At 30.4% G+C, this 205,311-nt stretch overlaps 1 protein-coding gene across 6 annotated transcripts; it reads right to left on the reverse strand.

Annotated features, from left to right (window-relative positions):
- Positions 1-7,780: 7,780 nt before the first annotated feature.
- On the reverse strand, positions 7,781-126,594 carry LOC142330190 (protein yellow-like). 6 transcript variants are annotated; one of them, XM_075375305.1, is made up of 9 exons: positions 126,317-126,594; positions 121,473-121,577; positions 120,670-120,733; positions 118,981-119,232; positions 116,244-116,436; positions 78,414-78,646; positions 14,770-15,034; positions 10,050-10,430; positions 7,781-8,465 (listed from the first exon to the last, which is right to left on the reverse strand). In XM_075375305.1, exons 6-9 carry the CDS (start codon positions 78,547-78,549, stop codon positions 7,796-7,798), a joined length of 1,452 nt encoding a protein of 483 aa, XP_075231420.1. In that variant the 5' UTR covers positions 78,550-78,646; positions 116,244-116,436; positions 118,981-119,232; positions 120,670-120,733; positions 121,473-121,577; positions 126,317-126,594; the 3' UTR covers positions 7,781-7,795. The 6 variants fall into 6 exon arrangements, with proteins under 6 accessions (XP_075231420.1, XP_075231421.1, XP_075231425.1 ...); XM_075375306.1 differs by lacking the exon at positions 118,981-119,232; XM_075375310.1 differs by lacking the exon at positions 78,414-78,646 and having other exon boundaries at positions 126,317-126,593.
- Between the last annotated feature and the right edge of the window lie 78,717 nt (positions 126,595-205,311).

The following is a 205,311-nucleotide window of genomic DNA, read 5'->3' on the forward strand; positions in this document are numbered from 1 at the left end:
TTAAATCAACATTTGAATAAAACTACAAGTAATTGAAAATAAATAACTTGAGAATTTTGAAAACATTATAATTATTAAATCTTGTTAGTTGTTTTATTCAGTTTAGGAGTTAAAATTAGAACAAAAAACTAGTGATATTTACCCCTATTTTGTTTACAGATTCTTATCACTAGTATTTACACACTGATCATCAAAAGGGAAATCTATGTCATGAATTTTTTTTTTCTGCATGACATAATTGTATCAGTAAAGCAAAATCAATAGAGTATTCTTGTAACATACAATAGGACAATTAGTTCTTTAATTAACTTTGACATTCTAATGACAGTAACTTTAAATATTGTTATGGACATGATGATAAAGTACTCAGTACAGTCAATTTGTATATCACCAAACCTTCAAATTAAAAATATCAAATAATAAAATCATTTATCCAGTCTTTAAATTACTACATGAGAAGAAATCTATCAAGGTTTTGGTTACACATTCAAAAATTACTTCACTAAAAATAAGTATGTTTTATAATAAATTAACAATTATTTTACATTTAATTTTGATTTAGAAAATGAATTAACTAAAATGAAAGAAGATTATATAAAAAAATAATATAATAATTTATGATTTTTGGTATGTAGGGAAACTTAGTATTATTGAGGATTAAATTCAGTTACTGTAATAATTTATTTACCTTTAATGATGTAGTAGAAGTGGTTCCAATTATTATGACTATAATTATGAAAATAAAAAATTGATTTGTAACAAAAAATAAGATAACTGAAAACTATCAATTAAATATAAATTAATCATAAAATTTTAAGGAGATTACTTCTGAGATAAATGTTACAAAATGCTTAAATTATAATGAACTTTATAATCTATTCTGTATATCATTTAATAACTAATTTAAGTAATCTATCTTTGATTTATAATTTTTTTTTAAATGTTTATTTACTGAAGGCTGTTCCAATTCACATGACTAAATGGATTTTATATAACATAACAAGTTGGCAGTTAAATTAAAATTAAGCACAATTTCGTAAAAATGGAATATTAAATTATATTATCGCAACTATTTGTGTCAAATATGAAAAATTTATTATAGTATAAACATATTGCTCAGTTATAAAAAAAAACAAAAAAAAAAACAGAAAAACATCAGAATTTTATAAATCTGAACTACTTTTCAAAGTACATATTTTGGTGTTTTTACTCGCTGGTTAAATATGATATCTCACATTGAAATTCAGCTATCATTACTAAGATTCATTATTAAATATACATTTTAATCATATCAGTATATTGTGAATATCAGTAAATAGATCACAACAGGAGTGGTAGAAGTGCTAAAAAAGGGATTGCCCAACTGGAAAGATGAAGGAAGATAAAACCTTAACCAGAACAGTGTCACAAAATGCACAATTATAAAAAAATAAATAAATAAAAATTGTTGAATTCTATATTATACATAAAAATAATAATTATTTGTATGAAATAATACAAAGCAAACGTATGAAGACTACAAATAATTAAACTGTACAAATTTCAATTTAGAAGATGTCAAACAGTTTCAGTACAAATTAATTGTGCACATTAATTGATATGGAAAATTCAGATATTTTCAGAATAATATTAGCTTTTTAAGAAAAAATCTGTTAGTTTTATTTTATAAAATTTGTGGAGATTTCTTTTAAATGGGCATTCATTCAAATGGCAGCAAAAGCATAATAAACCCTTTCTCATAGGCCATAGTATTATCCTGCATATACTCAAAAATAGTTTTTTTTTTTTTATCTAATTTCATTAAGATTATTTTTTTAAAGGAAATATACATTGCATGTACTTTCATTTTTATGTATGATTATTATTAATAACAAGTAAAATAAAAATATCACTTATTGCTTGTTTTTTTTTTTTAATTTTTCCACATTACCACTTTTTCAAAGCACACCACTTCATCAGATGTATTAAAAATATTTTAAATTTAAAAAAGAAGGATGTCACTCCTTAGTCAAATTGTTAAATAGTTTGAAGAAAAATATTTACTGATAATAATGTATACTGCTCTCTACTGGATGAATTTATAATTATATGAATTCTTCTGTTTGATGAATCAATTCATCATATTTAAATTTCATTTGCTCATTTATATTGTTAATGTCATTGTTTTTTATTATATATATTTTTTCAAGAAACTATATTTTTAATTCATTAATTCTTATTTCTAATACTTTTATGACCTGTAAATATGAACAAACAACAAAGTATATTTTCAAATTTAGAAGGTATTAAAGTATTAGAAATAAGTCATAATAAATCAAAAACACAGTCTCTTAAAAAACAATGATGGTAACATTATAAATGAGCAAGTGAAATTTGAATAAGATGAATGGATTCAGCAAATACTTGAATTCATATAATTATAAATTCATCCAATAGATAGAAGTGTGTATTATAACCAGTAAATATTTGTTCTTTTAGATTGCCACTTAACAATATGACAAAGAAGAAGTAATATCCTTCTGTTTTAAATTAATTTTTTTTTTAATAGATCTGATGAAGAGGACCGCACTACGAAGCACTAGTGTGGAAAAATCTTAAAAAAGACAAGCAATAAGTGATAATTCTTATTTTATTTATTATTGATAATAAAAATTATATACTGCTAGGATGTTAAACACAAATTCATTATTTATGATTCTATGAAATTATTATTCAGAGGATACTCAGGACTTGTTTTGCAAAGAATCACTTTTTAAACACTCACTACTTATTGTTACATACTATTATACATTTTTCATATCCAAAATAAATACTTGCATATATTCAAAAAACATACAAAAATAATAATTCTGGTAATACCAAACAACATAATTATCTTTAAAATTGCTATATAAATGGAAAATCCCAGTTATAGAACTGAATGAATTTGGTAGAACTGTTTATTACAGAATTGTTATTTAAAGAAATAAAAGTGCAATTGAATAATATGGATTACTGCTGAAAAGAAATGTAAATCAGTCGGACCACTAAAGCTGAATAATCCAAGTTCTACGTTTTTATCAGTAAAAGTAAGTAGTATTATAAGAATAAAAATACTATGTACACAAGCATAAGTACTATATATTATAAGTAGTATTATAGTAATATAAGTGTTATGTACATGAGTAGTATGGAAATAAGTGAATTTTTTAAATTAATAATTTATTCTAATCTGAATATAATATTTATTTATCAACTTCTTTATCTCTGTCATATAAATTAACTACTTTGTCGAAATCATAGATTAGATTTTTAAAATATCACCATCATTACTAATAATCAAATGTTTATTTTTTTTATAATTAATATTTTATTTATTCTAAAATTTATATAATTTAGTACAGGTTGTAATTCAATACAGTTAAATGATTGATTTATCACTTTTCCCTAAGACTTACTTAAAATTAATTAAATATAAGTCTACGTTTTTCTGAAACAGTGAATGTTCCTTTTTTATAATGTAAAATTTCTCAATGATTTGATCATTGGGTGCTACCATTAAAATACAGTGATCCTTTACTGTCGACTCTGGTATCATTTTTTTGGAGTGCAGTAACTGAACTATACCACTGTGCAGTAACCGTACCACTATTGTAATTAAATATAAAGAATGAATAAGAAGTACAAAACAATGAAATAACATTTAAGGATCAGTCTGAGTCCGTCAGTTTGAGTTTTAGGATATGTGTTTCATAAACAACTACCTGTGAAGTATATCATAAAGAGTAAATGTGTTAATTTTCTTTTAAAATATTAATTAAATAGATGAAGTAACATCTGAGAACCGAATCAAAACACAAAGATTTTTGGTCATATAAAATTATTATGTATTTATGTCGATGTTTGACTGGTTCAGAAAACCTTTTTATTTACAATCCAATTATATATGGACTCTTATCATCTCTGAAATAGTTCCTTTGGAAAGGCACGCAATGCTTGAAATGGTTTTCCCACTCTTCATAGCCGTGTTGGAACTTACCCAAACTGGAATATCCTTCAGATGGTCGGTTACATTTTTTAAAAAATGTTTTCTACTGTTCCAAAATGGTGTCCTTTGAGGTGTTTTTTTTAAAGTCGAGAACAGGAAAATGTTGCAGGGACTCAAGTCAGGTGAATAAGGTGGTTGAGAAACTACAGGAGTGTTTTTCTTTGTCAAAAACTCATTAACTGAGAGTGCAGTGTAACAAGGTGCACTGTCATAATGCAGAATCCAGTTGTCTTTGATGGCTGGTCTCACACGGACAACTCTTTTCCACAGTCTTTCAAGAATTTCTTTGTAAACATATTAATTTACAGTCTGTCCTGTAGCCAAAAACTCCTTATGGACAATGCCATTACTATCGAAGAAACAAATTAGCATGGTTTTGATTTGCTCATTTTTGGGTGTGGTGAGTTTGAAGTATGCTTTTGCTCTGGTGTTTTGTTTCTGCATCATACGCAAATATCCAAAATTCATCACCAGTAATAACATTTTTTAGAAAATCAGGTTCAGTTTCAATTTTCCCTAGAAGATTGCGGCAAAAGTGTTCAGTGCTTAATATGAAAATATATGCACCAAATTACTGTAAAAATATTTCAATTTTTTAATGACTAATTAATTTTTTTCAAGAAAAACTCTTTCCTCAATATTGTCCAAATAACTCCTTAATTCAGTTGATAAATGTTTGACTAACTGATATATTAATATCGGTTAGTCAACTGTATTATCATTTTGTATGATAATACAAAAGAGTATTATCATATTTCAGTACACCTAAAAAAGATAAATGTTACAATGTAAAATAACTAAATGTTACAGTAAGATAAAAAGAGCAGGCACAGTTTCTCTTATATTATGCATTTGCTGTAAAAAAAAAGTATTCTCTTAAATAAGAATGGTCTGATGTGATGTGTGTGAAACTTTCAAGGTGTAAAAAGTCACTGATAACAACGCACTCATGTGTGGGTATTTGACTGATGATTGTTTCAGGTGTGCTTTCTACTTCCTTTCTTCTCACCCTACATTGGTCCATAGAAACACAATAAACTATTACAGTCTATCTAATATCTCACACTTCGTGTGTTAAATTGATAATCCTTACCTTTGACTTCTTTTCCTATTCTTGATCCTTTCTTTAATAGTTAGTGTACATTGGAAATTCAGACAGTTATTTTTCTTATTCCATCTAAAAGGTTGGAAAAGCTATTAAGCTACTGCTATATTGATCAAGTAAAACAGTTTCATGTGTAACTAGTCTTCCTACTGCTTGAATAATAAAAATAATAATAACCATATAATTTATTGGATGCAATTTGGAATCTACAACATTAATTTATTATATAAAAATTGATAAGCACTGATATTTGACAGTCTACATGACTATCTATTTCTTATTACTTAGTAAAAACGTTGAGGATCTGGTTTGCTTCTAATGTCCCATATCATAAATAGTTCATCAAATGATTAATAGATAATTAAGGTTAAATATTTTCTTTCATTGTTTTTCTTTTTTTTATAATAAAACAGTGACGATTACAAATCTCATCTAGCATAAGAAATAAAAGGTGGAACTAAATATTCAAAAATAAAATTTCTAGACTCTTACAGTCTAATTTGATAGAAAAATCCCTAATATTAGAAATAAAATAAATTTAAAATAGAACAGATAAAAATCTAAAGCATACATATATTTATATATAAATAGGGTTATTTCAAGTAATGGTATTTTGTTTTTATTATTCTTTGTGATCACAAGCAATATCAGTATTTATAATTCAGTTTTCAATATTATACATCATGTATTATTAGTTTTAAATGTTATGTGCTTACTCTCTGGAGAATCATATTAAATAAGACTCCCTTTTGAAATGACACACTTATGATCACTGGCCAATAGGTTAGGTAATAAAGCTGACAATATGCAAGGGCTCAGCCAGATGAAAACTACACTCAGCATCATGACTGATAATCTACTCTTACTGGTATATATATATATATATATATATATATATATATAATACGTCAGATATATATATATATATATACTTTATATTGGTAAAAGCCTAAAGCATATGTAACTGTTGATAATTGTATTGGAATTAACTTTTCCCAAAGATTTGATAGAAAATATCATAAAAAAATATTTTTCATAAAGGTAGAAAATATTTTTTTAATGAAAGTGTTCAAAATATGAGCTTTAATTTTTCTTCTTATGCTTGATATAATGCATAATAAACTAGGCAATGATAGAAATTATTTTTCATTATGAGAAAGGTAGACTTCAGATCAAAATTTCAAAAATTCTTTTACGTTTAGAATTTAAAAAGAAACAAATGTTCTGCTTCTTTATGTAACACATTCGTTCTCAAAGTGGGTGAAAACGCCCCCTTTTGGGCGCTGGAGGCCTTAAAGGAGGGGGTTAGAAGGCTGACAGTGAATTGGAGGCGTTCAGGTGTTCTAGGAAGGCAATGGCTGATTAAAAAAAAGGAAAAGTTATGTTTTCCTGATATTTCAAACTAAAATTAAATAGCTACTATACTAGTACAAAAAATTAAAGGGACACCTATATTTTATGATAAAAAATGATTGTATTCAAATCACTTTAATAATTTTGCAACCAAGAGGCTTAGAGAGACTAATAAAAAAAATTAATGCTGAAAACTCTACTTTTTGACAGTACACTACAGATTTAAAAAATCATCAAATTAAAACAAAAATTAGTGAAAAGAAAAGTTTTAAAAATCTGAAAGTTTTTCTTCATCTTTGATCGAGCACTTGGGAAAATCAAATTTTTATCAGTAAACTGCATTAAAATTGTTTTAAAGCTTAAGACTTTAGCTTTAACGTCTTTTTTGTATGTCTCTATGATTTTTCTGAACCAAAATATTGCACTTTAAATAGAAAAGGCCACTTTTTTGTATATGGGGCAATTGTTATTTTTAACAGATGGTAAGTTTGAAAATTTTTGGGTCGCTAGAAAATTTTTGATTCTCAATGTGGGAGATGGGCAAAAAGTTTGAGAATCAATGATGTAACATGTTCTCAGATAATTTTCATAAACGGCTTCAATATTATTTTTCATAGTTATTTTATTTATTTATTAACCTTACCTATTATTTTTAAGTATTAACATGGGTATATCCATTTCTATTTTTTAATTAAGTATTTTTTATGGGCTCTGATCATGATTAAAACAAGGTATTCTTTAATCATCCAGCAAATGCTGAGGCATTTTATTTTTTTATCTAAGGTATAGCAGCTATCTATTCCCAACATAATATATTTAATGCATTATCATATACTCATAATAGAATATTTATTCATAAAGAAAAAAAATGTGATAAATTACATGAGCTTTAATTTTTGTTCTAACAAAACATTTAAAAATTTTTGACAGAATACAAAGTAAGCAAAAAGGAAAAATGACAATGGGAGGTCGCAGCTCACAAATATATTTGTAAAATGACTATCATTCCATCTCTTAATTTCAACTTTCCAACTGAGAAATTTTATTCAAATTGCATTAATGAAATTAAATTATAACCACTTTTACTTTGTTATAGTAACAAAGAGGCAAAATTTTATCATGTGGGACAAGATTGTAAAAGAAAATTTAACAAAGAAGGCTAACAAAATGTAGAAATAGGTATTTCAGATTTATTGACGCAGATCTCAGTAGTTTATATCTTGAAAGAAATATAATAAATAAATTTTTTCCTTAATTTTTTTTATATATTATTTTATTAATTGAAGTTATTGACAATACTTTGATGAAGATTAAAAATCATTTATACATGAATTTTTTGTAGGAGGTATACTGACTCCTGGTTGACAGACAGTATTTTTTATAGCATCCTTTGTAGAAGACATTAAAATACGAAAATTATAATCATACGGATCGAGACTTCGATAAAGATATTTATGTAATTTATTACTTAGTACCCATACATTTTGATTTGGTTCCATATCGACTTTAATATCATTTGGAAAATTTAATGTTTCTTTATTTTGTTCAATAATACCTTGTGATTTAAATGTATGTGGTCCATTATTACTGTTCCAACAACCTACAGCATTTAATGATACTAAGTTATAATATAATATACCATTACGATCCATAGCAGATGCAGTTGCATGACTATTCTGATTACCTCTTGGTTCACCAACTAAATTATATGAATCTCGTTCAAGTTTCGTTCTAGTTTCATTACGTAATATAGCTGTTGATACAGAAAATTCACGATAACTTGATAGTGGATGGAAATATAGTGTTCGATCGCCAGTTTTAGAATTAATTGGTGATAATGCTAAACCAAATATTCCATCTGTCCATCGAAAAACAATACCATCTAAATCATAACGGCATACAAGTGGATCTGGATAAAAATGTGGGTGATTAATTCTCCATGATTTATTTTCTCTCCATGAATATACCAATAATCCATACCTAAAAACACAAAATATAATTTATTAATCATTGTAAATAAGTATATACGATAGTTTAATCCACATTTCAAACATAATTTATCTTTTTATTTCTCCTAAACCCTTTTGATCACCTAATATCAAGATGGCCAGACTAGTTTGAAAACTTGTCAATTAATCTGCTGAAGAAGTAGCTGTACATTAAATTTGAAATCAAACAATTTTTCACTTTAAAATAAATTAGGGTCCACTAACTTAATATCAAACTTTCGGGATCATTAAAAATAACTAGTTATAAGTTAATTTAACTTGGGCAGGAATTAACCAATTTTTAATCACAAAAAAGAAGTAATTTGTTACATCAATGCTACTTTATTTTTTAAACTTGTAGTGGATCTCCTAACATAACACCAATCAATGAGATTCATGATCTTAATTGGGGTGAATTAAGATGTAACGCTTATTAAATATGCAAATATGGTTTCTAGACAGTTATACCGCATAGAAAACTAAAGTAAGAATGCATATCAGTATTTAACTTATACCTCACTAAGTCACTTTTTATTAATCATAAAAATAATTTTTAATAGAGAACAAATATTAAAAATTATTAATGGATGAAAAGCAGCAATAACAATACGAGTTTCATCTAAACACATTCATTCTATGTGTTGTAAATATATTGACATCATTTTAACAATCCTCAATTATATTAAAATTAAAGTTTGCGACACAAAAATTATGTGGTTTATGTATGATCAAAAAATGGTTAATTTTTGTCTAAGTTAAGTTTTAATAACTTTAATTTTCTTTTTTAGCTCTACAGCCTGTGATTAGCCATTGCTTTCTTTATAAAAAAGTATTGTACCCTTAATTTACTAACAAAATTAAACTTTATATTTTTTTAATTTATGGCTAATTAGCAGCAAAATTTCTTTTAGTTTATGAATTTTCAAAGTAGTCCTGAGATCTTGATAAATGTTAAAGTCAGTATTCTATTCTTACATATATATATAAATGTAAGATTGTATGTATAATTGATACTTTATTCCCTACTAAAAAGAATTGCACATATACTCATAATTTGGTGTACTAGTTATTTTAACCATTTTTGTTTCAGCCAAGATGGTTGCAGGTAACCTCGTATGAGATGTAAGTTACTCTTGAAAATACCCATGATCAAGGAAACAGAGTATGCTAATGTGCAAAATAAAGAGTGAACTATTTTCCCATTACCTTCTTCACTTGTACCTTCTTTAAACACCAGCATTCCAAGTGATACTTTTATAGTTTTTATTTACTACTGTTAAAATACATCACACTATTAAATTTTACCTGAAATGCAGTTGATCTTCAGTTTTACAAGGGATACCTTTACACTATTCGCAACAGGCATTGGTTGCATTGTGAACACCATTAATTTCAGTGTTAGCAGCTCTGTTTGTCTCTTGTACTTCAAGTGCTTTATATATAACATACCAATAAGAATGACTGAGAGATAGTACAAATTAACATATTAGTGTATCTTTTCCAGTTGCCAAACTTATTAATCGGACCTGAAACGACAGTAATTCTGTTATAATATTAGAGAAATATTTATTATTACCTAAATACATCAGCCGCATAAGCAAACGCATTATTACAGTCATTATTTCGTACATCAACAGCAATATTTATAAATAAAGAATCCTCTAGTGATTGTTCTTTAGGTATTTTGTATTTCCATAATAATTGTTCAGTGCGTGCATCAAATACGACGATTTGTGCTGGACATATCTGATGTACAGTTGTTAATAAATCAATTGAACCAGAATCAAGAACCCATAATCTTCCACAAGAATCAACAGACATTCTAAATACAGAAGTTAAACCATCACAGTTACCAACTTTATGCCATGACCATCTTGGAAATGGGCGAAGTAATGGCGATTTATTATTATCATTTTTATTTACTACTGCTAAAGTACATGGCACTCCTGATTTCCACCTGAAAGAAGAAATTAAATAAATAAAATTTAAAATCACTTTCCATATTAAGATTGTAATCAGTCTATTAACAAATAAGCCTTTGAAAGTATTCATATAGTACCTCAATTAGTAACCCACAAATAATAATTATTGTTAATATTATCAATTGCTATTCAGACTACTAAAGATGATGCATCCCTACCTTTCTAATAATCATACTTTTTTACTTCCTTTACTTCGTACAAGGAAGTAAAAAGATACAACCAAAACAAGCAGTCATAAAAATATGAATTCAAATCTACTTGTTGATCACAATGTATACTTAATCATCTGGAAAAGTTTCAACGAGTGATTTTTTAAAATTATTCAGTGCATTTATTATGATATTTCTTATTGCGTTCAATTTTATGAAAAAAAATTGGCAGTGTTTACATTTTTAGAATGAAATGAATTTGATAAAGGCATTTTAAGAAATAATAAGAAATGCTGTAAGTTTGGAATAGAGTTGAGCAGGAAACAAAAATTACTTTTAAAAAGATGATTGATTCTCTTCAAATCAAGTAGATGAGCGATGGAGTAATTTACCAATTCAGACGGGTGTATTTTTATCTCTCTCTCACCCTCTCCCTTTCTCTCCACTCAGCTCTCCTTTCTCTCTTTCTCAAGTTGTATGAATCAACAGAACTTGAGCCCTTTTACAAACATATGTAGGCATTTACTGCTCTTAGACCTATTTTCAGCATTAAATATGCATTTTTAAACTTTGACCCCCTCTGGAGGACCCCTGATGTTTCAATCAAAATTTCCCGAAAGACATTCCTACTAATTTTTTATGGAGAGCCCAAATCAGATCTCAAAACCTGGAGCCAGAATTCACCCAAATTGAATTTATAGATTATTCGGCATATATAGTTTCTGCTTAATGTAATTTGTCTGCATAAATTACCATATGATCAACTTAAAATATAGTCTTATATTAAAAATGTATTTCTTAAATATTTCAACATTATTTTAGTAGTTTTTTTTTAGAAATTTAAGATAAAAATTGTTGTTCACTTCACTTACTACACCAGAAATTATAAAATCAAACTACCAACATAGAGTGGAAAAACTACAATTTATTTGTATTTTTTACATCAGTAACTCTACAATGAAACATAAAAATTTCAAATAGGAGTATTAACCCATTTTTTAAATTATAAATTATTTATTTATTACATATTTTAATATTATAGTGATAATACTTTGTTAAAGTTACTTTTCTTTTTCTTTTTAAATTGGATAAGAAATTAATTTTTTATAGCATATGCAAAGCACCAAGCCTAATCAAGGCTTGAACTAAATTTTTTGAGCAAAAGGCAAATTCTCTGCTGCAGAGTTTGTTCAAGTGTATTGCATATTTTTATTTTTATTAAAAGAAATAAACAAATTGTGGAAAAAACTTTAAAAAATGTCAATTTGTATAAATAAGAATATAAGCTTTTTCGTGGAATAAATAGATTGAAAAATGTTTTTAATTAATTTTAAAATAAAATAACATTCATTATTTATTTCGGTATAATATCCTACCAATGAACTGTTATTTATTTCAAAATCAGTTAAATAAATAATAGGTTAAAATCCGAAAATGTCTTTTTTAAAAGAACATCAAATCTAATATGTTAATGAATTTGTAGTTTAGGTATATAATGATTACTATTAATAATAAATAAAATGAAAATATCACTTATTGTTTATTTTTTTTTTTAAATTCTTCCCCCATTAGCACATCACGAAAAAGCTAATGTGGACGAATTTTTACAAAAATGAGCACTAAGTAATATTTTTATTTTATTTATTATTGATAATATATCTAACAACGAATAAATATATAAAAAAAGCCAATTATATCATATATGTGTTAAAATATTAATTTTAAGATGTTTCCAATTTTAGAAATTAATATTAAAATCCGAAAATGTCTTTTTTAAAAGAACATCAAATCTAATATGTTAATGAATTTGTAGTTAACTTCATTTAGAGAAGTTAAAATATGAGTACAATAAAATATATCAACATACTAACAGCAATGTATCAACACATCTTAATTAAAAAAAAAAAAAAATTATAGTAACTCTATTCTATGTTTTTATTACATTTAAAAAAGTTCTCCAGTGGAGTTCTTAATTTTATGAACATTTTCATGAAAATGTAAAATGGATGATTGATTGACTGATCAAGTTTTTAATTTTACTTCAAATTTCCATTTCGGGAAATGACTACAGCAGTAGAGCCCACGCAACCTCATAAAAAAAAATTTGCTTTGAAGAATCTGCAGTATATGTTTATATTAACATGAAGTGTAAAAATATTAATGATAGATTATATACAGGTACATACTCTGTAAATATGGAATGATAATATTATATCTAAAATAACTTACAATTAAGATTTATTTTTATTACCCAGAAATACTGAAGAAAAAATGGCTTATTCACTTTCATTCTTCAATAAAATTATTTAAATTTTTAAGATTAATTTACAAGTAGCATAACCATAATTAAATTTTAACCATTGATAATTACTTGTTAGTCGTAAGCTTTTGGCTTTTTAAAAGATTAGTTTTCGATAGAAACCTGAGAAGTTAACGTTAAAGTACTGCACTTATTCCAAATCAAGAAAGTGTGTGAAATTTTAACCAGAAATATTACCTTTTAAGTCCCAAATTATAGCATTCAAATGTTTAGCCTTAATAAGGTTTTTATTGGCTATTTAAGATTAAAGTACTCTGTGTTTTTAAAATTTTATAAGTAGTGTGTCGTAGGGGAGAACAATAAAGTTTTTTTGAAAACCAATCAATATCTAATAGTGCACTGAAAAAGGTACAATGTAAGGTTTAAAAATGAAGTAAAGTAAAAACCACAGTGTAAGGCTTAAAAATGAAGTAAAGTACAAATAATTTTATATGTAATCATAGCCACTAACTGGAAATACTGGCTACATTAAGTCCAGGTTGCATCAAGAGCGTATGTGTTGTGATTTATAGATGATAGAAACTTCCCTATCTGGTCACCTTACTACCACCCCTCAATGTATAACAAAAATAATAGTAACCACAATTTTGAAATGGAAAAGTTTATAAATAGTTATTGCAGATATGTATGTAATACAATGAACCAACCTAATTCTAAAAAAAAAATAAGAAAACATGTTTGGTTGAAACTGTATCAAACTTAGATGGAATTATCAAAACACCTGATCAAAACCTCCCTAGAATTGACTGATTTAGTAAAATAGTGTGGCCAAAGACTAAAAAATACACCTAATATTAAAAATTAATAAGCTATTATAATAGGTGTTAAAATTAAAATTTTTCTCATGACTCATGGTGGAAGTTCACAGCATAATCAATAGCCAGTTCGTAGATCTCATTGAGTTCAATTAAAGTAACGCACCTTTAAATATTTAAAATGAAAAAAAATTTAGACAAACTTTGGCGAGAGATATTTATATTAGTATTTCACTCAATAATAAGACAGTATTAGTTAGTATTAAGATAAACGTTAGTTATTTGATATTTTCCTCTATTGTAACATAACTATTAAGCCCATTAGCTAACTCAGTATTCATTAACCAAAATATAACATAAGTAACTGATTGTATTATATCATTTTTATGTTGACATCAGTAAGTCACAGAAAGTAGATTAGTATTGTATTGAAACATACATTTTTAATTCATTTCCTAAATTGTACTTAGCCATCATTTTTGCGCTAAAATTTTGTTTCACCTTTCTGAATTTCTTCTGGTTGATTACATTATATTTCACACCCAACAATTCAAATAAGATGGTTTTTAAAATTTCCCTTTATCAATAAAAAAAATACATTAATTTTTCAGTAGATAGCAACTTTGCGTTATTAAAAGTAAGGTATTTATTCCATTTTCATAGTGGTTTTGTTTGTATGTATTGTTGCTGTTTAGTGTAAAATTATTAAAGTAAATTTTTTTAGAAGTTGATGATTCTATGTTAATGAAAAAATGTACTTTTCCTTTATGATCAGGATTTATCTTAATTGTGAAAAAAAATGTTGAGTTATTAAATTAAAAGAAAAGTATGTAAAAATTAAAAGATTTTGCATGCAAAATAAATTGTCTCTGTAACAAAAATCTTTTACAGAAATAAAAACTGTTGTTACTTCTTCCATGTTTTAATGATATTTAACTCTAACAAAATGAATAACGTCTACCACAAACTGATGTAAAAAATTAATAATTGATCAGTTATGAACACAAAAATATGAGTGTAATTTAAAAAAATATATATATATATATGTATATAAAGTAAAAAATAGTATTATTAATTAAAAAATGATTACCTTGGTATTGAAACAAATATCTTATCTTCGAATATTTCCAAACCAAGTGGTAAGTTATTGGCTGGTATAAATTCTTTTGAGGCAATTGCTTCTTCTCTAGCAAAATCATTTGGAAATACAAAATCAATTTCTTTCCAACTAAATACTTCTTTTAATTTATTATTATAATTATTATTCTTATTTATTGGTATTCTATCAGCATCAGTAAGTGATGATTGTATATTTCCAACTAACCACATCGAAACAAACCAGGGAAATAACATACCTGAAATAAAAAACAAAAAAAACCATTATTTAATTATGTAAATGGATAATCAACATGGAACATCAACTTGAATAGGAAATTTTTTTAGAGAATATTAATTAATTTTTAAAATAAAATATCCTTTTTTATATAAAAATATTATCAATTTTATATTTTGATTCAGTGCTTAGCATGCAAACTTTGGATCAAAGGTTTCTAGGTTAGAGTCCCATATAAGCTTCTATCACATAATTCCATATAGAAACTACTGTTTATGTAAGCACCGAGAATGGAATTGTAGTTTTATAATAGAAACTATACAAATAATTTATCTTCAGCAGCTTATCTTTGAGTATATCATCCTTACTCATCACCTCTCTCTTTTTTTCTGTTTAGCCTCCAGAACCATCGTAAGGTATTATTTCAGAGGATGATATGTATCAATGTAAATAAAGTGAGGCCTTATATAGTCTCAGGTGAACCATTCCTGAGATGTGTGATTAATTGAAACCCAACCACCAAAGAACATCAGTATCCATGATCTATTATTCAAATCTATATAAAAATAACTGCCTTTACTAAAATTTGAACTTAGAACTCAAAATCAGCTGATTTGCGATGATAAGTTAACCACTAGACCAGCCCAGTGGGCTTTCTCATCACCTACGCATTAATCATCCTTACCATTCATTTCTTTTGCTGTTTACACTTAATTATATCCATGTTAAAGATGCTGGGACCTGCAGAGTCAGTGTATCCTCTGTGTCTGGTAGGAAGGGGTTGCCTAAGGACTGAAGGACTGGTGGCTATATTTCTTGTCTGGTGGTATACAATAAGACTAATGGCTGAAAGGTTGGTTTTACTATGCAAAACTAACTGATTTTTAATCTGCTCTAAACATATAAATATAATATTTAAATGAAGTAATTGTGATATTTAGAGGGGCCTAACAAAGTAGCCTACAGTTTACCCAGGTAAACTGTAGGCTACTTTGTTAGGCCTTACTTATATACTAGGCCATACTTATATAATCCACAAAACTGAATGGGCGTGGGTGTTCCTTTATGATGCCTTGGTTTATTTTCAAGTAATCTTGAGTTTATGGGATTAAATATAATATTATTTATTAGAATACATATTTAAGTTGATCTTAATTACAGAATTAAATAAAAAAGCAATATATGTAATAGACAATTCACATCACTTAACCAGTCAGTCATTGACCAAAATTACAACCAACTGACCATGCCATTTCTTTTATACAAATGAAAGGTAAAAAATTCATCAAATAAAATATATAACACCTTTTTTTAAACCTTTAACAGTCTACAATCCTTTTTTTTAAACAACCCTTTAGAACCTATATATTTAAGTACACAGTTAGTAACCTATCATAAATTATCTACCAGCATAATCCACCTTTTTCAGTGGCAGAGTGATGATTTTAGACTTTTACCCTTTTTGATTCAAGTCTATTCAAGTCATAGACTTGAATCAGGGTCTAAGTGAAGCTAGGCATTTTTAATAAGCTACAAAATTTCCATACCATGCCCTAAGCACAAGCTTCCATTTACATGAAGTAAATACTTTATGAAAATTGTTTTCTAAATTCAAAGAATTTTCAAACGTTTGACACTTATGAACATTAGAGAGGTTATTTATTTACAAATAATTATTTCTGTTTAATATTTATTAATATACAGAGACAATTTAGGGAAAACCCCTAATTGTCTCTTAAAAATATACAGAAAAAAATTCTTTAACATTTTAATCTTGCTACTAAACAATGTAAATGAGGCCTTGGCCTTAAAATAAATTTCAAATTATTTTTTTTATTTTGGATTATAAACAATTTTCTAAAGGTTTGTTTATAAAATTTTCAATTTTATAAACAATTTTTTAATTTTACTAAATTAAATTTAATGAAGGAGTTTCAATAGAAAAAATGATTTTATTGAAATTTTAAAACAAAATTAATAAAACTGGTAAAGACCTAACAAGTTCTAGAAACCTGTAAAATCTAACTTTGAATCTACCTACATGTACATACTAAATAAATAACCTTCATTGAAATCTAACATTTAAGATTAAAACCATGTTGTCGACATGATCTAAAATAGAATCATTAAACAGAAAGATCAGCTACTAAATTTTCCCATTAAAATTAACTTCATCACAAACACTTCTTGGCAACATATTTTAAAAATAGATAAAAAAAGTTTTTTTTTCTAAGAAAGAAACTAAATTATTCTGAGGATTTACCAGTACTTTACATGGATAAGTAATGGAAGTTTAAACTTTAAAACTGAAATAATTTATGAATTAGAGTGTTTGAAAATAAGCAAATCTAACAAGTATTTAAATCCAGAAACATCTGATTTAAAGAGAGAGTCATCATTACTATTTTCAGTCTTTTTCTTATACACAGTCATATATTTTAGTTTTTCAGCCTCTATATTGGATTACTAATACTAAAGTTGAATAGCTTAATACATGATTTATCATCCTAGTTCTTCCTTCTTTTAAGATTCTATGACAATTTTTTCTTCTTTCCCTTATATTAAAATTATCTTATTGAATAATTACCATCAAAATTAATTTAATAATGTTATAAATTATCTATCTTAAAATAATTTTAATGAATAGGAAAGTACATCTTTATTTTAAGATTCATTTACTCAGTTAATTGCCAACATCCTCCTGTATAATTATATTTCAAAAGCTTCATACTTTATATTTCATATGAAAACATATTATTCTCCACTCAAATATTTATGAATATTAGTTTCTCTTTGTAATTCCTTACCAATATAAACAAAAATACACCTAATAAATATGTTTTAATATACTGTATAACTAAAATCTTAAAAATCACAGAATGACAGTATGTTAAAATTACATTTTTCTTTACTTATGAATTGTCTCAACGTCAAGTTCGAAAATAAAAATATTCAGTAATATAAACATATAAAATCACACAAAACTTACCCATGTTTTAAGTCACAGTGTTAAACAATTAATCCAAACAAAACAACAGATCAAGCAGTATAGTTCAATAAAAGAAAAACAAATAAAATTTAACCAATACTATTGATATCAAGGTATTTTAAATGAACTCATTAAATATCTATGACCCTGACAAACCACAGTTTGTACAACGGTGTTTCCTGTTTAAAAATGAAATGTAATTCTATCTTTCTTTTGTCATCTATTTATCTATCATCTCTATCTAACTCTTATACTGTACACTGCCTCTCTTTTTCATCTTCTGATCTGATGGAAAATGTCCTTCTTGGGTAATTATTCAGGGTCACCTGAAAATACCTTCTTTTCAAATTTCTCTGCCTTTGTCTAACCATCCATTAAATAACCCTGCCAAATACTATTCAAGGAAATGTATGATTGGGGAATAAAAAAAAAAACAAATTTTTTAAACCATGTCCATTCAGCTTTTAAAATTAACAGTAATACACCTCACTGCATGACAACCAGTGTTTAATCTTGTTTATCTGAATTAAATCTGTAGTCAAAATTATTCATGGTCTAATGACATTTAATTTATTTATTTTTGTTATAATATAAATATAAGCCACAGTCATATTTATTTACAATTTAATTATATTATGATATTTAAAATAATGTTTAAGAAGTAAACACCTTTAACACCAGTGTTGAGAATGTTACTACATGAGTCAGTGTAATATACTACATGAGTTATTAAAAAACAATAATGCATTGCAAGAAAAAATAACTGAAATGATAATTTATGTATAAGCCATACCAGAACAAAATTACATCACGTACAACAAAACTTATTATACTGCATTCAGCTTAATAATGTGTTTATCTGTTTCTAGTTCTCTGGCTGAAATATTTTTACAACACTTTGAAAACGTATATATTACACGATCAGACATAGAAAGAAAATATTATACTGGCATCATTAAGATGATTATATAATATTCCTGAACAAAAGAAACATGATATGATGTCACACATTTCTCCCATCTATCAACAATTTACAAACTGATCTACTTTAACACTAAAGAAAAATGAACAATAAAAAAATCATTTATCCCAATGCCATAAAAAACTGATATCTACCAATAAATTTATTAATTTAAGTGAAAAATTCAATAAATAGTCAACAACATGTGAAACTGTAACCTCTGTCTTCTGCTCTTAATCAGAAGTTATATGATGACTTATGAAACCATTCATGAAAGGTTTGGTTTTTATAAACTCCAAACCAAGTGAAACTGGTTTATCAGTTTGTTAATGATATTACTGAAAAATTTTTATTCTTTAATCAAATCATTTTGATTTGAAAAAAATTAAATTCTTTCACATTAGCTCAAAATAAAACGATACTAAACCATAAAATAGTATTTTAAAAAATAATATCAACACTGATTGCCATCTTTTCACTGGACAGTGGTAGTGATGAAGAGTATAGATTTGCCTTTTCCAGGTGTTATTTTTAATAGCTGAATAAAATTTATATAACTGCAATATATATGTATGAAAAATGATAAAATGGGATAAATTTGGCAATTTTTAAAAAATTTTCTGAGAAAAAATATTAAAAAAAATTATGCAATATAGCTGCATGACTTCTCATTCAAACTTGTTACTTTTTAATCACATTGTAAAGCCATTATATTTTCCAAAATAATCATGATCTTCTGTTCCCTCCCATTTGGTTCCCCAAGGAGTAGAATATTAGACACTGGATACAGTGTACTTTGGTGGTTGCAGTTCAATTAACCACAAGGAAGGTAGTCTCAATGCTGAGGACGTTTTTAGTCCATCCACATGCAGGAATGGTTGGATTGGGGCGCTCTGATGAAGCATTGAGGACCATTAAGGTATGTGAGGTGGGCATGTGATCTGGGGGGGGGGGTATGCATGGGGTGCATACCCGAACTCTGATTAGTGTATGGTGATGGGAAGGGTAGGCTTTCTGGGAAGGGGCGTCATGGCAACTAGAAGTGGTGGTCATGATGTCTCAATGAACCAGGATGATGGGACGATGGGACCCTGACGGGGATGACAGCAATATTAGCTGCATGCACAGGGTGGGTTAATCTGCAGCCACGTCACTCAGGGCCAACCGAGGTAGTGTCTTCTAGGCAATTACCGGTTGCCCCTGAGTGGTTAAAAAGGTCTGAAAAAAAATTCAATTAACCACATGAATCAGGAGTGCTTAGCCTGAGGCTATACAAGACTACCCTTATTTACATGTCATTCACATCATCCTCATCTCTCACTGGGCCATCAGGGGGAGGTTGTTTATTGTTCACTAGTTTGAACAGATTTCAACATAAAACATCATTTTATTTTTAGGAAAATAAAATAAAAAAAAGAATTATCAATATGTATAAAAACAATGATTTGTTGGTGAAAATAGAAGAATGCAATAAATTATAATAATGTTAGACTACATTTTTCAGTAATTAAGGTGAAAAGAAAAACTTTACCTTGATATATGAAACTGTGATAGTGTGCCTACCTTTGGAAACCTCTAATTTATAAAAAATAAACAAAACATTTACACCATTTTAGAGGCATTATAAACTTTAACTGATGTACAGAATTTAAATATGTAAATATATAAATGTAAAATAATCTGTTATATTCTGTTCTAAAATACTGATTTTATGCAGATTTGATGCTGGTAAAAAAAAAAGGAAAGAAACTACTCATAGAAACCTTTTTTTTCTATTTCAATCCTGGGTTAGTGTGCTCAATCTATACTGCGACCAGTAACTTTTTAAAAATTCTATTATTCATTTAAATTTTATCGTAGCTTACTTTTACTTCTTTGTACGAAGTAAAGGAAGTATTGTGATCGCAAAAAATTTCTGTTTTCAAATTTCATTCAAAGTATCCATTTCAACCACTCCTGGATCCATTTTGACTGCAATGCATAAAACCAAGGAACCAAAACAAAAACCTAGGAACCCCTGGATTAAATAAATTTTTAACAATATTTTCAGGGAGTTCTTATCAGGAAGAGAAATTTTGTACGTATAGAAAGGTAAAAAATAAGAGTTTTTAGGGGAAAGGGCCTTATTATACTACCTTGTTATATTTAACAGATTACCGAAGAATATAAAATTCTTCCCTTCAATTTATTTAAAATATTTAGTTTTATGTACAGTGCGCCGAACCAAAATACAAGCTTGGCTATGAGAGGCAGGCGCTTGTGATACATATTATACTACACTTCCTGTAATGTTATACTCCTACATCTACCGTGTGTTTTTCATGAGTAATTGTTTTTAGTAACAAATAAAATTACTTGAATAAATGAAGGAAATTTTTTTTATCCAGTTTTTTATTGTTTCATTAGTAAAAAACAATTTTATCTCAAGTTTGTTGTAGATTTACTTTACTAATATATTTTTACATATTTATTTTGAATAATAGTAGTCAAAAGCATTTATTTTAAGGGTTATCGTTACAAATGCAATTAATATATTACTGCAATTTCATCATTTTCTTTAAATATTTTTTGTGTTCACTGGTTTTTGTTTCTTGAAACAAAACATGGATTAATATTATTGTGAGGGATACATCCGCTCACTTCTTGCTAACACACACTTGGTATTTACATTCATTTGACAGGAGAGCCTCTAAGTGTGCGTTCCTACTTGTGTGTTACTGTATCCCACTATATAAGAGTAAAGTATGTACGATACTCTCCCGTCTTGTGACCCTGTATTACTTTACTTTAATTTTAAATCACAATTATTTTTCATAGTGAAATGTGTTAATCTATATGTATAAGAAGGGCAATGCGCGATCCTACCTTGTAGTACAAAGTTATACAGAGACTTCATACCTTTTTCCTTTCCTTCCCTTCCCTACCGAAGTGCACGCATGATCTATGATTAAAAACCCACCCATCGACACGACTCTATATTGATGTATACATGGAAATGTGATTGACCTACCTACAACAGAAAAATTAACCTATATGTGCACTTTGTAAAAAAATCATTCATAAAGCAAGAAAAATCCCCACACATTATTGTGAACCTACCTTGCTAGTATTATGTTTCTAGTACAATAACAGGATAGAAATGGAGGTAACCTCTGTAAAATCAATTTAAAATTCATTCCAAAGCAAGACAAAGCAGACAAAAGCAGTTCTCCATGTAACATCTGTAACTCCTATTAGAGAAATGAGAATTTATAGCAACAAAATTAATGCATTTTTATTTAATTGTTCTATTGTTGATAATTTTTTTAATTATTCTATTTCAATGAGTTATATAAGAATTAGAATTTAGTAATTAATCAGTCTTATATGTGTTCCTTTCTCAAACCAAAATCAGAGTTACAGTAAAAGCAGCTATAATGAAATTCAAAGGACAGGCAGTATGTATTCGTTACACCCCAAGACGAGGCATATTAGATCTGGAGGGTCGAAATAGGAGAAAAAATTTACCCATGCATGCGACAAAGTGAAAAGGATTGTTAAAGTGTGTGAATAAAGAAATGAAAATCTTTATAAAAATAATCTGTTGCTAATTCTTTTACTTTCCCGCCTAACGCTATAGCAAAGCTACATCTGCAGAAGGGAAAGTATTGTAATCCAATTTGAGTATATGCGGTTTTCACCGGATCTTTAGATTTTGACACCTAAGAAACGCAAAAACCGGACGGAAATGTTCTAATGTAAATGTGTGTGTTCGGTGTTTGACATCTTATATATCCAGAACTAGCCGACCGATTTTGACTAAACATTGTCAAATTACGTCTGTATATATGATGCACTGATGTAATTAAATTTTCAACTTAAAAGGTCAAGGGAGTGAAGCTGTAGAACAAGGTCACCCTCAATATCTCAAGATTTTGCCTAATTAAGGTGTTATTTTTATTAGACACGTTTGTTAACAATTAAAAAATAATATTTCCAAGAAAGAGTTTTTGCAAAATCGCACCCACACCCACAAAAAACGCTCTAAATAAGCTAGTGGCTAAGTGCGTATAGTGCTTCATTAGTACCCCCTCTCCCCATTAGGAGCACTAGTAGCACTTACGTAAAACTGTTGTAGTCGTCTTTTTTCTTTTTCTGTATAGCCTCTGGAACCACCGATAGGTATTACTTCAGAGGATAATATGTGTGAATGCAAATAAAGTGTAGTTTTGTGAAGTCTCAGGTCGACCATTCCTGAGATGTGTGCTTAATTGACACCCAACCAGGAACCCATCCACCAAAGAACACCGGTATCCACGACCTAGTATTGAAATCTGAATAAAAGTAACTGCCTTTACTGCTTTAGTCGTATGGTATATTGTAACGTCAGAGGTGATTGGTATAATTAAATAAATGAATAATATTTAAAGTGTAAAAAAGGATTTAAAGTGACCGCTAGTACCGCCAAACCTGCGCGAATGAAATACGGTATGCGCGTGCGCTTTAGTTAGGATCATTAAATGAAATAAACCGAAAATATTATATTTAAATAAAATGATAAATATTTTTAATTAAGTTGTGTGCGTAAACCGTGCATCAGAAAAAAATCGCGTGGCGAGAAAGTACTACAACTGTGTTGTCAGTTTTTTATTAACAAATCATTGTAAAAAATTAGTTTTTTTTCAGTTTTCTTTGGATTTTCTTTAATATATCGGTTATTTATTAAAATAGAGAAAATCCGCTGGTCCCATCGGAAAACTGAGAAAAGTTTGCATAATTTTGCTAGTAAGCATTTTTTTCTACAACCAGTAGATTCGACAGTATATACAAAAGAGTGAAATTACAATAATAATTTTTATTTCCGTGTACGAAGTAAAGGAAACATTGCAATCGCGAAAAATTTCGGTTTTTAGATTTCAACGGAAATATCCATTTTGACCATCCTTGAATCCATTTTGACTAGTTTCAGTGTGACGTCGTACGTACGTATTTATCTCGCGTAACTCAAAAACGATTAGTCGTAGGGTGTTGAAATTTTGGATTCAGGACTGTTGTAACATCTAGCTGTGCACCTCCCCTTTTGATTGCAATCGACTGAACCAAAAGTATAAAAAAAAAGTCAAAAATTCAAAACAATTTGGATTTTGAATTTTTTTTAACTGCATCAATAAGCCCTCATTGAGAGCTTTTCAATGATGTATCATTAGTGGTACTTATTTTTATTGGTTCCAGAATTACAGCCAAATAAAATTGTAATTAATGAAATATTTGGATTTTACGAGGGGAAGGCACATCGGTTCGAATCAGACTTCATCTCCTTTTTTTTTTTAAATTTTTTTTATATAAATGTATTGATTTATTAATAATTATTAAACGACTGGTGGTAAAAAAGTTTTACGATATATTAATTCAATAATTACAATAAGAAAAAAAATTATGAAATGATATCAGCAGTTAGTTATTAATGAAATAAAATTTTATGTACTTTTCATTTTAATAAAATGTGTATATGTAATTTAAGAGGCGTGCAAGGAAGCCATGTGGGTCCATATCAGAATTTGTTATAAATATTACAGTTAAATACATCGTTATTGTGACTGATGAAGTGTGTGCATTAGTAATCACGGACAGTAATTTTCTGTGTCGTGAAAATAATTTATTATCTTTCAAATTAGTGAAAAATCAATTATTTTCGGCATAGTTGCATCCTATCACTTTCCGTAACAAGTAATTATTTTTTGCAACAGTGGTACAGGAATTTAAAAAAAAAACAATTTCTATAGAGACATGTCTCTCAATTCTGAACATCGATTGACAATTTTCATGGTAAGTCACTTTGGAATAATAATTGCTTAAAAATACATTCATTTGTTAAATTTTATTACAGTCTTTTTCTGTAAATTTCATGCAGTACGCGTTGAAACACAATTCTGCATGCCAACATTTTTATATCATTAAATGTTTTCATCATAATTGATAAAGAAATCTATATTAAAGCATGATCAAATGTTTCATCCTAAGCACATCGACTCATTCAATTCTGAACTATGGTAGGTTATTTTTAGTATAATTCCAAAAAATATGTAAATTATAAAAAAATAATTTCTTTATATTCTGTTATCAGATTTAATTATCTCAGAGCATAACCTTTTCCATAAATATTGAGAAATAAATATTTTTCTTTTTAAATCAGTCAAATGTACACGAGTGGTTTGAAGTCAGAATTTTTTAAACCATGAAAAAATATTTTTCCTTTATTATTTAAATTTCTGAAGAAAAAAATCAAAAGATTTTCCGTATGTTGTATTCTAACAGTTTCTATAATCTATAATAATGTTTTCAACCAAATTTTATTTTTCAATAAAACTAATAGAAAACTTTTAAGAGCAGATATTTACTAGTGGTCTCTCGATTCCAGTCAGAGATCGACTGCTTAATGAAGCCGATAAGTTAACTTATATTATTGAATTATATTTTCTCGAAACTCCGTTGGTTGAATAATCAGTTCAATCATTTATCATGAATAATTAATTCTATAGAAAAAAAAAAATTAGTAAATGGATTCAATACAAAATTATTAATCATTCAATTCCGGACACTGATTGGCTGGTTAGCATTACGTCTTATAAAAATGTTATATTAATGAATGATAATTTCTCGGGGTTCTATTGTTTAGTGAATTTTATCAAACTTAATGAAATTCTGTACTTTGCAGGAAGTAAATTTTTCGATTTTTTTTCTAATACATAACGATGGGTAGTTAGTCACGTTGTTGCAATTCTGTTTACCATAGAAATTATTTTTTACCCACCTGATTATAAGAAAAACCTTTCTTAATTAATTTTTCCTTTTTATCATTTGTTCTTTAATTAAATTTTCTTCCCATAAATACTATGGATAAGCAGATCTAACATTTGAATATTAAGTAAAAAAAATAGATTCGAATTATTGACTTTTTAATGATCCATATTGAAGATTTTTTCCTATTTAGCCTCCGGGAATCACCGTCAGGTATTACTTCAGAGGATGAATGAGGATAATATATATATGAGTGTGTGAAGTGTAGTCTTGTACTGTCTCAGATCGACCATTCCTGAGATATGTGATTAATTGAAACCCTACCACCAAAAAACACCGGTATCCACGATCTAGTATTCAAATCCGTGTAAAAGTAATTACCTTTACTAGGATTTGAATATTTGAACTCTCGATTTAGAAATTAGCTGATTTGCAAAGACGCATTCACTACAAGATTAACCCGGTAAGTTCCATATTGAAGATTAGTATAATGTTATACTACATCGAATTTTGAACTGTTGTTACATAAAATTGTACTGATATATTTAATTTTATCATAACAAATCATTTTCAACAAATAATTCAGAGAAAAATATATTTATCTAAGCGGGTAAAAGTAAAAAAAAATTCATGTCAGTGGTTGCATGATCTGAATTTTAAAAAATAATTTTTTAATAATAATATTTTTTCTTTATTTTTCCATTTAACAGAACAATTTCTGTAAATGAAGTGTAGTCTTGTATGGTCTCAGTTCGACCATTCCTGAGATGTGTGGTCAATTGAAGCTCAACCACCAAAGAACACCGGTATCCACGATATAATATAAAATCTACAAATCCTATACGATCTACAAATCTGTATAAAACCTTTACTAGGATTTGAACCCTTGACTTCGAAATCAGCTGATTTTCCTCGACGAGTTCAGCATTAGACCAACCCGATGGGTTAATAATAATAATAATAATAATGGCAGTTAGCTGCTTAGTGTAATCCCTTTACTATATTTATATTTTAAAGAGTTATTAGTACAATTTTATAATTTAAGATTATCATAACACATCATCATTTTTTATGATTCTATGAATTATGTTTATTTAATGTTTTCTGGTTTTTTTTCAGTTAGTTGGAAAGGTACACAGGACTCAAAGCGGTATTCTCACAGGTGAGAATTTTTTAGAAATATACAATCTTTTCTCTCTCTTAAAATAACAGGAAACAGTTTTAAAAATTTTCTATATTTTATTCAGTCTATAATTCTCCATATTAAAACATTACTAGTTAAGTTAACATAACAATTTACAATTTAGACTAGTAAAGCCAGTTATTTTTACATGGATTTGAATGCTAGATCGTGGATACCGGTGTTCTTTGGTGGTTGGGTTTCAATTAACCACACATCTCAGGATTGGTCGAACTGAGAATGTACAAGACTACACTTCATTTACACTCATACAATATCATCCTCATTCATCCTCTGAAGTATTATCTAAACGGTAGTTACCGGAGGCTAAACAAGAAACAGAAAAAAGTGGCGAAAATTTACAATTTAGAATTTTTTATTTTTTAGAATTTATAAATTCTAAAAAATAAAAAATTCTTACGTAGTTATGCGCAAGAAGACCGAATTTTGGTTATCTTATTTTGCATAATATTTTTTGTATAATTATTTTTTCTTTCACCATTGTGACTCACTCACTGTATAAGCGCGTTTGAAAAATACATCAATTCAAAGTCAACATAACCTCAAATATATGTTGCCGATTTTAAACTGACCATAACTGAAGAACGACTCAACCAACAATCTTCATCAAAACTTCACAAACACGACTTCAGATATACTTCCATAGCATATCTAAATTTAAATAAAATTGATTTAATAGTTTAGAAGATTTTTGAGCAACAAAATTTTATACATTAAAGATATTTTCGTAATCTTCATACGTCAAAATATTAAAAAAAATAATAATTTTTATCCCCCAATCCTAACATGCGATCGAAAATATATCTCAAATTGAGGTTACGTTGTCTATTATCGACATTAAATTGAACATAACTCAGGAACGAATCAAGCAATCTTTATCATATTTTTAAATGCACAATTTCAAATACATTACTATAGTATATCTAAATTTCAATCAAAAACTGATCTAGTAGTTAAGAAGATTTTTGAACCACAAATTTTATACGTCGAATTTCTTATATATATATATATATATATATAAGAAAATTATATTTTAAGTGAACGGTATTTTTTCACTCCTTATACCTCAAAACGTAAAGAAAATTCAGTTTCACCCCCTAATCACACCGCGCGACCGAAAGTAATACCGTAGTTTTCTTAGAAAATTTTGTAAAAAAAATTATATAAATTCAAAACAAAATTCTTAATATAAAATCTAATTCTAATTATCATTCAAGCAACTAATTGCTAATATCTAATACTAATAATCTTACGACTTTATTCGCCGGTTGCTTGATTAGCGTAATTCAGGGACGGATTTATCAATAGAGCAAAGAGATCACAGACTTCTGGCTACAGTTTTAGTAGCGCCAAATATTTTACAAATATTTTATGGTAGGTGCGTAATTTTAGCTTATTTGTGTTATTCAACAAATCTTATATTAAAGCGTGTTATTTAAAAAAAATAATAAATTCTCAATCTATCCAATCCTTTCTTTATTCTGTTAAAGATCTTTTAACGTATCCTTTGCTTCGTGACCGCAGACATTTGAAACGCAAAAGTCCATAGGTAATCGTTTCTCAGTTATTAAGTTGTCAGTTGAAACAAACTACTCAAGAATCATACTATTCTAAACATCAACAGAAAAAACATTTTCGTTTGCATTATGTAATTCTCTTAAAATTTCGAATTAATTAGATTATATAAATAATGTTAATCACATTAAAAATAACAAGTGTTATTAAAAATGTTTCATGTAATCAAATATGTGCAGTGTTATCAAACTTCAGTGCTTCAACTAATTAATCGAAATTACGTTGAAAGATTAAATTATCTAAAATGTATAATAGTAAAACACCATTACTCAAGCACTTCTCTCTACATTCATCATAAAATCTTTCAAATCTGCGACTCTCTTAGCCCTAGGCACCTACTATTTTAAAATATTCAACCCCTTAAAAGTATTTAGGGATTAAACTGGCCGATTGAATAATACTAATTAATAATTTCCTAAACATTAACAAAACAGTAATTGTGTTTCTTTAAACCGATTTTCATGGGGGAGCGGTAGGGATTTCGTCCTTTTATCCGAATGTCCCAGGTTCGAAACCGGCTAGGCATGACGTTTTTCATACGCTAAAAATTTCCTTTTTCATATTCCCTTGTAAAAGCTTCTTTGTAAGCTTGATTAATTCATCAGTCAAAAAAAAAATTAGTTTCATCTGTTATTTTGCTTGATACAAACCCAAAAAATTAAAAGATACTGGTATTTTACTCTTAAAATTTATTTCTGTAATTTATCAATGAACAGTATGATATTATAATTATAAATGACTCGCTTTAAATTAATAGAAATCATTCTATCAAAGGCCTTTCAGACTATTAATTAACGTCTCCATCAGTGTAATTTCCAGTAGCATTGTTGTTATCGATATCTGTCTTTCAAAGTTTAAAAAACTCCTGAAGAAAGATAACAAAAAATATATTTATATATCTTTTGTATGTTTCTTTATTTAATATCAGTTATTTAATAATCATGTTAATACTACAAAGTAAGATTTTATATTTTTAAAAAGTTAAATATTAAAATTTTAAAGATACGACTTGGTGCCATCGTGTTAAGCAACTGCTCCACATTAATTTTAGATGTGGAAGGGGTAGCCGCTGCTTCTGCATAAGAAGTCGATGGTCGTGGTGTACGCTGAATAACAATCTTCTTCACTTCAGGATAACTGACCTTCTGAAGCGTTTTAACTTCCTGAATCGCTGTTTCTAATTTATATGTAGGGCAGTTTCTTGAACGACAATTGTGATCTCCTATACAGTTAACGCAGGTTGGAGGGTCTGTACATGGGTCCCCCTCATGTGTTTTCTCTCCACATATACATATTTCCTGCGCTTCACATCTAGCTGCTATGTGTCCGAATCGTTGACACTTAAAACATCTCATCGGCTGCGGAATAAATGCTCGTACATCAAGCCGATGGATACCAGCTCGTACCTTTTCAGGAATATTCGGCCTATTAAATGTTAAAACGTGCGAGGCCGAAGGAACAACTTCACCATTTCTTCGCATGGTTAGTCTGCGACACTGAGTCACTCCCTGAATCGACATTTCTTGTACAATTTCTTCTTCTGTACAATTAAGAAGATCGCGACAAACAACAACTCCTCTGGATGAGTTCAGTGTGCTATGCGGTTGAACAGAAACCGCAAATTCACCGATCTTCTTCAACGCCTGGACTTTCTGGCTTTGCACGTCGTTGATAGTTTCGACGTGCAATCCATTAAAAGTCTTTTGGATTTCTTTAACGGGACCACCAGCACAATTTGTAATTTCTCTTGCGATTAAGAATGGACTAACTTTTTGGAAGTTTCCATTCTCCTTTGTAATAATTAAAAATCTTGGCTTAGGTACACTATAGCCAAACAAGCTTTTACGTAAGTCTTTACTGATTCTATCAGCATCTTTCTTGATTTTGTCACACTCTTTGCTCTTTTTCCTCTTCGCTTGTGGCGAATCGGAGGATTCTAAACGAGGGTGTTTACGTACACCCTCTGCCACGTTTGATTGTTCAATATTCATGAACGGTTGATCCCTTCTGTAGCAAGGCTAGCCGCCGGGGTACACCCCCACTCCAGGGCTACTAACCTTGGAGGTCCGATCCGGTACTCCGGTGGAACCGGCATATGCCCTGGCAGAGAGCGGATGCGCAGTCTCTGCACTGACTCCAGGCTCCTACTCACCGAAGCTTTCAGAGCTCCCATGCACCGACATACATGGGCACCATTCTACATGCTTGCCATCGCAGGGAGCATGTGGACAATGGAAGGGTCTCCGTTACACCTGCAATAACATTGACCCTGGCCGCCACATCGCCAGCTCTAAGAGTGGTATGAGTCCATTTCCAAAATCGTTTATTATTCCATTTCCTGCAGGTAGCCGAAAAATCCAGTCCGTTTTTGACCTGAAGTTGGAAACAGGTCAAACGTAAAAAAGCATAACCGAGGAATTTACTCGGAACCCCGAGTAACCTATTATAATAATAATAATGATAATAATAATAATAATAATAATATTATTATTATTATTATTATTATTATTATTATTATTATAATTATTATTATTATTATTATTATTATTATTCAAGAAGGAAGAAAATAAATAGTTACTTCATAAATTTTATGCGATAGGAAAAAATAAAATACACTAAATGAAGAAATTAATGGCCTGCGATAAAAATAACATAGCATGCAGTTACCTACTGAAGTAACCGACTTTCTTGGTCAAGTTCAAGGTCATGTGACAGGTGACTGTCAGTAACCACGTTACGTAACCATAACTTGTCTGTTACATTGCTCTCCTTACTATTACACTTTAAAGAAAGATACTGGCTAATTATTTGAGTCCTCAAACAACACATCCTACTGGAATTTTTTTATGGAAAAAATTATAATTAATTATTCATAAAAAAAGTAATAAAAAGATAGACTGGTTTCAAAAATCCACTTAACCCCTTAAATTCGGAATTTCCAAACCTCCTTTCTTAGTGTGCATTTATACCGACAATTCGATCGTTACAGGACATACTAATTAGTTTTTAGATTTCTCCTCGGAGCTTCGCTCGTGAAATGTAATCAGAATTACAAACATAAATATCACAATATTACCAAATTTCATAAAAATTGATTCAATAGCGGTAGCATAAAACTGCAAAATGTAAAAAACAATTTATATTTTTTAACCCTTAAAATATTAAAATTCAAAAACCCGAAATTTTTTTTTAGGTATTTATCTGAAGACTATTTGCAACCCAAATTTACTGAATATCTCGATTAGTATAGTCGGAAATGGGAAAAATTTGTAAACATTTTTCGGAAGTTTTTACTTTTCATCACCGCTTTCCAGGTCGAATTTCGAAAAATCTAGAAACTGGTTTTTAGATATTCACATGATGATTACACACACCAATAATCAAATCTATATAATTTTTTTACAGAGAAATTAGAAAAAACATAATAAAATTTAATGTTACCCCATTTTAACCCCTTAAACTCGGAATTTCAAAAAATCCTTTCGAGTGCACATACACCGTAAGAAGAACAGTATAGAAATTTTCACCAATTTATATTTAGTAATTTTTACTGTATGTTGATTATGAATCAGACACGATATTCTTTTATTTGTGTAGATAAGACTAGCGTTCCCCCGTTATGATACTGTGAGCTGCGCCCGAGATATCAATGTGACTTCACCTGCAATATATTTTAACAGCAAACTTATTTATTTATTTATAAATAAGAGTTATTTAATCAAGAATATTGATTTTAGATTTTCATTAAATTCTGATAAAATGGTTAATAAAAATTTTTGTAAAAAATATAGAAGGAATATACAACGATTTGTTACCCAACGCTTTAATATTTACGGTCCTGATAATGACCAATTTAAAATGTAGCACTGAAAAATGTTGTTTCAGGACACCTTTATAAAATACATTGGCAGTTTTTTTTGTGCTGTTAGAATGAATAGCTGTTTTTTTTGTTTTTTTGACGTAGCATCTGTGTATCTCGCTTGTCGTTTTCTATATGTTGTTTTGGTAACAGATAACGCTTTCAAATGATGGTATTCAGTTAACGATAAGAATTCGTTTGCTTCAACATGAGCAATGGATAAATCACCAGAGAAGTGCATCCTTAGTACAGAGTGAAAGTCGTTACCGAAAGTAATATAAATTTCATCAATACGGTAAACCTAGAATACAAGTGGAAATAATTTACCAGCCGCTATCAGTTCACACAATCCATCATAAGTCGAAAAATTCTGGATATTTGAACGAAATATTTATCGCAGCTCGAATAGTTGTAACCCAAATTAGTTTCCGTCATAGTTGAGAATTCCTCCCAATTCTCAATCATATGTAACACACTTATTACCCGCATTTTGGTCGCCAATAGCTGTATATAGTATAAGAGATGATAAAGAAATCGAAAAAGACACGCATCATTTCCTTACAATGGAATTGTACGAGGAAAAACAATTCTCCATTAATATTTAAATATTCTATGTGAAATTTTATACATTAAATTAATTAATTAATTTTGATAGATTTCTAGAATCCCCATTGCGGCTTCCCCCACGCTATTATTACTTGCGTTTCGGTTGGGGAATATTTAGCCGGTCATGGCTCGCTTCGCTCGCCCTTCCCGTATAGCTAGAGACCTCTCGCCGCCCTTGTATTAATTAAATTCGTGCTTGTGAAAATAATAATTATAAATAAAAATTAAACCTGTTCTATTTATAAAAAATATAAATGTATTGTAATTTCTTCAGAGCAACAGTTTGGTCAGTACAGAACCTGAAACTTTGAATGATCGAAGAATATGAGTTTCAAAACAATCGGCCTCCACCTTAAAAATATTAGATATAATTGGTTACTCGTAATTCGTACGGGTAAAAATGTATTTTACCCGATTCTTAGCGTTACCCGATAAACACCACTAGGAGGTAACTACTTCGTTTCTCAATTTTTTAAATGTTTTAATTACTTTTATATTATGTTTTTTAGTCAGGTAATTGGAGGCAGGTGCAGCCAGTCGGATCGCACATACAGTACAGTGACTGTGTAAGTTGAGCCGCCGTTAACAACATCGTTGAACCCCCTTAAAAAATGAACATTTAAAATATCCCGAAAATGGTTTTTAGATATTTATCTGAAGAGTATTTGCAAGCACAAATCGAGTGAATATCTCGTTTAGTATAGTCAGAAATAGGGAAAATTTGCAATAATTGTCCAAATTTTTTTTTTACCTTTCTTTGTTTTTCCAAGGTCGAATTTTTAATAACCTAGAAATTGGTTTATAGATATTTACATGAAAGTTAGGCGCGCGCGCGCACACACACACACACATACACGCACGCACACAAAACCAAGTTGATATCTTCAATTGTTATCGAGAAATAAAAATAAAAAAAACAGTAAATTTCATTGTTATTCCATTTTAACCCTTTAAACTCGGAATTTCAAAAAATCCTTTCTTAGTGTACACTTATACCGTAAGAAGATGTATATAAATTTTCATCAATTTACCTTCAGTAGTTCTTCATAAGCGATGATGAATCAATCAAGACAAGTTGCTTTATAAGTACAGATAATAGATTTTCCAAGCTTCCATTTTACTTTCCCAACCTTTATAGTATACAACAATGAGAATTTACTCTTATCGGACAATAGAGAAAGATTGTCTTACGTTTAAGATTTATTTAAAATGTTTTTTAAAGTTATGAGATATCCAGAGTCGAAAAGTATAAACATTTTAGAAAATTGTAATAAAATGATATATATATATATATATATATATGTTAAAATTAAACATTTTATGATAATATATTACCGTTTACAGAAATTTTATCAAGTAAAACAAAAAAAAATCCTTTCGCCATGCAGGAAGGAGCAGGTAGATTTCACCGGTGCTAAATAGAGGATAAAAAAGATTTCCACCTTAAAGTTATGAAAAACTTCAAATTTATTCAATACGACAATGGTTGCATGTGAAAAAAGTTTCACATGTTTAGCATACGATAAGCCCCATCTTCTTGCAATTCCAGCAACATTTTGGTCATCCCTTACCGTAAGAGTTGGTCATATGAAAAGCTGTTTCAGACAAAAGATTTAGGTAATCTTTAGAAGACTAACGACCACTTTAAACCGATTCGATACTGTGCCTATTAAGGGAGGTAAGTTTTTTTTGTCTTCGAAACCCCATTTTTTTCCAACCCCTGGGCCAATGGTTGGTGATATCAAAAAAATTTTCTTAGATAAGTTTTAGGCCCTTATCCAAAGAATAGTAAGAACTTTAAACGAATTCGATGTTTTACTTAATAGAAAAGTTTCAGCAATATTTTGTTTTTTTCAAAACAGCCCTCCCATTTCCAACCCCGGGGTTCGACTTTTCCCATTACCGAACTCGACCAAGATTTTGGGTTGTTATATTTTATGTATAAATTTGAAAGTGATTAGCGGAAAATTACGGTAGTTATTGTGTCCACAAGAAAGTGAAGTGTATATATATATATATATATATATATATATATATATATATATATATTTATATAAACTTCATAGCTTTCTTATAAAATCTACCTAATAGCTAACCGACCAGTAAATTAAATGGCACATAGACCTTTCCATTCTGTTTTAATGTTAGAAATACTGAAATCAAACTTCAAGGCATAAGGAATGGGTATAAACAAGTATGACTTATACGCAAAAATCGCTATATTAAACAGTTGAAGATCCGTTCTATCCGAAAAATTCGAATTTTTATAGGAATAATTATTGTTTATTTATTCTTTTTTTATTTCTGTTAAAAATATAGATTTATATTTTTATTCAACTTCACAAAAACTTCTTCGAAACTAAGAAAATTATAATTAGAAATTTAAAAAATTGAAAATATATTATTTAGAGCAATTTCTTTTTTAATTTAGTTTTTGATTTTTATGTTTTTTATTAGAAATTTGGGTAACCCTACAAAAGAAAAATACTATCCGTAAGAAATAAAAATGGTTAGATAAGGAACATTTACGGTGATTAAAATAAAAAAAGGAATTCAGAGAAATGACGTAAAAGAATACAACTAAGTGTGATCTAAGACTTTCTAGAATTTGGGAATTTTTATTGTTACTTTCGCTAAGTTTTCCAATTAGATTTTCTTTAATTTTTAAATGAAAAAATCACATCATTAAACTAAAGTAACACTATATATTAAACAACTAACCGGCCCGGGTCGGGGCTCTGGTCAGCCCAGGTGAATCCCGAGGCCTACCACATGGTCGCAAACCTCGCTTCGCTCATCATTCCCAATATTCCAGGGGGACCGGCGCCCTGGACACCTGCACAGCTTGCTTCGTTCGCCAATCCCATTTACCCAGAATGCTCCATCCGCTGGACCCCGCACTGTACGTTATCCTTACGGTTATTAGAATAATCCTGATAAATAATAATTGTAGTATTCAGGTTTTATAGAAACCTGAAAAATAAACTAGATTACAAAAGATAGATTAATATTAACTACAGTAACTAAAGTAAACACACCTTTGACGACTAAAAATTCACAACTTATTTCTTTGCCATGGAAGCAGAAATATAATAATGAAGTAAAAGGATTAATCTATTTTTTCTTAATGAATATCTTTAATTCATAACTTCACCCTCCTTGGGGGAGATAATAAATACTTTTATTATCTTAACCTTCAAGGAAGCTAGGACCTCGATCGATGGCTTAAAACCTTCCCAGGGATAACACGAATGTATCCTGCAAATTTGAAAGTAATCGATAGGTCGGTTGTTCTCGCGTGATGGGATAACAAACAAATAGACAGACTTTATATATACACGTTTCCGAATAACCGTGATCTATTAGATCGAGAGTGTACCTACGCGTGCAAAAGTTAGCCTTCAACCTACTAACAAATGCCCCGTTTTAATTTTGAAAATCGGACGATTGTTTGCAGAGATATAAGATTGCGTCCGCTACATTGCATCCGCTGCAACTCCCAAAACAATGCCCCATGGGCACCCCGTTTGTTACCTGCTGATGGTAACGATCGGTTTAGCCTCCAAGGAGGTGCTCGCAAACCTCACCATTCTAGCCTTACATACAGTTCCCACGGGAAGCCCGTTATTGTTAAACAGAAATCTTTTAAATTTATTTTATTTTATTTTATTTAACGTAAATTTAATTGTATTATTTGTGTAATATTATCATTCGATTGATTCGGTTCAAACCCTGCTCACACACTGATAGCGACTCACATTTCATTAATTCAATTGATTAAAGTTTATGCTTCAACCGGAAAATCTCCACTAGTACACAGTATATATATATATATATATATATATATATATATATATATTTAAGAGATTTTTTGAGATGAAATATATCTAAAAACCTTCTCAGTTATACCAAGAAACATGGGTAAAAATTTGTTTGCGATTGATGGAGTAGTTTCTTTGTCTATCCTGAACAAACAAAACCCTTTTCCTCTTTATATGATTATATAGATGATAAAAAATTTAAGACAAGTTGCATAACTTTCCGGCTTCGCGCTTGATAAACCTTTTATCAAATACATCATCGGGGTTTTAAATATTAATGTCTTCATTATTTTTACTTAAAATGATTTTAGGGATCGAATTTCGAGAAAAAATTTTATAAATTGGTTTTTATATAGTGTTCGTAAAGGCTCTAGCAATTTTTCACTAGGTGGTATAGAATGTAGCAACATTGTCATTTAAAAATCAACAATCCTTCGTATACTTCCCTTATAAGGAAACATTTAAATTAAATTTCGCTTTTTAATATAACAACTATTTAATGATATTAGAAAAAACTAATAAATGTGAAATCAGGTAAATTCTTAACCTCTAGTTTATAAGGGATGTGAACTGTAAATTATGCAGTATAAACTGCACAGATCGTGGATACCGGTGTTCTTTGGTGGTTGGGTTTCAATTAACCACACATCTCAGGAATGGTTGAACTGAGAATGTACAAGACTACACTTCATTTACACTCATACATATCATCCTCATTCATCCTCTGAAGAATTATCTAAGCGGTAGTTACCGGAGGCTAAACAGGAAAAAAGAGAGTATAAACTGCACAATGTTTAAACCTGTTTATAAGAAATAATTTTTACGTTTCATTTTTACATATTCCAGCTGCTTATCAGTCTATTTGATTAAATAAGGTATAATTTTATTCAAAATAAAGTTCTTAACAATTGATCTAATAAAACATTATTCCATAAAACTAATATTTGTGGAATTATTAATGATTAAAATTTTAATTTCGGCCATTTCAGAATTTTCAAACGTAAAAGTTTTTAAATTATTTTTTTGTAGTTGTTACTGAGTACATATTTGATGTTTTGGGTAGATACTTGTTGTGGCTAAATATATTAATAAAATATCTAAATCTATTTTTAATATATAAAATTTTATTGAAAAAAATAAATACAAAATGGGGAACAGAAGGAATAAAACGAGATAGTGCATTTATCTATATGAAGTATTTTGATGCCCTGAATCAGTCCCTTAAAAGTGGTTGACAACTCCCAGGACATAGCTACTGCCCCTGGAGAGGGGGAAATGGTAAAGAGAGGAAAAATGAAGCAAGGTCTATATAAATTTTTTTGTTTACTTTAATGTACCCATAAGTTTCGCTAACGCCACCCGGAACATCCTGTCTGGAAAAAACGTAAAAGAAAATATGACTATCGTGATACCCCCTTGTCCGATGGGATCTAAAATCAGGTTAAATCTGAAATATATCTCCAAATACTTGTGCCAAATTTCAATTTTTTTGAGCAGCGGGTTTTCAAGATATTAGGTGAAAATTGTTTAGAAATAATGTTGAATATCCTCCTACTCCTAACTCCAGTTGATTTAAAATTTTGGAATTTTAAATAATTTAATAAATATTTCATCGTACAACAGCTTAATTTTTTACGATCACTATACAAAAAATCAAAATTGCGAAAACTAGTCAGTCTTTATTAAATTTTTCCCAAAATTTAATACCATTAATATACGAGTATATAGACAGTTTTTGAATCATTTTCGAAGAATTTATATTGAACCAGATCGGAGATATTAATCAAAATACAGGCAAATACACCTACGTACGTACGTTGTGTATACACACCATCCACAAATTTCTGTTTTTTTTTTTTTTACTTTTTTTAATAATCAATGGGGTTGAAACTTCGACATTTACAAAAACAAACCTATATCAAAATTATAGACAGATTTTTATACTTTCCCTTTATAACGTGCTGCAGCAGAAATAAATCCATAGCCGGGAAAATAAAGATGTTCTTGATCTAGACAATTTTTCGTTAAATAATCCAAATAGATGCCAAATCATGAATGCCCGCAGACCAGAAAAAAATTCAAAATCTGTTCCTTTTATTAAGTTTTTTAATTACACTACTCAAAAAATAAATTCTACAATCGTACACTAAGAAAATCTTACCTTTGAAAAAATCATCTTCTCTATTTTAAATGTACTTTTACTTCCTGAAAAATAATATACCGCCCTCTATATAGAGGGCACTTGTTTAGAGATATTACTTGAATTATAGCACAATCCAAGGTGATTTACAATTTATTCCAACTACCTTTTCCTCTGATATAGTCTAGTCTGTTATAAACGTAGCATATATAGTTCATTCGGATTAAACTTACTTTATGTAAAATAGTTTAAAGCTGAGCTAAATCTAAAAAAAGAATATTCTTATTAATGCGGAATTAAAAGAGAAAATGTTCAGTATAGAGTTTAAATAACCGTTCAATGGAATCGTGAGTCACGTAGTTTAGATAAACAATGCTAACATGTATTATAGTAGAACATAAACTATTACAAGTTTGTACTTAAATTATCTAATCTATGCGTTATTTTGTTGAAGAAACTTACCTAGCCGTTAAGTGAAAGGAAAGAAACAGTTTATCGTATGCTCACTTGTAATTAATGTTATATCCTTGAAAGAAATAAAATATTACAATGAAACACATTTTATGTAATTCAGAAACTGGGATTTTTTTATTATTTATTTTTTATTTTTTTTGTTTATAAGTGAGTTTTAGAATATTTAACACATGACTGAGATTTATTACTATTATTAATAATTGGACTTTTTCTTAACTGCCCTAATTGAGAGCTTTTCAACGATATTCATAAGTGATACGTATTTTCAGTGGTTCCAGAGTTATAGCCAAATAAAATTTTAATTAATGAAATTTGTTAATCTTACATGGGGATGGCACATCGGTTCAAATCCGACTTGCATCTCTTTTTTTTTAACTTTTTTTATAATTTAAATATATTGATTTATTAATAATTATTAACCTCTGATTGCAAAAAAAAATTACAATAAATAATAATTTAATAATAACAATAAAAAAAAAGAAAAAATATCATAAGTTATTATTGAAATAAAATTTAATGTAATTTTCATTTTTTAAATGTGTATATGTAATTTAATAGGCGTACAAGGAAGTCACGTGATGTCCACATGAGATTTTTTCTTTAACATCAATTATAATATCAACTGTGATTCCGATTCAAATTTTTGCTTCAAACGTCCAGGCACTCCGGAATTCAATAGCCTGGTTTTATCCTGTGGGGTAATTTAATCCGTAAGAAGCCATTTCCATGATATTGTATTTTAGATTCTTGGTTGGGTTTTGAGACCCAACAGTTTACAATTCGGGTTGAGAGCTCGAAAGGGTTCCTCTTTAGTTTACTCGTAATGCAACCTATCCAATGCCACATCGTGGAGGAGCCGCCTCACAATTTTACCCTCATAATTTCCGTTTTTCAGAAATTCGCAAAATGTTTTTTTTTTTTTTGGCGGGAGCAGAAGGAGACTGAGATTTATTATTATTATTATTTTTTTATTTTTTTTTTTTTTATCTGAATTTTTACGGGCATCGACTGCTAAGGTCATTAGCCCTCGTCACATTCTTTAAAAGAAATTTGTATCACCATCTGGATCGTCATATGTAAGGGTGTAAAGAGCCCTTACATTTTATTTAAAAGCACAAACTACACAAAACATTAAGACACAAAAGACAAGTACAACACACAACACTTACGGGGTGTAAAGGGCCCCGATATTAAAATTTGAGATAAGGTTCTCAAAAGACCATGAAATTAAAAATTTAACTTATCAATACCATATCTTTCTTTCTTTATTCTATGAGTCTTGTTTATAGTTTGTTTAAGCACCCTCGGGGCGACCAGAACCGCCGTTTAGCAGTATATCAGTCGCGCCAGGATGCCGTGGCAGTTGAATCCTTCTTATAAACAGGCATGCACCGCGCATACCCATAGCCTCACGCCCTCAATCCACCCTTGAGGGTCCCCCATGCCATCATCGGACACACCCCGACTCACTGCTCTTGAATGCAGGTGAGCCAAAATGGCCTAGGCAAGAGGGCTAGCTCCCGTTACTACACGTGCCACGCTTCGAGACTTCCACATTTAAATGAAACTACCTCTTAGAGATTCTTTAACACAACTTTTAATTTTTCACTTTTACGGACTTCTAAGAAGTCCACTGGCGTGTAAAAATGCAACTATATTTTCTTCATTTCCATTATCCAGATCAGCAGTAATATTATTTCTAAGACGGAACCTCTTTCTGAGGTCCTCATATACGGTACACTCTTCTATTAGATGCTTGATTGTCAGTGTTTTATTACAAACACCGCACATTGGTCTCACTTCGCCGGTTAACAGATATGAATTTGTTAATCGCGTGTGACCGATTCTAAGTCTGGTCACCGCTACTTGTTCACGGCGAGTCAACTTAAAGTCGCTTTTCCATTTATATGGAGAAGTTTTTACTGAGTTTAGTTTTGTATTTAAACTCCTCCATTCAGCATTCCACTTGTTTTTTACTATGTTTGTTAGACGGATTTTAACATCTGCCATTCTTACAGGAAATGCATCCAAATCATCGCAGACTGTTGCCTTTCTGGCAGCTTCGTCTGCGCTCTTATTACCTGTAATACCAGCATGCCCTGGAGTCCATACAAATACGCATCGCTGTCCTCGTTGATTTAGAACGTGTAAAATGGACAGGATGTTTGCAATTAGGACATCCTTAATGTTCTTGTTCCAAGTTGCGACAAGTGCACTTAAAGAATCGGAACACATTAGCACTCTCTCTTCGCAATAGAGTTCATAGTAGCGAAGAGCTTGCTGAATTGCAGTAAGTTCTGCCGTGTAGACACTGGCTACATCTGGCAGTTTCCAAAAATGGGCTTCTCCATTTACATATATGGAGCATCCAACACCATGTTCGGTTTTAGAACCGTCAGTATAAATTCTAACATGTTCTTCGTAACTACTGACGGTTGCCAAAAATTCCTGTTGGATGTTCACTGCTGGTTTCTTTTTTATTTCTCCTTGAGAGAGATCCAACCTTGTATTTACCGCTGGCAAGAGCCATGGCGGTATTTCTCTAGTAGAAATTGCTAATGTATCTGGAATGGCAATTTCGTATTTACTTCTTAATTCATGGTACCTAATTCCGGCTGGTCTGGAATAGGTAGCACGACGTTGGTATAATGCAGCCGTAGGATGGTTGTTGAAAAGTTTATTATTTATATGGGCAGGATAAGCCCATATATTTGCTGCGTATCTTAGTAAAAGGATCTCTCTTCTATAATAATGATAATATTATTAATAATAATTTTGAAATTATTATTATTATTATTGAACAGAATTGATGGACAGAAATTAAATAAACAAATATTCATTAAAATCTGGAAACAAAAAAGAAACCATGGCTACCTAACAAATAAAGAAAGAATAATAGCAGAACCTAGGAATCCAAGAAAAGAAAATGAAAATATAGAACGTTATTAAGACAAAAAATATACGAAGTTGAGTTTGAAATGATGAGGAAGGAAAAGAATCACACCAAGATGAAAGGGTCGGAAGAGAGAAAGGCCAGTCACACGCGGAAAGAATAAAACAATATGCGGAGGGGAAAAAAGAAACCAAAAGAAATTATATTTGTGTGGTCCATAGTTAGCCTAACAGCAAAAAATATATATCCACTTCTATTAAACCAGAACTACTCTTACGTAACACCGCATAATGCTTTGGTCTACGATGTCGAGTCGTATTATGTTTCGGTTGCCACTTTAAAATAAATTACCGATCGATTTAAAACAACTTGAAAATACATTAAAAATGATATAATGATGGAAATAGATATGTAGCTAATAAAATAATATTAGCAGATCAAAATTAGTATAATTTATTAAGTGTTTTAATTATTTTTATTTACGTACTGTTTATTTATCTTATTATTCAATTATTTTTAATAATCTCTTTTTTCTCACTTATTTCTACTTTCAACTACACATTACAATTTTTTTCTTTAATAAAAACAACTATAATAATTTCAAACATTTAGGTTATATTCAGAGTACTATTTATAAAGATGTGTTAAAAAGGGGTTAAGCAATCTAAAAAAAAAAGTTAGAAGGTAAACAGAATAATATGAAGGTGTTTGAAATAAGGACACTGAGATAATAAATGGCAGAATCGAGTACAGTGAAAGTTTTGCGATAGAGAAAAAGTTCAAGTCGGCTCCAATTCCGAGTAGTAAGTTATAATAATATTAATTGATTCTTTAAATGTAAATTTATTTTATTTACTCGTTTAATCTATTAGTTTTTCAACAGATGAAAACTGGTAAAAAGATTTTAAATAGTACTGGTATTATAAACAGAACTAAAATTTAAACATTTTTAAGAAAGACCTAACAATTGTTTAGAAAAATGAGTAACATTTTGTAATATTTTAGTATGTTATTTTTATTATAGTAACAACACAATTAATTATAAGCCTATTTAATTTGTATTGTATAGAGTTTTTCTTTGGTTGATATATGAGTACGGGGTGTCTAACACTATTAAAAAACACATTATCCCATTTATTTCTGTTCATTTTAATGTTTATTAAGCATTTACGCCTTATTATTATATAACAATGAAATTTCATCATTTTGTCCATTTATAATATACTTTTTTATTTTCATTGTTACAGCTTATAAAAGACCGGCGACAACTGCTAATAGTTTTGTGAAAAATAATCTTTGCCGTCTCTTCGTATTAAATAAGGTAGGATTATAAATAAGATTAGTAGAAAGAACTAAAAAAAATGTAAGCTTTTATTAGCTATAATAGTTGTTATTAATTTTATAATATTTGCTATACAAGTAAAATTAACTGTTCGGAAAGGTTAGGAATTGAATTATCTTTTAATTTTAAACTAAATTCCAGCACAAGCTAATTTAATAACAGCATATATTTTCACCACCATTCAAAATATTTCCTTATTCTGTAAACAATGTTTCTATGTTACAATTATACATTGTTTCAATGTTACAAACAAAATTAGTTTTTTTTTTTTTAAGGAATTAGAAACCCGATATTTTACCCTTAGGCTTATTATGTAGATACCTGATGAGAAACAGAGTTTTCCATCATCAAATAATAATTTGATGGAGAGATATTGGTAACGCTTTTTAGCACCAGGTCGAATTAAAGATGCACGAGCACAATAGAACGTACACTGTTTCACTGTCCAGAGTGGGAAGAGCACCGCGGACGTGCTGGCATCAGTGACCTAGAGCCGGAAGATCTGACAACATATATGCTAAACTCGGAGGACAACTGTACAGCAGTTGAGGCATTCGCTAGGGCAAGTCTTCGGGCTAAGGAAACAGAGGAAACTAAGAGGGGTTTCTAGTAGAATAGATTACCTAAACAAAGCCCTGTGTAATAGTTGAAGAAAAGAACCGGAGAGCGATGGGGTGAAGGACAGCCTCCTGCGGAGTCGTCGTTGGTCGGCGCTTGCGTAGATGGACATCGGTGATAAAGCACGGGAACTCTGGATACCCTGAACTCGAAGGCACTTCACGGAGTTGAGTAGCGCTTGATTGCGGGTCCGGCCCCGCGAGGGGTGGTGGTTAGATAGGAAATTTATTCGGTAGGGCGCAGGTACACATACGCACTTAAACAACATCTTGCGGAACCTGATGAATGAATGAAGCAACTTTGTCAATAGGCTGTTAGAACATAAGGAAGTGGTTGATGAATTTCAACCGAAAATAATCTTTAGTTACGAGGCTCATTCCCTCCTTAAAACTTCATGAATAAACAAAATTTTCGAATTTGGAGCAGTGAAAACCCAAAGAGAGTTCACACGCATTCCGTGGATCCACAAAATGTAAAGGTATGGTGCACAATTTGGACTGGGCCCTGTTTCTTCGAGAATGAAGTTGGTATTACTATTATCGTGAACGTTGCTCATTATCGTGCGATGTTCGAGAATTCTTTTTTTGCCAAAATTGGAAGATATGAACGTGGAAGATTCGTGGTTCCAACAGGACGGTGCAACCTGTCACACATTATATGAAACCATCCAATTATTGCAGACCAAATTTCTAAGTCATGTAATCTTTCATTTTGAAGATCAGAACTGGCTAGGAAGGTCGTGCTATATAACACCCTGCGATTATTTTTTTGTGGGGTTATTTAAGAGTAAATTGTATACCAATAACCCATAGACACTCCTAGAATTGAAGAACGAAATTCGCTATTGGATTGAAGAAACTGAGTTATAGATATACGAATATGTACATGAAAATTTTATTAAAAGGGTGGACGCCTGCTGACGGGAGCCATAGCGGATATTTGGCTGATATATTATATTTAAACTCCTACATTGTACTTTATATTACAATAAAAATATAAAATATTGTTGATAAATAAAGTGAGCTTTTTCGTAATTAAAATGCCGGTTCTTAATAGGCCACCTTTATATAAGCGTTTCTTCTTAAATAAATACAAAATTGATTGTATGACACAAAAATCTATAATTATAAAAATAAAACAACTGTAGGAGAAAAACAATAAATAACATCTTTTCTTTCTTTTTTTAGCCTCTTTTTTCTCTCTTTTTTTTTCTTTTTTTACCTTTCAGATAATACTTCAGAGGATGAATGAGGATGATATGTATGAGTGTAAATTAAGTGTAGTCTTGTACAGTCTCAGTTCGACCATTCCTGAGATGTGTGGTTAATTGAAACCCAACCACCAAAGAACACTAGTATCCACGATCTAGTATTCAAATCCGTGTAAAATAAATAACATCTACATGCAGTCTATTTAACTTTCAAAAGTTAACAAAACAAAACTGTTAATAATATAATAATAATTGAAATCTATTCAAGAAAAAAAATACTAAAAAATAAAAACCAAAATTATTTTAATATTAAAAAAAATAGATATTTTTTTATTTTTAACAAAAATTATTAACGTTTTAAAAGACTACTGCAATGAATGGTAATTTTATTAAATAATAATTAAATTAGTATTATTAATTTAATACTCTGTGTTGTTTCCTTAGTAAATTAAAGACGAATAAACAAACGAAGCCAAAATGTGAGTTAAGCAGAACGTAAATTTTATTTGCATACAATAGTAAATTGAACAGGAAAAAAATAAAATCTATTAATAATACCGTGGAGTAATATTTTAATCACTGTGCAAAATATAATTCATTAATAAAATAATTACTCATTTCATTAACAATAATTTATGTTATAAGTAATAAAAAGAAATGTCCTTAAACTTTTAAATACACCTAAATACTTCAAACTAACACAGTATGCATAATTGTTTTCATGCTACATCAAAAATAAAGTATAACTATTTATAATAATAGTAATCCAATATAATGCAATCAATGATACGGTCTAATAAGTCTTACAATAAAAAAGCGACATAAATATAAACTAGTAAATGCTTTCTGCCATTCCTCTGTTAAATTATTTGACAAAACAACCGTAAAAGTAAATAAATAAAACTATTTATTTGTTAATATATTTTTTTTTTTTTTAATGAATAGTTTACTTTTAAGAATGACAAAATTATTAAAGAACAAAAATTTTATTTTTCTGAAAATATTAACTAATTATTTACAATACATAAAAAATCTGAAATTCATTAATATCAGATGCTGATTCAAAAAAAAGAATAAAAATTTGGAAAAATTAAGCTGTGATAAAAAAATATAACGTGATTTACATTATAAAATTTCTAGTTCCCTACCTCGAACCCACCGGGTTGATCTAGTGGTAAAACGCGTCTACCCAAATAAGCTGATTTGGAAGTCGAAAGTTCCAGCGTTTAAGTCCTAGTAAAGGCAGTAAATTTTATCCGGATTTGAGTACTAGATCATGGATACCGGTGTTTTTTGGTGGTTGGGTTTCAATTAACTATACATCTCAGGAATGGTCGAACTGAGAATGTACAAGACTACACTTAATTTACACTCATACATATCATCCTCTGAAGTAATACCTGAACGATAATTGCCAGAGGCTAAACAGGAAAAAGAGAGGTTACCCCTATCTCGATCTTTTTCTTTTAAAGATTTCTATTCATAGATCCCTCCCCTCCAAAGGTAATGGAATAAAATGTTAATATTACTTAAAAAAATCATTAAGTAAATAAATATGTTACGTGTAGGATATTGTACAACATGAAGGATTAACTGTAACATATAGGATATAACATTATGGCTACGTAATAATGAAAATATTAATGAAAAACTGTTGTAACTAATTAATTATATTTAAATCCGAGAAAAAGCTGGTAAAGTATTACATGATTTTATTCATGTAATGTTGCCTTTGTAATACGAAGTATTACATATTGTGCAATAGCTTGCACAGATTTTTCTTTGTAAAACCTTTCCGGTAAAGCCGGAAAGTACCAGATATTTTAGTAAGTATAACAAAAATTTCAAAAAATCTTACAAGTACATAACTTCGGTTTAATTTGTTATCAATCTAGAACTCAAGTAAGTTTATAGAATATATATGCTTAATCAATATAACACGTGACAAGATGTCATTTGATTTTTATCTTATTATATTTAAAACTATGAGTTTTCGTCACATCCTGGGCAATAATAAATTAGTTTTGGATCGGGTATTTTTATTTCTTCAATGTATTAGTTTTACATACTATTAACAGTGTTGTTGAAATTTCCTTTTTTGTACGGTAGTTGTATATTTTTATATTTAACGTTTTAGTTCGTTTTTTTCTTATTTTGTCTTTGTTTTTTTTTAGTTTGAGTTTTAATTTTGTTTTTAAATTTCTACTTTACTTTTTTTATTTTTGTTTTCTTAATGTCTTATTAGATTTTATATTTTATTTTTATATTTCACAGTTTGGTTTTCCAAGCGATGATAACACGAATAAGTTTTTAACTTTTAAAAAAACTACTGGGCCTGAATGACATCCTTAATAATTCAAGAGAAGGATTTACTTTTCTTTAGAAAGATACTTAAATTGTTCTTCATTTATACTAAATGGTGTCAAAAATATAAAATAGAGTATATAAATTCAATTAAAGAATGTTTAATATACGTTATATAACAAAAAGGAGTTCAAAGTTAAATAATGTACGCCAAGTCATTCAAGAATAGGCCTTGAGTAATTCATTAAAGGTAAAATTGTGTGCTAGTAAAAAGATAAGACTTAAGTGTAATTTCATAGTTCCTGCACATTTTGCGATCTAATTGTGATAAAATCAACAATTTGAAAATAGCAATAAATCATATCTGAAAAAATCAGATCTTCCCTTTTAAATCCTATTAAAAAAAAAAATTCCTAATTTTGGTATACATTTTTAATACATTGAATAGTAATTAAAATTCGAGAACTAACTTAGATATTTTATGAAAACGTATTTTGGGTTTTCCTTTTGAATCAATAATAAAAAAGCAAAATTAAAAATGGTGTTTCCTAAACGATTTTTTGACCTACCGAAATAGCTAGAAACATTTTATAAACTTATTAATATGCAAGATATATCAAATGGAATCAGCTGAAAAAAAGAAACGTGTATATATACAGAGAAGTTTAAAACTATACTGCAATCTTTCGGGAGCTGATTTTATAGCTAAAAATAGGAAAAAAGTTCATATGAACATAGGCCCGAAAACACTTCGTTAGCGAGTTACGGCTAGCGATATATTTTGCCCGGATTTCGGTTCGTGCGGGGAAACGAAGACTGCTTGAAATTCTGGGAAGGTAAATTAAGGGTAGAATTTAGTTGTTTCTTATGGTTTTTGGTCTGAAAATATTTTTAAAATGTATCCCAGAACTGTACCTCCATTAGTTTTAAAGATATTTGACGTAAAACACAAAAATTGGGGGTAAAAAAACACGTTTTTCGTTTAACGTAAGAAAACTTTGTTAAATGGTTAATTAAACTGTATTTTTTTCAATTAAAAATGTAGAAAATTTAATTCTGAAAAGATTCATTTTAATTGCGTATGAAAAAAATTAAATACAGGATATTGAAATTTAATTTTATTAAAAAAAAACATACTGAATTGCGAAAAAACATTTTAACAGCATGAAACAACTAAATTTGTTCATACGTTGGAAATAATAACTCATCAGAGTTGAATAGAATCAGCTCCCGAGAAATTACCGTATAGTTTAGAATCACTATATATTACTATGTATATTTATATATATAATATCCTCTATTGGATATATATATATATACATAATAAAATGATGTAAACCCCCATGAGAAGAACAGGAATAGCAGCTAATATAAATAAAAAGCAATTTTTTTTATAAATATTTTTCATTAGCTTATCTTAAACCCCATTTTAAATGTTTCTTTTGCAATTGATAGTGTACTTTCACTTAAAACCATCATTAATAATAAATGAGAACTAGCATGTAAGCTGGCCAGAAGCAAATATTCAATAATTCAATATTATAAAATATACGAGTATGTACATAAATTATTTATGTTTTTTTTTTTTTATAATACCATAATGATGTAGCTTTTTTGAAAAAAAAGTAATTAATTATTATACAAATAATTTTAATAATCCTATAAAACTTTATTGCATTATTTACTTAAAAGTATTTATTATTTTTATTAGCCTAATAAAGTACATAAAGCACATATTATTTTAGTAATAAACCTATTAACGTTTAACTGACTTGTTTTATATATATATAAAATATAAATATAATATTATATTAAGATTGAAATATATATTCTATATATATTTCAATTACAGTAATTAAAATAAAAATCTATATATAGAATATTTTAGTACCCCGTTTATTATTAAACTTGGCCTTCGTTTTTTAATTATAGTAAAGAAAATCAGAATTTCCTGTAATTGATATATAAAAAAAATAATAAATGAATGTTGATCAATTTAAGTCATAATAATTGAAAATATTATACGTTTTTAATGAAACGCAAACGATATTTGAGCTTGGATTAAAATTTTGATTGTATATCATTATTCAAAAGATACTTGAAGGATCCAGTTGTTCCGCAATGATTTTCCGCAATTTTCTCTCCTAAATGTCTTTCAGTTTAGAAATGTTTTGATAAAAATAACAATTAGAAATTAAATTATATAATTAATTATATAATTTATTATTAATTATTAAAAAGAATATTTCTCTCTTGTCTACACACCTAACAACAAAGTACATTCCTTCCATTATATGTCATATACAAATTTATTTCTTTGAAAAAATGAAAGTAATGTAACACAAAACAAAGATTTTATTTTGAAGAGTTATTTATATCTTATGAAATACTAGAAAAAAGAAATTTAATTTCATACCATTTTAAATAACGTTCTTTTAAGCTTTTTATTGACAAAAAGGATTAGAATTTATTTAAAGAAAAATTATAAGAACTGGATAAAGTAACCAATTTTATGACAAGTTATGAAATAATGTCTCCTTACTTTATTTATGGATTTTTTTTAAACAAAATTGATAATTAAATAAAATAATAGTATAATTAAGAATAGAGTTGTTGTATCCGTTGTTAAAATCATTTTAAAATATTTTATGGATTCAATATAAAACTTTTAAAAAATTCTTGCGCCGTTCTTCTCAAGAAGACTGACTTTTTATTTCCGAAGGCTTCACTAATTCGCAGTCAGAAACGTACCGATTTTCAGAGTACAACACTTACTACTTCGAGTAACGTGTAGATCCTACACACAACCATCAAATTTAAACTCAAGTTAAAATTAACCATCAAGTTTAAATTTGGTGGTTAATTTAAACTCACCACTGTGACTCACTACGTAAGTGCGTATGAAAAATACACCATTACACAGTCAACGAAACCTCAAATTTTGTTCGACCTTAAATTGAACGTAACTCAAGAACAACTCAACCAATCTTTATCAAGTTTTCATATTCACAACTTCATATAAATTTCTACAGCATATATAGATTTCAATGAAATTTATCTAGTACTTTCGGAAATTTTCGAGGCAAACATTTTACGAAAAGGCCTACACAATCATATATATATATATATATATATATATATATATATAAAGAAACCCCAATTTAAGTGAATAGTAACTTCGAACGCCTCATACCTCGAAAGTTAATGAATATTTATTTTCACCCCATCACTCCCACCATATAACCGAAAGTAGTACGGTACTTTTCTTCGAAAAGTTGGTAAAAACACTGTTTCAACTTTTTGAAGATACGAACAACCAAAATTTATGTAATCCAGTAGACATTTTTCATAAATCCTACGAGTTTTCTTTAAATAGATTGTAACTCACACCAATAAGGGAACAAGAGATAAATATTAAAAATTAAAAAACACGACTGCCAAAAATCATTGCTCTTTAATACAGGATAACTAGCAGACCCGACAATGCTTCCCTATTGCTAGATTTGAGTATATATATATATATATATATATATATAAATGAACACATTTGAAAGTTTGATAAAATATTAAAAATCTGAACATTACGGAACTTCGCAAAATTTAATTTTTCACTTTATTCCTTTCTCCATTCCCCTTTCCCCTTTATCCCTTTCCCTTTTTTCTTTTTATACCCTTTTCACTATTCCCCTTCTTCATTTTTTTTTGCCTTTTTCCCTATTTCTCTTTTTCACTATTCTACTTTTTCGATTTTTCCTTTTTTCCCGCGCGTAAATCGGTCCAGTAATTCTTTAGTCTATAGCGGATATACATACATACAAACATCGCGTTTTATATATACGTATATATAACAAGAAAGACGGTTTGTAATTTTTTTTATTTTTTCGTAAATATCTTGACACCGGCGCCACCTAGCCGGTTCATTTTTTGCAAAAATATTTATTTTCACGTAACTAATATATATTCTGAATATGAACCAAATCGTACCATAAATGTAATTTTTCCAAATATCTCAATCCCAGCGCCATCTTGGGGGTCCATTTTTTGCAGAGATATTTTTATCCATGTAATACATATTCTGAATATGAGGCAAATCGGACCATAAATACAATTTTTCTAAATATCTAGACCCCAGCGCCACCTAGCAGGTCCAAACTAATTCAGCAATCTTCGCGGGCGTGCGCACTACAACTCACCAACGTATCATGGCAATGAATGGTATAGGAAAGCATACAGGACAAAAAACATAAAAAGCACTCATATATATATATATATATATATATATATATATAAGATGAAAGAGCTTGCGGGTGACAATTTTGCATGTAGTATAATTTCTTTTCAAATTATTTAACATATATAAATATATATATACATTTGCGGTAACGTACGGCAGGTTCAACGCGGGTTCATACATCTAAATCGGTTCAGCCATTTAGCTGCTTCGGTGAAACAAACATACATATACACACCCTAAATGCACTACTCCTTTTTGGGCAGTCGTGCAAAAAAGCAAGCACGATTTTTTTTTAAAAGTACTTTCTTTTTTTAAAAGAAAGTACTTTTTTTAAAAAAAAAATGAAAAAAATTTATTTTTTAACTTATTATTTATTTATTTAACTTATTTTGTAACTTTATTTATTTTTTATAATTAATAACATAAGAATCAAAAACAATTTTTTTTTCTGCGATGTTGTATAAGAGAAGCGTTGAGAATTGTGTTTAGAATAAATGAAAAATTTCGAAATTATATGAAAAATTATTATTACCATTACTATCTTTATTAGAGCTGTTATTATTATTATTTGTTGAAAATATATCATAATTGACAACTAAAACAGTTTAAAAAGATTAATATGATTTGAAAATATAAAAGAATATGTAACAAAAAGATGACAGTCCTTAATTGGTCTATTACCTTTTTTACGTAACTCAATCAACAATAAGCATCATTATCAGTAACCAACAGTCATATATCTGTAACTATTTCGTTGAGCCAACATAAACTTATTTATAATTAGTGTGTAGGAACTTAATTTCTGCCAGTTACAAAACACTTCATAAAAGTAATAATACCTGGTTCTTTTAACAGCGGAAAAATTATTTAATAGAATAAACTAAAACTGTTAGATGTTGGCATCCCTAACATAGAAATATCATGTTTGAAAATAATTTCCATTATTGTTAAAATAACAGCGTGCATAATAACATTTTATTTTTTCAAGGAAATTCACTCACGGTTGTTTAAAATGGTACTGTAAAAAATTCATTAATCGTGCAAATTTTTATAAGTTCATTGAACAATTTAAATCGTGCAAAACAAGAATCACCGATCATCATCGTAACGAAGATTGGTTAAAGTTTCGACTACCGCTTTGTAAAATCGCACTAATCATACATCCTATTCGCAAGAACAGATGCATAAAAATTTGGAAAATTTCTGAAACTGTAGTGCAAATATGGGACTATGTCCATTTCATTTGCTATGATAAGCTGAGTTGCTGCAAAACATATTCAAGCTGAAAAAATAATGGATAATAGGAAAACTAAGAATGTAGACTTTTGAAATTTGATGATAATTTAATTCTTACATACAACTGATTAAATAAAAACTATTAAAAAGAATATTATTACACAGAATATTGAAAATTAAAAAGTTTTATAATTATCAAGAAAAAATTAACGAATCACTACATTTTAAAATATTCAAGAGTGGTTCATTTGTTTTTGAAAGGAAAAAAATTGAGTGAGAAAAAATTGTAAAAGAAAACAAATACTGAACAAAAGTACACATAAAAAATATAATTGAAGATAGCAAAGATCTTTGAAAATAGTATCAAAAAGATGAACAAAATGGATTTAAATGAAATAAATATTTAATTATTTTAAGTAGTAAAAGTTTGAATGTTACTCGTATAACTACATTAAAAATGTTTGATAATACTAAATCCATCAAATGTGACTAATTTAATTGAATAATATTCAGGAGATTGGAACTTTTTAATAGAAAGTCTCAGTACAAATAGTATACGATATTTATTGAATAATTTTTTTTTATAATTTCATGAACAACTTTATTTTATTATTATTACTTAGAAGAGAAAATTATTAAATTTTTATGTATTTTAATGAACAGGCAGCAGGAAATAATCCATACATTATTATTGAAAACACTTAACCAACAAATAGTTCTGTAATTAGAGAAAGTTTATTTTCAATTTTTTTTCTACCCTGTAATTTATTCTACAATGTTAGATTAGTAAGACATTTCATCAGAGATGAAATATCGATTTATTACTCCATGGTTATTAATTTTTTTTCCAAATTGACCAATAAAAAACGCGTTACAATTTGTTTAACTTATTTATTTCTATTTATTTATTTAATTTAGTTTCATTAAATAAATTTATTTATTTACAACATTATTGTTTTAAAATTCATAAAATATTTTTTCCTTTTATTGTTAAAGTCGGTTAAGATATAATAAAAAAAGATAATAATAATAATAATAATAATAATAATAAAACACTTCATGATTACTGATATTTGTTAACATGCAATGAAATGTTTTCACGTAATCATGCGTACTATTTTATTAATTTTTTCCCAATTTGACGAGTATGGGTTACAACTTTTTTTTCAAACTTAAACTGGGGATCCTAGGGCTTAACTAACTCAAAACTGAGGAAGGAACCCCGTCTCAAATCTGGCTCATAAATAGGACAAAGGTAAATTAATATCCGCGATTACACACTGGCCACAAAGTGACCCAAATAGAAAGCGAACGCTGTTTTTGGCGTATTAAGGGCGTTTTTTTTAAGCCATGCGCGATGCTACAATCCCAGTAGATACCCCAAAGAAAAAATAATAATATACACCGGGGCTACATACAACTTCACTCACAGGATAGTTTGTTGTAACCCCCGAGCCTAGGGAAACTATTGCCTTTTCCCTTCCTATCATACCAAACAAAATAAAATAAAACCTTTTTTTTTCTTTTTGATGCGTGTGAGTGTGTGTGTTGTGTGTGTTTCTGTTTCTATGTTTCAGATTTCACAGCCAACACAACATAGGCAATCACGGCGGCCACGCGGTACTCCCAACCCCTTCCCGGACACACGTGTGTCTGGATGATTTATTAATTATTTTTATGTAAGAACTCGCTTACTACTTCAAACATCAAGGCGATCGCCGCTCCCAAACCGCGACCGCGAAATTAAACCCCATTGTAAGTTCCTTACTTTCTTTTACCTTTTAAGAAAGAAGAAAATGGAACGAGCCAAGCAGCCACCAGCCGTAGACCGAAGAAAGAAGAAACCTGCACTTTCCCCCGTTACGCCCTTCCGGGCCACGGGACTTCCTAAGGTTAGTGGCGTGTAATTCGATTATTGCCAACTCACGGAAAGTGCAGGCCAAAGAAGAAAAAATAAGTCAAGAAAAGAATAAAATGAAGAAAGAAGAACCACAACGCGACTTACCGTCACGAACTAGAGTCCGGTAGAAGAGCCCAGCAGAGAAACAGCGTGAAGGGCAGCCACAAAAGAAGATCTACAATCCTGTTACCCACCATCCTCAAAATTTACAATTTAATTCAGTCAACACATGCGACTCCCTCCACAGAAGGGGGCGCAGTTCTTCCTCCAAATAACTAGGACTCCGGTAGGCGTATTCCTACTAGCCCATAAGGTGCTAGTACCGAAAGGACATCAGCGGACGGACTGAAGGGGAATCACGCCGGGAATACGAGGCTCAAAGCTTAGTCCCCCACGGTCAGATCCAGTAAATAAATTTCATGCTGGTCCATAGGAACGCAAATTACGAAATCCGTACATAAATAAAATTTAAAATTTATAACCGCCACTAAATAACCCATGAAACCCGCCCGATAATAGAAAGATACAGCAGCAAGGGACATTGTCCAGGCTCTGCGATCTGTAGGGAGAAATATTGAAACTCCCGCCATTATTGCGTTCCGTTCCGTTACGTTCACTTCACCTTATTTTTTTGTTTTCTCTTTTTTGCTACATTCTTTCATTATTTTACTGCGTCGTTTTTTTGTTTCTTCCGACTACTATAAAAAAAACTGTTTAATTCGTAGAATTTTCTTACCGACTTTTCGAAGAAAAGTATGATATTACTTTCTACCGCAAATGAGATTAAAGGGCGAGATTGAATTTTCTCCGCGTTTTGAGGTATGAGGAGTACGAAAATACGAAGGGCTTATATATATTATGGCTCGAAATTCTCAAAAATTACTGCATAAATTACACTGAAATTGAGATATGCTGTAGTAGTGTATCTGAAGTTGTGCATGTAAAAATTTGATAATGATTGGTTGAATCATTCCTGAGTTACGCTCAATTTAAGGTCATAGCAGACAACATAACCTCAATTTGAGGTATTATATTCGGTCGCATGGTTGGATTTGGGTATGAGATTAAATTCTCTTTACCTTTTGAGATATGAGAAGTTCAAAAATACTATTCATTTAAAATGCAATTTCCCTACATATATATATATATATATATAATTTGTTGCTCGAAAATCTCCAAAACTATAGGATCAATTTAATTGAAATTTAGACATGCTGTAATTGTGTATCTGACGTTATGCATGTGAAAACCTCAATTTGAGGTTATGCTTGGTAACTTCCAATTTTTAGATTTTTTCCTAAATATTTAGCTATTTTAGATTTTCTCTTTGTTTTTCTCATTAGTCTTTTCTGACTTATGACTACCAGATTAATTCAGTTTTTATGATTTTAAAAAATTTTCAATTCCACCTTGCGACCGACTAGAATACCTCAAATTGATGTTTTCTGTTGTTCAGATTTAATTGATTGTAACTCAGGAACGACCCCTACAAATCTTCACCAAATTTTCATATGCACAACTTTAGATACACTACCACAGCATACATAAATTTAATTGAAACTGATAAAGTAGTTTTGGAGATTTTTGAGCCAGAATTAATGACTTAGAGAACATAAACTTTAAGTTTAATGTTTCTTTAAACTTTTCATTAAGTTTTTTCATTAAATTTCTCTTTCTTCTCAAATCAGAAATTTTTTCGGTTTATTTTCTGCATATATCAGAATTTCTTTTTATTTCGTTTTGTGATCCTAAAATTATTCTTATAATTCTTTTTCTAATTTTTCTATATCTCATTCAGATTCGAAAAGACTTTCAGATTTAATTACTGTTATTGTTGCGTTTCTAACGCATTTTATATTTCCCGCCTACATACATGTATTTGATTTGCTCTGCAGTGAAAAAGGCGTCCCATTCGATTCAGTTAGCTGGTTAAATTTACTTAAAAATTGTAATTGTCTATAGTAACAGTAGCAGTAATAGTAATATGAATTTGTTTACACATTTATTCAGTTAGAGGACAGTCTATATTCAGTAGTTTTGTAATCAGTTCATTCATGTGGTATATGAAGAATAAATTCACCCTTTTTTTTTTATTTCATTGTGTTAATTCAGTTTAAGACTTGGGACCTAATCCTACAGTTATAATATTTTATTTGTGCGTTTATGGAAAGGTATTTTTTTATATGGATTCTTTAGTTATTCGTTTGCGTTATTCATCTTCCCGTTTCTTACATGGATCGCCATTTTTTCTAAGCCATTTTGTTGGATTGTTTCTTTTATATAATGAAATTTTTCATTTCATTGGATTTTTCCAAATTTTAAGTTTAACAAATTATGTTTATTTTATTAATATTTTTTTTTAAATAATGTTTTTGGAACTTCATGTACAAATAGCGAAATTGAAGAACCTCAAAATGTTTTGTTTTTTCAAAAAGGCATTAAACTACAGGATGAAAAAAATTAACTCACAAATTATAAGTGATTTTGATCTTTTTGTGATAAACGCAGAAAAGAACGAAATTATAAAACTAAAATTTTTTTATTATTTTTTTTTTATTATTACAACAGCCTTCATCACATTTTTATTTTATATATTGTTATTCTTTTCAGATTACATCTTATGTCAAAAACTGATTCAATACAACCGTAAAAGATTTCATTTTGCTGTTCGTTATTTATTTATTTTTTTACTTATTTTATTGGTTGGTATTATATTGCGTATTGTTTAGTAGTATTATTAAATTTAAAATGTCATCGATTAGATATGTTTGTCAAAAATCTTACATGGTTGTAAATCCTCTCTTTCTCAATAGCTTACACATATTTTAATTGATTTAAAAAATATGTAGTTCCTTGTTGAGTAATAAAATACTTTTACAATATACAAAAATTAAAAATACAAACAATTATAATAGGAAATAAGATTTATTTAAATAAAGACAACGATTTTCGAATTTTTTCTACATTTGCAGCCCTGCAATGATTTATATATTGTCGATTTGATATGAGACAACAGTCATTTCCAAAAATGGCATATCATGATTATTTAAAGAATAGTTTTCTTATTTCAAGAATAATAAGCAACCCATGCCTTCCTTACTATTGAAAATCAGAAGTGAAGTAGTTTTTTATTGCCTTTTTTACAGAGTTGAATAGACTGTCGTATATCAGCATGTCAAATCCGTCGAAATGCAGAAGATATTCGAATCTATTTTATTCCGTTTAAAATGGATGTTCACATTACTTTTAGAAAGAAATTCTGACTAACTGTGATCGTATCTCAGATGCTTTTATATGAATCATACCCATGAGCAAACTCAGGGAAAATAATGTAAAGCAACAGATTAATTTTATACTTACAGGAAACAATGCATCTTATAGACTGTTTTCACTCAGTACAGAAACCCCCATTGGTTAAAAATTAAGTTTTATCTTCTTATTTATACGGAGTGCGGCATTAAACGTTATTTATTTTGAGTCGGCAACACTCCTTGTGTAGATTGTGAAAGGAGTGGCTAACAGCGGAGATTAATTTACAAATGGTCTTTGATTCAGCGATCAACAGGACGTCGATTTGTTAGAAGCACATATTCGATGTGGAAAATTTCGTATTAAAAACAAGTCAATAAAATCTATGCAGCAAGAATTTTGTTGGATATTTAGTGACGATCGACAACGCTAGACAGTTCCTTCATGAAAAATAATCGATCAATGAATGGCGTGAAACTGGATTCTTAAAAGATTAATCGGCTGGTCTTATAAAATATGAAGCATACAATAACATCCTTGGAGAGGAATTTATATCTTTCAGTGCAGCGGCATTCGCAATACTTTAAAAAAAAATTATATTATTAAAAATATTATATTAACTACCACGAACAAAAAAAGCGTTGGGCGTCCTTTTCTGCCAACTAATGGTTTAGCTTTATCACAGGCACGATGGCCTTGAGAGGAATCTGATCACGAGTGATAAGTAATATTCTCGCTCAATTGCTCTGTAAAAAAACAATTGCCCATAGAGGCCTACAAATCCCCCCTGACTCCGCGAGCGGCTAGTACACAGTCCTAATGTAATATGGTGTGCCATTTTAGTACGTGTAAAGGGCCTTACTTTATCGATGGTGATGACAGTGTCTATAATAGTTAACGCCAAACGTTTTAACTACATGTTGGAAAATCCTTTCTCTAAACCTGAATAAGGATTAATAGTATTATTAATAATTGCATGTTGAAAACTTATAAGCTTGAATATGGTAAAAATGTAGTTTCAGAAGGACGATGTCACAGTCAATACGGCACGACTTTGTATAAACTGCTGCATTCCTCGGACGATCTCTTTTTCAGCTTGGTTACATTCAGTGGTCTTCCCATTCTCTTGACCTTACTACAGCAGACTTTTTTTTTTATGGAGGTCACTGAAAGCTCAACCTTTCACTGCCTGATATATAGCCTTAAAGAAACAAATCATCAGGAGACACTGGATGTTATGTAAGACACTCCTCTATCCCGCTACAGGACAGGCGAGGGTCCTGTCCTGTCTGATTTATCTTTTGCAGGTAAAATAAAATTTTAGTAGGAAAGTACTTTAAGTTTCTTTAATATTAAATTTGTATATTCACCGCTTTAAAAAAAGGATTAAAAACATTCTCACAAGTTCTTACCACGGTACAATTCAATAGGTAACAAGAATTTCTAACTGTAAAAGATAGGTGAATTAATGTTCGATTTTGATTTTTATTTTTGATTTCTTACGGACTTCTCACTGTCTGAACTTTTAATTTGTTAACGAACTAGTAAATCACAAAAAAAGGTTTTTTGCAACCCAAAACGAAAAACGTTTTTAATAAAAGTTAAATATGATTTATCATTGGAATCTTCAATAAATATACTTTTAATATTTTTTTGTTATGGAAATTCAGCTCTATTAAAAAAAAGTAGGAAAGGAAATAACGATACCAGGTTATTATAATTTCATATCAATTTTTTATACAATAAATTTGGTAAGTTACGAGCTGGACACATTTTATTAAGAAATGACGAAGTTAAACAAATTTGATTTGACATAAATATAATACGTATTATACGTACATGACATCTTACAAAAAAAAATTTGCTAAGAAATCGAATTGTCATGCACAACAATCTACACCTTTTGTTAAAATTTATTTCGTTACCATAAAAATACGAACTATTCTCATATAATATTTTATCCTTGAACTCAATAAACGAACAACAAAATACATATAAAAGCGCAAATGAAATTAAAATACCAGCTATCAGATTTACTTAAATATAAGTTCTTACAAAATGAGTACATCGAACTTAGATACGTATATCCAAACCCGCGCGCGCGCGTGTGTATGTATTTCGTATTGATAAATAAGACTTAGGCAGCAGAAAGGTGTATCTATTAGTACAGACGTATGAAAAAGGGAAAGTCTTGTTGGAAAGATACTATGTCAAAAAAGATAATATAACAGTTAAAAACTTGTCTTAAAATCTTACAAAAAAAATCTAAAATACGAACAGTCGTTACAGATTAGTACGTGCAGTTAATTACAAATCCTTTGTTTGGTATTTATACGCTATATGCCATATTTTGTCACAAGGTATAAAATCATGAAGTTGTATCCGATACCACCCAGCTTCCAAAGGAAATAAAGACGGAGAAATTCGCCCAGTGAGTAGTAAAATTACAAAATAGTATGTTAAATGTTTAAGTCCCTTTTTTGATGTTTTTGACCGCTGTCCAACGAAAAAGTACTCGGGATTTGTCAAAAAATATCCAATTTTTTCTAATAGATATAATGAAGATATTATTATGATATGATTAAGATATCTTTATATCATATAACGAAGACATAACAGATATAATGTATTTAAAAAGAAATAATATCGACAATCTTATGATTTGTTGAAATCAATACGCCAGCAGTTGAAAGTTCTACAATAGGTAATTAGTTCTAGAATAGGTAAGAAAGATCCCTTTGTTTGAATTAGGAAGACTAGCTTTATTCAAGAGGGACTTCACCTATAAGGCTTACTAACCAGCCTTACATACAGTATGTGAGTACCTTTTCTCGCATACAATAAAGGAAAATTTTAATTGATCAACAGATAGTAGCTCCCATCACACAAAAGATTTAACACAATGTAGGTTCCATGTCCACATCATGATCCTAATGGAACTATAGATTGAGCCTACTTTTAAGAATGTAAAATAATAGAAAATCATTTAAAAAATGAAATCAAAGATAGGAAAAATAGGAAACTATGAGAAAAACAATCTACATCATGGAGTCACTTTAAAAACATATAATTCCAACAAAAGGAGAGGTTCAAGGCTTTAAATATATCCTACAACATAGACTGATTTTTCTTAACACCTTGGCTGTTGTGAAGAAAACTGGTTTTCCTCAGAAAAGTTTTCTGAAAGGCTGCGAGGATCCACGGTGATTCCTCAATTCACATAATTTTGGAATGAGTTACAGAAATGCAAAGCCTTTTGAAACGCTTTGAATCTGTCTTATAGCCCTCTTGTATTGTTAATAATAGCAACTACATGTCTCTGCCATCTAGTGACTGTTCTTGAAACTACTTTGTGCATTTTTTATACTGAGTACATGTGAGTGTTACAGTGGTTTTTTTTCCAGTGAAGTACTTATGTTGTCTTTAATAGTGTTCTTATTTGAGAGTTTCTGGGTTTTAGTTCATAATAATATAGGTTTCATAATAATATTTAATCCACGAACTGTAAAATCAGCAAAAAAATTCCTTCATGAAAGAAGAGCTATAATAGTTGATAACTATTACACGTCAGTAATGTATACATAGTACACATTAGCATGTCATTGTTGTAAAAACATACACATTTATTAGGCACACTACGCCAAAATTGAAAACATTTACCAAAAGATGTCATTGAAGCTAAAATTAAAAAGAGGAGAAATAGTTGGCAAACAGAATTCTAATGTGATTGTAGTAGCATAGAAGAACAAAAGAGACATACCTTTCCTTTCAACTAAACGTGATGACAGAAGACTGAAATGGGATGCTGTAATAGATGTGGAGATGTTGTACAAAAACCCTTAGCTATTATTGATTATAACAAAGCTAAATATGGTATTGATCTCACACATCAGATGATTAATTATTTTATCTCTCTCAGAAAAATAATACCATGGTACCATAAGGTAGCTTCAGAAGTACTGTTAAACATCTCCATTGTAAACATGTAGCTTATCTACACTACCACTTTCACTCCAAGAAAATTCATTTGAGAACTGGTATTGCAAATATTGGGTATAGACAGAGATGGAAATCCTCTTCAACCAGTAAAAATTCAACAGCAACAGGCTAATGAAAAGTACAAACTAAAAGAGTTACAGTTACAAAAAGAGACAAAAGTAACAGAAAAATAAGGTGAAAGTGTACTGGTTGTTATGCAGAGGCTGCCAAGAAAGTACAGGATGTAGCACAAAAGGTTATAAAACTTGTCAACAAAGTGTTATACTGTCAATCACGAACAATGAAGTAACAATAAAATTACAAAAAGGATCATTAAGTAAAAGCTTAGATGTTCTGGGCACGCAACAGAAGGTTGTTGAGCCAACAACGACGGCTCAATCTGCGGGTTATTGCAGGGTACTGGACGATATATACAGAGGCGGCGTCAGTCGTAGCTGGTGTGCCATCGAGTGAACTGCAGGCCTAGATGAGACATTCTATTGCTTCTAGGGGAGAGAGTGAAATGCGGCAGAGACAGGTGAAATGCGGCAGAGACGGGACGGTGGACACAACGACTCATCAATGATGTTAGGAGTTGGGTAGAGCAGAGGCACAGCGATACCAAGTACGAGATCAACCAGTTTTTTATCAGGGCACAGATGCTTTCAAGCTTACCTGTACTGTATGAGTAGGAGTACCACGAGATGCTGCTAAGATTGCGGAGGGCAGGAGACGGCAGAACAGATAGTGTTCTTCTGCACGAGGTGGAGAGACTTGAGGACCATCATGATGGGCCACAGCGCAGTAAAGTGGATAATGTTATAAGTGTGATGTAAGGTGACAGAGGTGCTTGGACGAGAGTAACGGCTGCTGTGTTAGCCATGTTTCGAAACACGGCAGCAGTGGAGAGGGGCAGATAGACTGGAAGTCTGTAGTTGACATGAGGTGGAACGACCGATGCCGGATGGCTGTGGGCAGCCAGCCTCAGGGGTTAGCGGAGGGGGCTCCTCGGAGTCGTTCACCGATGATCCACTGGGGACATCGTTCTGGCTATTCTAATTCGGTGACAAGAGCGCCCGGGTGATTACACACGGGCTGTATACATACCATGTGGATTAGTCCGGCCCCTGCGTGACTAGAAGTAGAGGTTTTTTAGCGGGTGAGAGCCCGCAATTGCCGTCAGAACGAGCCTGGCAGAGTTTTTCGTCCCTCTATGGAAAAAAAAATATGTAAAGTCTGTAATAAAAATTAATACCTAAAATTTTTTAAGTGAAGATTACCGGTGAACATCAAGACACTTTGGTAATACAGAACACAAACGATGAAATCGTGCGCCGTGAGGATCACCGGTGATCCTCGCATTTTTTTTGTTATTCCAGTTTTGTTTTGTATTTTTTCAATATTGGCATAATATATTGCATTTATATAACAGTCTTAGTAGTTTTTCTTTTATGGTCTACGGGTGAAAACATTTAGTTATGTATTGCAGTAGACAACGTGTTTTAATAAAGAACTGTAAATTTAGATTACTTAAAGGAAGACCCTATATATCGTAAGAATCATATGCCATGCTACACAATCCAACTAAAGTATAAATAGTTTGCTTAAACTCCCTGAAGACCGTAGTCCTGGCGGGGATGCTCTTTTTGGTGTTTCTATTAGAGGCAAGAAGGTATCATATACCGAATCCCGGCTCCTGGGATGGGGGAACAGGAACGGCATAGTCGGGCCTGGTAACCCTACCCCTGAGAGGTAGGGCAGTAGCATAAGATCCGACCGGCGAGTCGATCTGTGTTGCCGGTAGACGGGAAGGGTCGTTAGAGTAAATGTACAACCCCGGACTGTGTCATGGTTCGTTGTGAAATCCGGTCCAGGGGAGAGGAAAAAATACTAGGTTATAAAATATTCCAAATGTTATGGAACTATTATGTTTTAATAGATGCAGTTTATTGTTTACCAAAGAATTCACATGAAACTATTTTAACTTTGGTTACGATTTAGGTTAATGTATTTAATAAGTAGGTAAGAAAGGAAATTTTACTCAAATTTAGATGAAAAATATTTTTATTTATTAATTTTTTTTATAGATTTTTTTGTACTTGGGAATATTAAATGAAATATTTGTAGCGTAATGTAAGAAAAATATTAGCCTGTAGCTAATGTCTTGTACTAAACCTTTCTTTTTCTTTTTCCTGTTTAGCCTCCGGTAATTACCTTTCAGATAATACTTCAGAGGATGAATGAGGATGATATGTAAGAGTGTAAATAAAGTGTAGTCTTGTACAGTCTCAGTTCGACCGTTCCTGAGATGTGTGGTTAATTGAAAAGAATACCGGTATCCACGATCTAGTATTCAAATCCGTTGTAGTAAATCCTGACTGGGTTAACCCCCACCCCACCACCTTTAACATAGTCGGCAGAGTAGTAGTACTAACTCATAATGCCTATTAACAAAGTAACTACATCCAATAAATTTTTTCAGCTGTCACTGAAGGAATTTTTTTTTTTATAAACCAATCTTACAGTTAAGTATGATTTATTCACTTGGGATATGCTGTATACTCGTATTTTTGTAAACAATTTCTAAAGACAAAAATTACACCAGTAAATTATCAAACATCTTATTTAAAAAATAATTTTTGGAATTTTTGACCTTCGGGAAATTCATTTCTGATAATAGATAACTGATATAATTGGATAAATTCCGATTAATCGAGGTTTTAAACTCTAAAAAAAATACAAAATACTTTTTAAAAAAATAAAATATTACTGTTCTAATAATTCTAGTAATCTGTTCTACAAAATTATTAAATTTTATTGCTTATTTTAATATTTTCATGCATGATTTCATTTAAAATTAATGTATTTGTAAGTCCTTACATAAACAACGCCTACATATAATATTGACTGTTTTATGCCGTTTAAATCTATCATGAATAATTTAACACCGTGAAAATATACGCTTATCTATATAAAAAATATATTCTTTAAGTTACAAAATAAATTTAGGAAACATAACCAGAATAAATTCAATTTTTGACGCTATATCATTCTCAAAAATTTTTTTTTTGTTTTTTTTTCTTTAAGCTGTTTGTTTCTTTATGGTCTGTTAACTTAAATAGTATTATCAAAATTGTTTGCGTGTTCATTCACAGTCAGATAAATTATTGTTTCAGCTGTAACGATCGTTTTAACAGTAGGTTGTATTGTTTCTGTGTTTGTTAATATTATTTTTATTTCATTGTACATTGCGTTGTAAATAGCTCAATTATCAATTTTTATCACCCTGTTCATTTTTTTTTTTTTTAATTCTTATTTGTTATATAATAACGCACAAAATCTATATATCTATTTCCCAATACATTACTTTTTGGTTGAAATCAAATATACATTAAACTGAATTACGAATTTACTTCTAAAAATTTTTTTATAGTGTCTAATTTTTATAATATTTTGTAGCCAAATTGCACTGTTATTATAATCAGGATTCTTCAACAAAAAAATTGAATTCTCATTCTTGTTTATTAAATCTGTTTAAAATAGTAAGATACCTCAGAAATAACTCAATGAATTTTATAAAATATTAATCAAGAATCTTAAAAATCAGATTAGATTTAAATAAATTTTCTATTTCCCAGGAGCACGCAGCTTCTCCACTATATTTTTCAGGGTGCATAGAATAAGTTTTAATGTTTATTTATATATTTAGCTCTACCTCTAATGAGTACCGATCTAATTTTATGTAATCCTTAATAAAAGAAAACAAAAACAATAATGGTTGAGATTATTATATTACAAAATTGTTGGCTATTACTCTAATAATAAAGACAGTGGAAGAGTGGTAAAGACCCTTTTTTCCATCCGAAAAATTCTGAATTTAAATTTTACACCCGCTAAAGAAAAAGGTCGATCGAATATCTTTTTTATATACTAGCCGGTCAGGATTAGCTTCGCTCGTCCCACCGTTTAGACAGGGAGCCTCGCCCCCTAGACCCGGACGCATTCGTTATCCTCATGGTTGTTAGAATATTAAATATTTTACAGATATTCATTAAAGAAAAAAAAATTACTCATTCTACTTCATTATATTTCTTTTGCCAGAAATTTCTTATTTTTGGTGATAGAATATAATAATGAAGTAAAAGGATACTTTTTTCTTTAATGAATATCTTTAATTCACTTATTAATTTCCGAAAGGGTTAGGGCCTCGATCTGTAGCTTAAAACCTTCCCTGGGATAGCACAAATGGATCCTGAAAATTTTAAAGCAATCGATGGGCTGGTTCTCGCATGATGCTGTCGCAAACAGACTAACTTTCGCATTTTAAAAATATATATATAAGATTTTTGTGATATTTTAACAGAGCTCTAACCGCAATGTTTTGCTTTTTTATCCCCAAAACACAAATATAATTATAGAAAAATCGTTCGTATCAATAAATATAATTTTTTCAAATGATCATTCGAAAAATTCCTTCAAAATAAAAAATGAGCACAAACAGCAAAAAAACCAAATCACCGTGTTTTTTTTTATTGAAGAAATTAAATACATAAAGGAAAAAGAACTTGGGACGTGCTTTAAAGGAATAATTATATTCGCCAGAAAAAAAAATGAAAAAACCTTTCGTAACTTACTGGTTATTTCAAGAAAAATTTTAAATCTAATGATTTGTGATTTTTATCCTCTAGATCATTGATTTTCAAACTTTTTCGCCCACTGTCCACACTGAGAATCAAAAATTTTCTAGCGCCCTCAAAATTTTTAAACTTACCATCTGTTAAAAATAATAATAGCAAATGTTGTTTTTAAGATGCGCTCTTAAAAACAGCAATTGCAATTATTGTTTTTAAACGTGGCATAACATGGTCTTGGGTTAAGCTGAGAACGGGTGATACATGTTGCAGTCTCAATCTTTAAAGATTTTAATATCTCGGCACAAATTGAACAAAAGTCAAAAACTGTAACGCTACATTAAAAACCTCACAATTTGTCATTAAAGCTAGATCAAAACCCTTTAATTTCCATATTTATTTGTATCAATACGTTTCTTAGATCGAGATATTTGCAATATTAAAGAGAAAAGTGGCCTTTTCTCTTTAAAGTGGAATATTTCGATTAAGAAAAATCGTAGAGACATACAAAAAAAAAAATTAAAGCTAAAGTCTTAAGTTTTTAAACGATTTTAATGCAGTTTACTGAAAAAATTTAGTTTTGTCCCATGTACTCGATCAAATACGAAGAAAATCTTTCTAATTTTTAAAACTTTTCTTCTCACTGATTTTTTTTTTAATTGATGATTTTTTAAATCTGAAGTATACTGCCAAAAAGTAGAATACCAAGGTTTAATTTTTTTATCCGTCTCTCTAAGCCTCTTTTGCAAAGTTAAAGTAGTTTGAATACAATCATTTTTAATCATAAATTATAGGTGTCCCTCTAATTTTTTGTACTAGTGTAGTAGGTATTTAATATTATTTTGAAATATAAGGAAAACATAATTTTTGTATTTTTTACTCAGCCCCTTCCTGGGACACTTGTAAAGCTATCAATAGTTGTTTTACGTATATATTTGTTTATAGTATAATGTGTAGTTAATTAAACCCCAACCACCAAAGTTTTCGTGTCATCCTCAGTGTCATTTGCGTGACATCCCTCAGTGGAGCTGTCGTCTGTCCGGGCTTGCGCGGGTGGGCGGCGGTGGTGAAGCTGTGGGGCTCCTGGACCTCCCTGCTTTGGCACCCTCGGGGTTGTGCTATACTTAATTGCAAACCCGGTCCCGGGTGGAGAGGAACAGTGAAGTATGAGTTTTAGTCGGTAGGGTGCGGGCACATATAGGCTCTTAATAACATCTAGCCGAACCCGTGCGAGTCCGACACTCCCCCACTTGTGGAGGGTACGTAAATGGTATTTCTCCGCAACACCGATAATAAAAAAAAAAACCACCAGACACCGGTTATCCAGGATCTTTTATTCAAATACATATAAAAACAACCAAGTTTTACTAGGATTTGAACCTAAGTACCTTCTCGACTTCGAAAATCAGCTGTTAAATAAGGAATCTACGACGATGATTTTACCGCACTAGACCAGCCCGGTAAGATAGATGTATTTAGTTTACAATTGTTCCTAAAGTAATGTTAACTTGGTCTCGCGCCATACCTTTTGAAAGAAAAAGAAATCACTCTACAGCTATTTTAACATTATTATTTATTAGTAAATAAATAAGAAAATAAGTGAGGTCCAAAGTGTATTAATATTTTCAAACTGAACAAAGAATTAAGTTTTAAATTCTCTGCAAACGCCAGAGATTCTTTTTATTTTATTTTTTGAGAGGATTTTTCAATCGCTGATGATGAATTTTAATAAAAAAATAAATTAAAGATTAAGGATTAAAGGAATTATAATTTTAAGAAATTTTTATAGATAACATTTTTTTTTAATTTTTATAACTATAAGCTCTCTTTGTGTAACAGACTTTCATAAAAACTGATAAATGAAGAAATACCGGATAATTTATTAATCGTTAATGTAAATTCAGGTCGTGGAAATCCTTAACAGAGTTTCTCCGAACCCATATTATTTCGCAAACTTTATATTTTTTACTCAACTAAACCTCATTTTCCATAATTTATGATTCTATTCTTTTTTTTTTAATAAAATAAAAAAAATATTTATTACTGTACTTATTAATATTGATTGATTTATATTATTTATTTATAATTCAGTTGTTTAAAAATCGAATAAACCTTTCACTTTAAGCTGTAAATAATAATAATAGTTATATAGTAGTTAGTAAATTCACTTTTAACAAGATAAAGTGGTTTTTAGTTATTCAAGCCTTTCTTTCTTTCCATGACCAAGCACCGGAAATTTTTTTATAGTAATTGTTCCGGAACATAAGAAAATAAGTTATTTAATATTAAGAGTATAGAGAAATTTTCTTGTAATTATTTTGACTTATTATAAAGTTATTCGTACAAGATTAAAATCAGCACGCTAAGCTCCATTTTTTTTGTGTGTTCAGTCATTCGACTATATGATACAGCTATTCCCTATCTAGTGTCAGTCGTTACGCTTCGGTATACCTCCTACATCCTATATCCCTAACAATTTATTTTACATATTCCAAACGTTTACTGCCTACACAACTTTTCCCATCTACCTGTCCCTCCAATTTCAAAGCGACTACTAATAATTAAATAATACTAATAATTAATATGTGGCCTATAAGTCTGTCACTTCTTTTAACTATATTTTTCCTAATGCTTCTTCAGTTTGCTGCAACACCTTTTCATTTGTCATTTTATCCACCCATCTGATTTTTAAAATTCCCCTATAACACCGAATTTCAAAAGTTTCTAATCTTTTCTTCTCAGTACTCCGATCGTCCAAGTTTCACTTCCATATAAAGCTACGCTCCAAACATATACTTTCAAAAATACTTTCCTGATGTTTAAATTAATCTTTGATGTACGCAAATTATATTTCTGACTGAAAGCTCGTTTCGACTGAGCTATTCGGCATTTTATATTGCTCCTGCTTTTAGTAGTTTTTATATTGCTATCCATCTTTAGTAATTCTACTTCCCAAATAACAAAATTCTTCTACCTCCATAGTCTTTTCTCGTCCTAATTTTATATTCAGTGATCCATCTACTTTATTTCTACTACATTTCATTATTTCCGTTTTGTTCTTGTTTATTTTCGTGTGGTAGTTCTTGCGTAGGATTTTATCCATGCCATTTATTGTAGCTTCTAAATTTAAATATAAATTTTCTATGGAGTAATCTCCACGCTTACATAAAAATATGCAATGATTAATTGCCTGTCAGTATTTTGCTTTTTCATAAAATTATCTGGTGATATATAAATATATATATGTTTAATGGACAAACGTTATATTGTGTAGATAAAGTGTTGAACTTGCCTTTTTTATTTCATTAGACCGTATCATGAAACTACCTCATAATTCACAACGTACACTCGACTCAATAGTAAATACTCATAGTACGAGTATTAATAACATTAAAATATAAAAATAACTAATCTACAGATTGTTCAAAAAGTGACGCAACCTTATAAAAAAATGATTCCTTCTTTTGTTGCAGGTTTATTTGGGAAAAATTGAGAAAAAATGTGTTACACAATGCAACAGAGAATATTCATTGTCCCACAGTACATTAGATGTGCCAGTTATGCACAGACACAGAATGCATTTACAGAAATATTTGGTGCATCCGCACCAAACATGTCCTGTATCAAGCGGCTATACGACAAGTTCCAACAGACAGGGAATGTGGCAGATACAGCAAAAAGTGGTCGACCGAAAATGAAAAATTGATCGACGTGCAAGCTGCATATTCTGTTTGTCCCAAGAAGTCTATGCGATGACTATCTAGCCAGTCTCGTCTCTCCGTTAGTAGTGCCTACACGGTATTACGGAGGTATTTAAAGATGCAACCGTACAGAATTCGTGTTGTTCACGAATTGTTACCTCTAGACATTGGAAAATGTGTAGCTTTCTGTCAGGAGTTCATGTCATCTATAATATCTGATGGGGAAGAACTTGATGATTGATTTTGATCTGACGAGACATGGATCCATCTTGATGATACCTGAATTCATAGAATTCAACAAAAATGTGATGTGGAAATTCCACATCTGCACGGACAAAAAGTGGATTTCTGTTGTACAACGTCACGTAGACAAATCTTCATGACAAGCGAACAGTGAGCGCAACATACAGATAGTACAACAATTTGTAAACACTATACCTGCAGACCGGCTAGAATACATGTGGTTTCAGCAGAAAAATTCTATCGATCATATAGCCAACAACACTGTGACCTGATCATTGTCTTCATGGACAAGTGATTTCAAAGGATCTGTGGCCCCTTGATCTCCTAATTTATCCTTTCCTGACTTTTTTTTTATGTGGATACCTTAAGGATGCTGCTTACAAAACTCATCCTCACACCACTCCCGAACTGCAAAGCAAAATTGAACGATGTGTCGTTGCAATTCCTCAACAAATTTTACACAATATTTTTAAGAGCATGTAATGTATTCAATTATGTGAATCGCATAATATAGGTCACTTTCAACAACTATTTAACTTACTGATTTTCCCATACGGTTGCACCACTTTTTGAACACTTTGTAGAAGAACAAAAAACAACTTTAGAAGTATTTTATCGAAATTTTTTTTAATTTTCAAAAAAATTCGTTTTTTTAAATCGAAAAGTCGAATTCATAAACTGTTTAAAGATTAATTAATTACATTTGTTTTATCTTTATGATAGTGTACTTGTACATTTATCTCGATACATCGATTTTTAAACTGTACATTTCATGAACGAGGCAATGTTATTTTAAAGTTCCGGACAGAGATGGGGAGTTTTTCATACGTTACGAAAAAAGATTGACAACAAATTTGTAATATTTTCCTGGCATTATTTATTTATTCTTATACAGTGGAAAAATGAATATGTATAAGAAGATTCCCTAAGATTTTTTGGGGTAGAGGTAATTTATGATGAATTTTACTGAAAAATTATCATTATGTTTAAATAAACGAAAAAAGTTTTTTAATTTAAAAAATCGGTATTTTTTAATTTTTTCCTGCTCCCTCACCTCCAAAATTACTTTCCGATTGATTTTTCTAGGTTTACCATGTCAAATGAAAAAACTAAAACGATTTTCACTAAAAGATATACAACCAATAAAATGTTATCTAAGATTTCTTTTTTTTGGGGGGTAGGGGAAAGTAAATTACGGTGAATTCTATTGTAATATTATTTAAACTTTTAATGCTTAAATTAAACGCTTAAATAAAAAAATCTTAATCTTATTAAAAGCTTAAATAAACCAAAAAAAGTTTTGAATAATTAAAAAATGGATATTTTAAAACTTTTATCGGCTCCCTTACCACCCAATATTGCTACAGAAGGATTTTTAAGGTGCTTACGTGCCCCTTAATTACTACTTTGCCTAGGAAGATATTAAAAAAAAAAATCGGTTAAAAATATACAATTAAAAAAGATAGCGTTTTTCCGATTTTTGGGAAAGGAGAATTATGAGCAATTTTTTTTAAATTGTAAGATAAATATGCACGTATGAATTGAATTTAATATAAAGTGGGGTTATGTTTACAAAATTTTTAGAAAATTAACCTCCGCCCACCCCTGGAAATATTGACCCCAATAAATTACTATCCCAACCCCGTAGGGGGAAGACACCCAGCTTGTGACGCAGCTTGTGACGTTACCGGTCGCCACACCATCCCCTCCCTTCCAAGCCCTGATCAGTTAGACCCTCTAACTGATTACATCTCACAGTCATCAGCCAGGCCTCGGTCGGGATGCCACCGATGTAAATGCCTCAGCAGACATTTGCATCGGTAAATACATATCAAATTTCGCCTTCACGTAGGCCTCAAACCGACATCTTCACATCCAATCTAACATGATTCCCTCAAACAAACTAACCGAAACCGCGGACCCCGCGCCTGGTACAGATTTGACAACACCGTTCGTGGCTTTGAATGCCACAGAAAACGAACGAATTTAAAGTTAAATCAGTGCTACATTCATACCAATCAAAATTGTGTTTTACGCAACATAGAAATTCAGACCTACACCCAAATAAGTCGACCAGTTTAGGTCACCTAACAAGGGAAACCTAACCTCATTCCGGTCCGCGCGGGAGCCGGGAACAAACCCCGTACCCCCACCCGGTCCCATCATGGTGTCTCACGTGGCATACTAAGTCACGATTAGGGCCACCATTGGCGGAGGGAAGCCACGCTTCCGGTCGCACGGGCTACCATACCCCGACAGTGCAGCCACCCCCACCAGCGGGAGCCCCAAATCGAATCAAAAACAACACCAATATAACCGTAGCACGATGCCAATGCGCCTACCTCCAACCAATCCAATGCCTAAGCCGGAACCCTAACCACCCGGGATCCTACCACGATCGAGTATCAAATTCCCTTTGCAGACCTACACATCACAAGGGCGCGAAGAAAACCAGTCACTATAGACCATTCCTCGCGGATCATCCAGTTGGTACGGAGATAGAAAGGAATGTATTCTCTTTCAAGTTCCCTAACAGCTCGTGAACGTTCGACCTCATATCGGGGATAGACGTAGATGACGTGATCCACTATATGATCAGTCCCGCAATCCGGGCATTGACTCGAATCCACCAAACGAAACCTAACCAAACTCGCCCGAAAGGCACCATGCCCGAAGAGAAACTGTGTGATATACCGATTGGGGGAAAACCCATCTAATCGCACCTAAATTAGACAATATAGAAAATATACCATGCGTGTAGCGACCTGTGGGGGATTCGTCCCACCTGATCTGTCAAGACGCAAGGCCCCGGTCTTCAATCTTCTGCTTTCGTTCTGACGTCAATAGGTTATTTACCTTGTAAATTTAGCGTTCCTTACGCTCATTAGCCAAGATATCTATTGGTTTGACTCCGGCTAAATCACAGACTGCCTCCCAGTAAATTACCAACAAACTGCTCTGTATATACGAGTCTCTATACAAAATTTCATCAAAATCGGCTTATCCAGTCAAAATTTATTAAGCTTCAAAAATAAAAAAGAGGTAATTTTCGTACGAACGAAAATTACCTCTTTTTTATTTTTTGGGATTCCTGGGTCATGAAACGTCGAGAAATGTAAAAAAAAACCACTACTACATTTTTTTACTTATTACCATACTTTCCTTCTTGCAGCGTAGATCTAATACCTGATGCCAGGAAAGTAAAAATTCATTTTATCACACATCGCTAACTGCTGCAGGGTGCCAGTTAGAATAAAACGGAATATAAAGAAGTTAATTACTGCTGGCAATCTACTTCTCTCCTTCACGTTAGTTGACATTCAACACATCTATTCATTTTTCTGAAAAAATAAACTGTCAAAAAATAAAAATATTTAATTAAAAAAAATAATAAATAAATTACCCAAAAAAAGTTAAAAATGTTTTTAAGATTATTATTGAAAAATTGAACATCATAAACGTTTGTTAAAAATGTTACTCTACTTTAAATGATCACTGTCTGTACAATAATTACATATATAGTTTCTTTGAAATATTCTGAAATACTTTGAGAGTATAAAATATAAATTTAAAAAATATGTTTGGAGTCATTACCCCAAATAAATTTCACATAAAAAAATTCAGGCTGTGAAACTAACCAAAATGAAAGCCATTTAATATTTTTCACATCTAGTTTCTAACGTGGTCTAGAGTAAACCCCAACTCCTTGTCTCATTTTGAAAAGTAAATCATTTTGAAGTCTAAAAAAATAAAATTTAAGAAATGTTCCAGACTTTTTTCTTTTTTAGTGTTTTACTAATGAAAATTTATTTAAGTGGTAGGTATGACTATACCCTTTATATTTAGATTGTTTGAGTTGCTCCCCAGAGGAGGCTCCCTCTTGAGGTGGTCTTATACCAAAATTTCTATCGAATCGAGATAGGAGTATTTGCTAAATTTTATTTTTCTACTTTAACGGTTGAAAAACGTATTCAGAGTTTGCTATACTTCATAAAAATTCTGTACATAAACAGTTAAGCAACGGTTAAGCGGCAGAATATAACTATTTTATTAGAAACAATTTTTATAATTTACTGCTCTTATTTATTATTCTCGTTTAATACGTTCACATAAATACGCACTTCTTTTAAACGATATTTTACAAATTTAATTTTAGACTAATAAAGCTATAAACTATGTTGTCTTCAACATAGTTTGATTCAACATAGTTAATAATGTGTTAAACTTGGAATTTAATTTAATAGAATGTATAGCATTAAAAAACGATTGTACTATAATATACAGGAAAATTATAATATAAATTAATTAATGTCGATTTAAACAAATAATGAAATAAATAAATTCACATTATTTTAAGTTTGGTATTTCTTTAGATTTTAACTGAAACAAATTTTTTCAAAAAAGTTTAACATAGTAAAAATTTATTTTAAAATTAACAATAAAATGATATAAAATAGTTTTAATAATAAAGAGTTTAATTCTAATATTTATAACAAAGCACCTATTAATATAGTGTTTATTATTACACAATAAATCTGTACAGGAATGACAAACAAAAATTTGAAGGAATACTTTCAAGAACGTTTTTAAATTTATGGAGTCAATATCTAATACCATAATTAATCACATTAAAAAAAGGTTGACAACACAGTTGTACGATTTTCCCGCAGCTAAATCCGCCTTCCGGGAAAGTCCTACAATTTTGGGTTGTTTCTGATGCACGGCTTACACACACATACAATCGCAATTTAATTAAAAATATTTATAATTTCATTAAAATATAATAATTTTCGTTTATTTAATTCAATGATTACAACTAAAGCGGGCGCGCATACTGTATTTAATTCGCGTGAATGTGGCGATACTACCGGCGACGATCGGCACTAACCAAACTCATGTAATTTCACAACTCACATAAAACAAATTTCCCTTATACGGTTGGCAGAATGATGTAGCCGCAAGGCTTAACGCACCAGATACCGAATCACCCCAGAAATCAAGTTCGAGACCCAGCCAGATCGAGTCACTTTTTTTACAGTTTAAATATTATTCATTTATTTATTTCTACCGCTCACCTGTAATATCACAACATAGCAGACGACTACAACAGCATTTTTTAGAGTGGGGATGCGATATTTTCAAAAAACATTTTTTTTCAAATATTGTTATTTTTTAATCGTTAACAAATGTGCCTAAGAGATGTGGCCTTAATTAGGCGAAATCTCGAGATTCTGAGGGTGACCTTGCTATACAGCTTCACTCCCTTGAACTTTTAAGCTGAAAATTAAATGGTAGCAATGTACCATATATAGAAGTCATCTGACCAAGTTTAGTAAAAATCGGCTGAGTAGTTCTAGAGATATGGTAATTTAGAGATCAACATCGAACACACACTCACGTACATACAAACATTAACATCCGGAAAATCTCCTTCCGGTTTTTTGGGTTCCTTAGGTGTCAAAACGTCAAGATCTGGTGAAAACTGCATATGCCCAAATTGGACCAACTACAATACTTTTTTCCTTCTAGAGCTATAGATCTGCTATAGCGCTATCTAGACCGAAAGTAATAAATAAAAATGTTCCAAGTACAGAAAATAAAATACTACAATATTTCATAATATAATCAATATATATATATATATATATATATATATATATATATAATATATATATGTATTGATATATTGAATTTACCATCTTAGATTTATATATTTTTGAACAGACTGCCCCTAAATTGCGACCTTTAATCAATTTTAAATTTGCCATTTGCCCCCTGTTATATTGTGTTCAAAATAATAGAAAAAATTCTTAGGAATAAAATAAAAACATTGCCTAATGCATTTAATATTAAAAAATGGTTATAAATTAAAAATTAAATAGTTTAAATGTGTATAATGACACTAGAATGCTTAGTTATGCATAACTAACATGAATTCTAGCATACATACAGACACCATAAAAATAATAAAAAATAGATTAAAATGTAACAAAGACGATAAAAAATTTAGTAAAGGTATCACTATAAGAAATACTTGTCAACAAAATTATTTTGAATTTAATAATACAATACACAAAAAAATATCTTTCCTGTGAGATTTCCACTATCAGCAATAATGTCAGAAATATTACAGGGTCTTCATAAAATAAGATGATATTTATTTATCAAATTTGTTATCTCACTTTTTTACAAAACTAATAAATTTCAATATGTGCACCATTATGTCCAATCGATACTCAGTTTCTGCCCAAACCTTTGGATTTGGGAAGAAACAGAAGATAACAGAAGATTTGTTACTTAGTAACAAATTATGGTTACAATTGCTTTATTAATACTTTCCTTTAAGTGATATAGGTCGTGCATTTTTTTGAGAATAAACAATTTTTTTATATAACCCACAACAAAAAAAATCGCAAAGGTGTCAGGTCTGGACTCCTGACTCCTAACAACAAGTTTTGATTTTTATAGCAATTAAAATATCTTACATTTGCAAAAATATAAATAGTACAAATCTGCCACGAAGAAAAATTAATGAATAGATTTTTTTTTTTGAAAAATATTTAAATTGAAGAGAGATAGAACAAAAAACCAAAAAAAAACATAATATTTCAACCTGAAGAGATGGGAATTGATTTAAAAAAAAAAAAAAAATTTTTTTATTATTTATAAATGCATTGTAGGTATCAAATCTTCTTAATAAACTTTTCTCTAAAATGTCTCTGAAGAAATAGAAATTTATTTTTTTCGCTTTATCCCACCACCCCCAAACAGTTTTTTTTTTAATTATAACAATTAATCCCCCATATACAGAAACGTTTGAGTCAAATTTGAAGAAAATCAGTTTGGTTAATCCTGAGCTATAAGGTAGTGCGACACACATACGTAAAAATGTACGCATATACACACACACACACACACACACATTTTTTATTGGCCTAGATAAACTAGTTGGATCTTAAATCGTAAAGTTTTACAAAAAAACCCAATACCCTATTTTTGGCATGGTCACCATACTTTCCCCTTTAGTATAGTTATTCCAGCTGTATTCGCCGGAAAACTAAAAAAAAAACAACAGGGGATAAAAATTAATTTCTCTTTGAAAACAGTTTTGTTTAATAATAAATTTCATGAATTTTAAACAAATTTTGTTTATTATATATATATATATATATATATATATATATACTTTTTTTTTTAAGTAAGCCATTCCTGCTTTTTTCAAATATTAGTAGTATTTTTGTAAAATTAAAAAAAAAACATCTGATTTATGTTATTCATGAATCAACACAGAAATGAATACTAAATTTTGTCAATTTTTTTCTCTGGCGTGGATGAATAAAAGAAAATCCGAAAATGTTCAAAGCTATACTGTACAAAGCAGTAATACATTAATTGCGAACTATTAAATTTAAAAAAAAAACAATAATTACATATAATTTATTTAAAGTTTTATACATACCCGGTTGATAATCATGTTGTGTAGTATGCTGAAAATTACTATCGGAATGAACAGATGTAATTGGTTGAGCATTATGCCAATTATAATCTGGTGGCCAAACGTAACTTTTATCTGTCGCCGCTTCTATTAATGTCATCTTGAAAGTACTTGGTTCATGTCTTAATAATAACAAAAAATTATCGACAATAACTTATTACCACTTTAATATATGTTTGTATATATTTTTATTTTTCCTAAATAAAGAAAAGAATTTAGTAAAACACACACGCACTTTTTATTAAAATTAATAATTATTATTTATTATAATTACTATAATGAATTATGTTATAAAAGAGTGTTTGTTTCTCCCTTTCACTACGTTATATATACTAATTTATCCACCAACATAACCTATGTTTATATAACCCCCACTACATGTGCTTTCACATATACAATTATATCTTTCCGTTCAAGAACAACACAGTTTTATTTTTGTAAACATTATACCAGTATGCATGTAAAAACTGTTTAACGTATTGTTTTTTTATCAGATTTCATATTATATAATTTATGATAATTACAAAAAAAAATATTGAATTATAATCAGTACATATAAATAAGTAATTAACTAATAATAAGTGCTAGAATAATATTTTTTTTATTTTTTTGTTTCTGTTAATATCTATCTTATGATTATCCGATAAATTCTTTGATGAATATGGGTTGATAAACCGGTTAGAAATATCGGATAATTCCAGGTTAGCCATTAACAATATTAGAAAGTTGTCTAGAAAAATTATTAGTTTATGATATTTAAATTAATAAAACAACATATCTTGAAATTATCTTTTTATTCAGAAGTTTCAGAATTAGAATCCTAGTGAGGATTAACATTTTTCAATCGCTACGAAAAAATGTAATCCTTCACTTTAGAAAAAAGAGCGAGTGGGTATCTAATTTGATTTTTTTTTTTTTTTTTTTGTCTTCAGTCATTTGACTGGTTTGATGCAGCTCTCCAAGATTCCCTATCTAGTGCTAGTCGTTTCATTTCAGTATACCCTCTACATCCTACATCCCCAACAATTTGTTTTACATACTCCAAACGTGGCCTGCCTACACAATTTTTCCCTTCTACCTGTCCTTCCAATATTAAAGCGACTATTCCAGGATGCCTTAGTATGTGGCCTATAAGTCTGTTTCTTCTTTTAACTATATTTTTCCAAATGCTACTTTCTTCATCTATTTGCCGCAACACCTCTTCATTTGTCACTTTATCCACCCATCTGATTTTTAACATTCTCCTATAGCACCACATTTCAAAAGCTTCTAATCTTTTCTTCTCAGATACTCCGATTGTCCAAGTTTCACTTCCATATAAAGCGACACTCCAAACGTACACTTTCAAAAATCTTTTCCTGACATTTAAATTCATTTTTGATGTAAACAAATTATATTTCTTACTGAAAGCTCGTTTAGCTTGTGCTATTCGGCATTTTATATCGCTCCTGCTTCGTCCATCTTTAGTAATTTTACTTCCCAAATAACAAAATTCTTCTACCTCCATAATCTTTTCTCCTCCTATTTTCACATTCAGTGGTCCATCTTTGTTATTTCTACTACATTTCATTACTTTTGTTTTGTTCTTGTTTATTTTCATGCGATAGTTTTTGCGTAGGACTTCATCTATGCCGTTCATTGTTTCTTCTAAATCCTTTTTACTCTCGGCTAGAATTACTATATCATCAGCAAATCGTAGCATCTTTATCTTTTCACCTTGTACTGTTACTCCGAATCTAAATTGTTCTTTAACATCATTAACTGCTAGTTCCATGTAAAGATTAAAAAGTAACGGCGATAGGGAACATCCTTGTCGGACTCCCTTTCTTATTAGGGCTTCTTTCTTATGTTCTTCAATTGTTATTGTTGCTGTTTGGTTCCTGTACATGTTAGCAATTGTTCTTCTATCTCTGTATTTGAACCCTAATTTTTTTAAAATGCTGAACATTTTATTCCAGTCTACGTTATCGAAAGCCTTTTCTAGGTCTATAAACGCCAAGTATGTTGGTTTGTTTTTCTTTAATCTTCCTTCTACTATTAATCTGAGGCCTAAAATTGCTTCCCTTGTCCCTATACTTTTCCTGAAACCAAATTGGTCTTCTCCTAACACTTCTTCCACTCTCCTCTCAATTCTTCTGTATAAAATTCTAGTTAAGATTTTTGATGCATGACTAGTTAAACTAATTGTTCTGTATTCTTCACATTTATCTGCCCCTGCTTTCTTTGGTATCATAACTATAACACTAATTTGATACACGTCTGAAATTACCGAAATGTAAAATAAAAGTTTTTAAAAGGTCTGCGTAAAAAGACCGTGTTAAGACTCAGATTTCATTTGCTCCTTTTTTATTAAAAGAAGAAACTTTATATTTTATTAGTGAAGGACTTGAACATTTTAAAATAAAAATTTACGCTTTTTTTCTTACTCTATAAATTTTCTCTTTTTTGTTACTCTTATTAACTGAATTGGTCTAATGCCCTATTTTTAGTCAGTCTAGTTCCACCCTCCAAAGACTCAAATTGTGTTTGTTATGAATGTATAATTAATTGATATAATAATTTTATACGTATGAATTACAAGTTCAAATTATAATAAAAATAATTTTTAATATAAATGAAATAAGGACCTTTATTTATTTGATTGAACCAGGGAATAATAGTTTTTTTTTGTTTTTTAACCTCCTGGACCACCGTTAGGTACTACTTCAGAGGATGAGATGAATGATTTGTAGCGTGTGTGCAAATGCTATGCCTGACCGGGATTCGAACCCGGGACCTCTGGATGAGAGGCCGAAATGCTATCTAAAATGCTATTCTAAATAAATATTTAGAACAATTAAACCTAACCGAGGTATTGAACCAAAACCGGCATATTATTCGAAAGACCGACTTTTTGTTATTTTATTTTGTTTCTTTTTGGAAAAGAATCAACTGATTCTAATATAAAATTTTACAAAAAAAACCCTTTGATCCATAAAAAATTGTTATTACGCGTCAAAAAAGCACTACAATAAAAAATTGTTAAAAAAATAAATAAAAAATAAAAATAACAATATTGATGACTATAGATACCAAAAGAAACGTCAATGTTCCAACTTGCAGCGTCGTAACGAACCGCGTTTCTAACATACCCTGCTCAACTTTTTTCGACTTTAAATTACCGTAACTCAAGAAGGACTCAACCGATCTTCATAAAATTTTCACATACACAACTTCAGATACACTACTACAGCATATCTAAATTTTAATGAAATTGATTTAATAGCTGAAGATTTTCGAGCTATAAGATTTCATACTGGAAGGAAACCCCATTATTTAAGTGAACGATATTTTTGTAGTACTCATGCCCCAAAACGTAAAGAAAATTAATTTTCATCTACATTCTCATCATGCGAAGCAAAATAGTACCGTACTTTTTTTTGAAAAGTCGGTAATAATAATTTTTTTATTAATTAATTCTAACTGCTAATTAACAGAACAAAGTATTATTGCCTGAATATTAAAGATTTTAATACAAACGTTATAGGTTAAAATTTAATAAAATTTTATCATAGTGGATGGTTGAATAACAAAAAATGGGTTGTAAAAAACATCCCTTTAAAAACAAAAAAAAATCATTTAAGTGAATGATTAAATTTTGTGAAAAAAATTAATTTTTCTAATTAGAAAAAATCTATTTTTTTTCTATTTAATAGAAAAAAATTACTCTTTACTTAATTGGGATTAAAATTTATAATTTACTTTGCTGCTTCTTCTCTGCTTTGCATCCGCGTTCTGAAAAGATCGGTCTGTCTGTTCAAATCACGATCAAGTTTGATTTGTCACTCAATAAATTTCATACAATATTTTCACAAAAATCCTTCCCGTGGTGAATTAAAAGTTAACTAGTAAAATTCTGAACTTTATTTTAATGCAAATCAACAAAAACTTTAAAAATTATAACGATTTACTTTCAGATGAATAAAAATATTTGTCATTTAAAAAAAAAAAAATTTTTTTAAACGAAAAAACAGATCAAATATATTACTCAATTGTATATTTAAAGGGTTTATTACGCTTTATAAGACGAGCATTACGTAGAAAAACAATCTCATTAATACAGCAATAAAATGAATCGCATATAATTTCTAATAAGTCACAAGTTTTTATCATATTTCGTCGTGTTCAACGTAATAGTAAGCCAATGTAATTTCCACAATTATTCTACGTACCTGACTCAAAATACTTTTTTCCATTGCTCCTAGGTTTCCTACAAAAATAAAACTGCGTATTATTCTATTTACTTTCGTATCACAATAAACGTCAGTGAGCTGATCTCCTTTTTATTTTTTGATATTTTCTTAATGATACAAAAAAAATTATATTTAAGATCCGTAAACTTTTACCAAATTTTGAAGGGATAAGTTTTTATCACATTTTGAACCGATGCACAACCCACTTCATTATTATATTTTTAATTTATTTATTATTTTTATTAATTTATTATTTTTAATATAATTATCTATTATTTTTTTAATTTAATTTTTTTATTTACTAATTTCAAATGAAGATTGGAAATAAAATTGTTTAATCTTTTTATAAAAAATTTTACTCTACATTCCTGTATCTAAGTCCCTTAAAACTTGTATAAAAACTTTTTTAAATGTTTATGATAAACTGTAAATACAAAGATTTTACAAGAAAATATTTTTTTGTCGACCTTCTTTTATGTAATATTAAAAGAAAAATTATCTGAGTAGGTATTGTCTCAACATTTCGTGTAGAGGTCCCAGATTCGAATCCGATCAAACATAGCATCTTTTCATATGCAGTCAATTTCCACCGACCTTTGTTTTTCCTGTTTAGCCTCCGGTAACTACCGTTTAGATAATACTTCAGAGGTGAATGAGGATGATATGTATGAGTGTTAATGAAGTGTTTCCACCGACCTAATGACCATAGCTGTTGATGCTCGCTTTTTCATAACAATGATAACTTTAAGTAACAATTTAAATAATTTTTGTAAATAATATTTATAAAATTAGTTTTGATGAAGTTACATCCGAAATTTTATCAGAATGTTTCCCTTACGAGTAATGCATAAGAACTATACTTCGTGCTGTAATTATTATTTTATTTTTTTAATGAGAAAAAATTATAGGAAATGATTCATAACAAATATGTAATATTTAAAAAAGCAAAATAATCTAGGTAGGAATGTAATGATGTCGTATTAAATAAAGAATTAAAAGAGATTTTACCATGTAATCATTTAGTTAAGATTTTAATCTAAGGCATTTTATAACGTACATCAATTTTTTAGTTTGTTAAAAATCATCTAAAATATCACTAATTTCTCAATCCAAACTGAATTTTCGTTCTGTTCTCGCATAAAATATTCAGACGGTTCCAAGGATATGATGAACCGTTCTCAAAAGATGCAAAATAAAAATACAACTTCTAATGCCAGCAAATTCTAAAATCATAAAAATCAATTACCCTTCAAATCTAATGTTAAAGAAAAAAATTACTTTCAATCTAGAAATTTTGATCCTAAATCACTACCGAAGTTCAAGATTATTGTGAAATTCAACGAAAAAAATAAGTCATATTTTAAGCATAAAAATAAAAAAAAAAAAGACTACTGAAGATGCTGTATCGAATCTTGTATTAGAAAATGACAATTAAAATAACCAAGAAGTATTATATTATATATTATAAATATATTATAAAAGTGCCAAGAAATATTTTGACTGTTTTATTTTACAAAATTTTCAATAAGTGTAAGATTACTCGTATTATATTAGGAGCTATATATATATTCACTGAAACAGTTGAATACATGTTGCTGATTTCACTGAGGAAAATTAAATGCATTTAGATTGAAAATTAAAATTCCAGATTTTAATGAGATCAAAAAAAATGTTTGTATATCTTTCTATGCCTAAAAATTATAAAATAATAAAATTTTATTAACAAAATTATAATATTTTTATTAATAGCTTTATTAAAGTATAAAAATAAGATAAATTATACATGATTATCCTAAAACAACATCAAAAAAAAAAAATCTTGCGTAATTCTGCACAAGAAGAGAAACTTATCGTTATTCTATTTTGTATAATTTTTTTGCTCAAGGAAAATACAAAACATAAATTAAATGAGGAAACTAAAAAAAAATATAATTTTGTTTTAATTTTAATTTTAAAATGTATTTTCTGTTTATATGAAAATTAAATTATTATAACCGTGATTTGATGAAATAATTAAAAATAACGATTAAACCCTATACACAACACACAATATGTCACGTTTTAACTCGCTCACCACTGTGACTCAGTTCAAAAGGGTATATGAAAAATACACCACTGTACAGTCAACATAATCTCAAACTGAGGTTGTGTTATCTTTTATCGACCTTTAATTGAGCGTAACTAAAGAACAACTCAACCAATTTTACTCAACTTCAAATACACTACTACGCGTATCTTAATTGAAATTAAATTTTATACAGTAATTTTGGAAATTTTCGAGCCAAAAACTTTATATAGGTCTATAAGAAAATTACATTCTTAAGTTAATGGGATTTTCGTATTCCTCATATCTCAAAACGTAAAGAAAATCCAATTTCTCCAACCGCCAATCCGACCATGGAACCGAATAAAATACCTCAAATTGAGGTTATATTGTCTGTTATCTACCTTAAATTGAGTATAACTGAAGAACCACTCGACCAACCAATCTTCACATGCACAACTTCAGATACACTAGTAGAGCATATCTAAATTTCAATAAAATTGAACTAGTAGCTTTGAGAGTTTTGAGCTACAAATTTTGTACATAGGGCTAACTAAATATATATATACATATACAAAACATGTCGTGATGATTTATAAGCAACGCTCAGAAAAAACTACTTATGATAAATTGACGAAAATTTGTACACACTTCCCTTTTTACGGTGTAAGCGCATATTAAGAAAAGATTTTTTGAGATTCCGAATTTAAAGGGTTAAACCCGCTTAAAATGAGATTTACTATTTTTTTTTTTAATTTTTCGGTAACAAATGAGGATATTAAAAAGCTAAATTAAAGCTTAATTAAAGCTAAATTAACCTTCAGAGAAAAAATAAAAAAATGTTATATACAGATATATATATTTTATCAAATATTTTTTTATTTCAAAATTTTCTTGATTCACGTCAAATTAACAATTACGTCAACTGTTCGGATAATTAAATTTCCAACGATAAAAATACACTAATATAGTAACTCAAACTGAATTAAAACTAAATACATTTTTAAATCGTAAGACCAACGCTACCAAATATAAAAAATCGTTGTACATATTCATAGATAAATATACGTAAATAGAAGGGATATATTCATTTATTTTGTTGTAGAATTTACAGCTAGTGTTAACTAATTTGAAAAACATATTAATTATTTTTTACTGAATTTTAATATGTAATCATTATCAAAAAACAGTTGTAGCTGACAACTTGTCGGAAACGACGCGAATCACTCTTATTAAGTGGTGGCTAATTTCAACAAAAAATTTGATAATTTTTTATAACAGCTAAATTCTATTAAAAAATTAACTTCATTAAGATATTATTACTTCTTGTATACATAAATAATGCATGAATTCAATTAAAGAAATTGTATCTGAAATATATAACCTGATACTTGATAAAATCTTCTATTGAACTGTAATAATTTGGCGTATAATGTATTGAAGTACAACAAAATAAAAATTTAACACAAACCAAATTAGTAAAATCTCTGATTTATCCTAACCGAAAAACGTTTTCAAGGGTCATATTAATATCTTCAGACATATTATTAAAATTATATAATGAAAAACTAATGTAAATAAAGATTTCAATCAGTTTTACGTAATTTTAGTAATATGATCGAAGATTTGTGTAATTACGTTAAACACGTTCTGCGATTTTGTAAATCAAACGATTTAGTAATTGTAGTTTATAGAATCTTTTATTAGTATACTGAAAACTATAGAAATTCATCCAATAGATACAACAGCGCTCATTTTTACTTCCTTGTACGAAGTAAAGGAAGTATTGTGATCGCGAAAAATTTCGGTTTTCAGATTTCAATGGAAATATCCATTTTGACCATGTATTTTGATTACTTTCGGCGTGACGTCTGTACGTACGTACGTATGTATCTCGCATAAGGATTAGCCGTAGGAGGTTGAAATTTTGGATTTAGGACTGTTGTAAAATCTAGTTGTGCACCTCCCCTTTTGATTGCAATCGACTGGACCAAAAGTTTCCAAAAAAACCCAAAATCCAAAATTTGGATTTTGACTTTTTCTTAACTGCACCAATAATCCCTCATTGAGAGCTTTTTAACGATATAATGTGGTACTTATTTTCGTTGTTTCCAGAGTTATAGCCAAATAAAATTTTAATTAATGAAATATTTGGTTCTTACAAGGGGAAGGCACATACGTTGGAATCCGATTTCATTTCTTTGCTTTTTTTTACCTTTTTTTAAATTTAAATATATTGATTTATTAATAATTATTATACTTTGATTGTAAAAAAAAAGTTTTAACAATAAATAATCGTTCAATAATAACAATAAAAAAAAAAATATATATATATATATATATATATGAAAAAAATCTTAAGTTATTAGTGAAATAAAATTTTATGTACTTTTCATTTTAATTTAAAGATTTTTACAACAGAGGTTAATAATTATTAATAAATCAATATATTTAAATTTTATAAAAAAGTTTTAAAAAATATATGTTTATGAAGACGGATTCAAACCGACGTATGTATGGTTACGGATCCGACACGTCACTTATACCACAACTACTTGAGCGACGTGAAACAAAATTAATATATAAACTAATATAAAATGCTGATATGGACACCGCAAAAAAATGTGATATAATGTGGTGTCCACCACAATGCAATTGTGTAACTGTCCACTTTATTAAAGAATTGGAGATCACTTTCAAAGGAAATAAGTTTAAATGAAGTGCAATAAAAAATGTGTATATGTAATTTAATAGGCATACAAGGAAGTCATGTGGTGTCCACATCAGATATTTTTTCTTGTAAAAAGTAACGTAAGTAATATATCTGATAAATGCGATTCACTTCACTAAACAATAACTTTTCTATAAATTTTACGATTACGAAATACAATAAACGAAAGATAATTAAAAGAAATAACAATTATTTCACCGCACGAACTTATTTTATGATTTATTACTATTGTTATTTTTCTTGTAGTATCACGATCATATTTGTAAGTTATCGGTTCATTGACGAACCGTTCTTTCGTGCACGATGTATTTAAACACCCTTTTATAACAGTAAAATAACATTATAGAAGATCACCCTATTAAGGTAATGCTTGTTGGATTTTAAATATATATGTTATAGACCCGAGCAACATATTTCATAAAACGACACTCTTACATGGTACAATTTTCTTTTCAATGTTCACTAACTGGCATCGTAACACTGACTGACAATAAATAGAATAGTGTGCGAGTAGTGGAGTTAGAGTAACGACTGAATGGATAAACTTTCAACAGCGGTTACAAAAACAATGTTTTTAGGTTATTTCTATGTGGCTTTAAAATACTGAATGACAACAAATAGAATAATAATAAGTATAATAAATACAAAAACGAAAGAAAAAGAAAATTATTATTTTTATAATAACAATTCGGTTTGTTAATCGGTCACGAATGCTATTTATTTATTCATTTCATTTTTTTTAAATTTATTTTATTGTATTTTTTTTTAATACAAAAACTTTCAATATATCTTTTCATAATTTTTCAGTTTTTTTTTTTTTTACGAAACAGTCTAAGTTAATAATTAAAAAGTAATGTATATAACGGTTTCATTGTAAGACATACTTATGAATTAATTATCTCAATTTTTTAACTTTTAAAAATGCATTTTAAAATTTTTTGGGCTGCATTCCCCCTCTAACTTTATACTGTGAAGATTTCTAGTATTTACTTTTATCATTTATTTCAAATTATGACCGCCAAAAAAGTACTTAATTCATTCAGAGACTCATTTATTTTACAAAATGATTGGTCCTCCTATAGTTTCGAGCTTAATTCTGTAATTTTATCTCCTCGTTTTACCTAATATCATAAATTATTGGTTCCTTTAATATTTTTGTTTAATTCATTACTTAATAGAAAAAAATTAACATTTTTGAGTTTTAGAACTTCTCCTTAGTTAAAAGTTAAGTCTAATTTGGTTAATAGTCCTATTATTCCATTTATATATCCCATGAAGAAGCCTCAATCTTATGCAGTGATAACATCAAACAAAACAAAACTTTTTTCCGGCCTCCGTGGCGCGAGTGAAGCGTCCGTCCGCAGGTCCCGGGTTCAAATCCCGGTCAGGCATGGTATTTTCACACACGCTATAAATCATTCATCTCATCCTCTGAAACAATACCTAACGGTGGTCTCGGAGGTTAAACAAACAAAAAAAAATTATTCTATAAAAGAGTTCAATGAAAAAAAAAATTAGCAATTTTTCAATTCTTTCACGAAGTAAAAGTATGTTTGGAAAGACTTCGTTTTTCGCAAAATTCATAACCCAATCTGTGAATTTTTACTTCAATTGCGATCGGTGAGGAACAAAAAGATATTTTTTTCATTTAGCTCAAATATTGTATTATGAGTTAGAATTTGTATTTATTATCCTACCTGCTCAAAAAAAAAAAAAATGATTTGGACATCGCCCCCCTAAGGGATTAAATCTAGATTTTTTCTTTTTTATCTGTCATTCCCGACTGAGAAGTTTTCATCAATTTATCAGTCAGTGACCTCCTTCTTATTGTTCCTTCTTATTATTTGGGATGAGCCTTCAGTTGTTATGACTATAATTGTGTATTTTTATTTTTATTTTCCATCAGTGGTGTAAATATTTGCTCTGATATATACTCGGATTTTTGGGTTTTAAACAGAAAAAAATGGTTATTTGAGGCAAACTTCCTACTCTAGGGAAGGGCAGCCGTATTAAACGCATAGTTCTGAATAGTTAGACAAATCCGACACAAGAACTCTTTTGGAATTTTTTTCTCATTCTTTTAGACCTCCTTTTAATATTAAAAAAAAGATTCTGCGGGAACTTTTTCTTTAGAAAAGTCGAATTTTGAATTTAAAAATTTTCTAATCAGATTTGGCAGTGTAAAAACACTCCTTATCATTTATTTTGGCTCTGAGGCCTTTTTAATAATAAGAAATTCTTACCCAAAAGGGTTATAGATGAAAATTATAAACCATAATGGTTAAATTTTAAAATATGCAAATATTTATAGATATGATTTATATCAGTGAGTGCGTGAGTTAATGAAAATGATTTATACAGAGTGTCCCAATAAGAAGTGGAGAAACTTTCAGAACATGTTCTACTGGTCAAAATATTGAAAAATTTTTATAAACACAGGTCTGGAAACGCTTCGTTTTCGAGTTACGACTAACGAAAGATTTCGCCTGGATTTCAGCTCTTCTAATAAAAAGAAGCACTACTGAAATTTTTGGGACCTAAATTAAGGAGTAAAGCTGGTAGGTTTTTATATAATTTGAGCTGGAAAATAGGTCCCAGAACTGTAAATAAAATAGTTTTTATGAGATCCGACGTAAAACATAAAATTCGGTGTCAAAAACAAGTTTTATTTTAGGTTTATACACGGTCATTCACGGGAACCGGATGTTTTTGAAGTGGATTGTACTCGGGCGTTCGTGGTGGGAGGGGCACGTGGCTTTTCATCCCTGAGTTACGAAACCGGGGAATCGATTTTCAAAATGTGTTATTCCAGCAGGATGGAGCTACACAGCGAGGGCAACGATGGCTTTTCTCCGTAACTTGTTTCCGGGACGGATCGTTTCCAGATTCGGCGACATTCCTTGGCCCCCTCGGTCCCCCGACTTGAGTAGTTGTGATTTTTTTCTGTGGGGGTTTCTGAAATCGCGTGTGTACGGCAATAAACCGCGTACATTGGAGGACCTAAAGATCGCAATTCGTCATCACGTCACCCAGATTGATGTAGACATGCTGCAAAGAATTGAGGCCAGTTACCGTGAAAGGCTACAACAATGTATTGCCCAAAATGGACATCACTTGCCGGACATAATTTTTCGTTCATGAGTAAGTAACAAATGCTTTGATTTAACAAGTTTTTCAGTACCAATAAAACTTTTTTAAAGTAAATATTCAATTTTTTATGATTATTTTAAAAACATCCGGTTCCCGTGAATGACCCTGTAGTACAATAGCTTTGTTAAATGACTAATAAATACGGAAGATTTAGTAAAAAAACTTGAAGAGAATTTAATTCTAAGAAAATTAATGTAAATACAATTTTTCAGTTACCATAAGTTGTTCAACGTAGAAAAAGATCTAAATCGATCTCTAGTTATTGTTAATTATCGAAATTAAATTATCATTACAATATTGTCTAATAAAATGAACTTTTTTCTCTACATATGTTATTTTAATTCAAGAGTTAGGGACGTAACACTTTAGTTTAATTGTAAAAGTCTCGCTTTCTAATCCAATCATCACAATTTCAACTTAATTTATTATTGATTATACTACGATATAATTATTGTATCCTTCAGATTAATTCATAATTATTACAACTGACTCAATTTAAATTAAACGTCCTTAATATTAATGTATTTTTTAAGTACCTTCTTTATGTATTTATATTTCTAAATCATTAAATATTAATCAAATTTATTTTATTCTATGTATAAATATAGGACTTTATGGATCACTTCCCTAATTTGTTTTATCCTTTTTAATTATTTTTAGATATGTAATAGCTTTTCTTTTTTATTATTTACCGATAATTAAGTCATTAATCATCAATATTTCGCAATACTTGATTTAATATTTATTTTACGTAATCTTTAGCTATATGAAATACAACAGACGTTCTCTCAAAGTACTTCCCAAAAATGTCAGCTATTTTTGCCGTATTTTTTTCTTAATAAAAATATTTTTTGGAAGTTATTTTAAAAAAGATATTTCAAAAATTAGTTTTGTTAATCATGACTTATTGTTATGATTAAAAAAGCTAATTTTTAACCATAAAAATATGATAAAGTACCAATATAGTATACCAATACTTTATTGGTATAAAAACATTTCTTTCATTACTTAATTTACAATAATCTATATATATAAAAATGTTAAGTTCGTTTGTGTACGGCTTCAAAAAGTCAAAATGTTCTGCACCGATTGAGCTCAAATTTTAGCACGATATATAACCCGCATCAAAGATTATTTTCATCTATTTTTAATAAATCTATCTATCTATTTTTAATTTGTACATTTTTAATTTGGAAATGTAAACAAAGGAAAACCAATCAGATCAATGCAAGATGGCCGCTGTCAAACACAACGAACAATCACAAAGAGCCCGTATGGCCGTTGCCAATGTTAACAAAATCACAACTGATTAAGTAACAAAATTCTTTGAATTATATTTAACAGCTAAAACATCTGTATTTTATTAAAAAAAACACCAAAACAAAAAGAAAAGCCACCGATGACTTACAGTAAATAAATTAAAACACCCAACTTTCTTATAGCCCAGATAGACTTAAGACTATGCAAACAAAAAAAGTGAAAATAAACGAATACACAGAAAATAATATCCCTACATAATGACCAAAAAATCCTTTGTTAGGTTATTTTTTTACATATATATGACCAAACAATCGTTTTTTGATCATTTAGCGTTCTTTGCTATGTAAAAGCAAAGAACAAAATTCACACTGAAACCACACAACTAAGTATTCGTTTTTTTTTTTTGTTTTTTCTAACCTTCGAAACCACCGTTATGCATTGCTTCAGATGATGATATGAATGATTTATAGCGTATGAAAATGCCATGCCTGACCGGGATTCCAACTCGGAACCACCGGATTAAAGTCAGAGACGTTACCACTCGCGCCACGGAGGCCGGCAAACATATTCGTTAGGAGCCGAATAAAAACACGACTTACCAATATGGCGTTGTGTGTCAAACCAATTTTATAAGGACTATAATTACTTTTAATACGCGAAACCCTTTGCAATGATTGAACATTAACTTAAACCTCTTCAAAAATTATTACTTTTGAACTAAGCCACATTTTGATATCATTGTTTTTCTATAACACGGCTGGAATTCTTTTCGATTAATGATAAGAAGCGTTGTCGAAGACAATAACCGAATTCTCTTCCAAAGGACATAATACACCGCTAAACTATTTCTAAATAATTCAAATTCGTGTAATTTTTTTACGAATCGCGTTTTTATCAAAATCTCACCTTTTTCTCAATTGACCTGCGGGGTTTTGTTTTCTTTGGAGTCCATAATTCATTAGTAGATTCATACTCGAGAATCACGTTGTACACTGAAGCAGCACAACATCTACTAACGTTAGCAGTTTATTAACATCTGAAATCAACGCCGTTTGATTATTCTGTAATTTGTAAGCATTACTCTGCTTTTGTAAGCATTTAAAATGATGTGTTTTTTCGCACGACTTTAGGGCTTTATTTCGCAGCCCACAAATCTTTAAGTATAAAAATGTTAAGTTCGTTTGTGTACACTTCAAAAACTCAAAATCTTCTGCACCGATTGAGCTCAAATTTTAGCACGATATATAACCCGCATCAAAGATTGTTTTTATCTATTTTTCGCATCAGTCACATACTCGCGACCGCGAGAAAACAGTATTTTAACGGTTAGCTGTGTACCAGTGACCACACCATCTGCCGGAAGCGAGGGGAACACTCGCCATACTAGCTAACGACAACCGCAGTCACATGTGAAACAATACCTGTTCCCAATTACATTGTTTATTAACAACAAAAAAAACCTATCCACTTGCATCTGATTCAGATTATTATACAATCTGAATTAAACATTCACTTTAATCGAAGTACTTTTGTGCGATCGTGTCGTGATTGAGCTGCGCCTTTCATCAAGCTCTGAATTTATTAGAATACGACCAGCAGTGGGATATATGTATTAATGACGCGTGCAACACAGCACATCCAAACCAAATTCGCGCATTATTCGCAATTATATTAACCGCTTGCTTCCCTTCATCTCCCACAGAGTTATGGGAAAGATATCGATCGCATATGGCTGAGGATATTTTGCATAGAGTACGCCTAGAAAATACTATGTCCATGGGATTTACAGAAGGCATTTACAACGAAGCATTGATAAATATTGAAGACAAGCAAGTGCTTAGCTATTGCAAATAAAGTTCTTAGTCAATTGGGCCCACCCGAGCTGTGATTGCTTCATTTGATGTGGATTTACGCCGTGAACAGAGTTACAACATTGGTGATCTTCAGTCATATGTCCAATCAAACATTCTCAAATTAACGCGTGAACAGAAAGGCATTTATGATCGCACAATACAAATGATAAATGACGGAGTTGGGGGGACCTTCTTCTTGGATGCGCCAGGAGGAACTGGGAAAACATTCCTCATTAGATTGATTCTAGCAACGGTTCGATCAAAAAATGACAATTATCCTGTTGCGGAATATTAATCAGCCAAAACTGCAACGGCACGCGACTTGCAGTTAAGAAATTGATGAATAACGTAGTGGAAGCAACGATTTTAACGGGGCCTTTCAAAGGTGAAGATGTCCTCATTCCTCGAATACCCATAATCCCGACCGATATACAATTTTAATTTAAAAGATTGCAATTCCCAATTCGATTGGCATTTGCAATCACAATCAGTAAAGCTCAAGGTTAATCTTTAGAATTGTGTGGTTTAGATTTAGATGCGGATTGCTTCTCACATGGGCAACTGTATGTTGCGTGTTCCCGAGTCGGCAAACCAGATAGCCTTCATATCTACGTAGACAGTGGAAAAACAAAAAATATTGTATATCCACAAGTATTGCAAAATTAAACTTCTATGAAACGTACGTACGCTTTGTTTTGTTTCTCATTTCTCATCCATGCAACCACAATGTGCCACAGCGAAGCATGGCGGGTAGAGCTAGTAAATAATAAATGTATGAAGTTATTTAAATAATTACATCCGAAATTTTCGATTATTCTCTTGGTCGGTTGTAATATCAACCATCATTATCGCATAACTTGTTTTGCGAAAAAAATTTATGTTACTAAATTACAACTGACATAAAATCCATGTTTGATATGTACGATAAACTGTACGTTGGCAATTTATACATGTAATTTTGGGGATCTGTAAATCTGGACAGTTTGCATTGAAAGATTAAAATCTAGCTATTTATAAATAAAATTATTAATATATAAAAGATCTCTTACATTCAAATAATGTTTTTTTGAAATTTCGCAAACCTAGTTGTTAGATTTCTTATACTGAATTATGAATGTCTTATATTTTTTAAAAACCATTCTGCTTAAAAATCTTAATTGTTTTCTAATTAAATAACAAATGAATCGGCGATAATTAAAAATTTTTAAAACCCTCGTTTTAGTCGGTTAATGACTAAAATAATCGATGAAAGCTTGGAAAAAATCGAGTAAGACCGGCACTTTAGCCGGTCTTGATATCAGTAACAGACTAAATATCGTCCACAAAACAGATTTAAACCATTTCAAGAAGGCTGAAAAAAAAAAAAAGCTCGATGTATCGGGTTACATGATCTGACGATAAAAATTGAATGGATCGAATTCCCAACTGCAGATTGAACCATTTTTTGAAACGGCTTGTTATAAGAGTGAAAAACTGATCACTTACGACAATATTGTATGGAAAAATACGTGGTCGAAAGAAGGTGAAGCTTCGAAAACAGTGACAAAGCCAAGATTGTCGCAAAAAAAAATTCGAATCCGACTGTTAAAACTTCTTTTACAATCAGAGGTTAATAATTATTAATAAATCAATATATTTAATTTTTTTTTTAAATAAAAAAAATTATATGTATTGAAGTAGGATTCGAACCGATGTGCCTTCCCCTTGTAAGTCCAAATATTTCATTAATTAAACTTTTATTTGGCTATAACTCTGGAACCAATGAAAGTAAGTTCCATTTATAATACATCATTGAAAAGCTCTCAATCAGGGCTTATTGTTGCAGTTAAGAAAAAGTCCAAAATCAAAAAAAAAAATTGGATTTTGGCTTTTTTGGGGAGTTTTGGTCCAGTCGATTGCAGTCAAAAAGGGAGGTGCACAACTAGATGTTACAACAGTCCTAAATCAAAAATTTCAACTTCCTACGGCTTATCGTTTTTGAGTTATGACGTCACGCTGAAACTAGTCAAAATGGATTAAGGTTAAAAATGGATATTTCCGTTGAAATCCGTAAACCGAATATTTTCGCGATCACAATACTTCCTTTACTTCGTACAAGGAAGTAAAAAGAGAAAGATTTTTATCAAGAACGAGCTAAAACCACAGCTGATTATAGATTTGTTTGTATTTTCTATACAACTAGACCATGTAATATAAAGATTAAACAATAAACTTTTAAACTATTCGATGTTTATGAAGTGAAAGAATACTTTTATGAAATAAATAATCAGAAGGTTAAATAAAACTCATTTAAAAAGATATTACAGTAATCTTGTAATCTTGGATAATACTAATTTTTGCGTAATTAAACTTATTTCAGAATACAAACGTCAAGCCGAAACAAGAAGTGCAAAATTTTTAATTTCTTTTTTCAGGGTTAATACGGAAGGATACAGTCAAGTGATTGATGAGTCCTTAAGAGCAAAGATACACAGGTTCTAGAAACGCTTCAGCACTCGCTGATCCTTGAATGGAGATCTACGAGAATGGTTTTTATAATTCAATTGGAAACTTTCATGCACCGAACGTTTTTGGAGATCGGTAAAAGTTTTCATAAAGAAAACCTGAAGCTTGCTTCCAATTCGCTCTTCAGTGTCACGGGAAAATATTTTTTGCCCTGTATATTTAAGCTGGTCTACAAAAAGTTGTTGATCAATAATACTCCCATTCAAAGATTTATCTATGAATGGGAGCAAAATATCTTTAGGAGATATAACATCTCCCTAAAGTTTGCTAGCTTAAAGGAGACCCTGCCTAGACGACCCTGAGGTCTTCCTTTGGGTTTGATTATTTGTCTCTTTTCGTGACTCCTCTGTAAGTAGATAATCCTTTTATCACCATCCATTTCTTTAGCTTATCCTTGATCCTTCCTCCAGAGTGGATTTTTTTCCCAGAGACCCATTGGTACTCTGATAAGGAAAAAGGGAACTCTTTTAGTTCCCTTATATCCTTGGTACTTTTATAAAGATGATTCTGTCTAGAAATATATTCAAGGACTTTTTTTTCTATCCGGTCACTATATGAGAAGACCATCCTAAGACTGAGTGGTCAATCGGGTAGAGTCAAACCTCATTTCTTCCGTATGCTTTACATACGCTACACTAAGTTATATAGGTTTATTTCCAATTTTGTTAAAAATAAATAAGAAGTAAAAATAAAGAACTCATTACTAATGTACATAGTATTATTGACATTATTTTAATCATTCTATCACAGTCTACTGATTAAACTCGATATCGTTAATTTAAATAGAATTAAATTAAATGTTTACGTTAAACAACGTTAAATCTATTTGCTTATAAAATCTTAGATTTACTCATCTGTATAAATAAGATTTTAAATTAAACATATTAAAAAAAGGAAACTAAATAATCTTCAACTGTAAAGTACAGTTAAAAGAAATGTCATCATTTTGTTAGCCGTAACGGGTGAGTTATCACAAACTAGCAGCACACTTATTATTATATTTTTTTCTTCAATTGACAATAGTTAACTGTTTTAAAATATATTTTTCCGGGTTTTATTGAAAGAAAAAAAAGTCGGTTAAATATGCATAATATAAATTTTGAAATTTCCTTCTACAAAAAAAAAAAACTAATACTGAAATTAGGTTATAAAATATATTATCTGTTTTGTAATTCTATATGCGTAAAATGATACACTGTTAAAATGAATAATAAAAGTAATGATTGTCGTATTATACAAATTCTTTTTTCGTTACGTATTTCTTATATGCGTGATAAACGTCACGAGAAAAACTATTGTATTGGGCGATTTATATATGCTTCTCTATCTCCTGAACACCTGCACTAATTTTCATGTAACAAATGTTAATTGAACATCTCAATTATTTGAAAGACACTGAATACATGACATTTTGAAAAAAAAAATGGTAAACAGTGTGCCACCTTTTTATAAACCGTAAATCAAAATTATTTCAAATTTATCGTGTGAGGTATGAAATAAAATCGTTTCAAAATAGGATTAGTTAAAGGCCTGTATTCGAATGAAAAATGTTAAATTGTTATGTTCCTATCTACTTCCCCGTCTAGATAATGCTGCAGCAGACTTTTAGCTCTAGAAGGGAAAATATTGTAATCAGTCCAATTTGAGCATATGGGGTTTTCACCGGATTTTGAAGTTTTGATACCTAAGGAACCCAAAAAACTGGATAGAAATTTTCCGGATGTCAATGTTCGTATGTGTGTGCGCGCGCGCGTGTGTGTTCAATGTTGGCCTCTAAATTACCTTATATCTCAAGAACTACAAGACCGATTTTGACCAAACTTGGTCATATTACTTCTATATATGGGGCATTGATTCCATTAAATTTTCAACTTAAAGATTAAGGGGGTGAGACTGTACAGCAAGGTCACCTGCAAGGTCCTGCACAGGAATATATGGCAACTGTAAATTTTGCATAAAATCAATGCAAATAGCATTAGTGGTTTGATTTATTTTTGTCAGTTCTGTTATCTTCCTTATTGTTCTGTAAAATGTTTTTGATTTCCGAATATGAACCAGTTTTTCAGCTACATACACCCTTTTTGCAGCATCACAAAGGTATTTGCTTTTAATTTTGATTTTCAATTCTTCGCAAGTACAGAATGTGTCAACTTGTAGACATCCAAATTTTAATGAAAAATGTTCTTTGAATATTATAAGAAAAATTTGTAATTAACATCTACATCAGGATATTTCTTTTTGAATAAATCATGCATAAGAATGACATTTAATTTTTCACTTAAGTAATGATATTCTCTATTAGTATAATAAGCAATCTTGGTCAGGAAGGATGATATATGATCCTTAATTAAATTTATGATCAATCCAGGTTTTGCACTTCCTGGTATATTTTTACCAGTCCACATAAGCTTCACCAGTAACACGAGCTCTTTTCATTATATTAGCTTTATATTCAGTTACAAACTCCTTTCTTTTTCTTTCCTTTTCTCGACTATGGTAGTTTCATCATTATTATAATTTTAAATCATAATTAATTAACTTTAAAATAAAAATTAAATAACAACATCTGCACTAAACAATATTAACCTCAACAGCAAGGTGAAACAACACTACATAACCTTTTTTGTAACACTAATAAAAAAACCATCGGTTCACAAACTGTTGTTCATTTAAGAAACCACATGAGTCAATTGAATAATGTTGTTTCTCATATGAACAAAATTTTAAATGCATTATAATGTAAATAAATGGCATCTGAATAAAGCGGTTACTTGCTGGAATGTGTGTCTATGTATGAATATAATATAAATTCAACAATCTCATTTGAAAAGAAATGACTGATTTCATTAATGACCGATTCATTTTCAATTGTGCTTGAAAAGCAGATTTCATCAATTTATATACAAATTATATCACTCTGAAATTATTTTATGGATGTATTGTACTAATAAATTAATGAAAAAAAAAATATTCTTGTAAATATAGATCCGAAACGTCTTAGTTTTTCATTTATTGTTACAAAAAAATATTCAATTCAAATTTTAGCAAAAAATGTCAATTAATGGAAAAAGTTTTCAAAGGTATGCTAATTTTATGTAAAAATAACTGATATTAGATAAAACTTTAATGGAAAATATGGATAAAATAATGCAAAATCAATGAATTTCTTAATAAGCAGTTTAATTACAAAAGAATGTTAAAAACTCCATTTTAATATTTAACATTGAATTAAGTAAAAAATAAATAAAATACAAAAACGTTATTCCCTATTAAATAATGAGAACAAAATACATTTTTTATTAATTTAAGAAAATGAAAGTGATCAAAACAAAGAGTAAACAACAAAAATTTAGTTTTTATTTGAGACATGTAATGATAGATCAGGTTTTAAAATTTTTAAATAATTTATGAATGATTAAAAAGAAGTGGTAGAAAGAGGGTTTTTCTTTTTGTCAGTAAAATTATTTTTATTTACAGTCAGTTCCAATTAGCCGGAACCATAACAAAAAAATAAATGACATCCAAAGAGAGGTTTCCACTGAAATCTCTTAATGAATCATGTTTGCACACATATGTTGCAAATGTATACATATCTTACACAATATAAATATCACATATAAATATCTAACAAAGATAAACAAGTACATACACTTATAAGTCCTAAGACATTGACCAAGTCCAGAATTTAAAAAAGGAAACGCCAAGAAATCACACAAAATTCATAAACAAATGAAGAAACAGTAAAAAAAAATAAAAATGAATAATAGACAATGATATAAAAAAGGACGTTATGCATAACATCCTAAGATAGCTGATTCACCCTAAATCTCAAAGAATCTCATAGATTCAATAAGTTCAGCCTATTTAGACGCCTATCATCCTCCCTATTATCCAGAAGATTACCTGCGAGCCAGTTCATATGTCTGTTCAATCAAATTTTGTACTTGTATTTAATACCAAATCGCAATATCCCATCTCGAAACCTTAGCACTTCCAGACAATCATGTATATCATTGTTTTTCACAAACCATGGCGCTTCTGTTATATTTCTAAATCATTTGAAAAATAAAGCTGTTAATCTCTGTGGCAGAGTGGTAGTGTCACAACCTTTTATCCGGAGGTTCCGCGTTCGAATCCCGGGTAGGCAAGGAATTTTTCATACGTTCAAGAAGTTCATTTTCATATACCACACACAAGTTTTCAAGCTTATGTGGTGATATCATCAAACAGAAAGAATTTGTTCTCGAATAGTAAGAATTAAAATAATTTTTCAAATTATTTATGATTTTTTTTTTAACCCCGGGACCACCGTTATTGCTTCAGAGGATGAGATGAATGAAATGACCGGTATTCGAACCCGGGATCTCCGGATGAAAGGCCGAGACGCTACCACTCGCGCTACGGAGGCCGGTAAAATTATTTTACTAAATTAACTGATAAAAATTACGAGAATTTTATTATAAAAAAAATTACGAGGGAGCCCACCGGGTTGATCTAGTAATAAACTCGTCCTCATTAATCAGCTGATTTCGAAGTCAAAGCACTCAGGTTCAAATCCGAATAAAGGTACTTTTATTCGGATTTGAATACTAGATCGTGGATACCAGTGTTCTTTGGTGATTGGGTTTCAATTAACCACACGTCTCAGGGGTAGTCGAACTAAATTTGTTCAAGACTACAAATTTACCGGTAAATTTACGTTACACTGATACTTCACTTATGAATTTAATTGTTGATGCTACTATAAATAAAAGTATTAAAAAAAACTACAAAAAAGAGATTGCAAACAAATTTTCTGCCAATCTTTATATAGTTAATAAACGTTTCTCACAAAAATAAAAGTCTTTGTTTTTTATTTGAATACTATCACGGTTGTATCATATAACTTAGTACTGGTATTGATGTACTTAAAATTTAGTTTAGCATTGTAGAGGTAGGTGTAGACCTATTTCTATTTTATAACAACTAAGGATATTCTACATCAGAAAAATCAACAATCCTATTTCCCACCAGAATAAAGAGATATACTCTTGGGTGAAGTGAATGAAACTGATGTGATTAACGACTGCAATCACATTGTCTATAAAGACACGAAGACAACTGCGGAAATAAAAACGGAAATGAAGCATTAGAAAAGTAGGAGATAATATCAAATCTAATGACTGAAACAAATTTGAAAATTAATCAAATTTACTTTCCTTCTTAACGAACTGATAAATAGAAAGATTAAAAAATATAAGAGAAAAAAAAATAAAAAACAATAATAGAGTTAATAATAGTGGTAATACGATCGTTTAGATATACCAGTTTTTATTTGTTTATTAGAGTAATACTCAGTGGCGCCTCGTAGCAAAGATTCGTGGTGGTGCTGCACCAGAAAATTTTTTTTCTGGGCCTTTTCAAGGCCATGGTTTATGATTTTTGGTAAAATAAAAGATCCGAAAAAAAGGAAACAAATAGAATAACTGGAAGCAGGATTATTATCTAATTCTTCACTTTATCACATTCAAGAATATATTTATTCGGTTTAACCGAATAAATAATAAAATGTCAGTATAAATAATATTTTTTTAGTATTATTAGATAATAGCTTAATAAAATGTTCGCTTAAAAACACTATAATTTAATGATGCTTAATTTAAATTTCTAAGTAGACAGAAACAAATACATAATTAGTTTTTACTAATTATCTTCTCTTTCGCCCTTCTAGTGCGTTTTTGGACAGATTTGGTAATCAAAGAGCCCTGTTTCCGCCATCTTCTGATCACTACTGAAAAAACAACTAAACCACTTACATATCCTTTCCACCAACTAGAAAAGGGAAAAACAAGGAACGTTCCATACACACGCGGAGTAAAAAAAAAAAATACCTTCCACCAGCACTCCAGGGTTGGCACTGCGGGAGCAACAGTGCTCTCTCTCTCTCCCTCGCATCCTCGCATGTAAGTTCCTTTGCGCATGCGCACAACAGCCAAAAACCACGCCGCTGGAACTGTGAAGCGTACAGTTCCATAAAAGATTTTTGTATCTTTTTCATAAACTGGGAGATGGCTACTGTCATTAAACTTAAGTTTTATATATTGTACAAGTATAAAGAAATAATTAAAGAAACAAGGACTCATTATATTAAATGTAATCGATAATACCAAGTAGAAATAGGGAGTGCTGCAGTTTCACAGTGCCTATACGCGAGCTGCTACTGGTAAAACTTACTCCACAATTGGATTAATCCTCAATCATATTATCTAAATACTTTCAAGTAAACACTATTCAGATGTTAATAAGAAATTTTAACATTCCGGATTTTTAAATGTGACGAAAAATTAGATTATGTCGCTGATCACTACTACTCAAATTCTTTTTTTTATATTAATTGGCATAGATAATATTTTTACTTTGCCTGAAGGTCACGTTAACGGAATAATAAAATATAAAGACACATTTAAATAATTGACGATATTTTTCGGAAATCAGAAATTCATTTAATAATGTTACATAAATTTTATATATTAGATTACATAGTTAGATACGGTCATCCAAATCTCCTCCTAAAATAAATATATTTACTGTTCGAGAAAATTTATAATAGCGTTCCTTTACACCTAGATCATCATAAAAAGAAGTTAATTTCATACTTTTTTTATTTTCAACAGTCTTTGTTTACTATCCAATTCGATTTTCCATCCCAACTCAATTTTTTTCTTCTAAGATGAAAGTTCATATCAGGAATTTTAATGCTAAGCATCGAAAGTGGGGTTCTCGATTAAGCACTGACAAAAATCTAAATTAGTTTTTTCTCGATATCCACCCTTACGAATTTTGAAAAAAAATTTAATATGATCAATGCCACCCCATATATTTTTTCTTCGCATTGGTTTGCATGGCATTTCTCCCGCCACTACCCCATTCGAACTTGCGAACTAAGCGTGGTGCCACACACCACTCGCTTTGTGTCCCACCGCTCACTTGTAATATATTACTAAAAATGGATAGGCGCACCCCGTCAACTAATAAAAATATATATGAGATTCAATAAATTAAATTTACTTCGTCAAGACAGCAATTTGCTGCCACGCCTAGGTCGCTGAATGCCAGAAAGTACCTGTCCACCAATATTAAAGCGCTTGGAGCTTTAATTGGCTGGTGACTGGCTAGTCGCCAGCCAATAGAGTGATGGCTATCACTCTAGGGTACCTTCCCACAACAGCAGGAGACTTTTCTCTGACTTTTCCCTGAATAAACTGCTGATACCGGGTGAACAACGCAACGGCATCAAGGAACACCCACATGGTCCGACAATGAGGTTCTCGCTACATTGGCTCGCCGCTTATGAGTGGCCAACCTCCCCCCCCCCCCATATAGAGAAATATTTGAGCCAATTTGAAGAAAATCGGTTCGGTGAATCCTGAGATATAAGGCCAAAAGCAGTACGAGACACATACGTACGCACACTCATACATGCATATATATGTTTTTTGTTTTTTTTAATAGATGAAGTAGTTGGACCCTAAACCGAAAAGATTTTCAAAAGATATCCGATACCTCATTTTTCCTATAATCACGACCATACTTTCTTCTTCAACGTAGCTACTCTAACTATATTCCCAAGGAATGTAATGAACGCTACAAAATACCCAGATAACATTAAAATAGTACATATGTTAAACTAGTACACGCAATCGCAAACTATAAAAGACCGTTCACCAAAAATAAGCCTGGTTAAGGATCTGGTAACGCCCAAAACCAAATAATAAAAAATTGTTCGCTCCAAAGAAGATGGTACACCCCGAACGAAAAATTAAGAAACGTATTTATATTGATTATTTCAGATCGAAAACGTTATATAACAAAAATATTATTTTATTTCATAACGTAGTTTACAATATTTACACAATTATGAGGCAATCTGTAGCTGTTGTGGGTATATAATTAGATATACCAATTAAAAATACAAATATTTTATTTATTTGTTCAAGTTTATATTAAAAAAAATCCCTTTCGGCATGCTGGAAGGCGCAGGTAGATTTCACCGGTGCTAAGTAGGAGATAAAAAAGATTTCCACCTTAAAGTTAAGAAAAACTTTAAATTTACTCAATACGACAATGGTTGCATATGAAAAAATGTTTCACATATTTAGCATACGACAAGCCTAATCCTCTTACTGTTCCAGTAATATTTTGGTCATCCCTTGCCGTAAGGGTTGGTCAGATCAAAAAATGTTTCAGACAAACATTTTAGATAATGTTAAGAGGACTAAAGACCACTTTAAACCGATCCAATACTGTGCCTATTAAGGGAGATATGATTTTTTTGTCTTCGAAACCCCATTTTTTCCACCCTCTGGGCCAACTGTTGGTGATATCAAAAAACGTTACTTATATAAGTTTTAGGCCCTTATCCAAAGAATAGTAGAAACTTTAAACTAATTCCTTATTTTACCTAATAAGAAAGTTATAGGGATATTTTTTTTTCGTAAAATACCTCCCATTTCCACCCTATGGTCCGATTTTGGCCGTTAACAAATTCGACCGAGATTTTGGGACGATTTAATAGTGATTGGCGTAAAATTAGGGAAGTTATCGTGTGCATAAGAAATTGAAAAATATATGTATATATGTATATATACGAGGTTATATACATATGTTTATATGTATATGTATACATATAAATGTATATAATTGAAATACTTTTAAGATATATAAATATATATAGAAAGTTTTGAGCTGACGGTGGTTTTGGGGTCTGGGAGACGTGAAACGCGAAGATGTGTCGAAATTTTCCGGAAGTCGAATCATGGTTTATGAGATCTGCCTAAAAGAATATCATGTATTTATAAATAAATAGATCTTGTATACATTGCTTATTATTTTATAAATAAAAAAATAATAATAAAATAAATGGAGCCGTATTTTACAAAATACGTATAAATACAATACGTACTTTATACAATCCGCATTATTCTTCTTTTATAATATTATTGAAATATTGTATCTGTATATTTTGTTTAATTTATAAAAATATTGATTAAACAGCTTATAATGCAATAAATTCTTTCATATTCCATATTTTGTAATATTAAAAAAATATAGTTTTTTTCTCAAATATAATAAAAAAAAATACATATTGAATCGTGAAATAATAATTACGTAACAGTTATAATTATATCAATTTCTATTAATTTTATAAATTTTATCAATTTCTATTGATAAAGTCAAGAAAACGTGGAAATACGTGTAAGTTGTTGAAGGACATTAGATTAATTGAATTTTTGAATACATATATATATATATATATATATATATGTGTGTGTGTGTGTGTGTGTGTGTGTGTGTGTGTGTGTGTGTGTGTGTGTGTGTGTGTGTGTGTGTGTGTGTGTGTGTGTGTGTGTGTGTGTGTGTGTGTGTGTTTTGCAATAACATTCTCTAATTTATTTTAATAGATAAATTAATATAATTTATTACAAAAGATACTGAAATGGATATATTTTTAAATTTCGTATAATTAAAAAGGGGGTTAATTAATTACAATTTTTACATTTATTTTAAAAATCTATCTAAAATATTAAAAAAACTAAAAGTAATTGTAAAAGTATGAGAATGTATTGACAAATTTTAGCGATTTAGATAATTCATAATTTGCTTTCTTTTTTTATAAAAACTAAAATTATTATGACTATTGCAACCTTACACATTTTTTTAAAGATTTTTAAAAGATTCAGTAACGATTAAATAATTCAGTGAAAAATTAACACGAATTCACTTCCATGTCGAGGTAATTTTTTACAGTATACTAGCATTCCCCGTCGTGGCTTCAACCACGCTATATACGTACAGAACTTCAAAAATTGAAAATAGTTTTTTTTATAATTATGTGTATGGGCTGTTGCTCTCAAGAGATATTACTCTTGTTGCTATCAAGAGCTATTTACAACATACCGGATAAAATAAAAGGTGTTCCCAAAATTAAATTTTAATGAAACGTGTTCTGGTCTCGCGAAACTTCTCGTCTAAACCTCTTGTTAGGCAAGGCACATCCCTCTGGTAAGACCGTGGAACGCGGCATGAAGAGATGGAGTACCACATGACCCAATTTATAACGGGTCGCCGGTAATTCCGCGCTTACCTCTATGCCATAGGGAAAACGCCGTCCCCCGATTGTATCTATTATTCCAATCAACGAGACGATGCCGAGCACACCTTTTACCCGCAAAAGGAATTCTAGAGGCGGGAGGGGACGGATCTCTGAGCCCCCAAAGTGATTGCAATGATGCTCCGAGATCTAAGAAGCTGGGAGAGAGTGGTCCGATTCGTCGAGGGTACCCTCAGGGCCAAAAAAGGTGTCCTGGATCGTCATGAGCCAGATGGGAACTAGATACTAAGACAGGAGGACTTGACCCGAAGTAATGTGTAAAAGGGTTACGTTCCGAGACCTGGTAGAAAGGGGTTGGTTTAAACCGGTAGTCTGCTGGTGGCAGTTTGGTAAGCGGGAGTCCAGCACTCCGTAAATTGCATTTCCACTTCCCCTTCCTCCAAAAAAGTTATTATTATTATTATTTACATCGATGTGTTTTATTATTAAATAATATACGAATACTAAAATGGTAGCATCATATTATAAAATATACTAAATATTAAATATTTTATAGTAAATAATATAGTAATATATTTACTATATAGTATATACACGAATACTGTAAAATATAGTTTTTAATATGATGTCATTCTTTGTTACTTCCTTCTACGAAGTAAAAGGAATATTGTGACTGCGAAAAATTTCAGTTTCCAGATTTCAACGGAAATATCCCTTTTAACAATCCCTGAATCCATTTTGATTAGTTTCGGCGTGACGTCTGTACGTACGTATGTATCTCGAATAACTCAAAAACGATTAGCCGTAGGATGTTGAAATTTTGGATTTAGGACTATTGTAACATCTAGTTATGCACTACCCCTTTTGATTGCAATCGACTTGACCAAAAATGTTCAAATAAGCCCAAAATCCAAATATTTTAGATTTTGGAGTACCAGGGGACCCAGTTTATAAGGGGTCACCGGTACTTCCCCGTTTACCTCTATGCCGTAGGAAAAACGCCGTCCTACGATTGTCTCTTATTCCAATCAACGAAATCAAAAAAATTTGGATTTTGGGCTTTTTCTTACTGCAGTAATAAGTCCTCACTGGCAGCTTTTTATCATAAGTGGTACTTATTTTCATTGGTTCCAGAGTTATATCCAAATAAAATTTTAATTAATTAAATATTCTAATCTTACAAGGGGAAGGCACATCGTTTCGAATTCGACTTCATTTCCTTTTTTTAACTTTTTTTATTTTAATTTAAATATATTGATTTATTAATTGTTAACCTGTAATTGTAAAAAAATTTTACAATAAATAATAATTCAACAACAATAATTTTTTTTTTTTAAATATGAAAAAAAGTCAGAAGTTATTAGTGAAACCAAATTTGATGTACTTTTAAAAATATGTATATGTAATTAATTATGTGTATAAGTAAGTCATGTAGTGTCCACATCAGATTTTTCAGCTTTAGAAAAATCATACGTTCGCTTTTTTTAAAAATGTAGATAATAGTTTGTTTTAACTAATTAGATATACTTCGCATTGAGAATAGTTATTTTATTACATTTCATTTTTATTTTATTGTATTTAAGAACGGTTGACCCGATAACGAAATGTCGCTTTTAATCCGACCTTCATAAAGTACTTAACTTCGCTTTATTATTATCGTTATTATTTTTTAAGATTATTTTTCCTATTGTTGTGTTTAAAAATAAAGGGCAAATTAGTCTATTTCAGTTGGATCTTTGTACGAGTTATTGAGCTTAACGAATTCACAGCAAGGTAATGACCGTTGTCTAAGTATATACAAATATATAAAATACAAAACGTATATTTTAATAAGATTTGGTGAAATTTAAAAGGCATTCCAAAAAAAAAAAATAATGTAATACTAATGTACATATTAGTGTTATAACAACTAATTCTACTTTTGTCGATATAAGCAACCTTTGTCATATAGTACTACAATAAAAACCGTTTAGTGGTAAACACCCTGGACTGTCGTAATACTAAATCAAATCGTGGTAATGACACAGTATGGAACATTACAACTGCTGTTATTATTACTACTTTTTTCTACAATACGTTTTAGTTCAGCTGTTTATCTATATCACTTTTTTCTTTCTTTCTTCAAATAATACAATACTATTATTTTTCTTAGATTTTTTAAATTTCGTAATTCTTTTTTCCTTCTCATTTTTTTATTTTATTCTATTCATATTCTACACCGTAATGGGTAATGTAGATAACAAAGCTGCTGAGGACAGAAGGCGACTTTTAATAGTGTCATTTTTGACCCGTAAAAAGTAATTCACTTTATTTACAATTGATTATTCAACTTCCGAAATTTGATCAAGAAACATCAAAAATAATTCAGCTCGTTAATATCTATACACGCCTATATCTGATTAAAAAAAAATACTTAACCGATTTTTCAACAAATAAAAAACAAGAATTTTTGTTAATTAAAAAAATCTGATGTGGACACCGTATGACTTCCTTGTACGCCTATTAAATTACATATACACATTTTTAAAAGTACATAAAATTTTATTTCATTAATAACTTCTGGAATTTTTTCATATTTGTTTAATTGTTATTATTGAATTATTATTTATCGTAAAGTTTTTTTTTACAATCAGAGATTAGTAATTATAAACAAATCAATATATTTAAATTAAAAAAAAAAAAGTTAAAAAAAAGGGGTTGATGAGTCTGATTCGAACCGATGTGCCTTCCCCTTAGAAATGGATATTTCTGTTGAAATCTGAAATACGAAATTTCTCGCGATCACAATACTTCCTATACTTCGTACAACCAAGTAAAAATCATTATTGTAATTTCACTCTTGTGTACATACTGCCGAATCAACTTTTTTTTTTTCTTTTTTTTTTCTCTCAGCTCCCCTGGACTTGGTATTACGCCGCCCAGGGGAGTGTCTTTAAACTCAAATAGGCCTCCCCACCTACCGGCATGGCAGGTCGGCCTACCGGTTAGCTCTTTTTGAGAGTTCTTTATTAATATTGCCCTTCTGGACACCACGCCAGACCCAGTTCGCCGCTGTATTCAGTCCCTTCAGTATTCAGTGTGCTGATACCTGACTGTTACCCGTGGAGTCCTTGGTGGCTCATCAGTGCCAACACACCGCAGCATGCTGGACCTCACCAGCAAGGCTGTCCACCCAGTCCTATTCTAGCCAACACCTTGTCTTCTCTCATCGGAGTATTTCTGTAAAACAACTTGTCTAACAAAACTAGCAAAATTATTCCAGTTTGACTCGCTTCTTAGCATGTAGTCTATTGTTGTCTCTGGAGTTATACCTGTGAGTGCCTTACTATGTCTAAGTGTGTCCCATCTATTGCCCTCAAAAAAGGTGTGCTCAGCATCATCTATCTCGTTGCAGTAGTTGCAAATTGGCTCTTCTCTCTTGCCTATTTTGTGCAGGTAGTTATTGAAGGAACCATGTCCTGTAAAAAACTGCGATAGGTGATGATCAACCTCACCAAATCTTCTCGACAACCATGGCTTGATGTTGGGGATGAGGGTTCTCGTCCATCGACACACAGCTTCCTGCGACCATCTTTCCTGCCAGATATTATAAACGGCATCCCTGACCTCTTGTTCTGGCTTGCCTTGTGCCCTCTCCACCCTCTTTATTGCCGAATCAACTGGTCGTAGAAAAAATGCTTACTAGCAAAATTATGTAGAATATTCTAAGTTTTCCAATGGTACAGCGGCTTTTCTCTATCTTAATAGATAAGTGATATATTAAAGAAAATCAAGAGAAAACTAAAAAAAAATTAATTTTTTTTTACAATAATTTGTTAATAAAAAAGCTGACAACAGAGTTCTAGGACTTTCTGCAACGCGGCTTTTTACTAATGCACAGTATACACACACAACTTAATTAAACATATTTATAATTTTATTTAAATGTAATATTTTCGGTTTATTTCATTTAATGATTATAACTAAAGCTCGCGCGCGTACGGTATTTCATTCTCCCTGGGTTTTGCAGTACTAGCAGTCATTTTAAATATTATTTTAGGCTTTAAATATTATTCATTTAGGTACTAATGTATTAACGCCACCGCAGCTACAGCTTTATTTAAAAACAAAGTAGTCAATCGGATTTCAGTGGAAAATGGGTCGATATAGAGTTTAACATAGATTCAAAACAGTCTCTTTATTAATTTTAATAAATGGTTATTTATTTTATAAATATAATTTAACCAAACTTAACCTACGCTCGCTTCCTTGACGACTAATTAACAGGAGTGTTTTGATTATTTAAATAATAAATAATTGCAATAATTACTGAATTTATTAAATAAATACTCAAAAAATTACGGTGTTAATTAGTCAAGGTTAGCGAGCGAAGCGAGCGTAGGTTAAGTTTGGTTAAATTATGTTTATAAAATAAATAAATATAAATAACCATTTATTAAAATTAATAAAGAGACTGTTCATTTTCCACCGAAATCCGATTGACTATTTTGTTTTTAAATAAAACTGTAGCTGCGGTGGCGTTAATACGTAAGTACCTTCATTTATTTAATTATACCGTTCAGTTCACCAAGGCTAGCTGTAAAAAAAGCTAGCAAAGTACTGTATGACTTTCTCAGCTATTACATAATAAAAATTAAAAGAGTTAATACCAAAAAATAAAAAAAATAAACTGTTAAAATACTTTTTAGAGGTTAGGAATAAATTATAAGAAACATTTTTAAATACAAGTTAAGCTTAAAAAATTTGCATAAGTAAAATTTTATTTAAATCTAACCCCTACCTTCAATAAAGGCTAAAATTAGTAAAAGAACTTTTTTTTTAACTTTTCTCCATTTTAGGTACTAATTTTAAAAAAATATAAAGTTTTCTCTAAAATGGCTCTGAAGAGAATAATTTTTTATTTTTTAAAAATAAAAAACCCCTACCCCCTAATAAAAAAACCCTAAAAAATAAAACCCCTACCATCATAACGAATTTTGAAAAAGGATTAATATGATCAATATCCCATTATATAAAAAATATTTGGTCCTAATTTGAAGAAAATAGGTTTGGTTAATCCTGAGATATAAGGTCAAAAGCAGTCAACATATGTATGCATATGTATGTATAAGTACATATGTTACATTTGGAATATGTAAAACAAATTGTTAGGGATGTGAGATGTAGGGGGTATAACAAAATGAAACGACTAGCACTAGATAGGGAATCTTGGAGAGCTGCCAGTCATTTGACTGGTTTGATGCAGCTCTCCAAGACAAAAAAAAATATGTATGAATATGTTTTTTTGATCTAGTTGAACTAGTTGGACCCTAAACCATTTTCAGATATCCAATTTTTGACATGATCACTGTATTTTTCCATATAATACAGCTATTCTAGCTATATTCAATTAAAACCTCACATTATATTACACATCCTTGACTCAAGCTCTGGGTGCATGGCAGCAAGTAGATTGTCGTTATGTAGCAGGATGGAAAATAGTAGAAAGGCAAGAAATTGGTGCCTTAAAACTGAGTCACTTCGGCTAAGGTATGAAGAAATATAAGGTTAGGCGATTAGGTTTTCGCCTAAAAAAAGGAGTTCCTGGTCCTCCAGGTTAGGGATTGGATCAATGGGCCTGCACCACATCATCTCTAAAAGTCTCTTTGCCAAAACTTCCTACAGGAAAGCCATGGAACGAGACTGAAAATCTGGCAATTAATAAACGAAATCGTAAATATATTAAGAGTTTTGGATGCTGAACTGTACAGAGTATGACTAATAAAAGTAATGAAATCTTTGAATATCTAACAGAGTTTGATATTGATGTAACTATTTTGAATGAAACAAAGAAGAAGGGTTTTGGAAAAAAGATTAAATGTTTTGAAGGATGATTAAATGTTTTTCTATACTGATTTTGAAAAAGATAAACAAGCCAAACCTGGTATGCAGGTCGCTGTTCACATAAAATTTAGAAGTTCTATTAAAAACTGGACAGCTACAAATGAACGCCTCATAATGGTTGACTTGAAAATATTGGTCCATAAAATATTAATAATTGGCATATATGCACCAAATGACGATGCAAACGCAGATATAAAACATTGTTTTTATGATAATCTGACATCGGTATTATCCAAGTTGAGACAACAGAGAGTACTGTTGTTGCTCATGGAGGATTTTAATGGAAAAGTGGGCAAAAAGATTGGTGATACATTGATAAGATAGTTTGGTCAGTATGGTGAAAATCTAATAAATGATAATGAATGAAAGTTGACTGCAGTCTGTGAAGAGTTCAACTTGAGAATACAGAATGGTTTCTATGAACACAAAGACATCTATAAGTACCCGTGGCATTAGCCTATGAAGGGTAATCTATAACAGATTATGCTTTGATGAAACAGAACTCAAAGACAGATGTACAGGATGTCAGAGTTTTTAGAGGTGCTATATGTGGATCAAATCTTTTTCTGGTAGAGCTGCAATGAAATTTAGATGTAAATATGTAAATCAGAAAGATGCCGTCACAGTTGAGAGGGGAAATTTGCAAGATGATATTAAGTACAATCTGGATTCTTTGAGGGATGATTCCACAGTCTTCTTTACAAATTATGCTTAGCAGAGAAAATGAGATCTTTCCAGTGGGATAAAACAATGCTTCCTTGCGGGAACCACCAAGGAAGCATTGGAAGAAAAACTTAAAGGAAGAAAAATTATTATTGGTGGTCTGAAGAATTGGTGGCTTGATGGAACAAAAGACGAGTGCTTATCAAAAGTGGTTGCACTCTACGGATATTGAAGGTAGAAAAACTTATCTAAGATGTTACTATAAAGTTAAAAAGGTGAAAAATGGTTTTTGAGAAGGAACATGTAATAAAATGATTGTTTTTTGGGAAGCTCTTGATCAAGAGAGGTGTGGAGGATTTTGAATTTGATGAAAATAGATACCAGAAAGAATTTAAGGATAGAATTATTAGAACTGAAAAGTAGAAAACATATTGCCAATAGCTATTGTCAGAGGAAAGAGATGAATTTAGAGAGATAGATTAGGCCCCAGAAATGGTGAATTTTGGTTCAATCAGTGTATAAGTGGAGGTAAAGAATGCTTTGAGGGGTATGAAAAAAAATAGGTCACCTCCAGGGCTTTGGAGGATACCCATTGAGCTGGTTAAGAATGCTCCTCTAGTGGTGATGGAAGCAATTGCTGATTTTTTTTACTGCTGGTCTTAAGGGTGACAACATTCTGCATAAATGGAAGTTAAGAAATATAACATCTGTATTTAAAAAAGGTGACAAATTGGATTGTAGAAATTACAAAGGTATTAGTGTGACAAGTTCAGTGGGTAGACTGTACAGGCAAGCTCACCAGGCTGTTCTAGTGGTTAACTCATCATCACAAATCAGCTGATTTCAAAGTCGAGAGTTCCAGTGTTTAAATCCTAGTTAAGGCAGTTACTTTTATACGGATTTCAATACTAGATTGTGGATACCGATGTTCTTCGGAGGTTGGGTTTAAATTAACCAAAAATCTCATAAATGGTCGACCTGAGATTGTACAAAACTACACTTAACTTACACTCATACATGTCATCCTCATTCATCCCCTGAAGTAATACCTGATGGTGATTCCCAAATGCTAAACAGTAGAAATAGAAATCATAATATGAGAAGGTATCATATGTGGAGGTATTGTTGAAAATTATTTCCCTATTGAATATTTTACAAGGTTTATTACTTAACCTACTAATTCTGGTTACAACCAAAATTTGTTTTTTAACCATATTTTTAATATTGATACAAAAAAAGCAAGATACAACATAATTTTTTTTTTTTAATTTAGCTACTTTGAATTTAACAACTAAGTTAGTAACTTTTAAAATTAACAACTTTGAAGTTAAAGAAAATAGTGTATTTTTATGTTGATTTTAGTCTTAAAAACAAGTTAGAAGTTAGTTAAATTTGTTTATATTTTATAAAAATATAAACATGATTACATTTGAACAAATATCAGTTTACATTTAAATAATTTTTTATTAAAATTATAAGTAAATATATAAATTATATTTTTAAATGTCATAAAATTATATTTTATATTTTAAATATAAATTATATTTATATTATAAATATTTTATATTTTATAATTATATTTTAAATATATAAATTATATTATGTTTTACCTTTAATTAATATAATTTAAAGGTAAAATATAATATAAAACTTTAACCTATTTAGCATACTATAATATCAACCGATAGCTTTTCTTAGAAATATTTCTTCTGTAATTTTTCACTATTATTTGATTATGTTGTTCTGCGAAATTTAAACTATAATATTATCGGCTTGGCTTTCTATTTATTTTATTAAAGCTATATAAATTTTTTGCGATATTTATTTAATTGTATTTACAGAAAAAATGTAAAACAATGTTGGTGGACAAAATAAATTATTGTAATGTTGTAGTAATGTTATTGTATGTTGTACAACGTACGCTAAGTAGTCGACAATAAGTATAGCAGTATACAATTATATTTTTCTCAATAGATAGCATTACTAACCAAACTTCTCACGAAAGTTATACTCAATCTGCTAGTCCAGTAGCCACTAACATTAGATTGTAATTTTGTCATCAGTATGGTTTTGACTTTACCAAACTGATATAAATGATGAAAGCCTTATATGATCATTTTATGATTCCGCGGCGCGATCGTGTCTTTGCAACGAGGCATGTTTCGTATTATCTGATGTATCAGTTTAATAACTTTACTTGATGACCAATTTTAGATTTATATATTTAACATTGTAAAATATTGTGAGTAATATAATTCTTTACTGCCATGATTACACAAAGAAATTTGTTAAATCATTTTTAATGGATGAAAATTTGTATTTTACCAACGCACCATTGTTCATACAAACAAAATCAAGGGAAGTGTTTTTGTTGATAAACGGGGTTTTCTTTTTTAGCAAGTAATAAATAATATACGGTAATTTTTAAGTGCTCATTTGTGCACTTAATTTGGAAAAGTTACAATAAGTATAAGTAAGTTTTATGTAAAATTGTCATAGATTCACAATTTGTCATTGACGACACTAATGCGTTGAATTTCTGTGAATAATTTTTAAACTCTGTTTTGTTCAGAATTTTCATTTTTAAGATGTTTCCTCTTACAAGGGAAGGCGTTTAGGACAAGCAGACAATTTATTATTAATTTGTGATTTTGATTATTGGTCTGACATGTTTGTTTACTAACTTATCAAATTTTTCCTGAACACATTTACTTTTACATGACTCTAAACTGAAAGGTTTTGTATGATAAAAAAAACAAGTGAAAGTAAAGTTTTTATTATTTAAATTCATAAAAAGAATAAAAGTATAACATTTGCAATACACATACTTAAAATATGAATTTTTATTGAACATTTTTTACCCCTATAAATGAAAAAAGGTTCATTTTTATCTTCTCTCTGAGTAGGGCCCTCTGTAAATGCGACAACAACAAAAACCTGGCTGTTTGGGAAACTGGGTAAATGGAAAACCTCTTTAAGTGAGAAAAATTATAGGTACCTTGAGACATCCCAGTAAAGGTTTCACAGTATTTATTATGTTTAGTAGATTATTTATTTTGAAAAAAATTTACAACTTCTTTGAAATTAGAAATTTATATAAAAAAATTGTTTTAACCTACAAACCAAAAGCTTGGTTTTGTATAAAGACTAAATTTCTACTAGGGTTCTTACATAAGAATATCTTAGGATCTGTTCCTGATATTGTGTAATCCCTTTCCCCTTCATTTATAATTATTTAACTGATAATCCCTCAATGCTGTAAGGAAAGGAAAACATTGCTGCACAGAAACCACTGACAATTCCTAAACAAAAAACATATTTCTGCAATCTAAAGTTTACTTATTTAAGAATACAACAAAAAATCACTCAATCATTGATCTTACCGCATCCAAAGCAGATAATATTTTCAAAATTCAATGGATTATGTTCATCAATCGTACCTCACAGTACAAACATGCTGCATCATTCAATGCAGAAACCATTGTCAGCTGCAGTGACAGTTTGTAGCTAAAATTGGTGAGGGTGCTGCTCCAGAAAATTTTTTCTGCGACTTTTCAAGGCCATGGTCAAAGTTTTCTGTAAAAAAAAAGAACTGAAAAAATGAATCAAATAGAATAAATGGAAGCAGCAGGATAATAATTTAATTGTACACTTTATCACATTTTTTAAGCACATTGTGCTTAAAAACTGTATTCGGTTTAACCGAATAAATTATAAAATGTCAATATAAATAATATTTAACCGAATAAATTATAAAGTGTCAATATAAATAATATTTTTTAGTATTATTGGATAATAACTTAATAAAATGTCTGTTTAAAAACACTATAGTCCAATGGTGCTTAATTAAAATTTTTATGTACACAGAAACAAATACATAATTAGTTTTTACTAATTACATTCTCTTTCGCCCTTCCGGTGTGTTTTTGGACAGATTTGGCAATCAAAAAGCCCTTGCTTTTCACCACCTTCTGAACACTACTGAAAAAACAACTTAAAACACTTTCATATTCCCTACACCAACTAGAAAAGGGAAAGAACAAGGAACATTCCACACACACATGAAGTAAAAAAGAAACTACTTTCCAGGGCATGCCAGGGTTAACACTGCAGGAGTGAAAGTGCTCTCTCTTCCTCGCAGCCTCGCATGCAGCTTCCTATGTGCACATGCGCACAACAGCCAAACACCACACCACTGAAACTGTGAAGTGCACAGGTCTGTACAAAGATTTTTGTATCTTTTTCATAAACTGGGGGATGGCTGCTGACATTAAGCTTAAGTACATTATACTTGTACAATATATAATCATATATTGTACAAGTATAAAGAAAGAATTAAAAAAAAAAGGACTCATTATATTAACTGTTATCGGTAATATCAAATGGAAATGGTCAATAGAAAACTACTTTGAGAACTAAACACAAGAAAATCTCTAGTACATGTTGGTGTCATAACTATATTAAAAAAAAAAAACACAAAATGTGCACAATAAAAAATACCATGGATAAAAAAATACATAACTCTAAAAAAATTTAAAAAAACTATTGAATAACATGTTTAGCTGTGTAATTTTAAAATTATAGAACTACTAGCAGGCCCGAAAATGCTTCGCTTCGCTATTGCTAGATTTGAGTATATATATATATATATAGATTAAATGAACACAATTGAAAGTTTGATAACACATTAAAAAACTGAACAATACAGAAGTTTGAAAGATTTAACCTTTCCCTATTTCCTTTTTCCATATTTCCCTTTTCCCCTTAACCCTATTTCGCTTTTTTATTTTCCCCTTTTTCACTATTGCCCTTTTTACTTTTTTCCCTTTTCCAATTTTTTCCAGCGCATTAATCGGTTCAGTAGTATTTTAGTCTATAACAGACAAACATATGAACATTGCCTGCATAACATATAGAAGAAGAAAATCTGTTTGTATATTTGTTTGTTTTATAAATATCTTGACACTGGCACCACCTAGCAGGTACAGTTTTTGCAAAAATATTTCTTTTTACGTAACTAATATGTATTCTGAATATGAGCCAAATCGGTCCATAAATACAACTTTTCTAAATATCTCAACGCAGCACCACCTAGCAGGTCCATTTTTTACAAAATTATTTCTTTTCACATAACTAATATATATTCTGAATATGAGCCAAAATGGACCATAAATACAATTTTTCAGAATATCTCGACCCCAGCTCCATCTGTGGGTCCAAACTAATTCAGAAACATTCACGGCATGCACACAACTCACCAAAGTTTCATCACAATCAGATGAATGGTATAGGAACGCATACAGAACAAACAAATAAACAAACATTCATATGTATATATTTATAATATTAATGAAATACACAAAATCACATGATACACATGAAACACAACCAGTAATGTACAATTTTTACTCGAGTAACTGCACTAAAACACTCAAATGGGCTGATTGGATATACATTCTGCCACAATACAAAGAACTAAAACAAAATATTACATAACAGAAAAAATATTTTAACAGAAAATTATCAAATCAAAGAAACTGAATCTTTATACAAAGATATTAATCAGAAAATACAAGTTGTACACTTAGCACACATTAAAGTAATGAGTAAAACACATTCAATCTAAATTTGAAACATTATATTAAATAAACAAAACGTAATACAGATAAAAATTCAACCATATGCTACACAGATTTTTATACAATTAAAGTAGATACAAAGAACATTAAAAATAATGTCATCTGTAATTTTTTTTTAAAATAAAGCTATATAATATTTCTAAAAATATTTTATGAAGAACATTTTCATTAATTTAGAAAGTAAGAAATTTTTTGAAGAACTTTAGAAAGCCAAAAAAAAACCTTCATTCCTACATATATTTAATTTCACAAAAAATAATCATATAGATAATAAAAATTGGAACATTTTAATATCCTACAAGTTTAATCATTTGATCTGTAAAATAATTTTACTCAGTTATAAAACTATCCACTATTATAGGATGTTTTATGGAAGTTTTAAAAAAATCCTTATTAAAATTGTTATAAATAGATTACAGTTCCTTATTATAATAATAAATAGATTACAATAAGCTTCCAAAATCCAACCAAACCTACTTACTTGTTTAATCACATTGGAATTTTATATCATCTAGAAGATTTTAATAAAACATGTTTTTTTTTTAATATATTTTTTTCTTTTGTTATTCTTATTTTTATTTATATTTTATTTTGGGTCATTCTGTGTTATGAATAAGTTGTTTAAATATGCTACTAAAAGTAAACTGTTATGTCCATTTGTATCATCTACATATTTTATACTGCTGAATTCTTCTATGTGGCCTTCGTGTAATACAGTCTCTACATTATCATTCTAAAAACAGAAAATTTATGTAAGGTTGAGTGGTTAGAGGTGATGTAAATGAAAGAATCTGTCATTATTAGTTTTCTGCTATTATAAAACAGAGTATTTATTAATTTCTTTCTGTGATGGTAGCGTTGACCTTACCATCTATTTCTCTATATAAATCAAAAGGAACACAGTTTCAAACACATTTAAAAGCTCTCCTTAATAACATAATGTCAATATTTATTAACATTACTATATCAATACACACTCACATTCTTATGAGATTGTGATTGTAATTTACACACCACACACCATAACATATTTACATACTGCAAAATATATAAACACTAAAAATTATAAAACAAATGAATACATACTTCACATTCCACAAATTTTCAACTACATTATTTAGAATGTAGTTGAAAATTTACATATATGCATTCTAATTCAAAAACCACTAGCAATAACACAACATGAGCTGGCTCCATTGTGGTAACAGCAGCCCAGTCATTGAAGGTACTTTCAAAAGTGACTACAGAAAACCATTATGAGATATGTTTTAAAAATTACTATATTATTATTACTTTTTATTTTTATTTTGTGTTTTGCAAGCATCGACTTCTAAGGTCATTAGCTCTCATCACATTCTTAAAAAGAGGTTAATATCACCATCAGTGTTGTCATATGTAAGGGTATAAAGGGCCCTTATATTTTAATTCTTAAATCTTAAAATTAAAGAAAATAAAACACAAGTATATGAATGGAAAAGATAAGTCTGTACAATACCAAAAATCTCCTTTTACCTGTCTTGCTTATTTTATTTGAGCACCCTTGAGGTGACCAAAAGTGTCGTTAAGCAGCGCATCAGTCGCCCCAGGATGCTGTGGCAGTTGACTCTTCCCTATAAATAGTCCTGTAGGATGTAACTCTTCAGGGTCCCTGACCCCCCCCCCCCCGCGCATCATAAGAGCAATACCACCTGTTCAGGAAGGCCAAAGAACCTCTCAGCGGAGAGGCTGCCCTTCCCAGCCCAGACCTACTTGGCTCCAGACATGCTTTGTGCATACCCTTGACCACGGGGTCAAGGGTATGCACAAAGCATGTCTGGAGCCTTCAGTCCACTCTTGAAGGTTCCCCATGTCATCATTGGATACACCCCTACATCCCTACTCTTGCATGCAGGCAAGCCCAGGCAGCCTAGTCAACAGGGGTACCTCCCATCACTATACGTGCCATGCTTCGAGACTCCCTTTTATATATGGAAGCTACCCCTTAAGATTCTTTAACACAGCTTTAATTTTTTTCTTTATTATTATTATTATTATTATAATATATACATACATTTATCACATGCACATAAATTCACAGAAAATGTCTCACAAATTAAAAAAAAAAGAAATCTTTAGAACAAAATATTGAATAAAAAGACTACATACAGAACACTACCACTGAACACATTACCTTGGAACATAAACTGAATTGCTTCAACTCCCACAGTGTTCTACATGTGTCAAACAGGACTCAGCTTGAAACAAAAATACAATGTACACTTTAAAAGCTATTTTAGAATCTAAAGACCTTTAAAGAATCAGTATTTGTCAATCATTTCAAACATGCAGATCACAAATCCATATACAATCTTGATATTCTTCTAAAGAAACAATAAAAAATGTCAATTGTTAACTAGATTTTGTTCATAAAACCGGACTGTCTGTAAGGCTTACAGAAAAAGCTATTCAGACTAGTCCTACTGGTATTTTATATACAGCATAGCCATAAAAAAAAAAAAAAAAATATATAGTGTAAGGCAATCAATTTGACACTTTCTGTGAGAAACAATACATTATACATACTGCAACTACTCATGAGAGGAAAGGTTTCCTGAAACCTAGGTAGTAAACCAGTAAGTGGTTTAGTAAACAAAACTCATTTGAATAATCCTACAAGATTAGAATATAACTTTTTTTTTTGCATTTGATGTCTTTCAATACCATTCTAAGTTTCTAATTCAATTATTTATCAAGCAATATTTATTATTCATTTGGAAATGTATATATTATATTGCATATAATGTAATTTAACTTTTTGAAATTTTAATACTTTACTACTGCATTTATTTTTAAAATCATTTTACTAGATACATAGTGAATTGTCATCATTAAAAAATAAGAATAAGTTCCATTTTCTTAATCAGCTATTCATTTAAATAAAAAGATATCAGTATAACATATAAAACAAGTTTACATGAAAAAGAGAAATTTTACCTGCTGCAGAAATTTTGGTAGTCTTTGATGATGTATAACAATCAAGTCATAATCTAGTTACTACTTTCAGTGAATAACTTTATCACTCTTTATAAAACTATCTCACTGTAACAAATTATAACAGAATAATTGTAGTACTGCTTAGATAAACATCATTATTGTTATATTAGATTTAAACTGATTACTTAATATCATTAAAACAATATAATTCCCATGGGTTATTAAATTATGATGACTGCACATTTTATCAAAAAATATGCTAGATAATTTAATAATTAATACAGCTGAATGATAATCATTTATATTATTTGTACTAATATAATCTAAAAACTGTTAACATTCAAAAATGGAAATCTGTATCACTTTTTCAGTATAATGTTAACATTTTCAGAAAAACTCTCAATCTATACTTAAATTTCCAAACTGTATATATTTGTTATTATAAAGATGACAGCATTTGAAATTTTTTTTTTTGATACAGCAATACGAAATTAGATTTTTTTTACAGAAATTATTTAATCAGAATTAATTTACTGAAATTAATTATTTAACTTGAAAACTAAAACTTTTATGAAATAATTTTTATAAGACATTCAAATAACTAAAAATTAGGTAAAATGTTTTAAAAAGTTGTTAAGTAAAAGCACTGTTTTATGATGAATATTATAATATACAAACTTCATATACTAACAAGCTTAAAAAAGGAGCCATTAGTAACAATATTTATTAGATAATTTGAATTAATGTGATGCATAATTTTAAATCCAGACTTCATGTTCTAGATGGCACTGTGCCCATTTGAGAGATTACTAATGCATCCCATAATAATTATTATATCATTTCCATATAATAATATTATTTATTTTTTTAATTTAGAAGGTATTTTGTGACTCTGATCTGATTAAAGGTCCCTTGATCTTTCCAGCCAAGTGCTGGAGCAATTCTTTTTATACCTGCATAGTAACACATCTACATATTCATGAAGTACCCAACATAATGTATAATTATGTATCATTTTGAATAAAATATTTATTCATTCACCCTGACTATGAGAAAACAAAAATTCATAACCTTTTAAAATAAATTCATCAAATTCATAACCCCGTTAAACCCCAGGTCTGGAAACATTATCATTCCTTGTTTTGTATAAGTATTGAACCTATAACATCTCTTCAGTTACACTGAGAAAATTGAAATATTTTGATTACTGAACTAATCCTTTAAAAGTTTTCTTCTTCTGGAGGCCAGTAAAACTTAAATGTCATTGAAGCAACATACAAATCCTCTGCCATCATTCAGATAAAGTAAAACTTAAAATTACTATATACTGTATATAAAGGTACCAAAATAAACATGAAGGGAACAAACTATTTGAATAAAAGTATCAGTCATCTCTACATGGTCTGGAACACCTTTTATAAAAACGGTAAGTAAAATCTGAAATATTTCTCAACTGACACAAAATGAAAGATCTCCATGATAAAACAGTCTTTCATCAGGAGGAACTGAATTTAAATCCTCTAGCCAGGCATGACATTTTTCATACACTACAAAATTTCAATTTTCATATTTCGATGCACAAGCTTCCAGCTTATATGGTGAATTAATCATCCAAAAAAAGATAATAAAATTTATATTGTACACACATATATAATTTATATTACGCACATGGGGTAATAGTTTAATATTTTATATTAAACTTGCAAGATACCCATGTTATCATTTTTAATTTAATTTTGAGTCAATTTTACTTTCTTATTCATACCAAAAAGGAAGATTTATTTCATACAAAGCATTCTTTTTATATTGAAAATATAATTTTCTAGATTTTTTATCTTGGAAGAGAAATTATAGATTTCATAAAATTTGGTTCTAAGCTGATCTCAGCAAGTAGAATAAAAACGTTATGGCCTCCATTGTACATTTTACACCAATGATTGATCAATAAGACATAACCAAGGAGTTTTTTACAAACTTGGTACATGTTTTAATCATTAATCCAATAAAACATGCCAATTTTGAACGTAAACCCTCACTGAGGTGGTTTAAGCTTTAATCTCTGACATTTTCTTAACAAACATCTTCATTGTCAAAGGAACAAATTTAACTAGTAATTCTGAAGATATTATGATGAATTAGTGGTATTTATACATAAAAGAATGTTTTGATTAATTAGAATATTATTGTGCAAGTATAAAATAATTATAACATACATAATTTATATTTAGCGACATAGGTTTGATGTTACAAATTAAAATATTACATTATTTTTATCCACTAAAGCGTTTTTTAAATATTAAAAAAAAATCACTGTAAACATTTGCCAGTAGCATAAAGGTTATTTTTCTTTAATTAAGTTGCTTAGAATTGTAGGATAGGTTAGTGTTAAAGTTTATAATTAGATTTTATTCGATAACACCACGTACAGACTTCTTTGAAAAATTAAATTTAATATATAAATATACTTTTAGAAAGAAGAAATAAAATTAAAACCAAAAAAGAATATTATACGTTAATATTAAATGAACTATTTCTAGTACCAGGAAGTTTTTTAATGAGATTTACAGCCGAACTTTATTTTTAAAACTTAAATAAACACATTCTAAGAAATTTTATTAGTGAAAAACATTTTTATTGGAATGAATACAAAAAATATTTATAGATTTGAGATCAAGGTATTGTACTGTAACTAATTCTCCTAGTAGACAAACTATTTTTAGATATAGTTTAATTTCATCAGCTTTTATAATAATAAATTATTGTAGATTTTAACATTTTTAAGTTACTTTTTAATTTTAAGTTTCTTACTGAAATGTTTGTAAATTTTATTTTATTTTCATAACTAACAGCATAAATATGTTTGTGTTTATACTTTTGCTGTTCTATTAAGATGAAAAACAGAGAGGATTATCTAATAATAACTGATGAAGGTCTAGCAACTAGTTGTATCTTCTATATTTAGTGTTTCAATTTAAAAAAATTAAACACATTAAAATTGTAATTACAAACACTCCTGTCCCCGGTCATCAATTTTTTTTATTTATTCTTTTACTGGATAAACGCTATTTTCCATTCTTTTCTGTAATGATGTTAATCTTTAATGGTACATTTTTGGAATTTCACAGCCAAAATTTTATACACAAATTAATCTATATAATTTGTATGTTTAATGTTAATTAGATGAGTATAGCGAATGTAGATTATGTTTGGTTAGATTATATTGATTCCATGTACTGACGAATTGTACATACATCTACATAACCTACGCTTGTTTCGCTCACTAACCTCGTCTAATTAAAGTTTAATATACTAATTACACACAACTTATTAATAACAGAAGTGATATTTAATGTAAATATAATAATGTTAATTATTGTTATTTTGCATTATTAAAAAGAATTTTTTGTTTTTTTACTTATGAAATATTGAAACGTACCCTTTTAACCTTAGAAAGATTACTAAATCCTATATTCCCAATTGTCTGTTTTATATATTACAATCTTTGTCTTCATGAACAGTTTTTAACGTCTTCACATCCTGTAATTTGATAAATATGGATGTTGAAGAACATTTGGCTCACCATCTAGTTTGTCTTTTTACAAGATTCTGAATTAATTGTTTTACTCTTCTGTTCATTTAAAGCCTCTTAATTTCAAATTGTATCTCTGGCTTCTCGCTGTATCTAAAAAGTTTTCCTTCACAAAGTGGGGGCTCTAACGTCCACTTATCACCCTCATCAAAGACAGCCATTTTATACAATATCTAATAAAAAATATTACAACAGGTGACAAGATTCTTGGCACCTGAAAAAAATATGACTATTGTGAATTGGGTAGTTTAATTTTTGTGAGTTTGCAATAAAATCAGATGAATTGTATTCATCTATCATCAATTATATTCATGTATTATGATCTAACAAAAGAAAACAAATCAAGGATTATCCTAGCCTGTTATCAATTGCATTTTTTCAAAAATCATTTACATGGTAGTGGTTTGTTAGTGGGGAGAAAATAAATCTCTTTGCTGTATCATTTTTTATAATATAATCAATCAATTATTATCAATAAACCACGCCTAAAAAGTACTTTTATCATAGCCGAAACACTCTCTACTGGCTGGATTACAGTAAACATTTTATCAAACAATTAAAAAAAAGCTTCTTGGATTGCATGACTTTTTAAATCCAAAATATATGAATTTAAACATGATAAATAATTAATTTGCAAACTATTCAGAAACTGTTCTTCCAGAAGATCTTTTTGGAAATAGTTACTTAAGGTTCTCCTTGGAGTTATCGGTGGACTGTTATAAAGTGACCTATCATAAGGTGGTTGAGAAACAGCTTTGTAGTTGAATAATACATTTCAATTAAGTTATCTTTTTTTAATTACGCACATTCATAAATTTTATATTGTTCATATGCACTGAGATTTTAGATTTTATTAATCATATATACAACTTGCATGGTGTAGTCAATGATAATACAAAACAGAACACACATATAAAAAAATTAATGACAATATGTAAATAAATAACAAATAAAGAGCTATGTATTACACAAAAACCAATATTTTAGGACAATTAAAATATATGAAATTTATAAAAACAAACTTATTTGACAATATAGAAAAAATGTTTCCTAATCACTTAAAGATGGGAACAATTTACAACAGCAATATTATTTGTAACTATCCTGTACATCTTATTGAAGCTGCTTAAATTATTTCAGGATTTTTAAATTGTTATAAGGTTTAACCTTATAACAATTCATAGAATTCTTGAAGTAATAATCTTTCATGGCTAAATAGGTGCAAGCTTCTAAAAAATAAGTAATTTTCACTCACCTCAATGCTACTGGCATGCTCCAATACGCTGGTACATCTGGAAGTAAAGATTCCTACAATAACATTATTATACAAAATACACAAAATATAGCCCACAGTATTAAGCCAATAAAAAATGAAAATAAATGTTCGAAAAAAAACAATGATATTAATAATGAAATTAATTAAAAAAGAAATTAATATAAACTAATATTCTGTTGTCAGTGAAAAAGAATCATCAATAAATTAATTAAAATAATAATTTTAACATAAGTATTTTATTTTAATTCTAAAAAAATAATTTACAACGCCTGAAATAAAGTAAACATAATAATTTTCACGCAACATGATTGTAGTGTTCATTACTACCGCTAGATAGCAAACCATTACCATATACTGAATTCGTTTTTCAACTCTGTAAGTTGATTGGCCAAATTTTTTTAACGGTCCTTCACTTTTATTTATATCAAAGCAATCGTTAGAATTAAATAAAAAATCCGAAAATCTACTTGTACTGTTTTTCAATCATTGTCGTATTACAAAAAAAATGGCATTCCAATATTTGTTCTCCAACTATTTCATAAAACTTTTAAGATTAATAAACTGTCTAAACTTGAATTTTGTAAATAGTAAAATTTTACAAAAATTTTATTTAAAAAATAAATCGGACAGTTTATCATTTCATATATCTTATCTTTCTTACTAAACTACACGTGAAGGATTTTCAAGATAATTCTAAACTAATAAAAAAGCTTTAAGAGTACATACAACACAAAACTATTAACAAAGATTAATGAATTTTATTAAAGATATTTTTCTATAAGTATTTGCAGTTAATAGATACTTAAATAAGATACTAAATACAATATTTTCCAAGACAGTGGGGAAATCTATGGCATGTTGACTTATACCCTGCTTTGAGGACTGTTAGCTTTTTATGAATGGTCACTTATTTATTGAGTTGGAAAATAAATTGTGGATGCAGAAAAATTATTAAGTAAATTTATTTTAGAAACTTTAGAAGATAAAATAACATAACTAAAGATGCATTGTATGATTTATCTACACCATACGATTACTTATTTTAAAATGTTTTCCCTACCAAAGTGGAATGTTGAAAGATCTGTTCTTATAACACCTTGATTTTTCTTTTTCCCTCTTTATTCTTTAAAATGTGATAAAAATCATATCACTTATTAATTTAATACACTAATAAAAAGGACACAATAAAAAAATTAATACTTCCTTATTAATTTATATCTGATAATTTATATGAAAATGAAGGTCCAACATACAACCAGTTGTCTGTATGAAACTCAAGGTATCTGTTAAAATGGGGTAGATGCCAGATTGGATCTATTTGTATATACAGTTTTTAATAATACGTAACTAACTAAAAGTATTTTAAGGAAGTAATATCTACTGATCATAATTATGTAGAATGATGATACAGAATTATTCGAGAATAATGGCTCCAGTCGGATCCCAGATATTTGAATGATAGATGATGTCAGGTGGTAATCGATGTAAATATTTAAAAATAATTTTATTCTTTAAAATAGTTAACTGATGGAAATCAGAAGTAACAATATACTTCATAAATCCTTTCTATCAAAAACAACGTATTATTGTATTTTTTTGGAATGTTCTTGCAACCTGTAAAACTATTACTAATGCTGCAATCAAACATACCACTCACTTGTTAGTTATAAGGGAAATATGCCACTATGTCTTGTACTATTTCCTCATTCAGATTCACACTGTGACAGGTTTTCCATGTAAATTTGCAAAAACAGGAATCTGTGATTGCTCTGTTTGTACCATATTATTGAATGTTGCTTGAATATTGTTAAGTGACTCAATCCTTTTAAGTATGACAACTCATAATAGGATAAGTGAAATCCTGTTAATGACTGATTCTGTAGTATTCATACTAAATACCAGGGGTGTTTTTGATAATCCCTCGTACGCCCTCACCTGTCAAATATAGTGATTAAGTTGGATAGAATGCAGGCTGTCATCACCTCTATAGGTGTTTCCCCAGACCTTTATGATGCAGCATACAAGAAACACCTGCCCGTTTCTCTGCAAACACCTCTGAAAACTAAAAGAATAGGATAGATCAGACCTACAATATGTTTCCACCTAGAGAAGCACAATTCATCGATTTTTATTGTGTGTTCAGAGCCGCTAATCCTGACTGGGTTAATAATAAAGGAATGAGCACAAACCTACCAGAGATAGCATTTCCTAACTGTGATCGTTTACGTTCTCATTTTTTAACTTTTAATCCTACATCCACATCCAGCTAGACCGATCTCCATTCTGCACAATTTTCTTGGAAGCTGATTTTGTAGGTGGGGAGCTGGAAAATTTTAAAAACAGATTTTTTGATTTAAAAAAATTTCTTTTTGTTTTATTTAAATGTATAATGATAATTTTACTTTAAAACTTCCTAAATTACCACCAATCCCAAAAAAATGTTAGGTAATTATTTTATTTTTATATAATTATTTTTCCACTACATAAGAATATGTAACCAATGCCAGGAAAATATAAAAACTTTGTTGTGAGCCTTTTTTTATCTCAACCACTCATCTTATTATTGAGACTCAAATCTTTTTTCAATGTAAAAGTAATAGACTATACGTTTAATAATATATCTGATTTTCAGCTTTCTACAATGACCCCTTCCCAAGACACCAAGTACTCTAGTGTATTGGTAAAAGGGATATGCTTGTCTAGAGCAGGAACATATCAGAACTTGTATATCAAGAACGAGGGAAATGGAGGAAAGAGCACTTTGCAGGCTTCAACCAATGTTTATCAGTATTATTTCCACAAGTATGAGGATAAAAAATACTGCAGAAGCCCAGGAGGTGGAGCCCTCTTGTTAGATGGGAAGTACAATACAAAAATATGAATGAAGATCACCTCTCATCAAATGATAAGAAACGGGTATTTAAAAGGCTTCAATAAGAGTTCAATAACGTTCTCAATTGAACTTGTATGTATCTATATTTTTATATTTATGTATTTACAAGTAATCTTCATTAAATTGACCGATTTTAATGATTATTAGTAACTTTTCAAAGAAAAGTACGGTATTACTTTCGGTCACACGATGGGATTTCAAAGAAAGTATTGGGTGGTTTTACTTACTTTGCATTTTGAGGTATGAGGAGTACAAAAATACCATTCGCGTAAAATGAAATTTCCTTATACCTACAAATATACATACTAGCCAGCTCTTCTAGCCACAACCTGGACCCTCAGAACCCAGGTCGGCTCAGGTGAACCCCAGAGCCAACTCAGGGGCTCCTGGAAGCCTCCTGGGGCATCAGACCCTGCCTCAGGGCCGCAGAGCTTGCTTCGCTCGCCATTCCTGTGTTGCAAGTAGACAGCACCTTGGGTACCCTCAGAGTTTGCTTTGGTCGCCATTCCCATCTACCCAGATGGCTCAGCTCCTTGGACCCCCGCACTGTTCGTTATCCTCGTGATTGTGAGAATAATACTGATAAATAACAATTAAAGTGTTCACAGGCTTTATAGAAACCAGAAAAGGAAACTAAATTACAAAAGACAAAATAGGAATAGCTATATGGTAACTAAAGTACACACACTTTTGACGACGAAAAATTCATAACTTATTTCTTTGCCATGAAGGCAGAAATACAAAAATGAATTAAAATAATTAATCTATTTTTTCTTAATGAATATCTTTAATTTACAACTTCACCCTCCTTGGGGGTAATGAAATAATGAATATTTTTAATACTTTAACATTCAAGGGAGCTAGGGTCTCGACCTGTGTATAGTATAATACCTTCCACAATATAATACAAATGTATCCTTAAAATTACAAAGCAATTGATCAGTTGGTTCTTCTAGATTAAATATATATAAAAATCTTCTCAGTTACACCAACAAATATGGATAAAAATTTTATTGCGGTTGATAGAGTAGTTCTTTCTGTTTATCCCGAACAACCAAAAACCCTCATTGACTTTATATAATAGCATATATATATATATATTTAATTGATTTTATGAATAAAATCTGTAGCCCGAAAATCTCCAAAACTATTAGATCAATTTCATTGAACTTTAGATGATGTAGTTTTGTATCTGAAGTTGTGCAAGTGAAAATTTGTGAAGATTGGTTAAGTCGTCCTTGAGTTACGATCAACTGTTTCAAAAACGTTGAAAATGTTGTGGCCCAAAAATCTCCAAAATTACAAAATCCATTTCATTGAAATTTAGATCTGCTGTAATAGTGCGTCTGACAGACATTATGCATGTGAAAATTTGATGAAGATTGGTTGAATTGTTCTTCAGTTATCAATTTATTTAAGGTCAGACAACATAACCTCATATAAGGTTTTTTGACTTTATATTGCTGTATTTCTCATACAGCACTTAACGTAGTGAGTCACATTGGTGAGTGGGTCTAAACTTGATGCTCGGTTGTAGGATCTGTTTGTTATTTTTAATTATTTCATCAAATTATGGTTACAATAATCTAATTTTTTTATAAACAGAAAATTTAAAAAGTTATACCTCTTTTAGTTTCTGTTTAATTTATGTTTTGTATATTTACTGCGCAAATAATTATACAAAACAAAATTATGAAAAATCAGTCTTCTTACGCAGAACTGGGCATGATTTATTTTTTATTCTAAAGAATAGTGTTATGAAAGAAATTCCTTTGAAAATTTTCTTACATAACTTAAAATGAAAATTTTTGAAATGAAATATTACAATTCAGCATAAACGATTTTATGATATTTTTCAATTACTTTGTCATCATTATAGATGATTAATATTGTTTATTAATTATACCACATTTTGATCGTCATCATTGAAATTTATTTGAATATTGCAGAAAAAATACTTTATTTTTATCTTTATTCCGTAAATGGTATTCAAGAAGAAATAAACGAAAACAAACACAAACACTTCCGTAATTAACGTTACAACGTATGTAAAACTTGATTCAATTAACTCGAACTTTATATAACTCTACGTTCCTTTAATGGTAATTGAATCAGGCCAAGGCTTATAACTCCATTGTCCCGCTATTGAGAAAAATCTATTGTCTATGGAAAATATTGTAAACATAATACTCGGGTGTGGGAAACGCATCAAAAAACCTCGTAAAATTTTCCTTTATTACGTATATTTATTATTTTTTTAGTTGCTGTAATTAAGAACTTGTCTCTTTTTTTAGATACATGCTTTTTTCCGGTAAGTATTAAAAAGTTAAGTACTTTAAACTTTAACACAGCTATGTCCAACCCAAAATCGTTACCGGGCGAATAAAATACTAGGAATGTAAAGTGAGCCGCACGCCGCGTAGACAGGAGGTATAAAAGGGCCGATCGCCTGTTTTAAGTAAATTGTTTTCCTTGTAATGTTATATGCAGTTTTCAGTGTAATAAAACAATATTTTTCAAAAATCAATTTTTATTTTTTAATATAATACTTTTTTATAAAGGTATTTTTTATAAAATTCCCGAAATCTAGCTAAACTTATTTATATTTTATTCCTAATTTTTTTTTTTTTATTTCTATTTAAACCATATGCATTTTATTTTTAAAACGTATTCTTTTAAATATAGAAATCTTTTGTATTGAGTGCGCCATAAATTAAAAAAACTTAAAGACTATGAATGTTGTAAAAAGTTTAATATAAAAAATAGCCAAGAAAACTGTATTAAGCTGTTAAGTAGTCATATCCAATATACATAGATGTTAGATTTTCTAATGCGCATAAAAAAGAGTATCTATGTAAAATCTATAAGCGCCACACAAAAGGGAAATTGGACCGCGGGTTGGACATAGCTGCTATAATACTTTAGCATAATTTTAATATGAAATTTGATATCCTTAATTTTTCAAATTAATTAATTATCAAATTACTACCCATTTCAGTAAAAAAAAGGTTGTTACTCTTAAAAAATGCTGCAGTCATTATCAATAAAAAGGATTTTTTTTTTTAGAATTTAATATTTATTTATTGATGATTCAATAATTTTGTTTCCGATCGATACCAAAGAAATTTAAACGTGTATTTTGAGAAAAAAAATATATATATATTTAATTGGTACTGATCAAATTATATATAATAAAATAATTTTAATATATTATATATATATATATATATATAATAAAATTTTAATATATCAAGTTATATACTTTTATTTTAACTAACAAATTTTCCTAATCTATTTTCTCAATTGCTGAATTAAAACAAAAAAAAAAACCATTAAGTTTTTTTTAAGTTTCACAGAAACCTAAAATCCTAAATCCAAATTTATTTATTTAAATCTACTTATAATTTTATATTTTTATAAATAATCGTTATTAATGAATATATTTCAAGCAGCAATTTACAAACATAAATATTAACTAACTTATCATTTCCTCTGTTTCAGATGCATATTTGTAAATCCTAGATGAAAAATTAATGGTTTCTACCAAAATGTTACGTAGTAAATTGTTAAAAATCTTCTTTACTTTAGTGATAAATTATTCCAAGATCAAAGAGCGGTTTGTAATTTATACTGTGGTATGAAATTAAGATAATTATAAATAAATGAAAACGGAAAATGTGTTACACAGTATGAATATTACGTTTTGTTTACAATCTAGTGAAATGTATTTTTAATGAAAATCTAAAAATAAATATATGAATTAATATACGCGTATTTAAATGTAGGTAGTTTAAATCCGACGACATAATTTATTATATTTACATAAAATTATATAGTTTTAGATCCACACGCGTGTATTCGTTAAGGATATAAAATATACGTTTATTTATACTTATCTCAATTAATGAATTCAAAGAAAAGCTCTGAGGCTAATGTTTTTCTCATAAACAATGTAAAACAAAAGCCATCTCAAGCGAAATATAAAACCTTATTTTTAACAAATTGATCACTTTGTAAAAAAAAACATTTAAAGCTATGTTTAAAAAACATGGTTTATCACTTAAGTGTAAAATTTTAATTAATTTACTTTTATTGTAATAGGTTACTTTAAACGTAATTATATCACAGGCAAAAGCAGATTAATAAATTTTATAAAAAAACAAAAATTATTGTTTATATTTCTTTAAACTTATAAAATGTAAAATTCAGTATCTTAAAAGTCATTTTAATTCTTATTATAAAATATTAATAGGAGTATTATAAAACATTGCTCTGGACTATGTAATGAAAATATGGCAGGATAAGAATCCTCCGAAAACCAAAATTGGAAGAGGTTGGAAAATTATTCAAATAAACTGCTTAGAATTTGTCAACGACTTTACCCTCCTGGCTTTTAACATGAATGAAGTTCGCCACAAATTTCTACCCTCGAAAATATAACCTAAAAAGTTGGATTAGAATCTCTTATGAAAAAAAAAAATTATGGCCATTGACACTCCCCGTAAATAAAATCAAAACTAGTGGGAATGAAATTAGACTAGTTCAGCAATTTAAATATTTAGGGAAAATCATCGACTGCAAATTGAAAGAAAGATCCATTTGGCAAAACAGAATCTCCAAAATTATAAAAGCATAAGGTTTAACCTGGCAGATCTACAATTGAAAATTCCTTTCAATACCTCTAAAATTCACCACTGTAAGACAGTCATTCTTCCAGAGACGCTGTGAAACAATTTATCAAATTAAAAATGAAGCTAAAACCGACCAACTAATTAAAAATAAACCCAGGATCATCAGAACCTATTTAAACTAAAATTACTATAAGAATAGGGTATGGCGAATTCTCACTGACGAAACCCCTATAGTATGAAATTGTCTCGATTATCAGCGCGATAAAGAAGAGAAAAGTATTTCTCTTTTTCTCCACATTTTAATTATACCTGAACGCCGAATTCTGAAACAACTAGTTCTCAGGAATTTGAAAATAAAACTAGTGGAAAATGTTAAAGAAATTAAGAAGTATCTCAAAGAAACTGGACTGAGAATCGAGAACGCTTTCGACAAAACAAAAATAAACAACACTCTCAAAGCACACATATTCTCTACAAAAAAAAACCAAAGATGCACAGTGGAGGTTACAAACAAAATTCAGAAACAAAGATCAGACCGTCTTAATAGGTACTCCCAGTACCTTCCGGTTCTGGCAGAACCGGAAGGTTAAGGCAGTGCGCTCTTCGAAGAACTCTGGAAATTGATTGACTAAGTGGTCCAATTTGGCCTCAAAAAAAAAAAAACACAAAATTAATAAATTTTTATTATTGCGTAGAAGATATGTTTACACCAAATAAACCACTTTAGATAATTTTCACAATATTTCTGAATAAAAAAAAAAAACATTTTTGATTTTAAATCTTTACGTAATTCGGTGATTTTTTTGTGAATAACAATCATCGGAATCTAATATATTTTTTTTTATTATTATAACGACACTGCAACTTACAATCTGTTCAGCAGGATAATTGAACAATAAGTAAATAAGATCTATAGTTGAACTAAGTAGTCACAGACTGGCTGGTGACTTAACGATAACAACAAAATGAAATAGAAGAGCACTCCGTACAACCAGACCATAAAATCACCTAATTGAAACGTTAAGGCAAACCAAGAATATTGATCCTTAGCAATCTTTAAAAATCACTGACCGTGCTATCCAATAAACTGACCGCCAAATAATTTGGGTGCCGATCCAAACGATTTTGATAACGTAGGCTGAGCAGAGAGATTTCCTACCGAACGGTACGCAACTTAGAGCATTATACATAAGGCTATTGCTAATGTACCAGGGTATGTATAGCATTTTTCGTAGTGTTGTCGTCTAGTAGCGTTCAAGTATGTCAATACTGGAATTTCACGCCGTACCCCACAATTCAAGCCCGTAGAAAAAAAAAAATTATAACAAAAAACTTGGTCCAAACAGGTTTCAAAACTGATTTGTAAATCAATAATTTGCTTTCCACTGAAAGCCGAGATCTATGTCCTATCAGGCAATACATGTTTTTAAAGTTGAGATCTAACTGTTTCCGCTTAGATTTGATATGTTTCGCCCAAGTAAGTTGTCGGTCAAGATAAGAATCCAAATACTTACTGTCCTGAGATCTTGGAATCGGAACATTGAAGATAGAAACAGGACATTATTCCCTACGAAGGGTGAACGTAACGTGCTTTGATTTTGTTTCGTTTATTTTTATCTTCCAACATGTAAACCACGATTCGAGGAGAGTGATATAATGTTGAATAAAACAAAATCTTGAATAGCAAAAATTTAATTAAAAAATTATCCAAATTTGTTTTAAATTCGGATTAATGATTTTCCTTAAACTTCATTGTTACTAAAACAATAACATACTCTTTCTGTTATGTGCAGTATTATATCACCAGGGATATTCTATATATAGCTGAATGCTGATCGAGAAAGAAACGTTTCATTCATTGTATATACAAGTTATATATATGATTATACATAGCTACACATTCAAGCATTTATCGTACTCCGACACCAATATTTGCAGATCTTTGTCAAAGAACTCAATCAGCAGGGTAACTAGCTAGATATTAACCCAGTTTATGAGATTTTAATTGGTTTTCAAGCAGTGAATAGTCAGCCAAACCTTTCTAAATACTCGAAATCAAATCAAAGTTCTATTGGCACATTGAGATCCGTACAACTTAACGAAAGTCTTTATGGAATCTACAAATACGGGTGATAATAAACAAAGTTTAATGATCATTCAGTCAACGTTCAATAATACATAAACTTTCATGACCATCATTCCGTACCATTTGTTTAGAATTGACCTCTAGTAGTTTCACAACTAACTTATTATTATGGTCTTTCTGGTTTACAAGAATTTTGTCAGAAAACTTCCCATAACTAAAACCTTTGAGATATCATTTTCGATGCGAAAGGGTTTGGGTTAAATTTTTAACATAATTTAAAGATGATAATACTTTATCAAAAATATCTGGTGTTAATTTTTACCTTCGCTGTCACCCATAAAATCCTTAATATACACAGAATATGTATATTAAGGATGTTTTTATATATTATATGTACAGTTATATTAAGGATGTATATCATTAATATACATCCTTAATATAACATACTTAATATATAATCGATACAGTAGTCACTACATCGGCGGCGCAGTCTTTCCTTGCATTAGATGAATCATGACGAAAATTTCACTGTCGGTGAGGAGAGGATATATTATATTTTCATCTAAACTGCTGTTTTACCAGCACTGGATAAAATGGGATTCAGACACGTGATGACTTATTCCCATGCAGCATGTTGCTATGGGAAACCAGTTTAATTCCAGCAGCCAATCAATTCAATTTTAGAATATCTCTCGTGTTTTATACTAGCATATATATATATATCTGTTGCACTCAAAATATAATATAATGTACATCTGAACCAAACTTCTCTCTGAATGAGATTACCCCTCCGCCTACAAATACAGACCTATATGTAGTATAAAGATTAACTTTTTGAGGACCGATTTAACATTTCAATTTGGAAGTCTGTCGACAGCTCCCCTCCTCTACAACATTTGTAAATATTTTTTTATTACGAAAGTACAAACAATTTTAGAATATGTATATTAAGGATGTTTTTATATATTATATGTACAGTTATATTAAGGATGTATATCATTAATATACATCCTTAATATAACATACTTAATATATAATCGATACAGTAGTCACTACATCGGCGGCGCAGTCTTTCCTTGCATTAGATGAATCATGATGAAAATTTCACTGTCGGTGAGGAGAGGATATATTATATTTTCATCTAAACTGCTGTTTTACCAGCACTGGATAAAATGGGATTCAGACACGTGATGACTTATTCCCATGCAGCATGTTGCTATGGGAAACCAGTTTAATTCCAGCAGCCAATCAATTCAATTTTAGAATATCTCTCGTGTTTTATACTAGCATATATATATATATATATCTGTTGCACTCAAAATATAATATAATGTACATCTGAACCAAACTTCTCTCTGAATGAGATTACCCCTCCGCCTACAAATACAGACCTATATGTAGTATAAAGATTAACTTTTTGAGGACCGATTTAACATTTCAATTTGGAAGTCTGTCGACAGCTCCCCTCCTCTACAACATTTGTAAATATTTTTTTATTACGAAAGTACAAACAATTTTATGTGAACGAACGACGGCAGAAATAAAAGCTGGCAAAGTATTGCATGATTTTCCCGGCTATTAATAATAAAAATTAAAAGAGTTAAAGCCAAAAAAAAAAAAAAACAATATATAAGGGATGTAATATTACAAGACGAATATTGAAAATTAGGTCGGATAATAAAGTTTAAACTAAATAGGTTGATTGGAATGAAGAGGAAAAGTGAGAAATTTATGTCAGAATCTTGTAAAAAGATTTATTTATGGCCCAAATTGTAAGACGTGTAGGATTAATTATTATTTATAATTAAAATTATTCAGTAAAAGTTTCTAAGGAAGAAAAATTTAGATTTACTAAATAGATAATTGATGGTGTCGGGTGTTAGCAAGTATGATGAAGTTAAATATAGAACAGAAAAGAATAGAAAGTAAGTACCAAACCAGTTAAATTACTGAATAACATGAAACGAGAAAAATTATGAATGGAAAACTTTCTTTAAATGCATCAAAATTGTATAAAAAGAGAGAAAACCGTTTTCTGAATTCTAACAAAAATATTTTAGATTGATTCCAATAAATAAGAATTAATTCTTTAGTGTAAATGATGTAAAAAAATACAACTGTTCCCCGTGGAAATATATGAACGAGAAAAACACTGGGAATACGTTAAGCTTAACAAATTTGCTTAAATAAGATTTTCTCTAATTAAACCACCTTCAATAAAGGCTAAAATAAGAGAAAGAAAATTTTCAAAAACTTTTCGATATTTTAGGTCCGAGGTCTATAATTTTAAATATTGTCGACATTTCTTGATACCTCTACATATTTAATACATTCATAATGTGTACGATGCAATCTGTTCAACTAGTAAACAATAAACAATCCATCCTACCCAGTGAGATGAGAATGATATGTTATATGACATGTAATTGAAGAATAGTTTTATACAGAATCAGGCCGATCATTCCAGTGATGTGTAGTTAATTGAACCCCAAGCACCAAAGTAAAAAGGTGTCCACTGTCTAGTATTCAAATCCGCACTAAAGCAACCAACTTTTACTAGGATTTGAATCTCATAACCTTGGACATCAAAAATCAGCTGTTAAACAAGTGATTTGCGACGGTGTGTTTACCACTAGGCCAACCCGGTGGGCTGATAACTTTATAAGTATGAACTTTCAGAAAATTTTTGAAAAATACATAAACCGAAGCAGGTATAACAAAACAACAATCCACCGGGTTGGTCTAATGGTGAACGCGTCTTTGCAAATCAGCTGATTTCAAAGTCGAGAGTTCCAACGTTCAAATCCTAATAAAGGCAGTTTTACTTTTATACGGATTTCAATACTAGATCGTGGAAACCGGTGTTCTTTGGTAGTTGGTTTTCAATTAACCACACATCTCAGAAATGGTCGACCTGAAAATGTACAAGACTACACTTCGCTTACACTTATAGATATCATCCTCATTCATCTTCTAAAGTAATACCTGACAGTGATTCCCGGAAGCTAGACAGGAAAGTTTTTTTTTCAATTCTAAGACCGGAAGGTTGATATTTTTAAATCTTTTGTTTTTGGATTATTTATATAAGCATTGTAGGCAACAGATTTGTTTTAATAAAGTTTTCTCTAAAACGTCTCATAAGAAAATCTAAATTGGTTTTTTCCGCATATACTGACGAATTAAAAAAAATGTGAATCTTTGCCTACATTCTGAAAAGAATTAATTCACATGGCATTATATTAAAATTCAGAGTAAAAATATGAACTAAAAAAAAACTAATCAGAATAAAAGATAATAAAGTCAATGGATATTTAAAATAAAGTGATATTGATAATCAAATTGACAACAGAAGATTAAAACAAAAAATAAAGAAACTGTTGAGATAGCAATTAATAAAAATAAATAGTTATGTAGCAAGAACGGTGTTAAGACTTGAAGAAACTTTTTATGATAAGTTTTTTTTGTTATAATTGTATAAGGAAATGATAAATGGATAATAAGGAAAAGGAGCAAAGAATAATGGAAATGTAGACAGTAAAATTAAGAAGTAACTAGAACGGTGAAAGAAAACAAAAGCTTAATTAGAAGAATTCAGATATATACCGTAAAAATAGAAGAGCTTTTTAAAAATACTGCTAAAAGGATCAGTAGAAGATGAAAAAAGTAAAGGACAAACAAATAAAAACTATAAACGATTTAAAAGGATATGGGAGTTATCAGAAACTGTAATTATAATAATAGGATGTTTAGATGGAAATAGAAGAGAAAGGAGATGAACATGAGGGAATTGCCTCAGGACAGATAACTCTGATGAAGGCACCTAAAATAGACAATTTACATATTCAAATGTTTGAATTATACAGCAACACCAATTAAACCTGAGAATATTAACTACATTATATTCATTATTCTTTTTAAAATATTTAGTAATAAACCTCTCTCTTTCCTGAATTTTCTGAAAGCCTCTTTATTTTGAAAGTTTATCAACCTTTGTAATTTTCAATATTGTATTCATTTCTTTCTGATTTATCTATTATCAGTTTCATTATCATAAAATATTTGTTATACATTTAACTTTTTTTTTTATTTTTAATTTTAAGTACATTTATTTTATAATTTTGTGATTTCTTTTTCTGCATGAAATGACTGCTTGCTTATGTTAAATTGCTTTTAATATCTTTCAAACACCATCTAAATTTTGTAATTTTAAATAAATGATATTTTTAAATTAGTGGTACATCATGTTCTATATTAATAATTCTTACTGCAAAAAATTCATTATTTATTTATGCTTTATTCTTATTTATTTTAAAATTAATTTATTCTCCTGAGTTTAATAATTATTATTATTAGTGGAAAAAAGTAATATTTTAGAAGAAAATAATCTAAACAGGAAGGAAATAATAACCTTTATGAAAATACAACATTCAGTAAATATAACAATGAAAACTGCACAACAAACTTTGCTGAAATTAACATTTTTCTCAATGATAATAATACAATAGCATTTATTTTCTAATCGTCCTTGTTTGTAATTTTAATTGAAATTATTGTAATAAGTGTTATTTAATTTTATATAAACTTTGTGTATTTGTATGTCTTTGTAAGTGGTGATGACACATAACACCTTTTTTCCCAATCAGGGAATAATATTGATTTTGTACCCATATGGAGAATAAAAACATCATAATTGTATTATTTTATGAACATAAAATAATAATAATACATAAAAAATTGTTCTACAACACATTATTGAAGTATTTATTCTATATTTATAATAAAAGTAGATATATCATAATAAAGCGTGCAGTTTTTCATCAGCATTCATTACAAAAAGAAAAAGGATGAAATATAACTCCTGTCTAAGCTACAACATTAATATAAAATCAGCATATACTGAAGAAAGTTGACACAAATCAATGAACTTTATGACCCTGTAGGGGAAGACACTCACCACCATCCACTCCGTACCTAGCCCTTATGGGCATTTTCCGGAGATCATTCGGCATTTGACATATTTCAGTCCGCCTCAGTCAGGATGACACCAATGTGAATGCCACAAGTGACATTCCTATTAGTGTAATACAATCTATAAAGAACTCATAATAAAGCAGATCAACCAAATCTTAAACAAGACTGAATAGATTAAATTACATCTAAGGAACTGAACTACGAAATAGGTAAGGTCGAGTCCAGCATGCAACGTCAATGCACAACATAAAAACAAAAACATAAAGCAAAATCACAAACCTTAAATCAAAACAACAACAAGAATACAAGGAAGGAAAACCCAAGCAGGACCCTAAATTCCTTCAGCAATTCTCTCTTTCGCTAAATTGCCCACTCGACCTGGTCAATTCAATTTAAACGGAGATCTAACACTGACCCAATAATATCTAGTCGACAAATGGTTTCTGGGCACAGTAACTTGAACTTACAGCATTCGTACAGTAGATGGTGGGCATCATCCAACCATCCACACTCTGGACAAATTTCTGAATCCACCAGATCATATTTCTGCAGTTTGTCCCTGAAGGCGCCATTCCCAGAAAGAAATTGTCACATACTTGTTTGGGGATACCCAAGAGGCACCCTCCAAATCAACATCTAGAAAGAGATCGTGCATATAACTCCCAAATTCTGTCTCATCCCACCTGGCCTGCCACAAAGCATTGTCATGTTTTGCTCGATCTCCTGAACTTTCTCCAAAGTCAACTCACTAGACTTCTTAGCAACATAATACTGTTGCCTTTCTGATGCAATCAAATCGGTGTCATGCCTGCAATCATCATGATTGCCTCCAGTGAAATTGTACGGTAGCCTCTCAACACTGTTAACAATATAAGGCGTTGAGCCCTTAATAATATATCTCAGTAGCTTTTAAATTTTAATCTCTCTGCCCAAACAGGCACCATATATAGCATAATTGCCTTGCACACGGCCTTATACTGGATACTCATGGTCTTAAAGTTAAGACCCCAGTCACAATTGACTACAATTCGAATACCAAAGAAGGCATTACAGGCCTTATCTACAATGTATTGGAGGTGACTCTTAAATTCCAATTTCTCATCAAGAAACACCCCGAGGTACTATTGAACTTGAAAATACTTACGCCGGTCTAACATCAATAAACAGGCTCACTACCTCACCAACAAACAGGCTTTGAGGAGCATCATCATGATCTTCTCCATGTTGAACATCCATCTTATGTTGATGACTTGTTGATTTTAAAGTGGGCTCCATCAACAGGTCATAATTAGTAAGCTAGAATTTGGCTTAAATACTCCAAAAAGTTCTGAGAAGATACTAACTAAAAAGCCTGGTAGCTTTTGAGATCCTATAGAATTGCTGATCAGGATGGACAGAGGGAATCTTTACAGTTGTTCTTATTTTTACTACTGTTTATAGACTGTTCCTGAGATAATTTATACCATGACTCTACATCGGTGTGATTCTCAATGTTTCATCAGTTCCCATAAAGAATAGAGTTCTCTATAGATTGATAGGAAATGAGATCATACAGTTAAAGCTTTTCCACACCTTTGGAGCCTGTTTTACTGGAGATGTTGTCACCTGTAGCTAGAACATATTTACTATTTTTTTGGTAGTTGGAGGAGAGGGCAATAAGTGGAGAAGATGATGAAGTGCTTAATTGGGCATTTTCCTACTTCCTCAAATAATATTGATTATACATCATTTCCAGGGATCTCATTCCTCATAGGATGAAACCTGTAAATTGAAATCTTTTCAACTTATAACACAAACTAAAAAAGCACTAAATACTAGTGATAAATTAGCCTTAACCATGTTCTGTTTATACAGACTTACATATAAAAAATATTATATATTCCTAAAATCAATAGAAGTAGCTACATAGTATGTTCATTCGCTGCATAAATGAGTTATCATTATTAATAAATGATCATTTACCTAATTCAGAAATCAGATGAAATGAAAATTTGAAATTTATCAGGGATGTTTCCCTTAAATACTGAGTACTAATAACAAAATAATTTCTCATTCATGGTTAAGGGAGTTAAAAATGATTTTAAAATTTCTAGTGTACCACTCAAACTTGTTGATACATAACCCTAAAATTTAGTAGGATATTTATAGATAGATTTCTCAAAAACTACTGCATTTACAGTTTTGGGATCTATTTTATTTGATTTTTGAGCTCAAAAACCATAAGAAATCACTAATTCTGCTCAATAATTAACGTCCTAAAAATTTCAGTATGACCTCATTTCACTGGGACAGCTGAAATCCAAGCGACATCTTTCCCTAGCTGTAACTCTTAAACGAAGTATTTTAACATTTGTTTACATAAACGTTTTCCATTATTTTCACAAATAAAAGTTTATCAAAGTCCCGGAAACTCTCTCTCTCCCCCCCCGCGCGCGCGCGTGTGGTACAGCAGTTTTGCCAAGGAATGTAAACTTAAAAATTTACTGAAAAAATATAACCGATTTTTTTCTTAAAACCAACTTATTAGTGGAAGAAATGAGATTATGATTAAATTATATACCGAAAATAACTTGCGCTTTGTAGAAATGATTTTTTACCCTTTTATTGAATAGTAAGTATTAATTCGTGTTTAATTTAAATATCTAAAAGAAATATCTCTGTTAAGTTTTAAATTTCCAGATCATGCGTAGTGCTTAAAAAGGTTGAAAGAAAAAAAAAAGATCTTGCGTATTTGGGTGTAAAATCGTGAAATAATAGGTTCTTACCTATCCATTTATAATAAAAAAAAGGAAATATTCTTTATAAGTTACCACGTAACAGGAGACGGATCTGTTTATATGGTACCTTACAGTGAAACCTGCAGATGTTGCATTATGCAAGTTTCTTTGAAATAGTAAAAGCTGAAAAATATACCTTTATTTTTATAATTCCTAGTAAAAGTAGGTGTGTAGTAGTTATTTAGCAAATGCTGAATTCACGCTATAAATAAATATTGTATACTAACTTATTTCCATATTCGAGTATAAAACAAACGTGATAAGTATTTTTAACCATACCTTTTTTCAAAGTTATGAATAGATATTTTTTTTTTAATGAGTAGGTGTGTATTATATATAACGTAATTCTGTATATTTAAGTTAAATTAAAATTTCTGTTAAAAATGACAATATAAAATAACAAACAATTTCCGTTATGTTCTTTTTTTTAAATAAATATTATATATTTAAAAAAGGAACATAACGGAAATGTACAGTCATTACATACACTAAATCATTTTTTTATTTGACTATAGGTTACAATACCCCCTCCACTCCGGACGCCAGCCTGTCTGTCGTGGTTGAACCTTCCTCTTTTTGTTCAACAATAAAACTGTCTATTAAGTTATAAGACAGACGAGTCATGCCTCCAAGAAACATTCCTTCACCCGTAATTCGTTACACAATATTTTTTTTTTTGTATCTGATTTTGCTATTTTTTCCTTTCTTTAGCTAAATTGTACGGTTGTAGAAAATTACTTACAACAAAATAGAATTATTACGGAATTCTTTTTAAATTGTATGTAGTCAACAAAAACCATTTTACTTGAACTGTAATTTTTCCTCTAAAAGTATGATAATTTTGGTAGTATTTTCAAAATAAAATCGTTCATAGATCGAAACTGGATAATTGTCTGTAAATAAAATAAAAAGGAATTTCAAAAAATCGATTGTTTTTACAATGCAAACATAATTTTAATTTTGTTTTTTTTTATTATTTTCTTTTTAGTCAAAATGATAAATTCGACTCTTTTTCAAACAAATCTTTCTTTCGAAGTTAATTATAATCGGTGATACTGATATCGGAAAGTTCTATTGAGAAATACATTTTTAAGAACCTCCAAAAGATTTTTAAAAGATTAATTACAACAATTTAAAAGTTAATATTTAATTTTTATAATTGTTATCATATTTCTTCATACTGTTAAACAAAAAATACTTGTAAGTATGGATATCAGTTACTATTCTATTTCTATTATATATTAGTTTTGTTCTATTTTGTTTTGTTCGGTTTTCTCCCTACATGAAGATCACTCGATGTTCTTTTATTTTTAACACTATGATTATCATTAAATTAATTCATCTCTTTTTGATATTATTTTTAAAAACATTATTAAATTACTTTTTAATAATAAACATTCACACTTAATATATAAATCATTAAATAATTAATAATGCATTTGTACTGGTATTTTATACTCGTTTTTTACATTGTATTTTGAAACTGAAATTCTAAAAATTCTACAAAATTGTAAAATGAAAAAAAATCTACAAATTAAAAAAAAAATAGTAAAATAAAAAAGTAAAACATAGTTGTAAATGAATAAAATCTTTAAAAAAAATCTACGAAATTGTAAAATAAAAGACTAGTAACTCATTATATTTTCTAGCATAATTTTTCCGTATTATAAAGAATCTTTTAATAAAGCTAATATTCAGCAAAATCAGTTTTATACACACTGAAATAAAAATAAATAAAAAATTCTAAATTTTTAAAAATTTGGTATTCCAAGTATCAAGGGAGATTTTTATTTTGATGATTACCAAAATAAGATTTAATCGAACACAGGTAGAATATCTATATTAAAGGGGAGAAAATATAAGATAACCAAATATAAATATAATCATAAATAAAAGACGTCTTACTGATGGAGGAGAATTGAGACTCATACCAAACCAAGAGGTACATAAAGACGTAGAACCAGCTCTACACTACTTTAGAAAGAAAAGAATCTCCTTCTTTGGACAGATAATAAGAACAGAACCGAACAGGCTAGTCAGGAAACGAGTCGAGAAATACTGGAAAATGTCCAAAACACCGACCTGGATAATCGAAATTAAACAAGATATGCAAGAACTAGAAATCACAATAGAAGATTTACGAAACAAAACTGACAATATAAAAATACTAAAAGAAGCAAACTCCAGATTTAAAATTAAAGAAAAGAAAACAACAGCGAAGGTTTGTTCAGAAAAATTAAAAAAAGCTAGGTCTGACAGAATGAAGAAGTATTGGGAAGCAATCAAGAAGAAAAATAAAAAGAAAAGACGAACCAGAGTTGACTAAAGTGATCCATTGTGACCTCAAAATCCTCAAAAAAAAAAGGGGGGGAGAAAATGTGGTGATCATGTCAAAAATGAAGCATCGGGTTATTTACAAATCGTTATGTTTTAGAACCGAACTAGTTCATCTAGACTAAAAAAAATATATATATGTATGTGACCAAAAAAAACATGTATGTGTGTATGCACAAGTGTATCACGCTACTTTTGTTCTTATTTCTCAGGATTGACCCAACCGAGTTTCTTCAAATATTACTCAAATATTTCTACATAGGGGCTTTGATCATATTAATTTTTTTTTTCAAAATTCGTTAAAGGGGGTTGGGTGATATCGTGAAAAAACCAATTTCGTATTTTCTTCTAAGATATTTTAGAAAAATTTTTATTAAAGCACTTTGTTACCTAAATGGGTTAATAATTTTTTTTTATATAAATAATCTATATAACAAAAAGGTGGGAGTTGATTTTTTTCAAAAATCAACTCCCACCTCTAAATTTTAAATATATGTCTTTTGTTCTTTCGCTCTATCACCTTTAGGTTTACATATTTTTCAAAAAACCTTTTGAAAGTTACTTTATATACATAGCTGTCTGCAATATCTGTTATACAAGAAATATCTGCAATTTTTTTAAATTATCGACCCGGACATAAATTGCAGAAAAGTTTTTTGAAATTTTTTTTTTCTTATTTTAGCTTTAATTGAAGCAGTGTTAGATTTAGAAAAAAACTTTAGTAAATTTGTTAAGCTTAACCTCTACATTATTATTATTATCTTTTATGACCGCATAGGATCACTTTAGTCAGTCCATTATCCAAGTATCTTCAATGGGACTGTGGGCTCTGCGATCCTCCCAGTACTTTCCAATCTTTGTGTCCTTTCTAGTATTGAAAATGTTTGTGTTATGAGTTTTTTCTTGTGAGTGGGAAGCGAGTGTTTTTGCACTTGATTTTCTTGTTTAATATTATGTTATCTGTGGTGTCTTCTGGTGTAAAGCCGATTTCATTCTCTTACTTCTCTGATTCATCTTCATCCCGTCTCGCTATTTTTCGAGTTCAGATTGTACTGAACTAACTGTTTCAAAAGTCTTGAAGAATCTCGTATCCTTATAATATGTCTAAAGAGTCCTAGTCTCCTCTTAAGTATGGTATCAGTGATCGGTTCTAATTTTTTGTACATGACGTTTTGGGCACAATCCACCATTGCCCGTCTTTCTGGTACCTTTTTATTGTTGCAGGTTTTTCCAATTCTCTCTTTCGATTTTCTAGAGTCTGTCTGTCTTTGATTTTTCGTTCAGATGGAAGAGTGTTTATGCTGCATAAGTGACTCCTAGTTTTATAACTGTGTTGTAGTGTCTTATTTTTGCGTTCATTGAAAAAGTATTGAAAAGGTATTTTTTGTAAGTATACCAGGTTAATTTTTTTAGCTTTAGCTAGTTTGTTTCTACTTATTTGGATCGAGATTTATTTCGTTTAGGTTGTTCGTTATTATTTCTCCGAGGTATTTAAATCGGGTTACTATTTTGGTTTTATTACCGTTTATGTTTACTTCTTTTAATCATATTGGTTTTTGGGGTATAATTTCGGTCTTTTCGAATGATATTTTGAAATCAATTTTATTTACAATATTTTGAAGTTTTAATATCTGTGATTTAGCCTCTATATACAAATATTATTAGAAAAATATTTCTTAAAGTTTATCCCCCACCTCTAAAAAAATATACATTATGTTTTTTTTTTTGCTCTTAACTCTTTGCCAGCTTTTTTCATGAATTCAATTTTACTGGTTTTTTTAGTACTAATTAATTTCTCTAAATTTTATCTATTTTAATCCAGAAGATCAAAAAAATTTCACTCAACATGAAACTTTCAAAATTGCTAGATCGGCTAATTTTAAAGGTTTTTTTTTTGACCTGATGGATGAATTCCATCGTTGTTGAAAAATATTATTTAGACATTTCTTGTCTTACCAATGGATGTGGAGCTGAGTTTCGAAAAAATTTAAGTAAAAAAAGGTAGATCTCAGAGTATGAAAATTATTACAATTTTCAGGTATAATAATAAAAAAATTCTAATAGAAAAATTAAAAATATCTAAGTCCAATCTTGCTACAGAAGGCGCATGATAAAAGAACGTTTTAAAGTTCATATGAATATAACAAATACAAAATGTAATCGAATATTAAGCCTCGGATCCGAAAAATCCATATTAACTGGCAACAACCAAAGCCCATTCGAATAAAAATCAATTATGAACATAAAAATCTCACGTAAGAATGAACTCAAATAAGTTCACTTATGGAAGTTGCGTTTTATTACTGAATAGATTAAAATAACCGTCGTAATTGTTCAAAATTATTTAAAATTTGATTTGGCTTCTTTCTGAAATTAATTATGTCTTATATAAATGTCATTTTACCACAAATTATATAAATGTAGTATTTTAAAAATATTTTTTTTAATCAGTCTTTATTAACAAAAAAGATAATAATAATAAAACAAAAAATACCAGTATTCTTAGAAAATTCAATTTAAAATTTCTAAGAAGCAGTTAAGTACTATTTCAGAGAACGAATAATAAAGAAGAAAAATAAAAGAGGAACAGAGAAGAAAGAAAGAAAGAAAGAAGTCGTTTAAAATTCTAGGTGGTAGTACAAAGGGGGGAGATGGAACAAGAGAAGTTTGGTGGAGTTGAAGGAAGTAATCAAAAGAAAGTTAATTCCCAGTATTATATTTATTATATATATATATATATATATATATATATACACACACACACACACACACACACACTCACAAGTTCTTCTGAAAGAACCAGCAACAACAAATTGAAAAAGAATTATACGTATATTAATGTAATAAAGTTTTTTCAAAATAAAATTGAACTTTATATATATATATATATATATATATATATATATATATATATATATAAAAGATAAGTATAAAATTACTTCGTGGAATCTTTTAAATAGTGTCTTTTTAAACAAAATGGTATTTTCATTAGATATCTCGTGACATAATCCATCAAATTCACAAAATGAATACTGTATTAGTGTATTCGTGTACTTATATACAAAAAATTATATAACACTAATACAATTTCACAGGAACACCGGATTATTCGTGTTTAATACCAGTAGAATTGAAAAATAAAATGTTTTACCCCCTACCACACCATATTACACAATCTTTAATACGGCACGTATTACTACTGCTAAGAAATGGTACAGTCATATCAAAAATTTAGCACAAATCAAAGGAATTACTTCCATAAAGATGACTGTAATCAGGTTTTAATCAACTCCTGTTTATTATTAAATTATAAATTTTAAAGTAAAATAAAAAATGAGGTATAAGTTTTAAGGAAATAATATGCATTAGTAAATTTTTTATTAATACTTACGTAACACTGGTAAGAGAATTGACACAATATGTAGTATAAACACTAAATCTCTACATACACTGGTACAGTACTGTCCGGACTAAAAACATTACTATTTTTGTATACCTAGTTGGTTTATTTTTTAAGAGGGCAATTTAAGCTCAGGTTTGATTACATGGACTTATCCTATTTTTTTCCATGGTACATATCCAATTAAAAAGAAAAAAAATTATATAAATGAACCCGAACCCGAGATGAATCTAACCACATTATCCAGATTCCCAAATAATATTTATTTCAGTAAGTAATAATATTTTTTTGTTTTGTTTATATATATATTTTTTTTCACTTCATGAATAACAACTGTCCGATTTCAGGGAGAATGAGAAACGAAGTGTTTCCCATTAATGTTTTCCTCATCCAAATATACTGTTGTATACCTATATTATAACATGATAAATTTTCTAAAACGAATCTAATAATTATTCCAACGAGCAAGACACATTCATTCTGTATATTACAAAAACTGACATTATAATGAACATAATTTCTCTAAAAGAAAGCAACTCTGAGAGGAGCTGCTTTTATCGCGGATATTTTATATCCATCGACCTATAAAATAAACAGGAATAGACAAATTTATTGTAAAGTAACAAATGAATGTACTCCTCTTTCTAAAAACATTGAATGAAAACATTGTTTCCAACAATGTTTTCATTCAATTTTTTCATTCAGAATATGGAAATACCAAAGTTGAATAAATTTATATGCCCTTACATTCTGATTCACTTTCTTATTATTTGCATTAATCTGTATTAACGTATTCATTGCTGTCTAGAAAAATGTATTACAATAAACTAGCATTCACCGTCGCGGCTTCGCCCGCTCTATATAGTATAGAATTAACAAAATTAAAAATAGTTATGAATGGGCTGTTGGGCTCTCAAGAATTATCGCTATTCACAATTTTCCGAATAAAATAAAATGTTTACATGGAAATGTATTCCCAAAACCAAATTTTATATGAACTCAGGAGGATATTGAAGGTGTTCAACAACTAGCTTGCTCCCAGCACAGCAAACACTAGGATTTCATCATTCCACTTTTTAGTCATTGCAATAATTTTAATCATGTTACCTACTTCAATACCTTTCAAATTCAGATAGTCAATTTCAGGGTAATAATCAAAAGTTGGTTTGTAAACTAAATATTTGTCGAACGTTGAACTCGATTTTGAGCCGAGCGTATACGTTCCTCTTCCAAGTTTTTGAGAACGCTTGGCGTAAATTCACGTTGTCTACGATCAAAAATTCTAGTAGCGCTAGAAGTTCTTCTTCCTAACTATAATCTCCCCGACCTAGGCGTTACAAAAATAGTAATACCAAATTGGAAATCGAATCTTGAAAGCCACCAGAATGGACAATTTCATAAAATTACATCAAGTAGCAAATTTCTGAAGAAGTCGATACTGACCTAGACAACAATCGATGTAGACAACGAGATTAAATTTAGCAAAAGAAATTTTAGGTTATTTATTCATACTTTTTTTTTTTTTAATGATTTATGTAGTAGTCAAATTGGTGAGGTTTGAACTGTAATAAACATTTCGGGGGTTATAAGAAATATACAGTAAAATTTCGTAATTGTTAGTTCAGTAGTTTTCGCGGTCATCAGGAACAAACTAAAACAATGTTGTCTTTTATGTTGTGGTGAGATATAGCTCACTACTCTCACGATACTACTGTCTGTATTTGTAATCCAAAACTGGATTTTGTTTGTATTAGTAATCCAAAATGTAAACAAAGTACGTCGTGTAAAGACGGTCAATGAACCAGTCGGAAGGGATAGATGTAACTTAATCACGATCATGAAATTCTATGCAGTGAACTTTTCTAATTGGAATAACAATGTAACGAATGCTGAGTCAACGTTTAGATTACGTGATACTTGCGCACAGGGACAATTTTCCATATCATACTTTTAAAAAAACCCATACACATCAGATTTAAGCGTACACAGAGATGAAAGGTTTGACCTTACTTTATCACTGAAATTCATAAAATAGATTTTAACTTAAAAATATAATATTAATAAACATATGTAATTTCAAACAAATAATTTAGATAAATGAAAAAATTAACCCAACAAACATACTTACCGTCTACTTTCTTAGTGTTAAAGCCTTTAATATATTTTCATAAAAGATTATGAAAATTCATAATTCTTTATCCATGTATTTTTTCCCCTATTAACTTCTAGCTTGTTTTACAATAATCACGTCTCGGTTTCGAGACAAAAAATTTATAATTTTTGACAATTTTAGATTAACCGTGAACAGAGGATTGCTGAACTCCCAAACCAGCAGGATCATTATTTACATCTTGGATTTTAATCACCTTTTCTTTTTCCTGTTTAGCCTCCAGTAACTACCTTTCAGCTAATACTTCAGAGGATGAGATGTACGAGTACAAATGAAGTGTAGTCTTGTACAGTCTCAGTTCGACCATTCCTGAGATGTGTGGTTAATTGAAACCTCAACCACCAAAGAACACCGGTATCCACGATCTAGTATTCAAATCCGTATAAAAATAACTGATTTTACTAGGACTTGAACGCTGGAACTCTCGACTTCAAAAGGAGCTGATTTGGGAAGACGCGTTTACCACTAGACCAACCCGACGGGTTCGGATTTTAATCACCTAGGTTCTTCTATTCTCACTACCATGTAGTATAATGACATAAAACTCTAAAGGTTGAGAGCAAAATTTTAAAAAAAACTTAGCTACAGAAACGGGTTTCTTGAGATGTAGTTTTCAGATATCTCGTTGTGATAACATTAGAACCTATATTACCAAAGAAAGAATGAAGATGGAGCTTTAGATAAAATTGAGAAAAAGCTGTTTAAGTGGTACGGGAAATGAGAAGTGACGAGTGAGGATCGGTGGGTGGCTCGTTTGATTACGGATTCGGGTATTTTATGGAAAACAGAATTGCAGAAGATTCACACCAATATGAAAAAATAGGCAAACCATGGTTTGGTAAACGATAGAAAACAAACTGTATAAAACCTACGTCGGAAAAAACTCTTGCGTATTAAATTAGCGTAATTCAAGAACGACTCAACCAGTCTTCATAAAATTTTCACACGCACAACGTTAGATACACTAATACAGCATATCTAAATTTCAATAAAATTGATCAAGTAGTTTTGAAATTTTCGAGCCAAAAATTTTATACATTATATATATATATATATATATATATATATATATATATATCAAAGGAAACCCGATTTTAAGTAAATCTACTCATTATTAGTGGTATTTTTGTACTCCTTACATCTCGAAATGTAGAAAAAAAAATCATTTTCAACACTCCCCTCTAGCACAATACGACCGAAAGTAATACCGTATTACTTTTAGCTTCGAAAAGTCTGTAAAAATAATTTGTTTAGGTCTACTATAGTATAATACCATTTACGAACTGACCAAAAGATAGTGTAAAAACTAACAGTGCGAATGCTTTTTTCGGTCCACCCCCATGTCTGTTGGATGCGGAATGGTAAAAAATACCTTTAGAAACTGAACTGCCTGTAATTATACATTTTTTATGCGTTAAAAACATAAAAATTTTCCTATTTTTCTAATGCAAAAAGGTTCAAAATCTTAGAACTCTACCATCACGTGCATTACCTCAGCCTGTTTTCAGAATGAATATTGTCACCCCCGCCCACCATGAATTATCTTTTATTTCCAAAACGTTCTAGGTTTAATGATTAGGTGATGTAACTATTAACTACAATTATGAAGTTATCATTAACTATAATTACGCAGTTATCAGTTATAACTATGAGATTATCATCTCGCGGTTCCTTCAAACCGCAATATGGAGACAGGCGAAATAAATCTGTTCATCCGACAACAGGGAGCTGGAAATTACGACGTCCCACTGTTGGCGTAACTCAGAAAATAATTGTTTTTTGTAGTTTCATCGTCGTCAAAAAATGATGTAAGATAACTGAATGGGTTCATTCATTATTAAGAAAACCACAATATTCTCAGTATCAGGGAGAACCGGCGATATTTTACATACTTTTTGAAGAGTTAAGACTGTAAAAATCGAAATTCTTCAATCACTTTGGCATGTTTACATCATCGATTGACAAGATACTCGACTGGAAGAACCGAAAACAATGTCTACCAATAAACGTTTGTAATACACTTGAATCCACAGGTTGTTGATCAAAACTGGAATGTGCGAACTAAGACGGAATCAATAGATTTAATTTGAAAGAAACCTATCCTGATGTGATTTTGTTTTACCACAAAATAATTATTTAAGATCTTTTTAATAAATATATATTTTTTAATTTAAAAACTTGAGTAAATAACACATTTTCAGATTATTTACTGTAAAATTCAGTAACCAGGGGTAGATATAATTTAATCAACCACAATATCTGGAATAAGAAATGTAATACAAGATTATGTAACATTCATAACTGGAATTCATAACATTCTAGATAAAAAAATTTCTATGAAGCATTTCGCGAAACGAAAATATTGCACATATCATTTTCATGATTTCAACGATAATGAGTCATAAGTACAAATACGCGTAACAGTCAATAAATATTTATTGAGTTAATTGTGCAAGCTCATTAATATTCAAATCACATAGATTAGATAATGAACATTGAAATCTTTATGGATATTAACCATTCATGAATCATTTAGGCCGAAGGAAAATAAACTCCTTATTATAACTGGAATTATTTTGATATCATTGACAATACAATAACATAATACAAAATTATTAAATTCATTCTGGGAAATTGTAATAAAATATCGTATTGCGGTATATTTCTTTCATTGTGTTTTACAAAGGATTAAGTACATTACAATGAATAATTAATTATTTTTAATTCATAATACGGCATGATATTGATGAAACAAACATTACTCATTTATTCTGAGAATATTAAAATAGAAAAAAAGAGAACGTTTTTTTTTTATTTTAACCTCCGGGACCACAGTTAGGTATTGCTTCAGAAGATGAGATGAATGATTTGTAGCGTGTATGAAAATGCCATGCCTGAACGAGATTCGAAACCCGGGACCTTTGAATGAAAGACAAAGACGCTACCACTCGCGCTACGGAGGCCGGCCGTTAAAAAATTCTGATAAAATTTTTGAAAACAAAATTAATTTTATTAATTTCTAATAAAATGTAGTCGCTTTATTCATAGTGATTCAGGAGAAAAGGGAGATAATCTGGAAACTGATCTCAGACCTTTAAATAAGGAAAAAAGTCCATACAAACATATGTCCGAAAACATTTTGTTATCGAGTTAAGGCTAGCGAAAAATTTCTCTCGGATTTCAATTCCCTCGGTGAAATAAAATCCAAGTAAAACTTTTAAGGGGTTATATAAGGTTACATAATTTGACCTGTAAAATTGAATAAAACTGGTCCCAGAACTGTCTATTCCGTAGTCTTCATAATATCAAACGTAAAATAGAAATATTCGGTAACGAAAAACAGGTTTTTTTACGTTTGAGTACAATAACTTTGTTAAATTAATAATAAATGCGTAAATTTTATTATCAAAAATTTTAGATAATTTAATTCTGAGAAAATAATATCTATGAAAGCAAAAAAGAAAATAAACTTTACTAATAAAAACGAAACTTAAGAGAAACATTGTATGAATTTGTAAGTGTTATGAATTTGAAAATAATTTATTTATTTAAAACTAATTAGTTTAGATTTATTACTTTATGTACTCATTAATTCCTCTTTCAGGGCATGTTCAAGAAATTAAATTATGAAGAAAATTCATATAAACGAGGTCGGAAACAAACACTATTCCATTTACTTATTTAAATATTTATTACTCTTACTAATGCAAAAAAAAAACTCAATTGTTGTAATCAGCTGTTAGTATTGCCAACTAATGAAATAAATTATTTCAAAAAAATTTAGATAAAATTTATTTTTAAATAACTTTAAAGATGTCAAATAAATTGATGCTACAATTTGATATGTTGTGTTTTTAATAAACTTCGAAATTCTTACGTTTGAATTTAGTTTTTGTAAACTTCATTTATATAATTTTACTCAAAATTAAATACTGTTTTGTTTTAAAATTGAATGTGTTTATTACGTTTTTAACAAAGTTATTTTACAACAAACATAAAATAGTGTTTTTTTCAACCCCAATCCTATGCCTTCTACCCCAGATTTCTCAAAAACTACTAAAAATACAGTTCCGGGAGTTATTTTTTCAATGTTTCAGGTCAGATTTCATTTAAACCCTTAAATTTACCCTTTAATTTGGGTTGCATGAACTAAAAACAGCTTGTTTTAATTTTTACAAATTCATAATATTTTTCTAAATTTTTTTTGTTTTATGTCTAGTAGTTGAGTCAGGACTGGAGTGGGTTTGCTATTGTGGAATGTCCTTCTTGCTTCTTTTTTTTTAACCTGACTCTCCATATTTGTTGGTTGTAAATATTTACAACCGTACCTTAGAAAAATCTGTTACCGTTGAAAAAGGCCTCACAATGGAGAGTAGAGGCGTTTTCGTTTTCTCCATCGGACGGCTGTAGATTTCTTCTCAGTTCTTAGTCGCTGTCTTCCGGCGGTCTTCATATAAAGGCTTTTTTATTTTTTTCCCCCGTAGGGGAAGGAAAAAGCTCTGCCATCCGCCGCCGTCACATAAAGGCCGGCATAAACCATCAACGCCAGTTCGACAAACGTTTATTTGGTTCTGTTAAACAATCTAGTTCCGAATTTTTTTATTTTTCTTTTTTAATTATTAAGCTGGTAAATGACCGTATACCTCATAAAATACAAAACGAAAAACTGTTTTTATTTCCTCTTGCAAAGCGAAAAAAAATACACAGCGCGATCTGGTAAAGATTAACTCTACAATTTCACTAATAATTCGTTACACCAAATATTAGCATTTATATCATAATAAAAATACAGATATTCGCTGATGAAATAAATTTTATAAATAAAAGTGTGATTAAGAATTTTGCGAGTCTACAAATACGGAGTAACTTTGACAAAAAAAAATTGCAACTGGCTTCTTGCCTCATAACCAATGTGCCAACTTATTGTAATAAGTAATTACAGTAATTTTCGCTCAAAAATTATTAATACAGTCATATTAAACTATTCGTAGATTAAAATAAAATGTATTATTACTCATCAAAGTTTAAAATATTCAGTTGAACGCAGGGTAGGGATGAATTGCTGGACTAATGACTGGCTTCTTGCTACCTACAATGGATGTCACGAAACACTATTCTTTATATTGTTCTGTAAGCAATACCAACACTATTTCAGACAACCCAGGTAGTACTAAACACACCTAATCAGATTATTATGTTTCACAGTAATATAATTTCTCCTTAACTTTAAAACGCAAATTTTTTGTGATATTATAACAAGACAAAAGAAAAACGACCGAGACCCGATGTTCCCTGGCCTTAGCCGGTTAGAGGCAAAGGCAAGATGAAAATAAGGAAAAGATCCGGAACCGGTGAGCCACCCTACCATGCCAGACGTACTGCCGGTAGGCTGGGAGGCTCATCCGAGTCGCAAGGACACTCCCCTGGGCTGAGTAATACTTGATTGTTGAGCCAGCCTAGGGGAGCAGGAGAACAAACACAAAAAAACTTCTAAAGTGGGTCTTAAAAGTTTTAACGGGAAATTAAATTCTGAAAGCTTAATAATAAGATATTGGAAAGTCGTATGAATTAATTTTAAATTTACTAAATTTTGTATATTCCACACTATTTCAAGAATTCATATAAGAATTTATAATAATGTACAATCATTCATATAAGTGACGGAGTCCATTTCCTTTGCATAAAAAAAGAAATCGAGTAATTAATATTAAACCTTTAAGCCTAATCCAATAAATAAACTTTTTATGTTTATATATAATACACTAGCACCCTCTAGCGGCTTCTCCCGCGCTGTATGAATACTAACTTTACCGTCGGGGTAAATTTTTTTTTAGTGAGATAACCGGAGGCAGGTGCAGCCAGTCGCTTCGCACATATAGTAACTGACAGTGGCTCTGTTGATTGAACCACCGTACACCGTCGCACCTCTTAAAAAAATCGAAATTAAAAAAAAACAGAAAATGGTTTTTATATATTTATGTGAAGAGTATTTACCAGCTCAATTTGTAGTGATTATCTCGTTTACTAAAATCAGAAATAGGGAAAATTTGCAATTATTGTTCAAGAATTTTTACCTATCTTCATCCTTTCAAGGTGAAATTACGAAAAATCTAGATTTGGTTCAAAAGTTATAGCCAAATGAAATTTTAAACAATGAAATATTTGGATCTTATAAGGGGAAAGCGCATCGTTTGAAGCTGATTTCATCTCCTCTTTTTTAACTTTTTTTTAATAATTTAAATATATTGATTTATTAATAATTATTAATCTCTGATTGTAAAAAATTTTACGATAAATAATAATTCAATAATAACAAAACAAACATTATGAAAAAATGTGTATGTGAAATTTAATAAGCGTATAAGTAGGTCATGTGGTGCCCTCATCAGATTTTTATTAATATATTTGAGATTAATTTATAACTAAAGAATGTAGAATCCATTTTCTGATTCAATTTTATTTGATTGTATATTTGTCCATTTATTCGGAATATTACATAGTAAGACCGTCTAACGGGATTATTACTAATCTTCTCTATTGTGTATGTCTTTTCTCAGGGCCGGTTTTAAGGTTTTAGTTCTTAAATCTGATTCTGGTCCATATATTCGTATTTATTCCAAAATTATAAGATCATATTAGAGATTGACTTACTGATGGACAGCCACACATCACGGAATTTGTCCTCTCGGTAACTAGAAAATTACCTATAATTTACGACATTTCAGTAATATTGTTACTACTCTCTCAGAAGTTCCTGATATTAGAAGGAACTGTCAGGCCAAAAGGAATGTTGATTGCAGGTTCCATAAAAGGCTTGGAATACGAATCTTCATATTCTTATGAAGATTATAAAAATATTTTATGATAAATTTAAATTTTGGTTGGTGTCAGATTAAATGTTTTTAACTTTAAATTATTTGATAAATATATGTTTGCAATAGGTGCCTTGACTTTATACAAGAACACTTTAGCCATTATTTTAGTTTTTTGCAGCGAAAAGCTAAAGTAATATAGTTTTTTTTTGTTTTTTTTTTAAGCATAACCTCAGCTCCAAGGGGTGTTATCGCCTCAAACTACCTCGGAAGAGTCTGAGCCTCCACCCAGACAGCCGGGACTCGGTCTTCCTTACTTGTCATGCCTCAAATGAGGGGATACCAAAGGATTCCTCTCACTAGGACTCCGGTCTTAACGCCTCGCCTCTAACGAGGAACCCCAAAGGGATCCCCCACCTGGACTACGGTCTTACTTTCCCTCGAACGGCACTGCAAGAGAGTCCCCACCCGATCATCGAACATCAGACGCCGGAGCCTCCCACCCCTCTCCATGAGACTGTCCCTTGCAGATACCACAGCGCAGCTGTACCCATATTCATGGCGCTAAAGTAATATACTACAGGCAGCCTTCCTCACGAAGGAAGAATTATAGCTGCGGTAAATCCTAGATATTGGGATTTCTCAAAATTATATGGATCAAACTTACATCCACGGAATCAAAAATAGGAATAAATGAATCGAGGTTACAGAAAAAGAGTAGGTGATGAAAAAGATGACTAAAATAGGAAAAACCATTTTTCTGGGTGGCGCAATACGAAACAGTTTGACCGGCCCAGGGGAGCAGAGAAAAAAAAGGGAAAACCACTGCACGAGAAAAAGAACATTGAGATGAATATTTAAGACCGTTTCTAGGTCAACCATCCAGTGCTCAAAATTTCACGGTAGATTGAGCCATTTTTCCATTCGTATCCATAGAAGCAGCAAATAATTGTTCAACGACAGTTGAAATGTACGCTTACATTAATAAAAATTAATCCGTTTAGCAAGACCAAAGAAATAGAAGAAATATTCAACCCGGCTAATGATATCACCATACTATTCAGGGGTTGGCTGTTCAGTGAACATCATTATTTATGTAAAAACAACCCTCTAATTGGTGCATTTTATATTTAAAATAACTTATTCTACTGTATTTCAAGTGTTACTTAATTGCAGTCATAAAACTGACAGAGGCTGAATTGAATATTTTAAAATAATATTCCGCTTCTTTTTGCAGTGAAATAATGTCTGTACTCAATAATAAAATTATGAATAAAAACATAAAGTTTATATTGAATTGTAAATTCAGTATTTTTAGATATAGTATAATTGTAATTAATTAAAAAAATATGATAACGTTGTCAAATGAATAAATATAATTGTATATGTATAAATATTGTAATTAAACCCATTAATTAATTTAATTACGAGTAGGTACTTTTCATCAAATTTCACTGTTTCTTATACCTTCCTATTCACTATAGGTTTCCGTTTATATCGCTACTTAAATCCGCTTAAGTTGTCTTCGTATTTATACACTTGCTATATTAGTGGATAATTGGTGTATGTATACGCGCGTGAGGAGGTTCATACGGGGGCGCCTTAATTTCCGCTTCAGAAACGGGAAGGTAGAGATTAATTCTGGAACGATATAATTGATGTTTTTTCCTAGAATTTATCTTTAGCTTCCATTATAATGAGAGAATATTTTGTATTAACAAAATATTCAAACTCTCTTATTCAAACACATTGAATTAGATTTTCAAAACGATTCGTTAGTAGAAAAGTAATTAAATTACGTTCTGAGAATGAATTAATGGTATTCTAATATGTTATTAAAAAATAAAATGTTATTAATTCATCAACTAATTTTTATTTATTTTTTTAAAAGCGTCAAGTAAGACATTATCTAAATCTTAGAACTTGGGAAACGTTGAAATATATTTTTCAGATCACTGGCAGGAATAAAACTCGACGTTTAATGAAATAATTAAATACTGCTTGTGACATAAGGCGATCAATTTCATTTTTTCGATTTTTTATATAGTTTTTCTTATAGTATACAATGAACTTGTGATTTCGTACTCATGTATTTCATTTCATTTAAATGATGAACACTTTTAATATAATTAAATTAAAATAAATAAATATAAATGTTTGCTACAAAACAAGGCTACGTCTCGATTAGAATAATTACATATATATTATGTACAACTGATTACTGCGTTCTGGGAAATAAATTTTTTTCTTTTTTTGGTTTTATGTGCTGCTAATACAAGAATTCCATTTTTTCGTAACTTTTTTAAAGAAAAGCTTAAAAATTTTAAGAAAATTAATTTTTTTCAGTATTTTAACTAAAAAATCACCTACCGAAGGGCAGAGAGCTTCTGCTTAAAATATTTTAAAAAGTTGAAAGATAAACTACCTTTTCTTTTATCGGCACAAGTTGAGTTAAACGAGAGTATGACAAACTTTTTAAATAAATTGAGGATGAAGCTGGAATTAAGGATTCAAAAAAAAAATAGGAAATCTTTTTTGAAATTATGTGGGTTTTGATTTTTCTTCTATTATGATTTTTTTTATAATATTAAAAGTAAGAATATTACAAAATAAACCTTTTTTTTAACTATTGCAGGATAAGGATTTATCCCAGGCATATTTTTAAAATGGTATTCACTATATCTACAAATACTAGAAAAAATATTTCACGGTTTATGTTTCATTACACATGAATCTGTTAAATGTTTTTGCCAACTGTAATAAAACAACATTCATAAATTTAGCGACAAAAAAACAACGAAAAAATTCAAAATCCTGGATGATATATTTAGCTATTTCTTGACGTTAATTTTTTTAGCACAGTTGTAACCCAAAGTTTTCCTTTTTTATCCCCAAAACCCAAATATAATTTTAGTTAAATTGTTCGTATAAAGAAATATAAATCGTTCGTACGAATGAATCATTTGAGAAGTATAAATCGTTCGAACGAATGAATCGTTGGTGCGCTGCGCGCAGCCGCCCGGCGCATCACGTGGTACACTGTGCGCCAATAGCAGCTAAATAAAAATATGAACACATACTTCAAATAACTAAACAAACAAGAAACCCAAGAACCAATCTCTTTTATGGGAAAGATAAAAGACATGTTGTGAGTGATTCATAAATCAACGCCCAGAAAAAACTACTGAAGATAAATTGATGAAATTTTGTATACATGTTATTCTTACGGTATAAGTGCATTCTACGAAAGGATTTTTTTAAATTCAGAAATTAAAGGGTTAAAATGGAGTAACAATGAAATTTATTATTTTTTTTTATTTTTCAGTAACAAATTAAGATAACAGCTTGATTTTTAGTGTATGTAATTTTCATGTGAATATCTAAAAACAGATTCTCTATTTTTTTAAATTCCGAGTTAAAAGTATTAAAATTGATTTTTTTTTAAAATCCGACCATTCTTTTAATTTCTCGGTAACAAATAAAGATATCAATTTGATTTTTGGTTTTTATGTTCCTCATGTAAATATCTAAAAACCAAGTTCTAGATTTTTGAAATTCGACCATAAAAGTGGTGAAGAAAGGTAAAAAAATTTTTAACCGATGTTTGCAAATTTCCCCATTTCCGACTATACTAAACAAGATATTCAATAGATTTTGGTTTGCAAATAGTCTTCAGATAAATATTTAAAAACAGAAATTGCAGTTATTGTTCTTCAACGTGGTATTATCTATTTCTAAGTTAAAACTTACATTTTAAATGAGAGCAATTAAAACGGATATTTAATCATAATTGGAAGTATTTTTATTATAATTTCTTTCAAAAAAATTACAATTGTATCTATATAATTATACAAAAACAATACTGATAGCATATTCAATTGATCTTCGGTTATGCTGAGACCGGGTGAACCATATTGCAGTCTCAAACTTTAAAGATTTCAATACCTCGGCAAAAAATGAACAGAAGCTAAAAACTGCAACGCTATATTAAAGACCTCACAATTTGTCATTACAGCTACATCAGCTAGGTCAAAACCCTTTAATTTCCATATTTATTTGTATCAATAAGTTGCTTAGATCGGGAGATTGCAGCATTACGACAAAAATGGCCTTTTCTCTTTAAAGTGGAATATTTCAGTTCAGAAGAATTGTAGAGGGACTTACAAAAAAATGAAATTGAAGCTAAAGTCTTAAGTTTTTTAACTACTTTAATGCAGTTTACTGGAAAAATTTCGTTTACCCCATGCGCTCGATCAAACGCGAAGAAAAACTTTCAAATTTTTAAAACCTTTCTTCTCACCGATGGTTTTTTTTTTAATTTGATGATTTTTTAAATCTGAAGATACTGTCAAAATGTAGAGTATTAAAGCTTTAATTTTTTTTATTCGTCTCTCTAAGCCTCTAGGTTGCAAAGTTAATCAACTTTACTTTACTACTCTAGGTAGTTTGAATACAATCATTTTTAATCATAAAATATAGGTGTCCCTTTAATTTTTTGTACTAGTATAACTTAGTAGGTACTTAATTTTAGTTTGAAATATCAGGAAAAAAATGTTTACCTTTTTTTTTAATCAGCCATCGCCTTTCTAGATCGCCTGAACGCTTCCCAATATTTTGGTGGACCTTCTACCGCCTCCCTCCTGAAGGCCTCCAGCGCCCACAAGGGAGTGTTATCGTCCACTTTGAGAACGAATGCTTTAGACGAATCAATAAACAAAACGCCATTCCTCTGTTTTGTACTCATGACAAAATGATTCCATTACATATATAAAAAAATTATAACAAAAACAAGTCCATCTTCAAATACAAAGAAATTCTTGAAGTCATCATGCCTATTTCTAAAAACACATAATTTGTTTCGTGGTGGTGGAAGTTCCAAACTTTTAATGATGTTCTGCCTCCTTTTAAACGTTTTTTTAACTGTTTTAAAAGTTCTGCCTCTTTTTTTGATAAGTTCAGATCTCGTACAAGGTTATTGCGTTTCCCGTGTGATAGTAAATGGGGTTCACCAGACGTACATGAAGCTTCATAATTTGGATCAACCCTTACATCATCATTACCCTCTGCCAAATCTTTGTGTTGTTGATCATCGATAAATACGATATTTTCTAGTGGATTAGGCATAGGCAGTTCTTCACTGTGAACCACAGGCCTCGTGGCAGATGGTAAATTAGAATTTGAAATAGTGTGTTTCGATTTTTAATTCCCGCAACATTAGTGAGACAATGGTGACAATCGGTAGCATGATCTTTTGGTTCCCGCCAAATCATTGGAACAGCAAAGTTCATGTGCCAAGAACTCTTTGCGTGTAAGGAGTCTGACAAATATGATGGGACTAATATTTTTCCTGGTCACCAACTTTGCAGCAAACATAAATCTCATAACATTTTTTGATGAGAGAAGTTAAACTACCTTTCCGAAATTTAAATATTACCTCATCAAAAATGTAGCAAAAGCTGGCCGGGAAGTTTACACAATTTCTAGGCATTTTGCAAAATCACACAATATACAAACACTACAAAATATTCAGTACACGTTTTGAATTCAAAACGTTTAATTGGACAAAAAAGGAATACCAAAATCCTAACTTACAAAATTACCTTAAAAGATTTTCTAAAAAGCGAAGAATCTTGAAAGAGAGTCTCTCTCTAAAACTGTTAAACGATTCAAAACTGTCTCCTGCAAGTAAAAATCATCATAAACAAACGGTTGTAAGATAACCTGACACGAGAAACAAGTTACTCTCAATGATTCCACAGCGGTTCTCAAGAATAAACACCTCTAACAGACAAGCCAAATTACATTTACAAAAAAAATTAATTGTTACCTGGACTTTTATAAGTGGAAATGGTAAAGGAACTTATAATAAACGTAAAAAATATAAATGCGTGAGCGGTGATGGTGGAGGGGTGATTTGAGGTGTTGGGGTTAAAAAAATTTTTTTTTACAATACAAAAGTTGTAGATCATGCAAAAATCTACAACTTTTGTAGAGATCACTTTTTAACATAACCTCAAAATTTTCGAGAAAAATCTTTTTTTTCGTTATTTTTGTTTTTCATTTTCGCAAAATTTTTGTTTTTCATTCCGCATAATTTAATTTTGACGAAACTTGGTGAAAGTATACCTTTATGTGTCTTAAATAACCACAGCTTATTTAGACGTCAACTTTTTCCGGAAATCGCAATAAAATAATTTTTCACCTCTTTTCAACCTCCCAAATCAACCCTCCACCGACCGGATCATGAATTTATTTTCTTTACGTTTATTGTAAGCCCCTTTACCATTTCCACTTAAAAAGTCCAGATAACAATTTTTTCCCCTTTAAATGAGTTATTTCGATTCATCTTTAATTCCAGACTTAATAAAAAAAAAATTGTATGAATGAAATAGTTTCCGTAACCTTTTTAAATGACCGGAATATATTTTACATTTTATTACACCAAGCTCTCCATCAGTTAGATGATATTCAATTACAAATAATACTTTTAACAAAGGTATAACTAACATCATTACTTTCATTACTCTAATTTGGGTCATCTATTTCTCGGTCTTACACAAATCATTAAAAAAAAAATCAAGCTACATATAATAAAACAATAAATTAATTCATAATTTTTTGTGGAAAACATCGTGATTACAATTTAGTAGGATAAACTGTAGTCGACCAAAGTTACAAATGTAATTCTAATCAATTTTTATTATCGTCTGGATTTTTCTACAGCGAATTCTCATTAAGTAAAAAAAAAATTATCTAAAGGGATTTGTAGTTTAATTTTCATAAAAAAAAAATTTGTTCACAATGAAATATTATAATTTTTTTTTAATTTTTATTAATGAAACATTTTTTATCAAATATCGAAAAAATATACTGAAAATTATTATGGAGTGAATTGAAACGCAATGTGAAAAATTTAATTTAATATATATCCTACTTTTACATCACATTGAAATAAGTTTACAAAAAAAATGAAAAAAAAATAGTAAAAAGATGAAAAATGGCAAAGATATCAAGAAAAAAAAAATACATACTCTGAATAAAATATATAAGAAAACTTATGTAATATTTTGTAAAATTGTATTATAATTTATTTATTAAGACTCCCTCCAAACACGTAAATAGGAAATCTTGTTAAATAGCCAACAAAATATTATTCACATAATAATGAATCTAAATAATTTTATTTAGAAACACGGAACACACCAACGACAAAACAATAATAATATAAATAACTGTAATACTTAAACACAATTTATTCATAGATTCTTGAATATAGAATTCAAGTGTTATTTATTAACGATTTCCCCTACTATTTAAATAACAGTACTTAATAAAAATGACCTCAAAGAATCATTTAAAGGATATATCTATAATCTACAACACTTGATGTAACTTCAAGTTCATCTGGTAAACAAAAAATAGTTAGTTGTACGTCTGAAGTATCCAATAGATTACAATAGACTAGTAGATACTACTTACCGTTTCAGATGGTCTAATTACCATAATGAAGAAATAGATGCATAAAAAGGATGATGGACGTTTACGAACTGCGCACTCACATAATCCCATACCTCCTGCTTGCGCACCTGTACAAAACAACAAGAATAGCGCATCAAGCATATCATTGGTTATTAACACGTTATTTTCCGAAATAATTTTTAGTGGTTATTTTTTAACCGCAAAGCACTGAGCGAGTCGCCTTGGAATATGCTCGTGTTTATTTGGATTTCTTCTGTCTCGATCTGTATCTCCCCATTGCCAAATATGATTTTTGTGCGCCAGGTGTTCATCGCGTGTGAGAGAAACCGGTTGATACAAGAATTAATTTAGTAAGATTAAGACACTCAAGTAACCAGGAAAGAGGAACCGAATCGAATGATTTCTTGGTAATCTACGTAGCATATGTGTAGGGACCTGTTTCTTTTCAGCTTGTTTGAGTATATATAACCGAGTTTATTATAAGTTTTTCTTTACAACCAAGGCTTTGTTTTCTGCACCCTTTCTATTCTGCCAGTAAATTATTTGTCTCTGCTTGGTGCGAAATACTTACGGCAATAGATGATGTAATGATTTCATACATTACAGATAAGCAAGTTATTGGCCTATAGTTAGCCGGATCACTGGTTTCATTGGAAAATCATATGGATGTGTTTTGATTTCATTTTTTGCGTAGATTTTAAAGTCAACTTTAAAGTAACAGCATCTTCTCACCATTAATAAAAAAATTACCTCTCTCGGATAAGGCAATTTTAGTTATTTATTTTTTTTTAATATTTACAAATTTATTATTCCATTTAATTTAATAAATTGAAAGATTTAAAATAATTAAAAAAGAAAATGTTCAGAATATTTTCTGCTACACACCGTCTCGGGATTTAATCAAGGAAATTTTATTTTATATTCATACTATACATATAATACAGAGTGTTCCATATAAAACGCAACCCATCAATCACTCATCTATGAAATTTCAAAAGTCAAGCTTACTACCCTACTCGTTACTGAAATGGACTCGTCCAACATCTGAATATCGCGGCGACGCAGTAGAACACTACCGATAGTAACAACAATGTAATCATAACGTTCAGTGTATTGCTAGAGACAAGATGTTGTTTTCGCTAGATGAACGTGTTTTCATTGTTGAGTCGTACTTCAGTACGAAATCAGTGGTTGCAGTGCAAGATTTGTTTCGCCATAAGTACCCAGATAAACCAGCTCCTTACAAAACATTAGTATTAAGGTTAGTTGCAAAATTTAGAGAGACCGGTTCTGTTAATAACAAGGAACACAAAAGATCTGCGTCAGTGTTGAATACAGATACAGTCACGGAAATCAAAGACCGATTACTCGCCTCGCCAAATAAATCGATCAGACGTTTGTCTGCTGAAATTAATTTGTCTAAATCAACTGTTCATCGGGCGACTAAACAATTACAATTACGACCTTATCGCATTCAAACGGTTCATCGACTTCTTGAGCCCGACAAAGAAAAAGATTCAACTTCTGATTCCGTTGAGGAATTCTTTGGTAATCGTGTTAATGGTCGAGGCTTGTGGCCACCAAGATCTCCACATTTGACTGCGGCGGATTTTTTTCTATGGGGTTACCTCAAAGAAAAAGCTTACAGCAACAAACCACGAACACTTGAACAATTGAAAGTCAATATTGAACAAGCTGTATTAAATATCCAGCCACAAACTTTGAAAAAAGTTGCAAGAAACGCTGTAAAAAGAATTGAAGCTTGTACTCAAGAAGATGGCGGCCACTTTCAATATTTACTCTAAATGTAAGGTAATGGATGGTAATAACAAAAATTACATTTACATTTACACATGCCTTTTTATTATTCCAATACCTACCAATATATGGTTGGGTTGCGTTTTATATGGGACACTCTGTATTACTGCCTTTTGATAAAAATAGAAAAATAAATTTTTAGTTACTAAAATTAAACATATTTTTACAACAAAATTTTGTTATTAAAATTTTAGTATCGATCATTTTAATTAAAAATTCATTATGTATTCTCTTCATTCAAAACTAATTGTTACGACATAAACAATGGTTTTTATTTTAGTAATTTTTAATAATAATATTAATATATTTTTTTTTTACCGAGTTTTTGAAGAAAAGTACGATATTATTATCGTTTACACGGTAGGATTGCGGGTGAAATTGTACTTTCTTCACGTTTTGAGGTATGGGGAGTAAGAAAATATCATTCACTTAAAATGTAATTTCCTTTTATATATATATATATATATATATATATATATATATATATATATATAAAAGGATAACAGCAAATTTGATTAAAATATATTTCCTCAGGTTGCAAATGAATTAACAAAGTAATATAAAATGTATACGTTTACAAACTACTTTTAACAAATGTCGTTTCTGTATACCTTCTATTTATAAAAAAATTAAATTATTATAACCATAATTTGATGAAATAGTTAAAAATAAGGAGTAGACTCTACAAACAAGGATCATGTTTAATCTCACTCACTACTGTCATTCATTGTATGTAAGCGCGTATGAAAAATACACCTATACAAAGTCAACATAACCTCAAATTGAGGTTATATTGACTTTTGAGATTATATTGTCTGCTGTCGATCTTTAATTGAGAGTAACTGAGGATCGTCTCACCCAATCTTCATCGAATTTTCACATTCACAACTTCAGATACTCTAATATAAGCATATTTAAATTTCAATGTAATTGATCAAATAGTTTTAGAAATTTTCGAGCCAAAATTTTATACATAGTGTGTAAAATTTTATATATATATATATATATATATATATATATAACCTTTGGACTGATGGTAGTTTTGGGGTCTAGGAGATGTAAAACGCAAAAATATGTCGAAATTATCCGGAAGTAGAATCATGGTATCCAATACAATAGATAGCTTTCTTATGAAATCTACCTAAAATAGTATTTATAGACTAAACTAAGTTATAAAGTTGAACATTCTGTATATAATTAATAGATTGGGCCACACAAAGAGTCCCAGTTACTTTTTATTGACATGCATAAGACCTACAATAATGTTTCTCTATTGAAGATATAGCAAATTTATGAAAAACCATACTATCAGCAAAAAATATGTACAAGCAGCGGAAAGATTTGTAAATGATACATACTCGGTAGTCATCCCGTACGTTTCCTTTCTTTATTTTTAATATAAATAAAGATATTTGCTGTTGTTCTTCTTTATGCAAATGTAAACAAGTTTGTTATTATTTTGCTGGCTTAGTTACCAGCTGATTATATTAAGCTACGTTTAACCGTATTATTATAATTATTCATTATACATTGAACAACAGTCACACGAACAGCAATACAGTACAAAAACACGTATCGACTTTATACAGACAATAAATAATATACTAAAAAATATGACTAATCAGTGTTCTTAATTACTATCTGTGAATCAGCATTTCAATGTAGAATTAATATTACCAAGGTGGTTATGTGATTAGACACTGGGTTCATAAAGATTGGAATGTGGTAGTCGTCAGGGTTTACCATAAGTAAAGGTTTAAGGTAAGCTAAAAACATGTATGATGAGAGTAATGGAAATGGTTGTTTTGAGACATATGTATAACCTAATTAGTAATGATATGATTAAATATAAGGTTCGTGTAGGAGAAAAGGTGAGAACTGGAGACCATTCACAGGAAGTTAGATTGATACCCAAATTTTATGAAATGACTACTTTTGGAACAAAGTGTAAATGAGAGAGAAAATGATTTACTAGAAATAATGAAACAAATGTTTAGTAACAAAATGTACTGCATTATATAGTATAATTTTTAAAAATTGTATTTGAAAAAAATAGATAATTAAATGAGCCTATTCTTGACATTTAACAATAATAATAACCGTTGCCAACCAAAAAAAAAAGTTTTTATATTTATTTTACATTACACACACACATTTTTCATACATTTTTTCATACATCTAGAAATTACAAACATGGCTGAAAACAAGAACATACAAACACTAACAACTTCACATTTAATGGTATTTAATCAGAGACATCGAACACGTAAGTAAAATTGTCAAAGTAATTAAATTAAAAAAAATAAAAATATAATTATATACGTATAGTAAGTTACTGTATTTCCAAGGGTATATACATTTTACTCATGTTTAAAGAGTCCATTAGCTAAGGACATACTTATTTGTGTAGTATTAAATTGTGTAGAAAATATGAAGATTTAATCATTCATATTTTCATGGTATATTTTCTTATGGTATTTTATCTCTAAACTGAAAATTTTAAAATAGATATTGCATCATACAACTGTGATCTGGTAGAGTTACGGATACAGTATTTATAAAATTGAAATTAGCTAATATGACGGATATAACACATAGTCGATCATAAATCGCAAATGAAAATTGTCAAAGGAATTCTAAATGTCATGCATTGTCAAGTGTCAGGTATATTTTATTTACCACAATAACTTACAAATCTGTCATGTAGTCATAATTTACAAAAAAAAAAATTTTACATAACGATGAACCAATCTCCTCATTCTGCAATGAATAATTCTGGCAATCTTTCCTAGATCCACAATCACACTGCATCTTTCAGTTCATCCCTCGTGAATTTTTTACAGAAATGGAACTTGACTGGAGGAATAGATAGATAATAGAATTTTGTAGTTACTGAGTCACTGTTTTTCAGGGCGGATGATAATTCAAATTATTTATGCGTTATCATCGAGCACCGAACAAACATCAATAGTGATCGTCAAATATATAATATAATCAAATTGAGTGTTTATGAAAAGTTAAACTTACTTAACGGTAAATTAAACCGGAAAAATTTATCGGTTAAAGTAAACAAAAATTCTGATGTGGACAACACATGAAGGAACTCATGAATTGTCCACAAGGAGAAGGCACATCAGTTCAAATCAGATTTCATATCCTATTTTTTTTAAATTTAAATATATTGATTTGTTAATAATTATTAACCACTAATTGTAAAAAAAATTACGATAAATAATAATTCAATAACAATGAAAAATGAAATTATGAAAAAATATCAGAAGTTATTAACGAAATAAAATGTATGTACTTTTCATTAAAAAAAAAAGTGTATATATAATTTAATAGGCGTACAACGAAGTCATGTTTTGTCCACACCAGGTTTTTAAATTAATATTTTTTTTTTTTTTTTTTTTTCAGCTGATAGTAATCAGCGTGTTGCTAATTACCTTCACTCAGATTCAAGATACCATTCCTGCAAAAAAGAGAGGGATGTATTAAAAAACAGACTAAGAAATTTAATAAAAGGAATAGGAATAATAGGAAACCAAGACAACGATGAATTAAGAAATAAACTTACAAAATTAAATGGAAGAGAAGATATAGAAAACCAATCAAAATTGTGCAAGGTACGCTGGAATGTAAGTATTTTTTTTTTTATTCTTTTCTTATGTCGTCTTGCATCACAGGTAGAAACTAGCATACATAATTGGCATAGGTTCGGTTTATGTTGATAAAACAAAATCTTTTCAAATATTTGAAATCAATTAAAACATGGTTTAAATTTATCATTTATTATTCTTTATTTTTTCAAGAAACCTTTGTATATAACCTTTTCGATAAATTGAATTCATCGGTACATGCTTTTATTAAATTCCGAGTGCGGTTTTAGGAGTAAATTTATCCAGGTAACTTCATTACTACTTGAGCAGTAAGGAATAAGCCAATTAATAGTATTTTACGATTATATTATAATTTCATTTTTTTTATGTATTTATTTTTTTTAATTACTGATTTTACATTACGTAAAAAGTAAAAAGATCTTAGGTAATTGGGAGGGAATTAATGAAGAGTTCAATATTAAACAGAGAGATATATACGATTACAGAAATGGAAAGCCAAACATACTATAGTGTTTTTCGACACCAGCCTTCTGACTTTTATCCCATATTTCTTGAAAACTGTTGAAAATCAAATTTTGGAAGCTGTTTTCAATAATGATTCATTTATGAACCTCTGTTTATACCAACTTTCTTCTTTGTCCTGAAAGTTTGTTACACTCTTTATGAATCATACCGTATATAATGTTTTAATTATTATTTTATTATTATTAATGCATATATCCAATGTATTTTAAGGCCAGTCATATTCCTTTCGTTTAGTAAGTATTGGTGATCTATTTTTCTTACAGCCAATCACGTCGAAGCAGAAGTTGTCCACAACACAACGTTTCCTTTGTTCATTAACGGGAATGATAAAACAATATCAACAGCGGCATTCACGTTATCCAAGTCAAACGCTCACAAAAAAAGTTTTAATAACAGAATTGTCTTCAGAAATACCATCAGACAAAGAAAGCATCTTACCACCACCACCACCAACATCATCACCATCACCATCAAAAAGACCAAGAATTTTATCACCACGCTCAAAACCATCACCATCAAAAACTAGATGTAATAAGAAACACCAAACTAATCATTATTACCACCATCACCACATCCACAATAGTGACCAATAGGAAGCAAATCACAATTGCACAAACAGATTTGACTGATCGTTTGTGCAACTATGATTTACTTCATATTTACGATTTGCTTCATATTTGGTCAGGCGACGAGGTCCGACAACGAGGTCAGGCGACGAAGTACAGTCAGACGGGATAACATCAGGCGTCACGTTGGTCTCTCACCCCCACCCATTCCACCCAGTCTCCCAACCAGTCTCGCTTCCCGCTCCTCCTCGAGCCCTTACACCTCCATCAGGAGGGGTAAGGGGGAGGCAAAACCCTTCACTATTATACAACACACATGATACCTGCCTCAGAAGGAATAATATCCAAATACAGGTTTTTGGGGTATAAAGCTAGTTCGCCTCCACGTGGTGCACCCTGGGTTACGCTGAATGGACTAGCAGATACTGGCAGTCAGACAAACCAAGAAGATTGGTTCTCCTGCCCACGCAGACACAAGCCTACAGTATTACGAACTACAGGCCATGTCGCTAGATATACCCAACAATCCTTTGCAGGACTTGCCAATAAGAAATTGGACCTTCGGTCCGAATTTGCCACATAAATAGTTACCGCTCTCGATGCGATAATTGCTGTATACGTGATGGTTTGCAGAATCACATGCAATAACGGAGGCCGGCCCACAGGCAGGATGTGTGTGCAGGTCAGCGTAAATGTCAGGAATGCTTTTAATAGTATCACTCACGCAACTATCAGGCAATCCTTAATATCCTGTGAGACATCTGGATACATTACACGCGAAGAAAAATCTCTAACTCAAATATTTTTTTTTTTTTTTTTGGGACTTTAACCAATTTTTATACATAAAAGTGTTTTAAAACTGTGTTGTCAAATGTTTTGAAAAGTGACTTTGTCCTAGTAATTTAAAACAAAAAATAAAAGATAAAATGTCTAAGAAAACGCGCACCAAGTTGGAGCAGTAACACACAGAGTGATTCTTGAAGAATGTAATAATAAATTTCATGACATGTTTTACTGGTGGAAATAAAGAAAAACGTTCATATAAACATAGGTTCAAAAACATTAAGTTGCTTGGCGAAAAAGTACGCCCTGATTTCTGCAGCTTCGATAAAATTAAGCCAGACTGTAATTCTTAAGATCCAAAATTAAGGTCTCAAAACTATATTTTTAGTAACTTTTGATAAATCTGGGTTAAAAGACAGAAGATTGGGAGTGGAAAAATACACTATTTTATGTTAATAAAATAATTTTGTTAAATAGGTAATAAACACATAAAATGTTTAAACAAAATTTGTAGAGAATTTGGTTCTGACTAAAATAGTTAATAGAAACTAAATACAGACTACAATATTGAAATTTATTAGAAACTAAACATATCAACATGTGGCAGGATTTTAAATAGGTATTAAAAGATTCAAAATTTACTCCTTAGTTTGGTCCCAAGAATTAGAATCTGCCTTAATTTTACCGAAGACGCAGAAATAGGGAAAACTTTTGCCAGCCGACACTCGCTAACTGGTTTTAAATTAGATTTACGTAAAAAAAAAAAAATATATATATATATATATTTTACGTAAACATTTATGTTACGTTTTAATATTTTCAAACGTTAATAATATTACGTTAATTATATTCTGCCTCAAAGTATGACAATATATGTTCTATTCGAAATATAATAAAAATAGAAATATAGATTTTACTGACTGAATTTAATTAAAAATAATAATGTTAAAGAATATAAATAATAAAAATATTTAATTATTTAATGACTATAAATATGATTTTTTGTTTCAAAGAAAAGATATTATTCATCTTTATATTTCCCCTCCAAATTATAAATACGAGTCCGTCATGTTTTATTATTTTATCTCTCTTTCTGTTATATGATTTAAATTATTTATGCTTAAAAAGAATCATTAATGATCGTTAATATTTTTGAATCATACTTTTTTTTTTGTTTTATTTACAATAGCGATGGAAGTTAAATATCTGTAATATATTACTATAAAATAACTGATTTTTAATCATTTTAAAAGTTATAATATATATTTTTTTTAAATATAATGATAATTTTTTAAAAAAAATTTTATTTTTTTAATAAATTCTTTTTCTTAAAAATAAAAAACATATAATCAACTCGTACTTAGTGCAACCTGTGATGTTCATGTAATAATTGGATTGAAAAAAGTAACTTATAATTAATTTCTTTTATAATACATTTATAAAATATATATACAAAAAATTGCCATGAAATAATAAATTTTATTAAAAAAAATTACGTAAAATATTTCATTATATATAATAATTGTAATTTAATACAATTATAAAATATTTTTCATTTACCTTATTCATTTACACATTATTTAATTATATTATTAATGTATTAAATAAAAATGTTGATGATTGTAGATAAAGAAAAGAAAATTGCATAAATTTGGAATTGTGAAATTTTATTCAGCGTATTATACTTTGTACAAAGATATATCATGCAAAAATGAATTCTGTGTATTCACAAATTAAGAAATAAATAAAGAAGTAGCAGAAAACTTTAATTATTGCTGTTAACCTGGAAGAGATAAATGATATAAATGTAGTATGCATAATTAAAAATATTATACAAAACTTAACGAAGACACTTTGTTACATTCCATAATAAAAATAGGAATACGGCTTTTACTGAATGAAGTTAATTTATATATTTATGGATAATAAATTTAATATTTACTAACTTTCGTGTTGTATATTGTTTTCATTTAACATAAAATTTAACTTATATTAAATATATTTTGACGTATATAATATGTTTTTATAATTGTAATTCAATAATTAGTATAACGTTTCTCCACAGATGATCAGAACTAAGATAGTATAAAGAAATAAAACTCCACCACCCCAGTCAAATCTGGGGAGGTGGATTAGTTTAAATTTGTTCTCAATTTTTTTCTGTGAAATGTTATACTAAATTTCTTTTCGATTATAAAAAAAATACAAATTAGTGTTTTATAATAGATAATTTTTTACGTAATTAATTGTATCGGTAATTAATTTCCATGTATATTGTTTTAATTTGCAACTTTTTTCTATAGGATGAAATTAAAAAAATAAAAATATGCTTAATGTATTAAAGATATAAAACATGATAAATAAATTTGACAATAAATAATAGACAAGTAATTGAAAACAAATTGACTTTAAGTTAAAATATTAAATTTAGTGAATAACACAAATAAGGAATAACAATAAACTAAAAAACCTATTAAGTATACTAAATCCAATACACATGTCTTCCTCAACATTACGATCTATAAATACTTGCCTCAAAGTTAGCGTATTTGCTTTTTTGTTAAAGAATACAAGCATCGATAAGACAGATCAGTCATATTCGGTAAGAAAGATAGGAAAAATAGGCATAATAGTTGAATGAAGCGAACACACATAAACAGAAGAAAATAAGTTAAAAAGAAATTTTAAAAAATCCAGAAGACGGATAGGGTAACTAATAAGCCAGCACCCAGATTAGCTTCGTAAATGACGCAAAAGTGTCCAAAATAGGCATATTATCTCAACCATGAAAATCCATCGTCGAAGTCAAACACGTGGATCATTTTGAGACATCTGATATCCCCGCCACTGACCAGTAAATTTAAAGCAAAGTTACGTATCGGGTTATGTATTTCGAGCTCAAACGCCCAATCTCTTCACGGATAAAAGGGATACCCAGATGCCCGTAAATCTTACTATTCCTCACAAATCACGGCGGCTGTGCTATATTCCTTAGTACCATGCTCTGAAGCCGCTGAATGACATCGGCATTGCTGTTACTAGTAGCAATCCATAGTTGAATTCCGTATTCCAAACTGGCTTTAAGAACGCCTTGTATAGTAATACTTTGTTGAAAAGAGAGAGAACTGAAAACCCTATCGAGAAGCAAGAACATCTTCTTGATCTTAATGGTAATTTGCTTTCGATTCTCCCTTACGTGATCCCTCCATGCCCAAGCGACGATCTAGATGAAAACCCAGTTACCAAGCGCTTTTAAAGTATGGAATATCAACATTATCGAAGTGAACTCGTTGACAGTCCATCCTCCTCATCGTAAAAGTAACGTGAATGGGCTTACCTGAGCTAACCCTTACTTTACAGCTACGTAGCCACATGCTGATGACGTCTAACGCCGATTAACGTTTGTCCAACGCTAAAATTGGATCATCGTCAATCGCCAGTACTGCATATCTTCCGCAAAGGATCCGTTGGTAACATAGTCTAGGATTGAAAGGTCCCATGTGAAAACCAGTTATAGGACTGACCTCAAAACTGAGCCGTATGGAATACCCGAATTGGTGACAAAAAAGCAAGACAACTCCTGATTATATTTAATTTGCGAAAACCGCCATACGACTAGCTAAGTAAGACTAAATAGTAAGGTTGGAGTAGCCATGACTTTAACTTATACAAAAAACTAGGCAGCCAAACTTTGTTAAAGGCCAGTTGCACGTCCAAGAACGCCGCTGAATAATATCCCTTCCTCTCCAGACACCTGATGGTAATACTAATAATCCTGTGACTGTTAGGTAGTAGAATGACCACTACAGAAACCAAACTGATGATCGGGAATCATACCCTTATTGTCTAGAAACAATCCATAGTATTCGAGGGAATAGGTTCTATTATGAATATAATAATAAACAAATTATATTGACTAGCACTGTTTTGATAACCGATTGTTAAAATGAAGTCCCCGAGTTAAGACTCACGGTAGGGTGGTGCACTCGTAAATTTTCCAGTACCGGTACGACGTTTGATTTTATTTTATAGATCGCAAGAATATGATACTAGCTACAGGCGGTTGACTAAATGACCGCTATGAAAAATGCATTCATTTCAATGTTTACATTTGTAAGAAACGAAACTTATCTTTTTCATGTCAAAAGTGTAACTTTTTCGTGAATTAGATTTTTAGCGACTTACTTTGATGCTATTTGCCCATGGATATCCAAAAGCAAACACCCTTTTCGTGCGGTCTGATTTTTATATTTCAGGTAGTATTTTATATCGGTTCATAATTTTTTAATGAAATATCAATAAAAATAAAAGTAAAGTGAATGTTGGGAATCAAATCAATAATTTTAATATTCTCAAAAGCATGTAATACATAACTTTTGAACAACATTTTTTTCGTATTTATATCGCCACATAAGCTTGAAGCTTGTGCGTGGGATATGAAAATGGAATTTTGTAGCGTTTGAAAAATAACCGGGATTCGAACTTGTGATCTCCGGATGAAAAGCCCAGACACTACCACTCGCGCCACGGAAGCCGGCAAAACGTAACTTTTAATAGTTAAAATATCACAGTTCAAAATATTTTATTGTTTGAAATAGTCCAATTTTGATACGCCCACATGTCCATACAGTTACAAAAATTTTAGTAACTTCCGAAGTTGGTTTTGCTTTTGGCTATCGTCTGTAATCCGTGGTTTTTAATGGCATGTTTTGGGATATGGTTTTCTATCTGTCAGACGTAAACAAATTGGTCACTGATTCAGAGCGCTTGCTCAGAATTGTAGGATATTGTCACATGTTCGTGGCCCGACATATTGAGAAACAGGATATTGGGAGACTAACAAACTAAATTTTTTTGTAAATACAATTTATTACTCGACGTATAAATAAAATAATTAATAAAAAAATAATAATTAAAAAAAAAAAAAATTCAAATAAAATAACAAGATTTGTTTAACAGTTAAATTATAAATACCATAATATAGTTAAATTTATTAAAAACGTTAAAATGACGGATAGAAACTAAAATTTTATTAACAACAAAACAACCACTGTTAAAGTTGATACAATTCACTTTCTGCAATACTTTTAATGTTAACAATAGAACTTCCCTACATTTTATGAACGAGTAGAATACGGTCATTTTCACTACTGTTTACAAAAAACTCGCCGAACAATTTCCTACATTCACCCACTGTCCACAATGCAATACTTGTAACGTACTCACTCTTTGTTACTACACGCTTACTGATAACGCGGTCACTACAACCACGTCTAACTCGGCTTGTGTTGTGAAGCTACTCGCTTATCGCTTGTTATCACGACTGCGCCAAACACGCCCCTGCAGAACTAATGACTTTGACTTCTGGTCCCTGACAGGGTTTATATCCCCTGGCCTACAGAACCAGTACCGGCCTCATTCCTTTAATTGTTGAAGCGTAATAATCTTCAGTGTCTGCCCCTTTACCTTCTTCTATAAATTGGTTTCCCGGTCCGGTAACCCTTCTGATCGAATGTCAGCTGGAGCAGGTTCAGTTGACTCAGTGCTAGCTTCAAGTTTGATGACCTTTAGTATACTCAGTGCGCAATTCGGTGCCGTCGGTTATTTGGTAATTCCCGTAAGAGAATTTCCGGATATTTGCTCTTCATTTTGGATTGTGGGCCTCATCCCTTTAATTGTAACGGCCTCACCGAGGCTCTGGTTCTGGTGTATGTGGTGATGATGATTGATGATATTCTTGCTGCTAATCAAAGTTTTCTATAACTTATGTTTGAGCACCGTGCTCCGCTGCTTGCCGGTCACAGATATCCGCCGGTTGTCGCTGTTGATCAAGGTTGCTCTGCTACTTGTCTTTTTATATTTTCTCTCTCTAATAGTGGTGATATTCTCTAATAGTGTTCTTATTCATTAATCCTGTTCAGTAATATTTGTGTATTCCGGAAATTTCTGCAAAACGTGTTGTCTTAATTCGGGCCAGTGAACGGGTTATGTTTCAATTTTGAAGCGAGGTAGTAGCACCAGATGACGCGTCTATTCATTTCACCCGACCATGGCATACGTTGCCTTGGTTTCCCTGATTTGGGGGATACCAGCTGACCGCCAGGCAGAACATCCGCAGCTAGGTTTTGAGTTGCTATTTCCAGTTTCCGTGCTTCCACCATTTCCAGTTGCCGTGCTTCCATCCTTTGGCTCGGGGCACGGCTTCTTCCCTCCTCAGAGGGGGACCGTCCACTAATTACTACGGCTGCAGCCCCATTGGTCGATGAGTTTGGTCGAGGCTCGGTTTCCTCTTCTAGCATCCAGATTACCGCTAGTGTAAGGGGTTAGCCTATCACTGGGTTTCTGTTTTGGTCCGCAGGTGGTATTCTATTTCCCACCTATCCCACATAAATGTGAAGCGTTCCCCAATACGCCACCTAGGGATGCACCCGATGAGGGACAGAAAACCCCTTCATGGGGTATTATTATTGTTGTTGTGGTTGTGATTATTATTATTATTATTATTCGATCACGTCAGGGGCGGCGCAGGGGTCGATTCTTGGCCCCGACCTTTGGAACGCCGTCTACGATGGCTTGCTGAGGCTGGAGATGCCTGAAGAATCTGCCTTGGTTGGGTACGCTGACGACGTTGCGCTACTTGTCGCAGACCGCGACGTGGAGCGCGCACAACTGAGGCTCAGTCGGGCCATGCACAGAGTCGGTGCCTGGCTGGACGATCATGGATTGTCTCTAGCTCTCAGCAAAACGGAGATCGTAGTTCTCACGAAGAAACGTATCGACACCCTTCTTTCCCTGCGGGTCGGGGTAGAGGTTGTCGAGACCAAGCCGGCCCCAAAGTACCTCGGTATGATGATTGACCGGAAACTCAGCTTTGCTGAGCAGCTTCGTACAGCCGCCGACAAAGCTGTGAGAGCCGTAACTGCTCTCAGCCGGCTTATGGCGAATGTCGGCGGACCGAAGGCCAGCAGACGGCGATTGCTGATGTCCACGGTACATTCCATCCTGCTATACGGGTCGGAAGTGTGGGCCCAGGCATTAAGAGTTGCGAGAAACCGGAAGCGGCTCGTGCAGGTGCAACGCACCGCAGCCTTGCGAGTCGCTTCCGCGTATCGGACGGTCTCCGAGCCTGCAGTACTTGTGGTCGCCGGCGTCATACCCATTGCTACTTTAGCAAGGGAGCGCCAGGCGATCTACGGGAGGCGGCGGGCAGGCGGAGACCGGGTGACCATTGCCAACGAGGAACGCACTCGCACATTCCTCGCATGGCAAGAGACCTGGGACCACGAGACCAGAGGACGATGGACCGCAAGGCTTATTTCTCTGGTCAGACCGTGGACGGAGCGACGGCATGGAGAAGTGGAGCACTACATGACCCAATTTTTAACGGGTCACGGGTACTTCCGCGCTTACCTCCATGTCATAGGGAAAGCGCCGTCCCCCGACTGCCTGTATTGTCCCGGTGTACGGGACGACGCTGAGCACACCTTTTTCAAATGTGCTCGGTGGGCGGCAGATCGAGGGACATTAGAGGCGGATCACGAAGCACTGAGTCCCCACAACGTGGTTGCGATGATGCTCCGTGACCTGGGCAGCTGGAAAGCGTAGCCCGATTCGTCGGCAACGTACTCAGGGCCAAAAAGGTTGACCTGGACAGTCCTGAAAATTAGGTAGCACCTAACAGGCTAGTATAGGAGGACTCGACCGGAAGTAACGGTTCCGGGTCGAGCCGGAATAATAATAAATTATTATTATTATTATTATTATTATTGATTTGTCTTATTTTATTTATGTTCTTAAAGTAGTAAATTGAAATTAAACATTTAAAATTGTCAATCTCTCAATAACCTGATCGAGGTGCGAACACGCGACAATATTAATATGAATGAAATAATAATGAGTATAATAATAAATATTCCTAATTTTAAATAGTGCATAATTATACAGACGTTTCCGTTGCGAACCTATGTTATGCTAGATGGGTAATCGAATGTCAGCTGGAGCAGGTTCATTAAACACACTGTTAGCTTCAAGTTTGATAACGTTTAGTATACTCAGTGCGCAATTCGGTGCCGCCGGTTATTTGGTAATTAGATTCTGATTTAAAATCCCAAACAGATATATAGAATTTTATAAGGTGTATTGATTTAAGTAGATTTGATTCAACTTCAGCATAAATATTAGTCGAGCGCATTCATATTTTGTTGTTGCAAATGGAAAACAGTTGATCTAAAAGTGCGCAAATTGGGGAAGACCGGTCAGCAAATATTAATTATTAGGCAGGCAGTTGATAAGGCATATTTTTAAAATTTCTTTTAAAAGAGAATTGTTAGGAACCAAAACTCATAAGCAAAGGCTCAACAAGTCAGGTACACTAACCTGCATGAGAGAATGGTTCACTATTACATCTCCTTCTAACCCACTTGATTGGTCGTCTAGAGGTAAACTCTTGTTCTTTTTCTGTTTAGCCTCCGGAACCACCGTAATATATTACTTAAGAGGATGAATAAGGATGCTATGAATGTAAAAAAAAGTGCAGTATTGTACAGTCTCAGGTCGAATTAACCATTCCTGAGCTGTGTGGTTAATTGAAGCCCAACCATCGAAGAACATCGGTATTCACGGGTTGATTTCGAAATCAAAAATTCTAAGGTTTCATTCCTAGTAAAGGCAGTTACTTTTATACGGTTTTGAATACTAGATTGTGGATATCAGTATTCTTTAATACCTTACGGTGGTTCCGGAGACTAAACAAAAAAAGTACATATCGTTCTATTTTTATCGTGCTGGATATCACACTCAGAACTTTTAAAATATTTTTCACTTGCTTTACAAATGTAGCAAATTGAGAATTACTAATAAAACATTTTAATTCTTTGTACGTCAAAAATAATTTCATACATTTTGTTACTAATGAATGAGTAAACAATTTTTTTGTTTGAACGCCAAGAATTTTTGACAAATTAAGTAGTGTTGTAGTAATAGTAAAAAAAGTTTATTCTCGTAACTACTAGCAAAATTGACATTCATTCAGAGAAATATTTAACGTTTAAGTACTTCTTTCGTCACGCAATATAAACAGACCTACATTTAACTTAACTATATATATATATAGACAAGGAATATACGCAATATAAACAGACCTACATTTAACTTAACTATATATATATATATATAGACAAGGAATATAATACTAGAATAATAATACCACGTGGCAAAAATAAAAGTAGTAACTTAATTGAACCAGTTTTAAACATTAATTTAAAAATACTACTAATAATAATTAAAAAACGCACAATTCCATTACTTAATTGCTGTAAATAATTGATCCAGAAGCATAAATAATCCATTTATAAAATTTAATTTTTATTTTTAAAATATAATTTTTTCACATCAGGTTGTAACTTATATTGAAATTTAAAATCGTATTACTTTTTTCTAATTAGAAACAGGTATTTTTAAGTATATGATATTAATTGATCCCCTACGACCGAAGTACTTAACTTATAAAGACCATAGAATCCATAATAATCTGGATATTGATCGAGGTCTTCAATGTTTCATGACAAAGATATATACATCCCAACCCCGTTACTAGCCCTGACGGGCTTTAACGGGAACAAAGATAAATACAATTTTTTCTTTTGCTTTATCGATTCATTTTACAAACGGTAGTAATAAATGAAAGATGCCTGAAATAAGTTACAAGAAATCCAACCAAACCTCCTTTCTCTGAAAGTAATGATTTAAATTTTACAGTTCAGTTAGATAAACACAACAGAGATATTACATGATGTGTCAGATATTTTCATCAAAGGTATTTTTAGCATTTTTTATATGCAAAAAAGATATGAAATCAATGGAAAATCATTCATTCCTATTTTTTTTCATATTCAATCGAGCATGGAATTATTATTATTATTGTTGAGAATAGCTATTAATTTTTTCAGAAATGATTTTTATCTCATATCTGTTAATCTAAAGTGTATAGAAATGGGCTGATGTAGTTAGTGATAACTTTCCCGTACTGGAGTTTCGAACTAGTTTTGTTTTAACACAAATGACTGGAATACACGATATCGTTTCCAGTACCATTTTGTTGCAAGGTTCAAATTTATCCTAACATATGAATAGAAATCCAGCTGTTTACAGGTTTAAAATCAAGAAAGTTCGATTAAATATCGAGACTGCCACGTCTCGTGAATATATATCTCGTGAATATCTCGTGAAAATATATCTCGTGAATATCGTGAATGCCACGCTTTTTGCTAAAGAGGACAGTTGACCGATCACAACAAGCAAAGTTCCGAGCTTGATGCTTGAATCGAATGAGAATTAGAAGGCAGTGAAAGCGTTTGCGGTTGATATTCTGAAGAAAAAAAAACTGTTGAGGTTGCAGGTTAATGGAATAGGAAGGTCAAAGATCATAAGGATTATGCTAATATGGAAGTAACATGAGAGCTGTATGTAATATGAGTAACATATGAGGTCTGATATGTTACCAAGGAAACATGCTATTGAGGAAATTATTATGGTACCGGGGAGTGGTACCATAGTACGTAGCACATTATTGTTTTTTCACAAAATGAATACTTGTGTGAAAAAAAAAATACTGGAAACTTCTGAATTTCAATCAATGGATGTATAGTAGTTTAAAACCTTTGTAATAACAAGTAGCAAGATACGTTACACACCAAACGTCTTTGACTTTCTTTTATTTTATCGTTTTTATTTTTTTATAAATAAGTGGGTTTATTTTTGGAATTTGAGGAGGAAGACAAATTAATTTTCATGAAATTTGAGGAATATTATATAATCTAGAAATTAGTTACAGATCATACATTTTTTTCCATATCGGTCATGATATTATTACATTATAAACAACAGTCATATAAAAGTTATTATATAACAGTTATAAAAGTTATTATATAACAGTTATAAAAGTTATTATATTCATTTAAAAGTTCTGGATTTGAATCCTGATTCTTGATTCTCTGATACAATTCTCAAATAGTCAATTGTTATACGGTTCTCTATCATTAAGTTTTTTTCATGTTTTAATATAAATAGGAAAACAGTTATTTTTATAAAATCTTTACCCATAATGAATAATAAAAATTTCTACGATCAAAAGACAAAAAAAATTCCAATAGGATTTTTTTTTTAATATAAAAATTAAACCGAATTTTAAAATCATTATAGGAATTTTTTATCTAAACCCACCGGGTTGGTCTAGTGGTGAACGCGTCTTTCCAAATCAGCTGATTTGGTAATCGAGAATTCCAGCGTTCAAGTCCTAGTAAAGTCAGTTATTTTTACACGGATTTGAATATTAGATCGTGGATACCGGTGTTCTTTGGTGGTTGGGTTTCAATTAACCACATATCTCAGGAATGGTCGAACTGTGAGACTGTACAAATACTACAGTGTATTATCTTATCAGTATTATCTTGAACGGTAATTACCGGAGGCTAAACAGGAAAAAGAAAGGAATTCTTGATATTACAATAAATACATTCACGTGAATAATTTTTAATGTTGTGCATAAAATTTGGTTAGGATTATTTATAATATCATGTCCAAGACAAAATACCACATTGTTCAATAAAGAACATTTTTCTTGTTACTACTGTATATTAATTTTAAGTTTATTTGACCTTTTAATAAAATTATTTTGACCTTTTTTTAAATTTGTGCTCCCACAAAAAAAAAATCTAGAATTGGTGGTAATATATCATAATCCAAAGAAACGCTAGGTAATTTTGCTAATAGATTATTATGATAATCTTGTTTCAACAAGCTCATATAATAATATGATTTAATACCATAATTATACTACGGTTATTAACTATGTTGTACTCTAACGTAATAATAATAACAACGATGAATATTGCCGCAAACATTTAATAACACTAGTAATTATTATATATAAATAAATATATATATGTATATATATATAAACAAGTTTTTAACATCTTCATTTAATACTTTATACTGTATATATTGTTTAAGTTAGATTTAAATATGGGGGGGCTATTATATATATATATATATATATATATTAGCCGACATCATTTTTTGTAAATCAATTTAAAGTTATCATTTGATAACCGTATTGCCTTGATCTATAATTACTATTTAATTGAATTTCCATAAAAATATTTTCTAGTACCCTCTTCCAAGTGTTACAAATTAACTTTACCAATCCATTTTATCCTCGATCTATCTATTTTAAATTTCGCTTCGAGATAAATTTTATCTTTCTAATTATTAAAACATATTTCACAATTAGATTATATTTACTCAAGTACCCTTTAACATTATGTAAACCATACACCAGAAATATTAACCCTAAAAATAAAGCTTTTTTTTAATCTATACATAATTAATTGTTATTTAATCCTTTTATTTTTTTAAAAATTAAATATTTATAATCTATTCCCTTGAAAAAATGAATAAAAGTGGTGAATGTTGATTGACCTAAAGGAGAGAAAACTCAACAGAGCATTTAACTCCTTTATATTCTGATTATTCTGTTCTATACTCTGTATAATTATAGCATCCTATAACGGCTCCCGATTGATGATAATGAATGAATCTTTTTTAGCGTATGAAAAAATGTCCATACCTAACCAGGATTCGATTTCAATATCTTCGGATGAAAGGAAGAGACTCTACTACTCCACTACGGAGATCTGAAAGATTGAATTAAAATTACCTTCTTTTTATAAATTAAGAATCTCTTTGGTATAAACGAAACAAAATGATCTGCTCTACGTACCTCGCATTAAAATGCAACTAAATCATCCGACCTTTGACGATTTCATACAACCAACATCTGGGGCAACTGGCTCAAGGCTATCCAGGTTGCCCTTCTTATGAAGGGCGACCCGAGAATACTCCCGACGAATCGGGCCACACTCTCGCAGCTCCTCAGGTCACACAGCATCATCGCAACCACATTGTGTCGGGGTTCAGTGCTTAGAAATCCACCTTTAGTGACCCTCGATCTGCCGCCTACTGAGCACATTTGAAAAAGGTGAGCTCGGCGTCGTCCCGTTCGCACCAGGGCAATAGAGACAGTTGGGAACGGCGCTCTCCCTATGGCATGGAGGTAAGCGCAGAAGTACCCGTGACCCGTCAAACACTGAGTCGCGTAGTACTCCATTTCTCCATGGCGCCGCTCTACCCACAGCCTGACTAGAGGGATAAGTAATCAAAAGACTAAGTGTTCAGAAAAATGTTAGTCGAATAGTGTCCGCGATCATGTCCACTATTCTAAATATTATAATTTTACGTTAAGTAAAATTCATTGATTCACTTGTTCAAATTACTATTTAATGTTTCTTTGATTACTTTTACATATTTAGTTGCATTATATTTTTATATTATTTGCATTGTTGTGTAGTATTTTATTATAAATGAGATGAGATGAACATGTTTATGTCAAGTTATGAACAAGAGTGAACAATACAATTATATTAATAAATGTATATATTAACATCAGTTGTATTTAGGCTAACTAGATGTACAGTTGTCAAAAAAAAGAAATTAAGGTAGCACAAATATATATATCATAAGAAATATATAGTAAATAACATATGGTATTGAACATACTGCGTGCGAAAAAATTAATAATGATATTTTTTTCTTAATATTATGGTAAAATATCATAAGTGATATTTAATGATAACTTAACAGTTAACAGTTAATGATAACATTAACAGTTTTGAACTGTAATCTCAAAATTGCACATTAAAATAAACAATATAATATTACATTGATATATGTTATTAGTACATTAATTACAATCATGCAAAAGAACATGTAATTGTACAATAATAAATATTAATATTATTTAAAAAAATAAATAAATAGTAATCCACATAGGTTCATTGTAATACAAATGAAAAATTTAGACAATAATAACATATTGAATAATAATATTATATTAATAATAAATAATATTAATAATGGCTCAACTAGATAAAAATTGGTTTAAAGAAAAAACCATAGTGTATCACATGTCTCTATAGTCATAGAACATTTTGATCTATGACTATAGAAATTTATCTACAACTGTATCCTTAATAAATATAGGATATGTCTTAAGTGTTGTGTTGTTTGTGTATCCAATGGCCCAGAGCAAACATTATGCCATTGGATATTTTGTGCCCAACATTACCATGGACGCATAAATATGGGACTTCTAAAGTGTTGTTCCTGAGGCTCAACTAGAGTGAAGATGAATTCAATTGCCAGAAAACTCATGATACCATTGACGATCTGTACCTAGGATCTAGGATATGTGGATCTAGGATTTCTTTAAAAAGTGTTGTTCGTGAGATTCCATTGGAGTGAAAGTGTATCTAATGGTCAGAATACTCATGAGACCGTTGAATATAAAAGTGTACAAGTAATATCATGGGAAACTTAGTCCACATGACTCGATGAATCATCTAGGTGCATTATGAATACAATCTACTTGTAATGTATAAGTGGTATGTTTGTGTGTGTACATGTTGGATGTGTATGTATGTATTGTTTGCGTATGTGCTTGTGTGTAGGATGTATGTACCTGTAATGCAGTAAAAATAATAGTCTGTAAAGAGTTGTTAGTCTGTAAAGAATTAAGGTGTGAGAGCAATATGACAATGAGGCTACAATTACATTAATATAAGTACGCATTATAAATAACATACAATAATCAAAACGTAATACATTAAGAGATTACAAAGAACTGAGGTTACAATAACAGTTAATTACAAGAGCATTAAATGAAATGAAATATAATAAATTTTATTATAACCTTAAAAATATGTTACTACTTATCTAAATAAATATTAAATAACTTAATCACTGGAAATAGGGAGTAAACATAGTTTATATATAGGTCTTCTTACTTGCCCTCTAACAATATTTAAATCCAGAACTCTTACCAATTTGTCAGGACCTAGATGAACCTGGGTGACAATTCCGTGCTTCCAAAGTATGGGAGCAGAATCCCTGGTGATCAAAACTAGATCTCCTACCGAAAGATTACAGGAAAGAGAATGCCATTTATTGTGTTGTTGTAGATAATGCAGATAATCTTTAGACCATCTGTTCCAAATTGAGCGAATAAATTTTTGAATAAGTTGCAGTGACCTAAACAATTAATGTCAACCTCCTGATAACTGGGTTCAGGAAAAGATTTAAGAGGACATCCAATTAGAAATTGCCCTGGAGAGAGAGGTTCTGGATCCTTATGATCTGTGGAAATAGCGAACATAGGACACGAATTGAGACATGCTTCAATTTGAGTTGGAATTGTATATAACTCCTCAAAATTCAGAATTGTCTGTCCTATTACACAATGTGAATGAAATTTAATGCTCTTTATTGCACTCTTCCAGAAACCGCCAAAATGGGGAGAAACAGGTAGTATACCTCTATGAGATATAAATCTCTTTAAGGCCACAATAAATGCTTATGAAGTGAAATCACCCATTCCAACTGTATGGCCTTAGTAGTAAGGTAAATGAAAAGAGCAATATAAGCCTTAGCCAAGGATTTAGATCTCTGCCCACCATAACGTATTATATAATTTAACCAGTATAATCTACTTCACACACAAAGAAAGGTCAAGAGGGAGTCACTCTATAAGATGGTAGTTGACCAAGTTGTTGAAGTTGTCTTTATTCAGTAAACTTAAAGCAGGTAAACATTTATGAATGACTGATGAAATAACTCTTTTAGCATTTATTATCCAGTACCTTTGATGCAACGAATGGTGTGTTAGCTGAATGCCAGAATGTAAAAGTCTTAAATGTTCAGAAGTAATAATTAATCCGGTGATATTAGCATCTGGATGTAAAATAATAGGAAGCTTTGCATGGTAATGTAATACAGAATGTTGTAGCCTACCGCCTACATGTAGTAAACCCAACTGATCAAAAGAAATAAGCTATTTAACAGTAGTTTGATCATTTTTTTAAGACAAATTATCTCATTACCAAAGTGTGTAGACTGGGACTGTAGCAACAAAAAGGTAACAATATGATTTAGTTCTTGTGTAGATAATGGACAAAAAATTTGTTCTGATCGGTTCAACTTAATATTACGAATAAACTGGAAACGAAAACTAAATGTACGGAGTAACATGTGTAGAGATGAGAACCTTTGGGTATAATCAAGCAAAACAGTAGACACATTTGAAACTGAAATAATTTTACATTTTTCCAGTAAACATTCTGGATTCAAGATAGAGTTAGTGAAAATAAAATTGTAATTATTTGGCCAGGATAATGAAGATTGTGAAAGCCAACTCCATGCCACCATAGCAACATATTGATTAATTTATTTGGAAAACAACCTGTAGCTAATATGTCAGTAGGATTGTTCAAAGACTTGACATAATGCCAATTAGCAACTGCCATGTTTTGATTTTCTGTATGTAGATATATCTTATGAGCATTTATCCATTATGCATTCCTTTATCAACAAATGAGAAAGTAACAAACAAACTCATAATTCCAATCTCGGTAAAGCTATCTGTTTAAAAAGGGCCAATCTTGATTTTGAACATAGTAAATTTGATAAGATTATTTTGTTGGCAAATAATCATATAGAATTACAACAACCATAACCCCTTATAGAGGCATCAGAAAAGCCATGTATTTGTATTGACTTAATCTTACATTTATTGTTAGAATTTATAGAATGATTTATCTAAAATGATTGAAGATAACTGATTATGTAAAGAGAGCCATTGAGATAACAATGGTTTGGTAATGTTTCATCCCAGATGAGTTTAATTTGCCACAGTCATTGCATAAAATGTTTATAAGAAAATATATAGGACCAATAAGTCCTAGTGGATTAAAGACACCAGCTATTATAGATAAAATATTTATTTTAGTACAGATGTTAGTATCACTGAAATGGGTAATTTAATAAAATAACAAGTCTGAAGTGTTATTCCAAAGAATTCGTAATCTTCATATATAATGTTCTTGAAGAAATGCAATAGAAGAGTTATCATCAAGGGAAGTACTGATGGGACTATGAGAGAACCAATGTGAAATGTAAAACCATACTGTCATTATAGTTTAGAAATATCAGTTTTTAGCTGAATGACCTCTTTACATTAAAATTAGGATCTGCCAAAAATAAGTTCTTAGGTAAACTAAGATGTGAAATGTCAAAGGTATAAGGTAGAAGACAATCTCGGTTATGTCTGACAGGACAGCACATTGCACCTTAAATGAAAAATCCATTTATAGAGTGTAATATAATTACAACACTGTATTGAGATTGAGAAAATGAATTATTTATTCCTGTAATAATGCAAAGATTCATTTTTACAAATGGAAGTCCTAACCTATGGGAATTTTATATGTAAAGAAATTCACTTGACTTCCTTAATCTAACAAGACCAGACATGTTCGAACATCATCAAAAACCATCGTTGGCATTACATATTGCTGCAGACAAAATTATGTTTTTGTCTAATTGCAATTTAAATGAAGAATGGTTATTGTTACAGATTTATTGTCATTAAATTTAGACTCAATAAATTCATCCATATGAACAAGAGTGTTATGTTTCACAGAACAGAGTGTACATATATTAGAAGAATGACATTCAGTGAGCAAATGTTCCTTACAACAATTGAGACAACAATGGTTATGACTCAAAAAATCTCCTCGATCACCATTGGATAAATTTAAAAAATCCTTACAAGCATACAAATGATGATTAAAATTACAAAATAGACATAACTTAAAATTAGATTTTGAATAGCAGCAATTAAGAGTATTTCATTATATTGTTTTTATTAATATTTGAATTGAATCCTTTATTAACAGATGGGTTGGATTTTTATAATGTTGTTCTTTAACAACAATGTTTGTTATATTATCTTGTTGAATTGATGCACTAAGGTTGGTATTTCAAGGACTTGACACCTTGAATCGAGAAATGCTAGGAAATCTTGAAAGGTAGGAAACTGATGAGTTAATAGGTTCTGTTTCCAATTTTTAGAAGTCTTGTGATCAATTTTGTAGCTAAGGATTGAATTAGAATGACTTAATTCATAATGGTTAATTGGAATCTGCAATACTTCTAAAGGATTTACATAAGAAGAGACTTCAATAGTAAATCTGGACATCTCCAAAGATTCTCCCTTTAAGGAAATTAATTTTAAGATTTGTTCGGCATTATGAAAAGTGATTGTATACTTGTCAAATGGCTTTTTTAATAGCTCTAGTCCTATGATGTAATTTTCATTTGTAATGGGCAAATTTGTAACAACTGCCAATGCATGATCCTTCAAAAAATAATATAGGTAATGCAACTTTTGTAAGTTAGTCAAATCATTTCTACTATGAACTAGATTATTGAAAATGCTATAGTAATCCGCCAATCTAATGAATTACCCTTAAATATTGGTGTATTAATTGTAGTTAGTTAATTGCTGTGTTTACATTGGTTTCTCGAATTACTATTCTTTGAGTATTATTTTTTATCAGTTATTGTAGTCTACATTCAATGGAACAAAAATTATGTTCAACCTGAATACGATCTGATGAGAGATCATTGTCATCATCAAATTCTGTTTCAAGATGAGATAATATAATTTTATATTTATTCTGTATATCAAGAAGAATTCTCAGTTTGATTTGAAGGGCATAATTATCATCCATTCTAACACTGAAATTATCAATGAATGTATTAATTCATGTAACGACGAATTTAAGAGTCTGTCTCTGTTTTAGTAAATGTTCTTTATCCATTATAATGAAGTTCTTAATAATATAAATTAAAGAAAAAAATAATAATATTATGTAAATACTGGATGGATAAGATGTCGTAATCTCAATTCCAATATAAGACGGCATGTTAATCAAATCCTTCTTTATGCATTACTCTGGATCCAATTGAAGATTAACTGTAATTATAATTTGAAGAACACATATGTAAATCTGTACTATCACAAATCTTCAAATCCTCAGAACAGGACCAAAATGTTCACAAAAAATGTGAGTTAAATAGTGCTCATGATCACGCCCACTATTCTATAAACAGTAATCCATAGAATAACTTTACTTTAAATAAAATTCATTGATTCACTAGTTCAAATGATTATTTTATGTTTCATTGTTTACTTTTACACATTTAGTTATATTATATTTTGATATTCTTTACATTGTTGTGTAGTATTTTATAATAAATGAGATGAGATGAACATGTTTGTGTCAAGTAATGAACAAGAGTGAACAATAAAGCAATATGATTAAATGTATATATTAACATCAGCTGTATTTAGGCTGACTAAGATGTACAGCTGTCAAAAAGAAGAAAACGAGACAGTAAAAAAATATATCATAAGAAATATTTAGTAAATAACATATGATACTGAACAATAAGCCTTGCAGTTCACCTTCCTCTGGTCTTGTGGTCCCAGGTCTCTTGCCAGGTGAGGAACATGCAAGTCCGTTCCTCCTCGGCGATGGTTTCTCGGTCTTCGCCTGTCTGTTGCCTCCTGTAAGCTGCCTGGCGTTCCCTTGACAAAACAGCAATTGGTATAAAGTAGGCAACCACCAGCAGGGCTGGTTCGGAAACCATCCGATAAGTGGAAGCAACTCTGAAGGCCACGATGCGCTGCACCTGGGGTCTTCGTGGTCGGCTTCGTCTTGACACCCATGTCACCGATCTACAAAGGTAGGAGGGTGACGTTGCAGCTGCGCGAACCTTTTCTGGTTTCAAACCTTAATGCCTGGGCCCTTCGCGGCCGGCTTGGTATCGACAAACCGACCCGCAGGGGGAGGATAGTGTCAATACGCTTCTTCGTTAGAACCACGATAACATGGTCGACAACCCATGATCGTCCAGGCAGGCGAGGACCCTCTGCATCGATCGGGAACCTCAATTGTGCAAGCTCACGTAATAATAATAATATGTTAACAATAATAATTATATGATGTTGATGGTGATGGTGATGATGCCCCGGACAAGCCAGGCTGTGAGCTAGGTCTGCTGAAGTCTGCGCCGTCCAGTGTGAGTCAGTCATTTCGGCCCTTGGCAGGGTTCCATGAGTAAGGTATATGCGAGCCCTGGGATGTTGGTATCATGGACCAGGCAGTACCTGGCTCCCCGGGCCGGTTTAAATTTGTCAGAGGCGGCTGACAAAGGGAATCTAGGCAAGATCAATGATTGACGGTATGCCAAACCGTCTCAAGTTTCGACCTAAGAGTGGAGGATCTATTCATAAATAGTTAGTAATCAAAAAAGAGGAAGGTGATTTTTCTAACATTAGTCCTTACGTGATAGCTGTAGCCATAACGGAAGTTGCTGGACGGGGGGGACCTGTTAAAGAAACAAGAAAGAATGCGACAAGATTGTTTGTTGAGACCGTCAACGATCTACAGTCGTCACAGTTACTCAAGGCAAAGAAGATGGGACTTATCGACATTGAAGTTGTCTCACAAAATAGTTTAAATACTTCCAAGGTGTTGTTGTGTGCAGGGATTACTAAATTGTGGCACAAAAGAAGAAATTGTTGAAGAGCTTCACTCACAAGGAGTCATTGAATGTCGAAGATTGAACACACTACGCAGTGGAGAATTGATACCCTCCGCGTCTCACGTTCTGACCTAAATATCCGGAGAAGATAAAACCATCATTTGGATGTACGTTGTTCATTCATCCAAACTCCGTTACGGTGTTTAAGGTGCCAGAAATTTGGACACACAGCGGCGAGATGTAAAAGTAAATCCGTATGGGTGGTGAGCCGTAGCACCGGATGACCCATGCAGGAACCCACCGGTGTGCGTCAAATGCCACGGACACCTCCGCAAGATCGCATAACGGTCCAATTTATGAACAAGTATTTATTTAAGAAGTGAAGACCGTACTTCTATGCGAAGAAAATTGTGACAAGTATTGCCTAAATTACGTCCTATGCTCAGGTTGTTGCAGCTCCGGCAGTCTCTTTTTAAACAGTAAGCGTGATAACTGATCTGGCACCAATATTAGTCAAGATAAACAACCTGATCTGACAACAGCATTAGTCAAGATGATCGATCGTATTATTAATGAGAAATTGAAAATGAAACCAGTAAAAGAAACAAGTCATAAACCGTTGCAAAAGGCAACGGATGTTACGAAAACAATGACTTCTTCTCCACTTAGAATTGGTCCTTCGAACAGTTCTAAAGTGAAACTAAATGAAGTAAAAGCTCAGCGGAAGCCTGAGCTAACTAAATCACAAATTAAACAATACAAAAGTAAAAATGTTAGATGAAAAGAATTTCGAAAAACCAACAAGACTAACGTGTTTTCGGAGGCCTTTTGGTGGGAGGGCGATCACTTCGACCGCCCCACATATTCTACCGGTGAGTGCATCCACTCTTTAATTGTGATGTACCTCTTGCCGCGCCGACGGAGCCGGTATCATCTGATACCGACAGCAGGAGATCCTCCATGACTTACGGCCAGGGATCAGAAGAATCTATCTCCGAGGCCTCTGAAACCGTTGAGTTCAACATCTAGGCATTTAGGAAGATGAAAAAACGGGAAGCTTAGGCCATAACATTAAATAATCAGATTAAAGAAATTTTATTAATAGATATTTTTTTGAAGCATTTGTTGATTTGACAACCTTTCATTAGAATTGTTTTTAAAGTATTTTAATGTGAAGTTTTTAGTGATTTTAAGTGGCAAGGACCCTTTACACCCTTATCGCTTCTTTCTTGTTTTTAATCCCATGAAAAGTCTGTGTTTTTTTTATAACATCCGGGACTACCGTTAGGTATTGCTTCAGAGGATGAGATGAATGACAAGTAGCGTGTGAAAATACCACCTCTGACCGGGATTCGAACCTGAGACTACGGATGAAAGGCCCGTTGGATGATCTGAATTAACAAGACTATTCTGCTGATTATGTCGCTATTGCTTTCTCAGGAGAGAAAGAAATACTTTATATATTCCTTTTTCTTTTGAAGTAGAAAGGGGCTAATGACAAAAGTAGTCGATGCCCCTAAAACTAAAAAAAAAGTAAATAATAATAAAGTGATAAAAAGTAAATAGACTATTAAGTAATTGAAATATGTGAACAGTAGAACATAAATTACTGTAATAAGAACAATAACAATTAGTGATAAACAAAAGCATTATGATTATTTCTGAGACTTCCTCAAGTATCTAGTACTTTGCATATAATAATTAACCTCTGCTTACGTGTATAAATGCACACTCAACCAGGATGTCAATGTCACCTGTGCCAATGCACTCACGCACGTAGCATACACAGAGCAATCTAGCAAACTTTTTAAAAATACTACGCTCTCTCACTCACTCTAATACTCTCACTCTATCAGTCTATCGACCTCTCCTTACAAACACGCGCACACATAAATTCAAAATAGTAATGAAAATCATATTAATTATTTATAGTAAATCAAAGTCCATATTGTTCTACAATATACAAGTATGCATCGATTTTATTATTACGATACAAACATTTTAATATTATTAAATACGTATTTTGTTTTCATTAGAGAAAGTTTTTTTTTTTAAATATCAAATGAGACATTTTTTCTCGATTGATATTATCGTAAAAATAGAAAGAAAACTATTTCCTATTTTCTGTGACACCTCCCACAAACGGTCTTTCTAGAGTTAGATGGCCGCACGATTAGCGGTAATGTTGTCAACATTGAATTGAGGATCGAACCCACTATCATCGAATTTGATGCTTTAGGGGGATAGGGCAAATTGGAACGGCGTATACTGCCACTAATATTGTGCTGCGCTGTGATTGTGCATGAATTATAAAGGACTTCCCTGGACAGAGCTGACGTAGATCTGAGCACTCACATCTTTGCCAAAGGCTAGGCCTTTTTCCTGTTTTTTTAGCCTCCGGTAATTACCTTTCAGATAATACTTCAGAGGATGATATGTATGAGTGTAAATGAAATGTATTCTTTTACAGTCCGAATTCGACCATTCCTGAGATGTGTGGTTAATTGAAACCCAACCGGCAAAGAACGCCGGTATCCACGATCTACTATTCAAACCCGTGTAAAAATAACTGACTTTACTAGGACTTGAACGCTGGAATTCTCGATTACCAAATCATTTGGGAAGACGCGTTCACCACTAGACCAACTCGGTGGGTTTATATCAAAAATTCCTATAATGATTTTAAAATTCGGTTTCATTTTTATATAAAAAAAAAATCCTATTGGAATTTTTTTGTATTTTGATCGAAGAAATTTTTATTATTCATTATGGCTAAAGATTTTATAAAAATGACTGTTTTCCTATTTATATTAAAACATGAAAGAAACTTAATGATAGAGAACCGTACAACAATTGATTATTTTAATTTCGAGCTCACTTTGGGACCCTTCCTCATAGAAAGAACCTCCGCAGCTACGATTATTAAGACCTCTTATTTTACCGTTTTAAGGACATCAGCATATTCCTTGTCTTTCATCGAGACTAACACTGTCTCGACCTTGTGGGTGGGTTCCCTCTTTTCTTTCGTCGTTGTCGTGCTGGGAGCGTCACATCCAGTGTAGATATCAAACTAACATCTAGTATGTCTCCCCTCCCTCTCAAGTGTTTTCCTTAAAGGGAGTAATCTTGTCCCTACCACTCGGCTATTCGAAGGCAATACACCCTTCATTAGGACCCTGACTTTGTCAATGCCCTCGATCAGCTGGGCAACAACCTCCTCCTCGCCACCTTTCGATTTCACAACCACCACGCAATTTCTTGATTGGGAACGCTGATCCTCGTCCACCACCGCAACAGAGGATCATAGGCTACAGACTTCGCCTCTTTTAAGCTTCCCATGCTTAATCATGCCATTTAGCGGCAGCAGTATGTGGCTAGGGAAGGACTTTTCCCTACTTCTCGCTAAATCAATGTTCAGCCAGTTTCCCCCATCCATCGACGGCTGGCCAGAATCGATTACTGACTTCGTGAACAAATCCTTCTTCCATGTTTTTATGTAGAATCTGCTAAGCTCCCCAATGGGGAGGGGCTTGAGGAGATCCTCCTTGATCTCACTCATCTTGTCCATATCAGCTCCCTTAATTTTGGTGGTTACTTGTTTCCTTTCCACCGATACCACCTTTGCACCATTGCTCAATTTTACCCAGGATCCGAGATTATCCATATTGAGGCAAAGATTGGAAATGATTTCCCTTTCTGTTTTGGGATTCTCCTTGACATGGAGGGTTAGTTTCTTGACCTCCGCCTCCACAGCAGTGAAGGCCTTTAGCGCTTTGGTCTCAGGACCATTGGTGTCTTCCGGGCTTCCCCCGCAGTACCGCCGATCAATACTCGCAACTGACTGCACTGTTCACTGGGAAGAAAGGCAATTCATTGGGTCCCAGGGCAGGCAATCTTCCTAAATTATACGGAAATTTGGCGCGAAGCAAATATGCAACTGCCACTATCTGGTATAATTTATATATTTTCCTTCCGAATGGAGGTGTAATATAGACAGTGCCTATACCTAACGGGAATTTAGGCCTAAATTTGGGATCCAATGCCACTGATTCCACAACACTTCCGAAACGCCAAATACATTTTAACCAATTAACATTTTAACTCCAATTTTAACCAAGAATTTGATATAAAGTTTTGTTACATCAATACACTCGTCTACAGGTAGTCTAAGTCACTATGAAAAATTATAATGATAACTTCACTTTCATTAAGGTTAGTGAGCATGTGGTAAACCGGAAGTACCCCGTGAAATGGCTTAAAAATCAAGATTTTGATAAAACTTTTGCATAAATACACTCATCTAATGATAGACTGAGTTGATAATAAAAAATTATAACGATAACTTAACTAACAACAAAGTTAGCGACCACGTGGGTACACCGGATGTACCCGAAAAATGCCTTAAAAAACATAATTTTACTATAATATTTATATTATTCCACTCACATAAACATCCTTTAAAACAATGTAAACACTTTAACACGATAACTTAAAAAAACACTCAAGTTTGTGAGCACGTGGTCACCGTCTTAAACACTAAGTAAAATGTCTGAATAAGGTTGAACACCAAATCGTGTATACCGGTGTTCTTTGGTGATTTGGTTTCAATTAACCACAGATCTCAGGAATGGTCGAACTGAGGCTGTACTGAACTACACTTCATTTACATTCATACATATCATCCTCATTCAACCTCGAAAATAATACCTTACGATGGTTCCGGAGGCTAAACAGAAAGAGAAAGAGGGAGAGAGAGAGAGAGTGACTGAGAGAGTTTTCAACCGATCATGTTTTTGGATAAAAAATATTGTAAATATAATTCTAATGCTAACAAAGCTTTACAGATATCTGAAACAGCTGACAGAATGAAGTACAGTAAATTAATTATTTTACTCCATGTGTCTCTATTCTTTATTATAACTGCGACTCGCATATCTTTAACCAACTGAATTGAAAAAATAGGTTCCAGAACTGAATTTTTAGTAGTTTATCAAGAAATCTGGATAAAACGTAAAATATTGTGGGTCGAAAAACATTGATTAGTGTATCGTTACACCAACTAACAATCAGCCTCGCTTCCTCTTACAGCAAAGACGTTTATTGCACACACCCAGTTCTTCTAGTAAACAGAATAGAACTATCATCGGTCGGGGAGACAATATCACTTGTAAAAAAAAAATATTTCAATGAATAAGGTAACAAAAAATTATTTCCAAAAAATAAGCTTGGTAAGGAATGCTTACTGTACTTGTTGCTTACTGTTGCTTGTTCTTAGATAACATTTTGAGAAGTGATTCTCTTTCATCTCATATCAGGTTACCTATAACCGTTTGATTGTACCAAATAATACATATTATCTTAGCTATTATTACATTCTGTTATTCTCCTTTCATTATATTATATACAGATATGTAGTCCAAGAAATTCATCAAACAATATAACAGACACAAAAAAAACATATTTATATTTCTGATTATAATGATTCAACAAAAGTTACCTACTGTAAGATATTTTGCATAGATATTTGCTGATATAAAATAAAATAATTCGATTTCCGATTGGGAAATAGTTTTTCGTTTCAATAAATCATTTAGGTCATTTTTCATTAAATTTTACAGTTATTAAAGTTTCGTGAAGGGCTTTCCCCTCCATTAAAATAAATAAATGTGATGTAACAGTTGCAACCTGCTATATTTAAAATACATTTTTTGTTATACTTTTTCATTCAGTTATTTTTATTTATAAAACGTAATCCTATTACCTTTATTTGAATTATTAACATCGATAAAGTTCAATGAACTAATAAGTCTACGTGCTTTACAGCTGCACGTCCATAAATTTAACTGTAAAATTTGAATAAATCGTTGAATTAGCGTGTAGTAATAAGTATTTAATTACTTTGTTTATAGCGTTTCCTTTTAATATTTTACTTACCAAAAAAAAAATTAATTTTATATCTTTACAAAATAGTATGTTATGTAATGAACCAAGTTTAACTTTTAGTATTAATTTTTTTTTAATTGCTTTTTTAGTTACTTCGTTCATGAATCGTTTAATTTCTTTTTTTGGAATTAATAATATTAGCCTCCCTAACGTAATCAGCAAATCTTTTTTTTTAGAAATAAGATGTTTAGTGTTATTTGAATATTTTTGAAAAAATTAGCTAAATAACAGTGTTACAGTACTAGAATTAATTTGGTGTATAAAAGTTCTGCGTAAACAGTGTACGAATTTTGGAGAAATATATACAATTGTTAGATGCTGTAATCTAATAACTGTAAGCGATCTGTTATAAGAAGTAATTAACCAGCATTTCGTGATAGCTTTATTATAGAAATTGGGAAGTGAAATGGTTTCCCGCTACATCTTCAATAAATTTAACTTACTGTTGTACACCATAATGCCGATCTGACCGAAATAAGTTAATATTAACCCCCTATAAGTAACCTCCTTACTTTGTTCACCGTACGGATTTTAAAATGAATATTATTACTGTAATAGAAAGCAACTGTTACTTATGTCATTGGTACTTCAAATTTTGTTTATAGATGAAGCGTAATATATATAAAGCTGGAATAGATAACGTACAAAATCAATTTAAATTTTTATCAAGAAATAATCCATTGCACACTCCTTCTATTCAGTAGTTGGCCAAGATATAACTGAAATATATCATGCACTACCTCTCGAAATAATACAGTTTGAATAAAAATACCTTTACGTAATATAAACGCAAATAATCTGAATGTAATTTGATTGTATTTTTTTTTTAATTAAACGTAGTAAAAAAAAAAGCTGTTTATGACGTCTACGAAAGCTTTTACACAGTACGCGTGGGCAATATTTTACAAAAATGAATTTTCTACAACCATAGCAAGTTTTTGCGCATATTTTTACCACCTTCAAACAAATTTCATGAATTAAAAAATAAATTATTTTTTAGCGACTTTTCGAAGAAAAGTATTACTTTCAGTCCCATGGTGAGAATGGGGACTGAAAATAGATTTTCTTTACGTTTTGAGATATGATAATTACAAAAATACGATTCAGTTAAATTGGAATTTCCATATATATATATATATAGGAATATGTATAAAATCTTGTGGCTCGAAAACTTCCAAAACTAGTACATCAATTTTATTGAAATTTATAAATTTTGTAATAGTGTATCTGAAGTTGTGCATGTGAAAATTTGATGAAGATTGGTTGAGTTGTTCTTGAGTTACGCTTAATTTACAGTCGAAAAATAAATTTGAGGTTTTGTTGAATATGTATTTGTGTATTTTTTATCTGTGCTGAGTCACAGTGGTGAGTGAGTTGAAACTTAATGCTTTTGCGTAGGGTCTACTGCTTAATCGAACGTAAGGCATTATATTCTAAAAATCAGCGAGTTTCTGACGGCGAAATAGTGATGGCGTCGAAAAGGAAAAGTCGGTCTTCTTGCGCAGAACTACGCAAGAATTTTTTATTATTTGACAAAAGGCTTTTAATTAACGGCTGTTGTTTTAATTTATAAATATTAATATGAGGGATCTATTATTAAAACGAATTACCAGTTCTTACTAAAACTATCAATAAGAAAAAAATTATTAAAAAAATAATAGCCAGGGGAAGTTTCAGATTTTCCATTCCTTATCGACTCTTTTCATACCAATCTCAGATATTAACTGTATAATGTACGAGTATTATTAGGTAAACGATCTTAGTATTTTTTTTATTTTTTTTATTTATATTAACTTAAAGTATATTAATTTTTTTATTATTTTTTTTTTTAATTTACCACTTCCAAAAAAAATAATTTTCGGTAAGACCGATTATGAAGTTTAATCGTGTAAACGTGTTTAAAAAATTTGAATTATCATTTCTAATTGCAATTTTTATTTTAAAGTTATGTTTTACAATTTTTAATTTTTATAAATTATTTCTATCAGTTCTTTTCCTTTCCTAATTTTTTTTTTTTTAATATTATAAAATAAATAAATGTAATAAATAAATAAGTTAAATGTCAATAAAGCCGATCTCCGTAGCAGAGTGATAGCTTCAACCTTTTATCCGGAGGTGCCGAGTTCGAATTCTGGTCAGCCGTGAAATTTCTCACACGCTCTAAAAATTGTATTTCCATGTTAGGTGCAATGTAAGTAGATTCGTTCTGTTGTATGCCAGTGAATAAAATAAAGGAATAACTGACTTGAAAGAGAAAAATTTCGACAATTGTTAACTCCACAATATTCCGTTTAATCTAGTTGTTCTAGTTAACAGCTCTCAAAGGATTCAAATGATAATTGAATTTTTTTGAAGTGTGTAAAATATGCCATGTCTAACTGGGGGTAGTCGAACACCATAACCTCCGGATAAATGGAAGAGATGCTCTGCCATAGAGATCGGCCTTCTTTATAACGCGCGCGCGCGCACATACACACATATATATATATACATACATACTGGGTGTCGGAAAAAGAACTTCGAGGTTTTAAATCAAATTTCCTTTATTACAATTACAAATGTTCGTGATTTATTACATGAAAGTACAAAGTCTACAGTTTTTTTTACCTCTTAATGTAACTCAGTATGTTTAACGTTCACAGTCCTACAGACATCAAATCGATAATCCATTTCATTCCACACTCTGGCGAGCATGTCTACAGGAATCGCTTCCACGGTTGCATTTATGCTTTGGAACTTGTAGTTAAGTGACTGGATTCATTTGGTGTCTTTTACGTAGCCTCGAAAGAAGAGATCAATCAGCATCAAATCGGTACTTCGCAGAAATCAAACGATGGGAGTTTCTCTTCCTATCCAAGTTGGTAGGAACATGTCGTTGAATGCAGTCCTCACATCTTTGCTTGATGTAGACAGTCTACATCCTGTAGGAAAATTTGGCCCTTCATATTTTCAATCTGCGAAAATACAGTTTTCTAATATGTCCAAGTAAACTTTTCCCGTAAAAGTCTATTAATTAGAAAAAAATTACCCAAAAATTCGATTACGCATGATACCACATCAGACATTCGCTTTCGGACAGTTGCAAACGAATTCCATCGTATGGATTTTCTTGGCCCCGTACTCGACAATTATGGTGAATCTATGAATACGAAAATGAAGTGTAACATGGTTGTTACAAATTAAACACTTGGTTTATCGTTAGTTTAATTTCATGGATTTGCTGCAGTTTATAAGGATGAAGTTTCAATCGCTTGCGAATATCATAGAATATTTAATTGACGACTAATAATACAACTGAAAATTTTGGTCTTCGTTGTAAAACAGTCGCATTCTTTGTGGGTTTTCCGCAATTGCGGCCTAGGTAGTGAGGTTCCTATAAAAACAATTTTTGATTTCCAAAAACACATATGCTTTTATCACTCGGACAATTTTTACAATAGAATTTCTTTGTACGTTACCGATTTTGTTTCTGTAAACCGGTACACGCACTGTGCTTTCTCTTGTAGCGACGCCGTGGTACTGAAGCCCGGGTTCATAACAGCTTGGCCTGTGTAACAATCTAACCCACTAGTGAACGCTTCAAAATACAAACTATATTTGTGTTGAAACCCCGAAGTTCTTTTCTGGAGATCCATACATCTGTTTTTTGCTTTTATCATAATAATTGAAATAGTATCACCCAAATAAGATATTTGATATTTTTTTACTAATACTATTTCTTGGAACATAAAGAAAATTATGTGATTTTATATGATAATAATAAATGAAATTCTTAAAATGTTTTTTATTAAGTTCTTTAAATTATATGTATGCCTTTTCCTATCGCTGTAGTTTTTTTAACTCATTCGGGACTAGGCAAATAATTAGCGGTTGTATCATGTAATTATAAATAATGATACCAATATTGAAATTAATTAGCTTCGCTATCGTTGGATAGGCTGTCAAAATGGTAAAACATAAATCCATTACATGGAAAGAAAAGCGATGATCGTTGTGTGACTATTGTAGAAAGATGACCGAATCATATTACTGGTAATATTTTACCAGTATTTAGCGGTCAACAAATTGTAAGGAATTTATTTCCTTCTAGTATTTATAATTTTACGTTTAAATTCTTGTTAAGTAAAAATTCTTTCTTAAAAATTTCTTACAGTTTGACACTAGATTACTATCTATCCAATTTTTATTACATCTAGATCCTTTCTCAAACTTCGGTATTTACGTAAATCTAATGAACTGAATTTTTTTCGATATAGAAAAAACCTTACGAAATCATTCCCGTAAACTGAATTTTCATCCTTTTTCCTAGAAATTTTAATTATTACTTTACTTTTTTTTTTGTTAAAAAAGTAATATTTATTTATTCTCACAGATTTGACCAAAAAAAAAAAAAAAAAATTCAACTAATCTTATTCACTTTTCAGAGTTTAATGTTTTGTGGTCTTTATAATTACTCACCCGATTATAGTATATACACGTACATTTCTGTTTGAAAAATCAATTAATATATTTCTAATAATGAAAGAGTTCATACACGAATCAATCTTACTTCTCCGAGTTCACCGAAGACTCATCGAGTATCTGCGGGAAGCACAAAGACCGTAAAGACTGTATCAGAAAATACTATAGAAACTCCCCTGCAAATAATTAGAAAATGTAATGACCTGAATATATCAATAATCTCTGAAATTAAGTAAAAGTCTTACGATAGTCCAGAGACACGAAATATATGGAATGCATTATAGTTATTTGATTATAAAGTAGTTACGTAATTTTGTTAATTTGCAAACAGGTGCAAGTCAATGGAATCTATGAGTCAATTCTCTTTTGTTCCGGATCCTTTTTGTTGCAAAGTGTCGCAATACAAAAGGAATGCGGTACTTACCGTAAATTTATTTTAAGAAATACTGAAAGTTTTGAATCATTTCAGAATAAAAAATTAGTAATCTTAAGCTTATAAGAGAGTTAATTAGAATATGTTTTTTTTTCAGCAATGTTTTTTATCAAATAAATAATTTTTGAGTGAATTATACTAGTAAATATTTATTTTTCTTACATTTTAAAATAAAAAGGAAATTAATTTAAAATGAAGATAATAAGATCAATTTTATGAATGGTATTTTTGAGATTGTTTTCTCGGTACAGGATTTTTACGACCTGATGCCCCTCCTTCAACCAAATTAATAGAAGATGCTCTTTTTTTTTAGCTTCCAGGACCACCGTTTAGGTATTGCTTCAAAGGATGAGATGAAATGGCAATTTTGTTGCTTATAAAAATTGTTGTAATCATTAATCCTGACCGGGATTCGAACCCGGGATCTCCGGATGAAAGGTCGAAACACCACTACCACTCGCGCCATGGAGATCGGTTAATTGAAGATGATAGAAAGAAATATATGATGTAAACGTACGGTTACCAATTTATTTCTTAATCATGTCTAATTAAATTTAAATTTTATATTCATATGAAAATTATAAATTAACACAGATAAATTTATTGGATTATTAAATGATTTAAGACAAAAAAAAATTGGTGTTTTCATAATTAATTTTTTTTTACTTTGATGGATACGTACTACTGTTTTTGTGTCCAAATTATTTATTTATATTCAATAAATAAAAACATACAATTAATGTTTAATAAAGCTTTAGAGGTTACATAAA

The sequence above is a fragment of the Lycorma delicatula genome, chromosome 9 (assembly GCF_047948215.1).
Source record: "Lycorma delicatula isolate Av1 chromosome 9, ASM4794821v1, whole genome shotgun sequence".
NCBI lineage: Eukaryota > Metazoa > Arthropoda > Insecta > Hemiptera > Fulgoridae > Lycorma > Lycorma delicatula.

Bases quoted from the DNA above. Each gene is read 5' to 3' on its own strand.
- LOC142330190 (XM_075375308.1), bottom strand. From the start codon at position 78,549: ATGACATTAATAGAAGCGGCGACAGATAAAAGTTACGTTTGGCCACCA. The intron at 10,431-14,769 runs GTAATCATTTTT...TTCTTCTTTCAG, and splicing joins ATATTTGTTTCAATACCAAG to GTGGAAATCAGGAGTGCCAT. The intron at 8,466-10,049 runs GTAATAATAAAT...TTGTGTTTTTAG, and splicing joins TATGCGGCTGATGTATTTAG to GTATGGATTATTGGTATATT.